We start from the raw sequence: 288,358 nt of genomic DNA on the forward strand, positions 1-288,358 counted from the left end.
CTAACTGGTTATTAGTGGTAACAAGTGTATTAATACTTTTTATGTTTTAAGCTCGTATCCACCATATTTTTTGATTCTCAAATTGTTTCTAGTGTTTTTAAAAATTGATTGTTTTGAGTATTTCGTCATATCATCCATAAATAGTGTTAGTTTTACCTTTTCTTTTCCAACACTTTAAAGGCTTTGTCTCATCTAATTGATGTGGTTGGCATATTTACAAAAAATATTAACATTGGAAATATTGGGTATCCTGATGTTTTTCACATTAGAGATGTTTTTCTCTATTAAGCATGATGTTGGCATTTGGACTAAAGTAGATATGTTTAATTATGTTGTGGAAATATCCACATATGCATAGTTCATTGAGTATTTCCACTAAGAATGATTGTTGAATTTTTCCAAATGCTTTTTAGCATTTTTGGAGATGATTATACAATTTTTATTAGATATACTAGTATAATTATTTAATATAATAAATTTTCTAATATTGAGCCATCTTTGCAACCCTGAATAAACCCCACATGGGTCAAGATACATCATTCTTTTAATGTGTTGCTGGGTTTCATTTGTTAGTATTTTATTTAAAAATTTCATAGCAATATGCTAGTCAGGTTGGACTGTAGTTTTTTGTCTACAATTTCTGGGTTTCAGCATTATTCTCACTCTTTTTCCATCTGAGTGGTCCTCCAGGACTGGTCTTTTGCCTTCATCTACAGGGCCCAAAGTGACTCCCTAGCACATCCTCACTCCAGCTAGCATGAAGGGGAAAAGAAGTAGTGGAAGAAATCAGCCCCTATTGTTAAGGAGAAGTCCCAATTTCATAATTGTACTTACATCTTAGTGTTCAGAAGTTACACCAAGATGCAGTGGAAGCTGATAATTGTTGTCATTATCATACACCTCTAACATGAAGTCTCTGATACACAGATTTATTAACGTGATTCTGTCCATTAGTCTGTCCTCCAGCTTTCCTTTGATTTCTTCTTATGTTTCAGTAGTGTTTTAAAGTCAACTTCATAAATATCTCACACATTTCTTGTTAATTGTCATTTATTCCTGTGCACCTTTTGTGGTGAGTTTTTTATTTCTCGGCAAAGTTTTGCGGCACTTTCCACTTTTTTTGTCTTTTATCAATGTCGTGCTAGTTTCCTCTTACTATTCATCGTTATGGGTAGTTCTTAAAAAAACAGTGAAGCCCTAACCCGCAGTAGTTCAGCAAGCTATGTTCTTTGAAAACAGGTTATTTATAAAGTAATCAAGTTAAATTGAGGTTATTAGGATGGATGCTGATCCAATATGACTGATGTCTTTACTAAAAGGGGGAATTTATCCCATTACTAAGTAAATATCCAGAGGAATATAAGTCATTCTACCATAAAGACACAAGAATGTGAGTGTTCACTGCAGCACTATTCACAATAGCAAAGACATGAAATCAACCTAAAAACCCATCAGTGACAGAATGGATACAGAAAATGTGGTACATATACACCATGAAATATTATGCAACCAGAAAGACAATGAGATCATGTATTTTGCAGGAACATGGATGGAGCTGGAAGCCATTATCCTTAGCAAACTAATGCAGAAACAGAAAACCAATATCACTTGTTTCCACTTGTAAGTGGGAGCTAAATGGTGAGAACTCATGTACAGAAAGAAGGGAACAAGAGACACTAGGGCCTACTTGACAGTGAAGGGTGGGAGGAGGGAGAGGAGCAGAAAAAGTAGCTATTGGGTACTAGGATGAGTACCTGGGTGATGAAATAGTCAGTAAAACAAGACCTGTGCCATTAGTTTACCTATATAACAAAGCCTGCACATGTCACATGTACCCCGAACCTAAAATAAAAGTTAAAAAATGGAGAAATTTGGGCACAGAGACAAAAATGCATAGGGAAGATGATGGGATGATTCGCAGGGGAAATGCCATCTAAAGATTGAGAATTGGAAGTATGCTGCCATAAACCAAAGCATGCTGGGGCCACCAGAAAGTAAGAAAGGTAAGAAAGGATTCCTTCATAGGTTTCAGAGGGAACACAGCCCTGCCAACATCTTGATCTGAGACTTCCAGGCTCCAGAACTGTGAGACAATTAATTTTTGTTATTTTAAGCCACACGAATACTTAAGGTATTCGTTATGGCAGTGGTAGGAAACTTATTTATCTATCAATTATTGAGTTGGATTTTTCTGGATCAGCAATTTTCAGGGATTTATTTTTGTGTGTTTGGGGAGGGTTAATGGGGAACCAGGGCTGTATTCCAGCTTCACACCCTAACGACTCTCTTCTGTGCTGCTCCTTTAGGCACAAATTGCTTCCTGCAAATATGGTTCAGCTGTGTGGATCTCTGTGCAGCCCTATCGTTTCAGGTTGTCTTTACCAAATAAATCCAGGAAGACTTAGTCCACCAGCTCTTCTTGCCTCTTGCACCCATTTTTGTAAGCTTTGTACTTGCCATGTAAACCATGGTAATGAAAGTTCATTATTTTTAACCTCAGGATCTCTCTCTACTCTGTTTGCTTTTTGTTTTTTTAAACCTCTTCCCTTATTCCTTCTGTCCTTTCTCAGTTACTTTCGTAGCCCTATGCTTATTTTGAAGTGTTTAGATTATATATGTTATTGCAAATGGAGTATGCAGGGTTTTTGTTATTGTTGTTCTCTTTGTTGCTTTTCTGTCATTTACAGAAAAGCAAGATGCAGATTTCCACAGTCATGTTCTTGAGTGAAGACTCATGAAGAACTTTAAAAAACTTTGCAATGGTTAGGCCAGGCGTGGTGGCTTACGCCTGTAATCCCAGCACTTTGGGAGGCCGAGGCGGGCGGATCATGAGGTCAGGAGATCGAGACCATCCTGGCTAACACTGTGAAACCCCGCCTCTACTGAAAATACAAAAAATTAGCCGGGCGTGGTGGTGGGCGCCTGTAGTGCCAGCTACTCGGGAGGCTGAGGCAGGAGAATGGTGTGAACCCGGGAGGCAGAGCTTGCAGTGAGCCGAGGTCGCGCCACTTCACTCCAGCCTGGGCAACGGAGAGAGACTCCGTCCCAAAAAAAAGACCCAAAGCAAAAAAACCTCTGTAATGGTTAGAACAGAATTAGAGAATGCATAAGACTACGTGGTGACTTTGTATTTTTCTTTTAGCAGATATCTGATTGGAATAGTGGGAAATAATGGTGAGTTAACATACCAGGCCACTTAAAGAGAGCCACTTTGTCAATTTGTGTAGTTACAGAAACATCCCAATCCTGTTTCTCCTGAACACCACCCTACAGTGTCAGCACAGAACAAACCTCTCACAGATATGTCACTTTGGAAGGAGATTTTTAAATGCTGTCAAAAAAGGCTTGAGTCTTGTGAATAAATGGGCTTTCTGTAATTTTTTTGTTGAAAAGTTCAGCAGAATAAGTGCTTCTGATACTTTTTGACCTGGCATCAATGAAATCTTTTAGCAATCACTCCTTCAACGAATATTATATTTCTTGAGTGGGTTTAATGTGCTCAGCTCGTGTCTGAAGTGGGAGTTAAACAATAAGCAAAACAGACATTTCTATTCCCTTTGAAATCACAGTTTAATTTTGTTTGACAGGTTCTTACAGAAAAAGTCCCTGATAGGTTTGTTTTCAAAAGCAGAGCTAATACTTTTATTTCATGTTTCTTTTTATTAACTCCAGCAATAAAATGGTGAAGTCACTTTGTTACTTAGTCTCTGGAAGAATTAAATATGTTCCTATCTAATAGTTTTAAAAAATCCTGATAGCACTGTTATATTAAAGCTTTAGTTTTTTTCCCCTCTGAAAAATGAAGTCCCCACAGGATCCGGAACCAGGATTTAGAACTAGACAGACACAGTTTCAAATCCTGATCTCATCACTGGGAAGTTATCTGGCCTCTCTTGAGCTTTGATTCTCTTGGCTGTAAAATAAAAAAAATAATAAAACCAACCTTTCTAGCTTGGTAGGAAAATTCAGCATGCAAAACCATGTAAAACTCCTAGCATGGCACATAGGAAGAGGTCAGTAAATAGTGTCTATTTCAGATTTTATAATTGTCGTAGTTATTTATGACACTGTACCTTAAGTTAATCATATATTGTATACTCCAGGAATGGCCCCTAAGTGGCCTCCCTTCTACAGTCCTCTATTTTTATAGAGACTTTTTGAAATCATTATCTCTAACCCATACCCTTGTTTATTGCATTCTTCAGTTTTGTTCTTGTTGCTGTTAATGAAGATTTTTTAAATTTAATTTTGTGCTCTTGATTTTCTCTATTTAGTTAGCCTTTGGCCAATCGGTGATACTTAGGATGACTTCCTAGATGAGTAGACCTTGTAGCATAATTCTTTTTCTTTTCTTTTCTTTTTTTTTTTTTGAGACGGAGTTCACTCTGTCACACAGGCTGGAGTGCAGTGGCATGATCTCAGCTTACTGCAGCCTCTCCCTCCCGGTTCAAGTGATTGTCCTGCCTCAGCCTTCTGAGTAGCTGGGACTACAGGTGTGTGCCACCGTGGCTGTCTAATTTTTTTTTTTTTTTGTATTTTTGTAGAGACAGGGTTTTGCCCTGTTGGCCAGGCTGGTCTCAAACTCCTGACCTTGAGTGATCCTCCTGCCTCGGCCTCCCAAAGTGCTAGGATTACAGGCATGAGTCACTGAGCCCGGCTGGATAATTCCTTTTCAATATGTCCTCCTTGCAGGCAGAAGATCTTGCCAGAAGACTGAGAACCCAGGCTTCCAAGATGGCCACAGCTGCACCAAAGATCACAAGGTAATTGGTGGTTGCTTTCGCATCAAAAGCTATGCTGTGGTAATACATGTGAGGTATTTTGAATAGTAGGTTGCATAAGATGATTTTTCACATTTTCCTGTAAGGACTAAAGAGTACAGAAGCAATTCCAAATGGTGTCTTAATTCCAGGAACAGTCCAAGAAGGTGACAGGAATATTAATGCCAACTATGGTCCTGTACTTAGAAATACTTTTGATAGTCAAAGGTAAAAGTAGATACAGTTTGTTATAATGTTATAATCATGGTGATGAAAGACATAGTGATGTCAAAGAAAATAAGAAATTTTGGGAGTCTTGTATTGTGACCTAGTTCTGCTCTGTAAGTAAATAGATGAACTTGAGGGAACTCATTACATTTTTCTACATCTGTTTAATCAACAGAAATGTCAACTATAGTATAGTTAGAATCACAGACTGTCGAACCAGGCTGATGCAAATTGTTTTCCTATTTACCGGCTATTGAGCAAGTTAATTAACCTCTTTGTGTCTCAGTTTCCTTATTTGTAAACAGAGATAAGTAGTATCAACTTCAGAAAGTTATTATGAGGATTAAATGAGTTAATGAACGGAAAATGCTTGGAAGAGTGCTGAGTACATAGAAAGTGAGTGAGTGAATGAGTAAGTAACTACGATGACCCCCTCTTCAGGCTGCCATTTGGTAGAGGGCAAGGGAGTGGCTAGCCATCGAGTAAGACCATGCTTTGCACCCACCATCAGCAAGGCTCAAGATAGTGCCTGCGTCCTCAGAATAAGCCTTCCCTTCTGCAGGTATCTCATCTCCATCTGTGGGAACCAGGTATGAGGCTCTGAACAGTTCCTGCTCTGGCAAGACACCTCCACATCTTTCTCCCTCAAACATTCATAGCCTCTCTGCCATTTTATGCTTCTGGTACACCAGAAATAATATCACAATGCCCTGCATCACTGTTCATATATTTCTTGGTCTGTCCCATACTCTGGACTTGAATTCTTTAAGACACTAGACACTGTCTTTTCTGTCCCAATCTCCTCCTCCCCCATTTGCTGAAGCCCTAGAATTCTCTGTGAATCAGCAATAAAACCTTATCTTAAATTTCATTTGTCAACTTTCTCTTCTTCTTTTTGTTGTAACCAAAACCTGGCTCTATATAATACTATATTTCTACTGCCTTTTCTAATGTTGAGTGTTTTATTTCCCAGACCCCTCCTATCCTGGGATTTCTAGGCCCTTCTCCCTTTCTCCTCCATGGAAAACGCCCAGCTTGAATCTCATGTTCTCAGACTGTACTCTTTATCCATCATCTCACCTAACGTAATTAGTTTAATACCTCCCAGATTGCTAACTTTCATTCCCTGAACATTTTACCTCTTGGGTCACTCATTCCATCCAACTTCATTCTCATCATAATTCTGGAGAATTTCGACGTTCATTTGGGTAATTTTTAGTGATTTGTTGTGATAAATTGCTTGACCTCCTCTAACTCCTCTTTAGCCACTCAATCCCATGTTCTATCCTTGATCTTATCATACTCCTTACTGCAAACTCTCAATTGCAGACATTCTACTTTGCAACCACCACCTCTTGTTTCCCTGATTTCAAAAATAATTTGGTCTGACACGACCAATAATCCACTCACTGTAACCACTATAATGTTCTATTTTACAATCTTACTCTGCTTAAATTCCATGACTGTCATTATAACTTTGTTGCATAGATTCTAAACTTTATTAAGCTATCCAATGTATATGTGCTCTAGATTCCATCCTTTGTCTATCGATATTATCCTAGAATTTCCCTATTAAATCGTCATTTTTTCTTTACAAGATCATTCTTATCAGCATGCAAATATTCTGCAATTTATTCAATTAAAAAAACCCACCTTTTTGAATCCCAGTCTGTCTCAAGTTATCTTCTCATTATTCTCCCTTCTTTTACAGAAAAACTTGTTTAAGGCATTTTTTGTGCTTTATTCTGTACTTCCAATTTCCTCCTCTAATTTTTTCTTGAATCCATGCCAATCAAGTATTTTTTTACCACCATTCCACAGAAACTTCTCTTAAAGTTAAACCAATGACTTCCACATTGCTAAGTAAGAGGTCAATTCCAATCCTCTTCTAAATTGATTGATTGCAGCATTTAGCATGTTTGATCATTCACTTGTTTTTGAAACACTGCTTCCATAACACCCACCCTGTCTGTTTTCTTTTTCTCCTATATATTTTTTGCTCTTTCTTTGCTAATTCATTCTTATCTGTCTGACTGGTAAATGTTAGCGTGACTTAGAGTTCAGTCTTTGAACCCCCTTCTTCCTCTGTCTCTACCTCTTCCTTAGGTGATCTCATTTAGTTTTATGGCTTTAACTACTAAAGCCATACTATGTGGTGATGACTCCCAAATTTATATCTGCAGCTCTGACCCCTCCTCACCTCCAGAAACCTGTATCCAGCAACTTACTTGATATGTCATGTGGATAGTTAGAGACATCTCAAACTTAACATGTTCAAAACAATTCCTAATATTCATCTATAAACAATTATTAAACTATCCTCATGCCAACTTTCCCATAAATGGTAATTACATCCTTCGAGATGCTGGGTAGAAAGATTTTGGAGTTATCTTTGACTCCTTACATTCTCCTCCCACCCTAGTCTGTTAGAAAATTATGTTGGCTCTCTCCTCAAAATATATTCAGAATTCTATTTCTTATCACTTTTCATTCCATTTTTGTAGTCCAAATCTTCATCCTCTTTCACCTGGATTACTGCAATTGTTTCCTAACAGCTTCCCCTACTTCTGCAATATAGTCTGAGAATGGTACCCAAAATATGTTATTAAAATGTAAACCGGATCATCTTACATCTCTGCTCACAACTCTTTTATGTTTTGCAGTTTTCAAGTCAGCATGTCATCACATATCCTCCCAGTTCCTAAGAGCTCTCTACCTCTCTGCCCTCAGTCTCCATACTCCTTCTTTACTACTCTCTGCCCTCAGTCTCCATACTCCTTCTTTACTACTGTGGATTCTTCCCTCGTACATGATTAACTTTCACCTTGTCAGAAAGACCTTCCCTGGCCATCCTATCTAAAATTTCAACCTTCTCCCAACATTTCATGTCCCCCTTCCCTACTTTATTTTCTTCCCTTAACACTAACCAGTATCTAACATACTTATTTTTACTTACTTATATTGTTTATTACCTGCTTCACCCACTAGAAGGTAAGCTTCATGAGGACAGGGATATTTGTGTGTTTCTTTCACCACGGTGCTTGGAATAGAGCCTGGCACACAGTAGATAATCAGTCAATACTGAGGATATTATCTAATTCTAAGTGCATGTAGAACTCATAATCCTTATGCCTTACTGTCTTATACATAATTTTCAAAGCTAGAAAGAACCATAAAGATTATGTCATCTAATATGGTTTGACTCTGTGTCCCTACCCAAATCTCATCTTGAATTGTAATCCCCACATGTTGAGGGAGGGTGGCTGGTGGGAGGTGATTGGATCATAGGGACAGTTTCCCTCATGCTGTTCTCATGATAGTTATTGAGTTCTCAGGAGGTCTGATGGTTTTAAAAGTGGCACTTTCTCCTTTGCTCTCTCTCTCCTGCTGCCATGAGAAGACATGCCTTGCTTTCCCTTCACCTTCTGCCATGATTGTTAAGTTTTCTGAGGCCTCCTCACCTATGCGGAACTGTGAGTCAATTAAACCTCTTTTCTTCAAAAATCCCCCTTCTCAGGTGGTATCTTTGTAAGAGTGTGAAAATGGACTAATGCATCATTCAATTACTCTAATGTTGAGGATACTGAAGAACAGAGGTGAAGAGACTTGTCCATACCCATATGGATGGCAACAGAGTCTTGCCAAATTCCTTTATTACATGTCTTGTAGTAACCTCTATGTTCAGCGTTTACCTTAAGACTTACATAACTTCATCTAAAACTCTAGGTATTCACACCATAATTTTAATTTATGAATATTTTTCTTAAATGCAAAGTCTGCTAGTTACAAATGAACTCCCTTGAAGTCAGGAAAAAATGAAGTGTGCTCATTTGACACATCTTACTTACATGACACTAAGTACATTTATAGTTTGTGAGATTATGATTCTTCCATTCAATTTTTAAGACTATAAATTTTAGTATCTTCGTTATTCTTTATTACTGGGCTGTTTTTGATATTGTGGTTTACATATTTTGAATATACCTGTTATCTAAGGCTAACATTAAAAATTCCCATTGAATTTTCTTAGCACTTCTGTTGAAAATCAACTGATTAAAAATGTGAAGGTTAATTTCTGGAGTCTTAGTTTTATTCACTAAATGTATATGTTTATCCTTCTGCCAGTACCACATTTTCTTGATTACTGTTGCCTTGTAGTCGACTTTGAAATGAAAACATGTGAGTTCTTCAACTTTGCTCTTCCTTTTCAAAATTGTTCTGGCTACTCTTGGTGTCTTGTATTTTCATATGGATTTTAGAGTTGGCTTGTCAATTTCTGCTTGAAAGAAGCTAGTGTTTTGGTCAAGATTCAGCTGAATCTGTAGGTAAATTTGAGTTGTATTGCCATCTTAATAATTTTAAATCTTCCAATTCATGAGCATGGAATGTTTTTTCCTTTATTTAGGAATTCTTTATTTTTTTCCAACTGTGTTTTGTAGTTTTTGTATGCAGGTCTTGAACTTCTTTTAAGGTTATTTCTACTTATTTCATTCTTTTAAATTGAATTATAAACATAATTGCTTTCTCAATTTTATTTTTTAGGTTGTTCATTTCTGGTGCAGATAAATACAACTGATTTTTGTATACTGATCTTGTATCAGCAACTTGGCTGAACTTGTTTATTGGTTCATATATATATATACACACACACATATACATTTAAAAGTGAATTCCTTAGAAGTTTCTATATGCAAATTATATAATCTGGGAATAGATATAGTCTTACTCTTTCTTCCCAATCATATACATATTATATCTTTTCTTTTTGGCTTAATAGTTATGACTAGAACCTCTTGTCCAATGTTAAAGAGTTGTGGTGAGAGCAAACATCCTTGTATTGTTCCTGATTTGGGTGAAAACTTCAGCCTTCCATTGTAAAGTAAAATGTTACCTGTGGATTTTTAAATAGATACTCTTTATCAGAATTAGGAAATTCCCTTTTATTTCTAATGTTTATCTTTTATCGTGAATGATTATTGAATGTTTTTCAAATGTTATATTTTAACCTACTGAGATAATTGTATGGGCTTTGTCCTTTATTCTATTAATGTTGATTATTATATTATATTATATTATTGTATTAATATTGATTTTTGGATGTTAGACCAACCTTAAATTCCTAGGAGAAATCCCATTTTGTCTTGGTGTAGAAGCCTTTTTATATATTTATATATTTTTGAATTTGAGAATCCTTTTCTTTTGTTTATGATCTCATAAGTGATGTTTTTCTGTAGTTTTCTTTCTTTTCTTTTCTTATTATGCCATTGTCTGTTTTTGTTATTAGGGTAAAATGCCTCATAGAATCAGTTGGAAAGTATTTTATTCATGTCTACTTCTTGGAAAAGTTTGTGAAGGATTGGTATTAATTCTTTAAATGTTTGGTACCATTTACCAGTGAAGCCACTGGGCCTGAGCTTTTATTTTGAGAAGTTTTGACGTGACTAATTCAATCTCTTTACTCTAATTGGTCTATTCAGATTTTCTATTTATTTTTGAGTCACTTTTTGCTGGTCATATCTTCCCAGGAATTTGCCTATTCCACGTCGGTTATCTAATTTATTGGCATACTGTTGTTCATAGTATTCCCATATATATATATCTATCTTTAAGGTTATTAGTGATATCCCTTCTTTTATTTCTGATTTTAGTAATTTAAGTTTTTTATCTTTTTCCTTGATCACTCTAGCTAAACATTTTGTCAATTTTGTTGATATTTTCTTTTCTTTTCTTTTTCATTTTTAAGACAGAGTCTCACTCTGTTGCCAAGGCTGGAGTGCAGTGGCATGATCTCGGGTCACTGCAACCTCCACCTCCTGGGTTCAAGCGATTCTTCTGCCTCAGCCTTCCAAGTTGCTGGGATTATTATAGGCACCCACCACCATGCCCGGCTAATTTTTGTATTTTTAGTAGAGACAGGGTTTCACCGTGTTGGCCAGGCGGGTCTTGAACTCCTGACCTCAAGTGATCCACCTGCCTCGGCCTCTCAAAGTGCTGGGATTATAGGCATGAGCCACCGTGCCCACCCTGATATTTAAAAAAAAAAAAAAAATTTGTTTTGGCTTTATTAATCTTCTCTCTTATTTTCTGTTTTCTGTTTCATTTGTTTGCACTCAAATCTTTATTGTTTCTTTCTGCTTATTTGAGGTTTGTTCTTTTTTAGTACTTAAGGTGGATATTTAAATTATTGATTTGAGATGCTTTTTGTTTTTAATAAAGGTATATGTTTTTAATATATGTATCTTGCAGCTATAAATTTTACTGTAAGCCCTGCATTAGCTGCATTCCATAAGTTTTGGTATGTTGTGTTTGTTTTCATTTATATAAAGGATTTTGTAATTTCTCTTGTGATTTCTTCTTTGATCCTTTGGATATTCAAGAGTGTGCGATTTAATTTCCACATATTTGTGAATTTGCCAAAATTTCTTGCATTACTGACTTCTAATTTATCCCAACTGTGGACAGATAACATTTTAAGTATGATCTAAATAATTTTAAATTTATTTAGACTTGTTTTATGGCCTAACATATGGTCTAGCCTGGAGAATGTTTCCATGTGTGCTTGAGAAGAATGACTACTCTGCTATCGTTAGGCAGATTCTTCTATAGATGTCTGTTAGACCTGCTTGGTTCATAGTGTTGTTAAAGTTTCTGTTTCCTTTTTGATATTCAGCCTAGTTCTTCTGTCCAATATTGAAAATGAGGCATTAAGTGGTCTCCAACTATGATTGTTGAATTATCTCTTTCTCCCTTGCATTCTCTCGGTTTTTGCTTCATGTATTTTAGGGATCTATTAGGTGCATATATATTAACAATTATTATCTGTTCCTAATATGAAATTCACAGAATTCTACAAAACTGTAGGTTTTATTGCTCATTAGGAACGTAACTTGGCCTCCCTTTCCTCATCTTTAAAATGGTGAAAATAGTACCATGATGGGTGTAGTATGAGGAATAAAAATGCTTAGTAAATAGTAGGCACTCGATAAATAAGGTTTTTTTTTTCTCTTGTCTTTCAGAGATTGTTTTCTCATTGAGATTGCATTGTACCAGATTTGGTATTCCTTAGGGGATATGTTTATAATCTCTAATCATTGATACTCTTCCTATTAGGCTGAACAGAAGAAAATACTGCATTTAGCTCCTCAGCCAGACTGTGGGATGATGGAGTAATACTGCCATAGAATCCTTGGAAGACAGACTCCCTTTGATGTCTGTTGGTCTTTTCTGCTTTAGAATATAGGACAGGGACTGTCTAGATTATCTGCCATGAGGCAGTTATCAGTTACTGATTACCCCTTGATGATATTATGTCAAAGATTTTATTATCTTTTCGTCTTGGCTGTGGCAAATATAAGGCACCAAAAATGGAAGAAAAAATAGGCTTCAAACAGCTTGTTATTTAAAAATAACTACTTATTAACAGGTTAATTTATATTAATTCAATTGAGTTATTTTTCTGAAAACAGATTTTCTTTTGTATAGATGGGACATAATTCTCTAGATCGCTCAGAGGAGTAGGTGTTTCCTAGAAAGTCCGAATTTACGAGTTAATCTCTCCCACATAACTTAAATATCTCTTATTCTAATTTAAGTTTTTAAAGCTTATATTCTATCTTGCACTTGAAAAGTAGCTCCTAAGTCTCCTTGCTCTAATTGTAGTGATAATTGTAATTGAGAATGCCAATGATGGTGAAATGGTATTAGCCAAATGTTATCGTAGATTTGCCTCTTTCCTTTCTTCACACATTGGTGATCTCTAAAGGGGATCGTACAGCAGGAGGAGATATGGTCACCTTGAATTGTGAGACTTGCTTCATAAAAAATGAATGGGAAGAAGCCAGGGAATCATTGATTGGCAAGGGTAGGAAGTGGAATTGTAGGAATTTTTTTTTTTAATTTGAAGACATTAAGTCTAAAACTTAGTAATTTTTCAGTAATTAATTTTCTACATTTTTTAAAAAATAGAAAAATAGTTTTCTTTGTGGAATTCTGTTCATATATCATGTCTAGAGACAGGAACCAATGGATTGATATTTATCTACAGTGACATATTCCATGCAGTTCCCTGGCATTCTCTTTCTGTTTTGAGATTTTTAGTTCTATCTAGTAATTACTGATGGAAAAATAATGATTACATAAAAAAAATCTACAGGAATAGAAAAGAAGAAAAAGACCAGTACCCAAATCTTAAGAGCAGTTGAACTTAGATGAGCTCTGTATGATTTTACTTTACAATTTCTACTTTTTTGTATTTTTAGTTATTCTTTGAAAAGTATGCTTTACTGAGTATTTGTAATTTAAAAAATGAGTTTCCATCTTATCTAAATAAAGATCAAATGGATACATCAGGTACCCTGGTCAGTCTGTTCCTTCAACCTATTTTTACCTAGTCAAACACCATGCTGATCATCTTAGGTATCATGATCTGTAATGCTTTCAAGCATAAAACAGATACTAGAATTAAGATATAAAACATTATTTTTGTCAATATTTATTTTTAAACAATCTCTGGAAGAAAAGAAATTTAAAAACAAAAGGCTTAAAATGTATTAATACCTCAATGTTAATAATTTAATATTTTTCCCAAGTGATTGCACAATGCTTAAATACAATTAAACAAAAAAGATGCAATAAAGTATAATCCTGCAACATTATCCCATAATCTGATTTTAGTAAATATTACATTTTTAAGCATTTTATGCTGTTTTTTTAAATATAGTCACTACTATATGTACTTGCTTTTATGTTACATAAGCTTTTAATATATAACTTAATCTCTGAGATGTTATTTGGTTGAGAGGCCTCAGTTGATTAAACACAGATTTTCTTATTATAAAATCAGAAATAATAGTACTTGCTTGTAATAAACGGAAAGGTTAACATTCATAAGATTCATAATCTTTGAGCAGTTACGTATACGCAAAATAATTACTGTAATTAATCTTAGATGATAGTCCCTGGTTTGAGAAAAAGTTTGGTTTGACATTTAGTAATTAAGCCTTATTGCATGATACTTCCTTGACTCAGCAAAGCCACATATAATATAAATCAAGTGTAGAGGACTTTGGTTTTTAAATGTTAAAAATATAATTGGAGCAGATAGGTACCTAAAATATGCTCTTATAATAGGAATTAAAAGCCATTTAGTAAGTCCACATTCATTTCCTATTTGATTGCTAAATATTTAAGAGTTTTTCAGTTATGGCCTGTCTCACAGAGGAAGTATGATTATCTAAATACGTACTTTTTTTTTTAAATAAAGGAATTGCTTGCTCAACTCAGTGCTTTCTGTAAAACATTGCAAAATTGTGCGCATCTGCAAGTTAAAACCATGACATATAGCAGGCTAAAATTGAACAGAATTTGATTGCAGACCTGAAGCTGATTTTCTCAGTTTTGCTACCAAAAACATATCTTGCTGGAGTATGCTCAAGATTTTTTGAACAGTCCATGAAAGGTGACAGGGATGTTAATCTCCACTTCAGCCCGGGCAACTTCACTTAAGTCCTTGGCATTCAGAATCAGGAGATAAGCAGGCTTTTGTCCTGCTCCTGGGCTCACCACCACACTCAGAACTACACCTGTTTATCAGAAGTAAATTAGGCAATATTGAGTTTTTAAAAGCCCAAGCTATAGATTGAATGTCATTGAAATAATATAGGAGGTATTACATTGACAAATATAGAAAACCATATGACCTGACTTCTTTTTCTGACTCTTGTACCACCTGGCATGAGACCACCTAAAGAGGTCTTTTAAACTCTTTATGTACCCTACCTACACTGTAAGCTCTAAGAAGGGAGAGTCTTGTCTGTCTTGCTCACTGCTATATCTCAATATTCTATGACAATGACTACAGCGTAGTAGGTACTCATTAAATACTCACTGAATAAATGGATCTGTTCTTATCTGTAACATACAAATATAGCACCTGCTGTACATACTGTAAAAACTGTGATGATCACATGAAAAGTGTGTATTAAAAGACTTTGAAAGCAGTAAGATATATCATATGTATGGTTTCTAAGATCGATCTGGAAGCTGACTTCCTTCGAACAAAATGAGAACAAATCTTTTACAGCTTCGACTGGATATATAAAATCATTTAGTGTGAAATGGCTCCACAATTCTTTATCTCATTTCTCTTAGTTTTCCATATTTTAATCCCATAGAGTGTAATCTATCTCCCTGTCCCAGCTGAGAAGCAGTTAACTAACACTGCTGATTTGTAATTTGAGTTGCTGTATCTGAGTTGCTGGTGTGGCTCTGGGTCTTTTTTCAAGCCCTAGCTTACCGAAAGAACAAATGAAAACTATTCACAGACCTGCCTTCTCATTCTCTTGTATCTGCTATAATACTTAGCTTCCCTTCTTAGAATTGCTATTTTTTTAGAAATATGTCTTCGTCAGGGAAGGCAAAAACCTGGAATTCATGTTGCCATTTTTTCTTCCTTCTCTCCCTCATCTAGAGCAGACATTGATGCTCCATCGTGACACCAAATGGTGCTTTGACATTTTTTTCTACTGGTAATCAACAAGACCTGATCAAAAGATGAAAATTCTTTTCAAATAGTTTTAATTCTTCAGTACTGCTCTATTTATAGTATTAAGGATCGTTTTTGAGTATTACGGAATAATCAACCTTACTCCTTTCCTAACGAACTAACATACAGAACTGCAGTAAGAAGAGTATTCAGACACAACAATTGCTTTCATTACCATCATCTTCTTCCAAGGCATCTGGGTGAGAAACAAAGATGGGTTCTGATGGGTATGAATCAGGCTCTTGCCAAACCCAAGTTTCTTTAGTTTTGACATTCAGCTTACAGAGCTGTTTGTGAGAAAGAAAAATCAATCAAGCAATCAGTCAATATGCTTTACTTGACTAGCATATACTCAAAGCACTGTTCAAATATTAGTAAGAAGGATTAATTACCCTATCTGGAACAAAGTGATTCAAGCCAAGTCCATACGCATATGTGTAAGGTTTCCCACAATACTTCTGGTAATTGATTTGAGGAAACTCAAATGCTACGAAATAGAGCACATGCTTAGGAAAACTCTTAATCTCTTTGAAAGAAACATTTGTTCACTCCCGTGTGAAGTTTTCTCTAGATCATCTCACCTTGACGAGGCCCTGAAAAGAGAACTTCAGGCTCCAGCCAGATAGTCTCGTCACTGCACAGAATTGCAGTGGCAGTTGTATTGGGGAGCGTGACTAAATTCTTGCCTGTGTCAGCCTAGGAGAGAAGATAACAGAAACCTCAGTGAGCAGGAAAGAATTCAAACAGCCAGAAATGCAGAGTTCTTAAGTCTTGGCTCCTAAGTTCTTTTTTAGGTCAACATGCAGGGAGGAACTGCAGGAAGCTATAGATGAGGGACCCTGGGACGCGACTGGGCAAGCTATCTGTGCCTGTGTCAGTCACTGGCTATGTATCACTGGGAAAGTCACATAACCTCTTAGGCCATCAATTTTCTCTTCAGTAAAATGAGACCATCCTTGAAGAAAATTTAGGGCTCCAAAGAAAGGCCTCTGAAAAACAAAAAAACAAAAACCAAACAAAAATCTCAAAACCAATAATAATAATAATTAATGTTTTTCTGCAGAACAACAAAGACTTCGACTGCCTGAGGGATGAAAGAATGTATATTTCGTTCACACGTAGAATATGTTTTGATTTTGCTTGAAAAAAAAAATCCTTACAGTTATGTTGACAAAAAGAAAAAAAAAAAACGCTGGACCATATGTTTCCTAAGATCTCTTGTCACACACACATGATTTTTCTGATTATTTTATGAAATACCATGAGATTTTTCTAACATATCTACTTATTAATAATTTCATCAAATACTTGATTACATATTTTATTCTAGACTCTATTCTTGGCATTCAGGATGTTTTGGAGAGTGAAGTCCCTGTCCTCATGAAGCCTACATTCTAGTTCAAGGAGATATACAATAAATATAATTAATAAATTTTATAATATACCACAAATGTGGGGGAAAAATAGAATAGAGGAAAAAAGATCAGAAACGTGAAGGGTAAGCGGTTAAAATTTGAATAGATGGTTCGGGTAGGTCTCTTTGAACAGGTGGCAGAGGAGACAAAACTCTTAGAAGATGAGAGAATTAGCAATGCAGATATCTGGGGAAGAGTGTTCACGCTAAGAGAACAAATTGTGCAAAGGCCTGAGGGAGGAGGATGCTGAGTGTGTTTGAGGAGCATCAAAGAGTCCAGTGTGGATTCTATCAACTGAGCTAGGGGAGAGAATAAGAAAGGAAGGTGGGGAGGTCACGAGCCAGGCTGTACAAAGCCTCGTAGGTCATTATGAGGACTTGATCTTTCTCTGTGAGTGAGTGATGGGAAGCCATTGGAGGGTTTTCAGCACAGGAGTGAGATGCTATGATTTATTTTTAGGGTAGCCTTGTTAGTAGGGAGGATCCAAGAGTGGAATCAGGGAAACCAGTTTGTCTTGTAGTAGTCTAGTTGAAAGAAAACAATGGTTCACACTAGGCCAGTAGCATTGCAGTCAGTGAGAAGTGGAAGAAGTGGAGGACAGAGTCAAGAAGATTTCCTGTTAAATAGGATATGGGACGAGGAAGAGGCATGAAAGTAAGAGAGGCATCAAGCATAACACCAAGGTGTTTGACCTGTACAATGTTGATGTCACAACAAAGATAGGAACTACAGGTGGAGTAAATTTTTGGTGGGGGAAGATGAGAAGTTCAAGTCTTGTCTTATTAGACTTGAGATGTCTATTGGGCATCCAAATGCAGATGTGGAGCTGGCGCTAGCAGGTAAGAACCTTGAGTTTAAGAGAAAGCTAAAAATGTAAATGAATAAGGCATGAATATTTAACAACGAGTGAGTGTATAAATGGAAGATAGGGGAACCAAGGCCCTCCAACAAGACGAGGAATGAGAAGGTAGCTGGTTGGGGCAAAAATGTCAAGAGAAGGATTTTGTAAGAGCCTGACAAAAATGATCCATCGAAAAGGGTAGGAGAGTGGTGATCTAGGAAAGATGGGGAGAATTGGGAGAGTGATTTCCCTGAGAATGTGAAGGAGGATGAAAGAGATCAGCTCTGGATAGGAAGATGGATAATTCAGTATATGAGTACAGATGCTGGTGGGTGGGTAGATGTGCTGGCAAGTCTATGGTTCCTTTCTGATTTCTTTCATTTGTTTCAGAGAAAAAGAAAACATAGCCATCAGCTGCATCTGAGTGTGGAGGCGGGAAGTGGGAGGTGGTAAAAGTTTAAAGAGAGGAGGGTGTGGAATATTTAACTAGCAAAGTGAGAGAGTAAGTGAAGCCGGGAAATGTAGCAGAAAGATTTGTGGTCATGCATCTAAAATGGAACCAATTAACATGATTGTGTGTTGTCTGCACTTAGTTCAGCCTCAGAGGTATAAGCATGGAGGGGGTGGAGAGCTGAATTTAACTAGGGTTGTGATTTTGACAAATGACTTTGATAAGGTAAGAAAGAGGCAAGGGAAAGGAAGGTCTACATGAGAAAGTGTTTGTAATTATTGACTGTAAAGCTTAAATTGAGTGAGGAGAGAAGGTAAATCCTCAACGTAGTGAGAGAGAGTGAGAAAGTACTGTGTTCAATGGATTGGAAGTTCCTGGTGGAAATTGCAGTAGGGCAAGTGATGTTGAAAGATAAAAGGTCAGAGTGGGTCATGCATGAAACAGATTATGGAAGGAGTATAGTCTTAAGTAGTGGCAAAGTCGAGGGCATGAGGGATATATATATATATATATATATATACACACACACACACACACACACACATATACATCACTTGGCTATATGATTAGATAAAATGAGATGAAAACTTAGGGAATTTTAAGGGTGAATAGAGGGAACAATGATCTGAAAGCAGCAAAGAAGAAGGACCTCTACCCCAACTCCAGGCCAAGTGGTAAAAGGGCTGTACCCTGTACAGAGGAGAAACTGATTCCCCTGGAAATTACTGTTGGGGAGACCAGTGTCCTTAGGGGAGAGAGCCAGATTTTGGTTAAAAAAGGAGGTTGAAGGCAACATTCTAAGAAGAGAAGACAGGAGATTTTTTCTGGTGGTGGACTAAGAATTAAAAGTAAATAGTGGAAGATTTTCAGAATAGGGAAAGGATGGGAGGTGGGAGCCAATAGAGGAGAAGATTCTGCAAGATTTTGTGAAATAAGGGACTCGAGGTACTTAGTGGTGATGCTGGGAAGAAGCGAGGGGTGTGCACATGTATGCATATTTATGTACATGCATACAATAAGTACAAATGTCTATGTCTATGTTTAATATATTATTTATGTGGTTTCAAGTTGAATTTTTTACTTTGTTCTATTTTGCTTATTTTCATTGTTAAATTAGATTTCCTGTTTGTTTGTTTGTTTGTTTGTTTCTTGAGATGGAGTCTTGTTCTGTTTTGTTTGTTTGTTTGTTGAGATGGGGTCTTGTTCTTTTCCTCAGGCTGGACTGCAATGGCATGTAGCTCACTGTAACTTTGAACTCCTGGACTCAAGCAATCCTCCTGCCTCAGTCTTCCAAGTAACTGGGACCTAAGCCCTTTCTATTTTTCTCTTCATTGCCAAACTTTTAAGAGTGTGCACGCAGTAACTGCTTTCCAGATACTCAACTGCTTACCTTAAGAGCCCTGAAGCCTGACTTCTGTCTCTCTCACTCTATTCCCTTAGAGATCACCAAACCTAGTGCTTTATTCTTAGTCTTCACCCTTTTCAACTTGTCTATGGCAATGGGCACCGTATAACCCTCACCTGCACTCATCTTTGTGACGTTACTCTCTCTTAGTAGGAACTAGGGCTTTCTGGTGGCTCTTGTTTCTTTTTCTGGCTTCTCTTGTTTCTTTTTCTGGCTTCTCTTGTTTCTACCATTTTCTACACATGTTTATTTTCTGGAGCTACTGTGCTTGGCTGTCTTCTCTCTCTGTATTCTCTGGCTCTCAAATTCTTTATTTTTTAAATAAGCAAATTTTAAATGTTTCTTTTGGAAAACCTAATCTAAAATATGATTTCCCCCCCTGCCTGCAGTCTTATCTCTCTATTCTTACATATTTCATTATCATTTCAATACCATTAATTATGGGCTTTTCTTTTGTGTAAAAACCTTCACTGTCTTTCCATTACCAGTTCAATAAAGTGCAAATTTCTTAGCCTGGCCTTAAAGCCTTCTAAGAGTACAACGTACTTTTATAACTTTTTATCCCATTTACTTTACTACTTTTGCCTATGTTTCAACCAATTATAATAGCCAATTCTCTCTGCGTATCTCCCTCTCCACCTATCTGTCTTTCCTCAAACTGTTCTTTCTGTCTTCAGTTGTTCTGCCTCAATCCCATCTCCACCTGCCATATTACTGCCCATTGCAAATAACTATGTTCCATTAATCTCCCCTACATTATCATCTGACTAGCTATTAACAAATCAATTTATCCCTCCTGAGAGTACTACTCCTGTGCTGACATGCATGGCTATTCCTGATTCGGCTTCTTTCTCTCTGATACACTAGGTAACGGGCTCCATGAGAACTAGAAGTGTATTTTATGTACCCACTGCAACAAATAGTATGATGCCTGTTTTAGTGGCTACTCAATAACTATTAGAAGAAAGAGGAGACGGATTTGATGATGTTAGACATTTTTTATGATTATTACAGTTCCCTATTCTATAATTGGGTAATATTTCTTCAGGCCGTGATAACCATACAGTTAGAAAAATCCTTCTTTTTTCTTTATTTTGCAATGTGAATATTTAAGTTAAGTGATCCTCTTTTATTTCCTTAAAGATGATTGTGATTTTTACCATTATTAGCGAAGTAAGAGTTTACTGAAATTAACTGACTCATCCATTTGGTGAGTATTTTGGGAATGCTCAACTACATGTCAGTGATATGCTTCTTAAGGGGAAAGCAAAAATCCTTAAGGTACCCAGATTGATCTCTCTCCATGATCTTTCTTTGGAGCTCCAGATCCATGTACAGCAGCTGCCTATGGAATGCTTTGCTAAGATTGCTAGTGGGTACTTTCAAATTACATCTATAAAGTAAAATTTATTCTTTTTTCTACAAGCTAGCTCCTGTTACTTCTATTTATTTATTTATTTATTTATTTATTTATTTATTTATTTATGATGGAATTTCACTCTTGTTGCCCAGGCTGGAGTGCAATGGCATGATCTCGGCTCACTGCAACCTCTGCCTCCTGGGTTCAAGCGATTCTCTTGCTTCAGCCTCCTGAGTAGCTGGGATTACAGGCATGCACCACCATGCCCAGCTAATTTTGTGTTTTTAGTAAAGATGAGGTTTCTCCATGTTGGTAAGGCTGGTCTTGAACTCCCAACCTCGGGTGATGCACCCGCCTCGGCCTCCCAAACTGCTGGGATTACAGGTGTGAGCCACTGCGCCTGGCCCAGCTCCTCTTACTTCTATGTTTTCAGTTCAGTGAATTATACCATCATTCACTCAACTGCTCAGGATGGAAATCTTGAAGTCATCCTGAACTCCTTCCTCTCCCTTACCCCTCACATGTAATTAGATACCAACTGCTGTTGATTTTGCTGCCTAAATATTTCTCAGCTTTGCATCTTCATCTCTCAGTCACCATTTTCTTAACTCAACTACTTATTCCCTTTTATTTGCCTCATTGCATTAATCCTGTAATAGGGCTTCTAGCCTCTGCTCTAGACTCTCCACTTTCCAGTCTGTCTTCCATGATGCTGCCAGAGTAACTTTCTGAATCACAGATCTAATCATGTCCTAAAATACACTTAAAATACACATTTAAAATACTTAAATGGCTCCCTATATTTATATAACACTCAAAGGCTTATATAGCCCATTACAATATTGCTCCAACCTATCTTTCCAGTCTCTCTGCCCAAAACCCATCTCCCCTACACCCCTAAATAAACCAAACTCAGCAACTACTTCATATTTATAGATGAAATCTTGCATTTTTAACTCCTCCTTGCCTTTATAGACGCCCCTTTGCCTGTCTGTAACACTCAACCTCAACCTTCTCCCTCTTTCTCATTCTTCATAGAGCTTACAAACTTGCTTAAGAGCAGTGGTGTTTGGTTCTAAATTGAGTTTATTTTCTACTACACCATATCTAAGCCTTTGGTACAAAGTTTTACATTCCATGTAGCTGTTTTAATAACCCCTTTTGTGCAACCAGGGAGCAAATAGATATAAAAGAAAGCATATATTCACATACCTATATGTGAGAATTATATTTTATTGATTTTGACTGGTATTTCCATCACACTACAAATTCTAGATGTTACTCTGGTTATTCTAAAAAGACAGTCTCTAAATACAGGGAAGAAAAAGTAGAAATAAAGAGATGACTGTCTATTGTTAGTAATGATTTTTAACCTCTAGTGATATTTTTCAGAAGATTTATAGAAAACCAAAATAATGAACTGGTTTCCCTACAAGAGTACTTTTTGATGCTTCATCTCTCCAGAACTTCAAATTATTTAAACTATTTATATTATTGATAAAGTATCATAGGAATCAGTGGATCTGCACTATTCACCGAGGAAGTATATTTTAAAGACAATTTTGTAAATACAAGAACGGCAGATTTAGAATTTAAAAACCTGGTTCTTATCCTGGCTCTGCTGCAGTTGCTTTTGCTAAGTCACAGTACTCTTCTGAGCTTTAGTTTCATTTGTAAAATGAAGGAAGTTTAATTAGCCTATTTTTAAAGCTCCTTCTAGCTCTCAAATTTCAAGACTTTATGTATAAACATGAGGCAGGAGGACAATTCCTGAGAGAGATGAAACATTCTGGTTAAATCTGAAATCTACAGAGAAGCAGGTTACCTTGTCAATATTCAAAGGAAGTACATATCTCCTAACTTCAGGTTGGGGAGCCTTTCTGGCATTTTTTTTCACCTCTTCCCAGTTCTCACGTAAATTGGCTAAATATAAGTAATTATAAACAAACTCAAATCTGCAAAAATAAAAAGTCAAACATGAGCACAGGCAATGACAAATAATTTTAGAGAGATGATTCTTGCCTTTTTAAGCACAAGTGCCTGCCTGTTCTTTATTCCACAACCCAGAAACTGCTATTGAGCCAGGTGTATCAGAGCCATTTCCTCCCGCCCACACAGGATGAAAATAAAGCAACCTGCTTAATGGATTTGTTTAAGTAACAGCAGCCTTGAGATACTTTCTGTTCTGTCTTCCTGTCACCATTCTGTTTGTGTCCTTAGGTGCTGTTGTCTTCTTAGTGATTTGGCTAGTCTGAAAAACGCATGTCTTTTTCTCCCTTCGCAGAGAAGATGGGGCTCAAGTTTCCCCAGGGATTTTGTCAACTTTAAGTTCACCTCTCAGGTCACAGAATCTTTTGTTTTCAGGTGGGGTTCATGGACCCGATTAGTTTTCAATCATTAATCATAGTTTTGATGTTCAGATTACCTAAACTTCCTACTGCTTTTCCAATTACATTTTTGACTCTCACATAACTCTTGCTGTTTTAGATGTGATTCAGATTGAGTGCAGCAGCTCTGTAAAAACCCCGTAATTTCCAGGAACAATGGGAGGTGTCCCATTTGTCCAGTGTCCTTTCTTACCCTTTCCAGCAGCAGAGATCCACAATCAGAAACCCATTGTCTTCATAGGTGTTGATGTGATGGAAGAGGTTGAAAGGAGAAGTTCTGTATTTATTATTGAGGTACTTTTTCCTTTTTTTGTCAGCAATATGAAGCCAAACCTTGAAAAATGAGGAAAATATTTTGATGCATTTAAAAAGGAAAAAAGTGTACATTATTAAACACATCTTCTTCAGAATCACAAACTTGACAAATATATCTAAGACTTACCCCCATGGTTTCATTGGACTCAAAACAATCCATGTAGTTGGCTCCCCAAAGACTCCATGAAGAAAGGAACTTGAACAGGTTAATTTTGACTGGTGTCTCCACAAAAACGATATAGTTGGGAGTCAGACCAAAACTGTTCAGAAACACAAATGGGCTTGTGAATGAAAGGGCTGATTCTCAAGCCACAGACAAATTTGTATATATGTGGTATGCTCAGTTACAAGAATCAACAGTGCCTACATGAAATTAATTATGTTTAAATTTAGTTTTCTGCAAAAAAATATTGTGATCAGGATTGGTATCAAAGGTAGGCAAAGCAAATCTTTAAACTTGAGTTTTCCTGAAGATTCATAGCAGGCCTTCAAGTTACCTATGAACGTAAGATGGCTTGAATCGGTCACTGCAGGGGAATTGTACAACGATCTCTGACTTGCTTATTGGATCTTCCTTGTCTGAAATAAAGTGGTTTTAAAAGGCTTTGGAAGAGCCTCTTATTTTTTTTTTAATACAAAGCATTTAGAACAGCTTATACAGGCAAAGAAACACATTTTGATTGTTTTAGAGGGGTTATTTTCATTTTCTCCATCATTTGCACTTCTTAGTGAAATTTCATGTGAAGCTGCAAAATCACCCAGGAAAATCCAAATAGCAGCAGATTTGGAAACGTGCACTCAAATAGGGTTGTGGCAAGTGGAGTGTAGTGGAGTCACATCTTGCAATAGCTGGAGGTGGGTTTTAAGTCAGGGGAGTAGGGAAGAAACCTCAGAATGGTCAAAATGCCTTTTGCAACATCTTAAGATGCCCAAAGGATATAGTTTAGATGGGTTTGTGTCAATAGCCCTGTACAGTAATTCTTATGCACATTAAAATTTACTCACTAGTAAGTGAATGGTCCTCAAACTTTAGTGTGCATCAGAATCACATAAAGAGTTTCTTAAAATACTGATTGCAGGCTCCACTCCCAAAATTTCTCATTCAGTCTGCCCAGGACAAGGCTCAAGATTTGTATTTCTAACAGTTTCCTAGGTGATGGTCTTGGTCCAAGGACTACACTTTGAGAACTGTACTAAATAATACTAAACAAAAATCTGTATACATTCAAATAATTCCATCATCAAGGTGGTGAACAATGAACCTGGCAATAAATGAAGAATGAATGGAGAATTCTAGGGTACACTCTTTTTGCTGTAGTTCTTTTTCTATAGTACTTCTATGAGATAACAGATTTGTTTGTAGTTTTGGGAATTAAGCGCAACATATTTAGTACACTCTCATATATGTATGTATGCTATTATGCACACATACATGCTTATTTAATTTAATTTTGCCTAGCACATGAATAAGTGCTCAATAAATGTTTGCTAAGTTTGAATCCTAATTGTATATGATCAAATCCATATATATATATGTACTACATTTTTAATATTCTAGAAGAGAACTTGGACACTTGCTTTCTATATTTTCAAGTCGTCATCCTTTGATATGATGCCCTTGGGCATTAGGCCCCTTATAGGGTAGGGATGAGGGCAGTACTTCTGAAGTCTGAGAGTAATTTAACTATGCACAAAATGCTATTCTGACATTCTTATCTTTCTCACAATACAGTAACTTTCTCACAATATAGACACTTATTTTCAGAAGAGGACAGATTGGTAAACTCACCTGCTTGCAGTGGTGGGATCTTTACAATGTTGTAGGCAATTGAAAAATTTTTTCCAAAGCAATTACCAATATTGTAAACGGTTCCATCATTTTCAATGTGGGGGTGAGCAGTGGCCCCATTGACAGAGACATAGTTGCAAAGATCAACCTACGGAAGTAAAGTGAATGTCCTCCAGTTGAGAGAAGGAAGATACATTATACCTTTGTCCCTAGGTCTGAGGTCATCACTACCCCTTGAACTCTCATCCTAAGTGCACTTCTCTTTCTTCCCATCTCTCTGGATTCTACCCTCTTTCACCTTGAGTTCCCACCTTCATGCAGAACATAATGCCCCCTCATGTGTCTGAATCTGGAGTTACCTGTGACATCTCTTTATTTGATGTATACCATACAGTGCTCTGGTTAGTTACTTTTCTTTTAGCATATGCAGATTGACCTGAAACCATAAGTTTGAGTCCTCAGACTTCTTTATACTCTTATTATTGTATTAGATTTAATTGTATAAGATTGCTAACATTTAATAATTGCTGATTTCCAAAAATGTCAATTTCGTATGGTACTATGTAAATACCAACTATATGTCTTGCACATGGTACTGTATGAGTTTGGAACTGAAAGGGACTTCAAGCTTCATCTAGTATAGAAAGTCTTAATTTAAATAGACTTTAGGAGAACCATGGATCTCTTTTAATTAAATATAAACATTTCTGGCAAAAGCATACAGCATTTAATTCAATTTTATGTCTCATAAGAAGTTTAGAACTACAAATGTAACACAAATCTCTGTTTGCAGAAGGATAAATTGGGGTTCCAGAGAGATCAAGTGTCTTGTTTAAGGATAAAGAGCTAGATAAATCAGCACTAGATTTCCACCTGGGACCTACTTGGTAAAGAGTTATTGAATGAATAATTACTGGAATATATATTTATCTAACCAAAATTATTTCCAATTAATTAGGGAGATTTTTTTAAAGCATAGGACATTTTAGCAACCTTATTTAAATAATAGGCAAGATATTCATTTATTCAGTCAATCATTTATCAAATACTCTGAGCTTTCACTATGTGCCAGGCACTGTATCAGGGCTCAGGAGAGAGAAGATCTTTGCTTTCAAGAACTTCATTCTAGACCCGTGCTGTTCTATTAATACAGGACCACTAATTTTTAGATAGAACTTCAAATTCAGCTCCTCAGTCACATTAGCCACATTTCAAGTGCTTAATAACACCAGGATAGCACAGTTATAGAGCATTTCCATTATTGCAGAAAGTTCTATTGGACAGCCCTGCATTAGACCAATAAGCCGGTGTAAAGCACTGTGAGTGTGCAATGGCATCGTAGAGAAGCGCCATCTAGCCCAGACTGAGGGATGAGGCAGTTTTCCTGAGAAACATGACTCCAACTAATGTTTGAAAGGTGCGTGGAGTTAGCCAAGTGGAGCAGGATGACAGTGTATTCCAGGGAGTGGGAATCCTAATGTAAATGCATAGACTTGTGAAATAATGTGTGCTGTTTGGCCATTACTAGTCATTTAACCTGGCTGCCATGAAGGGCATGCGTAGAGGAGGCGAAATAAGAGTGGGCCAGCCACAAAGACCTTCGCTTGGACTTTATTTGGGAAGTTATGGATTCCCTAGGTGGAGTAATACTTTCATATTTATATTTTAAAAAATTGCTACTGCTGCCTTAAATAAATTGTATTTAAGGGAATCAGGCTGGAGGCAAAGGCACTGGTTAATAACAGTAAACAATCAAAAATTTCACATTTTTAAAATTACATTTTACAGTGCTAGTAACAGTGGAACCTGACTCCTAATAAAGTCTATTCTGCAGCCATACCATAGCTTCTATATTTCTAATTAAAATATCATGTAATTGTAATACAGATTCCCTATCAAAGTCAAATGAATGATTTAGAAACTCAGCTTTTGTTCTTCTCTAAAGGAGCTACACACACACTTGTATATGGTTACACACACACAACATAAACAAGAAAGAGCTATGGGGAGTGTATGTTAAGACATAGTAAATAGTCTGTTGAGAATTATAGATCAGCTTGTGCTATTGAGACTCAATGTTGAGACTATTTTTTTTCTTCTTATTTTTACCAGTACTGCATTTGTGGTTCTGGCTTTTAGTTTCACCTCTTGGTCTCCCAGCTATACTGTATCTCTTTTGCCTTCCCGTACAGCCCACACATGGCTCCCCAAATAAACATCTGAAAATATAGCCCTACTCATACTACTTCTTTGAGCAAAAACTTTCAGTAGCTTCCCATTAGCTAAACAACATATTCCAAATGTATAGCCAATTATTCAAGCTTTTAATTTCATCCTACCCTGTGTCTCAATATTCCCCTTGACATTAACTACTCTAGGCAACTAGTTCTCAACTGGGAGTGTTATTGCCCCCTAGGGGAAGATACGGAAATGTCAGGAGCGTTTTGGGTTTGTATAATGATTGAAAACATGACTGGTGTTTAGTGGATGAGGCCAGGGATGCCAAACCTCTCCCATGTGTGGGACGTCTCCATGATGATGAGTCACCCCCTGCCTAATGTCATACTAATACCTCCACTGAGAAATGCTGCAAGTCTAGTCCAAGGAGATTATTCTCCAGTTTTCATGAACACCTTCTACCTCCATGCTTTTGATCGCTTTACCCCCTCCATCTAGCATATCCTTTCTCTAAATTCACTGAAATCATCCCTCTCTTTTAACTTCCAGCCCAAAGCCTTTCCCTTTAAGCCTTCTTTCACCTGTCCCACCTTGCATTGCCAACTACTTCCAGAAGTAATTCCTTTCGTATTTATGCTTTCTTAAAAGATTTTCCTTCTTAAAAGACTCGTCATATTCTTTGTCCTATTACAGTTACATATTTGATTTCTCCACCTAGACATTAAGTCACCTGAAGACAAGAACAATGCCTTGTAAATAGGTGTATCTTAGTAAATATTGGTTCAAAATGTGTATCTAAGGACTGCTGCATTGAGATTCCCTAAGTTCTCCATAAAATTTGTCACTTCCAAATATTGCTGAAATTTTGTTCTATGCTATTTCATTCAAGATATAGCTTTATTTCTAATAAGAAGTATCTATAAGAAGGGGCAAATTAGTGCAACATACTTGCCTAGAACCATAAATAGCATGATTTTCAGTATCAGTAGCTATAATTTTTTGAGCACCCAGTATTTACCAGGTTCATGCTAGCTTATAAAAGCTATGAAAGGCAGGGACCATGTTACCCTACTCATTGATCTATCCCTTGCATCTAGCATAAATTCTGAATATGGAAAGCACTTGATAAGTATTTGTGTCATGAATGAATGAATGAATATGTTAGGCATTTTATATGGGTTCTCTCCAATCCATGTAAGTGTTTAAAATTTTAGAGATGAAGAAACAATGTTTGTCCTATGTCAAATAGCTAGTCATTGTTGACAATGCTAGGATTTGAAACTTAATGTGGCTCTCATGTTCTTTTCACCAAATTACACCAATTGCAGGAAAGCATCATAGACAGAGGCAATCAGTGCAGTCCATTTGGAGCTTGGAATGGTCATTCTGTGTGTCCTCATCAAGTTAGAATCATACATTCGCAGCATGAATAATTTATGTTGAATTAATTTTAAGTTCCAAATTCTAAATTCCTGAACATCACCTAGCACTGTGTCCCACCTGCTTAATTGTCTCCAAGGTCTCTGGATTAATCTTTGTAATAAAGTTGGTCTCTGTGCAAGCGTAGTAATCTTCCCCCACTGGGTAGACATTAACAAGGGCATTGTCAGTAACCTCTACTCCTCGAAAGTAAGAAAAAAACCTGTAGAAACAAATGAATTTTTCAGTCCAGTAATTTTCAAGCCATGAGAGAAAAAGGGCTAATATAAAATGTCTTGAGTAACATTCAGTTTGGGTTCAGTAACCTGGAAAATATATTCTTGCAGGGATCTGGGAAAGCACAGGTGCCAAATTCTGTTATGACGATCCTTTTCTCAGTCATTGCCCGTACGTAAGCATCAGTGCGGATGAACCTGAAGGACATTGAAACATAGGGAAGAGTATAGACAGGAGCAATCCGTACAGCCCATGTGGAGCTTAGAATGGCCATTCTATGTGTCCTCATCAAGTCACAATCATAAATGCACAACATGAAGAATAAAGGGTTTTATTAGCTCACTTTCTTGGGGTGACCAAGCAGGGCAGACACAATGTCCCTTGAGTTTACGTTTTTATCTTTTAAACCTCACAGATGAGGAAATTGAGGTTCAGAGGAGTTAAGTGATTGGCATATGTGGCCAAGCTGGGTTAGAATCCTAGTTGGCCAGAGCAGGACAACATGAACTTTCTATATCACACCATGCAGCCCTGGGGGAAGTTCACATAGGACCCCCACCCCCATCACCTATAACCTATCAACCTAAACTTACTGGGAAAATTCCGGACATGGTGTGCTGAATTATATTCTTCTCAATCTCCCTCTGTTACTTTTATGTTTTTCTTCAATTTTAACATTTATTTTGTTTTAAAAATTAAGTATTCTTGAATTCCATCTCTTGCCTAGACAGGTCTGCTAAACCATATCTTAGAGTAGACAGCATACTTTGCCCAGGATTTCTGATATGGAGAGCCAGTTAAAATCTGATTTTGTACTTTTAATTAATTAATTAATTAATTAATTTGAGATGGAGTCTTGCTCTGTTGCCCAGGCTGGAGTGCAGTGGCGCAATCTTGGCTCACTGCAACCTCCGCCTCCTGGGTTCAAGCTATACTCTTGCCTCAGCCTCCCAGGTAGCTGGGACTACAGGCGTGTACCACCACGCCCGGCTAATTTTTCTGTATTTTTAGTAGAGACGGGGTTTCACCATGCTAGCCAGGCTGGTCTCAAACTCCTGACCTCAAGTGATCTGGCCGCCTTGGCCTCCCAAAGTGCTGGGATTACAGATGTGAGCCACCCACACCCGGTCGCACTTTTATGAAGAAGAAAGAGTACCCTGCTCTGTCGAAGGTATAGGAAGCTTTATCTGAACTCCACAGTAAGCTCTTATGGCTACATTTCTGCTTGACATCATCCGTTTCTCTTCTATTATCATGCAAGTTGTCCTGCTTCAAGTCCCCTTTCACTTTTTCTTTACAGGTCTTTTCAAAATGCCTGAAATCTGTGGTGATCAACAAAGCCACTAATAGGCTTGAACACGAAAGCAGAAGACAAAGTATTTGTTAATACTTCATTAATGGGGGTTTCCTGGAATGATGATTTAGGGCTTCAAGGCTTTTTAGCAATAATCTCTTGTTTTCAGAAAACTTCTCTTTCTGGTAGCACTATGACATGTTTCATCCTTCACTACTTTGTGGCAGCCCCCGACCCCTTTCCCAGTGGCCTTTCCAATTTTATAAAAAGAAAAAGGAATCAAGATGGCCAATGGTTTAATAATAATAACAAGCATCACAATAGCTATTATTATGAAGTGCTTTGTGTGTGCTAGACACTGCGCTCTCATTTAATGCTTGTAATGAATATATAAGGTAGATTCTATTATTTCTCCCATTTTACTAATTATAAAACCAAGAATTGGAGGTCAACATCTTGCCAAGGTTACCCTCCTAGGCAAGTCATGTCTGTTGAATACAGGGTTTAAAGCCACTCATGTTGGACCCCAAAGCCCTAGGCTTTAGCTTCTCCTTTATTCCATGATAATGTTCCCTCGTATCCATGCAGACACACTGGCCCAGGTACATTGTGAGAAGAAAGTGGGTATATAGGTTGCCTCCTGAGTTCAGAGGTGAAAACTCACATGGGAGGAGGAGCCAAGCTAGGCCCTACTTTGAGGAGGAGGAGTGGCATGGAGTGCTGCTTTACCTTCTGTGGTATGTGACATGTCCTTCTTTAAAGTCAAACTTGTGCAGGAGGGCTTGCCCATCAAACAGGTGGTAAAATGGCTCAGATCCAACTTCAAAGAGTCCTGGCCCACATCGAAGGAGACTGCCGGTGAGCCAGAGGGGGATCCTGCCTGTGATGAAGGGGAGACAGAACATTGCTTCTTATCCCTGCCTTGGGCTAGGCTTGTCCTTGGTAAGGCAGAGTATATCAGCAGCCTGATTGGGCAGCTTCTTCCTCATAGAGCTGGCAGTGATTTTCATTTCCAGCCCTCGCGCTGGACAGCACTTAGAAAATGTCTGCTGACTTGACTCACCTTCACTAGGAGATCACACCTTGGGAAATGTGGAGATGCCCCAGAGTGTGGATAAAGGGTTGGAAGGAGTGAGGGAGAAGCATCTTGAGAGGATTGGGACTCTCCACCTAATAGATTTCCCCAAACACCAATCCATTTGCCTTTTGCCATCTCATTTTTAAGAAGATTTTCAAATTTCTTGATATATTTTAGTGGAGTGAGGAGTAGAAGTATGGATTAAGAGTGAGAATAAATGTATTTTAAAAAGATGTGTCTATAGAAAAAAGACTATTTAAATGAAAAAACAGGAATCCTGGCTCTTTAAAATCTAGAGCTATATCCCTCTGTGAGTGTGAGCTACTGCTTGGATGAAAGTCAATCTGCTGTAGCAGAAAGTCCACAGGGTTGGATGTCAGGGACATGACTTCTGGTTTAGGATCAGCTCACATGTCATCTCTGGACCTCAGTGTTCTCATCTGCAAAATGTGGGGTACCCAAGATAGTCCTTAAGGCCTCTCAGCTTTCACAGTTAGGTTTGTCCCTAAAAACCCAGGTAGGGCCGGGCGCGGTGGCTCGCGCTTGTAATCCCAGCACTTTGGGAGGCCTAGGCGGGCGGATCACGAGGTCAGGAGATCGAGACCACGGCGAAACCCCGTCTCTACTAAAAATACGAAAAATTAGCCGGGCGTGATGGCGGGCGCCTGTAGTCCCAGCTACTTGGAAAGGCTGAGGCAGGAGAATGGCATAAACCCATGAGGCGGAGCTTGCAGTGAGCTGAGATCATCCCACTGCACTCCAGCCTGGGCGACTGAGCGAGACTCTGTCTCAAAAAACAAAACAAACAAACAAACAAAAAAACAAACAAAAAAAACCCCAGGTAGGTTTATCCTTTGAGAAGGGCAGTGATTGACAGTGCTTCCTTGATTCCTACCAGTGAAGTTTTTCAAGCAAATGGATTATTTCCTATAACTAATAATGATACTGATAGTAATAATTACTGTCTATTGATCACTTTGTGTTGGATAGTGGGTGAATCATTCTATTTACATTACTCCACTTAATTTTCACAACATCCTCATGACGTAAATTTTGGGTTTTTGTAGGTAAGGGAATTGAGGCTCAGAACGTTTAAGTAACTTAGAGGATTCACAGACAGTGAAATGATAGAGCTAGGTTAGCATCTACATCTGCCTCCCAGCAGAACCAACATTCCTCTAATAAAATGGGCATGAAACCCACCACCCTTTAATACTCCCAGGTGCTTGTCACTGGGCCTTCATTTATTCAGACACCAATGGAACAGACATTTATAGGACATTTACTATGTGCCAGGCACTGAGCTAGGCACTGACAGTTTGAAGATGACAAAGGTGTAATCCTGATCCTTAGGGAATTCCAATTAGGTAGCGTTTTTCTGCATTAGAGAAATAAAGTAAAGGCGAATGAAAGAAAATGGGTTCTTGCTATAAAAAGCCCAAACCACCTGATCCCTCTCCCTGTGACCCACAGGGGGAGTCTGCACTGAGAGACGCCAAGGAATAGGAAGCCAGAGAAGAGAGACTGACATAAAAGAGGATGGCTTCAAGATGGGCGAGACCAACCTGTTACATGAGCTGTGAGCGGCGAGGACAGTTCCTCCACAGTTTCAAACAGTTTCTTGTAACCACCAGCAGGATGCTCAACCCTGAAATGGTGGAAGAATAAGGAAGAAGCCCATGTTGATGCTCAAAGTCCGCAGAGATAGAGGCAGAGCTGCAGGAGAGAAGGCACTCTAGGGCTGGCTCAAAGCCTGTTCACTCCTGCCGGTCTAGTCTCAGCTGGGTGGGGGTGGGGGTGGGGGGAGAAGCGAAGGTGAGGGCGGGAGGAGCACGTGAGGCTGGGGGTGGGGAAGACTACTCAGGTATGGAAGGGGGTCCCAGATCACTGCTCTGATGTCAAGAGACATGACCTCTCTTTTAATGTCAATGGTTACAGTGAACTTAATCCTGTCCTCTGCAGTTTTTCCTTACTTCGGAAGACAAATCAATCAATCCTACTGCCATCAGTTCACTTCCTGAAATTTGTTCCTAAACAGGGTCCTTCCCACAGTATTCTCCCACCCTATCAACATGCTCAGCTCACAGCATCATTGATTTTCTTGCCTCAAGGAGAGACCCATTTATCTCCTTCCTAGGGGTTGAGAGATGACAGCTTTTTGGGTCAGGTACCTCATCTTTCATTATTCACTCATATTATACCATAATTTTTTCCCCATCATCTCATTTCTCTACCAATCCCCAAGACCTACAGTACTTTTTCATCATAGTCAGACCAGGAGATTCAGGTTCTATATTTTTGTTTACTTTCTACATCCTCTGTTCAGTTTCATGTTGTAACTTCAAAGAGTGGAATCTCTGACCAGACTCAATTATAATAATTACCTTTTACTAAACAATTACTATGTCCTACATACCATAAAAAGAACTTTGCATGGTATTATCTCTTTTAAATCTCACAGTAACATAATGGAGTAAAAGCTATTGTGACATCTTTCTATATACAGGAAAAGCTAGACTTAAAAAGTTAGGTAATTTGTCCAAAGTCACACACTAGGAAATGACTGGGCAAGGAGTGGAGCCCAAGTCTGTCTGAAATCCCCATACTCAAGACTGCTTCCAAACCCCGGGCTAAGTCACACAAACCCCCCATAATTTGGACCTGAATTCTAGCTAGTTGCTTTAATACATAAGCAGGAAAAAATTTCCCCACCAAAATTCAAGGGTCTTTCCTAAACAGGTCATTAATCAATGCCTTCTCTTCAGGAGCCCTTGAAATAGCACATTTATCATGAATCCATGAAGGTGTTTTAAAAAAGTCTCCCAGAGATACTTACTGGATAGACATTTTCTTCCAGTTCAGGATCCAGAGTTCTGGCACCAACTGCAGAATGAAGAAGGAAGTTCTCAGCCAGGGGCCTTTTTATGCCTTCTAAATCCCTTAAAAGGAGTTATGGCTTTGGGAGCCCTTCCCCACCCCTTCAGCTGAGGGAGGGGGAACAGAAGTTGCTTTCAGCTCTCAGATCCCCCTGATGCTTGGCTTTATTTGGGCTTGCTGTTCCCATAACAGTTGTTTGGCTGTTTTCCAGAGACCTCAATCCTTCCCAAGGAGAATGAGAACAGATTAGAAAGAAAGGAGCTAGGTGGGAGTGGCCAGCGTCAGGCCTGAGCTGATCCCAGTCACCCCACTGGACCTTGGCACCATTCTCTGGGGCCCACCTCCCCCTAATACCTCTGTGCCTTCATTCTCACCCTCATTCATTAACTCACTTATTTTTAAAAATATCTATTACATACCACCTATGAACCAGACAGAGATGGGTATTGTCCCTGTCCCTGTCTTCACAGATCTTATAACTCTGTAAGAGTTATAGTAAACAAAGTATTCAACCATGTTTGATTAGTGCTAAGATTGGAGAAGTATAAAATGTTATGGAAGCACATTGTGCACCTCTAACCCTCTCTAGCAACCTTATTGATACCATTCAGTGCCAATATTCTTCCAACCAGGTTGAGGACTTTTGATTTGCTGAGAATGAAATTCTGCATATCTTTGCTTGTCACTAATGCCTGTCTGCTCTCTGCCTCACCTTCTTGTCCATTGGTATATGTTTGGCACTCTGAGAGTATACAGCATCAATTCATTCATATCTCCAATACTCTTTCATTAAGTCTCAGTTGCTTGCCAGCACAGACAAGGTACTGCCCAAAGAAGTCCTTGGAAAACAGGCAAGATATATACTATACCAGCTAACAACCTTAACATTTTTTTTGAGAAACTCATTAACAATTTTAAATTTAGTGTGCAGTTATGGCTACTTACCCTAGGGGTCTTCTTCAACAAAACTGTATAACAATTAATCCAAGTGCTTCCCAAGATATACAACAGTAGCTTCATTTCCTTACAGTGAGGGCATAGGCATGTGATGGGCTCCACCCGTTAGGGACAGTGGTAGAAGTCCTAATGGTAGCACCTGGGGCTTAGCATCCATAATATCTCTGCCCATCCAAGGCAGTTGTAGTGTCTCCATTCAACAGTGGAGCCCGGAATATTGTTACTGGCTGGGTAGCCTCCAAGCTCCATCCTTTAGCCATCCCAGAGATTGTTAGCTCTCTAATATTTACAATATTTGCGTTCTGCTTTATTAGAGTTAGTTCCATTATTTGCAGCTAAGAGCCCTATGCCTATAAAATGATGGTAGTATAAGATACTACCATCATATTTTGGGGGGTATAATCACTTTTGTTGGATCTTGGAGAGTAATAGAAGAGGAGATTAATATCTATCTTTCCACATTAAAAGACCTGTTTCCAAAATATTTCAAATAAGAAACTTCTCCTCAAAGTACAAGGATAATCCAAATCTTCTTAAACCAGCAATAAAAGCATAAAATTTTTATTTAGAATTAAAGCAAATACTTCTGTATCACAAACACAATATTAAACTTCAATAAATATACCACTAATTTGGAGTGAGCACTTATTTGCACAATACCATACTTTTTTTTTTGCTATGAGAATGCTTTATTAGGCAAAACCATATACTATGAAAGTGCTTTAAAATGCAACAGGAGGAGATGTGAAGACACAAAGAACAAGTGCCTAGTGACACATGGATATCAGAACACACCAAGTAAAGTATCCACACTGCTTCCACCCTTTACCAAGAAAAGGAAGGATCTAGGCCACCTCCTCCTCGTCACCGTAGGATGCTGTGGTACCACCCAGGAAGAACATTGATACTGGCATTAGGAACCTCCAGGAGAAAAAGGAAGTATCTAAGCTGAGATGGGATAAATATATAAAAGTTAGCCAGTCAAAGGGCAGGTAGAAGAGTGTTCAGGCACAGCTTGTGTTATTTATAAAAGTCTAGAGGCTAACATAAGGTGGGAAAATAGCTAGAGATGAAACTGGACTAGAGATAATCATAGGCCAGATTGTGTAGAACATCATAAACTAGGCCAGGCACAGTGGCTCACGCCTGTAATCCCGGCCCTTTGGGAGGCCGAGGTGGGCAGATCACGAGGTCAGGAGATCGAAACCATCCTGGCTAACACGGTGAAACCCCGTCTCTACTAAAAATACAAAAAATTATCCGGGTGTGGTGGTGGGCACCCGTAGCCCTAGCTACTCGGGAGGCTGAGGCAGGAGAATGGCGTGAACCCAGGAGGCGGAACTTGCAGTGAGCTGAGATCGTGCCACTGCACTTTAGCCTGGGTGACAGAGCGAGACTCCATCTCAAAAAAAAAAAAAAAAAAAAAAGAACATCATAAACCATTTACAGAAATCCAGACCCTTGTCATGAGAAAAGGGGAATCACTGAAATATTTTATCCAGAGGAGTGACATGATCTGATTTGCATTTTAGTAGGACGACTTAGAATGCATTGTGGATAATATACTGGAATAGGAGATTTGGGCAAGACAAATTAAAGGGAGGCACAGATCAAACAAGTGGAGATAGCTGTTGTAAGCAGGTACACTGAGGGATGGATACGAATAGTGAAATTCAAGAGATACTTCAGAGGAGGCCTAATCTAACTCTGGGACTGGTAAATGTGTTGGGGAAATAAAAGGCATAAAAAAGGATTACCGGTGGGTTTCTGGTTTCTGGTACAATTCATTCAGATAATGCACACCGTGTGTGTGTGTGTGTGTGTGTGTGTGTGTGTGATGTTTCAGGGATACAGAGAAAATGAATTCTGATTGTGATTTGAACTTATTTATTAAAGGAGAAGATCCCCGGGGCCTGTAATCATTTGAGAGCCTAATAGGGAGGCTGAATGAGTTAGCATCTGAAGGATAAGCTCAGTGTTGACATAGAAAAAAGATGGAGGTGGCATTCTTAGGGAAAGATGCAGAGTGAGAGAAGGCAGAGGAATGAGCATGTTAGAAAGACTTTCTCCTGCAGCATTTTTGTTGGATTTTATTTTCTCAGCAGTCTCTTCTCTTCGAGAAGAGCTACAGGCCATGTTGTCATACCTGTACACTGTCAGTTCATTGGAGAGAAATTCCACTAATATCAAGACCCAGCAGCTTTTTAAAATTTTCACCTCTCCCCTCCCATTACAAGAGGCTGAAAGAGAAGTCTTTGTCGGAAAGAAAGCGTATACTAGTTGAGAGAGAGAGCATTAACAAACTGCATTTAAGTTCACCTCCTGGGAGATGAGAATCCGGTCTTGCTGGTGCCCGTGTCTGCACCAAGTGCCTTTCTTAGATATCCCTGTGCTGCCTTTGGTGTTCTGGGGCTATAACCACATTGTTTAAGAACAGCAACTGGTTTTAGCACTTTTTGCATTGTTTTGCGTCTGTGGTATCCTTTATGCTTCAACGTATAGATCCTAGAAGTCAGCTTCTTGAAGGATATTTCTTTTAAAAGTACAAATCATGGCAATTCATTCTAGGAATGCTCACAAACCCGTAGGCCATATGAATCATCAAATTAGTACGCTTGGAGAAATTCAGGATGAAAACTAATTTCTGTGTATTAAATTTCATTGAACCCTGAGCTCCTCAGGTATAAGACAGGGAAAATATGCAAAAGCATTCTTTAGCCAGAAGTATTCCATATGAATATTAAGTAATGCTTATTAATGTCAATTCTCAGGAAGTTTGAGAGTGTCTAATCTTCTAGCTACTACTTCCTACCTCAGAAGTAACCCATTTTTTTCTTATTCTGCCATTGGTGTGAAGTTAAAGATCAGATGTCCACATCCTTTCAAAGCATGATTTTGACCTCTTTGCTCCTATATCCTCAAATGTAGACCTCTTTTCTAGGTCTAACTTTATCTTTCTGTGGTTTCAGTGTGATACACCGGATCCCCAATGTATTGTTACTTCTCTTTTCATCATCTCCTTTTATTCCTTCCCCACCTTAATTTTTTGTCTTTTGGTAAAATCAGATCTTTATGTCCAATTTCTGTGTCTGCCTAAGAAACTGTTATTTTGACATACTTTGGTGTATTTACCAAAATAATATTCCATGAATTAAAATAGCAAAACACCTTTCTACAGAGATTTCTAAATAGAAACTGATTCCACATTTCTTTGAAGAAACTGGTTTAGAGGGTATTATAAAAGCTGCTTTTTCATCCTGATATTAGGCAGATCAGCTGGGGCCTGCAGGTCATGGTGAGGAGTTTGGATTGAGTTCTGAGAGCAATGGGAAGATATTCAGGGCTTTAAACAGGGGAATGACTGAGGGATCTGATTTATGTTTTGGAAAAAAATCACTCCCACTGGTATTTGAAGAATGGATTATAAGTGTCTAGAAAGGAAGTAGGGAAACTGGCAGTTCATTTCAGGTGAGGTGATGATGGTGCTTAGATTACAGTAGAGCAATGCATATGGAAAAAAGATTGAAAGATTTGAGATATGTTTTGTAGGTAGAAATTATAGGACACATGATAGGTTGATATATATGGGATATAAGAAAATGAGTTAAAGATCATCACCTATCTATTGCTAACATTGTAGCATAAAAGCCAAACAGCAAACCTCAGTGTCACACAAGAGTAAGTTTCTCGGGTGGTTGGCTAGGTGTATCTGCAATATGTCTTAATTTGCTTTCATAACTGGAGTTTACCTTGCTGTCTAGATACTGGCTGAAATAAGTGAGGTTATTTGGCTCTGCTATACCTCTCCTCTCCAGCAGGCCAGCCAGGGCTTATTCCCCTGGCAATGACAAATGAAAGAGCAAGTGATAACAGGAGAAGCCGCTTAAGGCCTAGGCTCAGAACTGATCTACTGTCACTTTCACCACTTTCTACTAGCCAAAACAAGTCATGTGGCCAGCTTAGACTTTGAGTGGGGTGAAAATAGCTTTGACCTTGGTAGTCTTCAGTGAGAAGGACTACAGTGTCACACTGCAGAGGTCATGAAAACAGGGAAGGATGTAGAATTGAAAGCATTTTTTCAGCACATGGGAGACCCAAATTCGATTTCTAGGTTTTAGAAAGAGCAATTGAATGACTGTCAAACTAGTCTCCAGGACTAGGGGAGAAATTGCTGAGTGGAAATGGGTATATTACGAATTCTCAGTTAAACGTGAGATGTGAGAAGCCTGTAAGACATTCATCTTCTCCAAGACACTTACTTGTCCCTCTTGCTCCTTCCCCAATAGCAGCCCTCATGCTACCTACCCTGAAGGAATTTTCTCAGTAGAGGTAGGATTTGACCCAAAGTAGTCTGAGCCTACATTTTATAAGTATTTCTTCCATCCACATATAGAAGTTCTAGCAAATATAATTTTCTCATTTTCATTACATGCTCAATGATACTTTAGTACTCCTTATAGACAGATGATCCTGGAGGCTTCCCAGCTGACTTGCTGGAAAGTTAGCTGGGAAGGGTTGAAATCTCTCTTCAACTCATTCCCAACCATACTGCCAGAGGCATTCTTTTAAAGGAAAATCTGACCATCTTCCTTCCTTGAGGTTTTTAAGAGGTCTACAGAACTTACTCAATAAAGTCCAATCACTTTAGCACAGCTATAAGATCCTTCCCATCTTGTCCCCTGCTGGCTTCTTAGTGCCATCATCTGCCATTTTCCCCTTTCCTTTGTGCTCTGGCAGTACCAAGCTGGCCACTGTCTCTCATGGATTGCATATTGTTTCAGGCCTCCCTTCACTTTGTTGAGCCCTTTGCTTGGGCCTCCCTTCCTTCTCTTGCCCGTCTGTCAAATTCCCAGTGTCTGTCATAACCCTGATAGAGTACAACCTTCCTGGAATGCCTCAGACAGGATGGTATCCTTTGTTCTTTTTCTGAAACTCATATATGTCTAGACCACATTATATTATTTCACTCGTTAGCATGTCTGTCTTGCTCTTCTTGCTTATTGTAGAGAAATAGAATTGTCATGCTTAGCACATTGATATTTGGCTAAACTGTTCAATACCTGTCAGGGTGGAAACTGGAGACAGCCACCTGTTCCCTCAGGGGAAAATGGACAGACTAGCAAAGCTTTGCACTCACTTCTGCTTCACACCCATAAATCACATGCAAGGCAACCTTCCCTGCTCCTCTTGTCTCTCCACCACTGCCAGAACTTAGTCTGCCCAGGCATCATTCAAAAATGTCATGGGGAAGAGGGACCTAGGGATAGCCCTGGCCATGTATCTTTCTATTTTCCCCCCTCTAGTGGATGTCAGAGTGCCCTCTTGCTGGTGGGTTTCATCTCTCATTTAGAGAATCCTTCTTGCCTTCCACTGCCTGTGTGAGTAATAAACATCAAAATTACTTGTGGTCTCTGGCTTGAGTGTGATATGTTTTGACATTTAATGTTTTGAAAAGGTAGCGCCTGGCAGCAGGCTTCCTGCAACACTTCTGCTTCATTATGCTTAGGGCATCAGTACAAGAGCTTAAAATTTGTTGATGGTTGACTAAGTTAGTAGAGGCCCACTAGAAGAGCTGCCTGAATGAACTGAGCAGGCAAGAGTAAAAGTTTTGTTTATAAATGAGTGCTTAATGATTTTTTTAAAAAGAATTTGAAGTATTTTACTTAAAATCTTGATTGTACTCTGATTTTAGTTAATCAGCTCTTGATTCACATCCACCAAAAAAAAGCACAAAAGAGGATTCTGGGTCAGCCGTATTGGATTAATGGTGGCTCAGCTATTGAAGGCCTATGGTACACTTGGAAGTTCTCAGGTCATGACAGTCAGTGCAAATGCTAAGAAGAATGGGAGGCTGAAATCTTCTAGGAAAAGAGACCCTTCTCCCTGACTCTTTGGACTCTTTGGACCAGAGAACTGGTTTATTTGATCAAAGAACCTCAAGTGTAGATTAAAACCACTTAACCTCTTACTGTAGGTATCAGACAAAGAGCTATTCTAATAGCATTAGGAATTCTGGCTGTGCTGAGCCAGTTTATGGAATTTTTTGGAATTAATAGATTGCTTGAGGGGGCCTTTTCAGACAATAAAGAATAGGCTTCCTAATAAGAGAGAGTTATTAATAAATGGACTGAATGTCCACACTTATATTTATTTTTCTTTTTACCAGTGTGTATTTATTATCTGTTTTTATGTTTGATTCCCTACCTAGAGAGTTTCTTGAGAGTAGTGCCCCTGTTAATTTGTCACTGTATTGTAGAACTCATTACTTAATAAGTAAATCCTAGTCACCTCATTCTTTCTAGATTCTCAGCTTCATCTCCTCAACTTCGAAAGTGTGTTGGCTGGCTTTATCTATGCTCACTTCTTGCATATCACAGCCTGGAAACTTTTTATAACACTAAGATGTTGCAATCGGATGGCTTTCACCTTGTTTAGTGATTATTGTTCTTTATTTTCTGATGTCTTGTATCTTAAACACTGTTGTTTTATTTTTAAATTATTTTAGGCACAGACCAACTATGGTCCCTAGTGCTCAATCTTAGTTGGAAGCTGAAGTTCATAAATTGATGAAGACTTGTTTTGAAATAATTTCAGAGAACTGTCTGACCTTCATATAGAACAGTGTGTCAGGGTGGGAAGAATTTATGCTGTGAATCTTTAGATATGAGAAAATGAGATGATAAAGTTTCATGACTAAAATCATTAGGTATGATATGGTGGTAGTGGAAGTTAAATAATATAGGAGGTAAGAAACCTAAGAAAGACTACTGTTAGATTTATAAACTATAAATGTTTCCTGTCATATCCTATGTATATGGCAGTGAAATAGAAGACAAATTCCTTTTTTTAAATCAAACTTCATCCTAGTGAGGCAACAGGCAATATAACCAAAAAATACACAACATACGACTTGTGTTACATTATAGCCTTATGCTGTCCCTGTTATAGCACTTGTTTCATTATTTTGTAACTGGCAATGTATTCATCTCTTTCTCCAACCAGTTTGTAAACTTCTCTAGAGTCAGGACCAGGGTATCTTATTTAGTCTTTTATTCCCATTGTCTAGCAAACTACAGAGCATATAGTAGGTATCAGTGAATGAATAGGTAAACGGACAGTATGAATTTTTTGTATCAAAATTGATGGTCAAGGAAGTTATTTTGGATAAATGAGTCTTTTGGTTACTTTTAGCTAATTGCCCTGACATCTCTCAATTGAATGGCCAGTGCATTCATTCTCAACCCCCCACTGAGGGTGGTGTGTTATAATATGTTAAGTTCCATATATGTTTTCTAAAGTTCTAATAATAATCTTCTAGTGATGACTTTATTTTTCCAGTTCTTTTGGCTTCACATTTAAACAAGTGAACAGTTATTCACTTATTTGAATCCACTAAATTCAAAGAAGACAGAAGCTAATTATGTGTCTACTTGTGTATTATTCAGTACTTACTTCACAATATGGTCAATACAGCTATGTGGCAAAAAATGCTGAGGCAAAAAAGGACAGCAACTAATTGTGTACCATGTCCATGGCAGCAAGATCCTTGTATCTGTCCCTAGGATCTCGAATAATGTTGAGAAATGAATGAATAAATAGATGAATGAACAGTACCTCATGTATCCTTCTCAAGGCTAATTCACCATCAGTAAAATTAGTCTGAAAGGCAAGCTGGAAAAGAAAAGGTAAGCCATTCTCCATAGAAATATCTATATCTGATGAGGATGTTATTATTATGGTTTATAAAGAGAATTCCCATTTCCCAAGAGGTGTCCTCTAAAACTGCCTGTTCAGCAAAGTGGGTATTTTATAACCAAATGGATGGACTTGGGCTATTATAGAGAATGGGCAAGCAGGTTATTTTTAAAAAATATCTGTGGAATAAAATGTTTTAGCTCAGGCCAAGCTATTCAAGTCATGTTCAATACCTTAAATTCCAATCAAGTCTATAAAAGAGAGTTCGATTTGAAAACCTCTGCCAGAATTAGTTGTATTTTGAAGGTCCTTGTATGCAAACGATAAAATAGGACAAGAACACACAGGAGAAGAGAAGGAGAAAAGCCACATATAAGAGAAAATGTGGTAAGGTTATGTGTAAGTTATTAGGCTTTAATCTTATTTTATAATTAAGCATTTGGTGAAACATTTGATAAGACATCAAATGTAATTATGAAAAGGTAAAATAGCAGACTATAATCCATTAAGGATGCCTAAATCAGACTTGTTAAATTAGTTATTTCCAGAATCTGCTTATCTTGCATATGAGGATTTAAAAAAGCTGGGTGGTGGGCAGATTAGTAGATTCTAATAGTTTACCATGCAGGCTGTGATGATTAGTTTGCAGCTGCTGATAACAGCACAAAAATGTGCATTAAAGCTGTGAAATATTTCATGAAACTGCTACAACGTCATTCTCTGACATCAATCTGTAAATGCAGAAATTCACACTCAATCAGGTCTGCTAGCAATTTTTTTTCCACTGTAAATCCCTCATAATCTTTCTTTAGCTAAGTTAATCATTTCTGCACAAGCTGTGTGCAGTTAAGGCAATTACCCAAAGAATCTTGGCCTTAAAAAACACTTTGATCGCTGATGTTCATACTTCTAAATGAACACTTTATTTTTTTGTCTGAATAATCTACTATTAAGTTCCTATTTCATTTCTTTTTGTGAGGACAAGTTTTTCAATACCAAAATTATTATTTTTTGCATTCATTAATTAGAGATGTTTTGTTTAACTAGGAATTCTTTTAACAACTGGATTTAGAAAGGTTCCAATTGCACTGAAATTACATTTCAACTGTTACATTCAAAAGATCTACCTTAGATTATTACGGCTGCAAAATTCATAATTAGCACATGATAACAGATTTGAAATAATCAGTAAAGTTAAAATTTGAAATGGGGTAGAAGAAGCAGGGTGGCTCCTTCCTTCCTTCCCTCCCTCCCTCCCTTTCTTTCTTTTCCTTCCTCCCTTCTTCCCTTCCTCCCTTCCTCTCTTCCTCTCTTCCTTTCTTCTGACAGAATTTTGCCCTTTTGCCCATGCTAGAGTACAGTGGTGATCATAACTCATGGCAACTTCAAACTATTAGAACAAAGCAATCCCTCTGACTCACCCTCCCCAGTAACTAGGATTAAAGGCACATGCCATCATGCCTAGCTAATTTGTTTATTTTTATTTTTGTAGAGATGGGGATCTCTCTATGTTGCCCAGGTGGATCTGGAACTCCTGGCTTCAAATGATCCCCCCACTTCAGCGTCCCAAAGTCCTGGGATTACAGTCATGAGCCAATATGCCCAGCCGATTTTCTGAAGGACATTAAAGGAATTCCTGCACTTTGAAATAGGTGAGCACTATTTCAACAATCGTTCGAGCACGGGACCCTTTCAGGTCTGGAACGAGAAGTAAAGGAATGACAAGGAATTCCTTCTTCTTTCCTCTTTCATATCAAAACTTGGATTAAATGAAAAATATTAGCTGGGCTTGTAGAAACAGATGGATTTATTGGTCTTTATCATATTAATTAATCAGTATAGTAAAACTGCAATCAATTCAATAAACTTTTCAGTCATGTCCATGACTTGTTATATTTTGTTTCACTAAACTGACTCTTGGAATCCAAGATTCTTGTCTTTAAAGGAGTTTAGAGATAATCTCATCCAAATCTCCCATTTTACATATTGGGATATTAAATTTCAAAAAGATTAGTAATCTAACCTATAGTAAAAACCTGAGGGGTCTCATTACTTTTACTTTCAATTCAGTCAAAATTGAAATGGCATTGTTATAGCATATAGCAACTAGATTTTAGGCATATTAGAGCATATTTGTTTTTATATTTATCAGTCTTATTCTTTTCTGCCACCAGAGAATGTTTATTTCCAACAGCCCATGTGTAGCCTATATGGATACCAGTTAGCAATTTTCCACATCACATTTAATTATTAGGAATGAGAACCCTAGGTTTTGCCTCCTGGTTGGGCTATACCCAACACGTTGAAACAGAATGCCCAGGCTGAGTTCCCAGGCAAAGTTTACTTCTCACCACGGAAACCAATTTTCATGAACCCAGCTTTTAGGATCCAATTAAGCCCATCAGAATTAGACTGTATTTAAAGTCAATCTAGTTAATAGGTATGGCAGGATTTACCAAATCTACGTGATTATAAGACTCACCAGTGGCACTTGTTAGAGATACGGTTCTCTCCTGAAGATTGTGACTCTTTAGGTGTGTTTTAATATATTACGCAAGGTTGAGAAACACTAGAGTAGGAAATGTGAGCTAACTGAAACAAGGCAGACACAGTAGAGTGTATTGATAGCTGTTTCAAAGAAGGAAAAGTTTAAAAGGCAAGCTCTAAACAGAAGCAGATCAGACATAAAGGCAGAGGATCTTGGACTTACTGGACAGAGAAGACTTCAAAGTTGAGGTTGTTGAGTGACGTTAGTGGCTCTGAGGACAGGCTCACTGCTGTAGACTTTCTTATTTGGTGCTTCCTCTAGAATTGTCTAATCAGTTGAGTTTAATATGTCAAACGCAAAGTCCCTGTGGATCTTAATATGCCCAGTGCCCAGCACCATTGTCACTTGATACATAATGCTGAAATTAAAACGGATTCCATAAAGATGGTGAGGAAATCTTATGCAGAGGAATTCTTCCCATTACAAATGATTGAAAAGGGTTTTGTTGTTGTTGTTGTTGTCGTTACTTTGTTTTTGTTTTCTGGCTTAGATGGTAAATGTACAAATATCTCTTTAACAATGATAGGACAACTTCACTTCCTCAAGTGGTTTAGCCTCTGAATCTTGTGGAAAAGAAATGCCTTTTGGTGTGACAGGAGCTCTGTAAAGGTGTTCATGTTCTCAGATGATCCAGAGATTGCTATTAAATTATCATCATCATCACAGAATTTATCCTCTGAGGCCTTTTGTTTCCTGGTGCAAAGGTAAATTGTTTCACCTTCCTGTTCCTCAGTTTCTTCATTGTAATATACCAAGAATAATTGTACCTACCTCAAAGAATTCTTGTAAAAAATAAATTATTAATGTAAAGTGCTAAAAATAGTGTCTGGCAACAAGTTCTCAGTAAATTGTTAGCTATTATTATTATTATTATTGTCAGTTAAGAATGAGAGTAGCTAAGATACTATAGGGAAGAAAGAAAAAAATCATTGGACAATGGGGAAGATTGACAGAAATGGTGGCCCAAATTTATATTTTCCCTATTTCCATGCTCTCTGCAATGTGTCTGGGCAACTCCTCTTATCAAGAGATGAGTCTATTTTTCCAATTCTTAAATCTGGGCTGGCCATGTGACTTCCTTAGGCCAGTAAAATGCAGTGGAAGGGACAGTGCACCAGTTCCAAGCCTAATCTTCTGCAGGCCTTGAACAATTCCACTCTGTCTTTTGAGATTTTGCCTCTGTCTTGAGAAAAAGCCCAGGGTAACCTGCTAGAGAATAAGAGACCACATGAAGCAGAAATGAGACATTTCAGCTGAGGCCATTCTATAGCAGCCAAGACCAGAAAACGTGCCCTTCAGATTCCAGGTGAAATTGATCACCTACAGAATTGTGAGCTAAATAAGTGTTCATTACTTTTAAGTCTCTAAATTTTGGGGTGGCTGTTTAATGCAAAAATAGTTACCTGATACAAACTATAATTAAAAATAAGGAACAGGCATTAAGAAATAAATATTTGCTTTGCTCTGAGCCACCTATTATTAGCAGTTAACTAATCCTATAGAACATATTATCACATAATTTAAAATTTGAGGTAGACCTTAAAGATCTCTTGGTGGAAAATACTCAGTTTACAGGTGAAGAAACTAAGACCCAAAGAGGTTAAGCGATTTGTAAAAGATCATATAGATCATTGTAAACCTTGATTTACAAGGTGGTAGCAGAGTAATAAGAAAGGCAAACCATAGCAAATGAATATCAATTTTGGAAACATAGTAAAGAAAAATGCTCAGAAACTCTTCTCATAAGACAGAAGAGAATAACACGTGGAGAGCTTAAGAGAGCAGCTCTGCCTGAGTGGGGATTTTCCCATCATTAACAGTATTCATGCGCTTCTCAACTCTCTTCACCAAAAGATGCTCCATGTTTAAGACCTAGCCAGAGGCCACCGGCTGGAGGGACCACATTTCTTTGAAGTTTCTTAAAAATTCATATAGCCTACCACATAAAATACTATGTTTACATGAGTACATCCTTTTTCTTCTCCAAAATGTTATGACAAATTGATTCTGCAGAAAGATGGGTCCTATCTGTCCTGTGTGTTCAATTATTCCCTGGCATATGACCTTGAATACTAATGGAAAAGCACATTAGGTCAAGATGGTGGGGCAAAACAGTCACATGCTATGCACTGAGGACTCAGTAGTTAGGCCTCAGGTCTTCTCTGTGGGTTCCTCATTGTGAGTCCTCCCTCCCTCACTCACTTTACAAATGTTTACTGAGTGTCTTCTATGTACTGGACAGTGTTCAGGCACTAGAGATACAGCAGCAAGTGAAACAAAAATTCCTGCTCTCAAAGAATGTATTAGTTTCCAATTGCTGCTGTAACAAATTACCACACATTTAAGTGGCTCAAAACAACACAAATTTATTATCTTATAGTTCTGGAGTTCAGAAGTCTAAAATAGTTTCAGGCTTCCCTTTCTTCACCCCATCTAGCCCTTTGCTTGGACCTCCTTTCCTTCCCTTGTCCATCTGGCAAATTCCCAGCATCTGTCACAACAAACTCTTTCTGAAGCCCCTGGGGGATAAGATGTTCCCTTGCTGGTTCCAGTTTCTAGAGGCTGCTTATAGTCCTTGGCTTGTGGCACCCTCCTCCCTCTGTTAAATCAGCAGCACAGCATCTTCTCTCCTCTCTGATTTCTGCTTCCATCTCTACACCTTCTCTCTTTGACTGATCCTCCTGCTTTCCTCTTATAAGGACTCTTGTGATTATATTGAGTACATCCAGATAATCCAGGATAATTTCCTCACCTCAGAATTCTCACTTTAATCACTTATGCAAAGTTTTATTTTATCACGTAAGGTAACATAATCGCAGGTTTTGGACATTAGGATGTGGACTGATTTGGGGCCCCATTATTCTACCTACCAAAGGAGGTTATATTTTAGTAAAGCTTATTTTTCTTTTCTTTCTTTCTTTTTTTTTTTTTTTTTGAGTTGGAGTCTCTCTCTGTCACCCAGGCTGAAGTACAGTGGCGTGTTCATGGCTCACTGCAACCTCGCCCTCCCAGATTCAAGTGTTTCTCCTGCCTCAGCCTCCCCAGTAGCTGAGACTACAGGCACACGCCACTGCACTGGGCTAATTTTTGTATTTTTAGTAGAGAAGAGGTTTTGTCATGTTGGCCAGTCTTGTCTTGAACACCGGACCTCAGGTGATCCACCTGCCTTGGCCTCCCGAAGTGCTGGGAATACAGGTGTAAGCCACTGCACCTGGCCATAAAGCTCATCTGTACAGGATAAAGTTGAAGTTCTTGAATATGACTCAAATGAATTTCTGTGATGTTCTTTCTTGCTAGCCCTATCTCTAGTAATTCCCTGCTACAAATACATAGTTCAGCAATCCTGACCTTCTTCTATTACCCTCCCCACCTCAGAGCACCTCTGCTATTCTCACCCTTTTGATTTCCAGCTGTCTGCCAGGACATACACCCCCATTCCCCTTCCCTACATCTCTACACCCTTTGTCTGGCAAAATATTCAGCAAGGGCATCACCTTGTATAAGAAATGGGGCCTCTCCCATTTACTCTCAAAAGATCTGTGCCTGCCTCTACCACCAACTTCATCACACTATATAGATCTGTTTAGGTGTTGCCTGTCTTGCTCCATTAGTTAAAAAGCTATTTGAGAGCAGGGAAGGTGTCGTTCATTTTTCTAGCCCCATCACTTAACATAGTACCTGGCACAAAGTAAGGGTTTAAGAAATGTTAAGTGAACATGTGAGTATCACTGAAATTGTTTATCAGTTAATTAGGAGAGGAAGAAGCAGGGGAAGAGAAGGGGAAAGAGTTTTTATCTTGAGTTGTTAAGAAAGTTTAGTAAAGAGTGGATCTCTGCTGGGTGTGGAGAAGGAACAGCAGACAAGGGGAAGACGAGATGAGATATACATGACTTTCAGGCAGTGAGGATAATGAGCCTGAGGCGCTGAAGCCTCAGGGCCGCATTTCTCAGCAGGGTTGCTTTTGATGTGTGCCTGCTTTGATCCCTGCTGTGTAGCTATGGCCCAGGATGCTCTGGAATGAAGAAAATCTACTTATTGTGTCCTGTTCTCGGGATCCGTGGCGTGTGAGAGAAGAAACACTAGGGGAAAGGAGTGGTTTCCTGGTGGCAAAATAAAATCATTTCCCAAAGGTAAATAGTCTTTCCAACATGGTGGAGCACTGAAGCAGAAGAGAATATGCAGAGAGAGGACATGATAATGTAAGGTAGAGAGACACAGAACGCAACTTAAAAGCTGAGATAAGATCAAATAGACAAATGCAGAAGGGCTGCATCCCACGGGAGAGGGGAGCAAACTGTTCTGTTCATGGGAGCAACAGGACACTGGGCCATAGGTGGAGAGAATTTTTCTGCCTCTTGGACAAAATATGAGAACACAGGAAGTGACACTTCAAATGCCCCTACACCAAGGAACAGGGCAACACAGGTGGGCAGATCATGACTGGCAGAGAAACACAGAAGTAAGGAGAAACACAGAAACACACTGCTACCCCTCCCTGTATGGGAGGTCAAGGGGAACTTCCCATTGTGTAGTTTAGTTTTAGAAGCATAAATTCTGTCACTAATTCTGTTCAAGTTAAATCAACCTTATTAAATGTAACTGGGGTATGAATTCAGTTATTCTCAAAAACTCCTTTTAGAAATAGTTTTCATTTTAGAAATGTTAAATGTGTACACTAGTCAGGTCCTGTTGACCATCGCAGACTAACCTAGTGTAAGTGTATTGCTATGTTAATCTGCCCAGGTTGTCAGAAAGAAAGAGGAGAATGTCATGAACTCTCAAAGAAAGGGAACATGTGGAACATGCTTTGGAGAATTATTGTTTGAAAGAAAATCAAACACTCCAATGCCACACATATTAAGCAGTTTAAAGAACAAACAACTGGGGTGGTCCCTGAGCAAATACTTGATGGGACTTTATTTGAAAAAGAAGCATTTTTTAGAATATGCTATATTTTATGGTTAATTGTCTTAACCCTATATCCCAGTATTCAAAGGGGTATGTAAGTGGAAGTGAAAATCACTATAGTTCTCCTACAAAAGTCTAAATTACATGTTTTAACCCATGGCAAGAACCAAGGCAAGACCCTTGTCTATTTTAATCAACGTTAGTATAGTTCCTGCCCATCATGAACACTCAAAAACAGTTGATAAGCTGGGTGTGATGGCTCATGTTTGTAATCCCATCGCTTTGAGAGGCTGAAACAGCAGGATCACTTGAGGCCAGGAGTGGACAATATAGCAAGACTCCATCTCTATGAAAAATAAAACAACAATTAATCAGGCGTGGTGGTGTGTACCTGTGGTCCCAGTGACTACAGAGGCTGAGGCAGGAGGGTCACTTAAGCCTAGGAGTTGGAGGCTGTAATGAGCTATAATTGTACCACTGCACTGCAGCCTAGGCAACAGTGTGAGACCCTGTCTCTCTTAAAAAAAAATGATAGAATGAACATAAGGGATGAGAAGCTGAGGCATTGAGTTTGTAAAATTTGTGCTTATGAATGGGGATAATAACTAGGATAAAAGTCATGATTTCCCAAAGATGTGTGAGCCATTGAGGCTAGATTTTCTGTAGTTTAATCATAGGAGAAAGTTAATAATATTCATACCTGCATTTTTATTGCATGTCCATTGTATGCTAAATATTGAGCTGGATAACTTAGCTATATTGTTTCTAATCCTCAGAATAAAGTCCCATAGTGTTATCCTGGTTTTACAAATGGGGAAATAGGTTATGAAAAGTTAAACAACTTTTCCAAAGTTACATAGGTAGTAAGTGGCAGAATGGTGACTCAAACCTAGATCTGACTGCTACATAATTACTTTTTACTCATACTACAGTATCACAAACAGTGTCTCTGTTTTTAAAAGCTTTATTCCTTGTCATAAAATTAGTACATATTCATGATTATAAATTTGGAAAATATAGAAATATTTAGGAAAAACAAATCAACCATGATACCTCCACTGTTTTGTAAACATATGGTACTACAATTGATTCTCATTATTTGTAGAAGTTATGTTCTATAAAGTCACTGCAAATACTGAATTAGTGAATACTGAACTTTTGCTCCTAGCCGATACACAAGATTAGGCTACTGTAAGCCCAACATTTTTATCAATGAATCAATACATTACCTTATTTTATATTTATTTCTATTATAAAGACACATTATTTTATGTATATTGCTGATTCATTAACATCGAATGCACAGCCAACAGCACTATAACTCAGACCTGAATGAAGTTTATCTAACATATACGTTTTCTCTGTTAGTAAGGCACATTGGCCTTGTCCTCAGGGACTCTAGACAGTATCTCAGAACCAGACTTTGTGGCCATTTCAGACAGTGATATGGGCAACAAAAAGCAGAAAAATGTGGCACTAAACACACCTCAAAAAGGACACTTGTTTACAGTAGAAGAGCTGAAACAAGATGGTAGAATATCACCTTGTTTGACTTTGATAAGAAATGTGTATGTTGGGTGACTCAAATATTACACCACTCTGGGTATGTCTTTGAATAGCCATGAAAGTGCTGCAAGTACTGATTTGGGGGTTACAAATCCATTTTAGCAAGTAGGTGAATTTGCAAATATAGAATTATGAATAATGAGGATTGACTGTTTCCTTCTGAGGAGTCAAAAATCTGATTGATTTTATCAAAATCAAGAAACTATGGAAGAGGACTTTTCAGAAACATTGTCAAAGCTTTCTTATGTACAGACTTTGGCGCCACAGGCCTGACACAAACCCAGTCTTCCATTTATTTCATTTAACATCTTTTGAGTAACTTCTAAGTATATGTTAATGTAGGAGCCAAGGGAAAATATCTACCTTGTGAAGGTTCACTGAAAAATCACATGACAAAAGCCAGCTTGGAGAAAGCATATAAATCTATTAGCATGCACACGGGGAGAGTCACAGAGTGATGAAATTCAGAAGCTCATATACTGTCTGGAGGATACAGAAAAAATAGGGGCTCAGAGCATGGCCCAAAACAGATGATGGTGGTTAAATCAGGTTATATTGGCAAGACATGTTATGGGAGAGAGAAGAGAAGAGGAGGCCTGGCTAGCAAAGATGGTCTTGTTAGATAAATGAAACCTCACAGGTAGTAACCCTCAAAGAGAATAGATGGTAAATGTTTCTTTCAGACCTTTAAAGGGTTCTGACTCTCAGTTAATCTTTCCTAGATCTGGACAAGAGAAGGCCTGCCTGCATCAATGCAGATTCTCTACAGATGTAAATCTCCTCCACAAAAGACAGCTTGGTAGAGCTACTTCTGTTTACAGGATTTCTAAACAGCTATCTCAAAATATGTCAAGGAAATATATTTTGGAGTGAAATAGTTTGATTTACTTCACTAGGTACTGTGATAGGTATTGGAGTTAATAAAAATGAACAAGAAAGTTCTTACTCTCCAGAAACTCATGGTTTGATGGAAGAAGCCAGGCATATAAACAAAATATTTTAACAAAATGTGGTAAGTTCAGTAATGGACACAGATACAGGGTCTTTTGGGAGCACACACAGGAGGAGATCCACTTAGTAGGGTAGGTGGTGCCTCAGCTGAGTACTAAGAAATTAGTCTGATTTAGTCAGGTGAAGGGTGGCAGAGATTGGTGACTATTACTGTGGATACTATGCAATAACATAGTAGATGTTAAAGTCTAATAAATTTGATTCAGAAGTCTTTGGAAACTACAGGTAAGATAATTAATTACCAATTCTTCTAACCTATATCTTCCAGATATCACAGATTTTATTGTATCTCTTCTAGCCTAACCTGCAATGTCTGCATCATCATAGTATGAGGAATACATGTAACATGCCTTAAGTATTTTGTTAGATAGGTAAAGAATCTTGTCTCCTTGTAGCATGTACCAAGGTAACCGTACTTATGTTAGTTTTCCACGTAGATGGTAGGCTCACTTCAAGGCAGAGTGCTTTGTTTAAAAGTCTGCAAATAGAAACCATTGTCTACTACATGACAAAGAGCTAGCAGTTGAATATATCTAGCTCAGCCTCTGCTTCCTCAGAGAATTATAGGTAGTTTATTCTAATCAATTTTGAGGAAAATTGTATACAGGTTCCCTTAAGAGTATATTTTATGATTCCAAAGGAAGTTTATACAAAATCTGAATTGCTCTTTTAAACTTTCTTTTTTTTATATCTTGTTATACTTAGAAGCAAAGATTAGATGGGGAGAGATAATTATCTTTTCTGTTTGTTTTTTTTTTGTTTTTGTTTTTTAAGACAGTGTCTCACTCTGTTGCCCAGGCTGGAGTGCAGTGGTGCAATCATGGCTCACTGCAACCTCAAGCTCCCTGGGCTCAGTGATCCTCCCATTTCAGCCTCCCAAGTAGGTGGGATTTCAGGCCTACACCACTGGGCTACTTTTTGTATGTTTTGTAGAGATGGGGTTTCACCATGTTGCACAGGCTGGTCTTGAACTCCTGGGTTCAAGCAATCTGCTTGTCTCGGTCTCCCAAAGTGCTGGGACTACAGGCATTAGCCACCATGCTTGGCCTTATCGTCCATTTTTAATGTAAGGGCAGTCTCATATATTTTTCTTTTCTAGGTGGTTTTTGTGTGTTTTTATTTTCAAAAAGTAATATTGTACATGATTGCAATTAAAATAATACCAAGGATATACACATTAAGAAATAAGACCCTTTTATAGCTCCAAAATTCAGCAACCACTATTTATCAATTTCTTATAACTATCTAACAGTAATATTCTATGCAGGTATTAACATATACATCTATAGCTAAATTTTAAAGGATGTCAGAATGAAAAGAGATGGATAAGTTTTCTAGGAAGACAGTTCCTTCATACTCTATTTTCTCTAAAAGGGCAATGATATGTTCACAACTTTTAAATTTTCTGGGCACAAAAGCAATAAATGGTCTAGAGATATTTCTGTTTTAATTTCAAGGAAAAGGGCACTATTATCAATTGAAGGCATACTGTATGCACATTCTGTACTAGGCACTTTATACATGTCATTTGAGAACTCTCAAACATTTAATGAAGAAAATATTATCCCCATATTTTAAATAAAAAGCCTGCATCTCAGAAAGTTTAAGTAACATTTTAAAGGTTTCACACAGCTGGTAAGTAATGAGTCCCAAGAACGCAGTTCTGTGTGATCCCCAAAATCCGTGCTCATTCCATATATATTCCAGATGCTGTGCATTATGTTTGATATTTTGATTATTAATATAGACAGTCGATATTAGCTTAGTGGTTAAAAGATTTCTATCAGAGATCTGTACCTGTAAATTCACCTTTTTAAAATTTGTGAATAACATCACTTTGTATTTGACATTATAAAGCTATATTTAGTAGAGCCAAATCCATTTTAAGAAGAAATTTCCATAAACTAAAAAGAGCTGCATCAGAGGAGGCCTGCAGATGGCACTGCTGCCTGAGAGTCACTTAAAAAAATGCATAAAGAATTACTTTAGAAATTATCCAATGCTGATTCCAAAAGTTAAATTTCAACCAATATTTGAGTAATTTATAATTTGTGTAATTCCTTCCAGTTTATGGTTGATGTTGAAATTTAATTTTCACTTTAATGAATGAGTAGAGTAATGCTTAGTAGCATTTCTATCCAGTAAAAGGTAGACTATAAGCCTGTGTGGATGGGACACATGAAGATCCATTAAGTTGGAGAAAAGAAAGAGATTCCGATTCTTTGCTTGGGCATAAGGTGCTGCCTGACAGATCAGATTACTGAGCAATCAGAAGACAGATGGAGACTGCTAAGATCTAAAGATGAATGCAGGAATTTCCGAGTTATAAATCAGAAACCTAATGAAAACACATGAATACAAAAGTCTGAGACATTGTATGTAATAAACAAAAATGGCAGGTCTTTTATCACTGTATTTTTAGTGTTACCATGAAATTTTTTTTTTTTTTTTTTTGAGATGGAGTTTTGCTCTTGTTGCCCAGGCTGGAGTGCAATCGTGTGATGTTGGCTCACCGCAACCTCTGCCTCCCGGGTTCAAGCAATTCTCCTGCCTCAGCCTCCCAAGTAGCTGGGATTATAGGCATGTGCCACCACACCCGGCTAATTTTGATTTTTTAGTTGAGACAGGGTTTCTCCATGTTGGTCAGGCTGGTCTCGAACTCCCTATCTCAGGTGATCCGCCCGCCTCGGCCTCCCAAAGTGCTGGGATTACAGCATGAGCCACCACGCCTGGCCTCATGAATTTTTAAGGAAAGTTATTGCAAATCTTTAACCCTAGCTAATCATATAAGCTTTAGAAGACAAAAAGGTACTTTTTCTTGAGTAGTTAAGAGATATAAAGTTCTGGAGATAGACTACTCCAAGATTTTCATAGGATCATATCTGGATGATAAGATTATAAGTGATTTAAACTTTCATTTCCAAATCATCTATATATATTTTTAAATATGAAATAATCAATAAATATTAAATTTTAAGATAACCAAAACCACTGTTCTCATTCCTTCTGTCTCTTACATATTAACACAAAACCTTTTTTTTTTTTTTTTTTTTTTTTAGTTTTAATGCTAGGGGTCCCTAGTAGTGAATGTGGGGTGTTCTGCACAGATTCTTTCAGAGTTGAGTCATTTATTCCTCCAGCTGTCAGGAATATTGGCTACATTCCTCTTTAGGAACTGTGCTTGGCTAAAGGGAACTACGTTACCAAGCTTACATCTCTTCCCCAGGATCAGCCCATATCCATTGACTGGTTTATATGAAGGTAAAAGACCCAGCCCCATTTCTTAATTTGGGACAATTCTGAAAAGTCATCACAGCTCCAGGACCCCCCATGGGATCAACTGAGGCCTTTATTGCAATTGCATTGTGGTTAAATTTTTTCTTTTGCCCCATCCCACCTCCATCACTTTCTTACAAATGTCATTCTCAAGTAAACCTCATAAACACAAATATTTGTCTCAGTATTGTGGGGAACATGATCTAAGACAAAACTAGGAGTAGTCCTAAGAAGCTGACATCAGCTCCCAGCCAACTTAGCAAACCTACAATCACATATCACTCAATTGTTTTCTGGATTGCGTAGTTTTTGACAAGCAATCTACCTTCATTCTTACTTTTTGTTACTCTGTATATGTTTTGTCTCTGGCTACTGTTAAGATTTTTCTTTTTATTACTGGTTTCCAGCAACTTGATTATATGTGCCTTGGTGTGGTTTTATGTTTTGTTTTGTTTTGTTTTTTTTTTATTTTTTGCTTGAGGTTACTTTAGCTTCTGTGAGTTTATGTTTTTCATCACATCTAGAAAAAAATTAGTCATTATCTTTGGCCAATAATTTTGTGTTCTTCCCCTTCCTTCTCAGCCTCCAATTGCACATGTTAATGTTTCATGTTTTTACACAGCTCACTGAGGCGCCTTTCATTTTTTTTTGTTTTGTTTTCTCTTTATATATTGTTTTAGTTTCTACTGATATTTTTGAATTCACCAACCTCTCTTCTGCTGTATCTAATTTTCTGTTAATCCCATTCCATGTATTTTTTTCAATTTGGATACTGCATTTTTCTTTTTTTGAATTTTATTTGAATCCTTTTTATGTCTTCCATTTCTATTACTTTATTTCTGATTTCTTTTTTATCCTAGAATATTATATTTATAATAACTCCTTGGAAGTTTGCCTGTTAATTCCATTACCTCTACCATTTCTGGGTATGTTTTGATTGATTCATTTTTTCTCCTGACTCTGTGTCATATTTTTTGTTTCTTTGCATGTCTAGTAATTTTTGATTGGATGATCAACATTGTGATTTTTACATTGCTGAATGCTGGATTTTGCTGTTTCTTGAGTGGGAAACTTTGTTCTGGCACACAGTGCTACTTGAAGACCAATTTGAACATTTTAAGGCTTGCTTTTAAATGTTAGAGTAAATCCATAGCAGCTTTTATTCTAAAACTAATTTGGCCCTGCTACTAAAGCACAACCATGTTGAGGATGTCACCCAATGTCCCCTGTATTACAAGCTTTCTCCATTTTGGCTGATGGGAATGTTAACTATTCTTAGCCCTGTGAGACCCAGGAACTGTTCACTGCTTTCCAATCATTCCTTCCTTGGCTTTGTTACATACTACTCAAGTCATTTCCTTTACCCCATGCTAATTAATACTCAACAAAAACCTCTAGGGAGGACTACTCTGCAGATCTCTGGAGCTCTTTTTCTTTGCAGCTGCCTGAGTGATTCTGAACTCAGTCATCTTTGGTTTCTTAATTGCAGTGAGACCACTGGGCTTTATTTTGGTTCCTCTGCTGGCAACTGCCTTCAGGCAATAAGTTGGGGAAATCACAAGGCTCATCACCTGTTTTCCCTCTCTTGGGGATCATAGCCCTGCATTACCTGTAGTCCAATGTTTGAAAAGGGTTGTTTCATATATTTTAGCTCATTTCCTAGTTGCTTATGATAGAAGGGACAATTTGGAAGTCCATTAATATACATGAAGCTATGCTTTGGTAGAAAAATTGTGAGTTTTTATAATGAGCAGAAGTCGAACAATACTTTTACTTGTCTAATAAATTCTGTTTCCTCACTACACATTCTGAGAGGTTTTCAGAAGACATAAAAACAACTAACATATATGTTTCTCCCAGTTCTGAGAAAACAAAAAATTCTTAATAGAAGTTAATTCTGAGTAAATACATAAGTCTGAGTTGCTGTACTTACTGTATTTAGAACTGTTAAATTAATTTTGGTGAAACGATTTTCTTTCAATTTAATTCAATATTAAAACTAGCTATCCTTCATTTCTTTCCCAGAAATTCTTCAACAATACCACCCTCCCCCCCACACACACACGCATGCATGCACACACATTCTCTCTCTCTCTCTCTCCACTTTCAAAATAAAAGGGTGGTATATCTCTTGGTCGTACAGATTACCAGGATATAAAATTCCATAACCATCTTTCATTTCACCAAAAACGAGGTAAAGAAAATATTACCACTGATAGGGTAGAAAATATATTGTGAGACACAAGAAAAGAAACTTGATAGCAAAAGAGTTTTAATCAGTAGAGATCTTAAACTCAATACAAGGCAAGAGGAAAGGACATAAAAATCAAGCGTGGGCTTGCTAAATTCAAGATTTAAATATATTGCCTTTCTTTCACTACAATCACAACTCAGTTAGGTAGATACTTTAATTCACATTTTACAGATGAGAAGATTCAGAGTTTAAGCTTCCCAAGGACAGAAAGGTAAGTCAGTGGGAAATTCCATGTACATTCCATTACTAAATGCCACATAACTGTTTGGATAACATAAGAAGAGTGGGTCATTATATGATACCAATTAGAAGATATTAGGGATGGTGGAGGCAGTAATTTCTGGGATAAGAACTATAATTTACAGAATAACCAGACATCATCTGATCTGGTGAAACCTGTGCATTCCCACAATTAGGCTTTTTCACACTTTCTCTCTTTAAATGTGCAACACCTTCCCCATCCCCTCTTTACTTGTAGCAGTTGATTTTGCTTCTTATATCCCGAGAAAGCAACTACCACCAAATCTACCAGTCAACTCATCTATATTTGAACTTAAAGATCTTTATGTTAGAATGGAATCTATCCATGTTCCAGCTTAGGCGAAGCCCTTCTGAAGATATCCATTCCTTCCTTCCTCATCAAATTTTCCTTCTTGACTAGATTAAAAAATTTCAACCAGTAGGCATAATCAGAACCTTTGTCTCATAATGAAAAGATAGTTAATAAGGCTCATCAATTGTCCGTAATTTTGTTTTGGTTCATGTCTGTCCAAAGCAACAGAAAGGACCACATTTTTGCTAAGATCTCTTCTAGTGCTATAATCCTAGGTGATTCTAGTAAAATATTTATAGAGTGCTTATTCTATGTGAGACACTGTGCTAACACTTTACATGCATTATCCTGCTTAATCCTCGCAATCCTAAAAAGAGGTACTATTATAATATTCATTTTATAGATAACAAAACTGGGGCTTAGAGAAGTTAAGTAACTTGTCTGAGTTTACTAGCTAGTTAATAGCACAGTAGGATTCAAACCTGACTGGCAGAGTTTGTTATTAAAGCATTGTACCATGTATTTTGTAATCTCAATTGCATGTACATTAGTGCAAATGAAAGTTGCCTGCCTTTATTATTTATATATTTGTCTATAATACAAAAGCAAAATTATATTGTTACAAAACCCCAAATAATTTTAATCTCAATTTGCAACATAATCCACATTTTACATATCTATAAACAATAAACGTTTTAGTATTCAAATGCCTTAGAAAGAATTCATTTTGGTTCAATAATTTTATAGCCAGGATAAAGTCATATTTATAATTTATAATTTTCTGTCCAGGTTTTTAATAAAAATCAGTAATGTTAAATGGAATACTATCATTTTATAGAGAAACAGTATGAAATTACATTGAGAAATGAGAACAGTCATTAAACATTAAGATTTTATTACAAACCATGCATTATATATTTCTTTACACTTAAGGAATAGATATGAAACAATCTTGGAGTAAAAATTAGAAGGCAACTTGCTTCAAGTTTGTACCAAGTCAATCAAGCAGAAACCTGAAGAACCTTGTTTTAAGATGAGAGTCATTTATACTTGGCAGGCATTTTCTTCCAATGAAAAAATAAAGTCAATGTGCCATTATCTTGACACTTATAAAAATGTTTATAAAAAGCATTTAGGCCATTGATTCTCACAGTTGGCTGAATATTGGAATCACCTAGATTAAAAAAAATACTAATCCCTATACAACATCCCCAAAATTCAGATTTAATTAGTGTAAGTTAGGCCCTGGGCATATAGGCTGTTTTAAAATTCCTCGGGTGAGTCTAATGTGTACCAGTTTGAAAACCACTAGCTTAGAGACCTGTTCCATCATCATAGAAGTCACTCTTTAGCTGAATGATTCTATATGCCCTGATTTCAGTGGGTAGTGTTGTTATTTTAAACATCTGATAGGTGTATCTCCCTTGATTAAAAAATAAATACCTTATGGAAGAGATTATATGTTTTATTTATCATTGTCTCTGCATATCTGGAACAACGAAAGGCACATAGCAGTTGCTAAATAAATATCTTTTGAATGAATATATGATTGCCTTATACTTCTTTTATATCCCCATCTTCTAATAGATTATGAAAACTAGAATTCAAAATATATATACTGAACAAATGAATGACTGAAGCAATTGGGGATAATATTTAAGGCAAAACCAAATCTGATAAAATATACACATATTTTAAAAACACATACATATATATAAATAGATCAAAAGTGGAAAAAGAATATATAAAAGAGTGCAACATTTGGCAGCTGAGAATTATTTCATTGAGTTTTCAAATATTCTTCACATTCTTATACTTAGAAACAAAGAAGTAACCCCAAACAACTAATTCATTAGCTAATATCTCAGAACTTGCACATTTGCAGATAAATTTTCTTTTAAGAACAGAATTATAGTTTAATCCCTAACACAGCTCAGTTTTCAAAATTCAAGTAAATAAAATTTTAGCACACATCATGATAGCCTTACTGGATAGCTGTGTTAAAAACAAAAAGTATTTGGTATCATCTATTGTTATGTGCTCTCAATTGAGATCTAGTTAGTTTCCTAAGAGTCTCACATTGATAACTATTTTGGCACTTCCTTACATAATGTGTTTATTTAGAAATACCTTATTAATGACAGACTTCCTTTTGAGTAGCTACATTCTCAGATATGGCTTCATTTATCAAAGTTCCACAAGTATTACATAATTTTTAATTCAGTTAGTTATCTTAGACTACGGAACTTTGGTTTTCTTAAAATCAGCATTGGTTGCTTGATTGTAGGTTTGTCACCAAAAAGTGCTGCTTCACTCTCCGTGGTTGGAAATCTTTTCTGATATATCAAAGGATATTCCTTCTGAAACTTAAAAATGAGGTGAGAAATTAGAAGGTATTTAACATTATTTCCCAAGCTGAAGCAGTGCTCAACATTTTATAAGAATTCAGTGTTTTTCTCAAAGACGTAGTATAGAGATTAGTATCCTTTCATTTTATCCTTGCCTTTCCCTCTCTCTTCTCATGTGAATACTATAAGATCTCTTAGATCTCATTAACATTAACATTTTAGGATTCTTTCTCTTCCGATGTTAATTCTCCCCCTAAATTCCAGATCTTCTTTCCCACTGATAAAACCTATGAAGGGCATAGGCATCTAGTATTCATATTTCTTTCAGTGTCTCAGACTTAGAATTAGACATGCCAAAATCATGTGGCTACTGGGCTTTCAGAGCTAAAAATTCTAAAACAGTGATAAGTCACTCAAAGATACATATCCATACCTTATAAATTGCTTTCCCAGGCTAATCCAAGCTATAATTATACAAAATACCAGTGAAAAAGGAGAGTATATATTATTACTGTTGGTATTATTTTAAAATTCAGGATAAAGAGCAAAATCAGGTAGGTACTCACATGTTTTAGGTTAACGCACATATACAAGACATCATAATATATAGTCTATATAACTCAAACTTAAAATCTAAAATATTAAAATAAGAAAGTAGATTCTAAATGTTATTAACAACCAGGAACAGCACATTAGAAAATGTTTACATGATTGAGAACTTGCTCATTCTCTTACCTGTTTTAGTTTTTTTCTTTTCTCCTTTAGAGGTAAACTCCTGTTTTTAATAATATTTTCTAAAAGTTCTGCAATTGCAGCTTGAGAGGTAGAAACTTTTTGCTCATCAAACTCCTGAGCACTAATCTGCTTACAGTATGAGTAAGTTGGCAAAGGAGCAAATAGTCCATCTCCAGGATTTTCAATCTGTAGTGATCAAAATGATATAACTCTGTTAATTCTGGTCATGTTCTTATATGATAAAGTATTCTTTTGATGGGATCTAGCACCTATTAATTTACCACCAATCAAACATTCAGCCATTAAAAAAACTATGTATTATGCAGTAGAGGTATGTAAGTCAGTAGGTTCTAAACCCCAGCTCCATAATCTACTTGGTTTGTAGCATTCAACAATGTATTTAACTTTTCTTGGTCTGTTTCTTCATCATTAAAATGGAAATTACATAAGAAAATGTATAGAAAGGGCTCAGCCCACAATAAGCATTAAATAAAGACAGGTATTATAATTATTACCATTAACTATGGATTTTATTCTTTTAACTATAAAATAACAATCTAAGTGTTATTCTAATTCATCTTAAGACTTTAATGTTCTGACAGTGCAGGTAGTAGATGATCAGCATATTTACTGAAATGAAATATTTTTAGTTTTCATGTATTTTTTTTTTTTTTGAGGCCTAGGGACATAGGCAGAGCTTCTAACATCTTCTGATAAGAGAAAGAAATTCTAGGAGATAGTTATAATTATAAGCCAGGGCAATATTAGAATGGTATGTATGGGAAAAACATAAACATGTGTTGGGCAGCCAAAGACAGAATACAGTAGATGTCTGTTATTTTGGCTGCTCAGTATTCCTTCTCTCCTTCTTTTAATAGTTCCTTCCCATTTTACCCCTCTACCTTCACCTTTTGTGAAGAATAAATTCTCCTTTGTGTAGAACCAATCAGAGTAAGGCCCTATCTCCATCCTACTCACTCTTAACAACCTAAACGATGCATATTTAACCTCAACTATGCTAAGAGTCTACATCCAGAGCTTTTAAATTGGAGACGGAGGAATGGCTCTTTTTCCTTTGAATTGCAAATGTAAGGCTCTAACTCATGAACTTCAACTAGCCACATTCCTCATCATGTGAAGGAGCCATTGTCAAACACAGGATCAACACAGAAATAAGAGATGGAGGGATGGAAAGAGTCATATAGCTATTTGAGTCCCAGATTCTGTCTACATTCCTGACTTTTAGAGGTTGTTTATGGGAGCTGATAAAGTCTCCCTTTTTGATTAAGCTATTTTGAGATGAGTTTGCCACTTGCAACTGACTATTGCAGAGAATTTTAAGACTCACAATACTTACATGTCCCTTTTTTAAGTAGTCAAGATGTTTTTCCACTGCAGTCTGTAAGTAAGAGGGTACTTGAAGAATTTCCTGATGATGATCCATTAAGAAAGAAACTAATCTTCCAGCAAGAAGCTCATCAAGATCCACTTCTTCAGCACAGCATAACACACATCGAGAAAAGGTATGTATCATCTAGAAAAATATTAAAAGATGTGAATTTAAAAAGCTAAGGTTGCATACAAACTAGAATATCGGTAATTTCCAGGTAGCATTATGTGAAGTATTGGGAAAAAGTGGTAAGCAGCCCTCAGTTTAAAAATGAGGACAACGATTTATACAGTTAGAAATGTAAGAATTTGATTATACATAAATCCTTTTTAAAGTTTTTCCATGGCTGAGCATGGTGGTTCATGCCTGTAATCTAAGCACTTTGGGAGGCTGAGGTGAGAGGCTCACTTGAGGCAAGGAGTTCGAAGCCAGCCTAGGCAACATAGTGAAACCCTATACCTATGAAGAAATAAAAAACTAGCCAGGCATGATGGTGCATGACTGTGGTTCCAGCTACTTGGGAGAGTGAGGCAGAAGGATTTTTTGAGCCCAGGAATTCCAGGGTGCAGTGAGCTATGATCACACCACTGTACTCTAGCCTGGGAAACAGAGCGTGATCCTGTGTAACCAGAAAAAAAAAAAAAAAGTATATCCTTAATGTAATTCCCAAGAATTATAAAAGGCTTTGGTTTTTCTACAATTTTGTCACAATTTTATCAGTAAACACCATAGGTTCTATTAATACCACATATATATGTTGCTTAAGCTTAAAGATTGTCAGAGAACAATAACTAATTACATTAAATGAATCCCACAGAAAAACACAAACCAGGAGAATGTGTAACATATAGAACACTTCTATTCATAAGTGGTTGCAAAGCTGATGCCATTTAGCTTTTGAAATGCTGGAAAATAGTTTTTAAAAATGTTTATTCTGTCAGTCTTTAGACAGCAATTTAAAACACACATTTTTCAATTCCATCTTATGGGATCTTCAAATCCTGGGATAAAATTGATTACTCTCACTTATTACTCTCGTTACTTTCACTTATATCTATGCAACCCTCTAACTGTACCACACACACACACACACACACACACACACACCCCTCATTCTAAAATACTTAGAAATCAGAATTGTTTTAAATATTTCACACATAGTAGATGATCAGAATATTTATAGAATTGATACATTTTTAGTTTTATTCCTACACATCACTCGGGGTTTCCTGTCTCCTTCCATGGCTCAGACCTCAGCCTTTTGCTCTTTCTTCACACTCTTAGCCTTGTAGAGCTCATCTACTCTCATAGCTTCAAGTACTATCCCTATGTAAATGACCAAATCAATTTGCATTCTCCCCTGATCTTTCTTCACCTGGCTCATATTTCCAACATTCTGTTGGACAAATTTCAATTTCTCTTGGAGGTCCTATGACTTCAAATCTTAAAAGTGCAAAACCAAAATTATCACCTTCCCAGTCATGTCTCTGAAAACATCTTCCTCTATAAACTTCCTAGCTTTTTAATAGTGCTATAATTACTCAAGAATAATTCTTCTTCTTTATATTAGGTCTGTCATTGTTAAAGAACTATCTTTAATAACGCGTGGAAGAAAGCATAACTCCGGATTCCTTGCTATAAGAACCTCTTGTAAATTGAAGTTGCATTTTGAGGAAGTGGTGACTTAAAAAAAAAGAAAGAGATTAAAGATACTATTTCAAGAGTTCATTTCCAATCAATTGTCTGCATATAAATGCCCTTATCCTCATTTTCACAAGGAGCCTAAGGCTGTTTGGCAATAGTGCTTCCCAACTTCTTGTCCACGATGACCTACTTTTCCATTACTATATTCTCTGAAACACTGACTTACTGTATTAAGTTCCATTAGTTCTCTGCGTCCACAGTTATAGTCTCCTTAGGCTTTCAACAGTACCTACATTTCTTCTTCCTTATCCACCAAACAGAATTGGCACAAGGCAACATAACGTGGTCTGACTGGTCAATCACTATGAAGTGATTCAGGATGAATGAGCAGGCAAAGTCCTTAGCCAGGATTAACATCAGCATGTGAAAGTATAACAGAGTGTGCACAAAAGATTAATACACCAAAATTCTGCTGCTAGGAAAGGTTAAAGAGCCTTTCCAACCTAAGAATCTAGCACTTTAAGACTAAGACATCACTTGAGTAGTACTTTTACGTAGTTTGGTTTTGTTATTTTGGTTTATGAATCAGACTTATTCTTTCTATAAGAAATCAACTTACCAGTGACCTCGTACCCATTGCATCATGAAGTTTGGGCATATCAACATTTTGACTCATTCGGGAAATCATACGCATTAAAAGTTGAAGCTTTCTACGATTTGGTGGGGGAAGTAACAAACAACATAACTGTAGAGCATCGATGGCAACCCTCTCTAAATGAGGTTGCAGCAAGCCTAGAATACAAAAATACCCCCCCAAAAATCATCAATGACACTAGTTGCTTTCATACTACCAGTATATACAGCTATATAAAGAAGGTAAAATAATATCTTAGTATTTCATCTTTTAACTATTTCTAGAAATTACGTTCCTCTAAAGCATGGTAAGATTCTCATTATTTTCTTTACAACTTATTTCTAAGTATTAAAATTCTTCACTTATTACAAATAAAGTGACTCAGAATAAATGAAATTGCAAAAAAGAAAATAAGTTCCTTAGGTAAACAGAATAAATCTTGGTTATGTCACAGACAAAAGTCTTTTTAAATAATTCCTCTTGGAGGAAAAAAAATTAAGCAACTTCAAGGAAGAAAAGCCAGGTAAGCAAAACACAGAGTTAGTAAACACTCAAAGTTAATATTGCATGCATTGAAAGCAACAGCCTTACTTTGTGTGCCAGTCAACATAGAAGAAGCTGGAAGTAAAGAATTTTCTGAAAGTTCTATTGTACTTTTGCAGAGTCTTTTATTGATTGTGGCACTAGACTCTCCGAGTTCACTTTCCATAGCTGTTTGCACACTTGTGCTGCCTTGTCCAACATTTGGTTTCATGATAATTTCAGCCACTGGTGTATTGATATAACTATTCCTTCTTGTACTACTTCTTAAAAGCAAACTCTGAGACCTACAAAGCTGTTTTGACTTGCATTTCCCATTACACAACTCCTCTTGGTCTTGAACAGTCAAAGTAGAGGTTCTCTTAAAACCAGCACTGAATGGCTTTTGAATATTTTCCTCTGAATGAAGATTCAACAGGAATTCCTGTTTGGGCTTAGACTCTAAAAACAGTTTATTATTTTGTCCTTCTATGTTCGGAAAAGATTGATGAAAGACACTGGATGCCTCTTTACTTGAATTCCCTGGCACATCTACAATTCCTTCCAAAGAACAGCACCTTGGTTTGCTGTTAGAGGATAGATCATGCATATTACTTAACCCTATTAAATTATGACAACTTCCTCCCATTATGTCATTAGCACTCACTCTTCTGTTTCTTAAATTAACTAGCTGCATTTTCTTAGCACATCTTTCTTGAAATCCTGGATTGCTTATCTGTAGTCTCTCAGTAGAATCTGATTCTTCTTTGTTTTTTTCTCTATGAAGCAGACTGAGAAGAAGGCACTCAGTTGATTTGAAGGAATTCAAATTGTTTAAGTGAAGGAATTTTGAAGACTGTGGATCATCTTGAATTTTATGTATCCCACTGGATCTATCTGAAACTGTGATGTAGCCACAAACAACTACCAGGAAATGAAACAAAAATTAAGATGCAACTGTATGACAGTGGACAAAAATAAAACAAAAACAATAGTAAAGTTAAAAAATAAAGCATTACTATAGTATATATTGTTAGTATAGTATACACAGTAGTTGCTTAATTCAGAAGCCACTTAAATAGGACACATGCAACATTCGGTTACAAACGTGCAAGACAGATGAGTGGTTTTCCCATTTGTAATATAACTTTAAAAAATTATTTCAACAGCCTAATTAAATGGATTGAGCCAGAATACATTTAAAAAATCTGTTCTCAGTCTGCAAGTACTAGAAACCTCATAAATATAAGATAATTGTGGTATAATAAAATACATATATTTGATCTTTGTCCTTGGTACCTGGTATGGAGCTCCTAAAATCCTTGAAATTTCCTGAATGATAGAAGTCTTTAGTTACTCATAACAAGCCTATTTCAGCGTATCTGAGTTCATGCTAAGGTAACTGAGGGCCGGCCATGGTTTGAATTTTCATCACCAACTACAACCTTGTGGGAGGAGAAAGGGGCTAGAGATTGAGTTCAATTGACAACAGTGACCAATGATTTGGTCAGTCATGCCTTGGTAATTAAACTTCAATTAAAACTCTAAAACATGCAGGCTGAGGGAGTTTTCTAGGTTAGTGAACACATGGATGTGCTGGGATCACGGCATGACCAGAAAGGGTAGAGAAACTCTGTGCCACCCCCACCCTCATACCGTGCTCTGTGTAACTCTTCCATTTGGCTATTCTTGAGGTCTAGCTTTTATAATAAACTAATAGTCATAGTTAAAGTGCTTTTCTGAGTTCTGTGAATCATTGTAGTGAATTATTGAGTCTGGTAGGGGGTTGAGGGAAGTCCCGAATTGGTAGTTGGCTGGGCGGAAGTATGAGTAACCTCGGAACCTTATTTCACTGAATTTTAAAATAATTTGTAGGCTGCCACCTTTATATTTACCTATGGTTTTAGATCTTCTAAATTATAAGAAAGTTGAAAACTTTAACAAAATGAACTAAAATCAGTAAAATCTATACATACCCAAAATGTTTACAAATAATTCGTAATATTCAAAAGTAAGTAGAGGTTCAGGGAGATCTAGAAAATAATCTGCGATTGTTCTGAATACATCTCGTTCAAATCCAACATAAGTTGGATTATTCATATCATTGCTTCTTGGCCCTAAGAAGTAGAAGGCAAGAGAAAAAGGTAAAGTATATTTTAATTTAAATACAATTTTTAAACATAAAAAGTATAAAATCTGTATTTCATGAAGGAGCTAGGTTTAACAACAAATTCTGCCACAGTTCAAAAATTTAAAGGGTGTATTTCATTCTTCCTCATTATCTTTCCACTGGAAGCAGTCAATTGCTAGTATTTTGTTTAACATTTGTATACCTGAAAAATCATACATAAAGCAAAATTTTAATATCATTTTAAAAGCATTAGGGAAGCTTAGTTTAATAAGATTTTATTGTAATTCATTTTGTAAAGGAAAGAATATTTGGACAACACAAATAATTCCTTCAAATTGTCTTTTTGTAAATTTACATGTTCATGAATATATTTTGTCTGACATGAAGCATAGCCTTAATGAATTTAAATAATATCTTTACATTGTTGTTTCTTAAGCTTGACACAACTATTGAAATAATCATACCTACTCATTTGTGTTTTCCTCAAAAATAAGATCTGATCTCATTTTATAGATAAGAAAACTGAGGCTGAGAGTACCTTGCCCAAGATGAAAAAGACTCTGGTAGCAAAGTTTGAATTAGAAGTTAGAGCAGTGTAAAATAAGCACAAGGCCCAGGACTTTTAAAGCTACAACAACATTTAAAGTGTGGTTCATAGATTATATCACAGAATCATCCAATGTGCCTATTAAAAATACAAAGTCCTCTATGGAGACCATAATCCATGAAGGCGGGGCCAGAAATTTACTGACCTAGAAATGTTTGCTTCTGGTTCACTGAGTGTTTTCCAAACACTAACCTGAGAATCTTCACTATAGTAATCTTCTGGAGGCATATATATATATATATATTTTTTAAAGATTCCTGACCTACAGAATCTCTGGAGAGTCTCTTTAGTGACTGTGGTATGCATCTAGGTTTTAGAGCCATTATACTATCTTTCAAGTTAAAATGTTTCTCTTCCCAAGTCCAAATAATATTTCTTACTTCTCTGTTTCCAAACTTTTGTATGGACACACAAATGTGAGCACACACTGAAAAAGAATTAAAGAAAACAATTCACACACACACACACACACACACACACTCTTAACAACAGAGCAAAATAGATATTTTTCTAAGGACATAAGAAATAGTATGTGGAATAAAAGATTTGATAATCATTAGAAAGTTCTCTAAGACAGAAAATACATGTTTACAGGAATTAAAAATATTAAAAATATAGAATTTATAGAGAATCTAGGTTTGAGCTCTAGCTCATTTGCACTAAAAGAAGATACTCTAAGCTTTGGCTTTCTCTGTTGGAAAAATTGGGATGGTATACTGATTACTAATTCCTACATCTCACAGAATTACTCTGGGGGATCGAATAACAAGTAAAGTAAGTCTTAACACTGCCTCTGGCTAAATACATTGTTGCTAATTTGGAATCCAGTAAGTTATATAATTGGTATCGTTTAGGTATTACATAGACTGAAACGAGAAGGAAGACAGAATCCCTGAAGACCAGATGTCAGAGAAATCCCTGTCAGTATGCCTATCTGAATTCCTAACCATGAGCAAAGGAATGAAAGAGAGGAATAGCTAACTATACCTGGAAAGTAGAAAGACAAATTCAAGTCTTAAGTTCATAATAAAGATTTTAATCTTAATTTGATAAAATGTTTCTGTAAATATATTTAATTTATTGCTATTTATTCAATGTCATTTTATCATATTGACACCCAGTGGACAACAAAGGAATATAAAGTTACCCTGAACATTAATAAAACCCTATTAGCATTTAGAAAATGCTAATTTTGTATGAACTAGAAAATTATACTTGTAACTATTAAAACATAATTTAGCTTTTGATGATTTAGCTTATATCTTTGTACATTTAAAAAATTAACTTTGAAAGCAATTAGGATTTTGTACTCATACTAGGGTTTTATGTTACAAAAATCAATTATCACTGATCACTACGAAAAGCTTGATCAATTAAATGCTAAAAAAATTTCTGGATTAGTGACTGATAAGGTTTGGATCTGTCCTCACCCAAATCTCATGCCAAATTGGTAATCCCCGGTGTTGGAGGTGGGGCCTGGTGGGAGGTGATTGAATCATGGGGGTGTATTTCCCCTTTGGTGCTGTTCTTGTGATACTGAGTGAGTTATCACAAGATCTGGTTGTTTAAAAGTGCGTACCACCTCTGCACACAACCTTCCTCCTGCTCCAGCCATGTAAGACATGCCTGCTTCCCCTCCACCTTCTGCCATGACTGTAAGTTGTAAGTTTCCTGAGGCCTCCTCAGCCATGTTTCCTATACAACCTGTGGAACCATGAGCCAATTAAACCTCTTTGCTTTATAAATTACCCAGTCTCAAGTATTTCTTTACAGCAGCACGAGAACAAACTAATACAATGACAGATAATCTTTTTTTTTCATAACATAAAGTCACATTAATATATCTAGTATTCTATGCTTCTACACTATAGAAATACCAAGGAGTTCAAGCCATTTGAACTCTGAGCCTCACTGAGGCAATTAGTGTGGATTTCACTTAAAAAATCCTTTGAGATCCTCTAGGCTATGACTTTATAATATATGTGAACTAAACCATAAATAATATGCTTGAATTAAAAAATCGCCACCTTTCTAAACAGAAAAAATTAAGGGCTCCATAATGTAATAAATTCCACTAGACTTTCATTTATAAATAAAGAGAAATGATATACTTTAATTTTATCAGGACTTTATTAAATTTCCTTGGTTCTTGTTAAATACTATCAATATAACACACACACACACACACACACACACACACACACACACACATATATTTAACTTACAATTTGCTAGGCACTTCATGGCAGATAATACCCAGTGAGGGAGGTCATCTACACAAAAAGAAAAATATTACTAAGTAAACCATACATTTTTTATGATAGTATATTTTAAAATATCACACTTACGTGCAATTATATATATGTATATACACATACACATACATGTTACATTTGTATATGTGTGTATTACCAGGATTAAAAAGTATTATATGTTTAATAAGACACAGGATCAAGTCAATATTTTAAAATAGAAAAAGTCTGAAAAAATTATGGATTCTGAGTTTGATTCATATTACACATAACAATTAAATACTGCCAAATTGAGGATTATTTTGAGGGAGTGTTTAGATATAAACTCCACGTTCATTTTTATCTACTACCACTATCTTTTCTTCATCCTTGTTTCTATTCTGCCTATTGCTATGCTATTTGAATATTACTGATTTGGGTGAGACCTAAGATTGAAATGAACTGTATCTCACTATTATGCTGCTTTTATAGTGAAGTTTGCTTAAAATCTTTCGAGTGCCACTAAATAAAATATGTTCCATAGAAATCTAGCATTTTTTTTACACAGGGTTACAAAGAATAGAAATCTTAAATGAGGGAATATACTGTTAACCATATTATTTTAGGTAATGGAAGAAGGGACTGGTCTACAGCCACATACATATGCCACATAGCAAACTCATCAGTTTTAACATTTACCTTTTGCTCCTACAATTAAAAACTCAAAGTTCTTGCCCATAAAAAGAAAACCAAAGTAGCATATGTCAGTTAATTCCACAGACAGAAACTTATCATAAAAACATCAGCTACGATTTTGAGAGATTTATGGATACCTTTCTCATAATCTAAGTTTTCTAATACATCTATCTAGCTTGAATTATTTCCCTGATTTTTGTATCTAAATCTGAAATCAATCAACTATATAAATATATAAAACAAAAAAGCCAGTCCCTTTAGAATCCTCATCTTGAAAGTCTGAGCTTATTTTGTTGTGTTATTACAGTTTTGTATATATGTTTGACTCCTGTTAATTTGTACATAACTACTCATGTAAGCCTCATGAGAGTATGGACCATTTCTATCTTACTTATCATTAATCTTTAGCACAATCTCTGACGTGTTGGAGGCCCTCAACAAAAATGTGCTTAATCAAAACTTTTCTTATATTTGTATACCTTTTGGATGCTTAACTTTGTCATTTTTTTAAATACCATGCATGAATTTATCTTAGCAGACAAAATATTTCTTATACTAGCACGAATAATACTCACTTAAAAATTATTCCACTGTTATTACTAAAGAACTTATGATAGCCCCTCTGATGCTCCATGAAAGTATTCTACTTTCAATATTTGGGTCTCTCTTTACACTACTATAGCTGCAACCTTGTTGGCAAGTTTTTAAAAGTCCAATTATTTTATTAATACCAACCTGATTTGTTTTGTAGTATAACTACTCCACGTTTACTTGTATTGGCCATGTTGTACATTATATATTGGGGAATTACTTGTTTTGGATTTATGACTTCTTCTAGGGATGGCACACCTAAAATGGTTTGCAGGCTAAATAGAAGAAAGAATATTAACTTTTTTTCTTCATAAATAGATTATACATATGAATATGACTAGTAAACAAAGCCATCAGAATATTTTATTTTTTTAACCAAATTTCTAAGACTTATATTTAGTATCCCCTTTCAAATACATTTATCTCAATAATCTTAAAAGGATTCCAATATATATCCCAAACTATGGCCATAATGTTGATTCAAAGAAAAGGTGAATCATACCGAAACATTCAATTTCTACTCTACTAGAGCTATAACAAGAGTATTTATTTAAAAACACATATACAGGTTGCATTCTAAGCTTTCAGAATTAATCTGTTCTGATTCATTTGCATATTTTGATGAAAATGTCAAATTAATAATCAGAACACATCAGGAACTTCATTAAAGCTTAATTTTATCTTACTAGATCAGAATAACATATCTCCAAACTTCTTCAACATCTTCCTGGCTTAGTTCTCTATTATCAATTGCATTTTCTTGATCTTCATTGATTATTTCATGCTTTATTTTCTCGCCATTTTCCTGAAAAAAGGATTATTTTGGTTTAATCTGTTATGCTCAAATTTTTTAAATATTGAAAGCAACAATAATTCTATTACTATCAGTCCATTGTGGAGCTATAAAGTATCTCCCAAAGAAATAATGTAATATGGTAATGGAGTTTTTAATTTTGCAGTTGTCCCTACCACCCTCAAATCAATTTAAACCAAAACACACTTAAATTATATAACTGTTGTTTTCAATTATGTCTCACTATCATTTTTATTATTCTTTCTATGGGTTACAAACAATTTTATATATACATATTTAGAATGTAATGTAGGTTAGGAGGTTTCAGTTCTGGCTTTAAATATTAAAGAATAATTTACTTTTAATGATTCTATCATTGAGTACATCATAATTATATTTAAACTAGTAATTAGTAAAAGGATGTGTTACCTGAGATAAATGTAATCCATGCCTTTTAGGAGTTCTACGAGATAAGTTTCGTAATTTAAAAATGCTATCTTTATCTTTGGAAAAGTTCTCTATGTTGTTTTTTCTCAATTCTGGATACCTTCGTGGTAGAGTTTTAAGTGGCGAAGTTGCAGGAAATCTGGTTTAAAAACAATAAGCAATTAAATAATGTGAGATTAGAAACAAACTTTTAGAGCCTATTTTTTTTTTAAAATTCACATAAAGAGCCTGACTTATTAATACTACCAAGTAATAAAGATTCTAGACAAATAAATTTTCCCATTAAACCTTTAAAAAAAATAGGTTCCTTTTTTCTTTAGTATATTGTGTATATTTTAACTTTATTTCTGGATAATTCAGGGTTATTATTAGGGTCAATTCTGGTAGAGGGGTATTGCTTACACACAAAATGGCTCTAGAATGCTACATTTTCTAAATTTCTTTGATGAGTTATCTAGTTTGTATATTCCCTCTTTTGTTTGTGTTTGTCCTCATTTCTGGAACTTAGTTTCTATTGCTTCTTTTGATTGTAATGTTTTGGCCTCCTTTTATTTTAATATAAAATACTTCAAAGATATAATAAAACAATACCCATGTATGTAACTGGCAACCAATGTAATTGTTGACATTTTGCCAGACTTCTCCTTTAATTTTTTTAAACTTTTATTTTAAGTTCAGGGGTGCATGTGCAGGTTTCTTACATAAGTAAACTTGTGTTGTGGAGGTTTGTTGTACGGATTATTTCATCACCCAAGTATTTAGTACCCATTAGTCATTTTTCCTGAACCTCTCCCTCCTCACACCTTCCATTGTCCAATAGGCCCCAGTGTCTATTGTTCCCCTCTATGTGTCCATGTGTTCTCATCAGTTAGCTCCCACTTGTAAGTGAGAGCATGTGATATTCAGTTTTCTGTTCCTTAGTTTGCCTCCACCTCCATCTATGTTCCTGCAAAGTACATGAACTCATTCTTTTTTATGGCTGCATACTATTCCATGGTGTATATGTACACATTTTCTTCATCCAGTATACCACTGAGGGACATTCAGGTTGACTCATTGTCTTTGCTATTGTGAATACTGCTGCAATGAACATACGTGTACATGTGTCTTCATGACAGAATGATTTATATTCCTTAGGGTATATACCTAGTAAAGGGATTGTTAGGTTAAATGGTAGTTTTGGTTTTAGGATTTTAATGAATCATTATACTGTTGTCCACAACTCATATGGAACCAAAAAGAGCCCAAATAGCCAAGGCTATCCTAAGAAAAAAGAACAAAGCTGGAGGCATCATGCTACCAGAATTCAAACTATACTACAGGCCTGTAGTAACCAAAACAAAATGGTACTGGTATAAAAACCAACACATAGACTAATGAAACAGAATACAGAGCCCAGAAATAAGGCCATGCACCTACAACCAACTGATCTTCAGCAAAGCTGACAAAAACAAGCAATGGGGGAAATGATTTCCTATTTAACAAATAGTGCTGGGATAACTGGTAAGTTACATGCCGAAGATTGAAATGGGACACCTTCTTACACCATATACAAAAATTAACTCAACATGGATTAAAGAGTTAAGTGTAAAACCCAAAACTATAAAAAACCTGGAAGAAAACCTAGGCAATATCATTCTGGACATTAGAATGGGCAAAGATTTCATGATGAAGATGCTAAAAGCAGTTGCAACAAAAGCAAAAATTGACAAATGGACTGTAGTTACATGAAGGAGCTACACAGCAAAAGAAAACTATCAATGGAGTCAACAGACAACCTATCGAATGGGAGAAAATTTTTGCAAACTATGAATCTGACAAAGGTCTAGTATCCAGCATTTACAAGGAACTTAAATTTAAAAGCAACTCCATTAAAAAGGGGGCAAAGGACATGAACTGACACTTTTCAAAAGAAGACATATATGCAGCCAACAAGCATATGAAAAAAGTTCAATATTACTGATTGGAGAAATGTAAATCAAAACTATAATGAGATACCATCTCACACCAGTCAGAATGGACACTATTAAAAAACAAAAAAATAACAGGTGCTGGCAAGGTTGCGGAGAAAATGGAATGTTTATACACTGTTGGTGGGAGTGTAAATAACTCCTTTTTTAAAAAAAATGAAATTCTTTGCTCATTCATATCTCCCTCTAAGGGAGAGTAAAATATAAACTTACAGTTTCATAAAATAAACCTATAGTTGTATTTCTTTTCCATGCTTTTATACTTTTAATAAATGTATATAAACAATATGTGGTTTGGTGTTTTTTCACTTTATCATATCTTTTACCATATATCAATTTTTTTTTCTTCTCCAAGTTTTACTCTGTCACCCAGGATGGAGTGCAGTAGTGTGATCACGGCTGACTACAGTCTCAACCTCCCGGGCTCGGCCTCCCAAGTAGATGAGACCACAGGCATATGCCACCATGCCTGGCTAATTAATTTTTTTTTTTTTTTTTGTAGAGACAGGGTCTCCCTATGTTATCCAGACTGGTCTCGAACTCCTGGGTTCAAGTGATCCTCCTGTCTTGGCCTCCAAAAGTGCTGGGATTACAGGTGTGAGCCACTCTGCCTGGCCCCATACATCAAATTTATTCAAAAAGTTTGTAGTGACCTCAAAAGTTTGAACACCTCAGAAGTTTGACCTTGGTCTTCAAAATTCTCTTAGACTTTTACCAAATGAATTTTAGAATCTGCTTATCAAGTTCCACAAAGAAACTATATTGAAGTTTTGAATGAAAATGCACTGAATTTCTATTTCAATTTGGGAGGAATTGACTTGTATATACATGTACTAAGTATTTTCATTCATGAACAGGGTATCTTTCTCCATTTATTCTATTTAATACAATTTAATACTTTTCTCCAATAAGGTCTTACACATTTTTGGTAAACTTTATTTTTATGTACTTTATAGTTTTGTTACGATCGTAAAAGACTAGGAGAGGCCGGGCGTGGTGGCTCATGCCTGTAATCCCAGCACTTTGGAAGGTCAAGGTGGGTGGATCCCTTGAGCTCAGGAGTTTGAGACCAGCCTGGGCAACATAGTGAAACCCCGTGTCCACAAAAAATTCAAAAATTAGCTGGGCGTGGTGGTGTGTGCCTGTAGTCCCCACTACTTTGGAGGCTGAGGTGGGAGGATAGCTTGAACCCAGGAGGCAGAAAAGACTAGGGGCAGAGAGACTAGTTGAGGATTTATGCAGAAATCCAGGTAAAACAAAAGCAAAACAAATAAAGAGAAATCCAGGTAAGAATTATAGCCTAACAAAAAGAAGATTCATCTTGGAGAGAGATGTGTACAGATCAGAGAACTACTTAGGGAGCACAATAGACTAAATCATATTTAAAGGACAAGAAAGGGAAAGAATCAAGGCAACTATAGGGAAGGCAATGCAATTTATTCAGATAGGAAACCTAAGAAGACAAAACTTAGGTTAGAGGGTGATAGTCATTTTTCTATATGGTTTATTTGAAGTGCCTTTCCAGGAGGCAGATGAAAAAACATGGGCCGAAAGCTCAGGAAAGATATTTCAGGAGAGGCCTGAAAGTCTTAAGAAAAGTAGGCGAAGACATGGCATGAGATTGCCTAGGGAGAAGGTGAAGTAAGGACAAGGGCAGGAACTTGAAGATGGGAGAGTTAAAGGATGAGCAGCAGTAAAGGAGCCCACAAAGATAACTGGGGAGTAGTTAAGAGAGGGAAGATTTGTAGAGTGCTATACAAAATGGATTATTCATATGATTGTTATTGTAGTTTACTTGTATGACATAAATCATTTTTGGTACATAGGAAACAATAAATTCTTAGACATTTCATTTGAAAAGTACCTAATGTTGTAGGAAAAAAAAAGCATGGGCATTAGATTCCACAGGCCTAGTTTAATGGATACATAACAAAGAACCGTAGGTCATAAGAGAAAAAGCAATTATGCTGACCTGTGGGAATCAGAAAAGCTCCACAGAAGAGGCTATAAAGGAGCTGAGATTAAAAGAAATGTATAAGTTTACTAGCCTGACAAATGTGTACAGTGTCTCACGGTGGAAAAACATTTCAGGCAGACAGAACAAGATTTGTTGAAGCATGGTCTCAGTTTCCCCATCTGTTAAAAGGGGTTAATACCTACCCTGCTTGGCTACTATAGCAATTAAGTAAGAACACATATGTAAATCATCAAACAGAGTTTCTGTTATATCTTAACTGCTTAATAAATATTCTCTTTAACCTGTGGTATATTTCTTCTGTTATCATTGTTATTTTTTGAGATAGTCTTGCTCTGTCGCCCAAGCTGGAGTGCAGTGGTGCAATCTCAGCTCACTGCAACCTCCACCTCCCAGGCTCAAGCAGTTCTCGTGCCTCAGTCTCAGGTGTGTGCTACTACACCCAACTCATTTTTTGTATTTTTAGTAGAGACGGGGTTTCACCATGTTAGCCAGGCTGGTCTCAAACTCCTAGCTTCAAGTTGATCCGCCCACCTCAGCCTCCCAAAGTGCTGGGATTACAGGCATGAGCCACTTTACCTGGTCCTGTTATTTGTCTGTTATTTATTATGTAAGATTTGCTATTATCCTATTACATGTATTCTTAAATTAAATTATATGTTTGAAGGGAAGGATCTGTGAACTTATAATCTAGAAACTATGCAACTAAAGGTCAGTAATATGTCCTTAAAATGTTATAAAGTGTTCAGAATATGCGGAAGTGATAATACATCAGTATTTCCCTTCCAATTCCCTACTTTATTATATATGCTAACACTTAAAAACTTTAAATTTTGTAGCAATTAACTTTCACATTACAATTTTTCTAAATGATTTTAGTTGAACTAACAGCATTAATAGTTTTCCAAAGAAATAAAACTTCTTTGAAGAAGCTGCTGTTATAGTAAAAGTATAATATAAGTAGAGATAAAACTTTACAGTAATTCAGTTTTACAGTTACATATCTGTTCATTACCTGAAGAGCTGGTTGTTATCATCAACATTTTCTGATCCCCACCTCCCTTTGATATCTTCAATTACATGATTCTTAAGAAATTTCCTCAACAGTTGGATAGTCTGTTGCCTTGTAACTTCAGGACCAAAATTGCTATTATTTCTTAATAGGTCATAAAGCCAATCCACTGCTTCTCCTGCTGTGAAACAATTGCCATATTTTTTAAAGTGTTGTCTGTGTTTTCTTAGAGGCATTCCTGCTCGAAAAGATGTGGTAACTTCATTCCACTGTAAAAAGAAGGAAAATATTTTTAAAAAATTGAAGAAAAATTAAATCTCATATTGATTTGAAGTACATTAGGTAAAGAAAATTCTTTAATTCACATCTGATTATATCATAAAAATTCTTGAAGAATCATTCATCTTATTTGTGCCATATAAAATTTTATATCTGGCCGGGCACGGTGGCTCATGCCTGTAATCCCAGCACTTTGGGAGGCCGATGCGGGTGGATCACCGGAGGTCGGGAGTTCGAGACCAGCCTGACCAATATGGAGAAACTCCGTCTCTACTAAAAATACAAAATTAGCTGGGCATAGTGGTGCATGCCTATAATCCCAGCTACTCAGGAGGCTGAGTCAGGAGAATCACTTGAACCTGGGAGGCGGAGGTTGCGGTGAGCTGAGATTGCACCATTGCACTCTAGCCTTGGCAACAAGAGCAAAACTCAGTCTCAAAAAAAAAAAAATTATATCTTACACTGCTTTCTTTTTATTAATTCTAGTGCTGTAGTAATATTTTTATGTAATAGCTTTTTTATTAGAAGAACTTCATTGGCTGATCTAAGATCCTTATTTAAGATCCTGAGCTTATTTAAGAAATCTGGAAATAAGGAAGAACTACAATCAATAGAGAAAACATTCATCCCTGTTTTTTACCTCAATTAATATTAATGTTGGTAGCACTGTGCTTCACATTCATTATTTCACTTTAATTACCCCAATTCTATGAATAGGTACTATTAATTTCTCATTTTTCACATAAGGAAAATAAAGCAGAGAGATTAATAAAATGACCAAGGTCACACAGCTAAGTGATGAACCTAGGCATTCAAACCCAGGTGTGATTGACTCTAGAAACTGATATTGAGCTGCTCACTCTGTACTGGCCTGAGGACACAGTAATAAAAATGACAGAAAGGGACTCTGTACTAAGGGAGATTACAGAACGGCTTTCCTGAGATGCAGTACAGGGTAGTGGCTTTAAGAACAGGCTCTGGAGTTAGACTAGTAGGGCTGGTTTCCCAGCTCTAGCTCTGCCACTATTGTTTATGACTTTTTGGGCCTATCTTCAATCTCTATGCCTCAATCTCCTTAACCACAAAACAGGGACAAAAGGACCTAACGAATGGGCTTATTGGAATGATAAAATGATGTAATATATGTGAAGTACTAGTAAGCATTCAGTGCATGTTTTCTTTTTCAGCGTGCTTATACTACTTTCATCTAATGGGTTTTAAATAATGTGGCAGGACTACTGATTGAGGTTCCTTCCTGTCCTAAATTCTATCCTTCATATTGGTAAATATAGCCAATAACTTACTAAGTAGCAGAATCCATGTAAGATCGCCATACCAGGAAGATCTGAATTCTAGCTCTGCCACTTGCTGTTGATGTGACTCTAGAGGGCATTTAACGTCTGTGAGCCTCAGTGTGCACCTGATAAAGTAGGGCTAATAATACATGCTCGTCTGAAGGGCATTCCTAAGAGGAAAATGCTTGTTATTCTGCAGATCACAACACACTTTAAAAAACAGCATCCTCCTGGGAAACCCCTTAAGGCAAGCATGTATTAGTAACCTTTACCAATGTGGAAACAGGCTCACAGAAGGTAGGGGACTCACCTAACGTCACATAACCAGCACCACAGTATCCTATAGAACCGAAGACCCAACTGCACAAAACGCGTTAGGAGTGCTGTACGTGCAATTCAGGGACCACCAGCAGTGGTTACTGATGGGTACTCAGAAATACCGTTTTGAAACAGGCAGCTGTTATCCTAGTGCTATTCGGCCGATACATCCTGCGTTAAATTCTATGGGTTCAATAAACAAAATTGCCACATTCGGGCTTGCCCCCCACCTAACCCTACAAAGCTTTGGACCTCATTCCCAATTGTTCCCTAATTCTGAGGCGGGTAGAAAATCAGGCGAGGTGAGCGGCCAAATCGGAATATTCTAAGACGCCCCCACGGGACGCCGGCCACACCAGGCACAGGAGTCGCTCCTCATAGCGAGTCTGGTGCGGCCTACGCGCGGCGCTTCCTTTCGGACCTGAGGCCCAGACCCTCAAAATAGAGGGAGCGGTGAGTCTGGCAAGGGTTGCATACCCGCTACTTCTCCTCGCCAGCCTTTTCACTGAACCTAGGGATCCTGGGACTCATCCCTCCGACCGAGGTAAAACTGCGAACGGTCGAGGTAAAACTGCGAACAGTGGTGACTGCCGTCAGCCCGCTGACCGGTCCCGTCTATCCGAGCTGTCTTACCAGCTTGGTGGCCCGATAAGGCCCGGGAGGCACACCCTGACTCTCCATAGGTCTGTCAGCGCCCGGTGGCGTCCATGGCGGCGAAGGCGACACTCAGGCCCAGCGGCCGCGGCAGTGGCGAGTCTCGGCACAACCGTTGGCCCCGCCGCCGATTTGAATAGCATAGAGGGCTGCGCGGATTGGCCGCGCCGCGGGTCACGTGACGCCACAGCCAGGCTCGGGAAGGAGTCGGCGAGGGCCGCTCGGCTGCGTCCTGGGGCTCCAGTAGCTGGCGCGGGCTGGGGTGGGCTGGGCTGGCCTGGGACCGCCTCGATGGGACAGGCTCGGGTTTCCCTGGCGCTGTTTCTCCCTCCTGCGGTCTACGGCGAGGCGGAGTCACAGAGTCCTGTTTTCGTGCTCAGAGGGGATGAGCTCTTTAGTTCCAAACGAAATTATTTGGAGTCCAGCCTTTGGTTTAAGGGAATTTGAAATTTGAAAAGACAAGAAAATACGGTTTTTCTGCCTGGCCCTACAGGATCTTCAGCAGTTAGCTTAGAAGGCAAAGCAACCTGATGGATATGTGTCGCAGTTTCTCTCTCTGCTGCCTATCCTCTCTCTCAGCAGGTGCCATGATTCTCTGAAGTGCTAAAATCTAGGTTCAGAACCCCCTAATTGTGCAGTAAAATGGATCATTCAGAACCCCCCAGTTGGGTAATAAAATGGATTATAGGTAGTCTTTCTTAAGTACATACAATGTGGGGCTTGGGAAAGGTTGTGTACAACTTGTCAAATTGCTTCCCTTAAACTCTACCACTGTATAAGAATGTTGGTTATGTTTGGATCGTGATTATACACTTAAAATTTCACTAGGATCTTAGAAAATAAATCTTCAACAGAAGTCAATTTTCAAATGACAAAAACTACATTCCGAGAGTTGAAGAGACTTACTCAGTCTTAGGTCTCCTTGGCAAAGCACAGACTTCATGCTTTTAATAAATACCCTGTCACCAGTCTGAAACTATCTGATGCTAAGAATCCCTTAGTAAAGTGGGAGATTGCTTGAGTGATTTGAAGCTGTGGAAGAATTCACTTGGAAATTAAATAGCAGTTTAAGAGGATAGGATGCAGTAAAAAGAAGAGATAAAGAAAAATGTTCAGGGAGTGGTAGTGTAGGTCTGTGGAGTTTTCCTTAATTTGGGCAGAAGCACATCTATTTTCTACCAGGACCAGTGGGTAGGAATTTTCAAAAACATACTTGGTAAACAGGAACAATCTACTCAATTTTCCACTTATGTTAAGGAAAAGTAAAATGATTGATGTTACAAAATAATGTTAACTGTTTCTTACCTGGCTTTATGATACATTGTCCCAGGATTTTCGTTTTTCTTTTCTTTTTCCTTTCAGAAGGAAATGGAGATGAGACTGTGGAAGCCAAAATTTATTTTTGCCCAGCTCCCCAAGTTGAAAATCATCTCACATACAGCCTTTGATATAGGTAGCCACAGCTTAATAGTACCTTAATAATCCACTGTGGCTGTGGATTCACTCTGCACCATCCACTTTCACATTTATAGTGTCTTTAGATGATAAAATATTTAAAAGTTAGGTTTTTGTTAAATGTGAGTGGTCTGAGTTTCTTTAAGGTAACTTTACATACCTTTGCTCTTAACAATTATTCATTGATTGCATAGTTTAAATCTTGGAAGTCATTTTATTTCCTCTCATTACCAATTCTGCGAGAGTCACTTTATCATCCTTTTCCTAATTCTCCTACATTAGAATTTCTCAGAGTGGGTTAAAAACTACATGTTTTAGAATTTCCTGCAATACCTGTTAAAATGCTGATTCCTGGGATTCCCCAAATCCTGATTGGGGTGTATGTATATATGTGTATGTATGTGTGTGTGTGTGTGTTTGTCATGGGAGGGAGAGTACAGGGTAAATGTGTAGGGTTGGAGGAGGCTGTATCTCTGAAGACTGTGCAGCTGAGATGCTGTAATGCCCATGAACTGCCTAGCTGTGGACTTATATATGAAAGAAATATGAGCCTCTGTTAATTTACTCTTCTAGCTGAACCTAACCTAATCTACTCATTGTGATACAATGAGTATCACAAAAGAAAATGAGCTCTCTTCTTTTGTCTGCCACCATGTGAGATGTGCCTTTCACCTTCTGCCATGATCGTGAGGCGTCCCAAGCCACACAGAACTTAATTCAGGTAGCTGGAGAGATAATGGTGGATGGGAGGCAGGACTAGATTGCAGCTCCCACTTGGATGGAAAGAGCAGAATGTGGAGGCTTGCACTGTGAACTTTTGCTCCAGAATGACTGCAGGAATAAATCAGGAAAGCTGAGAGAATTGATAGACCATCTGAAGGAAGTGGATTGCTCCTGCAGGACCCGGAAGACACCCCAAATACTGTGCTGGCTGGTATCCATGACTGAGAGACCCACAGACAGTTCACATCACACGACTCTGTGCAGACAACCCCCAGTACCAGCCCAGAGCCTGGTAGACTTGCTGGGTGGCTAGATCCAGAGGAGATAACAATCACTACATCTTGGCTCTCAGGAAGCCACATCCCTAGGAAAAGGGGGAAACCACTACATCAAGGGAACACTCCATGGGACAAAAGAATCTGAACCACAGCCTTGAGCCCTAGGCCTTTCCTATGACAGAGCCTACCCAAATGAGAAGGAATCAGAAAACCAACTCTGGTAATATGACAAAGTTCTTTAACACCCCCCAAAAATCACACTAGCTCACCAGCAATGGATCCAAAACAAGAAGAAATCCCTGATTAACCTAAAAAAGAGTTCAGAAGTTTCATTATTAAGTTAATCAGGGCGATCCAGAGAAAGGCAAAGCACAATTTAAGGAAATCCAAAAAATGATACAAGAAATGAGGGGAGAAATTTCCAATGAGATAGATAGCATAATTAAAAAACAATAAAAACTTCAGGAAACCATGGACGCACTTATAGAAATGCAAAATGCTCTGGAAAGTCTCAGCAATAGAATTGAACAAGCAGATGAAAGAACTTCAGAGCTCAAAGACAAGGTTTTTGAATTAACCCAATCCGACTAAGACAAAAAAAAAAAAAAAGAATAAGAAAGTATGAACAAAGCCTCCAAGAAGTCTGGGATTATGTTAAATAACCAAATCTAAGTATAATTGGCATTTTTGAGGAAGAAGAGAAATCTAAAAGTTTGGAAAACATATTTGGGGGGATAATCGAGGGAAACTTCCCTGGCCTTGCTAGAGACCTAGACATCCAAATACAGGAAACTCACAGAACACCTGGGAAATTCATCACAAAAAGATCATCACCTAGTCACATTATCGTCAGATTATCTAAAGTTAAGATGAAAGAAAGAATCTTAAGAGCTGTGAGACAAAAGACCAGGTAACCTGTAAAGAAAAACCTATTGGATTAACAGCAGATTTCTCAGCAGAAACCCTGTAAGCTAGAAGGGATTGGGGCCCTATATTCGGCCTCCTCAAACGATTGGGGTCCTATATTCAGCCTCCTCAAACAAAACAATTAGCCAAGAATTTTGTATCCAGTGAAACTAAGCTTCATAAATGAAGGAAAGATATAGTCTTTTTCAGACAATCAAATGCTGAGAGAATTTGTCACTACCAAGCCAGCACTATAAGAACTGCTAAAAAGACCTCTAAACCTTGAAACAAATCCTGGAAACACATCAAAACAGAACCTGTTTAAAGCATAAATCTCACAGGACCTATAAAACAAAAATACAATTGAAAAAAAACCCAGAAAACTAAGGTATACAGGCAACGAATAGCATGATAAATGGAATGGAACCTCACATCTCAATACTAATGTCGAATGTAAATGGCCTAAATGCTCCACTGAAAAAATACGGAATTGCAGAATGGATAAGAATTCACCAACGAACTACTTGCTGCCTTCAAGAGACTAACCTAACACATAAGGACTCACATAAACTTAAGGTAAAGGGGTGGAAAAAGTCATTCCATGCAAATGGACACAAAACATGAGCAGGAGTAGCTATTCTTATATCAGTCAAAATAAACTTTAAAGCAACAGCAGTTAAAAAAGATGAAGAGGGACATTATATAATGATAAAAGGCCTTGTCCAACAAGAAAATATCAGAATCCTAAGTATATATGCACCTAACACTGAAGCCCCCAAATTTATAAAACAATTACTGCTAGACCTAAGAAATGAGATAGAAAGCAACACAATAATAGTGGGGGACTTCAATACTCCTCTGACAGCACTAGACAGGTTATCAAGACAGAAAGTCAACAAAGAAACAATGGATTTAAACTATACCCTGGGACAAATGGACTTAACAAAAGGCATTCTACCCAACAACCGCAGAATATACATTCTATTCATCAGCGTATGGAACTTTCTCCAAGATAGACCATATGATAGGCTACAAAATAAGCCTCAATAAATTTAAGAAAATTAAAATTATATAAAGCACTCTCTCAGACCACAGTGGAATAAAACTGGAAATCAACTCCAAAAGGAACCTTCAAAACCATGTAAATACATGGAAATTAAATAAACTGCTCCTGCATCCTTTATTGGGTCAACAATGAAATCAAGATGAAAATTAAAAATTTCTTTGAACTGAACAATAATAGTGACACAACCTGTCAAAACCTCTGAGATACAGAAAAGGCAGTGCTAAGAGGAAAATTTATCTTCCTAAACACCTACATTAAAAAGTCTGAAAGAGCACAAACAGACAATCTAAGGTCACACCTCAAGGAACTAAGGAAATAAGAACAAACCAAACCCAAACCCAGCAGAGAAAGGAAATAAGCAAGATCAGATCAGAACTAAATGAAATTGAAACAAAAAAAGAAGATAAATGAAATAAAAGCTAATTCTTTGAAAAGATAAATACAGTTGATAGACCATTAGCAAGATTAACCAAGAAAAGAAGAGAGAAAATTCAAATAAGCTCAAATAGAGGAGATGGATAAATTCCTGGAATGATACAATCCTCCTAGCTTAAATCAGGAAGAATTAGATACCCTGAACAGACCAGTAATAAGCAGTGAGATTGAAATGGTAATTAAAAAATTACCAACAAAAAAACTCCAGGACCAGATGGATTCACAGCAGAATTCTACCAGACATTCAAAGAAGAATTGGTACCAATCCCATTGACAGTATTCCACAAGATAGAGGAAGAGGGAATCATCCCAAATTCTATGAAGCCAGTATCACCCTAATACCAAAACCAGGAAATGACATAACCAAAAAGAAAACTACAGACCAGTATCCCTGACGAACATAGATGCAAAAATCCTTAACAAAATGCTAGCTAACCAAATCCAATGGCATATCAAAAGATGATTTTCCATGATCAAGTGGGTTTCATGCCAGGGATACAGGGATGTTTTAACATACACGAGTCAATAAATGTGATATACCACATAAACAGAATTAAAAACAAAAATCACATGATCATCTCAATGGATGCAGAAAAAGCATTTGACAAAATCCAGCATTGCTTTACGATTAAACTGTCAGCAAAATTGGCATACAAGGGACATACCTCAATATAATAAAAGTCGTCTATGACAAACCCATAGCCAACATAATACTGAATGGGGAAAAGTTGAAAGCATTCCCTCTGAGAACTGGAACAAGACAAGGATGCCCACTCTCACCACTTCTCTTCAACATAGTACTGGAAGTCCTAGCCAGAGCAATCAGACAAGAGAAAGAAATAAAGGACATCCAAATCAGCAAAGAGGAAGTCAAACTGCCACTTTTTGCTGATGATATGATTGTTTACCTAGAAAATCCTCAAGTCTCTTCCAGAAAGCTCCTAGAACTGATAAAATAATTCAGCAAAGTTTCTGGATACAAAATTAATGTTCACGGATCAGTAGCTATTCTATACACCAACAGTGACCAAGCTGAAAATCAAATGAAGAGCTCAACCCCTTTTACAGTAGCTGCACAAAATAAAAACAAATAATAACAACAAAAAACTTAGAAATATATCTCACCAAGGAGAAGAAAGATCTCTACAAGGAAAACTACAAAACATGGCTGAAAGAAACCATGGATGACACAAACAAATGGAAACACATCCCATGCTCATGGATAGGTAGAATCAATATTGTAAAAATGACCATACTGCCAAAAGCAATCTACAAATTCAATGAAATTCCCATAAAAATACCACCATTGTTCTTCACAGAACTAGAAAAAAGAATCCTAACATTCATATGGAACCAAAGAACATTCCACATAGCCAAAGCAAAAAGAATAAATCTGAAGGCATCACATTACCTGATTTCAAACTATACTGTAGAGCCATGGTCACCAAAACAGCATGGTACTGGTGTATAAATAGTCACAGAGACCAATGGAGCAGAATAGAGAATGCAGAAATAAGCCCAAATACTTACAGCCAACTGATTTTTGACAAAGCAAAGAAAAACATAAAGTAGGGAAAGAACACCCTATTCAACAAATGGTGCTGGGATAATTGGCAAGCCACATGTAGGAGAATGAAACTGAATCCTCATCTCTCACCTTATACAAAAATCAACTCAAGATGGATCAACGACTTAAATCTAAGACCTGAAACTATAAATATTTTAAAAGATAACATTGGAAAACCTTTCTATACATTAGCTTAGGCAAGGATTTCATGACCAAGAACCCAAAAGCAAATTCAATAAAAACAAAGATAAATAGCTGGCATTTAATTAAACTAAAGAGCTTTTGCACAGCAAAAGGAACAGTCAGCAGAGTAAATAGACAACCCACAGAGTAGGAGAAAATCTTCACAATTTATACATGTGACAAAGGACTAATATCCAGAATCTACAATGAACTCAAACAAATTGGCAAGGAAAAATAAACAATCTCATCGAAAAATGGGCTAAGGACATGAATAATCAATTCTCAAAACAAGATATACAAATGGCCAACAAACATGAAAAAATGCTCGACATCACTAATGATCAGAGAAATGCAAATCAAAACCAGAATGTGATACTACCTTACTCCTGCAAGAATGGCCATAATAAAAAAATAAAAAAAAATAGATGTTGGTGTGGATGCAAAGAATAGGGAACACTTCTACACTGCTGGTGGGAAGGTAAACTAGTACAATCACTATGGAAAACAGTGTGGAGATTCCCTAAAGAACTAAAATTAGAACTACCATTTGATTTTGTAATCCCACTATTGAATATCTACTCAGAGGAAAAGAAGTCATTATATGAAAAAGATACTTGCACACACATGTTTATAGCAGCACAACTTGAAACTGCAAAAATGTGGAACCAACCTAAATGCCCATCAATCAACAAGTAGGTAAAGAAATTTTGGCATACATATATGATGGAATACTACTCAGCCATAAAAAGGAATGAATCAATGGCATTTGCAACGACCTGGATGAAATTGGAGACTTAATTCTAAGTGAGGTAACTCAGGAATGGAAAACCAAACATTGTATATTCTCATTCATAAGTGGGAGCTAAGCTATGAGGATGCAAATGCATAAAAATGACACAATGGACTTTGGAGACTCAGGGGAAAGGGTGGGAAGGGAGTGAGGAGTAAAAGACAACAAATAGGATGCAGTGCACACTGCTCAGGTGATGAGTGCACCAAAATCTCACAAATCACCACTAAAGAACTTACTCATATACAAACACCACCTGTTCTCCAATAACCTATGGAAATAAAAAAATTTTTAAAAAAGAAAATGAATTGCATGTACCCTGTATTATATATAGTGAGACAAATTTTTTCCGCCTAGACAGAAATTATCTATTCTAGTAGGCTTTCCTCATTCTGCCCATGGAATTCATATATTCCCACTAGAAAATAAGTTCCATGGCCAAGACTTTATCCAGTTTGATTAGTGCTCTATCTCCAGCCCCTAAACAGCACATAGTAGGAATTTAATAAATATTTGGTGAAAGGATGAATTTTTTCTTATCACAAAAAGGAAAGTTTATATATAGGGAATATAATTGTCTTTCCTTTCTAGGTAACCTTTAATAAAATATTCCTGAAAGTCTGTAAAATTTATTTATCCTTGAAGTTAGCCATTGCACCATGCTATGTCTAGTTATGAGTCTTATTTCGTGAATTTTGTCTAATATTTGGTCTGGTCTGAAATTTCTTTTAATTTTTTTCTTTTAAATTGCTCCTGGCTGTTGTCCTGCCTGCTTCTGAAACTATTTTTTTTTTTTTTTTTTTTTTTTTGAGACGGAGTCTCGCTCTGTCGCCCAGGCCGGACTGCGGACTGCAGTGGCGCAATCTCGGCTCACTGCAAGCTCCGCCTCCCAGGTTCACGCCATTCTCCTGCCTCAGCCTCCCGAGTAGCTGGGACTACAGGCGCCCGCCACCGCGCCCGGCTAATTTTTTGTATTTTTTTAGTAGAGACGGGGTTTCACCTTGTTAGCCAGGATGGTCTCGATCTCCTGACCTCATGATCCACCCGCCTCGGCCTCCCAAAGTGCTGGGATTACAGGCGTGAGCCACCGCGCCCGGCCTGAAACTATTATTAATTATTTGATCTTCTGGATCTATCTTATTTTTCTGATGTCTTTCCTTCTATAATTTTCCTTTTATTATTTTTTTCTTCAAATTCTGAGAGAATTCTTCCAGCTGAGCTTCTATTTAATTTTCTTTTATGCTCAGTTTTTCATTCATCTCCAGGAAGACTTTTCTATTCTCTCATTATTATTTATTTCTGTATTGCCTGCTCTTGATTTAGGCTTGGAGATATGAATTATGAATAAGACTTTAATTATTTTTCCCTTTTGTCTTAAACTAGCTCACAGTAAAATGCTCAGAATGACCCTCTTCTTTGAACTGCTGATTATTTTATTGTTTGCATTGCTTTTAATTTAAATTTATGTTTTCTTATACAAGGCTTTTTTTAAAAATTTAACATCAGTAACTGAAATAAGCCTCAGTGAAGATCAGTTATGTCCATGTAAGTATTTTTCAGATAATGACTTTTTATTTTTCAACCGTCATTCCCCAAATCCTGCATCCTCAAGTATTCAGACAGCTGGTGTAGTTTAGGATTAGAAGTACAGTTGACATGTATTGTCTTGTCTGGCAATCAGCTCTCATTTCCTTTGGGAAAAGTATACCTCCTTATTTGGGAAAATACTTCTCTAGCATTTTTTTTTTTTTTTGAGACAGAGTCTTGCTCTGTCATTCAGGCTATAGTGCAGTGGTACGATCTTGGCTCACTACAACCTCCACCTCCCAGGTTCAAGTGATTCTCCTGTCTCAGCCTCCTGAGTAGCTGGGACTACAGGTGTGTGGCACCATGCCTGGCTAATTTTTGTATTTTTAGTAGAGACGGGGTTCACTACTAAAAATTTGGCCAGGCTGGTCTCAAACTCCTGACCTCAAGTGATCCTTCCACCTATGGCCTCCCAAAGTGCTGGGATTACAGGTGTGAGCCACTGCGTCTGGCCCTTTCTAGCTCTAAAATGTATTCTGAGAGAACTTTTCTTTCTTGTCTCAGGGATCTAGGAGTGAACACTTGCTCCAACTGAGTCACAGTTCTGCTCACCCAATTCCAATGAGGCGGTCACATGACCCAAGCTGAGTCAGTAAGATTTTTAAAAACTGGATTAAGAGGGAAAAGCCTTCTCTTTCTGGTGACTAAGATGAGAGGCTATGAGCCAGGAGCCAGTGTGGTTATAGTTACACCTGAATGGAGACTCTCTAGTCAGGTGAAATGCACTGATGACCAAAGAGAAGCAGAAAGGAGAGCTAGAGAGTGCTAATTTTAGTCTTTCTGCGGTTCACTTAGACTCCTGAAATTTTATTAAGTGGGACAATAACAATTTTTTATTAAACAAGTCAGTTTGTTTAGATTTCTTTCATCTACCCTCCAAAGGTCTCCAGTAAAAGACACGTTTTCAAGAATGCTAATGACAATGACTTTTCTCAAGGGCACAGATGCCATTGAGCTCCTAGGTAAGGTTCTATATCATTCCAGTACGTTACAACACTCTACATAGACGTCAGAGCAACTATATAATTGTATTTGAGAGATTTTTCAGGATTGCTGATATAGTTTGGATATTTGCCCTTTCCCAAATCTCATGTTTAATTGTAATTCCTAACGCTGGAGGTGGGTCCTGGTGGGTTGTGTTTGGATCATGGGAGCAGATTCCTCATGAATGGCTTAGGCCATCCTCTTTGGTAATAAGTAACCTCTCTCTCTGAGTTCACAGGAGATATCGTCATTTAAAAGTGTATGGAATTGCCCACTCTCTCTCTCACTTGCTCCTGCTCTGGACATATGACATGCCTGCTCCCCCTTAGCCTTCTACCATGCTTGTAAACTTCCTGAGGCCTCATCAGAAGCCAAGCAGATGCCCAGTTCCATGTTTCCTATAATGCCTGCAAAATCATGAGCCAATTTAAACTCTTTTCTTTATAAATTACCCAGTCTCAGGTATTTCTTTATAGTAATGCAAGAATGGCCTAATATAATTGCTCACAATAAAGTGCTCTCTTCCTGAGAAATGTAGATGTTTGACAGCTAAGTGATCTTGAGACCTTTGAGTGTTTGTGAGGAGTTTTACCTTCAGAGACCACTGATATCCCACCTAGTACAAAGTAGATGGAAGTCCCTAAATTCTCCAAAGATTCTGGTAAAGACTGTAGTATGAAATGGACCATCCACATCTACTGAGAAAAACTGGGAGGACAGTGACAGGTACTTGTAGTCATGTTGCCATATCCCATATAATTCTGTGCTGTATTTGTATGTAATAGGATGATTTACAGGAAAAAAAATCATTTGGGTGTAAACCAAAAGGTAGCTGAGACAGGTTTCAATCACTTTCAAAGTTTATTTTGCCAAGGTTGAGGACATGCCCATGAGACAGGTCTGTACTTTCTCCATAGGAGATTTTGAAGGTTTCAGGGGAAAAGCAGGCTGGAGGGGAAAGAGAGAGGGTATGGTCACATTACTGAACTCATATATTGCAAGAGAAAAGGAACAGGTAGGGGAATAGTCAATTATGTATTCACCTCAAGCTCAGTATATTGGTACTTTACATAAGATAAGGTGAACATAGTAACTTCCTGTGAAGACTTTTTTTTTCTTTTCTTTGAGACAAAGTCTCGCTCTTGTCACCCAGGCTGGAGTACAATGGTGCGATCTCGGCTCACTGCAACCTCCACCTCCCGGGTTCAAGTGATTCCCCTGCCTCAGCCTCCCGAGCAGCTGGGATTACAGGCGCCTGCCACCATGCCTGGCTAATTTTTGTGTTTTCAGTGGAGACGGGTTTCACCATGTTGGCCAGGCTGGTCTTGAACTCCTGACTTCAGGTGATCCGCCCGCCTCCACTTCCCAAAGTGCTGGGATTACAGGCATGAGCCACCGCGCCCGGCCTCCTATGAAGATTTTTAACCTTTTATCCGTAGATATTTGCTTAGGAACAAAAGGAAAGGCAGCTTCTTGCATGATTCAGCTTTCAGGTAATTTTTTTCCTTTTGGCATAGTGAGTTGGGCTCCCAGGTTTTTTTTTCTTTCGAAATTCTCTCCCCTTTTCTTTTTAAAATCTTCAGAGAAAACATTTTAGAAGAAAATGAGTCTGTGGTCTTGAGTTTTGTCTCATCTCTCATGGCTAGGATGGTTTATTCCTAGGAAGTTCTCATGTTAGAAAAGCTCATTATTAACAGGTTGTGCAGTCTCACGTCCTACAAAGAAAAAAAATAGGGGGAGGAAGAGAGAACTAAAACTACAAATGAACAAAAAAAGGGAGAGCAATCCTGGAAAACCCATAAAGGCCATATTATTCTAAAGTCCATACATCAGTAGGAAGGTATGAAATGGTATATTATATATATATTATATATATACACACACATATATCTATATATACACACATATATATGTAAGTGGTTGTAAGTACATATATATATATGTTGCTGTTATTTTCTTCTGAAGTTTAAGTTGTCTAGTTCCAGTTTTCTCAGTTTAATGTTCAGTGATTTCAAATCAGGAAAAATGACGAAAAAAGGAAAAGAAAGAAGGAAAAAATGTAAGACATTATTTTGGGAACTTGCAGCCAGGAAAAACTTTAGAATTCTGTCCAATTTATAGAAAATAATAAAAACATAAAAATATTAGGCAAGGCCAGAACCTAGTAACAGGTGTACTCTAGTTTATTTTGAAACATGATTTTTCTTTTTCTAATTCCCCAACTTTATTAGAGACAAAATCATAGTAGGACCAATTTATTGCAAAATAAGTTTTAGTCTTATACTTGGCCTGATTATTTGCATAAAGTACAACAAGAATAAATTATTTGCCACATAGGCTCTTTTTAAATCGGCTTTGATGGAAGTTTGTTCTATAAGGAATCTCATATTAGATTTTTCAAAGCATTGAGCCCAGCCACAGATTTATCTGTGCTCGCAAATACTTGTATGAGTTGGGTAAATCACTCTCCTCTCAAGGTGACAAGATAACTTGAGGTTCCTGAGCCTGTCGGAAAGTGACATTCTTTGCTTACCGCAGGTCAGGAACCCTGTACAGGGACTGTGTAGACAAGGTATGAGGCCAGTTTTCTCAAGGGGCTTCTATTCACTCTATAAGTCACCTTTGATTATTCAAAGCAGTCTGTTTATATTTGAAAATATGCCATTCCAGTCAAAGCCTTGGTAAAATAACCAGTGTCTCCAATTGGGTCCTGTACTAAAGAAAACAGATTCTTATTGCACTTATGCAAAAACTATATTGCCATAAGTTAAGAATATTCACAAATAGTTTCCAAATTCTGGAGAAATCAGATAGAGAGAAAGAAATATGCTCCAAATTTTTCTTACAGGAGTATATTTACTCACTTGCTAAAAGCTGTAAATAGCTCAAAAGAAAACAAAAGTTTTCTTGACTCTGAAAAACAAAATGAAAAGGATCAGCAACATTTTAAGCAAAAAAAAAAAATCACTAAAAGATTATTTCAGCCTTTTATTAGTTTAGTCCGTGTCAGGAATCCTTTGGAATATATTAGCTTTCTATGAGAGTCCTGGAAATTGTTTTATCTGTTTTGTTTTTCTACTTCAATGGCCCAATTTTCAAAGTTATCAGAGAGTCCAAGAGTCCTATGGCTGATTATAAACTGCCTTTTGAAGAGGATTAAAACAAGACAACAATTGTCTTTGGATGACAAAAGTCTTAGAACAGCCACAATTAAAAACCCAATTGACAAGAAAATCTGGTCACCTCTGTGGTATACAGCAATTTAACATAACAATTACAATTATTACTGACAATATATACTGAGACATATCAGAATATAGAAATTTTATATGATTTTGTAATGCATACTAATAACATTTATGTGATTATAACTTAAAGAAAGAAAGTTACACATCATTTTACATTTGACAATGCTTCCTATATGAATTTAATGTATCAAATAAACTGAATATGTCTCTTTTGGTCTTTGGGGGACCTAATATCTCAAAGGGTTAATTAGGTCAAAAAAACATAATTTAAAATTTGATTATGGAAAGTTTGTCAAATATCAAAGTTTAAAACACTTGATATTACAAAATAGAATTCCAGGTCACTATAAGTCATTTATTTACCCAAAATGATAACTCAAAATTTTAAAAAGGCAAAAAACCTTTACTCATTGATAGAGGAGACTTAATTTCCCAAACAATAAGCCCTAACAAAGACAGCATGAGGCCAATTAAGTCTGTCTCTCAAATGTTGTAAACATCTATAAAATTTTAATAATCTTGACCATAAGACATAATTTCCATCAAACATCTTTGTAACCATTTATAAGTTTTTTAAAAGGCAGTTTAATGCTCCAAGAAAACCTTGTTAATCTGACACAGAGGCCCTGATGCTGGTCTTGTATCAGTTTGCCTTCAACATTAACATTTAATTTATAAAGAAACTGAATTAATTTTATCTCTCAAAATTGGCCCTTATGATTTCATGTGCCTACCTCTTCCACAATAGTCTCTAGGCCTAGAAGGGTGGAATACTTTTAATTCTTGGCCCTGTGTCTCATGAACACAGTTTGTTTTGATTATCATCTTCCCCCAAGTCTGAAGATGATGCTTTAACTACTGCCCTTGTTTAAGATTTAGCAGGACTTGATGTCCTTTTTAGACCCAAGAATTGAAGCCCTGTAACTTAATAGCATAAGGACTTTAAAAGAATTACAGAAATACTGCATGTTCTCCCTTATTAGTGGTAGCTAAATGATGAGAACTCAGTGACAGAAAGAAGGGAATAACAGACACTGGGGCCTACTTGAGGGTGAAGGGTGGGAGGAGGGAGAGGATTAGAAAATATAACTATTGGGTATGAGGCTTAGTACCTGGGTGATTAAATAAACTGTACAACAAACCTCTGTGACACAAATTTATACCAAACTTGCACACGTACCCCTGAACCTAAAACAAAAGTTAAAAGAAAAAGAAATTACCGCAGCCACCCCAACCTTCAGCAATCACAAATTTGTTTAGTCAGCAGCCATCAACATCCAGGCAAGACACTCCACTGGCAAAAAGATTATGACTCACTGAAGGCTCAGATAACTGCTAGCATTTTTCAGTAATAAAGCATTTTTAAATTTTAAATTAAGGTTAACAAATAAATAAAAGTAATACAGAAAGTTACATGGATGTAATAAACTTAATTTTAAAGAGTTTTTAAAAACCTCAGTTTTCCTAAGCAAATCAATAATAAATTTAATAATAATTAAGTTATTAAAAATAATAATAAAACTTAATAATAATTAAATAGTAATAATTTTGATAAAATGTAAAATCTGTTTGTTAGTCCAGGTACCAAAAGGCAAAAAAACAAAAACAAACAATCCCCCCCCAAAAAAACCTTCTGCACTGTGATTCCTTTCCCCTATGGGAAGTCCACTTAGATAACCTGCAAGTCAAAACTAAAGAAAATGGTATTTGAATTAGTTAGACATAGGAAGAATGTATTCTGGATCATAAGTGAAAAGTTTTAGTTTAATAGAACAATTTAAAGCCAATGCACAGGATGTTATATTGGAAGAAAACATTTGCTTTAGACATTTGAGATAAAACATTTTTAGCATCAGGCTACAACAATAGTTAGAACCTGAGGAAAACGTTATAGGAGCTGATTAAAAAGTTGAGCGTTATTACTTCAGCCCTTCTCAAAAAGGAAAGAAAGCTCAAAACAGCAAGATGCAATAAAAGTTGAACTTCTGGGTTAAAAATAAATTAAAATTTCTTCTAATTATTTTTTGTTTTGTTGTTTGAGATAGGTTCTCACTCTGTTGCCTGGGCTGTGTTGCAGTGGTGTGATCATGGCTCACTGCAGCCTTGATCTCCTGGGCTCTAGAGATCTTCCCACCTCAGCCTTCAGAGTAGCTGGGACTGCAGGTGCATGCCACCATGCTGGATAATTTTTTCTATTTTTTTTTTTTTTTGTAGAAATGGGTTTCAGTGTGTTGCCCAGGCTGGTCTTGAACCCCTGGGCTCAAGTGATCTCCCATCTTGGGCTCTCACAGTGCTGGGATTACAGGTGTGAGCCACCATGTCCAGCCCTCTTGTAATTTTATTAAGAGATAATACCTTAAGAAAATTTTGTAGTTCTAACCAATTATTTAGTGTATTAGTGTATTTTAAATATCAAAGACCAATCTCTAGAAAGACTATTATAACTAATTTTCTTTTAATTATAGCCAACTTGATCACATAAAGTTTTTTTTCCATAAAGCCTCTTTTTACAAATTTTATTGACTTACACACACCATTTATGACTTGCTTAGGTTTTTCATTTTATCCTTAACCTCCTATTCATTTTATTTTAGGACAAAAGTTTACCATATAAGATTTTTTTCATATAAAATTATTCCCCCTTCAATTTTTCTTACCCAAAGTAGCTCTTTATAGTTATAAGATTCTTTATATGTCTCTTATTTACTGGTACCTTTTGCCCTGTTTTATAAATAACCTTTACATAACCTTGAATAAGACAAAAATCATTTTCCTTTAAGAACACTTTTTTTGAGAAAAATGTTTTCTTATAATTTTTTAGATGGGAAATAACCCAGACATTTAATTAATATCTGTTATTTAATTTAATATAACTTTAGATTCTAAATTATTTGACATGTTTACTTATAAGCATTTATTCCATTATATTTACCTAATTAGTTAATTTTTAAAATAGTTTACATACATTACTTATGAAAACTGTGATAGTTATTATTTAAAGATGGGAATAATTAAGCTTAAGAGAATAACTGATAATGTACAGACAGATAATGCAAGCTCTATGAGAAACTGAGAATAGAGTAGAAGTGGAGAGACTGGCCTTTAAAGGAGCAGGAAATACTTCCTTTTTTGTATTAAGGAGGCAGTGATAGGCCTTTTCTATTGTAATAGAGAGAGTGTGGGAATGGAAAATGTGTCAGAAAAACTGTCTTGTGTCTCAACTCCTACCTATATTATATAATTTATTGAAGAAATTACTCTTTGGCACAGTTTCAATTATTCATTTATTTGACAAGTATATATTGAACTCCCCAAAGTAGAAGTTACTTTGGCAAAATAATATAATATTTCTCTCTAGGAAATTACAACCTACTTCGGAAATGGTCATGTAAACAAGCACTGAACTGCAGTTATTTAACTGTGATAATGGAGGTGTGTTCAAAGTGCTATGGGAACACAGTAAAAAGAAGGACCCATATCTGTTCAGGAGAGACTAGAAAGACTTCATGGAAATGTTTAATGAAAACTAGAAGGAGAAGCAGAATTATATTTGGGCTGGTTAAGGATAGCTATGATAATAAAAATTGCAATGCAATGATGATAAATGATGAGTCTAAGAAACCTCAGTCATATATGGGACAACACAGAAAATTACTTGTCACTTTTCTCCCTGTGGTTTATATGAATGCTTTCACATAATTGCATATTATTTTCTTAGAATTAATATTTTATTCTCATTCATAATCACAAGGCAGCTGGAGCTCCATAGTTCACCCTTCCTATAAATAAAACATTACAAGTTTTAAGTAGCTAATGGCTGGTTATGTTTTCAGAAAACATGATTAGGGTTGGGTGCAGTGGCTCACACCACAAAGTATTACCACAAAGTAATTCCAGCACTTTGGGAGGCCCAGGCAGGCAGATTGCTTGAGCCCAGGAGTTTGAGACTAGTCTGGGCAACATGGAGAAACCCCACTGCTCCAAAAAATACAAAAAATTAGCCAGGTGTGGTGGCACATGCCTGTAGTTCCAGTTACCTGGGAGGCTGAGGTGGGAGTATCACCTGAGCCCAGGAGGTGGAGGCTGCAGTAAGCCATGGTTGCACCAGTGTACTTCAGCCTGGGTGAGAGTGAGACCCTGTCTAAAAAAAAAAAAAGAAATAGAAAACATAACTAGGTTAATTTATTAATAGTGACTTCAAGCTTTTTCTTATTAGAAAATTTACACACCTTTTGTCCTTTAAAAAAAACTCAAAAATTGGCATGCATTTAACTTCACACTCTGAAGCAACTTCCTGACAGTCTTCCATGTCTACTCCAAGCAACACCATCTTGGAATGCTTTGCAGAGAGGGAATGAAAGGCTCGATTATTTTGTAAAGCTTGCAACACGTGGCTGAGAAATCAACTACTATAGGTTTGTCTCCTAGATTGTCCAAGGCCTCCTGAAAAGCATACTTGTTCTCAATATGCTTCACCATTTTGACTGTTGAGGTCTGACTAGCAACTGTAAGAATAGATAGAAATGAATCCAAAGCACCAGGCTGAGCTTTTTGCGTATTAGATCTTTGGTGGACGGTCTTTGGAGTTCTCTGTAGTAGCATATCAATGTACACACTTAAGCTTGACTACTTTTAACTCATACCCCATTTAGAAGTCTTCAGAGATAGGGAATTCAAATTGGTTTTAAAAGATGAATACCAATATCTTAGACTTTCCAAATGTAAATACTGCATTTTAGAGTTTATTCTTTGTGAAAAGACTGTTTAAGCATACTAACTATATATCCATATATCTACTTCTATACATCATACATGTATATATTTGAAATTCAGATTAAAATAATACTTAAGTATGTATGAGGTATAGTAATCAGAGTTTTCTGTTTAATCAAAATACTATTGGTTTCAACATAATTGTTGAAAATCCTCCTAAAATAAATCACTTCCCTTGATGTCCTGTTAATGCTTAATATGTGCATTAAAAATTATGTGAAAAAGTTTTTAATTAAGCACTTCCTAATTTTGTTTTGCTTGGGTTTTACTATACTTGAATATTATTATTTTTAGCTTCCCTTGGATTTCTTCTCTCTGAATAATTCGAATTTGTGTGTGTGTGTTTAGTGCATGATAATAAAAGTAATGCCATTTTGTAAATTATATTCCATGGTTAATACAGAGTTTCAGTTTTTCCATTACAATCATTCACATGCAGTAGTTTCCTCTTACATCTTCCTTCATTCTGTCTGCTTTGCTTTTCTTTCTTTATCTTCTGTCTTTTCTGCAGAGAGATGGAAGTAAGGGATGTGGCTGTAGGAAATTCTAGTCTTCATATCATATGTAATTTTATAGTCTTCTACTTTTCTTTAAACTCTAATGCCAACTTTTTATTCTCTTTTAACTTTGCTTAGTCAGAGCTTATCTGCAGGGAGCAAATTTCATTAATGAATTTCAGTTAATATACATGAAAAATGCTAATTTAATATACAACCATCAAATGTCTGGATTTGCCCTTGTTTAATGTAATTTTTATGTTTTTCAATAAGATTGATTTATTAAAATCAATTGATCTTTAGCTGTACAATTATATAGGTCTAAGACACAGATATGAATATATGCATTATGTTTATGTTCATTCATAAAGCAGAAAAATGATTTGGCTGGCTGCTTTGTAACTATATTGTATACATGGGAAATCTGACAAACTCAGGGTATGAAAATGACTGGTAGAAGGAGATTTATAGAGGAGAAGGTAGTTTGTGAATTTTGTGTTGAGGAAAGACTGCCGTGAAATCTGGAAATGACACTGTGTCTAGAAGAAAATTCATAAAACAAGGAACATTCTCTCTTGCTGTAGCAGACATTTATTGATTGATCACTCAGCATCTATTTCCCTTATAATACCCAGATTTTTCTTAGGTCTTTCATCTCTTTTATATACTTCCTATGAGTTTAGGGAGATAGTCACACTGCTGCCATATCTGGGGTAGGCCTAGATTATTTAAGATAATAAGAACATTTAGTTACCCTGGGTAGTCAGTGTTGGCTGGACTTAAGCCAACAAGTATGTTGAAACTGTCATATTTAATGCAAGTCTTGCCAGCTCCTACAGAAAAGTTTTGGAGTCAGGCAGGCACGCAGCTGAGGATGGCTGGCAACTACAAGACATCTGGCAGATATTCTAAGTACAAAGGAAAAATATCCCCAAATCTAATCCTTACGAAGTTGGATATTAAAGGTGGGAAAGTGTTCTAGAATCACAGTAATACCTGGTTAGAAAGTCATCCTGCCTTTTTCAACTGCAAGAATCATTAGTAACATGTGTTCAGGAAGCTTCATCTATGAGGTGTAAGGACTTTCACATAAAACTAGCCTTCCCTTTAACTTTAATTCTTCCTCATTGTGCAGGCTGTTGAATTAAAAACTATTAGTTCCTTACAGGACCTTTATGTGGGTGTTATATTAGAAACTCAGTCAAATTTTAAGAATTATTTCCAGGGGAAAATGAATTCCCAGTTCTAGCCACAAATGATTCATAAATGAATATTTAAAGTACAATCCATTCATAAGTTCAGAATTTACTGTAACTATGAAAGGCTTTGTAGTGTGCTAGAACGAGCACTGCTCTAGGAAGGAGTCAAGGAATATTGATTCTAATCTTGGCTTTGCCATTAATTAACTATGAGACCTTGGCAAATCCCTCCCCTGGTTCTTAATTTTCTCATTTGTAAAATGAAGAAGTTGAAGTAGATATCTAAGATTCTTCCAGTTCCAGGAATTTATAATAAATTTACCAAATTTCAGAACATGCATTTATTCAACAGTGACTTTAAAATACTAAGTTTTAAAAATATGTTTTGAAAATTATCCTAAAATCTAGGTTTGATTTTGTTCTGCTGGATCATTAAACATTATTCATAAAAGTAATTTTACCTTTGGGCATTTAATTTAACACATTAGTTAAGATCATTCTAATAATGGTACCAAGGTACAACTAAATAGGAGAAGTACTAGAGGTCATATTCAATGCATTTTTAAACTAATCTAAATTTATTTTAAATATGTTCATTTATTTTCAAATTGTTTTTATGATGCATTGATTTAAGAGAACTTTTGCTTTATACAGACACACATGCACATGCCATGCACACACACATATATAATGTTTCTTACATTGTCATTCATTCAGCCTACTTTATACTAGGTACTATGCTAGGATCCAGGGACACGAAACTTGCAGTTATTGGCTTCAAGGAGCTTATGTTCTGTTGAATGAAATAATCATGTAAACTGACAGTTGCATGGTCAGTTAACCTGTGAAATATCTGCACACACTAATAATCAGAGAAATTCTAATTAAATAGTATATTCCAGTTTTTGCACATTACAAAATTTATAATATGTAAGGCAGAGTGTGGCAAAGGGGACACTGTTGTGGAATGATTATAAATCCTACTCCTTCTTTTCCCTATTATCCTGTTTAATTTTTCTTCTTAGATACTATCAGCATCAACGTAATATATGTATATTTTATAAAATCTGTTTTCACCCGCTGGAATGAAAAGCTCCATCTGAGAAAGGATTTAAGTAAAAAGAAAAAAAAAACTTGATAAACACACACTTATCTGGGGAGGCAAAGGTACATGAAGTAAATATTTACTCCATGTAAAATTTGTATTCGTTGTTTCTTTAAGATGTATTTTATTCTCTTGTTTGAAATTTTTATATTGAGCACATATTTCTTTATTAATTAAATATGAAGGCAAATGAACAGATAGTATATCTTTTTAAGCACCATGGCCACTGTAATAAACTATGTGGGATGCTTAGGAACATCATGAAACCTAACTTTGGGGGAAGTTATGTCAGGAGGAAACACCTGAGCTAATCTTGATGAATGAATTTAATTAGCCAGGTGGAGAAAGGAAGGAAGGAGGTCAATCTCACGAGAAGAAGCAACTTATACAAGAGTCATAGAGGCATGTAAGTATAGAATATACAGAGAATTGCAGGTAATTTGCATAAGTAGAATATATAGTACAAGGAAAAGGAGACTGATATGAAGCTGTAATGGTAAGCATGGGTCAGATTCTGATAATGTATTTGCTATATTAAGAATTTCACTTTACACCACTTCAAATCTATTCCTGATAATTCTTGCTTCTGACTTTAAAGATCACTTTCCTGTAGGCAGCCACATTATAATTGTAGTTCCCACGTCTACTTTTGTTTCCTTAAAGTTTATCCTGCATAAAACAGCCAGTTACCTTTTCACCATATAGTTCCCTCTTCAGTTGTATTTACCATAATGTATTCTATCTACATACATTAAGAATGCATGAGAGAATGTTACAATTTTTGCTTTAAAAGATCAAACACACTTTAAACAACTACAGAAGACAAGAAGACTTTGTTATATTTACTGAGATGCTTAACATTTCTGTTGTTCTTCCTTCATTCTCCATGCTACAGGCATCTTTTGGGTATTATTTTCCTTTTGTCTGAAGAAGTTCCTTTAATGATTCTTTTAGAACAGATCTGCTGGCAACACATTTTTTAGTTTATTATCCATCTGAGAATATTTTATCTTAATTCCTAAAAGACATTTTCTCTGAATATGGAATTCTGGGTTGAAATTATTTTCTTTCAGCACTTTATAAATGTTGTTTCACTTCCTTCTGGCCTCAATGAGACAGCTGCAGTCATTAGAATAAATGTTTCCCTATAAGTAATACATCATTTTTCTTTGGCTTTTTTCATGATACTTTCTTTGTCTTTAGTTTTCAGCAGTTGGAATAGGATGGCTCTGGGCATGATTTTGTTGTTGTTGTTGTTATTTTTCTGTTTGGGTTTGCTGAATTTTTTGAATCTGTAGCTTAATGTCTTTTCTTCACATTTGGGTTATTTTCAGCCCTTATTTCTTCAAGGTTTTTAAAATTAACATATTCTTTCTTGTCTCTGTGACTAAAATAACAGAATATTAGCTCTTTCATTATCGCACCACATGTTCCTGAGGTTTCTCAATCATTTTTCCCCTGCTTTTCAGATCATATACCATAGTTCCCCCTTATTCTCAGGGGTTACGTTCCAAGACCCCTCATGGATATTTGAAAGGCAGACAGTATCAAACCCTGTATAGACTATGTGCACATTTCCTTTTCCTTCTTTACAATTTCACAAATAGAACATTCATTCTTACTGTAATCTTAGTAATCTCGGCATATGATTTATTTCATTTCTTTATTAAATTGAAAACTTTCACCTTATTAAATCAAGTTTAGCCTAAAGCTGCATCCTTATATAATCTAAGTTCAGCCTAAAGGGTTCTCTGTACATTGTGAACTATAACAAGTGGAGATGTAACAGACCATAGCCTATACTTGTGCCAATCACCGAGCTTTGGCCAATCAAATGTAGCCAGCTATTCAAACCATGTTCAAATAAGGCAAACACCAACAGTAACTGATCCAGCTGTTTCTGCACCTCACTTCCGATTTCTGTAAGTTACTTTCCTTTTTCTGTTCATAAATCTTCTTCCACCACATGGCTATGCTGAAGTCTCTGAGCATACCCTGGCTTGGGATGCTTTCCAATTTGTAAAGCATTCATTGCTCAATTAAACTCTTCCAAATTTAATTCAACTGAAGTTTTTATCAACCTTTTCACTTAAAAGAAGCACCTGATGGCTTCTCTTTTGCATATCCGAATTGCCGGCATTACTACTTGTACCTTGGGAACAATAGTAAATAAATAAGGGTTACTTGAATACAAGCTCTGCTATACCACAACAGTTGATGTGACAACAATTATGGCCACTAAGAGACTAATGGACACGTAGAATACACAGTGTGGATATGCTTTGAGAAAGGGATGATTTCATGTCCTGAGTGGGACAAAGTGGGATGGTGTGAGATTTCATCATGCTACTCAGAACCACACATGTTTTAAAAGTTGTGTATTGTTTCTTCTGGTATTTCTATTTAATATTTCAGATTGCAGTTGACCATGGGTAAGCAAAACCTTGCATAAGGGGGGACGATGATAATTTCTATTGTTCTATCTTCAGTAGTTTTTTTTTTTGTCCTCTCTATTCTGCTACTGAGCCCAACTAGTAAGATTTAAAATTTGTTATTGCATCTTTTAGTTCTAAAATATCCATCTAGTTCTTCTTTATATTTTCTATAATCATTCCTCCCTATCTGCAGAAGATTGGTTAAGATCCCCCTGTGGATACCAAAATCTGTGCATACTCAAGTTCCACAGTCAGCCCTGTGGGACCCTCAGATACAAAAAGGTGGCCTTTGTATGCTCAAGTTTCACATTCCATGAATATTGTACTTTCAATTCATGTTTGACTGTGGATATGGAATCTGCCAATACAGAGAGCTGACTGTATTTATTGAAAAATATCCACTGTGTGGACTCATGCAGTTCAATCTTTTGTTGTTCAAATATCAACTGTATTTTATTTCAAGATTTCAAGATTTTGTATCTGCACTCTTTCCTGTACTTTCCTGTTTCCTGGGGCTCCCCTCATTAGTCCTCTTACTGTATCTTTATTACTCCACTCTGACACGCACTTCTTGTGACTCTCTCCACATCTGGTACAAAGCAACAAGATAATAAGAGTGTGTTAGTACATGTTCTCACTGTTATAAAGAACTGCCTGAGACTGGGTAATTTATAAAGAAAAGAGGTTTAATTGACTCACAGATCTGCATGGCTGGGGAGGTGTCAGGAAACTTACAATTCTGGTGGAAGGGGAAGCAGGCATGTCCTACAGGGTGGCAGGTGAGAGAGAAGACCAAAGGAGGAACTTCCAAACACATATAAAATCATCAGATCTCTTGAGAACTCACTGACTGTCATGCGAACAGCATGGGGGAAACCATCCCTGTGATCCAATCACCTCCCTCCCTTGACCTGTGGCATTACAGGTCCCTCCCTAGACACGTGGGGATTACAATTCAATATGAAATTTGGATGGGGACACAGGGCCAAACCATTTCAAAGAGGGTGGGGAAAAATTACCTTACTTCCTTTAATTACAGCTCCTGTGACTGGAAATGAAAGTTTTCCTCCCTTAGAGTTTTCAGCCCTTGTACCTCCCAATGCTACCTCAGTCATGGTCTTTGAGCCACTGTTGGATTGCTTGGGGGCAGGGACATGAGAGAATGGAGAACAAGAAAGAAAAATGGAGTTCCTGCATTCTCTGAGTGTTGGGAGATTGCTTTTCCACTCCTTGAGCTTCTTAAGCCAGAACTGGAGGAATTCTCCTGGCACTTTATCTGTTTACAATCAAATTCTATTTCCAGATTTCCTGCTGAATTGAGTCCAGGACAGGAGATGCTAGAGTAAAATAAAAGTTAAAACTCACTGCCCTTTCAGTGGTACTTTGATATCTGATTTTCTTCCCAGTCTCCTTGCCACTTACTTTTCAGAGTTCTCAAACAGCTGCTGGATGCATCTGTTCAGGTTTTATACCTGTATTAGGTACAATAGTGAATTACTAATAAATAGTTCCTTGATTATTGAGTGAGAGGATATCATAACTTATCAAATAAAGAATTTTTAAATGAATTTTTTGCCAATAATTTTTTATGAGGGAAAATTGAATTTCTCTCTTGTAAAATTCCTTTTCTAGATATTAAGATAATTGTTCTTTGTTATTCTGAAAGAAATAATCTTCACATTGCTGTTTAGTTCTCATAGTATTTGCTGCAGGCTCAGTATGTAATTGATTTTTTAAATATTTTTACATTTTTCTACATTCTTATTTGTAGATCTTTGTATTCAAATAATTCAAAATTTAAAAAAGCTTCAGTGTTTCTGCAGAAATAATAAAACTGTTACACTATGTAGCAAAAATAATAACCACAGTACAAAAATACCCTATCAATTAAATCATCCCAACCATTTTAGTAGTGTTTGTTCTTTAAAAAATTTAAATATAATATATAACATTTTGTGTGTTACTACACTTGTTTCCTTTTTCCTTAAAATTAATAGGTTCATTTTTATACTTGAAAATAAATTTAAAAATAAAATTATTCACAATGAAATTCTTGGATAATCAGACACAAGGACTAAAAATCTTTTTTAGTCTTATATTAAGAGAAGTTATTTATAACTGAAAAACTACTATTCAAGGCATATGTTAACTATTAAAAAATAGAGGGGAAAAATAAAGTGTTCATATGTACCAAATAATGATCAAAATGCTAACTTATTCATAGGTTGTCTCTTCATAAAACATGGTTATGGTACAGTTACAAGCAATTGCAATGGGGTTATATTGCAGTTGGCACTTTAAAGCTCATGAACTTTTAATGTAATTCTATCTTCACTGCACACTGGAGAATTTAGACATTGGGTTTCAGTTATTAGAAGTAATTCTAAATATAGGAAACATGGTATCATGGACACTATAAAATGAACTGCTAGACTCTGAGAATCAGGCTTGGATAGAAATGGGTCTAGCATATTTGCCTTTCTCTGTCACCATAATGAAAATGTATTTAGGTTGGATGTCTACTTCCTAGAAGCCTAAGCTTCTAATAGGCATACATTTCCTAGGGGCCATAACATCAATCCTTTTTAAGATTCTTTAGGAGTGCCTATCAAGAAATGACAAATTTCTTAAAAGAAATCTAGTTTAAAAACTAGATATTTTTGACTCTTTTGTAAGTCATCACTCCTATCTAAGTGCTCTTTCATTACTTCAATAAATATTCGTTGACTGCCTACTATGTTCTGGTAACTTTGTTAGATCTGGGTCTATATTAGTCAGGAAAATACAGTTTCACTCCAAGTTACAGTCTAGCAAGAAATACAAGCCAATAAAATAAGGTTTAATTGTTGCTCTGATAAAAGAGGTATACGATTTGTGGAGGTATATTGGAGGGACATTTAGCTCAAAGAAGGCCTAGGATAATATTCAACACCAAGTATGAATCAACCACGTGAAGAGGTGTTAGAAACGCTTTTTGCCTTGTGAGAAACTCTGTATAAGGGCCTCCCCTGAGACTTGTAGCCTGTAAATCGTGATGCTTTATGGTCCCACTTCAAGGTTATTTTGTCTCTTCTAAAGAGTGAGTGCCCAGCAAAATTTATACTTTTTCTCTACGTTAAATAATGCTGAGGTTCTAATTAATACAAAATTCTGATCAGATACAAATGAATAAAAACAGTGATCAATCATAAAGAAACGTTAATGTTCTCATACATTGCTGTCAACTACTAATAAATAATTTTATATGTATATTGTCTCCTAGGCCAATCATATTACAATGCTTCTTGATGGCATCTGTTAACAGCTTACCTTCACTGTTATCTTGTCTGACAGCAGATCCATTTATATATTTGCTTGTCTTACCATTTTATTTCCAGTTTCCTTCCACATTTCTTATTCTTTAGGGATCATTCTGCCCTTGTGAAATATAAATACCATCTCTGTTAAATTCATTACTCATTTTATCCTCACTTTTCCAGACAAATCACCATGGCTTTGAAGTGTAGAATATATTATTTTAATTTCTCTGCTAGCTTGCTCTCAGATAACTTTTGTTTTCTTTTCCTCCTCTTGTCATTGGAAGTTACATTTCTGAGTGCATGCCTTCAAGTTAATTTCTGAATATTCTTCTATAGCATAGTAAGAGAAAAACAATCTTGTTTGGCTGGCCAATGGTGATGAATGGAGTGTAGACCAGCCTATAGAGTCCAAAGCCTTCAAGAGAGAAAGAGCAAGAATGAAAGGTGGTGGTATAACTAAATATTTTTGTAATCATGGACAAAATGATTTGGGATCATGATAATTTACTTCAGGTTATTTGCAGGTGAACTTCAGACTTCTGTGAGTGACAGCACATGGGGTCCTAGATGCTCTGATGGAGAACCTGGGTGTTACAAAATGTATGAGTAGGTGGGCTTCTATTAAATGGAGTACTTAAAGAAGAACTACTCAAGTTGCCCAGGTTGTGCTTGAATGGACACAGTCTCAAGAATGCAGTGAGCTCGAGTGTTAATATATGCCAATGACAGTCCAATGACTGTAGTTTCCATGAAAGGCCATATTGTGTCTATCAATAAATGCTGTAGAATAAGTGAAGAAATATGACATGAACTGCAATACTCTGCTCTTTCACAAAAGGCAACCTTATCTGCCACTTTAGAGAGAGTGAGATTGTACTATCATACAAAAGAAAATAAAGATTGTACCTCTATAGGTTCTTTATGTGTATTTGTGGTTGAGTGGGTAGTTTAGGGGCAATTTTGGAGAGGTAAATACTTTGGATAGCATTTGACTCCTATATACATGGAATATTTTACAGAACATTATAATCTAAGGAGATTTGTCAACTTTAAAATCAAGAGGTCATAAGGAATTATAAAGAGCTAAATTTACGTTGCATTTATTACCATGAAACCATCTATTACTAACAGAAAGCAGTAAGTAAGAATACTCTATAATTAATGGTCTAAAACTGAAAATGATGGACTAGCTTTTTCACTGAAAGCAATTTCTATTCTGTTACTCAATTACTCAGTTGCTTAATTTTAAGATTTTATTATGTCTTTAAATCATGATTAATACAGGAAATATGATGCTTTTCTACTTCCTAACCACTGCTTATCCAAGCATCCACAATCTTTTATAATACTGTTTTGTACTACCATATTTATTTTAAAATGAAAAGTACTGGATTTTTTATTATAGTGACAGAATCTTACTGTGGTAGTTGAATAAAGCAACATTTACTTAGGTCAAAGAATTAGAATATTAATATACATTGATATTGAGATGTACATATTTTTGAAAAATTTAATGACAGCAATACTAAAGAATTAGAAATAATTTTTACAATCATAAGTTCAATGTTCTAGAAAATTCATATTGAAAATTGCTTAATATTTTTATTATGAGGTTTTTAGGAACATTTTCTTGTTGATAATATAAAATATAGCAAAGAGAACTCAGAGATTCAGAATTTCCCAGGATCACATCCCTGACTTAATGCAATTCAATTCAAAAGACATATGCAGACATACAGCTCTAAGAAATATGTGTGATCTGGTAGTTGTCTGTAAAGAATGCACACTTTAACAAAAAAGGTGGGATAACTTCAATACAATGCTGTGTTTGGTGCTTTGATAATGGCATGAACAGCATTCACATAAGAGGAAACTTAACATTAGCTGGATGGAACATGATATTTTTCTAGGACCAGCTTCCTGGCTTATAAAAGAGCACAGTTTAGGGCTCTTCACTATATACTCTCTAAAATCCAGAATAATATTGAGGAATAACTGGTGTACCCTGGGAGATAAGAGTGCTTACCCTGGAAGTTTGGGTGGTTTGGAAGGCACTGGCAGATGCCTTCATGCCACAGAAGTAACTCCAGAATAGGGCACCATGATTATAATTGAGGGACTGCAATGCTAACCAACCCCATGGTGACATGGTGACTCAGCATCTCTATAATGTTCTTGTTGAGGTAGGACCCTCAGATAGGTACTCTTGTGGAGATAGTGAACCTCTCCTCTTCACCTTCCTTCCCATTACTTCAGTCTCCCAAAGACAAGGAAAAGTGAATCTGGTACAATGAAGCAGTGAGAGTAGAGAACCTAAGAAAAAATAGAGATGATATATTAATCAACTAAGAATTATGTTATGACATGTGTATACTCAGTTTTACCTGTGCCAAATGCGGAGGAACTCCCTAGATGCCAGGGAGATGAGTTTTAGAGAAACGGTGAGGAGAAGAGCTCCTCTTACAGCAGCAGCAGAAGAAGGCATGCTGGTATTGGGCTCTCTAATCCAGCAAGGTTTACCTCACTGGCCTGGGGGTAGCAAACAAAGTGTCTATCTTGATGTTTACCTAGAGTTATAGGCACAAGTACTGGACTTGTGTGTTGAAAGGGTGTACCATGGCCTAGTTCCAATCAGGTATCAGGTAAAGTTGGAGAGAGTAACCTGGGCTTCTTAGGACCAAAATGAAGATTAAAAAAAAAAATTCTTTTTTTAAAGGGGCCTTGTCTCAGGCATGGATTTTCCTAAAACTGGGAGGTTTGGTTCTCTATAAACTCCAACTTCCTGGAAATAATACTTTGTATATCCTAGAATAATAGTATAAGGCATCCTGAAAAATGTGACTCTGAAGGCATTGACCGATTGTTGCTGGTGGTGAAAGTAGGTGCTGTGGAACATTCTAGATGTATAATATTTAATCAAGTTATTGGAGAGGTCAAAAAATTACACAAGGGCACAGGTGTAGTTTGGCTTGGTGCTAATGGGCAAGTGGAAGTTCACATTGATATTTATCTTACAATATTTTTGACTTTTGTACCATCAACTTGAATGAAAATTATTATAATTAGAAATAAGCACATGATAATATAAAACATGTAAAAAGTACAGAAGAACTCTAGGGAAAGGAGATTGCTGATGAAGCTAGAATTAAGAAAAATTTCTTATAGAAGGTTAATCCTTTCTGGAGGGTTGTAATAGATGCAGATTGACGTCTGTGTTTTAATTTGTATTGAGCAGCTCATTTAACCTTGTCAAAGGCTTTTCACCTTGAGCATCTCACTTTATCTAGACAAAATTTCAATAGCAGTTACCATAATAATTGGAGTAATAAAGAAACTAAGCCATAAAGAAGTTAAATATCATCTAAGGATACATTTGATTAGCTGGATATCTGAGACTTGAGGCCAAATCCCCAGTGTTCTGGTCCATAGGATGTCTTCTCTTTCCTATTTTATCCCTGATAATGTAAGTAACAAGGAATAGACTAGAAAAATATGGATAATTCTAATAATTTTGCTATTAATTTAAAAGCACAAATTAGTTAAGCTATTACAGTAATTACACAAAACCCAATTATGACCAAATCCCAAGAAGTTAAGGAAAAATGAATTCTTATCAAAGATCAGGTCAACTTGGTCCTTGGTCAGATAAAGTATACTAAGCAAGTGTTTTCCTTTTTTTTTTTTTTTTTTTAAGACAGAGTCTCACTCTGTCACCCAGGCTGTAGTGGTGCAGTGGTGTGAACTCGGCTCACTGCAATCTTGGCTTCCTGAGTTCAAGCGATTCTCTTGCCTCAGCCTCCTGAGTAGCTGGCACCACAGGTGCAAGACACCATTCCCGGCTAATTTTTGTGTTTTTAATAAAGATGGGGGTTTCACCATGTTGGCCAGTCTGGTCTTGAACTCCTGACCTCAAGTGATCCACCTGTCTCGGCCTACCAAAGTGCTAGGATTACAGAAGTGAGCCACCACGCCTGGCCTGCAAGTGCCTTTTCTTAAGGCAATGCAATATCAGCTTTTTAAACTTCTCCTCATGAAACTCCATATAGACAATTTGTTTTGTTGACCAGCAGCCAGATCTAAGTGATGTGTTGAGGTGTTTTCCCCATCCTTTTGCCATGATGTGTCTGGAAATAGAACCGGATGTGATGCTGTGGTCCTGGGCTCTCATTTCTGAGGCCAGGAAGTGTTAGAGAGGGGTTAGGTTATTAGCGATTAACTCTAGGTGTTTCTCAAAAGCAAGGAGGGAGCTTTGCCCACCACTAATTCTTCCACATGTGGTTATTGCCTATCATAAGTTACTACTTCTAGGCTAATTAAAAATGGCTTGTATGCCAAGCAAAATTACTGTCACATTTCACACTTTATTCTCCTTCTGGTTTGTTTTCTTTAGGATTTCAAAATTAGAAATCCCTTCTTGAATTACAGTCTTTTCTTCTTTCTCCCCATATCCTCCCACACTTTTGCTTCTTTTGAGTTTGTACTTCATCTTTGGCTCCAGATATTTTAATTACTAGATAACAAGTATTATAATTTTAGAAAATAGAGATAAAAGATACAGTTTCAGCCATCAAGGAGCTCACAGTCTAGCATGACTGGCAAGAAAGGAATCAGAAAATGACAATACTGTGTGGCAAAAGTTATGTTAGAAATTATTGCTGGTTCCATGTCTCTTTTTAGTAGTATGATCTTGGTTAACCATATAAAACACAAGCAGAGATTTGAGACTAAGTAGAAAAAGCCCCAGTGTATTAAGTTTCTATTGCTACATAACAAATTACCCCAGAATTCAGTGGCCTAAAAAACCATTTATTAGTTGGCATTTTCTGTGGGCCAGGAATTTGGACCTGAATTAGCTGGGTCCTCTGACTAACAATGCTTTCATCAACCTTGAGGCTGTAGTCATCACAAGGTTTGTCTGGGCTGGATCTGCTCCCAGGCATACTCAGGTAGTTGTTGGCAAGATTCAGTTCCTTGCGAGTTCTTGGACTGAAGGCCTTAGTTCTTTGCTGCTATTGTTTGGAGGCTGCCTTCAGCTTTTATCAGGTGTGCCTCTCCGTAGGGCGGCCCACAACAGGGCAGCTGGCTTCATCCAGGTGAGCAAGTATAAGTATGCAAGAGAGAGTGCAAGCAAGCAAGGAGTCATAGTTTTCTAACCTAATCTCAGAAGTGTCATCCATCACGTTTACCATATTCTATTTGTTAGAAGCAAGTCACTAGGTTCAGCCTATACTCAAAAAATAAGACATCACCCAAGGGAATAAATAACAGGAGGTAAGGATCACTGGGGGCCATTTTGGAAGCTGCCTATCACACCCAGAATAAAAAAATCTATCAAAATATCCTTAAACTTTTTCTAAAAGAAGATAAGAGCGTATTTTTCAGGCCTAAAAGTAGCTTATAGTTAATTATTGAATTGACAAATTATCTAATTTCTCCTTAGGTGCAGAATGTACCAGATTGTATGCAGCCAAAAGGGTTAAACAAAACTGAAGCATGAAGAGGTGCAAAGCACCTCGCATTTATTAGGTCTATATACAAGAAACTGTGTTGGCTGCCTCCATACACTTTGTTTCAGTTAACCTTCAAAAAATGTTGCATGAAATAGGGAGGCAGCCTATCTTAGTGGCAGGGCTGTTTCACAGAGCTATACAGGTTGTACCCTGAAGAACAACAAAGCCATCTCTGACAGTGTGAGCAATACATCTTGGATTTTCCTCTTAGTGGCCCATGTTTCCTTGGGTCTGGAATCAGTACTTTTTTACTAGTGCTGTGACCTTCACAAGTTGCTTAACATCTCTAAGCCTTAGTTTCTTCATTTCTAGGATAAGGAAGTCATAATATTAATGAACTCTGAGGACTGCTATGAGGATAAAATGGGATCATCATCATCATCATCATCACTTACTCAATGCGTACTACAATCCTGGCACTCCTCTAAGTGTTACAAATATATTAACTCCAACAATAACTCCAGAAGGTAGGTATTTTTATGATCTCATTTTTACCAATGAGGAAAATAAGACATGGAAAGTCAAATAATCTGTATATGGTCACAGAGATAGGAAGTGGTCTGACTCCAAAGTCTGAGTTTTTAATCTCACTATACTATTTCTCATCATTGTGGAGTCGATGCTGTGGTACAATATCTGACAATTAGTACATATTAAATATTAGCTTTTAATTCTATACCCATTTTACTAATAGGAAAACAAAGAATTATAAGTGGTTAATAACTTACCTAAAGAGTAATCCTGACCTTAAATAAGCGACCCAAGATTTTAAACCACATATGGCTGGATTCAAAGCACATGGCATTCTTAGTTTTGCTTTATTTTATACAGAATGATTATGCCAATCATGATGTGATCTTTGTCTAAAGGTAAACAGCTCTACATGACTCGCCCCTCAGGGCATTGCTACATTGTAGTGCAATGCAAACCCTGAAGTTTATAATAATGATTCAAGACCATCAAGAAAAAGATAAATTTTATAAATTTTATATAATATACTTTTATATAATATACTTTCTGTAAGAAGGACTGAAAGTGTATGACATATTTTAGATTTCCTTCAAATTAAAATAAAGTCAGTTCACTCATATAGTGGGTAAGCTTCAGCTACCTGAAAAATTGATCGATGTTGAGTACCTTATTCCTGGGCGATATCAGTGAAATGAAGTGTGGCTATATAAAATGAGGGATAGTGAATGCAATAGCTTTGGATATTTAGTTACAAAATGAACCACAACAGTCTTAATTCAGTTTCTGCATCAAACTGTGAACAGAGAATGTTCTGCAACCCATGAAAATAATCATGTTTAAAGAATGTGATCTACAAAATGTGTTCAATTTTTAAAAAGCCATATATATCCATCTAACTATACCTTTTCCATATACATACATCTGATGAAATTATCAATTATGCACTTTTCTTTATGCAGCTGTTATCAAATAATAGAAAATAGAGCTGTTAAATGAAGTGTTATTTTGTAAACAAAACAAGCATTTTACCTGTGAAAACATATGAACCACCAGCAAAGGAATGTGATATTATAAATTCATTATTTTCAGCCTAAATGGGGCTGTCAACACTAGTTAGTTGAGGTAAAAAAGAAGTCTTTAATATCTCTGTAATGATCATGCTAGCCTCATCTTACAAAATATCTAAATTAACCTCTCTTGATTTTCCACCCATCTTCCTGGCTTCTCTGCTTTAAGTGTTTTTTGGAGTTTGTCTTTCTTTTTACTTTATTCATGTCCTGATGATAATATTTAGTTTCACACTGTTGAAAATGTTCAGGTGCTGATTTGTTGGCATGCACACTGGAGTGCAGACGCTGCTGCCACTGCCTCAATGGAAAGCTTTGGCTGGCACCTCCCATTGGAGTGTTTTTGTCAGCAGACCAGGAATACCTCAGCCCCTCCAGTGCAGCAGGTGCTTAACCTTGAGGGGCCAAAGAACAAAGCACTGGGCCTAATACCAGTTCCCTAGGGCTAGAGCATGCAGCCCAGGAGTGCTGAGGTGAGTCTTGAGCCCCTGAAAATCTATCAGAAACAAAGCCAGTCAACTGAAGTTAGCTTATACCACAGTCAAATCCTCAAGGGCCTTAAATAATGTAAAAGCAAAAAAAACCCACCCAAAGGGCAGCAACTTCAAAGATTAAAGGAACATGAGGCTACACAGATGAGAAAGAACCAGCACAAGAACTCTGGCAACTCAAAAAGCCAGAGTATCTTCTTACTTCCAGGTGATTGCACTAGTTCCTTGGCTATGGCTCTTAACCAGGCTGAGATGGCTGAAATGACAGACATAGAATTCAGGATTTGGATAGAAACAATGATCATCAAGATTAAGGAGAAAGTCAAAACCCAATTTAAGGAATCTAGGGAAACTGATAAAATGATACAAGAGCTGAAATACAAAATAGCCATTTTAAGAAAGAACCAAACTGATCTGATGGAGCTGAAAAACTCACTATATGAATTTCAGAATACAATCACAAATATTAATAGCAGTATAGACCAAAGTGAGGAAAGAATCTGAGAGCTCAAACACTGGTTCTTCAAATCAACTCAGTCAGACAAAAATAAAGAAAAAAGAGTAAAAAGAATCAACAAAACCACTGAGAAAGATGGAATTATGTAAAGAGACTAAATGTGTGACTTATTGGTATCCCTCAAAGAGAGGAACAGAAAGAAAATTTCCTCAACTTTTCTAGAGAATTTGACAAATTTAGGAAATGTAGAGAATCCCTGTGAGATACTACACAAGACAACCATCCCCAAGACACATAGTCATCAGATTCTCCAAGGTCAATGTGAAAGAAAAAATAAAAGCAGCTAAAGAGATGGGGCAGGTCACCTGCAAGGAAACCCCATCAGGCTAACAATGGACCTTTCAGCAGAAACTCTACAAGCCAGAGGAGACTGAGGGTCTATATTCAGCATTCTTAAAAAAAGAAATTCTAACCAAGAATTTTGTATTCAGCCAAATTAAGCCTTATAAGCAAAAGAGAAATAACTTTCTTTTTAGACAAGCAAATGCTAAGAGAATTTGTTACCACCAGACCAGCCTTACAAGAGGTTCTTAAGGGAGTGCTAAACATGGAAATGAAAGACTGTTGCTGGCCATCACAAAAGCACACTTAAGTACACAGACTGTTGACACTATAAAGCAACTTTACAATCAAGTCTGCATAACAACCAGCTAACAACATGATGACAGGACCGAATCCACACATATCAATAATAGCCTTGAATGTAAATGAGCTAAATATCCCAATTAAAAGGCACAGAGTAGCAAGCTAGATAAAGAAGGAAGATCCAATTTTATGCTGTCTTCAAGAGACCCATCTCACATGCAATGACACCCATAGGCTCAAAGTAAAGAGATGGAGCTAATTTCAGACAAACAGACTTTAAATCAACAACAATCAGGAAAGACAAAGAAGGTTATTACATAATGATAAAGGGTTTAATTCAACAAGAAGACTTAGTTATTCTAAATATATATGCACCAGACACTGAAGCATCCAGATTCATTTAAAAAAGTTATTAGATGCCTATGAAGAGACTTAGAGACTTAGATAATCACAGAATAAGTGTGGGAGACTTCAACACCTCACTGACAGAACTAGATAGATCATCATGACGGAAGACTAACAAAGATATTCAGGACCTGAATTCAACACTTGACCACATGGATCTAACAGATATCTACAGAACACTCCACAGAACAACCATAGAATATACATCCTTCTCATTTGCACGTGGCACATACTCTAAAACTGCTCACACAGTCACCCATAAAATAATTCTCAACAAATTAAAAAAACCCAAAATCATAACAACCACACTCTTGGACCACAGTGCAATAAAAAGAGAAGTCAATACCTAGAATATCTCTCAAAATCATACAATTACATTGAAATTAACCTACTCTTGGATGACTTTTGGGTAAACAGTTAAATGAAGGCAGAAATCAAGACATTATTTGAAACTAATGAAAACAAAGATACAACATATAAGAATCTCTGGGATGGGCCAGGTGTGGTGGCTCATGCCTGTAATCCCAGCACTTTGGGAGTCCAAGGTGGGCAGATCACTTGAGGCCAGGAGTTTGAGACTAGCCAGGGCAACATGGTGAAAGTCTATCTCTACTAAAAATACAAAAATTAACTGGGTGTGGTGGCGCATGCCTGTAATCCCAGCTACTTGAGAGGCTGGGGCATGAGAATTTCTTGCAAAGGTTGCAGTGAGCTGAGATCACACCACTGCATTTCAGTCTGGGTGACCGATCGTGACTCTGTCTAAAAAAATAAGAAAGGAAAAAAAAAAAAATCCCTGGGACACAGCTAAAACAGTATTAATAGAAAAGTTAAGAGCAATCCCAAACTAACAACCTAACACCACACCTAGAGAAACTAGAAAAACAAGACAAATCAACTTTAAAGCTAGCTAGAAGAAAAGAAATAACAAACATCAGAGCTAAATTGAAAAAAGATCTAAATAAACACTATTAGAAATGACAAAGGGGACATTACTGTCAAACCCCACAGAAATAAGAAAAAAAAACCCTCAGTTACTGTTACAAACACCACTTTGCACACAAACTAGAAAACTTAGAAGAAATGAATAAGTCCCTGGAAACATACAACCTCCAAAGATTGAACCAGGAGGAAATTGACAGCCCGAACAGACCAATAACAAGTTCTGAAATTGAATCAGTAATGAAAATCATACCAACACAAAAAGCCCTGAACCAGACAGATTCACAGCTGAATTCTACCAGATGTATAAAGAAGAGCTGGTGCCAATCCTACTAAAAATATTCCAAAAAATTGAGGAGGAAGGACTCTTTCCTAACTCATTCTATGAGCTCAGCATCATTCTGATACCAAAACCTGGCAAAGACACAACAACTACAACAAAAGAAAACTTGGGGCCAATATATTTGAGGAACATAAGTACAAAAATCCTCAACAAAATACTAGCAAATAAAATCCAGCAGCATATCAAAAAGATAATCCACCGTGATCAAGTAGGCTTTATTCCTGGGATGCAAAGTTGCTTTAATATACAAAAATCAATAAATGTGATTCACCACATAAACAGAAAGAAAAACCAAAATCACATGATTATCTCAATAGATGAAGAAAAGGCTTTCTATAAAATTCTAGATCCCTTCATGTTAAAAACTCTCAACAAACTAGGCATTGAAGGAATATACCTCAAAATAGTAAGAACCATCTATGACAAACCCGCAGCCAATATCATATTGAATGGGCAAAAGCTGGAAGCATTTATCTTAGAACCGGAAAAGACAAGGATGCCCATTCTCACCACTCCTATTCAGCATAGTACTGGAAGTCCTAGACAGAACAATCAGGCAAGAGAAAAAAATAAAATTATCCAAATAAGAAAAAAGGAAGTTAAATTATCTTTGTTCATCAATGACATGATTGTATACTTAGTAAACCTAAAGACCCTCCAAAAGACTCCTATTCCTGACAAACAACTTTAGTAAAGTTTCAGGATACAAAAATCAGTAGCATTCCTTTACACCAACAATATGCAAGCTGAGAGCCAAATCAAGAATGCAATCCCATTCACAATAGCCACAAAAAATAAAGTACCCAGGAATACAGCTAACTAATGCGGTGAAAGATTGCTACAATGAGAATTATAAAATACTGCCAAAAGAAATCAGAGACCACACACAAAAAATGGAAAAACATTTCATGCTCATGGATAGGTAGAATAAATATTGTTAAAATGGTCACACTGCACTAAGCAATTTACAGATTTCATGCTATTTCTAGCAAACTACTAATGACATTTTACACAGAATTAGAAAGAACTATTCTGAAATTCATATGGAACCAAAAAAATCCTGAATAGCCAATGCAATCCTAAGCAAAAAGGACAAAGCCAGAGGTACCACACTACCTGACTTCAAGTTACACTACAAGGCTACAGTAACCAAGACAGCATGGTACATGTACAAAAACAAACACAGACCGTTGCAACAGGTTAAAGAACCCAGAAATAAAGCCACATACCTACAACCATCTGATTTTCAACAAAGTCAACAGAAACAAGTAATGGAGAAAGGACTCCCTATTCAGTAAATGGTGCTGTGCTAACTGGCTAGTCATATGCAGATTATAGAAACTGGACCCCTTCCTTCATTATATGCAAAAATCAACTCAAGATAGATTAAAGACTTAAACGTAAATTCAAAAACCATATAAAGCCCTGGAAGAAAACCTAGGAAATATCATTCTGGACATAAACATTGGCAAAAATTTCATAATGAAGATGACAAAAGCAATTGCAACAAAAACAAAAATTGACAAGTGCAACTAATTAAATGAAAGATCTTCTGCATAGCAAAAGAAACTATCAAGAGTGAACAGATAACCTACAGACTGGTACAAAATATTTTCAAACTATGCATTCAACAAAGTTCTAATGTCCAGAATCTATAAGAAACTTAAACAAATCAACAAGCAAAAAAATAAGCAACCGCATTACAAAATGGGCAAAGGATGTGAACAGATACTTCCCAAAAGAATACATACACATATCCAGCAAGCATATGAAAAAATGCTCAACATCACTAATCATTGTAAAAATGCTAATAAAAACCACAATGAGATGCCATCTCAGACCAGTCAGATTAAAAAGGAAAAAAAAATAACAGATACTGGCAAGGTTGGGGAGAAAAGGGAATGCTTATACACTGCTGGTGGGAATATAAGCTAGTTCTGCCATGGTGGAATGCAGTTTGGAAATTTCTCAAAGAACTTAACAATTGACCCAGCAATCCCTTATGGGTTATATACCTAAAGGAAAGTAAATCATTCTACCATAAAGACACAAGCATGCGTATGTTCATTACAGCACTATTTACAGTAGCAAAGACATGGATTCAACCTAAATATACAATAATGGACTGGATAAAGAAAATGTGGTACCTAAAATCATAGAATACTACACATTCATAAAAAAGAATGAGATCATGTCCTTTGCAGAAACATGGGTGGAGCCAGAGACCATTATCCTCAGCGAATTAATGCAGGAACAGAAAACAAAATACTACATGTTCTCGCTTATAAGTAGGAGCTAAACATTGAGTATACAATCTAACAAAGCAACTAAGAAGGGAACAATAGGCACTGGGGCCTACATGAGGGTGGAAAGTGGGAGGAGAGTAAGTATCGAAAAACTACTTGTCCAGTAGTATGCTTAGTAGCTGGGTGACGAAATAATCTGTATACTACATCTCTGTGACACACAACTTACCTATATAACAAACCCACACATGCACCTCCTGAACCTAAAATAGAAGTTGGAAGAAAAAATAAAATAAAATGAATAAATTTCTCATGTCCTCTACTTCCCTTCCCTAAAACAAACCCAGTTAAGAAAAAAAAAAAAGAGAAATTGTTAAGAAGGTAGTTTAATAAATTGGATTCAGCATGTGGCCATTGTAGTCAGAACTATTTTAGATACCTGTTCTGTTAGGAAGTGAAGCAGAGTCCTTAAATTCTTTAAATTTTCACTTTCCTTCTAAGTAAAATGGGCCCAAAGTGGTTGGTTTTTCAGACCCACCTCGTAAGATTGTGCGAAAGATTAAATTATATAATTCATATAAAACTCTCAGTAAAGTACCAGTCAAGTAGTAAGAGATTAATAGATGTTAACTGTTATTGTTAATAATATTATATTTTGCTAATTGCATTATTTATCAATGTTATTATTTTGAAGAGCTGAGAGCTTCCAAGTCTGTACCTTTAGTTCAGATCCATTTTTTGGGGTCCAGGCCTGCTTCTATCTTTCAAAACAATGCATCTGCTTATCTCTATTTCTGTGACTGTTAGCTTTGCTCATGACTTGGCCTAAACTCTGGAAAAAGCAATGCCATTCACTCTGCCTAGTGGAATCATGAATAGGCTCTTTAATATTCCACGTTCTTTCAGTTATTGGAGCAATTCTGTTTCAATATTTAATCTTTACCCTTATATATTTTATGACTTTGGCCTCAAACTCCGTTTAAAGCTCTCTTTTCTCTTCAAAGGATAGTTAGAATTTTCATGTCTTCAGCAGCTGGAGTAGAGTTTCCCCCACCCTCCTTTATCTTCTAGGTGCTAGATCCTCTCTTAGGTTCAGGTGGAGAGGAAGGAGAGGGAACAGGCAAACTTCTCCTTTCTGAACTGGGAGTAGAAGTGGTTACTCGTTAACTGATGAGAAGTCTCTAGCTCACATTGGTCATTTCTGTCATGGAGCACAGGAGGGCCCTGGTCAAGTTTCCTGCTGATTATCTGATATAGGAGATCTAGCTTTGCTTTGGTATTGTCCTCCTTCTCGTCTTTCCCTTATTCCACAGCATCTTGCTGCTGGGGTCCCTCTTGGGAGAAGTTCCTGCAAGATAGCTCAAATTCAGCTACCTCTGAGGTGTCTGCTTGCCCCAGCTTTAAGTGTATAAGGGCAGTCCCACTGCTTCCCTCTCTTTTAGCCTTGTCTTCCTTATCTTTTCTCAGCTCACGGTGACCAAGGGGCAGATTAGTAGCCTGTTGGTTCCACAAGTATACAACTAGAGAACAAAATGCTCTTCTTTTCTTGCAGAAATCCTAGTATTGCATAAGTGATCTTCATGAAGCTTCCTATTCCCTGTGGAGTTTGGAAGGAGAGGCATTCCTGTAGGCTTCTGCTGAGAAGGGAAGAAGAGTCTTCCTGCTTGGACACTGGGCTTCTGAAAAGGCCATGTGCTCTCCTATCTCACAGTTTTCTTTCTTTTACTTTTTTTGTTTGTCTTTTTTCTCTTTTTTTATTCTTTTTTTCTTACCTCACAGTCTTGTATGTGTTTTGACTGTCACAAGAATGAGCATTGGACGTGGTAGAAAAAATTCTTGGATTAGTGCCTCTCATTAGTCCCTAAAAATACATATGTATCTGGCCCCAACTCCTGGTGACTCTCTAAGCTTATGATGCATTTTTTGGTATGTTTTGTATACAGTTTTGAGCTTCCGCAATGATTTTTAAAACAGGACAAAATCCCATATGAACCTTCTGTTATACTCCATTAAATTGTCAATACCAGAGATACAGGAAAATTATTTTCTCATTCTAACTTTATATACCCAATATCTAACAAAGCAGCTGCAAAATGGTTGCTACTCAATAAATATTTGTTGAATGAATGAAGGAATGAAAAGCCAAATGTAATACATAGAAAAGTTGATTATAAATTCTTTGGTACAAAATAGACAGACAAAACATAATCTAGGAAATATGCACCCTGAGAAATTGCTATCATCATCTTAATACCTTATAACAACGAAAGTTCTTAAACTGGTCCCCTTAATACCATTGTGTTTATTTTCTGTATGTTTATACTTTTATGCTTTGGTTTCATTTTCTACTTATTAGTTAAATGATTATGAGAACTGTGGGGATAAATTTAAAACATTACTGTGTTTCTATAGAGAGTTCTGCTGTAATGCAGTGATTATGAAATGATCTCAAATCTATTCAGAATTATTAAAAGGTACAGTTCAATAAATATTTTTATTTTTGTTAATTCTTCCCCAAATCACATTAAAACGATCCTTTTGCACTTAAGTGATTTCGTCAGTTTTGTATTCATTTTAAATGCCAGATTCTTTTTCTAAGATTCAAAGTTTCTGAAAACTTTATTTTTAAGCAATATATTCTGAGAAGACTTAAATCTAAATTCAATTGTTCAGATAAATATGAATACAATTTAATAAAAAGTACTGAATGCTGTGTTTTATAATTCCTTAGAAAATTTGGGAACATTACTAGGTTCCCAAGTAGATTGATAATACCTGAGAGATCAGCCGTGACCAACATTTAGTTACATTAACAGGAATACTTGATATGAGCAAATCCGTACATATTTTTATTAAAAGTGCAAATATAAATAATTAAATGATTCTGTTCTAATGCCCTTCATTCCAATGCCTAGAACAGGAAAAAAGACATGAACCTCTTTAAGAAGTCATGTTCAAAAAATTGCTAGTAGTTTACAGAGATTACTGAAGAAACAACTGTCAAACTCAGCCAATTGCTTATCAGGAGTGGGCTTAGAAAGGCAAGTTACCAGGGAAACCTCTTCCTCACTGGAAAAGGATAAATGTGTACTAGGAGTCCACATATGGCAAGACTGTAATCTTGCTATGCTTTAATTTTATCTAGGTTAGCCACAGTGGAGAAAACACTGTAGAGACTAGAAGCTAAGAGTGCAGAAGGGCAAAAGCAATTTTTATAACTTTAAGTTGATTATTAGTACTACTAATAATGCTAATGGTAGTGCTTACACTATTAACAAAAATAATTATAAACACTTACAAAGCACTCTGTCTTAGTCATTTGGGCTGCTGTAACAAAAATACCATAGAGTGGGTAGCTTAAACAACAAATATTTATTTCTTACATTTCTGGAAGTTGGGATCAAAGTGTGAGCAGATTCAGTGTCTGGTGAGGGCTTGCTTCCTGGTGCATAGATGGCCATCTTCTTGCTGTGTTTTTTTTTTTTTTTTTTTTTTTTTAAGATGGAGTCTCGCTCTGTCACTCTGTTGCCCAGGTTGGAGTGCAGTGGTGTGATCTCGGCTCACTGAGACCTCTGCCTCAGGGGTTCAGGTGATTCTCCTGCCTCAGCCTCATGAGTAGCTGGGACTACAGGCACTTGCCACCACGCCCAGCTAATTTTTGTATTTTTAGTAGAGACGGGGTTTCCATAACAATGGAAATTAGGCTATAGTATATAAATTTTAGGGGGACACATCCATTCGATAGCCTGCTCTATAGTTTAAAAATTGCACTCTTTTGAATTCTGTCTTTTGGGAGACATTATTGCCATCAGTCTCATAATAGAGATGAGAAAACTAAAGTTAAGTGCATTAGCTGTGGTCATACAGGGGTTAATCAAGAGCCCAGAAGTTGTATTCAATCTCCTTGATTCTAGTGCATACTCCTTTTGCATATTACTCATTTTTCTAAAATCATGTTAACTCCTCTTCTTGCTAGTAAGAAGATGCAGTGGTAGATTTATCATGAATTAAAGGAAGTATAGTTTCAGGCACCCTCACTTGCATAAGCCCATTCCAATGTCTTGGAGTAGCCCTAATAGTGTTCATATATTTATGTAAATTTATACATATATACACAAATATATGTATATATTTATATATTTATGTAAAGTTATACATGTACACATAAACATTTATATTTTTTAATCTAAATATATGTACACATAAATTTACATAAATATATGCATGTGTGTGTGTGTGTATATATATATATATATATATATATATATATATATATATATATATACACATACATGTATCTTTTTTTTTTTTTTTTTTCTGGAGAGAGACAGGGTTTTGCTCTGTCACCTAGGCTGGAGTGCAGTGGTGCAATCACAACTCACTGAAACCTTGAACTCATGTGTTCAAGCAATCCTCTCTCCTGCCCCAGCCTCCTGAGTAGCTAGGACTACAGGAGTGTGCCACCTACGCTTGGCTAAATTTTTTATTTTTATTTTTGTAGAGACAAAGTCGTAGTATGTTGCCCAGACTGGTCTCAAATGCTGGTCTCAACTGATCCTCCTGCCTTGGCCTCCCAAAGCTCTGGGATTGTAGGCATGAGCCACCTGGCCTGGCAAATTTTATAGTATTTTTTAAAAGAAAGATTTTTTTCAAGCTGCAGTCTTTCCACTGCATCTTCACCTCTGTCTTGCTTCCCATGTGATGGGTTGGCATTTAACTAGCTAAAGACAGTTTTTGGATCTGACTTAGAGGAAACTGATTTAGCAATACACTTTATTTAGAGAGATTTATTTATGTGGTTTTCAGTTATCTCCTTGTATAGTTAAATAATTGTTAGCCATCCTGATACAAGGATGTTTTATTCAAATATTACTGTATCCCACTGTGTTGACTCAACCTGTGTTGAGACATAAAATATAGCACAGGCAGTCACTTTATTAACATGAATTCATCTTATAGCCACAGCTCCTCAAGTATGTTGGTAGAGGGGGAGAACAAAGTTAGAAATGTTCAGAACCAGAAGTTAATTTATAGAAAATTCTTCCAAACATTAGATAAGTAAAATATAAGTATAGAAATGGGTTTTCATCAACACCTAGTCAAACAGTTCTCTCGATAGAAATTTTTCTAAATATCACAACAATCTGAAAATTTTACATGTTGTTACCAATGACAAATTTTTAATTTGGCAGTTAATTTAATAAAAAAGTTAATACAAATATGTGACTTTTCTGATTTTATGCTTTTGAGATTGCAACTTAATAAAATTTATTATTTGTTGTGATTTGTTTTCTCATTTCAAATAAATATTTTTTTACCTAATTTTGCATTTATAATTTATATATATGTATTTAAAGGGTCTCTTTCTCTCTCAAATTGTTTAAGATTAAGGTCTCATAAAGGCTGGATCCTCTGCTGAAAGTATGTATGCTCAGTAAATATCTGTTGACAATTAATAAGCATCTTCTGGAATCGGTTTTGATGCCAAGGTGACTTGGCATCCTGAAGTTCTGGAACCAAAAGACTTCTGATGTTAAGGAATTGTGGGTGGATTTTCTCAAGACTGGGAGATAGACTTCGTACTTTATGAAGCTTATGCATTGTAAAAGTATGTTCATTCCATATTCAGAGATTTCCCATCTTCCTTCAGCAACCTAGCCTCTTGCCCTCACAGGGTATCAAACAAAATCTTTGTTTTTGAAAAGCTAGGCTCATCAGGGTGATGTAAATTGACTGTTTTAGACTGGGAAAGATTCCAATGAAAGTGGTCCATGAAAGTGCTCCTTTCTGAGAAAGAAAATATTAAGAGTTTTTGAGGTTGGGTGTCACAGATGTTGGACAGCTTGTTGGGAGTAAAAATAGGAACCAACATCTTATTCCCCCAATTCTCATAATTCTTGGAAATGATAGTTCTTCCATAAGGCTGAGTGGATTGTGGTACCACTGAAAGTCATGGCTTGGGACACTTAGTTCCTGGAGTCCCATGTTACTGCAGAGGGAGTGGAAACACTAGTCTACAAAGGGGTACTTAGATGATTGGAAAATTAACCTCGTAGAACTAGAAAACCACATCACAGAACTAGAATTATCTAGAACTGAAGACAAGAGGTCTTTTTTCCCCCTAATTTGTTGAACTATGTAATCACCTCTTCCCCCTAACTCCAATCCAAGACACATACATGACCTTAGGGTAGTGATTCTCAGACTGTGGTCCCCTCTCCACATAGCAGAATCACCTGCAAACTTTTAGAAATACAAATGATCGGGCCCCACCTCAGGCCTGTGAATCAGAAACTCTAGGGAGTCGTATTGTGGAGCAAACATAGTTTACTACATATGGATCCAGAGTATTTTACACAAGCAGGGAGCAGGAAAATCACTGGCCTTCATGAGGGGTGAGAAATAAACAGAAAAGTCAGTAGCTGGCAAGGCAGTGATGCAGACCTTTGTAGATACAAGATGCCATGGTCTGTCTTGGCTTTGCTCTACGAACCTTCTGAATTTTTCCTTGTTTGGAGTTTCTTTTTTCTTTGTACTTCTCTATGCATGTGCTGAAAGTGGCCCTCCTTCAGCTCCATAAAAGTTTAAGCTAAGAGACAGATTAATGTATCTGAAACTCAATTCTAGAAGGAAGATTTGACTGACTCAATTTAAATAGCTATGGCCAGGTTGACAGGATCACATGGGACACACAGGGCCAGAGGGGCCTCACACTTGTATGTGGTGAGTCATTTCCCATAAAATGGGCTGTGGACTGAATAGTCAGCCTGTGTCTATTCACATAGTGAACATCAGAACTCTTAAGACTTAAGACCACCAATATTGTGAATTATGTTCCTAATTTTTATTAAATTTCTTGCTCACAGTTTGATAATTTTGACTAATACAGTCCTGGGCTCATTTCCATATGCCTGCATTTACAAAATTAATTGGGTTTGTCAAGAAAGTTAAATTTCTGCTGGAGTCAGAGGTAGTTGGAAGTTTGAATTTAATGCTGGAGTTTTATTGCCTAAGATATAAATTGTATTTCCTGTAAAGTTCTGAAATAACAGCTCAATAAATAACTACTAATATCACAGTTCAGACATTTTAATTAAGCATGTTAACTTTCTTTACCGCAATATTCAAATAATGTGTAACGCAATGAGCTTTTTGGTTGCAAAACTGGAAGCCCTCCAGTAACTTATGCAGCATTTCAAACGAACTTAATTTTAACTCAGACTCTAGGTAACTAAGAATTATTCTTACTAATATCTAAAAATAATCACAGATTTGTTATACTTTTAATCTTCCTTTGATTTCTTTATCGTTAATAAACACAATTATTTACAAGTGTAGGTTTTTATTATTTACTTATAGATAATTATGCTGAATTCTCAATGCTGTATAACGAGAGGAGGCCTCCAATCACAAAGACTTCAGGATATAGTCCAGAAGTTGACAAGATTTTTCTTTCTTTAAAGGGCCTGATAGTAAATATTTTAGGTTTTTTTTGAGGATATACAGTCTCACATATTCTTACCCCTTCTTTTCCTCCTATTCCTCCTCCCCATGTTTTTCCTTGTTTGATTTTTTTTTTCTTCTTTCCTTCTTCTCCATTGTAACCTCTTCTTAGCTCATGGGCCATACACAGTCTTCAGGCTGAATTTAGCCCCTGGGCTATCATTTTCTGATTTATGATTACAGTCCAAACACAAACTTGAAAGTGACTGAAATGTTCTCTCTTCAAAGCTGTCTTGTGGATTTTCAATCATTCTCTTTTGATAGACTCATAAGATGAGATTATAGTATAGACAGAGGATGAGGGATGCAGAGCCAGGGATGAAAGGCAGAACAAACAATACATGATTTCAGAATTAATAATGAAGAAGACATTGATAAACATCTATGTCATTCCAGGTGCTAAATATGTATGTTTTTCTTTCTTTTTTCATATTTATAGTTTATTTCTTTTTTTTATGAAATTTTTATCTTTTATTTCTACAGTTTTATTCATAGGCACCAAAAGCTGGAAACAACCTAAATGGTCAACAAGGATGAATAGATAAACTGTGGTACATTTATACAATACAATACTACCCAGTAACAAAAAGTAACAAACTAATGATATGCACAACTGTGGGTTAATTTCAAGAGTATTATGCTGAAAGAAAAGAGCCTTACTCAAAAGCCTTCCTACTATGATTTCATGCTCCTCATCTTTGCCATTTTAACCCAATTATAATTGCAGCATAACACTAAGGCCTACTGTAGAATACAATGCTTTTGTGTGTATTTTCTTTATATATATATATATATATTTATTATACTTTAAGTTCTAGGGTACATGTGCACAACGTGCAGGTTTGTTACATATGTATACATGTGCCATGTTGGTGTGCTGCACCCATTAACTTGTCATTTACATTAGGTATATCTCCTAATGCTATCCTTCCCCCCTCCCCCACCCTACAACAGGCCCCGGTGTGTGATGTTCCCCTTCCTGTGTCCAAGTGTTCTCATTGTTCAATTCCCACCTAGGAGTGAGAACATGTGGTGTTTGGTTTTTTGTCCTTGCGATATGTATGTTTTTCGTTTAATCTTTCACATCACACGGGTGAGTTTTACAATGCCTACCTTACAGATGAGAAAACAGACATGAAGAAGTAGCATTACTAAGTAAAAAATTATGCATTGTAACAGTTGAGGCTCAATTTCAAGTTCGTGTGGCACATAAAGCTCATTTTCTTTGTGATATACTACATGGTGTCCTGCCATAGAATACAATGAGGAATAACGAGCACCTCACCACAGATTTGTAAACATTTTAAAACCTGCATTCAAAAGCATCTTATGAAATTGCTAAGGTATTAAAAGAATTTCACAGGCATTTATTAATGTCAGTAAGTGCAAATAAGTTGGAACTGCTTGAATATAACATTATCTTTAATGATAACATATTGTCTTTTGGAAATAGAGTTTATGATTTGAAAGGTTCCCAAGTTCTCATCTCAATAAATTGAAGTAATGTATCTTCCAAAATGTGCAACACACCTTATCCCCCATCTCCATATCAGTATGCTTATATTAACAATCTATTCATCAAATATGCAGGGCAAATGTAAGGCTATTGTTCCCCTCTATTTTCCTGAGGCACCAGCACATAAATAAAGGAAGGGAAATGAACTTGCTTAGTCAGGGATGGAGCTAAGACTGTTTTTACATACCCTTAAGCTAATGGATATTTTACTAGACTGCCTCTCGTGTGTGTGGCTTTATGTTTTAGAGAAAGCATCTTCCTTCTTTCTAATGAATATACAGCTGGACCTACTTTCCTTAAATTAGCTTACCATCAAGACTATTATTCTATAAATGTGCATCAGATGTTGCTTAAATCTGGCTTGATTACAGATGCTCCCTTATAGTTTTATTCAATTGCTTAACTCTAAACTCAACATTATGCCATTAAACCATTTAATTTAGCCATCTCCAAAAGTTTTATTAAATTGTTTAATATTATGGCCATTAACTAACTCATCACTCAAACTATATGAGAGGTCATAATGTAATAATGTTACCATCTGTATACTACTTCTTTTCCCATGTCTCCAGTACAGTAATAAAATATTATCAGTTTTTAACATATATTTGTGAGATACAGTATCTATCATATTATATCTGGACTTTATAGATAAAGAAACATAATGGTGTATTGATTTGCATTAAGAATAAAATAAGTCAACATGCTTGATGGTTTTATAGTCTTTCATGAACAAAGAAATACTATCTTAGTTTTTATTTAAACTTTATAAACTTGCCTTGGTGTGCTTAAGGCATTATGTAAAATATAAAAATTTCACAAAAAGTTTACATCTTATGGAGAGGACAAAAATCACTTAAGTGCAAATGGTATTATTTTAATGTCATAGCTGTGCAGTTCAATAGTGTAGCCACCAGTTAGGTATTGCTATTCAGATTTAAATTAATTAAAATTAAATGCAATTAAAAATTCAGTTCCTCAGGCACACTAGTGATATTTCAAGTGCTCAGTAGGCACATGTGATTAGTGGCTACCATATTGGATGGTGCAGATATAGAACATTTCCAGCATTGCAGAAAGTTCTACTTGAAGGCTGGGTGCAATGGCTCATACCTATAATCCAAGCAATTTGGGAGGACAAGGCTAGGGGATCACTTGAGCTAAGGAGTTTGAGACCAGCCTGGATAATACAGCAAAACCCTATCTATCTCCACAGAAAATACAAAAATTAGCTGAATGTGGTAGCGTGCACCTGTAGTCCCAGCTACTTGGAAGGCTAGGGTGGGAGGGTAACTTGAATCCAGAAAGTGGAAGTTTCAGGGAGCCAAGATTGTGCCACTGCACTCTAGCCTGAGTGACAGAGCCAGATCTTTTCTCAAAAAAAGAAATTGTGTATGTCTTACTGATTGTTTTTACTTTGTCAATGTAAAAAATTCATTTTAGGCAGTGTGTTAGGCTGTTCTTTTATTGCTATAAAGAAATACCTGAGATTGAATAATTAATAAAGAGGTTTAATTGGCTTATGGTTCTGCAGACTGTACAAGCATGGCACTGGCATCTGCTCAGCTTCTGGGGAGGCTTCAGGGAGCTTTTACTTAAGGTGAAAGGCAAAGCAAGAGCAGGCATATCACATGGCAGAAGCAGAGGCAAGAGAAAGAGTGGGGTGGGGGAGGTGCCACAGTTTACAACACCTCCCACCAGGCCCCACTTGCAACACTGGGAATTGCAATTTAACATGAAATTTTGGCAGGGACACATATCCAAACTATATCAGACAGCTTATGAAAAAACAAATATGATATGGTAAAAACAACTTACCAAAGAAAAATAAATGGAGACATAATAAGGAGGAAAGAAGAAAACTATACAGAGAACTATTTGTGGTGGAATGGCAATTGATTATGAAACTTATTTCTGACCTTTTTAGCAGCTAGACAAAGAGGAATCAATATCAGTACTTTAGGGAAAAAGAAAAATATGTTCATAGATTCATAAGGTCGAGGCAAGCCACCTGTCTTATAATGTTACTTAAGTGGAACTAAAATAAAGCTCATAAATTATGTACTTCTTATGTTTGTGGCTCTTATAAAAATATAAAACTAGAAAAATAAATATATAGATACCAGGGCAAGATGTCCAATTAGAAGCAGCTGTGGTACCTGGCACTCATGGAGAGGAATGAAAGGGGCGAGTGAATACAGGATCTTCAATGGAAATATCCAGGTACTCACATTGGAACTGATCAGGGAAACAACTTCACCCACAGAAAATGAAGAAAAGCAGGGTGGGGCGATGGCCCACCCAGGAGGAACACAGAGCCAGGGGAACCCCCGACTCCCAGCCAAGGGAACTGGTGAGTGAATGTGTGGCCCTGGGAAACCATGCTTCTCCCACAAACCTTTGCAACCCTCAGAGCTTTACATATTCCAGCTCTGGGGTATTTGACAAAGGGACTGCAACTCAGGCAAGGCAGGTCCATACATACCCCTAGGAAGAGGACTGAATCCAGGGGTCTGAGCAGCATTGGTCTGCAGGCCCCACTTCCATGGCACCTCACAAGATAAGACCCACTGGCTTGAAATTCCAACCAGCCACTAGCAACAAAGTGGAGCCTGACTGAGACTGGATGGGGCCCCCAGAAGGAGAGGCCAGTCACCATCTTTGCTGTTTGGTCGACACAGCCATTCTAGCTTGCAGGCTTTGGCAATTCCAGATGGTCTGGATGAGGAAGGGTCCCCCTGAGCGCAGTAGAGCTGCTTTGCCAGAACATTACCAGACTGCTTCTTTAAGTTGGACCCTGATCCATTCCTCTTCATTAGGCGGGACCTCCCATCTGGGGCCTCTAGCCACCCCCAACTGCCTGTATTCTACAAACAGAGCTCTGATCTCTTCCTGGGATGGACTGCCTAGGGTGTGGGGTGGGCCAAGAACTTTGTTGTTTGGACAACTCAGCCATTCCAGCCTGTGGACTTTGGAGAGTCCAAGCCAACCAGAAAAGAGGTGGCTCCCCAGCAGATACAGCTGTTTTGTCAAGGGGTGGCCAGGCTGCTAAACTGGACTCCATCCTCTCCTCCTCACAGGGTGGATCCACCTAGCTGCGGCCTCTTGCCCCTCCTGCAGGTGTTCTATGGCCAACAGAGTTTTAATTTCTCCCTGGGATGCAATTCTAATTTCTCCCATGGGGTGGGGTGGGCCACCATCTTTATTGTTTGAGCATCTCAACCGGTCCACCCTGCGGGCCTTGGAGAGCCCAAACCAATGGAGGGCTTAAGGGGTTGCCAAAACAGTACAGCTGCTCTACCAAAACACAGCTAGACTATTTCTTTAAGTGGGTCTCTTATCTTGTCCCTCCTGACTGGGTGAGACCTCCCAACCAGGGTCCCCAACCACCCCTTATAAGTGTGTTTGAGCACAACAGGTCAGTATACCCCTGGGATGGAGCTTCCAGAGGAAGGAGCAGGCTGCTGTTTTGTGGCCTTCCCTGTTGATACCTCAATGTACAAGCCTAGGGTCTGGAGTGGACCCCCAGCAAACCACAGCAACCCTGCAGAACAGTGGTCAGACTGTTATAAGAAAAACAAACAAACAACAACAATGATGACAAAATTTCATTCAAAGGGATCAGCAACCTCAAAGATTGAAGGTAGGTAAGCCCACAAAGATGAGAAAAAAATTAGTGCAAAAATGCTGAAAACTCAAAAAGTCAGAGTGCCCCCTTCCCTCCAAATGACTGCAACACCTTCTCAGCAAGTGTTCAGAACTGGGTTGAGGCTGAGATGAATGAAATGACAGAAGTAGGCTTCAGAATGTGGATAAAACCAAACTTCACTGGGCTAAAGGAGCATGTTGTAACTCAATGCAAAGAAACTAAAAATCATGATAAAACAATGCAGGAGCTGACAGTTAAAATAGCCCATAGAGAGAGGGACATAACTGACTTGATAGAGCTGAAAAACACTTTATAAGAACTTCACAATACAATCCCAAGTATTAATGTCAGAATAGACCAAATAGAGGAAAGAATCTCAGAGCTTGAAAACTGTCTTTCTGAAATAAGACAGGCAGACAAGAATAGAGAAAAGAGAATGAAAAAGAATAAACAAAACCTTCGAGAAATATGGGATTATGTGAAGAGACCAAATCTACCACTGATTGGGGTACTTGAAAGAGATGGGAGAATGAAACCAGTTTGGAAAACGTATTTCACTATATCATCCAGGGGAATTTTCCAAACCTAGCTAGACAGGCCAACATTCAACTTCAGGAAAAGCAGAAAACCCACGTAGGATACTCCATGAAAATATCATCCCCAAGACACATAATCATCAGATTTTCCAAGGTTGAAATGAAAGACAAAATGTTAAGGGCAGCCAGAGAGAAAGGCCAGGTCACCTACAAAGGGAAGCACATCAGACTAACAGTGCACCTTTCAGCCGAAACCCTACAAGCTCAAAAAGACTGGGGGCCAATATTCAACATTTTTAAACAAAGGAAATTCCAACCCAGAGTTTCATATCCAGCCAAACTAAGCTTCATAAGTGAAGGGGAAATAAGATTCTTTTCAGAGAAGCAAATGGTGAGAGAATTCATTACCACCAGATCTGCCTTACAAGAGGTCCTGAAGGAAGCATTAAGTATGGAAAGGAAAAATGGTTACCAGCCAATACAAAAACACACTGAAGTGCACAGGCCAATGACACTTTGAAGCAACCACATAAACAAGTCTGCAAACCAACTAGCATCAAGATGACAGGAACAAATCCACACATAATAATCCTAACCTTAAATGTAAATAGGCTAAATGTCCCACTTAAAAGACACAGAATGGCAAGCTGGATAAAGAATCAAGACCCACTTGTATGCTGTCTTCAAGACACCCATATCACATGCAAAGACACACATAGGCTCAAAATAAAGGATGGAGAAAAATACACCAAGCAAATGGAAAACAGAAAAAAAGCAGGGTTTGGAATCACAGTTTCTGACAAAACAGACTTTAAACCAACAAAGATTAAAAAAAAAAACAAAAAAACAAAGGCATTATATAATGGTAAAGGGTTCAATTCAACAGGAAGAGCTAATTATACTAAATATATATGCACCCAATACAGGAGCTCCAAGATTCATAAAGCAAGTTCTCAAAAACCTTCAAAGACACTTAGACTCTCACACAATAATAGTGGGAGACTTCAACAACCTACTGACAGTATTAGACAGATTAATGAAACAAAAAATTAACAAAGCTATCAGTACCTGAACTCAACCCTGGCTCAAGTGGACTTCATAGATATCTACAGAACTCTCCACCCCAAAACAACAGAATATACATTCTTATCACCACACTGGACTTACTTGAAAATTGATCACATAATCGGAAGTAAAACACTCCTCGGTAAATGCAAAAATATCTGAACTCAGAGTTTCTAGGACCACAGCACAATCAAATTAGAACTCAAGATTAAGAAGTTCACTCAAAACCATACAACTACCTTGAAATTGGACAACTAGCTCCTGAATGACTTTTGGGTAAATGATGAAATTAAGGCAGAAATTAAGAAGTTCTTTGAAATGAATGAGAACAACAAAACAACATACCAGAATCTCTGGGACATAGCTAAAGACATGTTAAGAGGGAAATGTATAGCACTAAATGCCCACATCAAAATACTTAAGATCTTAAGTTAACAACCTAACATCACAGCTAAAAGAACTAGAAACCCAAGAGCAAACAAACCCAGAGCTAGCAGAAGACAAGAAAAATAACCAAGATCAGAGCTGAACTGAAGGAGCTAGGGACATGGAAAACCCTTCAAAAATCAATGAATCCAGCTGGTTCTTTTTTTGAAAAAATTTATGAAATAGATATGCCACTAGCTAGATTAATAAAAAAGAGAAGAAAAAACAGTCAAATAAACACAATCATAAATGATAAGGGGGATATTACCACTGACCCTAAACAAATACAAACAACCATCTGATAATACTGTAATATAAACACTTCTATGCATATAAACTAGAAAATCTAGAAGTGGATAAATTCCTGGACACATGCACCCTCCCTTCCAAGACTGAACCAGAAAGAAATTGAATCCCTGAATAGACCAGTAATGAGTTCTGAAATTGAGGCAGTAATAAATAGCCTACCACCACCACCAACAACAACAAAAAAGTGGCCCAGGACCAGATAGATTCACAGCTGAATTCTACTAGAGATAAAAGAAAAACTGGCATTGATCCTACTGAAATGATTCCAAATAATTGAAAAGGAGAGACTTCTCCCTAAATCATTTTATGAGGCCAGCATCATCCTTATACCAAAACTTGGCAGAAATACAATTAAAACAAAAAACTTCAGGCCAATATCCTTAATGAACATCAATGCAAAAATCTTCAACAAAATACTGGCAAACCAAATCCTGCAGCACATCAAAAAGCATATCCACCAAAATCATGTAGGCTTCATCCTCAGGATGTAAGGGTGATTCAACATATGCAAATCAATAAATGTGATTCATTACATAAACAGAACTAAGACAAAAACCCCATAATTATCTCAATATCTGCAGAAAAGGCCTTTGATAAAATCCAACATCCCTTCCTGTTGAAAACTCTCAAAGAACTAGGTATTAATGGAACATACCTCAAAATAATGAGTCATATATGACAAACCCACAGCCAATATCATACTGAATGGGCAAAAGCTGGACATATTCTCCTTGAAAATCAGCAAAAGCCAAAGTTGCCCTCTCTCACCACCTCTATTCAACATAGTATTGGAAGTTCTGGCCAGGGCCAGAGAAATAAAGGGTATTTAAGAAGGAAGAGAGGAAGTCAAACTACCTTTGTTTGTAGATGACATGTTCCTATATTTAGAAAACCTCAGTGTCTCAGCCCAAAAGCTTCTTAAGCTGATGAGCAACTTCAGCAAAGTCTCAAGATACAAAATCAATATGCAGCAATCACTAACATTCTTATACACCAACTACAGGCAAACTGAGAGCCAAATCACAAATGAACTCTCATTCATAGTTGCCACAAAGAGTATAAAATAGCTAAGAATACAGCTAACAAAGGAAGTGGAGAACCTCTTCAAGGTTAACTACAAACCACTGCTCAAGGAAATCAGAGAGGACACAAACAAATGGAGAAACATTCCGTGCTCATGGATAGAAAGAATCAATATCATGAAAATGGCCATAATGCCCAAAGCAATCTATAGATTCAATGCCATTTCTATCAAACTGCCATCAATATTCTTCACAGAATTAGAAAAAAAAACACCTTAAAATTTATATGCAACAAAAAAGAGCCCAAATAGCCAAGGTAATCCTAAGCAAAAAGAACAAAGCTGAAGGCATCCCACTACCTGACTTCAAACTATACTATAGGGATACAGTAACCAAAACAGCATGGTACTGGTACAAGAACAGACACATAGACCAATGGAACAGAATAGAGAACCCAGAAATAAGGCCATACACCTATGACCATCTGATCTTCAACAAACCTGACAAAAACAAGCAATGGGCAAAAGATTCCTTATTTAATGAACGGTGATGGCAGAACTGGCTAGCCATATACAGAAAATTGAAACTGGACTTCTTTCTTACACCATATACAAAAATCAACTGAAGATGTATTAAAGGCTTAAATGTAAAACCCAAAACTATGAAAACCCTAGAAGAAAACCTAGGCAATACCATTCAGGGCATAGGCATGGGCAAAGATTTCATGATGAAGATGCCAAAAGCAATTGCAACAAAAGCAAAAATTAACAAATGGGATCTAATTAAACTTAAGAACTTCTGCCCAGCAAAAGAAACTGTCAACAGAGTAAACAGATAACCTACAGATTAGGAAAACATTTGTCAAATCTATGTATCTGATAAAGGTCTAATATCCAGCATCTATAAGAAACTTAAACAAATTTACAAGAAAAAACCCAACCACAGTAAAAAGTGGGCAAAAGACATGAACAGACACTTCTTAAAAGAAGGTATGTATGTGGCCAACAAACATGAAAAAAAGCTCTACATCACCAGTCATTAGAGAGATGCAAATCAAAACCACAATGAGATACACCATCTCACACCAGGCAGAATGGCTATTACTAAAAAGTCAAAAAACAACAGATGTTGGTGAGGTAGTGGAGAAAAATGAATGCTTTTACCCTGTTGGTGGGGGTGTAAATTAGTACAACCATTGTGGAAGACAGTGTGGTGATTCTTTAAAGACCTTGATATGGTTTGACTGTGTTCCCACCCAAATCTCATCTTGAATTGTAATAATTTCCACATGGCAAGGACAGGGCCAGGTTCACATAATTGAATCATGCAGGTGGTTTCTCACACACTGTTCTTATTGCAGTTAATAAGTCTTACAAGAGCTGATGTTTTCATAAATGGTAATTCCCCTGCACAAGATCTCTTGTTTGCCACCATGTAAGATGTGACTTTGCTTCTCCTTTGCCTTATGTCACGATTGTGAAGCCTCCTCAGCCATGTAGAACTATAAGTCCATTAAACTTCTTTCCTTTATAAATTACCCAGTATGGGGTATGTCTTTATTAGCAGTGTGAGAACAGGCTAACACAGTACATTGGTACCAGGTAGTGGGTTGCTACTATAAAGATACCTGAAAAAGTGGAAGTGACTTTGGAACTGAGTAACAGGCAGAACTTGGAACAGTTTGGAGGGCTCAGAAGAAGACAGGGGGATGTAGGAATGTTTGGAACTTCCTAAAGACTTGTTGAACGGCTTTGACCAAAATGCTGATAGTGATATGGACAATAAGGTCCAGGCTGAGGTGGTCTCAGATGGAGGTGAAGAACTTGTTGGAAACTGGACCAAACGTGACTCTTGCTATGTTTTAGCAAAGAGATTGGTGACATTTTGCCCATGCCCTAGAGATTTATGGAACTTTGAACTTGAGAGAAATGATTTAGGGTACCTGGCAGAAGAAATTTCTAAACAACAAAGTGTTCAAGAGGTTACTTGTGTACTGCTAAAAGCATTCAGTTTTATATATTCACAAAGATATGGTTTCCAATAGAAACTTATGTTTAAAAGGGAAGCAGAGCATGACAGTTCAGAAAATTTGCAGCCTGACAATGCAATAGAAAAGGAAAACCCATTTTCTGAGGAGAAATTCAAGCAGGCTGCAGAAATTTGCATAAGTAACCAGGAGCCAAATGTTAATCACCAAGAAAATGGGGAGAATGTCTCCAGGGCATCTTAGAGGTCTTCACTGCAGCCCCTCCCATCACAAGCTGGGGGACCTAGGAGGAAAAAAATGGTTTTGTGGGCTGTGGCCAGGGCCTTTCTGCTTTGTGCAGTCTCAGGACTTGGTGCCCTGTGTCAGGCCAATGCTTCAGAGGGTGCAAGCCCCAAGCCTTGGCAGCTTACATGTGGTATTGGGCCTGTAGGTGCACAGAAGTCAATAACTGAGGTTTGGGAACCTCTGCCTATATTTCAGAGGATGTATGGAAATGCCTGGGTGTTCAGGCAGAGGTGTGCCACAGGGGAGGAGCCCTCCTGGAGAAACTCTGCTAGGGCAGTGCAAAAGGAAAATGTGGGGTGTGAGCCCCTACAGAAAGTCTCCACTGGGGCACTGCTTAGTGAAGCTGTGAGAAGAGGGCCACTGACCTCCAGACCCCAGAATGGTAGATCCACCAACAGCTTGCACCATGTGCCTGGAAAAGCTGCAGACACTCAACACCAGTCCGTGAAAGCAGCCAGGAGGGGGTATGTACCCTGCAAAGCCACAGGGGTGGAGCTGCCCAAGACCATGGGAACCCGCCTCTTGCATCAGTGTGACCTGGATGTGAGACATGGAGTTCAAAGGAGATAATTTTGTAGCTTTAAGATTTGACTGCCCTGAAGCCAAAATAGACAAATGGGATCTAATTAAACTAAAGAGCTTCTGCACAGAAAAAGAAACTACCATCAGAGTGAACAGGCAACCTACAGAATGGGAGAAAATTTTTGCAGTCTACCCATCTGACAAAGGGCTAATATCCAGAATCTACAAAGAACTTAAACAAATTTACAAGAAAAAAATCAAACAACCCCATCAAAAAGTGGGCAAAGGATATGAACAGTCACTTTTCAAAGAAGACATTTTGCAGGCAGAAGACATATGAAAAAATGCTCATCATCACTGGCCATCAGAGAAATGCAAATCAAAACCACAATGAGATACCATCTCACACCAGTTAGAATGGCCATCATTAAAAACTCAGGAAACAACAGGTGCTGGAGAGGATGTGGAGAAATAAGAATGCTTTTACACTGTTGGTGGAGTGTAAACTAGTTCAACCATTGTAGAAGACAGTGTGGCGATTACTCAAGGATCTAGAACTAGAAATACCATTTGACCCAGCCATCCCATTACTGGGTATATACCCAAAGGATTATAAATCATGCTGCTATAAAGACACACGCACACGTATGTTTATTGCGGCACTATTCACAATAGCAAAGACTTGGAACCAACCCAAATGTCCATCAATGATAGACTGGATAAAGGAAATGTGGCACATATACACCATGGAATACTATGCAGCCATAAAAAAGGATGAGTTCATGTCCTTCGTAGCAACTTGGATGAAGCTGGAAACCCTCATTCTGAACAAACTATCGCAAGGACAGAAAACCAAACACTGCATGTTCTCACTCATAGGTGGGAATTGAACAATGAGAACACTTGCACATAGGGTGGGGAACATCACACACCGAGGCCTGTTGTAGAGTAGGGGGTTGGAGGAGGAATAGCATTAGGGGAAATACCTAATGTAAATGACGAGTTAATGGGTGCAGCACACCAACACGGATCATGTATACATATGTAACAAACCTTCATGTTATGCACATGTACCCTAGAACTTAAAGTGTAATAAAAAAAGAAAAAAAAAAGATCTGATTGGCCTGCAGGATTTCAGATTTGCTTGGGGTCTGTGGCCCCTTTGTTTTGACCAATTTCTCCCATTTGGAAGGGCTGTTTTTACCCAATGTCTGTATCCCCATTGTATCTAGGAAATAGCTAACTTTCTTTTGATTTTACAGGCTCCTAGATGGAAGGGACTTGCCTTGTCTCAGATGAGACTTTGGACTGAGGATTTCTGAGTTAATGCTGAAATGAGTTACAAATTTGGGGGACTGTTGGGAAGTCATGATTGGTTTTGAAGTGTGAGGATGTAAGATTTGGGAGGGGCCAGGGGCAGAATGATATGGTTTGGCTATGTCTCCACCCAAATCCCACCTTGAATTGTAATAATTCCCATGTGTCAAGGGTGGGGCAAGGTTGAAATAATTGAATCATGGGAGCAGTTTCCCTCATACTGTTCTTGTAGTAGTGAATCAGTCACACAAGACCTGATGGTTTTATGAACGAGAGTTGCCTTGCACAAGCTCTCTTGCCTGCCATCATATAAGACATGGCTTTGCTTCTCCTTAACCTTCTGCCATGATGGTGAGGCCTCCCCAGCTATGTGGAACTGTGAGTCCATTAAACCCTTTTCTTTTATAAATTACCCAGTTTTTGGAATGTCTTTATTAGCAGTGTGAGGACAGACTAATATAGACCTAGAGACAGAAATACCATTTGACCCAGCAATCCCATTACTGGGTATATACCCAAAGGAATATAAATCATTCTCTTATGAAGACACATGCATGTGTATGTTCACTGCAGCCCTATTCACAATAGCAAAGATATGGAATCAACCTAAATACCCATCAATGATAGACTGGATAAAGAAAATGTGGTACATATACACTGTGGAATACTACTATGCAGCCATAAAAAGGAATGAGATGTTGTTTGCAGGGACATAGGTGGAGCTGGAGGCAAACGAACTCAGGAACAGAAAACCAAATACTGCATGTTCTCAGATATAAGTGGGAGTTAAATGATGAGAACACATGGATACATAATGGGGAACAATACACTGGGGCCTGTTGGAGGGCCAGTGGGTGAGAGGAGGGAGAGGATCAGGAAGAATAGCTAATGGATGCTGGGCTCAATACCTGGTGATGGGATGATCTGTGCAGCAAACCACCACGGCACATGTTTACCTAGGTAACAAACCTGCATAAACTGCACATGTACCTCTAAACTTAAAATAAAAGTAGGAAATTAAAAAAAGAAAAAGAAATGTATAAATTAAATATAATTCAAACAAAAATAGGAGTACATTTGGATGTTTACTGACATTAAATGGCTGTTTACAACACAAATGTATTACTGACTACTATGGCACAGGTTCTTCTGGGTTTGGCATGCTCATATACCTATCTCTTTCTGTAGTTTTTCTCCTCTCCTTCCCCCTCCAAAAACAGGGCATAAGATGAAAAGGCAGTAATTGAAAAGACTTACCAAAAGTGTGCAGACGACACCATTATCTAGGGCTACTGTTGTGCATTTCGATTTGAGAATATTAAAAGAAATGGGAGGAGCCAGAAACATGATTTACAGATTTGGAACTGGTTTCATACATTCCTTATTACAAAAAATATTAATCAAGAAAAGGCCTATACACTTACAAATAACAATATTCTGAAAAAACATATTTTTTGTTAACAGTATGAATCTTTTACTAATTGCTCTCTTATGAAGACTCAATTCTTCCTTTTTTTTCTAGTACATCTACTATGAAATCTTCTTTTCTACTTTTCTTAAATTCAATGATGACACAAAATGTATGCACATGAATCCCACTTCTATAAACTCTGAAATATATAATTTTTGTTACTAAAGACTACATACTCGTTCATCAGAAACCCATTTTTCCCTCCTTGGCCTTGAATCCTACGATAAACTTATCAATTCAAATGTTTGGGGTAAGAATAATTAACATATAGGAAATATATGTAAATATAGTAAATGAAATCAGGAGTATCTTTAGAAGAAATGCAAAAGTGTTTTTTCCACTTATCATTTATTATAATGGCCATCAGTGAAAATCAATGAAGTAATGAGAAAGTAAAGCTCTGTGGGGAAATTGTTAGTGGTTAGTGACTGGGTGGGCAGAGGGAAACTAGAGAATGTAGTGGTTCAGGAATGCAACTTTTAATTATTTGCTGTAATATATGGATAAAATTGTCAAAGTCTTAAAATATTGAGAAGCTAACACATTCCTTAGAGTATGGCTTTCATATAACAGCTCTGAAAAGCTGGTCTTTTGAAGAGTAAAAGCATTTAAAAAAAAAAAAGGAAAGAAAATCAATACAGCACAATTCTCTAAAGTTGGTGCTATAACCCAAGGGAAAATATCGATTCCTTGTTTTAAGCAAGAGGAGTAGGGTGATTGGGCTTCCTAAAGATGCTTTCTTGGATTAAGACTAGCACAGAGGAAAATCACATATGGTGAAACCAGAAGAGGGATCCTATACGTGTGCCCTATTTTAAGAAAACAGTCAATAGATGAGTCAGAGTGAGAGAGAAACAGTGCTGTCAACACCTCAGATGCAATCGACTGGTTTTAAGTTGGTGGATATTTTATGGATGTATATCTTATTGTTATGCTTCTTAATTTATAATATGTTACATTTATGCATTAGGTATCTATTGCTCCACAGCAAATTACTTTAAAACTTAGTGACTTAACAATAAATATTGATTATCCTCACAGTTTCTGTGGGTCAGAAATTCATGAATAGGTTGCAGTCAAGATGTTAGTCAGGACTGCAGTCATCTGAAGGTTTAAATGGGGCTGAAGGATCTGCTTTCAAGGTTACCCACTCAAATGGCTAAACGTTGGTTCTGACTATTAGAGAGAGGCTTTAGTTTCTGCCTATGCAGGCATCTTTCCAGCTGACAGAGTATCCTGGCAATGTGGTAGTTGGCTTCCTCCATGGCAAGTGATTAAAAGGCCACAAGGTAAAATCATGCAATGATATAGCCTCAAAAGTCACATAATATGTCTTCTGTTATAATCTTTTTTTCCCCCCAACTACCAATTTCTCCTTGATTATGTCATATGCTATCTGTAAGAAATGAGACAACAAATGTAACCCACATTCAGAGAAAGGGAAATTAGGCTCCAATTTCTGATGAGATTCAAAGAATTTGCCAACATATTTTAAAATAAAAACATTCGTTTGTAAAGGTTTTAAATATTACATAACAATTTAAAAAATCCATGAGCTCAGACCTTAAGGAGAAATTGATGGGAAAAATACAATGATCTCCCAAATGAAGATCAAATATGAATAATAAAAAAAGAATAAAAACTACTGAAAACACAGTAAGATTGGGAGAATCAAGCAAATTGAAATGTCAATGAACAAGTAATTTAAATGGATTTGTGAGAAATTGATTAATAGATTCAAAGATATCCAAGTCTTAATCTTTGGAAACTGTGAATGTTACCTTATGTAGTAAGGGTGACTTTGCAGATGTGATTAAATCAGGAAATTTGAGATGGGAGATTATCCTGGAGATTTCTAAATGTAACCATAAGTGTTCCTATAAAAGGAGAGCAGAGAGATATTTGACCATAGAGACAGAAAAAGAGAAGGTGATGTAATGACAAAGCAGAGATAGATTTAAAGATGGTACCCTGTTGACTTTGAAGATGGAAGAAGCAGCCAAGAAATGTCGGGAATGCAGGTCTAGAAGCTGGAAAAGGCAAATAAATGGATTATTTGCTCGAGTTTCTGGAGGGAGCACAGTCTCACCCATGCTTTGGCTGCAGCTCAGTGAAACCCCCTTCAGGCTTCTTACCTCTAGAATTGTAGATAATAAGTCGGTGTTGTTTTCAGCCATTAAATTTGCGGTAATTTGTTACAGCAGCAGTAGGAAATAACACAGGATTAGAGAGAAATTTATAGGTAAGGAAGAGAGACAAAGAATATTTCAATTATTTATAATTACTTTGAAGAACAGAATTGAATAGATTAAAAATACAGTTTAAGAAATGTTTTCAGAACTAAAAGATTTGAATCAATAAATTAAAAAGCCATACCATATTCCAAGACATATTGTCATCATAAAAATCCATATGAGAATTTAAATCATTCTGGCAATCTTTGTATTTTAATTGGCAGTTAAGAACCTTTATATTTAATATAATTTTCATTATGTTTGGGTTTAAGTCTATCAGCTATTTATTTCCTATTTGTGGGATTTGCTCTTTTTTTTTCTTCAATTACTGTCTTTGTTTAGATTGAATCTATTTTAATCTTTCATTTTGTTTTCCTATTGATCTAATAGCTATACTTTTTGCAGCTGTTCTAGATTTTAAAATATGCATTTTTAATTTATCACAGTTCACCTTCAAGCAATATTATATCACATCATAAACAGTATAAAATTTTTACAACTGTATACTTTTATCCCCCTATCCTTTGGGCTATTTTTAAAAATTTGCTTTATTTTCAATTCAGGGAGTACATGTGCAGATTTGTTACATGGGTATACTGTGTACTGTTAGGGATTGGGCTTCTAGTGTACTCATTACACAAACAGTAAACATTAAACCCAGTAGATAGTTTTTCAACCCTCGGCCCACTCTCACCCTCTGCCTTTTTGGAATCCCTAATTTCTTGTTTCCATCTTTATATTCATGTGTACCCATTGTTTAGCTCCCACTTGTAAGTGAGAACATGTGGTATTTGGTTTTCTGTTTCTGAGTTAGTTCACTGGGATAATTGTCTCTACCTTCATCAGTGCTGCAGCAGAAGACATTCTTTCATTCTGTTTTCTTTATGGTTGCCCAGTATTCCACTGTGTATGTGTACCACATTTTTTTTGTCCAGTCAACCACTGATGGACACTTAGTTTGATTCCATGACTTTGTTATTGTGAATAATGTTGTGATAAATGTAAGAGTGCAGGTATCTTTTTGATAAAATGACTTTTTTCTCTTTGGGTAGATACCCACTAGTGGGATTGCTAGGTGGAATGGTAGTTCTACTTTTAGTTCTTTGAGAAATCTCCATTACTGTTTTCCATAGAGGTTGAACTAATTTATATTCCCACTATATATATAGAAGCGTCCCTTTTTTTTTCTCTGCATTCTCGCCAACATCTGTTGTTTTAGGCATTCTGACTGATGTGAGATGATATCTCATTGTGGTTTTAATTTACGTTTCTCTGAGTATTATTGAACATTATTGATGTTGAGCATTTTTTCATAAATTTGCTGGCCATTTGTATGTCGTCTTTTGAGAAGCATCTGTTTATGTCCTTTGCACACTTTTTAGTGGGGTTATTTCATGTTAATTTTTTTAAGCTTTATGTATATTCTGGATATTAGTCTTTTCTCAGATACATAGCTTGCAAATATTTACTCCCTTTCTGTAGATTGTCCATATAATCTGCTGTTTCTTTTGCTGTGCAGAAGCTCTTTCATTTAAGTAAGCTTCATTTGTCAATTATTGTTTTCATGCAATTGCTTTTGAGGTCTTAGTCAAAAATTATTTGCCTATGCTAATAACTGGAAGAATTTTTTCTACATTTTTTTCTAGGGTTTTTTGAGGCCTTACAGTTAAGTCTTTAGTTCATCTTGAGTTATTTTTTGTATATGGTGAGAGGTACAGGTCCTGTTTCATTCTTCTGCAAATGGCCAGCCAGTTTTCCCAGCACCATTGATTGAATAAAGAGTGTCCTCTCCTCATTTTTAATTTTTGTTGACCTTGTCAAAGATTAGTTGGTTGTAGGTGTGTGGCTTTATTTTGGGGTTCTTTATTGTGTTCCATTGACCTACATATCTATTTTTGTACGGTACTATGTGTTTTTGTTACTACAGCCTTGTAGTATAAGACTATAGTATAAGGCTGTAGTACATGTGGAGTCAGGCAATGTGATGTCTCTAAATTTGTTCTTTTTTCTTAGGATTGCTTTGGTTATTCTGATTCTACTATCATTTTTGTTTCATATGAACTTTAGGATTGCTTTTTCTAATTCTGTGAAAAATGACATTGGAAATTTGATAGGGATTTCTTTGAATATGTAGATTGCCTTGGTCAGTATGGTCATTTTGATAATATTGATTCTTCAAATCCATGAGCATGGGATGTTTATCCATTTGTTTGTGTCATCTATGATTTCTTTCATCCATATTTTTAGTTCGCCTTGTGGAGATCTTTCACTTTCTTGGTTAAATATATTCCTAGGTATTTTGTTTTTTTTTGTGTGGCTATTTTAAATGGGATTGCATTCTTGATTTGGTTCTCAGATTGAGCATTATTAGTTTATAGAAATGTTACTAATTTTTTTTTTTTGAGATGGGGTCTCGCTCTGTTGCCCGGGCTGGAGTGCAGTGGTGTGACCTTGGCTCACTGCAACCTCCACCTCCAGGGTTCAAGCAATTCTCCTGCCTCAGCCTCTTGTGTAGTAGGGATTATAGGTGTGTACCACCATGTCCAGCTAATTTTTGTATTTTTAGTAGAGACTGGATTTCACCATATTGGCCAGGCTGGCCTTGAAATCCTGATCAAGTGATCCACCTGCCTGGGCCTCCCAAAGTGTTGGGATTACAGGCATGAGCCACCACACCACACCCGACCCTGATTTTTGTACATTGATTTTGTATCCTGAAACTTTACTAAAGTTTTTTTTTTTTATCAAGTCTATGAATCTTTTGGAGAGTCTTTAGGGTTTACCAAGTACACGATCATGTCACTGGTGAATTCAGAGATAATTTGACTTCCTTTTTTCTTATTTGTACACCTTTTATTTTTTTCTCTTGCCTGATGGCTCTGGTTAGGACTTCCAGTACTATGTTGAATAGGAGTGGTTCGAGTGGACATCCTTGTTTTCTTCCAGCTCTTAGGGGGAATGCTTTCAACTTTTGCTCATTAAGTATTATGTTGGTAATTGGTTTGTCATCCATGGCACTTATTATTTTGAGGTATGTTTCTTAGATGCTTGGTTTGTTGAAGGTTTTTGTCATGAAGGGATGTTATATTTTGTTAAATGGCTTTTCTGCATCTATTCAGGTGATCCTATAGATTTTGTTTAGTTCTGTTTATGTGATGAATCATGTTTATTGATTTGAAGATGTTGGTCCATCCTTGCCTCCCTGGAATAAAGCCCACTTGATTGTGATGTATTCTCTTTTTAATGTGCTATTGGATTTGATTCATTCCTATTTTGTTGAGGACTTTTGCATTTACGTTCATCAGGGATATTAACCTATAGTTTTCTTTTCTTGTTGTGTCCTTTCCTGATTTTGGTATCAGGGTGATATTGGTTTCATAGAAAGAGTTAGGGAGGAATCCCTTCTCTTCTATTTTTAGGAATAGTCTCAGTAAGATTGGTACCAGTTCTTCTCTGTTTGTGTGGTAAAATTCAGCTGTGAATCTATCTGTCATCTGAGATTATTTTTGTTGGAAGATTGTTTTATTACTGATTCAATTTTGTTTCTCATTATTGATCTGTTCAGCATTTTAATTTCTACTTGGTTCATTCTTGGGAGGTTGCATGTTTCCAGGAAGTTATCCATTTCCTTCAGGTGTTCTAGTATGTGCACATAGATGTGTTCATATTAGCCTCTGATGGTCTTTTGTACTGCTGTGGTATTTATTGTAACGTCACCTGTATTATTTCTAAATGTATTTATTTTAATCCTCTCTTTTTTCTTTTCTTGGTTAATCTAGCTAGCAGTCTGTCCATTTTGTTTATCTTTTCAAAGAACCAACTGCTTGTTTCATTAGTTCTTTGTATATATATATTTGGTCTCAATTTCATTTAGTTCTGCTCTGATCTTAGTTACTTCTTTTCTTGCGCTAGTTTTGGGTTTGGCTTGTTCTTGTTTTTCTAGTTCCTTTAGGTGCAATATTAGGTTGTTCATTTGAGATCTTTCTAACTTTTTGATATAGGCATTTAATGCTATAAAATTTCCTCTTAGCACTGCTAAACACTCAATAAAGACAATGGTGCAATACTTTAAAAAAATCCCAAAATAAGAAAATTGTGATTCCAGACTCATACACCAACTCATATATTATTCAAATATAAATAACATATATTTTTGACTAACAAAACAAGAATGTATAAAAGTGATTATATTTTTTAAAAAAGCCAGCCAGGCATGGTGGCTAACATGTGTAATTACAGCTCTTTGGGAGGCTGAGGTGGGAAGGTCACTTGAGGTTAGGAGTTTGAGACCAGCCTAGGCAATATAGAGAGGTCTTGTCTCTAATTTAAAAAATAATAATAAATAAATAAAATTCTTTTAAAAAGCCAGACAAATTTCTTTAAGTGAATAATTGGATATTTTATATTATAAATGGGTAAGCTAAATAGCCTAGAGGTCTAGAAGATAGATCTTAAAAAATTAAACACAGAACAACATAAAGAGACCAAATAAATAATCTAGAAATAAAAGAATATATACTTTTTATTTTTACACATAAACTATAACTGATCTGACAACAAACTTCTCAATTGTAGCAAGAGAAGCCATAAGACAACTGAATAAAATCTTCAAAGATTTCAGAGAAATCAATTGCTACCATGTAATTTTCAGGCATACAAAAAAATTTACTGTCATTTAGATCTCACTAAAGAATCTTTAAAAGATACATTTCATTCATAAGAAAACTACTGATAGAGACCTGAAATTATGACAAAAGAAAATAGTAAATGTAGCTAAATTTAATAATGTGAGTACATATAATAATATAATAGTATCTCATTTTTGAGGTTATAAAAAGTTTAAATTACTAGAAAATTTCCAAAAAGACTAAAACAGTAGAATGAAGGACTGAACAATAGAATGGAAATCAAGAGATAATGATTGTAGTTAAAGAATTTTAAGCTTATAAGTTGATTCCTAAAATTCTAGATTTTGGTGTTAAAATTTCTAAAGTGACCTTTAAAGTAAATAAAATAGACTGATAACCTAACTTCAGAACTAGTACATGAGAAAAAGTAGAATAAGTTCAAAAACAAAAATTAAATAAATGAATTCAACAAATACAAAAGAACACAAGAAGGAAGATAAAACTAAAATCACGAAAATGTAAAATAAATTACAAAACAAGAAGTGTAAATGGACTCAATCATTTAGGTAAAAGATTTTCAGACTAGAGTAAAAAAAGTTGAGAAAAGTTGTAGAAGGCAATGGAAACTAAATGAAATCTAATTGAATTCTTTTCATATAATGGGATATTGAACAATCAGGACTCATGAAATACAATTATGAAGCCAACACTTTTGTAACTTGGTTTTTTAAACTTGTTCAGTAGTTTAAAGTACATTAATCCTTTCTTTGCTGCTCAGTGAAATTCTAGGCCCACTGACTTTTATGTTTGATCGTAGGAAATAATTCTAAGATTACATTGAGTTTCAAAACATATTCCATTCCAAGCATTAATTAACACTTCTGTATTTGTTTAAAGGTTTCATTGTAATTGGGTAGTGTTTGGGGTAGGAGGTGTGTTAGACTAGGAAAAGAAAAAAAGGAGATATCTAAATTCTTGTTTGAGTAATTTTTAAATTAAATTGATTATTTAGGCCTTACTAATATTCAGACCTGAGTGTTTTTCTTTTGGAGCCCTTTCATGGCTTCTCTGAAAACTTGTTTTTCCCATTTCACTACAATTTTCTTAGTGCAGAATGGCTCTTCTTGAGATGATATCCTTTCATAATGTGCCCCTGATGTTACTTTCTATATTTCCTTTCTGTTAGGGTCATCTTATCCTAGCAATAAACACTCTTGGCTAGGAGTCTTTGAAAATGATCTCATACTGATATTCCAATCATCATTTTCATGTATGATCTCTGGGACTTAGGTATCTTTTGTAGAGGACAAGTTACTAAAGCTTCCGTAGCCTTCTTTAGCTTTAGCAGACATGAAATTCCTCTCAAATAGTTTCAAAACAGCAGTGTGATGACAGATGCCAGCTTGTCTTGCTAGACTTCTATAGTTTTGGCTGACAAGCACACAATGAATCCGAAAAGATTCAGAGTTTGTTATTTACAGCACAGCAGCTAGAATGACCTTCATGTTCGCATGAGTTTTCCTTTTCTTTCAAGTCCCCAGGGGGTTATCTGGATGTGGATCCAGGTAGATTCCGCATCCACAGTGGGTCTGCATCAAAACTGAGGAACACTGATCTTCGGTAAACCCAGTCTTATAAGGGACTGCTAACAAACCCACAAACTCCATATCCTCTCTGGAGAGAAACATTATCTATATTACCCTAGACTGTGAGCAAAAATCTCTGGGGAGAGGAGGGAGGCATCTCTATTATCCTGTGATGTCTCTAGGAAAGATGTCTCTCTTTATTATTCATAAATGTAAATAAATTTGTTCCAGAGTGAATCTCTGTTTCTTTTCTTTCAGGGCCACTTGAAAATATTTCTGAAAAATTAGTAATGAAGTGAATAGGTTGTTAATATCTATGAATGTAGAAACATGAAATATTCATGAAGAACTGTTTCCAACATATTTTTTTTTCGCCTGTGGTGGCTAATGTGAGATGAGGGGAGTGGATTCCTAGCAGTGTACTGAATAACTTCAAAATCATCCTTATTAAATCATACCTACTTGTCACTCTTGATATGTTTTGATACTCTTTGTATGCAAATGACTTTAGATATGTAAAACTAGTTCTCAGTGCATCATTTGAAAATCTAGATGTTGGTATGCCTTTTGCTTTGGAATTTCTTATCTATTTTACTTTGATCCAAACCTTTCAAATAAACAGCCTGCTACTTAAATATCAGACAAAACAGAATTTAAGACAGAGCATTATGAAAAAAAAATCAGCATACCTTGATAACAGTTTTTCTTCCCTATGAAAATACGGTACTCGACTTACATGCACTTAATATCTAGTTTTAAATATGTATAAAACAATTGGCACATCTACATTTGGCATAATTGGCACATCTAACATTTCTCAACTGATATTATGAGATTGGTAAGACCTTGATACCAAAACCAAATGAAAAAAAAAATGAGAAAAAATTTTAGGCCCATTTCACGTAGAAATGTGCAAACATAAACAAATATTAGTGAATAGAATTTATCGAAAGGTAATCCATCATCATTGAATTGGATTTATTCTAGGAATTTAGTAGAGCTTCAGAATTAGAAAATCAAAGTATTTTACTCGAATAATTTAAAGAGCAAGAATGATGTAATCATCTCAAAATATAAAATATAATAAAAAATTAAACACTAAATCAATAGTCTAAAAACCTCTTAGAAAGCAAATTATAGATGAGAGCTTCCTTATCCTAATAAAGGTATCTACAAAAATTTACACCAAACATCACTTCTAAGATAATTTTGTAAAAATCAAGAACAAGACTTGGATGCCTGATATCACCACTTTAATTTAACATTTAACTAGCTACCAGTCATTTCAATAAGAAGAATAACATTTGGAATACACAGGAGAAAAACTAAATTCTTGTAGCCAATATTATTATCTATGTAAAAAAATAAATCTAGAGATAAATTATTAAAATTAATGTTTTATAAGGCTTCAAGTTAGAATATTGATATTAAGTCAATTTTGTTTTTATATCTCACCACAACTAATTAGAAAATGTAGTTTAAGGATATATCATTTACAATAGCAACAGTGTTTTGAATATAATAAAAAAGTTTAAGATTACTATGGAGAAAAATCCAAGACCTTATTAAAAGACATTATTAAATAATACCTGAATATAGAAAAAGATAAACAGTACTATATTAATGGGTTGAAGACTCCTTATTGTAAAGAAAGTTCAGCATGATGTTCCAAAATGAAAAGTTAGCCAAATAGCCTGACTAGGAGAGCTAACTATGCAGATTAATTCCTTATGTCTTATGAGATGAAATGTATACGTGGTTCTGGCAATTATGATAAAACATTCATAGTAAGTGCATGCATTGAAAATACAAAATGACCATACTGATATATCATAATAAAAAGACAATGAGTTAGGGTCTATCAGCCATGCAAAATTAAAAGAATCCATCATTTTGGGAAAGCTACTAAGTTCTGATAATTAACACCAACTGACAGAAATTTTAAAATTCATGTCTTAACAAGTAAATCTTCACTTTAGAAATGGCCTCTATCTAATGATCAGTAGTTCATTTGAATCACTTATACTAAGCAAACAGGTTATATGTCCCAACTGGATCCTAAAACCCGGTATGATTACTCTTTGGGAAGGAATCAAAATGCTTCAGAAATCCTAAGAAAATAGCAATATAAATAAAGCAATAACTCTGGAAGGTATGAAAATAGTAAACAAATTATATCTGTGGTGTTGACAATTTATATCCATTAAGTATACTGAACAAAGTTGAGATTTTTATGTTTTGATCTGTGTATATTTGTTTACTGTTTAAAGGAAAGTGAAGAATCAGCCATAATAATAGCAGTTTAAATTATTTAAATAAATTTATTGTGTAAAGTTTGTAGTTACCATTTAAATTATTGAGCCAACCTGGTTTTCAGAATTTGCTTAAGAGAAATGTGAGTTCAATACATTAAGCATTAAGCAAAGTACAAATGATAGTGAATACATCTTCCCACGTATATAAGCTCCTCACAACTAAAGAACTGATAATATTACAGGGGTGCACTGCCCAGATCCTCTCTTCTGGAGCGAAATACCTATTCTCGCAGCTGCTGGGAGTGTTGTCTGATGGTTCATAGCTAGTCCCTGTGCAGAAGGCAGTTGTCTTATCCAAGGTTAACACCCCTTCTTGGGGACACCCTGCATCCAGTGGTTGATGTGAGACACAAAGGCCCAGATCTCAATATAGGACAACTCTGAAGGGCCATCCCAGCTCCAGAGCTTCTTATAGGATCATATGAGACCTCTGTTACAACAGCCTTACAGTGAAATTTCTTCCTCTGCCTGATTTACTTTCCCCACCTTGTTACAAGTGTTGTTCCAGAGGATACACCCTGGTAGGTCTAGGGCATGAAAACCTCTGTTCAGAATCTCTTTTCCAGGGAACTCTACCTAAGACAGGGGTAATTTTGTTTGTATTTCCATAAGCATTCATTAAATTGATGACCATATGACAATTTTTGAATTGTTGGGATTGGTATTGGAGATACAAAGACATATTTCCTGACCTAAGTTTGCAACTTATATGGGCATGCAGGGTAGATACATAAAACGCTAATTGACAACACACATTCAGCACTGGCCAAATGCGTGGAAGCCAAGAGTATATATTATAGGAATCCAGAAAAAAGGATAGGCCTGTCTTCTTGGGCTGAAATGCAAAAGATAGGCAGGATTGAAATAAATGAAAAGGCATGGTATTATTTATGGTGCAATACAGTTTGTTCTTAACTCTTTTGTAACATTTGTCTTATTGTACCACAATTTGTTAACATGCCTCTTTCTCGAACTTGATTTTGAGCTTCCCATTGATGGGTTCATATTTCATTCATCTATGAACCCCTAGAAAGTAGAATGTTTATTAATTCAATTAGTACTTGTTTAGCACTGATCAGTCAGACAGTGTGCCAGGCACTGGACACTAGAGTATGAATGAGGTATTGTCCTGGCCCTCAAGCAGGTGACAGCCCAGAGAGGAAGGTAATCAGTAGACATTTTAACAGACAACTTAAATATGTTGTGATGAGTAATATTTGTTAAGTAGATATTTATTGTCAGGTGCCATTTAAGTGCCAGGTTATGATGGCATAACCAACAAAATGCTCTGGGACTCTCAACTCACGTGGAGAAGAGCATATTGTTTAAGGAGGGCTTCCTGGAACAGGTGATGTTCGTATGTGGCTTTGGGTGAGGGAATTCTTTTTTTGTGTGGGAATTTCTCTGAGAAAAACTCAGTTGCCAAGGTTCATAGCAGCTGGTGGAACAAACGCCTCAGCCCTGCAGGTGGATCTGGGCTGCACGCAATGGTATCTATCTTGGTGATCTGGGTAGAGCAGGCACTTTCAAACCTGAGGTGCATCAGAACCACCTGGAGGGCATATTAAAACAGATTCCTGGCCCCACCCTCAGCTTTTCTGATTAATAGGTCTGGAGAGGTGTCTCAAATCTGCATATCTAATAAGTTCCCAGGTGATAGTGATACTGCAGATTCTGGATCTGCACTTTAAAAACCACTAATATAGAGAAGGCTGTATTTGGAATGTCGCTTCAGGGCATGCATTATGAGTAGATAACATTTCAATACTGTATACTAAATAAATGAACTAGTATCACCAAGTTGAAGGATTCTACTTCCAGTTGAGGGAGAAAGCACATCATTACAACACAATGTGGCAAGTGCTATACAGAAATTAGAACAAAGTATTTGCAGGGCTGGAAAAGGAAAGGACTGATTTTTTCTTAGTACCTCATAAGAATCTTGACACAAAGTAAGTGGTGAGCTGTCTCACCTTTGGGCTGAACGAACTAATTGGGAGTAAACTATTTGTTATCTTTTCATCTTAGTTTTCCCATGAGTAAAATGGGAATATTAATAGCTGTATCAAAGGGTTGTTGTTAGGATTAAGATAATGCATGTGAAAGTACTTTATAAAATAAAGTAATATTGTACATTTTCATTTTTATCCTTTCCTTGATTATTTTCCCGGAGTTCTTTGCTTGCTTGCTTATTTGTTTGTTCTAAGTATGTATGACGGCCTTGTTGCAGAAAAATCTGATACTTTCCTGGGCTTTTACATGTTTTCTTTTGTTTTACTGGTATTGCACAAGGAAATTAGAAACCACTGTTAGGAGTGTAACTTAAATGAGAAGAATTAATAACAGGTTTTCTTTCTCACATAAATTTTGCTTCTATTATAAGAAGTTGGCTAAGTTACAAATTATTTAATGAGAGACATGAATATTAATTATCCAAGTGATACAAAAGTAAATGTACATTTTGTTAGAACTTTAATTTGTGAATTTAAATTTCATCCCTGACTGGAACTTTAAAAAAATAACAAATTTAATCTCTTTAGCCACACGATGGTAGTGTTGCTTCTCTTGTTAAGACACAAAAATAGATTTCAGATGTCAGTTAAAATTGTAAAAAAATTATATTTCTCCAAGGAGACCTAACAATAAAACATTAGTTTCATAAAGAAAAAAGACTCCCACACATTTATGTTATTTTTAAAGAGCAGGAAACATCGATGCCAGTGTTTCCTGAGGAGAATTGCCATTTCTTCTTTAGGAAACAGATCTTTGCTCGTCAGGAACATTGTCATCATCCCTGTTCTAGGGGAATCTTGTTTTGGGCATTGTCTTTCTAATTACTGTCCCTTTTAATTGGGTTGACCAACATAATTTGTTTCTCTGTAAGTTGATGTAGATATTTATATTGAAGAAAAGAAATTTTAAATGACACTTAGATTGATTGTCTTCCACACAATCTTTCATAGCAGATTTAGGATTAGAAGTCAACTTGGAATTTGTTTAGTGTGACCCTCTATTTGCATGCAGACATTACTTCTGCATCATCCAGAACAGATGGTCATCTAGTTTCTCAAGTGTGTCTAAGGATCCCTTCAAAGCAGCTTCTTATAGGACCCCTAGAAAAAGAGCTTGTTTGCTTTTATATTCAGCATAATGTGGAAGCTATGAAGCTTCTGTTTGCTTGAATTCAAACCATTTCATTTGTCTGGAGGCAACCATCTTGTTGAGAGAATGAGTCATAGGATAAAATTATGAAATGTAGTTTGTCTGCTGAATACTGTAGTCAGTCACAATCTGTCCCACAGATCAAAAAAATGTTGAAGAAATATAGCAAGCTACATTTTGTACTCTAAGAAATGTGGGTTTAACAAGTCAGTACTTATTTATTTTCCTCATGACCACCATGGACTTACTGAAATACTTAGACAACTAGGATTTCTAGTTACTTTGTTCCCAGAAGTGCAGTTTTCCATAATAGTTTTATAATGAATAGGTTTAGTAGAGGGAGGAAATAAAGCTCTTTGCCATTTGTCAAATGGTGTGGTAGTGACTTCAGAAGGCAGGCTTTTCTTGGCAGGGCCTTGGCTCCATGCTCCACGCAGTTATTTTCTCAGGGGACACTTCTCTTCTCATCCAGTTAAGATGGTAAAAGAGGTTTGTGGAAAGATTTAGACTGAGCTTACAGGAGTCTGAATATCAGTGTAGTCACCATGGGTCCAGAATACATTCCTAAGCTTTGTAGATTTAGAAATGGCCTCTTATCAGTTCAGCTAGAACTGATTATGCTCTGGGGGAACCTACTACAATAACTGGTCTCAGAAGAGAAGTAGATATAAACCTGAATGCTTCCTTATTACATTCCCCATGGGAAATTTGCCTGGCAGGTAGTCTACACTGGTCATTGCTCAAGCTGTGGCATTTTAGTGGGCATTAAAATGTCAGCTCCTTGAGAAGCACTATTCCAGGTATGGAGGGGAATAATAACCTCATTGTATATGCTGTTTCTGCAGATGGTTAAGTGCTCCCATTTTATATTCATTTTTGCTGGTTATGATTTCAGATAGTGATATTTCTGACTTTGATCCCAAGTTCTTATTTGGGTCCTGAAGCCACCATGACATGACAATTGTATAGACTTTTATGACTGTAAATTTTGTGTTGTTTAAATCTAGACATTAAATAGCAATCATTTATTTTTCCAATGTATGCCGTTTGTAATGATTTTTTCTCTGTTACTATAGCATTTTTATCAAGAAAGGGATGGAAAAAACATTTGAATTTACTATTTTTATTGATTAATTTAAAAATTAATAAGTTTTATTTGTATATTTGGATATACAACATGATGTAATAGAATACATATATATAGTAGAAAGGTTACTATTGAGAAGCAAATTAACATATCCATCATCTCACATAGTTACCTATTTTTGAGTGTGTGTGACAAGAACAGCTAAAATCTGCTCATTTTGTCAGGAATCCCAAATACAGTACAATTTATCAATTATAGTCCTCATGTTGTACATCGGCTCTCTACACTTGTTCATCCTATATACCTGCTTCATTGTAACTTCTAACCTATATCTTCCCATTTCTTCCCCCAACCCCACAATTGCTATTTTAGTCTCCATCTCTGCATATTTGACTTTCTCTTTTTAGGATTCCACATATAATTGGGATCATGCAATATTTTCTTTCTGTGTCTGGCATATTTCACTTAGCATAATGTTCTCCAGGCTTATCCATGTTGTGGCAAATGGCAGAATCTCCTTTTCTAAGGCTTAATAGTATTCCATTTTGTGCAAGTGTATATGTATGTATACATATACCCATGCACATAAACACGCACAAGTACACTCACACACACGTACACACACACACCATAGTTTCTTTATCCATTCATCCACTGATAGACACTTAGGTTGTTTCTAATTCTTTACTTCTGTGAATAATGCTGCAATAAACATGAGAACACAAGATATCTTTATGAGGTGGTGATTTCATTTTCTTTGGGGATATACCCAGAAGAGGGATTGTGAGGTCTTATGGTAGTTCTAGTTGTAATTCCTTTAGGAATCTGCATAATGTTTTCAATACTAGTTGCACCAATCTATACTCTCACTAATAGTTTACAAGTGTTCCCTTTTCTCCACGCCATTGCCAACACTTGTTATCACTTGTCTTTTTGATAATAGCTATCCTAATGGGCGTAGTCTTACAATGGTTTTAATTTGCATTTCTCTGATAATTAATGATGTTGAGACCTTTTAATATACCTGCTGGTCATTTTTATGTCTTCTTTGAAGAATTTCCTAATATTTTTGTTAGACATTCCAGACACTTATTAAATAAGATAAAAGGGTGAAAAAATGCCATAATGAAAAAAAAAGGAATAGTAATATGAGAAAAGAGTTAGATAATAATGGATTTAGTCTTCAAATGGGAGGCCAAGTAAAGATTCACATAACATATATCTACTTTAAAAAAATAAATGTTGACCTTTTTCTACTTGTTGAAGAGTATCTACCTTATAAGTATTTGTTCAGTCCAAAAAATTATTTAATGCTTACTAAATACCAAGGACTATGTTAAGCATGAAGGAGAAAATGATAAAAAAGACATAGTCTCTACATCAAGGAGCTCATAACCTAGTGGGGGAGGCTAACAAGTAAACAGGCAATTCTAATTAAGTAGGATATAATGAAGCTAATATGCTAATGATGCACAGAAAACTGTATCTGACCCAGCTCTCTATTACATTATAAATAACACAGAGTAATTATATTATAGTCAATATGTTTTTATACTTTTCCATGGTGCTGTGGTTTGAATATTGTCCTCAAAAGTTCCTGTATCACAAACTAAATAGTCATTGGAATACTATTAAGAGGCAAAGTCTTTAAGAGGCGACTGGGCTATGAAAGCTCCACCCTCTTGCTGGGTTTAATGGTGTTACTGAGGGAGTAGGTTTGTTATCTCAAGAGTTCAGCCACCTTTTTCTCTCTGTCTCACATGTTCACTTTCCCTTCTGCCATGGAATAATGCAGCAAGAAGGCCATCATCAGATGCCAGCACCATGCACTTGAACTTCCAAGCCTCAAGAACAATGAGCCAAATGGATCTATTTTCTTTATAAATCACCCAATTTGTAGTATTCCATTATAGCTGCAGAAAATGCATTAAGGTACACAATCTTCCTTTAGTTTAAAAGATTTAAGATAAAGATAAGATGGACTTATTTTATGTATTAGCATATTGCTGTACTAAAGCTCTTGATTATGGAAATGATGGTCTCCAATATGTGATTATTTTTTTAACCATGAGTATGAAGATGTGACAATATTCACTCAAATTTACAATAGCTTTCCCAAACCACCCCAAGTTAAGCACACATTTTATGTAAAAACAGCACACTTGGAATGCAGGCACAGCTTCTGGCAAGTATTTTAGAACCTACCCTGTGCCCACCACACAAGCACACCTCATGCAACCAGTGTGCTGCTCCAAAACTTCCCCTATATAGAAGTTAAGAGTCTTCCACTCTTTGGAAGCCTATTTATAATACGAAGCAGAAATCACTGTAGCAAAAGTAGAATATATAGTATTTCTATATGATATATAAGGTTATTGTCCAAGATGTTAGAGTCATATTTATAATGTTACTCATTTAAGTTGCACTATTTTATTATTCTTAATATGAGCAAACAGAACATACTATAATGCATCTTTCAAAACTTTAGAGAACAAAACTACTGGGTCACTATGGGACATCCTGCAGTGAACTGCAGAGAATCTGTGTTCTAAGTCCTTTTCAAGCACTGTAGCCTTGAACTAGTTAAATCCTATCAGTCACTTTACCAAGAGAAGTAGTATTTAATAAAATTTAATCTACACATTCATCTAGCCATCAATCAACACAAATGGCATTTGTTGAGCTCCTAGTATGTTTTGGATGCTGTTTTAGACATTCGGGTTCCATAATGAATAACAGGTTATCCCTATCTCCAGGGAGTGTATTTATGCCATATTATAGGAGGAAGACTTATTTATGATTCACTATGGGATAAGCATTATAATGATTTCTTAACATAGTGCCACAGAGACACTAGAGAAGAAAGATAAATTCTGTCTTTAAAGGCAGAAAAAGTCTTTAGAGAGGAGGTCACATTTGCACAGATTTGTGGAGAATGTGTAGGAATTTTCTAAGTGGCTATAGTAAAGAGAAAATATTATGATATAAAGTATATATAATTCATCTATTCTATATGTTTTAAGTTCTGTCTTTTAAGAGATTAGATGACAAGGAAACTCTATGCTTAGTTGTTTTCTGGTCCTCTTGTTTTCAAGATGGCTGTCTAGGAACATTGAAAACCAGTTCTCCTCAGAAAGAAGATCAAAGTTACTGGTGAATGGACAAATTCTGAGTGGTAAAATGAGGGAAGTGAGCCAGGACCTATCAGAGTGTTCATGGGAAGATGCTATGGTACAGGAAAGGAAAGCAGCGAGGGTCTGGCCAAGATCGATCCCTGTGGAGCTTGAAGCCCTGAGAAAAGGGTGGGTGGGAAGGCTTCTTTGCTCCCCTTACCCCTCACAATCTCCTAACAGCCAAACTACTGGGGAGACCCTCTGCTCTCAAGGCCAAGGGTGACACTAGCAGTGGTGATTTGAGAACTACCTGGGGATAGAGACCCAAGTGGCTAGCCTAAACAGTTGTGCCCACACTGCCCTCAGACCTGAGCTGAGATGGTGGGGCACCATACTTGTCATGCACCCATAGTGGAACACTGTCCTGTCCAGGGAGTCTCCACCCTTGAGACGCTGCTCCACTAAATCCCCTGCAAACATACCCCACAACCTGCTCTGACTTTGGCAAGCACAGGAGACTGGTTCTGGGGAGCTGTGGGATCCCTGGAGATCTAACCCTTGGCATAGGTTGACCCTAAGGGACAAGGGAATACAGCACCAAAGCCTCCTCTTGGGACAAAGGAAATGTAGTCTGGCACTAACTGCTGAAAGAGACAGCACCGATGCCTGGGAATGAATGTGGAGAGGGGGGTCATCTGGACGGATGAGGAGTGGGTGCAACTCTCCTGCCCACTATCCTGAGATATCAGTGCACTTCAAAATCTCTTCTTGCCACTCCTGTGTCCAGGAGGGTGCTTCTGGTGGACACCAGTCTACTTGCCAGCTCTTAAACACCATCTGCTGTACTGCAGCCTGAGCTGTACTACCAAAAAAAAAAAAAAATCTGCTATGAGAAGGGCTCAGTGCTAGTCCATGAGATAAGCCCCCTGGTACTTCCACACCCTCAGCCCTACAGGAAATAGGATATCAGCTGTTACAGCCAATACCTTACTACAACAAGCAGCAACTGAGAAAACCACTACACAGAAGCTATTCACAACCAAGGAACCTATATAGAACTTTGGCTCCCTGAAAGCACCCAGAAATAAAACCAAATGATCATATACCATGTACACTACAGTCATATCTTTAAGAGGAATAAAAAAGAATAAAAGTCTCTTCCAAATAATAGCAATTTCAAAAATGAGAAGTGATAGCTCCCTCAGATGAAAAGAAATCAGTGCAAGAACTCCAGCAGTACAAAAAGCCAGAGTGTTTTGAAACCTCCAAAAGATTGTACTAGTTATCTAGCAATGGCTCCTAACCAGATTTAAATGACGACAACATGACAGATAATAAACTCAAAATATGGAATGCAAGGAAACTCAAGAGAGCCAAGAGAAAGCTAAAACCCAATACAAAAAAATCAGAAAAAGATTCAGGATGTAAAAGATGAGATAGCCATATTAAGAAAAAAAAAACAACTAGAACTGCACAAATTGAATAACCACTAAAGAAATTTCAAAATAAAGTTGCAAGAGTTAACAATAGACTAGAAGCAGAAGAAAGAATTTCAGAGCTGGAAGGCCAGTCTTTCAAATTAACCCTAGTCAGACAAAAATAAAGACAAAATAATCTTGAAAAATAAAGCTTTTGAGAAATATGGGATTATGTAAAGCAATCAAACCTTTGACTTATTGGTATTCCTGAGGGAGAAAAAGAAAAAGTAAGCAACCTGGAAAACATATTCGAAGGCATTATTAAGGAAAATTCTCCTAATCTTGCTAAGAGGTCAACATCTGGACTTGGGAAATTCAGAGAAATTCTGCGAGATCCTGTACAAGATGACTATCCCCAAGGCATATAGTCATCAGATTCCCATAGGATCCCTTGGGGGAAAACAGAAAAAACCTTAAAGGAAAGTAGAGAAAAGGATCAAATTATCTATAGAGGAAAACCCATCCGACTAACAGTGGACCTCTCAGCAGAAATCTTAATGTCACCCCTAAAGGAACTAGAAAAATAAGAATAAGCTAAATCCAAAGAAATAATGAAGCTAAGTCCAACAGAAATAATGAAGCTCAGAGCAGTACTAAATGAAACTGAGACCATAAAAACACATGAAGGATCAATGAAATGAAATGTTGGTCTTGGAAAGGATAAACAAAATGGACAGACTGCTAGCTAGATTAACCAAGAAAAAAAGAGAAAATCCAAATAGGCACAATCAGAAGTAACAAAGGTGACATTACAACAGAAATACAAAATATCCTCAGAAACCCTATGAACATCTCCATGAACACAAAGTAGAAAATCTAGAGGAAATGAAAACACACAATCCCCCAAAATTGAACTAGGAAGAAATTGAAATCCTTAACAGACCAATAATGAGTTATGAAATTGAATCAGTAATAAAATCTAGTAACCAAAAAAGTACTGAACCAGATGGATCTATAGCCAAATTATACCAAATGTACAAAAAACAGTTGGTACCAATTTTATTAAAAACATGCTAAAAAATCAAAGAGGAGGAATTCCTCCCTAACTCATTCTGAGAAACCCAGTATCATCCTGATCCAAAACCCAGCAAGAACAAAAAAGAAAACTACAGGCCAATGCACTTGATGAACATAGATGTAAAAATCCTCAACAAAATACAAATTAACTGAATTCAACAGAACATCAGAAAGAGAACACACCACAATCAAATGGATTTTATTGTTGCAATGCAAGGATGGTCCAACATATACAAATCAATAAGTGTTTCACCACATAAAAAGACTTAAAAACAAAAACCATATGATTATCTCGATAGATGCATAAAAGACATTTGCTAAAATACAACACTCCTTTATGATAAAAACCTTCAACCACTAGGCATCTAAGGAACATACCTTGAAATAATAAGAACCATCTATGACAAACCCTTAGCCAACATAAATCTGAATGGACCAAAGATGAAAGCATTTCCTCTCAGAGCTAGAACAGGACAAGAATGTCCACTGTCACCACTCCTATTCAACATAATAGTGGAAGTCTTAGAGCATATCAGGCAAGAGAAAGAGATAAAAGACATCCAAATAGAAAAAGAAGTCAAATTGTCTTTGTTCACCAATTACATGATCCTATACCTAGAAAACCCTAAAAATTTCTCCCCCAAACTCCTATACCTGATGAACAACTTCAGCAAAGTTTCAAGACACAAAATCAATGTACAAATTATTGTATGTTTATCAAATTAACAATGTTCAAGTTAAGAAGCAAATCAAGAACTCAATCCCATTTACAATAGCCACAAAAAAAATCTAGGAATACATTTAACAAAGTAGGTGAAATATCTCTACAAAAGAACTACAAAATACTGATGAAAGAAATCATGAATTACACACAAAAAATGTTGAAGCATTCCATGCTCATGGATTGGAAGAATCAATCTTGTTAAAATGACCATACCACCAAAAGCAATCTACAGATTCAAAGCAATTCCTGTCAAATTACCAACATCATTTTTCATAGACTTAGAAAAAACAATTCTAAAACTCATATGGAAACAAAAGAGAGCCCAAATAGCCAAAGAAATCCCAAGCAAAAAGAACAAAGTGAGAGGCAACACATTACCCCACTTCAAACTATAGTTGTAGTAACTATAGTTGACAACTGTAGTTGACAAAGCAGCATGTTTGTGGTACAAAAATTGACATAAGGATCAATGGAACAGAATTGAAAGCCAAAACATAAAGCCACACACTTACAACCAACTGATCTTTGACAAAGTCAAGAAAAACTAAAACTGGCACAGGGTCACCCTATTCAATAAATGGTGCTAGGAAAAAAGCCTGGCCACTTGCAGAAGAAAAACACTGGACCCCTACCCTCTCATCATATACAAAAATTAACTCAAGATGGATTAAAGACTTCAATGTAAGACCTAAAACTATAAAAATCCTGAAGAAAACCTAGAAAAAACTCTTCTGGATACTGGCATAGACAAATAATTTTTGACTAAGACCTCAAAAGCAATTGCAACAAAAGCAAACATTGACAAATAGGGCTTAATTAAATGAAAGAGCTTCTGTAAAGAAAACAAAATAATCAACAGGTTAAATACAACCTTCAGAAAGAGTAAATATTTGCAAACTATGTATCTGACAAAGACTAATATCTAGAATATATAAGAATCTTAAACAAATCAACATGAAATAAAACAACCCAATTAAAAAGTGTGCAAAGGACATGAACAGACACTTCTCAAAAGAAGACACAGAAACAACCAAAAAACATATGAAAAAATGCTCAACATCAATAATTCTCTGTAATAATAATCAGAGAAATGCAAAATAAAACCACACTGAAATATCATCTCATATCAGTCAGAATACTTAATATTAAAAAGTCAAAAAACAACAGATGTTGGCAAGAATGCAGAGAAAAGGGAACACTTATACACTGTTGGTGGAAATATAAATTAGTTCAGCCTCTATGGAAAACAGTATGGAGATACCTCAAAGAACTAAAAATAGAACTACCATTCAACCCAGCAATCCCACTACTGGGTATTTATTTACCCAATGGAAAACAAATGGTTTTATAAAAAAGACACCTGCATTTCTACACTTATTGCAGCACTACTCACAATAGCAAAGTCATGGAATCAACCTAGATGTCCATGAACAGTGAGTTGGATAAAGAAAATGTGGTAGTTATACACCAAGGAATAATGTGCAATCATAAAAAGAATAAAATCATGTTCTTTGCAGCAACATGGATGCAGTTCTAAGCCATTTTCCTGAGTGAATTAACACAAAAACAAAAAATCAAATACCACATTTTCTCCCTGATATGTGGGAGCTAAACAGTGGGTACATATGGACATAAAGATGGAAACAGTAGGCACTGGGGACATCAATAGTAGGCAGAGGTGGGCAAGGTTGAAAAACCACCTATTGGGTACCATGTTGACTATTCTGGTGATGAATTCATTAGAAGTCCAAACTCAGAACTTCTAATGAACTCATCACCAAAATAGTCAACATGGTACAATGATCATCACCAAAATAGTCAACATAGTACCAAGTAGGTTTTCTCAGCCAATATACCCATGTAACAAACCTGCACATATACCCCTTAGTCTAAAATAAAATTTTTAAAAATATGACATCTCTGTGCATAGACTGTGACATCTTATCTTCTTGCAGAATCTTTCATTGTGCTGTTTTACTAGTGTGGTCACGAAATTTCATAAGAAATGGCCATATGAAAAATGTGACTTCATTATTATAAAATATTTTTATTGGAATGATGTATTTATTTTTCAATATGTTGTGTTTTGCAAACATTTTCTTCACACGATTAGTAAGTAGTTATTTTTTTCTTGGTAACTGTTCTAATCTTTTTCCATTTTCCTTAACTGAGATACAGTTCTACTTCTCTTTTATTTTATTTCACAGATAAAATAGATTCTAACAGGTGTGAAAACTCAAAGTTCCTCTCATGGACCCACTAAGTTTTATTTATCTTCATTTGTCTTTTACATTATTTAAAGACTGACTTTTCTATAACAGCCTTCTAACAATTCATTTTCTGACTCTTTATTTGGAACGTCCTGTGATCAAATACTAACTCTTTTAAAATTGATACCTTTCTAACCACCATATTCTGCCTATGAAGTATGTAAACCTTTTTATTAAAGAATAAAAAAGAAGGATTTCCTTCAAATCTGGCTTTCACTGTTTTCTTTTCTTCATTTACTTCCAAACTACTGAAAAAAAGGGTCTATATCTGTGGATCAACTTTCCTCACAACATAAATCCATACTTCAATTAAGTCTGGCTACTGCCCCTATTGGTGTTTTGGAAGTTCTATCAGTACAAAAACCAATGCTCTTCCAAGAATTAACAAAACCAAAATCTACTTTCAGTCCTTGGTATTGGTGTGGGTTCTTAGATGTAAGCAATAGAAACTGCCTCTTGCTGAGTTAAACTGAAAAGAAATTTCTGAGAAAGACTTTGAGTAGCTCACAGAGCCAAAAAGAATGCTGTGGAACAAGGATTTGATAATGGAGAAGGAACAAAGGAAACTAACAGGACCAATGGCCAAACCACACTTCAGTTAAATGCTGAGGAACACTGGACCCTTCCACAGTTACTGACTATGAATTCTTAAGTGTCTCTATATGTTTCCAACCTCTGTTGAGACTCAAATTCCTGGGTGGAACATCCAATTGCCTGAGTCTGGCCCACTTGTCTTGATGAACCCTGCATGTTCTAGCTTCTGTAGTGGAGACACGGTCCTTTGAACTTCACATGAAGCAGAAATCCTCCCCCAAATAAAAAAGTCTTTTAAAGATGTTGAGAAGCAAAATACAAATTGTTCCTTCTGTGATCACTCTGTGGCCTTTGGTACCATTATCCAATCCTTTCTTGATATCCCTGATGAACATCGATGTGAAAATCCTCAATAAAATACTGGCAAACTAAATCCAGCAGCACATCAAAAAGCTTATCCACCATGATCAAGTTGGTTTCATCCCTGGGATGCAAAACTGGTTCAACATACGCAAATCAATAAATGTAATCCATCATGTAAACAGAACCAATGACAAAAAAACCACATGATTATCTCAACAGATGCAAAAAAGGCCTTCAATAAAATTCAACACCCCTTCATGCTAAAAACTCTCAATAAACTAGGTATTGATGGAACATATCTCAAAATAATAAGAGCTATGTATGACACACCTAGAGCCAATATCATACCGAAAGGACAAAAGCTGGAAGCATTTCCTTTGAAAACCACCACAAGACAAGGATGCCCTCTCTTTCCACTCCTATTCAATATAGTATTGGAAGTTCTGGCCAGGGCAATCAGGCAAGAGAAAGAAATAAAGAGTATTCAAATAGGAAGAGAGGAAGTCAAATTGCCTCTGCTTGCAGATGACTTGATTATATATTTAGAAAATCCCATTGTCTCAGCTCGAAATCTCCTTAAGCTGATAAGCAACTTCAGCAAAGTCTCAGGATACAAAATTAATGTGCAAAAATCACAAGCATCCCTATACACCAATAATAGACAGAGAGCCAAATCGTGAGTTAACTGCCATTCACAATTGCTTCAGAGAGAATAAAATACCTAAGAATACAACTTACAAGGGATGTGAAGGACCTCTTCAAGGAGAACTACAAACTGCTGCTCAAGGAAATAAGAGAGGACACAAACAAATGGAAAAATATTCCATGCTCATGGATAGGAAGAACCAATATCGTGAAAATGGCTGTACTGCCCAAAGTAATTTATAGATTCAATGCTACTCCCATCAAGCTACCATTGACTTTCCTCACAGAATTAGACAAAACTACTTTACATTTCATATGGAGCCAAAAAACAGCCCATATAGCCAAGACAGTCCTAAGCAAAAAGAACAAAGCTGGAGGCAGCATGCTATCTGACTTCAAACTATACTACAAGGCTACAGTAACCAAAACAGCATGGTACTGGTACCGAAACAGGTATATTGACCAATGGAACAGAACAGAGGCCTCAGAAATAACACCACACGTCTACAACCATCTTTTCTTTGACAAACCTGACAAAAACAAGTAACGGGGAAAGGTGTCTCTATTTAATAAATGGTGCTGGGAAAAATGGCTAGCCATATGGAGAAAACTGAAACTGGATCCCTTCCTTACACCTTAGACAAAAATGAACTCAAGATGGATTAAAGACTTAAACCTAAGACCTAAAACCATAAAAACCCTACAAGAAAACCTAGGCGATACAATTGAGGACATGGGCATGGGCAAAGACTTCATGACTAAAACACCAAAAACAATGGCACAAAAGCCAAAATTGACAAATGGGATATAATTAAACTAAAGACCTCTGCACAGCAAAAGAAACTATCAGCAGAGCGAACAGACAACCTACAGAATGGGAGAAAATTTTTGCAATCTATCCATATGACAAAGAGCTAATATCCAGAATCTACAAAGAACTTGAACAAATTTACAAGAAAAAAACAACCCATCAAAAAGTGGGCAAAGGATATGAACAGACACTTCTCAAAAGAAGACATTTATGTGGCCAATAAATATATGAGGAAAAGCTTATCATCACTGGTCATTAGAGAAATGCAAATCAAAACCACAATGAGATACCATCTCACGCCAGTTAGAATGTCGATCATTAAAAAGTCAGGAAAGAACAGATGCTGGAGAGGATGTGGAGAAACAGGAACGCTTTTACACTGTTGGTGAGAGTGTAAATTAGTTCAACCATTGTGGAAGACAGTGTGGCGATTCCTCAAGGATCTAGAACAAGAAATACCATTTGGCCCAGCAATCCCATTACTGGGTATATACCCAAAGGTTTATAAATCATGCTGCTATAAAGACACATGCACACATATGTTTACTGTGGCACTGTTCACAATAGCAAAGACTTGGAACCAACCCAAATGTCCATCAATGATAGATTGGATAAAGAAAATGTGGCACATATACACCATGGAATACTATGCAGCCATAAAAAAGATGAGTTTATGTCCTTTGCAAGGACATAGATGAAGCTAGAAACCATCATTCTCGGCAAACTAATACAAGAACAGAAAACCAAACACCACGTGTTCTCACTCATAAGTGAGAGTTGAACAATGAGAACACATGGACACAGAGAGGGGAACATCACACACTGGGGCCTGTCAGGGGGTGGAGGGCTAGGGGAGGGATAGTATTAGGAGAAACACCTAATGCAGATGACGGGTTGATAGGTGCAGCAAACCACCATGGCACATGTATACCTATGTAACAAACCTGCACATTTTGCACATGTATCTCAGAATTTAAAGTATAATAATAATAAAAAAAACCATTAAAAATAAATGAATACTACAATTTGAAAAAAAAAAGAAATCTTTTCTGTACCTGATTTCTGGATACCGCACCTGTTTTTCTACACTTCGTGTCTCCCTGTCACCAAGAGGTCAAGTATAAAGCCTTTATCATGGTATTCAATGCCCTTTATGATACTGCTGTTTTGATTTGAGGCATTATATGCCCCATTGTTTTTCAGCTTCCCTTTCTCCTGCTCTTTATCAAGTACCCTTTTTCTCAACACAGCTAACTACATTTAATTCCCTCAGTATGCCCTTCAAGGAGACATTTGGAAATGATTTTCTTCCTCTTTGTCTTTAAATGTATACTTCCAGGTTCAGATTAATTTTGTGAAGCCCTCTAGGACTATTTCTGAGAAGAATTAATCACTCCTTTCTCTTCCTTCCCTTGGTACTTTAGTTTTTGACCTTTCTACTAAATTCTTCATGGGGAGATTATATCATGTTTATAATTAGCCCAATGATAGTTGAATGAATTTTGAATCATCTTAAATCCTTTTTCGGCACCTCCTGGATATAAATTTTATGGAAATAAAAATAATGTTCCTATGATTTCTTTTCCAGGTTTTCAGTTATTCAGAATATCACTGTTTCCATTTATTGTGTATAGTCAAAACACTCTTGAAGTAGCTTTCTCCCAACAATCTGGATAAACTTCCATCAACAAAGCTGGAGATGTGCTGAGGAGGGCACTGTGGTGAAATGAGGAGAAGAGCCTCTTTCTATTGTGCTCCTACTATTTTCTAGGACAGAATAAACTTTCTGCTGCCAACAGCCTAATGTAATAGCTGGCATAAAGTTTGATAGTGTCTTTTCAAAACCAGCATAACAAAATCCTGGACGGGAAGCACTCTAGCAGCTGCTACAAATGCCCTTAAATTGCCACCCATGCATAACTGTTAGAGTTGTGCTGACGTGTGCTGGCCATGGTTTGTCCCTTTCTAGACTACAGATGAACAGAAGCTCCTTCCATAATTTTGGGATTTTTTTTATCACCTACATAATTCCTGTGTCTCAGCTAGAAAGCCACAGTAGACCAACTTAGCACCAAAATTCATGCTAAGTATGTGAATTTTATCCCATGCTTAACCAGGTTTTTTATTTATCATATATGTCCTGAACCCAGAGGAGATATTTTCTGATGTTTGTTAATCATTCTCCAGCAACAAATTGCTAAGTAATTTCGAAAGATGTAATGCACTACCTAGAGTATGCAATGTTGATCTTTGGACAAGGAAATATGTATGGACAGGGAGATTAATGCACCATCCATACAGGAAATGATGTGAAAACAAGTTGTCAGCCAGTGGCAATGATCTTTAAGAATTAAGTGGTTTTAAAACTTGGGCATTAACTTCAGGCTCTAAGGTAACAGTACAGATACATCTAAATCTCTGGATGTTGTGCATTCCTGAAACATCACTGATAAAGCATATTTCTTTGTAATTCATATGTTTGTTCTAAATTCCAGTTTTAGAAATATAGACCTCAGCAGCCTACATAAGCTCTGTAGAAAGAGAGGGAGAGAGATGTTAAGAAAAAAAAAGAAAGATAAGTATAGCAATATACCAAAACAAACAAACAAAAAAGTTAAAGATGACAGGCTCCAATCAGCAAACATAGAAGCATATATGACCTTTATTTGCTCTATTTGTCAACGGTTGAATATGGCAGTGGGAGCATGGATATTTAGCAGGGGCAGCCAGCAGAATTCTGGTTTTAGTTCTGGCATTAGAATTCTCTGCTGCTTAAATTTTGCATATTAAAATTTTTAGAAAAAATATTTGATTTTATGGTATCTTAGAAGTCTTCTAGTCTCACAGGAAATTTAGATGATAAGTATTTTTGTTTCGTAGGTCATCAATGGTTTCTAACAAGTTAAAAGTAATAAAGAGAAAAACATTGCTATTCTTTGAGTTAAACCTTTGGGATACTATTTTGTAAAACGGAAGGTATTCTTGTTTCTGTATTACAATTTTTTATCTTAATTTGTCAGAAAAATTTGTGAAAGATTGAAATGGGGGAGAAAAGACTATTAGGTATTCCGTCCAGTGTTTTTATTGTCTTTAAGCTATTTCACAACTCTATAAGGTTGATAATACAGATAGAAATGCAAATGATTTCTTGTCTGTGGAAATACAAATTATATCCCCTGGAAATGCAGCTGATACTTTCTCTATGAGTATTAACTGGGTTTTCATCATTCAGCAAATGTATTTCACCATCCCTTATGTGCTACATATGTGTAGTTCTTTCAGTTACCCTTTTGCCATTTGTAACATCTTATTGGTTCCCTCATTATTTAATGAATTAAATAAAATCCTTGGCACATGTATTCATTTTGTATTGTGGTTAATTTTACTTTTTGAAAATGAACTTTGTTTTTTATGTAGTTTTACCAGAAATAGTTTAATATTGAGTGCCAGATTGGTTATCTTTTTCCTTATCTCCACAAGTATTCACTGGGTACATACTATATTCCAGATACTTTAAGACACACTGGGTATACAAAACATAACCTGAACCTGCCTGTAGCATCTATATTTTAAAATTATGGTCTATAATGGCTCTCACATAGGCCAATAAGACCGTACAGGGTAATGAAAAGAATAAAATAATAAAGCCTGTGGGTTTACATAGACTTGGGTTCAAATTCATGTTCTACCTCTTTCCTACAGTGTGACTTTTGGCAAGTTACTTAACTGCTCTGAATTTCATTTTCCTCATTCACAAAATGGGTTATACTAAGACCAACCAGGCAGTATTGTTGTGGAATAAGATAAGATTTTGTATGTGACTTGCTTTGTACTTAGATGGTGCCTGGTTCTTGGCAGGTACTCACTGAATGTTGATTCCTGTTCTGTACCCCATGCTTTCAACCTTCTTTTTAATTTCTTTTGGCCACTGCTCCCTGTATGACAAGTTATTATTGCTGTTTCTATTTTACTGATACTGGAATGACTAGTCTAATCTCAATAAACAAGAATCTGCAGTGCTCAAAATCTCGATTCAGTACCCAGCTCAATGAGCCATGCAGGCCTAAAACAAGAAAGAAGTTCACAATCAGGAAAACCTCCAAATGCTAAAAACCACACTTACGCTTATGGTAATATTATTGTAATTTAAAAAGTGTGATTATAAGAATGACTCCATTGCAGAGTACATAATGTTAGTCTACCTGAACAAGTACAGATCAAAATTTGTGAAAGCCAAATTTGCCCAGTCAGATTCCTAAAAGCAAATGCACCCCTTTCGGTTCTTGTGGGCCCCTCAGCATTTATTTATTCAGTTTAATGCTAAACCTTCCTTTTATTTTTCCCTCTAACTCTGCTTGTCAGTTCTCTATTATCAGCCGAACACGTTTGTACCCTTCTCTTACATTCTTTTGCTGGGTAGTTTAAATTTTTAAGTCATTTACAATCCAAGTGAATATTTAACATTATATTCATTATGCACCTTGTGGTTGCCATTTTCCTATTACTGCAGTGACAATGAATGATGGCAAAAATGCAAATGCCTATTCCTTGTGAGTTTAATCTAGGCTCCTTGTGTCCTGATATATCTTATCATTTTGTCTGGTAATTAGACTTCTCTGATGATGTTGTAAAATACATATCAGTTGTGAAGGGAAAAGTCATTATTTATCATTATAAGGTGGGGAATATGCTCATTTTTCATTGCCCTTACCTGGGTAGCAAGGACAAAGTGATGCAATTTCAACTTGGAGGCCCATGCTTGATGTGATTCTGGGATGGAACAAATAGCCATGAAATTAATCTGAGAATGTTCAATCATTCCTTTGCCAGAGCTTGGCTGGCGTCACCTTAGTGTATGAAGTATAGCTTTCCAGGCTGTTAGCTTCCTCAGGAGCATACGCAACACAGGGGAAGATTTGTCCCTGTTACACATCATCTTATAAAGGGTGAGGGCTGGGACCAAAAGAAACGAATTAATGAAGGGGGAAATATCTTTTGAAGCCAAGGGACTATAAATAGCATAGTTCTGAAAGTATTATATTTGTGAAGCAAGGCTGTTACCTAATGTGAGTTGGAGAATAACTTGTGTAAGTATAGTCCTGGGAAAAGGAAAAAACAAGCCTTGTCTCAGAGATTTCATATCATAAGGAAAACGAAGAAAAAAAACCTAAATGTTGGAGGGAGGTCACTTGTTTCTAAGAGAAGGCAGTCTCACTTTTTGTTGATTCATTTAGCTAATACATAGTGAGTTCCAACTAAATGCCAGATAATCTCCTGAGAAGTAAACATTATTCTGAAATTTGCTAAGTTTGGAGAAAAACTTCAGTAATTCTAAAATAACTAAATCATTAATGACATTAAACATATCATATATAATTATATATATACAGTATATATAATATATCATAATATATATACAGTAAATATAATATGTCATAATATAATGATATATATAATATATCATAATGATATTATATATGGTATATATATGTATCATATATATAGTTAGTTATCATATATATATAGTTATCCCTCAATATCCATCAGGGATTGGTTCCAGGACCCTACCCCCACGGTATCCATGGATGCTTAAGTCTCTAATATAAAATAGTAAAATATTTGAATATAACCTAAACACATCCTCCTATATACTTTGAATCATCTCTATATTGCTTATAATACCTAATAAGATATAAATGCCATATAGATAGTTGTTGTATTGTTTAGGGAATAGTGACAGGAAAAAAACTCTGCATGTTCAGTACAGACAAAAACCATCATTTTTTTCCTGAATATTTCCTATCTGCAGTTAGTCGAATCCATGAATGTGAAACATCACATTCACAGTGAGCATGAGCAGTACATGTATAATATGTCATAACCCTTTTGATTATTTTGTTGAATTTTGTATTTTCCTCTAAGATTTAAAATATATTTCTTTCTTCCTAAGGGAAAGTGATTAATTCTATCACCCATGTAGGCAATGTACCCTTGCTGGAGAATATACCTTCATTGTTCATAAATGTATTATAAATATTATCCTCCATAATAACAGAAGAAGCCCTAAAAAGCAGACAGTTTTACATAAACTGCTAAGTGATTACTACCTTCATTAGAGATTTACAGGAATCTTCCCGAAAGGTATCCTTGCCTATCCAAGGTTATATGAGAAAGGAACTGTGATGATCTGCCTCTGAAGAAAACTATGGACGGCCATGGGGAAGAAAAGTCATTAATTACCTCTCTACTCAGGGCTGCAATGGTTTATCATGCTTGCTGATGTTAAGTGCTTCATCAGTATTCTATGTAATTTAAATGTATGACTACATATCAAGTGCCTGGAAGAATGTCTGGGACTTGATAAACAGGCAATGGTCTTGTCATTACTGGTAATTGTGGTCATCTTATAATCCCAATTTTATGTACCCCACTCTTTGATTAGTACCTCTTCTGTTTCCAGGTTACTCTATCTAATTCTCCACACTTAACCATCCTTCTACCCACTGGAACCTACAATCCTTTGATCTTACCACCTTTCCACTGTCTCACCTCTTCGTGGTGTCCTTTTCCTTTTCACCCAGCTTAATTGCTATTTTCCTTCATTATAGTCATCCCCCTTCATCTAGAGTTAATTCTCTTGCCTTTCTCTCTGTCATACACTTTTGAGAAACTCTAACACTGATTAAATCTAGCATAGAGTTGTTTGCTCCTCTATAGATGAACAGAGCAGACAAAAAATGAAAACAGCATGGCTGACTCTTTTCACTTGAAACTCATGATGTGAATGTGAGTGGACTGGACGTCTAATGCTGCTTGTCAATCACTGGACTTTCCCATCCAATCACTTTTCCACTTTCCGAGTTAGCTATCTTATACTATCTCTCTTACCTCAAATCTCCAAATTTTCTTTATCCATCTTCACTCTTAGCTGTTCACTTTCAGAAAATGACTTTTACAACTTTTCATGATCAGATTTAACAACCTGCCACAAATTCTCATATACTTTGCCTGCCACCTGTTGTTAGAAATGAACTATTCCACTTTTATCTAAGAATGGCCTCACAGTTGGTATGCAAGACTTCATTACTTTTTCCTACTCAAGGATGTGGCCCCAGCAATTCCCACCTCCTTTTTCTGCACTGACAATTATTTCCTTTATATTGGGTCATTCCCAACAACATAAAAATAGGCTGTTTTTGTCCCATTTTGCTTAAAACTCTCAACTTTACCTTTTCCTTCTTTTGCAGCACAACTTCCAGCAAGAGTTTTACAGAATTCTAAATAAAAAATGTCTTTTTACATATTTCTAAAATATTTCTAAATGTATATTTAGCTAATTGTATATTTAGCAAGAGTATATCTTTTTGTCTTTTCCTCCCAGTCTAATCTTGAACCCACTTAGTCAGGCTTTTTCCCCCAGTCACTTTACCAAAACCATGCTTGTCATTGTTCTTGCCTCATCTTGTTGACAATTCTCAGTCTTCATTTTATGTGAACTGTCAGCTGCATTTGACAGACTTGATCATTCTTCCTTCAAATACTCGCTTCACTTCTTGCTCACAAACAGGACATTTTCCTGGTTTTTCTACTATGTCCCTGGATGCTTCTTTTCAATTTCCTATGCCAGTTCCTTTTCTTTTTCCTCTCTGACTTAAAATTGTCCATCTGGGCTCAGTACTTGATTTTTCTTGTTTACCTAGATCAGCAATTGGCAAACTAAGGCCCATGGTCCCAAGTCCAATTTGTGCCTGTTTTGATAAATAAAAGTTTTATTGAATCACAGCCATGCCCATTTATTTATGTGTTTTTTTATGGTCCCTTTTGAGCTACATAGATGGATTTCATTAGTTGCAACAGAGGCTCTACAGTCCTTAAAGCCTAAAATAGTTGCTATCTGGCCCTTAACAGAAAAAGCTTGCTGACATTTCCTCCACACTTATGTCGTCTGTGAAGGCATTCAGATGCATGATTTAAATATATACTGTATACTGATATTTCTCCATTTGTATTCAGATGAGACATCTCCTCCAAACCTCAGACTTAGAAATCCAATTGCTGATGAGATGTTCACTTGGATGTCTAACAGTCATCTCAGACTTAACATGTTCAAAAGGGAATGTCTAATCTTCCTCTCCAAATTTGTTTCAACTACAGTTTTCTCCATCTCAGTTCAGAGTAATCCTATCTTTTCAGTTGCTTAGGTAAAAACCTTGGAGTTATCTTTATCTTTCTGTTGTATCTTATATCTAATTTGTCTGGAAATCCTGATTGCTCTAACTTGAAAATTATCGAGAATCTGACCATTTCTCCCCTTCTGGCACAAGTAATCAAAATTTCTTTCTTAGATTACTCAATTGCCTTCTAATTAGCTTTTATGATTCTATCCTTGCCTCTTCCATTTGTAATATGGAAGAAAGGATATTCTCTTAAAATACAAGCTAAGTGATGTCATTCCTTTGCTCATAATCCTCCACTAGCCCTCCTCTCATTCAGAATAAGAACCAAACTCTGCGATGGCTGCTCAGTCCTATAAGGTCTTGACCCCATGCTACCTCTTCAAGGTCATGCCCTATTTATCTCCATTTTGTCCACTCAACTTTAGCCACACTGGGCTGCTTTCTCTTCCTTTAATATTTCAGGCATACTGTCTCCAGAGATATTCCCTAGCTCTTCCTTATACGAGCAAGGCTCTTCCCTTAGGTATATTTGCATGGGTTGTTGGTCAAATATCACTTTTTAAATAAGACCTAACTAATCACTCTATTTAAAATTGTGCATCTCCCTCCTCTCCAGCATTCTTTATCATCCTTACCCTGATCTATTTTTCTTCATAGCTCTTATTATCTTCTAATACACTGTGAATATACAATTTAGCTAATCAGTTTTTTCTTTTTTCTTTTTTTTTTTTGGAGATGGAGTCTCGCTCTGCCACCCAGGCTGAAGTGCAGTGGCACGATCTCAGCTCACTAGAACTTCTGTTTCCCAGGTTCAGGTGATTCTTGTACCTCAGCCTCCCAAGAAGCTGGGATTACAGGAGCCCACCACCACATCTGGCTAATATATATAAATATATATACATTTATAATAGAGATAGGGTTTTGCCATATTGGCCAGGCTGGTCTTGAACTCATGACCTCAGGTGATCTGCCTGCCTCAGTCTCCCAAAGTGCTGGAATTACAGGTGCTAATCATTTTTCTGTCTCACCACTCACCCCTAGAACATGAGCTCCATGAAGAACGAATTTTTTTTGTCTTAAAAATATTCAATCTTTCATATAACACATAAAAGTTGATATAATCTTTTGGCACTTTTTCCACTTAATATATATTGCTAACATTTGTCCATAAAAATATTAAATCTTTAATACCCAGAATAGTGCTTGACACACAGTGGGTGCTCAGTAAATATTTATTATCTAGGCAAATGATCGAGTTAGCTATGTCATTATTTACATTGTTCAAAGAGATATAAAAATATTTTTGATACATTAATAAGGCAGAGTATTTGAATTTTTAAATGCATTTTCTGCAATTTGGAGTAGATATTTCCAGGTTGTTTCATTTGAGGAGTGAGGATTAATGTATTGGCATTTGAAGACTTCAAATGTTTCTATCACTAAGACTCTATTATTGGTACCATAGGTTGCATTTAGAGCTCTAAATAAAAGGTAAATCAGAGGAATAAGCATTGAATTAGTAACTAGATACTTGCACTGTTTCATTTTATTTTCCACAGGGCTATCAAAAATGATGTTTCTAAAACACAAAACTGCTCTGTCATGCTCCTTATTGCTATCGTCTGAATGTTTACATTCCCCCAAAATTCATATGTTTAAATCCTCACCCCCAAGGTGATGGTATTCGGAAGTGGGGCCATTGGGAAGTGAATAGGTAATGGGGATGGAGCTTTCATGAATAAGATTACTGTCCTTATAAGAGATGCCCCAAAGAAACCCTTCACCCCTGCTGCCATGTGAAGTTAGAGTAAGAAGATGGCTGTGTGTGAGGAGGCAGCCCTCACTAGACACTGAATCTGCTGGCACCTTAATCTTGGACTTTCCATCCTCAAGAACTATGAGAAATAAATTTCTCTTGTTTATAAGTCTATGGTACTCATCTGTGGTATTTTGTTATAGCACCCCAAACAGACTAAGATGCAGATACAAAGCCTTTTGGTTATCCCTTATTGCTTGGAATATAAGACAACATTCCTCAGGGTCTGATGTTTACTTGTATTTGTTTTATCACTTCACTTTTATTTCAACTGTCTCAACCCACTTGCAGTTCCTGGGACACTCCACAGTCTTTCATATATGCTTATTATCTTTTTCTGGAAGTTCCAGCTTGCTTCTATCAGAAGCATTTTAAATGGATTATCTAAAATGTTATGCTTTCTCCTAGAGGCAGTCTTTGATAGTTTCTGTAGTTAGTCCTAGATATTCATGACAGTTATATGATGGTATTGTTTTATGTATTTTCTTTTCATATCGACTGTTCATTGAGACCTTGACAAACCAATAATCCATTTCCCCATCTTTTTTATTATGAGCTATATTTATACTTACAGAAGAGTTTCAGAAACATATACCCTTCGCCCAGCTTCGTCTTATATTAATATCTTACATGACCGTAGAACATTCACCAAGATTAATTTCTTAATTAATTAATCTTGGTGGCCAATTAATCTTGGTGGCTGGGCACGGTGGCTCATGCCTGTAATCCCAGCATTCTGGGAGGCCGAGGCGGGTGGATCACGAGGTCAGATCGAGACCATTCTGGCTAACACGGTGAAACCCCGTCTCTACCAAAAACTACAAAAAATTAGCTGGGCGTGGTGGCGGGCACCTGTAGTCCCAGCTACTCGGGAGGCTGAGGCAGGAGAATGACGTGAACCCGGGAGGTGGAGCTTGCAGTGAGCCGAGATCGCACCACTGCACTCCAGCCTGGGCGACAGAGTGAGACTCTGTCTCAAAACAACAACAACAACAACAACAAAAAGAAAAAAGAAATTAATCTTGGTAAAATATTATTAACTAAACTACATAGTTTATTTGGATTTCATCAATTGTTTCACTGAGGACTTTTTTTCTCTTTCAGGGTGTCTTTCAGTGTTTAGTTTTCATGTTTTCTTATTCGTTCAATTGTGTCAGTTGCTCAACCTTTCCTTGTTTTTCATGACCTTGGTTTTTGTGAAGGGTCCTGGTCTGTTATTTTGCAGAATATTTTCCAATTAGAGTTTGTCTGATATTTTCTCATGATTAGCTTGAGGTATATATTAGTGGAAAGGATCTCACAGTGTGATTTGCCCTTCTCAGAGCATCATAACAGAAGTTTCACAATGTTGGTATGTATTAGCCATGATGTTGACCTTGGTTAAGTGCTGTCTGCCAGGATTCTCCAAACTTCACTTTCACTTTGTGATTTCTAAATATTGTGGAATAGATATTTTGAAACTATGCAGATATCATGTTTCTCCTTAAACTTTGCCCGCTAATTTAGTCATAATTGGAATTTTCATAAAAACAGAATATCGTGGTGTTCTCATGGTGATTTTATACTTTCTTTATTCTTTCTACATTTCTTAACTGGAAATCATCTGTAAGGAAGCGATTTCCTTGATCTTTTAGGTGTCTATGTATCTATCTGTCTATCCCAGTATGGATGTAGGGATTCTTCTAATTTATTGGGTTAGAATTCAATACTCTCATTATGTATTTTATTGTTCAAATTGTTCCAAATGAGGACATTGAGAGTTTTTTCAGTGTTGGCTCCTATATATTAACATATGACACATAGCTACATTTATTTCTGTGTCTGTCTTTCTGTATATATATATTTTTAAAAGACAGTGAATCTATATTGATGTTTCTGATTTCAATCATGCCCCACAGGGTTCACTGTAGACTCTGTCTTTCCGTATTTTTCAATGTCTTTGATTCAATGATGAGAAACATAGCTCTCATGGTACATATTTACTTATTTGTTCAACCCTAGTATAAAAATAAAGTAGTTTGAGAATTGGTAACACGTACCCCTAATAAAAAACAAATGTATAACCATAGGATAGTGTTTCAGCATAGCTAGTCTTTTTGCCTTTAGCTTTACAGTACCCTGTCAGAAAACTGTTTTCCAAAATTTCTTAGTTCAGCACCTTTTCCCCTATTCTCTTCTGTGCAGTTATACAATTAATATGTAATACAGTTAGATTTATTTGTCATGGTCTACATTTCAAATTTCCCTTGATAGCCTTCTTTCAAATACAGGCATACCTCATTTTATTGTACTTTGCTTTATTGTGCTTTGCATTACATTTTGTATAAATAGATGGTTTATGGCAACCCTGCATTGAGCAAGTCTATCAGTGCCATTTTTGCAATAGTATATATGCACTTTGTTTCTCTATGTCAGTCACATTTTGGTAATTCTTAAAATATTTTAAATTTTTGTATTATTATTATATCTGTTTTGATGAACTGTGATCAGCAATCTTTGATATTATCATTGTAATTGTTTGGTGGCAACATAAACTGCACCCGTATAAGACAGCAAACTTATTCCATAAGGGCTGTGTGTTCTATTGGCTCTAACGACCAGCCATTCCTCATCTCTTTCCCTGTCTTTGGGTCTCCCTATTCCCTATTTGGGCCTTCCTATTCCCAAAGACACAACAATATCAAAATTAGGCCAATTAATAACCTACAATGGCTTCCAAGTGTTCAAGTGAAAGGAGGAATTATGTCTCTCATTTAAAATAAAAAACTGGGAATGATTAAACTTAGTGAGAAGGTCATGTCAAAAGCCAATAAAGGCTGAAAGCTAGGCCACTTGCACTAAAAAATTAGCCAAGTTGTGAATGCAAAGTAAAAGTTTTTTTTAAAAAATTAGAAGTGCTACTCCAGTAAACACATGAATGAGAAGAAAGCAAAACAGCCTTGTTGCTGATATGAAGAAAGTTTGAGTGATCTGGATAGAAGATCAAACTAGCCACAACATACCTGTAAGCCAAATCCAAATCTAGAGAAAGCCCTAATTCTCTTCAGTCCTATGAAGGCTGAGAGAAGTTAAGGAAGCCACAGAAGAAAAGTTTGAAGACAACAGTGTTTGGTTTTTGAGGTTTAAGGAAAGAAGACATCTCAATAACACAAGTTTAAGGAGGAAGGGGCAGCAATTTTTCCAGAAAATTCAGCTGAGGTAATTGATGAAGGTGGTTATACTAAACAACAGATTTTTAATGTAGATGAAATGCCTTCTATTAGAGGAAACACCATCTAGGACCTTCATAGCTAGGAGGAGAAGCCAACTCCTGGGTTCAAAGCTTCAAAGGGCAGGCTGACTCTCTTGTTAGGGGTTAATGCAGCAGTGGATTTAATGCTCATTTATGTAGGATTCTGAAAATCCTATGGCCCTTAAGAGTTTTTTGTTTCCAAAATATTACTGCTCATTGACAATGCACCTCATCACCCAAGATCTCTGATGGAGAGGTATAAGAAGATTAATGTTTTCATGCCTGCTAACACAACAGCCATTCTGCAGCCCACAGATCAAGGAGTAGCTTTGACTTTCAAGTCTTATTATTTAATAAATACATTTTTTACATTTGTAGCTGCCTTAGATAGTGATTTATCTGATGGATCTGGGCAAGATAAATTGAAAACCCTTGGAACGGATTCACCATTCTCAATTAAGAACATTCATGATTCATGGCAGAAGGTGAAACTATCAACATTAATAGAAGTTTGGAAAAACTTGATTCCAACACTCATGGGTGACTCTAAGGGGTTCAAAACCCCAGTTCAGGAAGTCACTGCTGATGTGATAAAAATAGCAAGAGAAATAGAATTAAAAGTGGAGCCCAAAGATGTGTCTGAATTGTTCCATCTCATGCTAAAACTTGAATAAATGAGGAGTTTCTTTCTGTGGTTGAGCAAAAAAAGTGGTTTCTTGAATTGGAGTCTGCTTCTCTTGAAGATCCTATAAATACTGTTGAAATGATAGCAAAGAATTTAGAATGTGACATAAACTTAGCTGACAAAGCAGTGGCAGGGTTTGAGAGGATTGATCTTAATTTTTAAAAAAGTTCTACCGTGGGTAAAATATTATCAAACAGCATCAAATGCTACAGTCAAATCTTTTGTGAAGGGAAGAGTCAATCAATGTAGCAAACTCTATTGTCTTATTTTGTGAAATTGCCACAGCCACTGCAAACTTTAGCAACTACCATCCTAATCAGTCAGCAGCTATCAATACCGAGGCAAAGCACTCCACCAGCAAAAAGATCATGACTCGTTGAAGGCTTGGAAGACTGTTAGCATGTATTAGCAATAAAATATTTTCAAATTAAGGTGTGTATGTTGTTTTTAAAGACATACTGCTATTGCACATTTAATAGATTATAGTATAACATAAACATAGCTTTTATATGCACTGGGAAACTAAAATGTTTGTTTGACTCACTTTATTGCAATATTTGCTTTATTGAGGTGGTCTGAAAACTGAACCTTCAATATTTCCATGGTGTAACTCATATTATACTACTTGATCTGTCCTTTTCATTTTTTATGCTTTGTTATACATTTTACTTTTGTATATACTACAAACACAAAATGCATTGCAACAATTTTTGGTTTGCACTTTCACATTTTTTAGATAAATTAAATGTAAAAAAATTTACCTGCCTTTTTTTTCTAGTGTTCTATTATTCATTTCTTTGTGTAGATCCTATCTTCAGTCTGACATCATAATCATTCTGCCCGGAGAACTTTTTTTTTTTTTTTATCATTTCTTAATTTTTTTTTTTTTTTTTATTGAGACGGAGTTTCACTTTTGTTGCCCAGGCTGGAGTGCAATGGTATGATCTTGGCTCACTGCAACCTCTGCCTCCCAGGTTCAAGCAATTCTCCTGCCTCAGCATCCTGAGTAGCTGGGATTACAGGCGTGCGCTACCACGCCTGGCTAATTTTGTATTTTTAGTAGAGACGGGATTTCATCATGTTGGTCAGGCTGGTCTCGAACTCCTGACCTCAGGTGATCCACTTTCCTCAGGCTCCCAAAGTGCTGGGATTACAAGCATTAGCCACTACACCCAGCCTTAACCTTTCTTGAAAAGTAGTCTTCTTAGGATGAGTTCTTACAGTTTTTTATGTTTTTTTGTTTGAGAAAGTTTTTATTTTTCTTTTATTTCTCAAAACATTTATTTGCTGGATATAGAATTATCAATTCACAGTTGTTTTCCTTTCAGAGATTTATAGATGTCACTTTTTTGGTGTTCTGGTTTGCCTGTTTTCTGATGAGAAGTTTACTGTAATACTTATTCTTTGTCCTCTCTGTATATTGTGTCTTCTTTCTGTAGCAGAGAAAGAATATCTCTTGGTCTCAGTTTTCAGCAGTTTGAGTATGACACACCTATTTTGTTTTGTTTGGATTTAATTCTGCTTGGTAGTCTCTGTTCTTCTTGAATTCATGGTTTGCTGTCTGTAATTAATTTTATTTTTTTTCCTCAAATTTGATTCTCTCCCACATTCTATTTCTCAGGTCTCTCTTCTTCTTCTAAGACTTTAATTGCTTACTTATTAAACTATTCTATATCGTTCCACATCTCTCAACTGTTTAGTTCTGTTTCCTACTCTCACTTTCTTTTCTTTTTGTATTTTGGTATGGGTTACTTCGGTTGATCCATCTGTACATTCTTTGCTTCTTTCTTCAGCTGTGTTGAGTCAACTGATAAGCTCATCGAAGGTAGCTTTCATCTTTGTTCCTGTTTTTTTTCTTTTGTTTCTTTCAATTATTTCCACTCGATTCTCTCTTGTAGTCTTCATCTCTCTGCTGAAATTTCCCACCTGATCTTTATGAGGCCAACTTTTTATTAGAATCTTTAACATATTAATCTTAGATCCTTTAACATCTGTGTCATAGCCAAATCTGATATTGACGATTGTTTTGTACTTCAGGAGTGTTTTTCTTGCCTTTTTCTTTCTATGCCTTGTATTTTTTCGTTAAAAGCCAAATATCTCATGTTGGAGAGTAGAGATTGAGATAAATAATTTTTATGCCTCAACATGGGCACACCCTTTGTACTTGTAGGTCTTCATTGTGGGGTTTTGAGTTAATATAATCAGGAATCTGTCTGGGTTTGAGGTTTAATGTTTTTATGTTTACCCAGAGGGCACTGTAGACTTTAAAATACTCTAGCGACAGCTTTGTGTTTAAAGTCACGTTGATTTACCACAGCAATGTCTGTAAGACCACAAGCTGTAAGGTGTACTTTTATGTTGTGCCTCAGAAAGTGTTTCTTTGCCTTCTGTTTTTCTCTCCTGCACCTCTCCCAGCAGTAATCTGCTTTTGCTATTTTGGATGTGCTGGGCTGTGGGGGAAATATGGGGAGCATTCTCTATTCAAATTAAGTTTTATTCTTACTCAGGCACTGTGTCCTTGATTCTTGGATCCCTGAACTAAGATCTGGGGATTGGGCTGATATAACAGGAACTCCACAGAGCCTTCAGCTCTATTGTCCTTTAGGAGGAGATTTTTATTCCCTTCTGTTCTTTCCTCCACCTGCAATCAGTTTTACTACTATCCTGAGGGGGGCAGTGTTTGCTGCCCAACTTCTCACAGACTAAGACTTTCGTTCCATAAAGGAATTGGGAAAGGGGTCTGTGTAGGGTTTCTTACCTCTTTAGCATGGCTATTCTTCCTCTCTCCCAGGTCTGAAACACAATAGAGACTTTTAAAGGGACACTTCTGTGTATTCTACGACTGACCCATGAAATTCACTGGGAAGGAGCCTGCAAGAGAGCTCAGACTCTTTTCACTTCTGAAGTGTTTACAGGCTTTAAACTCTCTCCACCAGTCTGCACATACCTTTCACCTACAAATTAACTATTTTTGGTAAACTATTTCTATTGACGTCTGATTGCATTTATCCAGGTATTTGACTGCTCACGTTTCTTCTCTTTCCGCAGGTGCCTGTATCTTCACAGATTTTGGGTCAGTTGGTTGTTCTGAAATACTATCTCTCTTGGATTGGAAAAACGTCATACAATTGAAGTTAATTCAATCCTATTTTCTTATTATAATAATGAGAGTAACACTCTCTCCAGTTCTCTATATCACAGAGCAAAAGCCAGAATTCTCTTTGTAATTTATTTTTATATTACTAGTTCTTTGCAAAGTAATTCACACATTTCAAGCATTCAATAATTAAAACATTTAATGCATGCAATATTCATGTATGCATGCCCAAGTCCTCCACAATTGACTAGCACAGCAGGAACACCATACAGCAGCAGAATGGGTTAGCATATCATGACACTATATATCACTTCCATGTTAAGACTGTTACTAAATTCTAGTCTTTCTGTTCTACAGTTCTTTTCTACCATCTACAGAAGGATCTTGGATTAAACTTAAAAATATAATGTGCTTCTAAGTTTCATGATAAATGAACAGTGTTTTTTTTTTTTTTTACATACAAAGCAAAATAAACCTATTTTTAGAGATGGAGTCTTGCTATTTTGCCCAGGCTAGTCTCAAACTCCTGGTTTCAAGAGATTCTCCCACCGTGGCCTCACAAAGTGCTGGAGTTATAGACATGTGCCACCATGCCTGGCCAAAGCATATTTTTTCATGTATATGCATGGTATGCAATATTTTGAGGAATTAACTAAGAATTTTTTACCCTTGTAGATTTTTTTTTTTTTTTTTTTTAGTTTCGCTGACCTTTACCCAACCCAAACAGCTGAAGATCCTGCTTTCACTACTTTGGAAAGGGAGAACAACAAGGTGAAGATAAAAAATAATCAAACGCTTGTCTAAAACATAGACGCTTGGGAAAAACAGCACATTCAGAAGAGCACATTATCAATGAGAGCCAATATTTCACCCATTTGAAGACTAGAAAAGTTTTCTTGAGTTGGGTGGCACAATAGAGTTTAGAAGCTGGCTGGTGCAACTCTGTGAAGTGATCTTGTGCACTATTATCCTCAACTCTGGTCTAAAATCTGGCAGTTGGGCTGATGTACAGGAACCCCAGAGAGCCTTCATCTCTGGGTACAGCACAAGAAGCAAACAAAATTTTGTAATGTCCATTATCTAGTATAGTGGTCCCCAATGTTTTTGGTACCAGGGACCAGTTTTATGGAAGACATTTTTTCCATGGATCTGGGAGGGGGGATGGTTTCAGGATGATTCAAGCATATTACACTTATTGTGCACTTTATTTCTACTATTATTACATTGTAATATATAATGAAATAATTATACGACTCACCACAGTTTCTTTATCCACTCATTGATTGATGGGCATTTGGGTTGGTTCCATGTTTTTGCAATTGCGAATTGTACTGCTGTAAATATACGTGTGCAAGTATCTTTTTTCTTATAATGACTTCTTTTCCTCTGGCTAGATATCCAGTAGTGGGATTGCTGGATGAAATGGTAGTTCTACTTTTAGTTATTTAAGGAATCTTCACAGGAGACCTTTAGATAGCCCCTCTGAGTTTCTTATTGCCCCAGAAGAGTGAAGTAGCATTTGAGAAGGATAGGGCCGCCACGGAGAGAGAGTAAACAAGACCTGGAGAAGCCTTGTGACCTGGAAATGGAAGAAAGCTGCAGTGATCCATGTGTACTGCTGATTGAACACTAGGCAGTAACATCTAATGGAATGCCAGTATGTAGTTTTGATGACATTCAAGGATTAGACATGCTGTTTCACTGCTCCCTTCTGCTCTCACTAAAGAAATTCCTTGGAATGTAGACATAGCTTGGAGATAAAATGAAAGAACCCAAATTATCTGAAAATGTGGGTACCCATATATGGTGGAATGGGGGCTCAAAGTATAATTGAAGGCCACTTATGTAAAGTAGTGCTGTATTACTGACACATTTAATTTTTGCACTGATATATGTAGTTACTGTGCATGTAAAAAATATTGTTTCTTAGAATATCTGCAACAGATATCAATATGCTTATAAATGTAATAACATTAAAAATATTCTCCTGGGTATATAAATATATAAATGGATTTTAACTCGAAAAGAAAAATGGTCCCTCTTATGAAGTATATTTTAGTTGACAATCTAGCTCTAGTGCATCCCAATTATTCCACAACACTTTACCCTGATATCCTTGGATCAACCTGAATCACAATATAAGCCAAAACAAGGTGTGCAGATGAGCTGCTTATGCAACATATAACAGTGCATGATGGTTCTGCCTCTGTGGTCACACATTCCTGGCTTGAAATTCAGCACTGTCACTTGTCTACTGTGAGAACTTGGGCAAGTCACTTATCTCTAAGTTTCACTTTGTCATCTCTCAACATGGGTAGTACCAACCATAGGGTTCATGCAAGGACCAACTATGATAATACATGTAAAGCCCCTGACTTACAAATACATGTTCAATAAATAATGATCACAAAAACATGATTATGTTACAAAAGGGACCCAAATGATCAAATATACTGAATCATGGGCCAACCAGAATGTTGCCATTATGTAGTCCAGGTTGGAAAAATGTATTTTTCTGTTTTTGTGCCTGTTTTCATTTTCTCCTTTTCCCAATATATTATGCTTTTCTTTCTCTCCTCCCTCCCTCCTTTACTTCTTTAATTTTTTATTTCTCCCTTCTTGCCTTTTTATTATAAAAATTATACCCAAAAGTAGATAGAATGGTATAGTGACCTCATGTATCCATGACTTAGCTTCCATATTTACCAGCCCTTTGTCAATTTCTAGACCCTTTCCTATCTTCAAGTTTACATTCCTCCATTTATACCATGTCTTTTTCTTTACCTTCACTGGTATATAAATATTTCTCTATAAATTTATTCACCAGAACTCACTTGTTGGCACTTGACTGAAACAGATCTAGGTCCTTAATGTTTGAACCATACTTGAGCTATAAAGAACTAACATGTTCACTGTTTTTAGTGTAAAAAAAACCCTCAGTTCTCTGACTCTTCAACTCTTGGCAATCTGTGCCAGTTTTTCTTAGCTTCATCAAGCTTATGAAATGCCAAAAGGTGAACATCTGTGACCTAGAGTTTATGTTAGTGATAAAATAGTGATTTTACTGTATATTTGTGTTTTCCTGAGATGAGATTATTTACAATTTAAATGTAGTTTTTAATTGATATTTTACTTCCATTTCCATGTAACATAAAATTTTAAAACTCTTGCAAATTAGTATTTCATGTACAATTAGAACTATGACAGTTGTACCTGTAATTTATGCCAAACTATGCATAAATTATGCAACAACTATGATAAGAAGTCAGAAGATAAAAATTTTAAAAGACACTTATAAGCATTTATTTCAAGTAATACATTATTTTTTTAATTTGCAAACACTGTATTACAAGAACATGTTTTAATTTTTAACTGATTTATTGAATATTAAAATGAAGGAATCTTAATCTTGTCATTTATACATTTATTAATGTAATATGCATCTGTTGACTAGAACTAGGTGTCAGGTACGGCACTAGGCATAAGAAAATAAAAGTGAATAAGATATTCTCTGTGGTCAAGGACCTCACAGTTCAGGGAGTAAATAACTGAAGAACGAAGAGGAGTTTGTCAGGTGAAGATAGAGGAAGGATATTCGGGGGAGTAGGCAGAGTATGTGCAAAGGCTTGAAGAAATAAAAAGATGGTCATTTTTGGAAATTATAAATAAATACTTGAAGACAGGTACCATGTCTAGTTGCTCACTGTTGTATCTTTAGCACATAACATCATAGCAATTCAATTAATATTTACTGAATTGAGTAATTAATAATACACTAGTAGATAAAGTTGAAAACCACTTATGAATGGTTCTACAGGCCATAATACTGAGTTGAGATTTCATCTTATAGTCCAGCAGTCACTGAAATATATTCTATGGAATATCAACTCTTTAAAAAGCTAAGAGGGATTAAGTAGTCAAAAAGAAACATTGGTTATACACATTTAAGTAATTTCTTTTTTACTTCAAGGCTCCACAGATGTTAGTATGCTGATGTTGATTGTGATACCTAAGACAGATTTTTACTAAACTCTGTTTCCCAAACTTCTGTGACTGAGAAACTCCTAACACCTGTTCATACCCTGCCCATAGGGCCTGGTATTATGTGCACTGGCAAGGCTTCTAGGCAACAGGGATCCATAGCTGTTGTTTAGAAAAAATATTTTGGTGCAGAGATTAATTGCAAGAGGGTAGGTTTGTAGTTGGGGAGAGCCCCTGCAGATTATTGTCATTGCATAGGTAAGAAATGCTGAAGCCTGAATGTTGACATTACCAGCGAGAAGCTAGGGGATGTAACTAAATTGATGGGGAGTTACTAGAGAAAGCACCTTGGATGATTTTCAGGTTTCTATCTTGGTATGGAGATGCCAGTAAAAAAAAGGATATAGATTTTAGAATAAGAAGGAGTCCCGGTGGAAAGTGTAACACAATCAGTTTTAGGCAATTATGTTTAAAGTTCAAGTGGACAGCCTGAATTAACGATGCAGATTATAGTTACATATATTGGTCTGGATATCAGAAGAGACTAGAGATCACAGTGAAAAATCTTGGAATGGCTTTTGTGGAGCTACTCGGAATGTGTTTCCTCTTTGCTCAATAGTCATTTACATATTTGAAGTCAGCTATCATCTTGGTCAGTTTAGGTTGCTGTAACAAAGTACTATAGATTGAGTGTCTCAGAAACTTCAGACATTTGTTTTTCACAGTTCTTCAGGCTGGAACTGTAAGATCACAATGTCAGTGTGGTTGAGTTCCAGTGAGGCTCCTCTTCTGTACAGCAGACTGCTATCTTCTCCTTGTGTCCTCACATGGCATTTCTCTGGGGTCCCTTTTATATAGGCTCTAATCCCTTTCATGAGGCTTCCACCCTCATGTCCTAAGTACCTCCCAAAGGCCTCACCTCCTAATGCCATCAAATTAGGGATTAGGATTTCAACATATGAATTTTGGGGACACATACATTTAGTCCGCTTTAGCTATCATAGCACCCTTAAACCTTTTCTTCTTTAGGCTGCATAAGCCCAGTTGCTGCAAATATTCCCAGCATGAAATCATATCTGCACCATTTCCTCATGCAGTTCCTTCCTCTGAATGCGCTATAAATAATCAATGTTTCTCCTAGAATGTGGTGCCTTACTGAACCTTGTATCATACAATTTCACATATTATTACTTCACTGAATATCTTTTTCCTCTATTGTCATTATCTCCTTATTCAAACTTGCTCTAAGCCATTAACTTCTACCCAATCCTCAAGCATCCATACCCCTTGAATTATAACCCCTCTCCAGTAAACTACCACCACATGAGATTTCTCCATTGTCTGCCTTTGGACAGATAATATTTTTGCTTAGCCTTGCTTGACTTTAGAGTTGAGCCTTCCTGTTGGAACTACTTTTTGTTTTCTACCTGTCCTTGTGCATGTGATGTTTCAAACTGTTTCTTGCTCCCAGCAGCATCATTCAAGTCTGACCTTGTGTTATATTATGCTGGGTCTGCAGCCAACAGTTTATTCTGTGTATCTTTACACCTGACCTTAGTTATAGTGTGTCCATCCATGATCCTCTACTTGCACCAACCAGCATGTCACATTCATCCAGGAGAAGAGGTTAGATATGGTTGTATGCCAATTTCTTAAGAGCAGGAGCCAAATGTCATTCTTTGTATTCCCAGGGTCTAGCACCATGCCTGACACCTATTGACAATGATATTTAGTAGGTGGATGGATGGGTGGGTTGGTGATTATAAGAAAGTGCTCTGCTTCTGACCATTTAATATATGACATTTTATCCTTCTACATAAAGTTTTGCTTGAAAAAGAGTTCTTATGTTAAACCTGTTAAAACACTAGTGCTCTTAGGAAATGCTTTGATTAACAAAGTTAATTTTCTTTCATAAAACTTGGGAAGGAGAGATAACTGCAGGGAATATTCAGGCATTTTCTTTTTTTATATTTATTTATCTAAATTTTTGGAGGAGCTACTACATGTGAGCACCAGCTTTGGCATTTTACATTTAATTTTCACATTACCTTGTGAGTTATATATTATTCTTCTCAATATACAGATAAGAAAAATTAAAGCTCAGAGAGCTTAAGTGGCCAAAGCTGATGAATGGTGAAGGTGAAATCATGTTCCAGTTCTTTTAACTCTTATTCATTGTTTCTTCTTTACATTCTGGAGCATGTTCTCAGTGTCTTTAATGAGTGCTATGTCACATACACTAATTATTTCCTTTTATTTGTATGTTTTCTTAACTTGAAAGGCGGCAAATGAGAGGCTATAAAATATCTGAGAATTTGTGTTACAGGAAAATTGATTATTTCTTAGGAATTGGATGCTCTAATTACTTTCCTGAAGAAGAACTTCTAAGATAAATCATGTTATTGGTTCCACTAATGATGTAATAAGAAGGTACAATGCTAGAGTAACTCAAAACATTATATTTTTATCATTGTCATTTTATAATGTAGAGAAGAGTTAATGTTGATACATACAGCTATAAAAGGATGCGTTTTATTGAAGTATTTCAGATTGAAGATAGGGAAAATGAAGAGTTGTTGACTGATAGAACCTAAATAAATATATTAAAGCACAACTGTGAAATATTACCATATAAAATGAACTCTTGCCTGGTTAAATGTGATGTTTTGTTTCAGGAGTGGACTCTAAAGTGATTGATAATAGTTTAATGCTTAAAATTTTTGTCAAGGTCTAGGAAATAAAGGAATAGTTAACATTCCACAATTCATCAACTATAATGAACTTAATACATTCCTACCATTTATTATCTATTATCTATTAGCTGCTCCATCTCATATTTCTACTTATTCTTCCCAACAACCTTAGGAAGGAACTGTACATTTTATTGTAGAGAAAAATTGAGGCTCAGAGAGACTAACTTTCCAATGATTCCCCATTTGAAGTTGAGATTTAAACCAAGATCTGACCTAATGTACACATTTAATCTCCATTCAATACTGCTTCTTGGGCATTAATCATACTTTGAATATGGGGCACTACTTTTTCCAAATTCTCTTATTTGATAACTCTAATGTTCATAATAATGAAAAAAATTAATTTTTCAGCTAAGAGAATAAAATAATTATCAACTTTCTCCAGTTAGCTATTTAAACTTTCTACTTCATTACTGTAGATCTCTATGCAATACTTATTGGTATTATATGTTGGGGTTTAAATAAGATGTTTATTTTGTGTAGAAAAGCAAAAGTGGCTAAGGAGGTTTTGTTCTGGATTGCTCTGTGGATTTTGTTGATAAAACTTTTGGACTAACGGGGCTTCAAGATGGTTGACTAGAAACATCTGGGTCTTCCCTCCTCCACAAAGAGGACTCAAACTAGTGAGTAGATAATCGCACTTCAATTAGAGCATCTAAGAAAGAACAATGGAATTCAACAGAGAAGTGATAGGAAACACCTGAAGAAGAGAAGAAAGGCGAAGTCAGGCAGCCGGTTTGGCTGCAATTGGAGACTCCCCAGTGCAAGAAAAGGATGGGTGAGAGATTCTAGTGGGCCACATTTTCACTATGGACCCCTGCAACTCTAGCCACGAGAGAGCCTCTAGACCCTCGTGGGCCCTGAGAATAGCATAGGGAACTTCATGAAGATCGCACAATGGCATTGCTCCAGAGAGGTAGCTCACACTGGGTCCTGCACACTTCCTGAGACCTAACTAGCTTGCAGCATAGCACCATTTTGAGATCCCAGCCCAGTGTGCACTAGACCGCATCCTGCCCTAGGGCCCAACAGCCCCTGTGTCTCCATATCTCTGAAGTCCTACTGACATCTCCTCACATCCACCCAGAGTGTAGCAGAGGTACGACACTGCAGGGTCCCCAGCACCCTAGCTCATGCAGTGCCCTATGCCTGAGGAATGGGTGGTGCAGTACACTGGGGAGGCTGCCCCTGGGACAAAAGGAACCAAAGCGTACAACTCTGGAGCCTGAGAGCAGTCTGCCTCAGAACATTCTCCAGGCTACCCCATATGGTTACATATATATATTTCAATGCATGTCCTCAACAGTGTTTTCATTGTTGAGTAGTTTAAGTTCTTTGTACACTCTGGATAGTAGTCTATTGTCAGATGAATAATCTGCAAATATTTTCTTCCCTTCAACCGATGGTCTCTTCACTTTGTTGTTTTCTTTGCTGTGCAGAACTTTTTAGTTTAATATAGTCCCATTTGTCTATTTCTTGTTGTTGTTGCCTGTGCTTTTCAGGTCTTAACCATAAAGTCTTTGCCTAGACCAGTGATCTGGAGTGTCTCCACTATTCCTTTCTCTTTTGGATTTTTTTTTTTTTTTTTTGAGATGAAATCTTGCTCTGTCAGCCAGGCAGTGGCACGATCTTGGCTCACTGCAACCTCCGCCTCCCAAGTTCAAGCGATTCTCCTGCCTCAGCCTCCCGAGTAGCTAGGATTACAGGCATGTGCCACCACACCCAGCTAATTTTTGTATTTTTAGTAGAGACGGGGTTTCGCCATGTTGGCCAGGCTGGTCTCGAACTCTTGACCTTGTGATTTGCCCTCAGCCTCCCAAAGTGCTGGGATTACAGGCGTGAGCCACCCCTCCAGGCCCTCTCTTTTTGATCTTAAGTCTTCAGTCCATCTTAAACTGATTTTTGTATATGGTGAAAGATAGGCTGCTAGTTTCACTCTTCTGCATGTGGATATCCACTTTTCCCATCGCCGTTTATTGAAGAGGGTGTCCTTTCGCCAATGTATGTTTTTGAGGCCTTTGTAAAAAGTCTGTTGGCTGTAAAAACATGGGTTTATTTCTGGGCTTTCTATTCTGTCCCTTTGGTTTATGTGTCAGTGTTTATGCCAATATTTTGGCATAAAAATATTATTATTATTTTGATTACTATAGCTATGTAATATAATTTGAAGTCAGGTAGTGTGATGCCTCCAGGTTTATTCTTTTGGCTTAAGATTGCTTTGGATATTTGTTTTCTGGTCCTATAAAAAATTTTATGATTTTTTCTTTTCTGGTTCTATACAAATCTTATGATTTTTTTTTCTTTTCTGGTTCTATAAAAACTTTATGATTTTTTTTCTTTTCCTATACAAAATGTCATTGTTATTTTGATAGGGATTGCATTGAATCTGTATATTGCTTTCAGTAGTATGATTAACTTAGCAATATAAGTTTGTCTAGTCCATGAGCATGGGATATCTTTCCATTTGTTTGTGTCTTTTAAAATTTCTTTTATCAGTGTTTTGTAGTTTTCCTTGTAGAGGTCTTTCACCTCTTTGGCTAGATTTATTTCTAGGTATTTTTTTTGGTAGCTATTGTAAATGAGATTGCTTTCTTGATTTGTTTCTCAGCTAGTTCGTTACTGACATATGAAAACACTACTTGTTACTGTATGCTGATTTTGCAACCTGCAAGTTTACTAACCTTGATTACCAGATCTAAAAGGTTTTTGGTGTAATCGTTAGGTTTTTTTAAGTATAAGATAATGTCATCTGTAAAGAGAGACAATTTGACTTTTCCAATTTGGAGGCACTTTATTTTTTTCTTCTTGCCCAGTTGCTCTGGGTAGGACTTCTAGTCCTATGTTGAATAGGAGTGGTGAAGGTGGGCATCCTTGTGGTCCAGTTCTTAGAGAAAAGGCTTTCAGCTTTTCCTCATTCAATAGATTAGCCATGGGTTTGTCACATATGGCCTTTATTATATTGAGGTATGTTCCATTAGGCTGAGTTTGTTGAGTATTTTTAGCATGAAGAAATGTTGAATTTTATGCTTTTTTGTGGTCATATAGTTTTTGTTCTTTATTCTGTTGATGTGATGTATCATGTTTATTGATTTGTATGTGTTAAACCATATTTGCATTCTCGGGCTAAATCTCGCTTGATCGTGGTGTATTATCTTTTTGGTGTGCTGTTGGATTTAGTTTGCTATTATAGTATTTTATTGAAGATTTTTGGATCTATGTTCGTCATGGATATTGGTCCATAGTTTTTTTTTTTTTTTTTTTTTTTAATAGATCGCTTTTTTTTTGTTGTTGTTGTATCTCTGGTTTTAGTATCAGGATGTTGCTGGCTTCACAGAATGAGTTGGGAAGAATTTCCTCTTCTTCAAATTTTTGGAATAGTTTGAGGAGAACTGATATTCATTCTTTTTTTGTAAGTTTGGTTAGAATTTGGCAGTGAAACCATCTGGTCCTGGACTTTTCTTTGTGGAGAGACTTTTTTTTGTTACTGGTTCAGTCTTGTTACTCACATTAGTCTATTCAGGTTTTCTTTTTTTTTTTTTATTTCTTCCTGGTTCAATCTTGGTAGGTTGTATGTTTTCAAGAATTTATCCATATCCTCTAGGGTTTCCAGCTTGTTAGCATATAGTTGTTCACACTAGTCTCTGATGATCTTTTGCATTTCTTGCTATCAGTTGTAATTTCTGCTTTTTCATTTCAGGTTTTATTTATTTGGGCCTTCTCTCTTTTTTTCTTGGTTAGTCTTGATAGCAGTTTATTAATTTTATACTTTAAAAGAATGTCTTGTTTTGTTGATTCTTTGTATCTATTTAAGTCTCTGTTTTGTTTACTTCTCTGACATTTATTATTTTTTCCTCCTATTAAGTTTAGGTTTGGTTTGTTCTTGCTTTTCTATTTCCTGTAGGTACATCATTGGATTGTTTTATTTAAAATCTTTCTGCTTTTTTGATGTAGACATTTATTGTTATAAACTCTCCACTTAGCACTGCTTTTGCTGTCTTCCTGGGTTTTAGTATGTTGTGTTTCCGTTTTCATTTGTTTCAAGATATTTTTTGACTGCCTTATTAATTTCTTTATTTACCCAGTAGTTGTTCAGAAGCACGTTGTTTATTTTTCATGCATTTGTACAGTTTCCAAACTTCCCCTTGTTATTGATTTCTAGTTTTATTCTGTTATGTTCTGAGGAGATACTTGGTATGATTTTGAATTTTTAAAATTTCTTGATACTTGTTTTTTGGCCTAGCATGTGATCTATTCTGGAGAATATTTCATGTGCTGATGAGAAGAATGTATTCTGCAGATGTTAGATAAAATGTTCTATAAAATGGTTCTGTTAGAATGCTCCTAATGTTAGTTTTATTTTATCTAAAGTACAGCTTCAATCCATTGTTTCTTTGTTTATTTTTTGTCTAGATAATCTATCTGTTGCTGAGAGTGGAGTGTTGAAGTGTCTATTATTGTATTAGAGTCTGTCTCTCCCTTTAGATATAATGATATTTGCTTCACATATCTGGGTGCTCCAGTGCTGGGTGCCTATACATTAAAATTGTTATATTTTCTTTCTGAATTGATCCCTTTATCATTATGTAAGATCTTTTTGTGTCTCTTTTTACTATTTTTGACTTAAAGTCTATTTTATCTGATATAAGTATAGCTATTCTTGCTTGTTTTTGGTTTTTGTTTGCATGAAACACTTTTTTTCTCTCTCTTTACTTTTAGTTTATTATGTCTTTGCAGACTAAGTGAGTTTCTTATAGGCAAAATTTGGTTGGGTTATGTTTTTTAAAAACTATTCAGCCAGTCTATATCTTTAAGTAAAATTTAATTCATTTACATTCAAGGTTACCACTGATATGTGAGGATTTATTCCTATCATTTTGTTTATTGTTTGTTGGTTGTTCTGCAGATCCTTTGTTCCTTTATCTCTCTTTCTCTTTGTTTGCCTTTGTGGTTTGGTGGTACCATTTGACTCTGTTTTCTTATTTATTTGTGTTATTTGCTCCACCAGTGAGTTTTATACTTTCATGTGTTTTCATCATTGTAGATATTGACCTTTTGCTTCTAGGTATAGGACCCTTTAGAGCATGTCTTGTAGAGCTGGTCTAGTGGTGATGAATTTCCTGCTTTTGCTTGTCTGGGAAAGTCTTTACTTCTACAATTATGAAAGTTAAGTTTGCTTGGTATAGTATTCTTGGATGACATTTTTTTTTTTCAGCACTTTGAATATATTATCCCATTCTCTCCTGGCTTATAAGGTTTCTGCTGAGAAATCTGTAACTGTTCTGATGGGTTTCCCTTATATGTGATTACATGCTTTTCTCTTGTTATTTCTAGATATTTTTCTAAGTTTTATTAGAGATCAAGAGTATTCCAGATACCCTCTACAAAAATGGAAGCAGTCAATATATAGGGGAGTGGGACAATGATTTTACATTTTCTCTCCGTTTTATCCAATAAACAGAATATTTACAAGTAAAATCTTAGGCAGAAGTCCAATATATAAACCAATATATAAGCAATTTATTTAACCATGGGATGAGGGCTGGGACATCGGCCTGCTCATTGTCCCATGCTATGGTTCTTCTTGAGAACACTGAGGTCCTAGTGCACACAGCATGAAAACCAGTGTGCACCACTGTTTTTTTTTTTTTCACCACTGGTTTTTCAAAGGTATTTTCGTGGCTCTATCCAATTCCTTCAGGTAGAAAAATACTCAATGATCTAAGACATAGCCCTGGCTTTTAATAAATACCATGTATTTGCCAGGTGCATATGATCTCTTTCTAAGAACCCTGTTGGAGTGGCTGAAGCTGGTAGTTGGTTTTGAATTTGGAGACTGATATTCTGTTGCCTCATTTCCATTGTTATTGGTGGCTGTGGGTAACAAGAAAGGGCTTTGTAAGCCTGAAAAGAGCTATGAAAACACAATGTATCATTACTTATTGTGATGGTGCTTTTCTCACTGATGGTGCAACAAGACAAAAACCTTTTTCCTCAAACCACATACACCTCCCCACAATAATCATACTTCAGACTCCAGATTTTTATTCACCTTTAATATTTTAGTCTGAGTAGCACCTCCTTCAGAGGCCTCTTTTGTCTTTTCTAAAAAATCTTTCCTCAGACTGGTAGCATTTTTTCATGCTATACTGCAGTTGTTTGCTTATGTTTCTCCTTCCATCAAGTTATGAACTCTGTAAGGGAAGGGACTGAATCATTCATCTCTTTATTTTCAATGCTTAACATAGAACTTATGTCATTATAGATATTATAAATTAATTTTACATTTGACAAAAAGACAATGTTTAAAAATAAATTAATACATGCCAACGGCAAAAAAGATAACTAGAAGAAGGAAGAAGGGACATATATTTTCTGATTTATCCAGTTTTGAGAACTTGTTCCTCATTTGATATTAACGCAAAGTCTTAAGGAAACCAGATAGTCTGTTCCTCCAGATCCTCAAGAGAACCAGCTGATGATTATGACCCATAAACAGACACAAAGGTTTCAAGTTCTAGTCAAGTCATGGGTTCTCAGTTCCCAGATGTTTAGATATGAAATTAACTATTAAAATCATTCGTATGCCCATGTCTTGCTAATTTGTAGCTGGCATTTTTATATATTTTTTGAGAGTGCTGTTACTGAGATTTGTCTTTTTTTGCTTGTTTCTTTCTTAGTATTGATAGTTCCATTCTACTGTGAGTTGTTATAGTTCAGCAGTTATCATTTTCCTTCATGTAGCTCCCCTCAGTGTGTAGCCCAGAGCAGGAGGACTTGCTGATTGACAAAGAAGGCATCACCTAAACCATATTTGTGAGAGTAAAGTTTATGACACCAGAAATAAGCATGCTGGTATTTAGATGTTAGACGTTTAAAATTATAATGAATTATAATTAAATTAATTAAAATAAAATAAACATATAATTAAAATTATAGCCTTCAAGTATGCATGTGTATACACACACACACACACACACATGCACACACACATAACACACACACAGTACCACACCTGGGCTTGTATGTCTGGGCAGTATATTTCCCCTTTTTTGCACATTTGAGAATAAAATTAATCAAGGAATTCAATAGCCATAATGATAGTAATAAAGCATTCTACAAGTAGAAGCAGCAGTCTCTAAGTGTTATAATCATGTAGTCATAGTCTATGGAAAATAGTTAATGCCTAAGTGACATCAATGATGAAGCTGCCTTCCTAGCTTAGGTGAGGCCTTAGTCCGTGTAAAAATGGAGAAAATGTCTGGATGCAGTGAAGTGTGGATACAGAACCAAACTAAAATTCAGTGAATCAGGCTGCTGACCTGGATCCTTCATCTTTAGGGATCTTTTGGTCTATAGAAGTCCAAGCAGAATGTCGAGGGCTTTACTGAAGCCTATATTGAGGATGTGAGCCAGTTAATACAAAATCAATCTAGAGGCTCCTTTACTTACAATAACACATTAACTTCTTCAACCATTACTAGGTCTTTGGAAAGAGTACATCCACATATGATTTTAAAAAGCTACATTCTAGATACATTAAAATGAAAAAAAGTGCTCATTAAAAAGTACTGGAACAGAACACAAGTAAATATTTATGGGATTTTAGGTTAAGAAAGGTTTCTCTAGGTGTAGCAACTCAAGGAGAAGCAATAAAAGAAAAGCACATTGGCAATGTATAAATTAAAACTTGTGAATGTTACAAAATAAAACAGAAAGCAAACAAAAGTATATTGAAAAAAGCAAATATAATAGAAAAATAGGTAAGAGGATAAGAGACTCTGTATAGCCAGAACTCCTTAAATGCATTCAATTTTATTAGAAAAAAAAAAGAACGTGTTAAGTCTTTAATTTTATGGAAACATGTAGGGTTCAGGAAGACAATGTGGCAAGATAGGAAGGTCAGAAAAAGACACAGAATATCTACTTTCTTGTGGCCACAAAACATTGTTTGTGGCATTGAGCCTAGAACAGAGTTGACATTTGCACAAATGAAGTGGGGGCATAGCTGGGACTGAGCAGTGTCTGGCTCTCCCTTAGTTGCCTCACGAATGGGGTTAGGGATGCTGTGCCTGAACTTGTTGAGGGCATTATTCACGTAGGTCTGTAAGAAGGGAGACCTCTAAGGAATGTACAATGCACAGCTCTATAAGACAATCCCGAGAGAGGCCCCTTTCTCATACAGTGCTATTAGAATTTAAAAAGGCTATGTTAATGAAGTGAATAATAAACAGAGGCAGCTGTTAGACTTTGGGGGAAAAATCTGGAAAGGGTTTTGGAAGAGCCTTGTGTATGCAGTACGAAGCATGTTATAATAAGAAAATTGTTTTGGATTGCAGAGAAAAAAGATTGGTTTGAAGCCGGGCATAGTGGCTCACACCTGTAATCTCAGCACTTTGGGAGGCTGAGGCGGGCGGGTCACCTGAGGTCAGGGGTTTGAGACTGGCCTGGCCAACATGCTGAAACACCGTCTCTACTTAAAAACAATACAAAAATTAGCCGGCCTGGTGGCACATGCCTGTAATCCCAGCTACTTGGGACACTGAGGCAGGATAATCACTTGAGCCTAGGAGGCGGAGGTTGCAGTGAGCTGAGATCACGCCACTGCACTCTAGCCTGGGCGACAGAGCGAGATTGTATCTCCAAAAAAAAAAAAAAAAAGATTGGTTTGAATTTGCGCTCAGCAACTTTTTGGTATTTCAGACCTATAGCAACTCCTTCCGATTCTTGTAATAAACGCAGATCCCCTAAATATTTGTGGTTCTGTGCAGACTCACCTGCTTTGCCTGACTCCACCCTTCATGTAATGAAATCCTGATGGGAAGAAAGTTCATACAAACTAGACTACATGACAAGAACAACTACCTCTATTTCTGTCTCTCTCTCTATCTCTAGCATGCCTAATCTGTATCTATATCAAAGAAAGTACTGAGAATTTCAGGAGTAAATTGGCTAAAGGTGTGCTTACATGAAGGGGTTTAGAGGCTAGCTGTACTTTTTTTTGGTGTCTCCATCTCTGTCTTCTTCTTTTTTGTGTGTGTGGGCCTCATTGGCTCTTAATGCAGCTGGGTTTCTCTATGCAGCTGAGAAAGATGATTACCAACAGTTGTGGTGCTCATCATTTTACCCCTCACGAATTCTGGGGAAGTAGAAGGCCATGCCCTGCCCCATACCATCTCCCAGAATCCAAAAGTTAAATCTCAGGGAAATGCTCTGATTGGTGTTCACTGGGGCAAAGGCCCACCCCCTGGAGTAATTACTGCCGTTAGGAGGATAGGATCTCACTGGGTTACATGCTCATTCCTGCAACTGGAGTGGGCAAAGGCAACTTGAGTGTCAGTCCCATCAAAACCATGTAGGAAAGGAGAGAGGCAGTTCCTCCTTAAAAAGGGAGATACAGGCAGGCAAATAGGGCAGATGGCTGCTACAAGGGTACAGAATCGTATGCATTACAACGTAATGTATAAATGAAAAAAATGTACAATCCAACAGGTAATCAAAAAAACACAAAATAAAGAAGACAATGTTTTTCACTCATCAGATTGAGAAATAATAGATAAATGATAACATTATGTGATGGAGGGAATTAGAAACTCTTTGACTTTCTGTTTTGTAAGATTTTTCTTGAGAAAATAATCATGTTATAAAATAATATTTAATATAATAAAAATTTTAATTGTTATGTGAAATCAGGACATACACTGTACAATAAGTCTAAGTCTTTATAACTTTTTTAGTAAAAAAAGTATGTGTATGTATATGTATATATAGTCGCTGAATATCTATATTCAGTGTTTGTAGAATTATGTCTCTTAGTGGTGGGGTTATACGTGGTTTTAATTTTCTCCATGCTTTTTATACATTCCCCAATTATCTTCAGTGCATGTTTATAATTGTGTTTATTTTTAATTTCAAGATGTTAAAAATATAGTACGCTACAGAGAATAATATAGCAAATACTCATGTACTGACAACTTAAATTTGCAATTACCATGTTGTTATATTTGTTTTAAGTCTTTTTTTAAGAAAAAGAAATAGTCCCTTTTATCCACCACCCTCAGCACTATTCTCTTTACTTCTCTGAAGCTAACCACTATGATTAGCTTGATGAATAAACTGCCCACCCATTTTCATACATTTCTATATGTTACTTGATTGTATTCATTTTATAATTAGAAAAATAGCATATCAATATGCTGTGGGAACAAAGTCCCCCAAATTTCAGTGGCTGACAGCAAAAAAGGTTTGTTTCCTGACACTGTTGCTGATTCCCATCATTGGTACAGATGTTTTCCTAACATTTACGTTTCTTTGATCCTTTCAAAGGGAATGCAGGAAGGTGGGTATGCAGTACATACGGTCAAATGGTGACTTTATATCATAAGCTGCCTATTTAAGCCTATTGCTTTTAAAAAATAGTGTAATTTATTACCACATTCTAGCTCGTTCAAATGGCACTGATACATCTATGAGAATGTGCCAAGAGCAGGTAATTGCCCTTCAATGGGCATTAACAACTGTCTACTAAATTCATTTAGATTAGCTTTTGTTCCCTTGCACCTCAGCTCTCGATGGTCTCAGGATGCCCTTGTTTGACTACCTATTTTGGATAAACTTATCTTGTTCAGCCTTGGAAATCAGCCTTATGCACCATATTCCATAAACAGCCTTCAGCCTCATTCCCTTTGGGTAGGAACACAGCAGATGCTCAGTTACTATTTGTTGAAAGCAATTGTTGGAAGGCCTGATGCTCTTTCTCCATGCCAACTGTGCAAGACTGGCTGGCCAGGGCTGGTTTCCATAAGGCCTCCCAGTCAAGGAGGAGGGGAAATGGTGAAACTCAATCCTGAGCTTGATTTTAGTCTTAAATAATATAATTGCATTTAAAATTATGTGTTCAATACCCTATAACTTAACAAGGATTTCTTTTTACATGGGAAAATAGCAGGCACCCAGAGAGTGCGGTTCTCTGTATGGTGGAATGGGTGAACGCTTGCTTCTCCTCTGGACACAGTAATGAATTCTAAAACCAGAAATAAAGTCCATGCTTATAAGTCACTCTGTTGTGTCTGAAGAGAGGAGTTCTGTATGACCAGATTTGGGTGGGACTTGTCCAAATTTGTCCTCTGAACACAGAACTGTCCATTTTTGGCTTCGGTCCTTCTACCCTCTCATTCCAGAGCAGGGTTGCTGAATCTGGTACCCTCAGCTCCTGTACCCTCACCACTGCCTACATCCCAAGAGAATGCAATGCTATGTCCTGCTGAATTTTGGCTAGGTTTCTTTATATCTCTCAGACCTGTATCATAAACTCAGTATTTCTGTTTGGCTGGCAACTTTGCTTCTCTCCTCTGTTCTCACCTCACTCCCTATTTTCTTGTTCTATTTATTGCCAACCAAGTCTACATTTCTACCACATTTCGGCAAGTGAAATAGCAGCTTTCCTGAATTCTCATCAAGGAAAAGGGAACATTACAATTGAACACTTTGTGACTCTAATTGAAAATTATAAAAAGGTTGTTTTCAAAATCCATTAAAGGATACTTTTCAAACGTTATTTCTGAAATTCAGCATTTCAACCTTAGATCTGCGAACTCTTCTCTTTAGTCTAATGTGGATGAATTTATGAGGAAAAGAATAAGCTAATGAAGCCTCTCTACTCTGTGAAGTGATTGTGATAATGCATTCAGTTTCCCATAATGCCAGAAAGGCACAGCAAATTACTGCAGCTGCTCCATCGATGGTGGTTTTGTTTTTCCTAATTAGTAGCTTCTTTTGTATTCTCACTAGAACACATGTGACTCTCATGAACTTTTTTGTTGTCATATTTCTCAAGTTGTGAGGTATTACAGGTACATGTGAAGTTATTTTTATTGTGGCACAAGTGCTGGATACATTAACACACATTTTAAAAGACTGGTAGGAACAAAATGGATGTGTTCTGCAGTATCCAAGTTTAGCTCTTGCATTGCCCAAATTAGAAGCTTTAATCAAAAACATAATAAGCTTTTGTGTATTTTGCACATGAACATATGCCTGAGCCAAAAGAAAGAAGTGCAAAAGAACCTTCGATTTTGTTATTGGGGGCTTGGTTGTTGAAGCAAACAGATCTAGGATGAAGCAATATATATTGTGTTTTATCTGTGAACCATATGGGTTGCATGTAGCCATGGTGGCCAGAGGAGCATCACAGGAAACACAGATCCATCATGTTGAGACTCTGGTTGGAGACAGTTTGTATGAGGTTCTTTCTGTCAGTAGCTTCCTACCTACTGTAGCTCTCACCAATTAGATGAACTTAGAGAAATTAACTTTTGGGATTATGTAACATAAAATTTCCTTGAAAAGCATGTTTGAAAATTAAAAGCACAGTTGTGCATGACAGATTTAATTATTCCAAATTCAGACTCTATTGTTTCAAACCCTGCTTCTGCCTTTGGGTGAATCAGTAGGTCCTACTTTGTAGATCTGAATGCTGAGATTTACCTAACATCAATTTCTGGATGCCAAGTGAGCCTCCTCTTACTGAGTAAGGGGATAGTTGTCATGAACCCAAAAGTCCAATTCCAAAGTCTCATCTGAGACAAGGCAAGTCCCTTCTGCCTATGAGACTGTAAAATCAAAAGCAAGTTAGTTACTTCCAAGATACAGTGGGAGTACAGGCATTGAACAAATGCTCCCATTCCAAATGGGAGAAATTGACCAAAATGAAGGGGCTACAGACCCCAAGCAAGTCTGAAATCCAGTGGGGCAGTCAAGTCTTAAAGCTCCAAAATTACATCCTTTGACTCCATATCTCACATCCAGGTCATGCTGATGCAAGAGGTGGCCTCTCATGTCCTTGGGCAGCTCCACTCTTGTGGCTTTGTAAGGTACAGTGCCCCCCCAACTCCCAGCTGCTTTCATGGGCTGGCGTTAAGTGTCTGTGGCTTTTCTGGGCACACAGTGCAAGCTGTCAGTGGATCTACCATTCTGAGGTCTGGAGGACGGATGGTGGCCATCTTCTCACAGCTCCACTAGGCAGTTCCCCAGTGGGAACTGCTCGGACCCCACATTTCCCTTCTGTACTGTTCTAGCAGAGGTTCTTCATGACGGTTCCACCCCTGCAGCAAACTTCTACCTGGACATCCAGGTGTTTCCATACATCCTCTGAAATCTAAGCAGAGGTTCCCAAACCTCAATTATTGACTTCTGTGCACCCACAGTTCCACTATCATGTGTAAGCTGCCAATGCTTGGGGGTTGCATCCTCTGAAGCAACAGCCTGAGCTCTATGTTGGCCTCTTTTAGCCACAGCTGGGACACAAAGCACCAAGTCCCAAGACTGCACAAAGCAGAAAGGCCCTGGGCTAAGCCCATTAAACCATTTGTTCCTCCTAGGCCTCCAGGCCTGTGATGGGAAGGACTGCTGTGAAGACCTCTGACATGTCCTGGAGACATTTTCCCCATTGTCTTGAGATTAACATTTGGCTTCTCATTACTTATGCAAATCTCTGCAGCTGGCTTAAATTTCTCCTCAGAAAAATTGGTTTTTCTTTTCTATTGCATCGTCAGGCAGCAAATCTTCCAAACTCTCATGCTCTGTTTCCGTTTTAAACATAAGTTCCAGTTCCAAACCATCTCTTTGTAAGTGCCTGGCCAATATGGTGAAACCCCATTTCTACTGAAAACACAAAAATTAGCCAATTGTGGTGGCACATGCCTGTGGCTCCAGCTACTCAGGAGGTTGAGGCAAGAGAATCGCTTTGACCAGGGAGGGGGAGGTTGCAGTGAGTCAAGAATGCACCACTCTGCACTCCAGCCTGGGCTATGAAGTGAGACTCTGTCTCAAAAAAAAAAAAATCTTGCATTTTCTCTGACATTAATAGGCATGCAAAACATGTTAATTTTTTTCTTCTCTGTTTTCCTTTTGCCCTTATTGTGAGAGGTAGGGAGATATGGAGAGAGATGGGGTGAAGTTGGCACAATGTGAAGATAAAAGTGAAAGACAGTAATGGTATTTCACTAAAATGTTTTCCTTAGCTTTTGAAAACTGTTAAGGTTTATCCCACTCTCCTCCTCAAGTCTTCCAAGCTAGACATGTCTATAGGAATGTTTGTGTTGTGTTACTCTGTATCTCCCTTTGGTTGAGTATAGGAGTAAATAGAAGTTGACGTTACTTTTAGATCAAGATATTTCTGAGAATCTGAATGTGATCATCATGCCTCTCTTTATCTTTCTTCTCCTACCTGTCCATCACTCTCATGCTTGCTTTCCAATTCTTTTCCTTTTTTTCTCTTAGCAATTTGGGATCAGAAATGATTCTAAGTAAACTTTAGATCTTGCTCTTTTGTGTTGGAATGAAGGGAATGCAGGATTTTATTTTGAATAATATTGAAGGAAGTGTGGGTTACCTAATATATCACTTTTATAATATTAAAGCTTTTGATATTATTTTTAATTATAGCAGTTACTGATAATAATTATTGAAAATAATTATTGAAATAATTATTGAAAATAATTATTTTCAATTATTTGACTAAAAACATTTTAATTTCACTTTTTTAAATCATACTTTAAGTTCTGGGGTACACGTGCAGAATGTTCAGGTTTGTTACATAGGTATACACGTGCCATGGTGGATTGCTGCACTCATCAAGCTGTCATCTACATTAGGTGTTTCTCTTAAACTCATAAAAATTTTCTAAATGACTCTTCTAGATCAGAAGGCATGAATAGTTTTCAGTCACACAGGACTGGTGATTCCACATATGAAGTTCTGAATAGGTTTTAAATTACTTATTTCTTATATGGTTATGAAATGGATTATGGTTTTCAGTTTTTCAAAACTGACATTGCAAGATGAAACAATTAGTGAGAATGTTTGCTTTTTGTGACTGAGGAAGGACAGTAATGGCTAATAATTAATTAGACTAATGAGACACCATTTAAGAGTACTTTTTTGAGGTACTCGAATTTCTTATCTCAACTTGAAAATGTAAAAAAAAAAGATGAGACATTTGGGATTTCTTTTTTTGCTGTTGGGCCAATATGTTTGTTATTTATTGCTGCAGTAATGAATTATCACAAACCTAGTGGCTTAAAACAACAGTTTTACAGTTCTGGAGTTCATAAGTCTAAAATGGGATCACAGGACTTCCAGAGTGTTCTTCCTGGAAGCTCTAGGGGAAAATGTGTTTCCTTGCCTATTTCAGCTTTTAGAAGCTCCCTGCATTCCTTGGCTCATGGCCCCTTCCTCTATCTTCAAACTCAGCAACATAACATCTGTACTCCTCTCAGATCTCTGCTTCTGTTGTCTCCTTCTTTCTTTTTCCTTCTGCCTCTCTCTTTCACTTATAAGAACACTTGTGATTACATTGAACTCACCTGGATAAGCCAGGATAACATCTCATAGCAAGATTCTTAACTTCATTACATTTGCCCAATCTTAATTTCTTTTACTGTGTAAGGTAACATATGCACAGATTCTGAGGATTAGGTCATGAACATCTTTGATGGGCCAATATTCAGCCTACCATGGCAGTATCAGAATTCTGAAATCTTTGAAGTAAAAGGGAAAAAATTAATGAAAGCTTCTAGGAATCAAGGTCATAAAAGGCAATCAAATATTGAAAAATGGGCACGATGAGAACTGACCGATGAATACCAGCAATAAATAATATGTCACAATGCAGCAGCAAATATTTCAGATATATAACAAGGACATCCATGCAAAGGTATTTTTCGCAGCTTAACAACAGCATACAAAAGGAATAGAAAACAAGTAATAGAGTGAGAGATGGATGGGGTCAAGAAATACTTGTCAGAAAGGTGATGATTTAGAAAGTATATGGCCATTACTGTGAGAATAACAGAGTGGCACTTTTTTATTCTCAGTTTTCACTGGTGATCAGATAGTTGACCTCATGAGACAAAAAGAAGTCAGGGATTACTGTAAAAATATGGTATTGGGATTCATCTTTTTAAGCAAAAATTTTGCCATCTTCTGAAGTGGAAAGGTAAAAAGTCAAATAGTCTGATGTAGGTATAAAAGCTTAATTTTTATTTTGGAAATCATAATTTATATCTATAAATCCTATTTAAATGTACACGAATTTGTTGTCTAAAAGATATGCACATATTAGAAAATCATAACTTTTTCATTGGTAATAATCAAAATGATGAATTCTTGTCTCTCTCTCCATCTGCCCCCATCCCCTCCCCACCTTCTCTCCATTCTGTTGGCTGGCTTTAGTTCAGGCCTTCTTTTCCTATTTCCTGGATTATTCTTTTAGTGTAACTTGTCTCTAGATTTTTATCTACCCCTCTCTGATCTACTTTATATTATGCTGTTGTATTAATTAATTATGTCATTCCATGCTTAAAAACCTTTAATTTATTGCTGGAGAATAAACTTTACACCTTTTGGCCTGACATTGAAGCCCTTCTAAATTTAGTTGCCCTGATATGAATGAGTGACGTGCTGCAGGAGAAAGAGGTGAGGAGTTGGGAGACCTTGGCTGCTGCCCAATTCTACTGCTTACCAAACTGTGAACTTGGGCAAAGCAATTAGCTTCCACGAGCCAGAGCTACTTCATCTTGAAGTTGTAGAGTATCATAATGCCTGGATTAAAAGGTTGTTAAGGGAATCATATTTTTAAAACAATGACTATGAAAGCACTTTAAGTGGACAACAAAATGTTATCCTTATTCTTGTTTGTGATTATTCTTCCCATCTTTTCCTCCATTGAATGTCCTTACGCACTGTCTACTCTGAAGTATTTAATATTCTTCACAAATAGCCCACACTTTACTTTTTTGTATTAGTTTTCTATTGCTGCTGCAACCACAGTACACACAAATTTGGGGGCTTAAAACTATGCAAGTTTATTATCTTATAATTCTAGAGGTCAGAAGCGGAAAACGGGCCTCAGTAGGCTAAAATCAAGGTGTTGGCAGAGCTGTGTTTCTTCTGGATGTGCTGTGGGGAATTTGTCTGTTTGCATTTTCTGGCATCTAGAGGCTGCCCACATTCCAGCAATTGCATCACTCTGACCTCTGCTTTTGTTCTCCTGTCTCCTTCTCTGACTCACACTCCTGTCTCCCTCCTAGAAGAACTATCCTGACCGTGACCATGTTTAGGGCCCACTTAGATAATCCAGGATAATTTCCCCATCTCAATTCCCTTAATTTAATCACTCTTCAAAGTCCCTTTTGCCCAGTAAGATAATGTAGGGGTTAAGATATAGACACTTCCAGGGACCAATTTTTTTGCCTACCACATTTTGCTGAGTTTCTCCTTCCACCTTGGGTTTGCTACTCCCAAAGCACAAGTGCACATCCTACTTAAGTGTCTTCTTTGCTACAAACCTTTTCAGTTACTCCCAACTGGAAAAAAATCTCTTTCCTTAGTAAACTCTCTGTGGTAGGAGAAACATTTTTAAGGTGGCCACGTGTTTCCTCTACCAATCTTCAACTGGATATTTTGAATGTTGCTTTCTTAGCTACTCTCCACTTCTCAGATCTGTGAAGACAGGTGCTGACGAGGGACCCCAGGGGAGGGCAGATGATGAATGAAAGACTTTATTGTTTTAGAGCTCAGAGAGAAATCCTCCCATTGCTTTTCACAGCACCATGAAGGAACAAAATAAAGGGCTTTAATTAGTTGGCTATAAGCAGCTTCTTGGACTTTCTTAAGTGATTTTGAGAAAAGAGACAAGCAAGAAAGAACAAGCCTAGCAGTTACCTGTTCTTCCACGAAGCTCTGCCTAAGGATTAGGATGCTTAGGTTCCATCATAAACTTGACTGACAAGAGCCAAAAGTGTTTTAGGGTAAGACTGAGTCAACTGGTTCACAGGTATTAAGCTTAGAAAAATAAGAATTTTTTTTCATTGGACTGGAAGAATGGAAGCATAGTCTGTTTCTCTTAGACATAAATAACAAATAATGCATAATACATATATATTTTGTTTTTAGGATCACACATTTTTTTTCTAGCTAAATCCCAATATCTTTTAGCATTAGAATTTAAGGCTAACATAATTGTGACTAAAATTATAGTTTAGCCATAGAAAGATGTTAGCAGGATTCTTTCTTCTTCTTTAAAGAAATAGTTATCTAAAAAGATTTTATTCATAGTTCACAGGTTGGGCTTTAAAAAAATGGAGATAATTTTTAATTTTTAAAAAAACTGGATATCTTTCTCTACCTGATGATAATTATATAGGTAATACAATACTTACTAAGTCTTTAAAAAGTGATTATGGACAAGGACAGGTGTTTCAATGCTTAAAAAGAAAAACAAAAACAAAACCTCATCTAATAGAATCAGGTTATAAAGTAATCAGAATTCATCAGCAATAAAGTTTAATTCCATGGCACTGTACTGTTATCTGTCAAACATTCTTACAATTAAGAGAAAATATCTCCCAGCGTTTCCATGGTGCTAGAGCATTCCAGTAGAACAGCCAACCCACACAGGGCTGAGGAGCTATAAAATATTAATTCAGTATAAGTATGCATCTGACAATCTTAACATTTATTATAGGTTATAGCAATTTTGCCCTAACAAGTGATTCAGTTAAAATGAACACTGCCAAATATTGGAGAACAGGGTACACCTTCCCACTTTCTCAAAAGACAGGTTTTTTTAAAAAAGCTTAAGACAATAAGGACCATTTGCACAATAGAGAGCTTTTCATAATCACCATTTATATATCATGAGGGATAAGGAAGAATGAGGGTTGAACAACACCCATTGGAAATGTAGCTGGGGCATGCATGTAGGGGGCAGGGTGGGAGATTTTAGGGGCACAGCTAAAACAAGTTTGTTTCCAATAGGCCTTACTTGTCAGGAATCAAAGAACTGATAAAGTGGAAGAAAGAGGCTCTTTCTCCTAACCAATGCCAGAGGAAGAAAATATCTGAAAGGGAAGAAGGGGGCTTGGATCCTGTTTGACCAATCCTAACAGTGGTTCATCAGGGTGCCAGAAATAACACCACTCAGACAGGAACCACACTACATGTTGAACAAACTAAAAATCGTCATTTCTATTCCCAGTTAGAGAGAGGGCTTCATATAAGGTTCCTGTAAACTAAGCTAGTCCTCCTATGTCAGGACAGGAGTATTCATAACTTGTGAATGGGAAGCTTCTTTCATTATGTATATTTCCCCCTAAAACATTCCCTTTATTTGTTAAAAATATTTATATTATAAGAGGCTGAGATTTACAGTTAATTATTTTTAGAACTAATGAAAAGTCTAACAAATAACGTTTATTACTCACTGTTGTCGCTCAGGCTGGAGTGCAGTGGCACAATCTTGGCTCATTGCAACCTCCACTTCCCAGGTTCAAGCGACCCTCCTGCTTCAGCCTCCTGAGTAGGTGGGATTACAGACATGAATCACCACAACCAGCTAATTTTTGTATTTTTAGTAGAAACAGGGTTTCGTCATGTTGGCCAGGCTGATGTGGAACTCCTGACCTCAGGTGATCTGCCTGCCTCGGCCTCCCAAAGTGCTGGGATTACAGGTGTGAGCCCTTGTAATGTCTTTATGGTAACTCATTTTGGCATTTGTCATTCCTTTAACTATCATAGCTGGCACTTTTATCTGAAATGCTATAGTGAAGAAAGTCTAGTATAGATTCCAGGGAGCTATAGTGTTAACACCAGTGCCTCATTTGCAAAGTATTTGGGAGATGGAAAGGGATTTCTTGTTCAAAAATATTTAAGCCAATATTTTCTCACCCTCTCATCAACGATTGATTTTTTTACTCTTTCTAGTTTTTCAGACACTCATGGCCAGGGTCTGTAGGCATTGTCTTTTAACGAATGAAGAAAATATGAGTACCGAAATATACATGTCTTAAATAAGAAAATAAATACTTCAAACAACAAAATAAAGCCTTCTTTTTACTGTTAAAATGACTACTCCCAACAGAAAAGTGAGCACAGGAATGAATATGTAATTCACAATAATTTAATTATGAAAATAATGTTATAATTGTTAATAAGACCTAACATTTACCAGTTTTTTATTACTATTTTATTTTATTTTTATGAGAACCCCAAGGAGGAGGCTCTACTATTATTATTCTTGTTTTGCAGAGAATTTCTCTAACTTATCTAATATGACACAACTCTATGCAGAGAAACAAAATGCAAATAAACACCATGTGATTTTAGAGTCCAGGCTTTCACCACTGAAAAGTTCAAACTGATGAATAGAAGGAAGGAAGGAAGAAAGGGAAGAAAAAGAGAAAAAGAAGAGAATAACGGTCTACTCCTTTTACCTACCAAGTTGGCAGCTTTTGATTTTATTGTGGTTTTTAAAGATTAATTCTCAATGTTAGTGAAGGCTGGAGGAAACTTGAACTCATAGTATTTGTGGGACTATTAATGATACCATCTAACTCCCTTGCTAAAGCAGTTGACTCAGGAATGAGCACATGACCCAAATTCATCCAACGTGAAGTTTAGGCCTTTTGTTTGAGAATTGGGGAAAATGTGTTTTATTTTCTGAGCCTCAAGGAGTAAAAGTGTACTTCTAAGAGTAATTTGCAGCCCATTTTGTATCTGTGAGGCTCATAGCACTGTAGGCAGAGCAGGAGACCAAAACAAGCAGGGTTCTTGGTGGCATTGTTGTGCTACTGGAGAAAACCAATTCTGTGACCTGAATTATTTCTAGACTGTATTTATGAGATACATTAAAAAGGCTTTATTTAAGCCATTCCATTGATTGAGGCTTTTTTTTTTTCAGTAAATGGTAACTGAAGACACTGTGATTGATATGCACATCAAAAGCCTTAGCATTTTGAATTTGATTTGACTAAGCAATTTCAGCACAAGGATTTTATAATAATGATATAATCAGGAGCAATGTGCAATGATAAAGCCATAAGAATGTAGCACTTTATTCTATAGGATAAAACAGTATGAAGGAAAACATAATCAAATTACTTTGTTTTAAATAGCAAAACATTGGGAAACAAACCTAATTTTCCAACAATAGAGGATTGATTGATAAATTATGGTACATTAATAAAATAAAATAGTATGGTGACACAATATTATAATGCCACAGGCAGTTTCCTAACACAGAAATATTTACAATATATTTAATTGAAAAAGGCAGGTTAAAAACATATACATGACTGGGTGCGGTGGCTCACACTTGTAATCCCAGCACCCCATCTCTACAAAAATAGAAAAAAAAAGCTGGGCATGGTTGTACATGCCTGTAGTCCCAGCTACTCAGGAGGCTGAGGTGGGAGAATTGCTTGAACGCAGTAGGCAGAAGCTGCAATGAGCCGAGATCACTCCACTGCATTCTGGTCTGGGTGACAGAGTGAGACTCTGTCTCAAAAATAAAATAAAATAAAATAAAATAAAATAAAATAAAATAAAATAAAATAAACATATATTTGCTTTTGTGTTTATATGTGAAAGCATATAGATAATATTGAGCTGTTTAAATAATGTATACTATCAAAATATTAAATATATTAAACTAATGTAATTAAATAGATTAAATCAATATTTTATTAAACACATATATATGCACATACACGTATTAAAGAAGTATAAAGCTCTTAAAATATTATTTCTGAAGGTGGGATATTATAGGTAATTTTAATTTTTTATTTATATTTTTTTCAATATTTAAGGATATACATTTTTGTCAAATAATAATGAAGGTTACCGCCGAATAACTATAATTTATCTCAACTTGAAGTGCACAACGTTTGAGACCTTAACAAGAGTTTATAATATTTCTATGCGTTCCTCTAATGCATGAATACCTAACACCACTTTCAGGGAAGCCCCCAGTGCCTGTTGCTTGCAGAAGCAGAAAAGTTCTCACTGCCTGGAGATTCAAGGTTGCAGTCAGAGCTGATCCTCTAACCTCTCCCCTGGCTCCTCTGCTCATCTTTAAGCACGTTGTGATTTTTTTCCCTTTTCCTTGAGACTTAGCTCTACAATTTTATTTATTGTTCCTCCCCCTGCAATTTTGTCACCTCAGTCACACCTTTACGGTATTATTTCTTTTTATTTCACTCCCATCTTCACCATTTTTCGACTTCATAAGCTTTCTGTAGGCACCTTTATGTCTTTTCCCCTGCTTTACCTAATTATTCTTTTGTTAATTCCTTCATTTATTGTTTTACTTTTTCATTCACTTATTTTTTCACTTATTAAGCTATGTCCCCTGCAAAAATTCATCCATCTTTCCATCCATCCATCCATCCATCCATCCATCCATCCATCCATCCATCCATCCAGGCATTCATCCCTTCCTCCCTTAATAGTCTCCAGCATGGGTCAGATGCTGATAGGCACAACACAACCCATAGAGAGCAAATATACAACATGTCTAATTCTTTCTTACACTATTGACTAGAGGCATCTAAATGAATGGTTGGTATTAAGGAGCAAAAAAAGAGGGCCCAGTAATTAAGTGAGGGCAATAGAAGGGAGAACCAAAGATACATTTCTGGTTAGGCTTTTACAGCAAATTTGCCTTTCTCCTTTCCTCTTCAGACAAAATAAGCTTTTAAGCTTTCATCTTAACCAAGCATATATCTCATTAAGTCCTGCCTTGCCTCTCTCAGACACTCAATTCTCTGTTTTCGTTCTCACTTAATGTTAAAGAAAGAGGGAGGTCGAGGCAGGTGGATTACCCGAGATCGGGAGTTCAAGACCAGCCTGACCTACATGGGGAAAGCTTGTCTCTATTAAAAATACAAAATTAGCCAGGCATGGTGACACATTCCTGTAATCCCAGCTACTCAGGAGGCTGAGGCAGGAGAATCTCTTGAACCCAGGTTGGGGAGGTTGCAGTGAGCTGAGATCACGCCATTGCACTCCAGCCTGGGCAACAACGGCAAAACTCCGTCTCAAACAAAAACAAAAACAAAAACAAAAACAAAACAAAACAAAACCCAAAAAACAAAAAAACAGAAAAAAACAAAAACCAAAGAAGCTTTTTTAGACTTTGTACATAGCCTGTGTATCCACTAGGATGTATATTCCATGAAGGCAGGGATTTTCATTCATTTAATTAACTTCCATATGCTGAACAAATATTAATTGGATGTTGAATAAAAGAATGCTTTGAATTTTGCACTCAGTCCTCCCTTAAATCAGAAATCAAAAGAACAAACTTTTGCCTTCATCCTTTTTGCTTTTCTCTCCCCTTTTCTTCACTTGAGGTAATTTTGTCTTATGTTGCTGGAGAACAGGGTTTATTCTGCAGCAATGGAGTTAGGATCAACTGTGTGCAGACGGCATATATGTGTGGAATCATCTCACATCATCCAGTGCTATACACATTTCAACCCTGCAGTTTTCCCTTAAGTGATGCATATTCTCCTCCTATGGTCTGTTGCCTATATTATGATATATCAGTAAATGCAACCAATAAATGTAGCTATCCTTTAGCTGACTTTAAAAAAATTATTCAATTCAATTAAGATGGTTAGTCCTGTAGCTCAGTGCACATACATTTTCACATAGGCCACACCAACTTTTGCTCTTTGGATCACTTACATGAAAGTTGAAGCTACATACAGTGCAGATGGAGTTATACACAGTGCAATTTTGAGCCATTAGCCATCACTTGCACAGATCTATAAATGAGTATTTGTGTTTATTCTCAAAGGGGGATTCCTCAGGGAGTTGGAAAGCCTTCTTGCGAGGTTTGATAGTTCTTTGTTTACCCAAAGCCCTTTTTCAGAGGGTAGGAAAGTCACTATGGTTGAAGTCAGCACATTGGTTCTCACGTGGGCTAAGGCTGCTTAACTAAAGGTTGGTGTGAATGCTGGTGCTCCTCCAGGGATAAAAAGCAGATTATTTAAAGATTTCATTCCTAGAGCTCTGCTTTTATGTGGGCTTCCTCTCAACTTGCAATTGTGGACTCTTCGAATTCTTCATGAATACATTCTTAAAGTCATAGTCCCCATCACATTTTTAAAAAATGTGGATTTGTTTTATTATTTTTTAAAAACTAAATATGAATGTTTCTCATTACTGGAATAATTCATATGCATGAATAAAATTTATGAAATGTAGAAGGTCATAAAAAGGAAATTAAACTATCCACAATTCCACTATATGCAGATAACTCTTTATTAAAATTTTGATATGTTTAAGTCTTTTTCAATGACTACACATATGTGTATATTCTTTTTATAAAAATAGAATAATTTCTTGTGACCTGAAGTCAGTCATTTAATATATCTTAAACAGTTTTACTTGTTAGTAATATTTTTTGGAATTTTATATTTTAAGGTTGCATAATATAGCATTGTATTCATGTGTTGTAATTTATTTATTTTTCCTTTGTCAGGCACTGATTTTCAGCCACCCTAAATCATCCTGAAAGATAAATCTTTGTAATGAACCGTAATAATTCCTTTGGGATAAATTTCAAGATCTGGTATTTCTGGGACAAACGTGGTACACATATTTTCAAGGCTTTTATATGTATAGTCCAATTTTTCCATACACAGAAATAATTCATTGCTTCACCCACTGTGCCTAACTGTGCATGCTTCTCTGTACAGCCTCAGTGCAGCTATTTTTTCCTTCCTCCTTACATAATTTGAAGAGGATTTACCCTACCTTGGTGCCAAGGATGGCCCTGAGTACTTTAAGCCAACCTCCCTTTCTACAGTGATTGATCCAGGCACGAGTATTTAACACAGACCTAATCCAATTGGAAGGTGCCATTTCCCTGGATGTGATGATTAGTTAAGAATTGGTCACATGACCTAAATTTATCCAATCAGAATGGATGTCAGGAGTGTACTGGTTGAGAAAAGTGGCACACTTCTTCCCAATGACGTGCTAAGAAGCTGACTCCTGGAATTACTGGAGCTGGCCATTTTGCCTCCATAATGGTAGCCACCTTAAGCACAATGCAGATAGATAGAACAGATCTCAAGTATTAGAACTGGAGCTGGATCACTGATTAAATCATGCCTAAAAACAAATCTACTTCTGAATTTGACAAATTTTGAGAGTCCACTCATTTTTCATGAAGTTAATTTGAAGTGATTTTGTTATTCGCGACCAAAAACATTTTAACTAGTAAATTTGTGTCTTCTTTTAAATAAAATATTTTTGCTAAAATACAGGCAAAAAGATAGTTTATTGCTGTTTTAGTTTATATTTATTTATGTGTAAGAATGATTTTTAAAATATATTTAATATTGACCATTTGGTATTCCTTCTTTATGAATGACTTTGTATTCTATAAATATTTTTTAAAATTATATCTTCACGTGTTGCTTCTTACAGAATTAAAAGGAAGAAACTTGTAGTCAGACTCATTGGAACATTTTCCGTGTTGGTTACTTGTTTTATAATTTTGAATATTATTTTAACATATTCAGAAAAATATAGATTTTATATATTAAATGTATCACTTTGTCTTTCATAGACTCTATCTTGACTCATATTCTTTGCCATTCTAAAGCCAGAGAGATAGTAATTTATATTTTCCTCTAGTTCTGTATATTTGTGCTTATCTTCACGTTTAAATTTTTCATTAATTTGAAAATTATTTTGGTGCATTGTGTATGATAAGGCTAAACTGTACTTTCTTCCAAATAGTGACAGCAACTAAATATTTGAGGCAAATAATCTTCAAATATAAAAATACCAGTACACCATTTGTTGTTTTGTTTTTCTTAATTTCCTCCCTGGAAAGTAGGAAAAGTTTTCCTTATTGGTTTTTTATTCAAGGTGTGATTTTAAAAAATCCATTTTTTATAAGCAACTTTTATTCTGAATTGTATTTTTGGCCCATGTGGGGGTGTTGGTGCTATGACTAAGATTAGATGTTTCTATGGCTGCAGATTACTTTTTTTTTTAAGAGACAGGAACTTGCCTTTATCTTTCAAGTCCTATACAAAAGGCCTAGCAACTGGTTCACTGTGTCCTATAAATACATTTTACTGACACTTTGTAGTGGATATTCAAACAGGAAGTGGAGAACCAGGAACTAGAAAAAAATAGTCGTCCTAAATCTGCTGTTCAGAGATTAACACCAACAAAAAGGACCATGACAGTTCTTTACTTTTTCTTTGAATTGCAATCTTTTATGTTCCAACCACATAGAGATGGGAAAAGAAGTTTTAGGCCTTATGGGGAATTTTCTGATGAAAAGTTTTTAGAGGACTTTGGTACAGAGCTGCTTAATGAAGTGAAAAAAGATTTAGGCCGTTTCTGAAGGCCTGCAGTGAAAACAAAAGCGTCACAGTGATTTAAAAGTTGGGGGCATTTTAGCAGATTTATATAAGGGCTGATACTGTCCCATTATTGCAGGATGATCTCATTCTAAGTGGACTGAATGGGGTACTGATTCTGTTTTGGATCGGTAGGCCTGTGTGGTGAGTGGACTCTACTGTGTGTTCTTCAGAGTGTAAGGGTCTTTATGGAAATGATGGTTTAATTTAAATGTGATAGAATAAATAGAAAATAGAAATTGTCAAAAGAGGCCATGGAATGCTGGAAAGCTTTTATACATATTTATAATGTCCTCTAATGCCTATGTGGCATGAAGAAATAGAACTAGGAGGAGTGAGTGTACTCTGCTATGTGCTCTTCAGAGTGTAGGGGTCTTTATGGAAATGATGATTTAATTTAAATGTGACAGAATAAGTAGAAATTGTCAAAAGAGGCTGTGGAATGCTGGAAAGACTTCATACATATTTATAATGTCGTCTAATGCGTACATGGCATGAAGAAATAAAAATAGGAGAAGTGAGTAGTGGTTACTCCAATTGATTTTTGCTTCTAAATATCATTTCCATCTATCTTACCTATTCACATATATTACTACTGCTTTACTGTGGACCAGGGATTGGCAAACCTTTTCTGAAAAGGGCCAAATACTAAATATTTTAGGTTTTACAGGCAAAACGACCAAATACTAAATATTTTAGGTTTTACAGGCCATATGGTCTCTGTTGCAACTCAACTCTGCTGTTATAGTATGATTACAACCTAGACAATATGTTAACAAACTGTTGTGGCTGTGTTCTAATAATACTTTATTTGCAAAAACAGGTGGTGGGCCTGGTTAGGCCTGTGAGCTATGAAATGCTGTCTCCTGACTGAGACCTGTGACATATCTCACCAGGAGTTTTGTAATGGCTTCTCTTATTTATGATGAGTTCACTTCATTTCAGTTCCATAATCATTTATTGTTTTAGGCATTCACAATGCAAGCATCCTGTCCTTGAAGAAGTCCAGAGAAAACATAGATGTGAAAGCCCACAACATGAAAGGAACGAGGTAGGGTTGCTCTCTTTATTGCTGGCAGGTTGGCTTTCTAAAAGAGATTATCATTTGTCTCTTCTGCTAAAACTCATTTAGTTGTACCTTGTGCCATCATCACAACTTTTTAGTGAGGCAAGTTTGTCTTTCATTATTTGATGATCTTGCCTATAACCATCTTCCTAAACTCATCTTTTCCATTTTTCTACTTCCACACCTTAAGTTCTAACCACCACAAAACATAGTACTAGCTACAGAACAACATACACCATCATGCTCTTTTACACTCTGTGCTTTTGCATATGCTGTCTTGGAATGACCTCCCTTTGTTATTCCCACATCCAACAAAAGGAAGAATTTTCTAACCAAGTTTCTGAGGATTGTAATGGACTACTTCGTTGGGTGGAGGAGAGGGAGTTATGGGGAGTTCTTTCTCACTTGAAGGTATTCAAGCAGGGATTGGCCAAATACTTGGCAGATTTATCAATGTTGTTAGAGCCTTGCCCTTTAGCAGGCCCTGAAACCAACCCCGGCTGCTACAGGTGTTGGCTGCTAATGACACACACCTGTAGTTTTTTTCTGAGGATTTTCCTAAGCTGATAGGAGCCACCTTCCATGGAGATGCCTTTAGCCCTCTCCCCTCTTTCTCCCTTTACGCTTTCCCTTAACTCCAGGCAGCCAATGACTGCCTGATGTGGGGGTGTAACAGCCCAGTAACCTTGCTGTTGGAAAGACCAGCTCTGATATAAAAGCCCCCCAGAGGACCAGGCTGTGACTGAAATTCTCCTGAAACCACATGTATGCCTAATTTCTTCCTCTGTCCTGTCCTGCTTCACACCCTTGCAGGTTTCTTCTGAGAACATTTTTTTAATGAATCACTTATAAAAGAATCTTAGAAGAGCAGTAAGATTAAATGACTTTTAAGATTTCATATTCATCTACATGATTCTGAGTATGAAAAGAAGACATTGCATGGTTGAGTTAAAAATATGAATTTTGAAATCAAACAGAATGGGCTTCAATCCTATCTGTATTACTTACTGGGCCACTTAGGTAATTTTAGCAGTCTCTAATTCTCAATGTTCTCATCCATAATCTGGAAAATAACAGTATCTACCTCAAAGAGTTGTGAGGATTAAAAGAGATAATGCATATACGTTTAGCAATGTCTGGCCACAAAATATGTCCAATAACATTTAATACTTTTATGATCATCATCATCATTATTATATTTTTCCAAATAGAAAATACAAAGGTGCTATTTTTTATTTGTTTTAATGCAATAAGAAAATTGTCTGGGTAAAGTAACAGGAACTGTGAAAAATGCATATGTTTGCATTTTGTTGTGTTTGATGAATATATTTGGTTTCCCCACTGAGGACAGTCTTGTCTATGTACTTTTAGCCAAGTTCATAGCATATGTTTATTAAATATTTATTTCTAAATATAAAGACACATTGGATTGAAAAGGGATTTAAATTCTTCAGTTGTCAGCAAATGATGAGCAAAAGATTAAACTAAACATAATTGAATTTAAGAAGGGAAAAAATCCATGATTTCTGCAAAAAGTGGGGCATTGTAATATGTCTAGTCTTGTTATGCCACACATATGTGACCCATGCAATATAGACTTTGCCATAGTCTAGAAATTACACTCCCCTTCACTACCCAAATAACAAGTCTGATTCTCAAATACACTTGAAATCAGAAGTCCTGCCATTTTACCAGGTTCCCAACTCTAATCATGTCCTAGAATTCTTGAGGAACATGTTCACTTCACATATTCCACAAAGCTGTCTGGATGTAGTTTGCTGTTTCACCCAGCTTTCTAGCTGTGGGCCTTTGCTCCAATGTTCTGCAAGTTACTTACTGGGGTCTTGGGAATGGTTCTTCCTATGCCGCTACTCTCCTCTAAACTACTTTGCTGCAAGTGGGGACACAATTTCATTCCTTAATTTCCCACTGCATAATTGAGCCTGAACTGCAATGTCCATCTCAGGTTACTAAAGATTTATGGATGGGCAAAGAAGAATGAACAGTTAGGGCAGATTGCATTTTCCTAAGATGGCCACACCATCCTACATGTTCTTCATGTGATGTGATTGTATTAGTTTTTTATTGCTGAATAACAATTTACCAAAAATTTAGTGGTTTCAATAATACCCATTTATTATCTCTCACAGTTTCTGTTGATCAGAATCTAGGCATGCCTTAGCTGGGTTTTCTGCTTCAGGATCTCACCAGGTAATAATCAAGGCATTACCTGGACTACATTCTCATTTGGAGGTTTTGGATGGAAAGAAGTCACTTCCAAGCTTGCTCAGGTTTTTCCCTCTATAACTTTCAACTCTAGGCCTGAGCCTGTCAGTTCCTAAAAGCCACCTAGTTACTTGACATATGAACCTATCTACAGGCAGTTTACATCAAAGCAACTTGTTTCTTGAAGGCCAGGAGAACTTTCCTTTCCAGTCTATCAAGATGAGTCTTATATGGCATATCATCCTGGCAGTGACATCACATCATCTTTGCTATATAACATACAAGTCTGCTTAGGCTGTCATAACAAAATACCATAGATTGAGTGACTTTATGACAGAAATTTATTTTCTCACAGTTCTGGAGGCCAGAAGTCCAAGATCAGGGTGGCACTATGGTTGGTTTCCGGTAAGGGCTCTCTTCCTGGCTTTCAGACTGCTACATTTTTGCAGTATTATCATTCCTTGGACACACAAAGAGAGAAAGAAATAGAGATTTCCAGTGTTCTTATAAGTACACTAATCTCATAATGAGTCTCCAACCTCATGATCTAATCATCCCCAATGGACCCGCCTTCAAATACCATCACATTGGGGGTTAGGGTTTCAACATATGAATTTTGAGTGAACAAAAAGATTCATTCCATAAAACATAGCCCAATTAACGGTGCAGCATAACACCACATTTATCTCATAACATAATCTAATCAAGGTTTTTGCCATACTTTACAGTTTAGAGGCAAGTCTCTGGTTCTACTTTCAAGGAGAATGAATTACATAAGTGTGTGTCTCGGTGCAGTCACCTTAAAGTGTATTTGCTATAGTAATGTTTACACACTCTTCCATCAAGAGGCGGGGGCCGGTATGTTTCTTTCTGTTGAATGAATCCTTCTTTTTGACTTGCTTCTGTTATGTAGGATGCAGTGGAAATGACGCTTTGTGACTTCTGAAGTTAGGTCAAAGGAGGTGGTATAATCCTTTACTCCCCTCATCTCAAACTCTTTCTTTCATTCTTTATCTGTTTCAGGACATATGTCCTTGGAATCATGAGCTGCTGTGAAAAAAGCCTATGACCCTGAAGCCACTATGTTGGAGAGACTTAATGGAAAGGCCCATTTGGAGAGGAGAGGCCATCAGTCAGAAGCAGGCATCAACTACCTGACATAGGAGGGTAGCTGTCTTTAGATGATTGCACTTCCTCATCTTTGAGTCTTCCATCTGAGACCGCAGACGTTATAAGGCATAGAAAAGCCACCTCTGTTGTACCCTGTTGGACTTCTTAATCCATAAAACCTAAGAGCAAAATAAATGGCTGCTTTATATTATACATGTTTATTAGTGTGAGAGCAATCTGTTATGTGACCATAGTAACTGAAGCAACAATGAAGAAAATAATTTAAAACTAGCTGATCTACTATACATAATGGTTCCCAGACTCATATACTAAGACTCTCCATAAGAAGTCTTCTACTGGCCATCTGTCTCCTTAGGGTCTGGCTTTCTACCATGTTGTAAAGACTGCTCTACTGCTCAGTTGGAATATCTTGAAGAGATCTTGCCACTTCCTATTTGAATTCAGGCCCTCAGAAAGGAAAAACAGCATCCTAAAGAAGAAAAAAATTCTAGATATTTGAAACATCACTGGCAATGAATACTTAGCCAATGACAGTCCATGGAAAGTGCCTGAGCACCTTAATAATTCACAGCTTTTCATGCCATATGGGTTCCTTGCTTATTTTTACCTAGCCAAACTATGTTTTAAATTGTCTTATCCTAAAGTGAAAATGTGGTCTTCTCCTAGAGATGAGTAGAATCTTTAATGTTTAGAGAAATAGAAAAGCTATTGACTGCTTTAAAAATGGCATGTTTTTTCATTTTTCAAAAATATTAAGGTCAATACTCAAACATAAAACCTAATGATTTCTATTCTATTCAAGAAGGTGGATTTGGAAGAGGTCAAGAGACCATTTCACTTTAAGGCACATTGCTTTTCTTGCTATCAATCTAAGGGTGGGTGACAGGAAGAGATGAGATGTTCAAAAGAGACTTACCCTATTCTATATTAAAGAAAGTAAGAGATGTGAATGGAGCAGTATCCCAAAATTAAGGGGAAGCTGCTGGTTTTGTTGTCATAAAATAAGAAGAATGAAATTCAGCAAACAATCCACATTCTTCAACTAAATTATTCCTGAAGGGCATTTGCTTTTTAAAGCTTTAAACATCAAATATAGTTTTCTGGGAGTTTTTCTTCATTTTTTTAGTAATGGATTGTCACCTTGTCATCTGTCTCTCAGACCACTCTTCTTTAGTAGTTTGTGAAACCAGAGAAAGTATCACTTAAATTATTTGTCCTTGTGTATCTTATTTTCAAAAGCAGGATTCCAGGGGCAGTTGGGAGATAAAAGAAAAAAATCTATATCTCTTATGTTCTATTAAATCACTGGATCACTTGTTTTTGTCAACAATAACACCATCTGGTCTGTTAAAAATTGATTTAATAAATATGCTATGTGACATCAACTGCCCAGACAGATTTGCTCAAGGGACTAATGCCCAGAGTTTGAGAATCTTTGCAGGACTCATTAGTATACATTTGATGGAGGAATGCCCTCTGAATTCCAGGTGCCCATAGGGGATTTGCATATCATAGAGCTGAGGGGTTGTCCTCAGAGAATTACAGTCTGATCCTTTTCCTTAATATTTGTTCCCCTGTAGGGTCACTTGTCAGCCTCCTTTGCTCTTGAAGAGGGTGAGTCATTTTTTTTTCTTTTTTTCTGGAGACGGGGTCTTGCTTTGTCACCCAGGCTGAAGGGGAGTCGTGCAATCACGGCTCACTGCAGCCTTGACCTCTGAGGGCTCAAGTAATCCTCCCACCTCAGCCTCTTGAGCAGCTGAAGTCACAGGTGCGTGCCACCACTCCTGGATCATTTATTTTTATTCTTATTTTTTTGTAGACAGGGTCTCTCTATGTTGCCCAGGCTGAGTCATTTTGATTAAACATGCAGGTCTCTGCTTTAGAGACACCTTTGCATTTTTTTTTGTTAGGAAAACTACTATCCTGAAGATTGTTGATTCTATCATTTATCCAAAAAAATGAGATTCTGATTAGTCCAAACACAGAAGTCCCTGCAGTAACAGCAGGGTTGTGACCTGCATCACAATAAAAATAGCATTCAATATACCTGCTGCAGATAATTTCTAGCAAAGAATTTGTACTTTATAATTCTATTTTCATTTTATCAGTTCGTCTGTGAATTTTATCAATAGCATTTTAATCCTTCCTACTTTCTAAAGGACTAGAGTTTTGACCAATCTGAAGATCTTTGAGGGAAAGGTTCAAGATTTTTGCTAATACAGAGCTGTTTCAGCATGTTAGCCAGGATTAATCAGCCCTTCACAGGAAATGTTTTCTTATTAAAGAGGAAATCTCACCTGTTTTGGTCACTTACCTTGCAAACAAACTTTCTTTTTCATAGGAGAAAAGCCTGGTGTGATTCCAGGGTTTCATTTTCCCTGCTTTCTTTCTTTCCACATGCTTATTTTTTGCTCAATTTTCAATACGCTACTCACAGTCATCTCTTCATTTATTCCTTTTCTAATTTCTCCAGAGGATTAGTTGTTTCCTCTTAAGTTTCACATGTTTCCATATGAGGAACCAATCTTTATTATAATGCTTAACACAATGTCTAATACAATTATCTCTTTATGTGTTTTTTTTTAAATAAAAGTGAACCTAAATATTGAGGACTATGTCTCTTTTTCTCACATTTCTATGCGTCTAGCATAATAGTATACATTTTCTGAATGTTTCTTACATGAAAAAAATTCCTTTGGTGCAAAAGACTCTTGCAGATTATTTGCTTCCTAACACAGAAGTTTTCTTCTTTACAGTGGATTTCCATGCCCTAGTGTGATTCTTTTTGTTTCAGTGTGGTTTGAATTTTTCTGTGTGCATTGTCATTTTCTTATTCAAATATAATTAACTGGCAGCACAGTTAACACTAATAACAAAATGAGTAATTAGTGTGATGTTTGCTAATGATGTTCAGTTTAACTGCCACCCTGCCTTTATTTTTGTTACTAATGGACCTTGTACTTATCATGATTCTCTACTATAAACTCTATCAAGAGAAGTATACCGGAAGAGCAGGCATATACGCCTATACTTTTTACCCAGAGGGAAGGACTAGACTAAGGTTGCACATAGTCTTTTGATGTTCTGTACTGTATTGTATTCTCATCAATATTGTAGACATAAAGTCTGTTCTCATCAAGAAATAATGCAGCAATGGTCTTATGTAGCAATCAAGCATCTCATTAAATTCTGTAGACAATTCTTCAGCAATCAGATGTTTAAAAGAATTTAGGTCTATGTAAAAGATATCAGACACTTTTTACCTCTTATTTTTTTCTCTGTTGCTTCAAATATAGATCTCAAATACAAAGTAATGTACTTTTAAAAAAAGGATTAATGAGATTTAGGGCAAATCTATTGCTAAATTGTGCTCTTTATGTTTTTATATGAAATGGATGCTATTTCTTTAAGAACCAACTTTTATTTTTATTTTGGTTTAAGTTGTAATAGGACTTCCCTCCACATAATTCCTTTTGTTGGGTTTTATATTCCATATCTAAGCAATTTTTATAGCATTTATTATGTTATGAACATGATTGTTTAAATTTTGTTGAAGATGACTTACATATATATATAAATCTATTTTCCATAGCTAGAGTGAACTTCTTTTGTGAAGAGGGATATAGCTTACATTTTTTCATAAAATATAAAAATATTTTATTATATTTCTATTTTCAGCAGTGCTTATCATAATGCCTGCCCAAAGAAAACGTTCAATAAATACTTATTGATCAATTTATTAACTTTAGTTTCCAAGGGGTGTTTCAAGTCATAAGTGCTATTTTAAACTTACACTTTTATTTCTTTTTAATAAATACCATTTAGGATTTTTTTTTTCTGTGAGACCACATAATGTAATGGTTAAGAGCACAGTCTCTAGAGTCAGGCTACTTGGGTTTGAATCCTAATCCTACTATGTTTTGAACAAATTATTTATCTCTCAGTTCTTTAGTTTTCTTATCTAGATAGAACTTACCCATGGAATTGTGAGAATTAAATGAGTTAAAATATATGTAATATATCCACAAAAAGAGCTTGATATATATATATATATATGTGTGTGTGTGTATGTGCCTGTGTATACATATACATACACATATATATGTATATATAAAAAAAGGATTCTGCAACTTCATAGGATTCTGGAACAATAGGGTTGAAAAGAATTTTTGAAACCAGAATGGAAAGAAATAAGAACACGGTCAGAAGGCCTGGTTTGAGCTCAGTTGCGAGACTTCTGAAGTGACTTCATTTACATAACAAACATACTTATAACTTTGCTACTAACTTCAATGGTGTTTTAAGAGTTCAGATAGAAAAATGATAATCAAGATCACACTGTAAACAGTGAAGCACTGTTGGTATGTTTGTGATCATTATTACCTCCACATGAGGAATTAAAGTCTACTTGATGGGCTTTGGCAAGTCACATTCTTTCAGTGCCTGTCTCACATCTGTAAAATGTGGATAATAATAGAACTCAGTTCATAGGACAGCTACAAGGATTAAATGAGTTAACACCTGTAAAAAGTGGAAAAAGTGTTTGTAGCAAATATGGGGTAATAAGGGTTATCTATTTATTATTTTTATGCATATCCAATAAACACTTGTGATCCAGTACTAGTCTGTGTATGTTTATAATGATTCCCGGGGGTATTGTTAAAAATATTGACCTCTTTGCTAAAGGTTTGGATTGGTAGTTTTAGGGTAGATCTGAGAGAATGAATAAGAAAAATGTCTTGGAAAATTTCTTAGCTTGGTTTTCCTACATTGACATACATCTGGTTTTAAACTTCCTTATATCTGCACTGAGATCTATTATGGGTTATGTTAGTTTTCTTGTGTTACATATGCTTTTCCAATATTGCTACATAAACAAAAACAAAGAACGTTCTCCATATAGGCAAAAATATATAAATAACAGGCTTAGCATATATCACACTTGGGGTTTGTTTCTTCTTCCACTAGGGGATTATCTTTTAGTTTTGCATATACCCATTTGCTTCAATAAGGAAGAACCATGTAGCAGAGAAGCACTTAAGACAACTGTGCTTTTTAGTTCAAGGTGGTTTCCTATTCTTTTTTCTCCCCTCTTTTTAATTATAGTTTAAGTTCTAGGGTACATGTGCACAATGTGCAGGTTTGTTACATAGGTATACATGTGCCATGTTGGTGTGCTGCACCTGTTAACTCATCATTTACATTAGGTATTTCTTTTTTTTTATGCTTTAAGTTCTAGGGTACATGTGCACAAGGTGCAGGTTTGTTACATATGTATACATGTGCCAGGTTGGTGTGCTGCACCCATTAACTCGTCATTTACATTAGGTATATCTCCTAATGCTATCCCTCCCCCTCCCACCCCACGACAGGCCCCAGTGTGTGATGTTCCCCTTCCTGTGTCCAAGTGTTCTCATTGTTCAATTCCCACCTATGAGTGAGAACATACGGTGTTTGTTTTTTTGTCCTTGCAATAGTTTGCTGAGAATGATGGTTTCCAGCTTCATCCATGTCCCTACAAAGGACATGAACTCATCCTTTTTTATGGCTGCATAGTATTCCATGGTGTATATGTGCCACATTTTCTTAATCCAGTCTATCATTGATGGACATTTGGATTGGTTCCAAGTCTTTGCTATTGTGAATAGGTGGTTTCCTATTCTATGCTCAAATACATCTTCACAAAGACTAGTCTTGTTTAAACAGTATAAACTCTAAACCCATAATTTTCTAGGTACTAGAAGCCACCAGTTATGAGAGATTTCTTTATGAGTGGCAGGAGGGACTGCTTTATGTTTTTAATAAGAACAGTAAGACTAATTCTCCTCCTTGGAATTGTCTAATTTAAGGCTGTTCTTTCACTTGCCCTCTCAACATTGAATCATTCTTATTCTTAACACTTGAGGAATTTGGTAGAACTCATGACTAGCTTACAAGTCATGGAAACGTGAATATAGAAGTTATTTCTGCTTCAAAAATTACCTTGGTAAAATTATTGGCAGAGGATTTAGCAATACAGTGTTCTTGGATTCATCTTTGTATTCTTGCCATATAGTGAGTGGCTGGTACCTATTAAATCTCCAATAAATATTACATAAAGAATATTAATGGCTTATATTTTGCCAGACATTATGCTAAGCATTTTATTTGCATTATCTCATTTAATCTTCACCCAATAATGTCAGTACTGTTATTAACCTTATTTTACATAGGAAGAAACTGATATATAGAAAGTCTGAGTAACAGGTTCAACTTCTGAGAGCTAGTGAGTGACAGAAACTCTGAGTCTTTTATTATTCCAGAGATTAGCTCTAAAAACCTGCCTTCATTAACCTATAAAGGAGAGATGCATGAATAAATGTTACCAAGTCAAGCTTTGATTTCCTGGTGATATTGTTCCAGGTTAACCCCATTTGGCTCTGATGAGTCTATAATTGGAATCAATCTGCTCTAATTATTGCTTCTGTCTATATACTTTAGATATTATCTCTTCTCCACTGAATTATAAAGGATTCTTATGCAAGGACAATGACTCATTATTTTATTCCCTCACTATCCCTCATGTAGTGGACTCACTCTAGGTTTTTGCTAAAAAATATTGACTACATAGCCAAATGACTAGAACATACTAAAAATAAGCAGCAGATAAACAACAGCTAACTGGCCTCAGTGCTCTCTATTGTAAAGGTTACAGATATGACTAATCATTATTTCACTTCTTGGTAATACCTGATGCAACTTAAAATTATTTCTTCAACTACCTTCAGAGCACTGTTACAAATGCACTGCTTTTCCTTTATCTTACAGAAGGATTTCTACAAGATAGTAAATTTCTATGCTTCTGATGTGAGCAACAATTCTGTTTGTTTGCTTCTCGTTTATTGATAGACAAAGGGGCAGAAATTAGGAGTCTTTGATAGTGTTCAAACTTACAACTATTTTGGTATTATAGGATCCATAGCTCTATTAGTCCTGAATTTGTATCGGCTGGATTATTTAATGTTGACCTAATGTTTAGTGTTGCTTAATATAAAGAGTCAATGTTTTAACATATGAAGATCTGGGTCTAGGTTTCACTTAATATTCACTGGTTGTGTGACCATGGGTAATCACGTGTGGTTCTGTTTTTATATCTGTAATATGTGCCTAAGAAAAGCAGGCTCAGTGGCCAGTGTGAAAATTAAATGGGAAAGTCCATCACAAATGATAAGGAACTAAGCAAAGCCAGATTATCATTAGGTCGAAAGACACACCAGCTACTTCAGGGCTTCTGATGGTTAATTTTATGAGTCAGCTTGACTGAGCTAAGGGATGCTGAGATAGTTGGTAAAATATTATTTGTGGCACATTTGTGAGGGTGTTTCTGGAAGAGGTTAGCATTTGAATCTGTAAACTGAGTAAAGAAGGTCTACCTTCAGCAGGGTGGATGGACATCATCCAATTTTTTGAGGGCCTAAATAGAACAAAAACATGGAGGAAGGAGGAATTTGCTCCCTCTGCTTGAGCTAAGGCTTCCATTTTCTCCTGCCCCTGGGCAGCTGTGCTCCCGGTTTTTGGGCCTTCAAACTCCAACAGCAACTGACAGGACTGCCTGCCCTGGCTTGGTCTGGAACCACACCAAAGCTTTACTGAGACTCCATCTTGCAAACAGCAGATCACACAGGACTTCTCAGCCTTCATAATCACATGGGCCAATTCCTTGTAACAAATGTCTTTGTATATATCTACCTATCTCCTTTTGGTCCTGTTTCTTTGGAGAACAATATTTGATACAGGGCTGTTTGATTCTACATGTTTTACTGATGCCCTAAAATGGCCCCAAAGCTGTTTATGGGGTTAGAGCATAGACTTTGTAGTGGAGCTGCCCTGGAGTTGTTGCATACTAGTTAGATACACTTGGAAAAGTTACTCGTCATTCATATCCATGAGCCTTTCCTCTTACTACTGTTTCCTTTACCTGCAAATCTGCTTCTATCTTGGTCAAGTTGCACATCAAACTTAATTCCCATGAAGCTATCATGGCTTGTCTTCTGTCCCTAGGCAGAGTTTACCTCTCCTTCCTCTGGGTCACCACTGTGCACTCCTGTCTCATTGCTCCTCCCTTGTGGACCACCCTTCTGTTCAAATATGTTTCACGTAGTTCCTTCAACCTGAGATGTTCTCTCTTATTCTTGGGCCTTCACACATGCTGCACTTCTGACTAGGACATTGTTCTCTGTCTCTTAACATACCATCTCCTCATTCTTTAATCTTTTAGTTATATGTTTCTTCCTTGGAAAACAACCTGTCTTAGCTCTGTTGTAACACCTGATCCAACTATTTGTTTAATTTTCTAATTTTCTCTGATAGACTGTTAGCTCCATAAAGGCAAGGAAACTTTTTTATTGTTCACTGCCATATCCCCAGTGCCTAAGTGTTTGGCACATTATCATCACTTAAATATTTGTTAAAGGAATTAATGTATTAAACTTAATATAGAGTCTTCTGGAAAAATTGTTCTGACTTATGAAATATGCTTTATGTTTGTGGAACTATCACAAAGTAATAAGGGTATCTATTTATCTATCATCATTATCTATCTATCTATCTATTTCTCCTGCCAGAAGAAAAAGGGTTAGGTCTTGCCAGCCAAATGGAATTGTTCTTTTATCCAAGAAAGGGAAGTAGAGAGTTAGAGACCAGGGTAACTCTTAAAACATGCTCCTCATACCATATAGGAAAGGCGCAGGGATTAGAATAATATGCTAATACTACACACTAAAGAAAATGTGTTTTTGAATGGACCAGTCAGATGAATACAAAGAAATTAAGGTTATGATTCACAAGCAATGTTAATTTTGTATTGAGATAGCTGCAAAAACAAAAACAAAAAAAGCTGCTGTCTGTTTCTCAAAGAATAGATGAGAGGAGATTGGTGGAGGAGTAATCATTAGTTTGCTGATGGCCATCTCCAGTCATTAAAAAATGGTTTGAGAGTAATGTTAACACAACACAGCAAGACAACAGCACAGAACAGGTGAAGACAAACTTGCAGATTCACCAAGAACAGGGTTTCTTTGTGGTATACTCTGCTGAAATAGATACTGTAGAATTATGTTTCTTAGAAGATTTGAAAACTTCACAAAAATTATATTAAGAAGAAAAATATAGAGCAGAGGTATTTTAGGATGTGAAAATCATGTCTCTGGGTAGTTATATAAACACTAATGATAGGCATTCTCTTCCCGTGAGTCCACGAAATCGCAAACTTAAGATTATTGTGTTTGCTCCCTTACTACCTGCTCCTAAAACCCTGATGCTGCAGAGAACTGATGTAGGCCACAGCCTAATCTCACCAGCATTCTTAATACAAGCTTATTTGGGAAAATTTAAGAGATACAAAACAAAATACAGTATATTTTATGTATTTATGTAATAAAAAATGGAATCTGGAGGTTACATATAAATAGCAAATGTTTTGCAATATCCCTGTTCTCATTGTCTATCAAATTAACCACTGGGATTGGAAAAAAAACCCACCAAAAAACCTAAGTGGGAGAAGAATAGTAATCTCACAGCCAGAGATCTGAGTCTTTAATGTCTGTGTTACCCTGTGAGTCTGGGTCATTTACCACTTAGATGGGTGCCTTCATTGTTTTTTCTTTAACAATTTTTCCCCAATTATAATGGATCTTCCATTATGCTTTCCGCTCTATTTCATTCCTCTTTTGTGATGCAACATCTTGGCCCATATCCAAAGCTTTATTTATTTTTCTGTATTTATAGAAAGAAATTCACTTTCAGATGCTGAAGGCAAGATAGCAAATGAGGAATTAAAATGATCATGAGTATTTGTATTCTACTCTTCTTCCTGGATCCAGTACATTCTTTGTCCCCTTGCACCTAGATAGTTCTGGCCAGTGGAATACTAGCAGAATGATGAATGCCCTCTCCCAGTTGGTCCCCAAAATCTTTGTTAAAGTCCCTTCAGCATTATTTTCATTTTTCTGGTATAGTGGCTGGCTCTAGAGCAGTGCTATCTGATAAAAAATATAAAGCAAACACATATATAATTTAAAATATTCCAGTGGTCATATTAAAAACAGTGAAAAGGGCCAGGTGCGGTGGCTCATGCCTGTAATTCCGGCACTTTGGGAGGCCGAGGTGGTTGGACCACCTGAGGTCAGGAGTTCGAGACCAGCCTGGCCAACATGGTGAAAACCTATCTCTACTAAAAATACAAAAAATTAGCAGGGAGTGGTGGCGAGCGCCTGTAATCCCAGCTACTTGGGAGGCTAAGGCAGGAGAATTGTTTGAACCCAGGAGGCGGAGGTTGCAGCAAGCCAAGATCACACCATTGCTCTCCAGGCTGGGAGACAGAAGGAGACTCTGTCTCAAAAATAATAAATAAATACATAAATACATAAATACATAAATAAATAAATAAATGTAAATAAATACAGTAAAAACAAGCAGATGAAATTAATTTCAATAATATACTTATTTAATACAATATATTATTTCAAAATGTAACCAATATAAAAATTGTTTAAAAGATAGCTCATATTCTGTTTTTTAATACCAAGTCTTCAAAATTCAATGTCTATCTTTAAGCACATTTCAATCCAGACTACATGTACATTTCAAGCGCTAAAGGGTCATATATGGATAATGGCGATTCTACTGGATGGTACATTTTTGAAGGATGGAGTAAAGAGAATGGAACAGTTATTAGACGGAAAACCCTGGGTCACTGAATGACTATGGAGAAATGTTCCTCATCACTGATCTACAATGAACAGTAATGTAAGAAATAAACCTTTGTCAAGTCTGAGATTTGCCAATTAAGATTTTGGAACAATGAGAACACTTGGACACAGGATGGGGAACATCACACACCAGGGCCTGTCGTGGGGTGGGGAAGGGGGGAGGGATAGCATTAGGAGATATACCTAATGTAAATGTAGAGTTAATGGGTGCAGCACACCAACATGGCACATGTATACATATGTAACAAACCTGCATGTTGTGCACATGTACCCTAGAACTTAATAATAAAAAACAAGATTTTTGGATTTGTGATTATCAGCCAGCGTCCTATGGAAGCTTAAATTATCATGCAGCAAATATTCACTACACTTCCTCTGCTTTCCCTTAACCTCCATAACCTCAACTTTCTTGCCTCACTGATATCGAGCCTGGGCAGGTGATTTGCTTTGGCCAATGGAGTGTTGACAGAAAAGACAGTGTGCTGATGCTAAGTGTAGGCTGGAAGACCAGTTCATGATTCTCATAAACTTTTTGAGCTTTTATCTTCTCCTTTAAAAAAAATGGATCAAAAAAAGAAAAAAAAACAAAATAAAAAATAAAATTAAGAAAAGCAAAAAATATAAATCAGATGACCTACTGGTCCCAGAAAAATGGGAAATACTTTGAGCATTCCTGAAATGAACCTATTGCCTGGAGTTCAGTTCAGCTGTGCAGTCTAGATCAGTTGAACATCAGCTCACCTGCTTATTGTTGCTTGCAACTGTGTTTTGAGGTGAATTGGTGTGCAATGTTATGGTGATAATAGCTGACTGATAGAACTACCCTAAAAGAGTTTTATTCCCCATGGAAGAACCATCTACCCTACTGCCAACCCACAATCCTATCTTCCTGTTGGTACTTTTCTATGGTACATCTCCTCTTCCATCCTTCTTTCCCTTTCACAGTCCTCTAACTCATGTTCTCCCATGTTATCAGCCAGTATTGGTGGGCTTTTTGTTTTATAATTATTTATATGTGTAATTTAGAGGTTAGCCAACTTCTTCTTACAACTTAAGATCTACATATGTAATCATCCTTTCAGTCATTCAATACTTACTTTCTAGGCACTGTTGTAATCTACAAGGATGCAATAGTGATTAAGAAAAACTATTTTCATGGCACTTACATTTTTTTGCGAGGAATAGACAACACACAAATAAAAAATGCAAAGAGTGTACTCTTACCACAAAGAAGAATACAGAAGACTAAGAGATTGGAGATGGGGGTTATTTCTATAGAAATGATTTCATAAACCCATTATTTTATATGTTGCATAAATATAAACCTCTCTAGAATCTTTGCCTATTGCTAGAAACTTACATTCTTATACTTCTCTGTGGCTTCCAACTACTTCCACTGAATTAGTTGATTTTAAGGATTATTTGTGTCATTCTATTTGTCTTGCATTTTTCTATCTTGTGTTTGCTGAATTAATGAACTTAGTATCACACAAACTATTCACACAAAGGCATTTGTGTGTATATGAGACTTTACTGAAGGTGTTAAGAATATAGAAGTATTTTCATTATGGTAACACAATTTAAAACTCAGTGTTAGTTCTTCCCAATCCTAAAAGTCTCAAAGTGAGACCCCCACCTCCTGCCATGATGTTTATTTGCATTTTCTGTCTTTATTCTTTTGTTCTACTTTCTGAATTCTCATTTTTTTCCTGTAGCAGAGCAACTGAGCTAGCTCCCTTATTTACCTGGCTCCCCTAGTTGGGGCCCCCAGAGTCTCATTTTTTTTTTTTCACTAAGTAGCTTACAAGTTATTTTTCTACACATGGCAACATTCAGGATTAGGGGTATTACATTATATGCTTAAGGTCACACAGCTACAATGTAATGGAGCTGAGATTTCAATCTAGCCTATCTCACTTTAAAACTAATGTTTGTAAAGTGAAAACAAATTTCATAGTCACTTCACTTAGCAAACATGTAAGTTTTTTCCTTTTAATAAATAAGCTCATTTGCTGCCTAGAATCTGCCCAATGGAAAGTAACTTAAACTAATTACTTCCATATAAACTCAGCCATTCTATGAGATAAGAATTTACATACAGATACACAATTGAGGTCTTAATTCTAAGGGTGGTCTTGTCTGTGGCTATCTTTTGTTCATTGATAGTATCCATTGGGTTACTGGTCACTTAGCCTGTTTGTTAGGCAATGGCCTCTGTAACATATCTATTGCTTATGTCCATTGTCTTTCAACAGTCACTGATGCTAACCTGATTCTTCATTATATTCTTGAGACTCTTCCAGTCACCCTGCTCTCTTTGTCACTTTCATGAGAAGAAAAGTAAATCTCACATGCTTTTGCCCAAACCAGACTAACATGTGGGACACTTGGAGATTCTTTCAGGGCCATCTACTTACACATCTTCTTCAGGCAGTGCTTCTTCAATGATCTGCCTTTTCCTTTCTCACCTTCAATTCCCGGGCTGATTTACATGTAAATTTATGCTCTCTAACCCAAGCTGAGCCCTTAGTACCACTTTCAATGCTTTGACTTGTCTTTGGTTCACTCCTTCTCCTATTGACTCACTGATTGTTGCAAGTATGCATCTCTCTCCTTACTTCTCTTGTTCCTAGTCTTACTAGATAGCATATCTTTCTTTTGAACAAAAATTGAAGATATCAATCAAAAACTTCCTCAACTTCTCTTTTTCTCTATTATTTCCTCAGAAGTGTCATAGGAACTGTATGCATTGACAAGGAAGAGTAAGATATGGTTCCTGAATTTATGGAATTAAAAACATATGCTCAAGTACAAAATGAGGGCTATATGCAGTACATGCTAAAGTTTGTAATGATAACAACAAAAATTTGTATAGAGTTATAGAAACCTTAACTACGTTATTTTTTTATGCGTACAACCACTTGGAAGATGAGTATAATTATTACCATCATTATAAAGATGAGTAAACTGAGGCTTAGAGATACAGTGTAATTTGACAAAGATGCCTATTAAAAAATAGCAGAATCAGGACTTGCAGTGGTGTCTGACTTGTAAAAAATAATAGACTCTCCTGTGAACCTATGTGCGATATTTTGCTAACATTTTGTTGACTCTGTTCTCTGCCTCCTGTCTTGGCCCAAATCTGGATGAATGTAAGTCCAGGCAAGCAATCCTAGCAGCAGGCTACAGATATTGCCTTGAACTTTATTCAAAGCAACAGTAACATGTATGTCTGTCTTTTCTCCACCCTGGATTTCTCATTTCTAGGGATCCTTTCCAAGCAGCAAAGTAGAAATAGATTAGATGGGACAACATGGATATATTATATATGAATTATTAACCCTACTTCTGACTAGTAGCAGGAGAAACAAAATGTCAGCAGAAGCTGGAAGCTTCTTCAAACACACAAGCTAAAATTAATCTTTTTTTCATACATAAGTCAGTTTTTTAAATGGCCTATTCCTTTGTCAGGGATACAAACTCTTTCCCAAATCTTCTCATGGTTGGAACCTACTTGTCCTTGTGAGGTTGTCTCACTTTTTACTTATTTTAATTGCATGCATTTTTAAAAATTTTATTCCCATTATCGTTAGGTGAGGTTCCCCTTTCACAAATATCTGAAAAAGGAATATGTTCAGTGCAGCTTTGATCAATATGTTTATATCTATCTAGTAGGAAATTCATTATATGCACAGCTACCATCACTCCCGTAGTTTAAAAAAAAACGCAACCCACTAAAAAGTACAGCCGGATTTCTCTCCTTATTTGACTCTATCTTCCCTAAAGTTTGTCTAAACTGAATGTCTCCGTCTGAATTTACTACATAACTCCTTCTAATTCTACCAGCTAACTTGATGCCTTCCTCTCATCTTCTCCCATAGATTATCCTTCTGATCAATATTTCCCACTTAGCATTCTTAGTCGAGCATAGTCTCAGATTGCATAAACCACCCTCTAATTGAAAGTTATACCCTTATGAGAGCTACATTTCTTATAGACCTGACAGCTTAGTATTTTGTGTTAAGATTTTTTGTTTTCACTTAGTAATAGAGGCTCGAGTGTTTTTCATCAGCTTCCAAAGTACTTACTTTTCAACTGGGGACTTTCTTATGAGAAGGGACAAGGACTATCTACTTCTTTCGAGTTTTTTGGAGGGTTTGAGTCACCTGTGAACTCCAGAACCAAAAATAATTTTCAAAAATGGAAAATATTCAGTTTGTTGTCACATCCTTTATTTATAGGAATAAGTTGCCATCCTAAAACTGCAGGTCTGCAAGGTCTCTTTAACCTTTCCACTTCAACGAAAACATATCCTGAGTAGCAGTTTCTGAAAACAGTATCTGTGCAATGACTACTGTAGAAAAAATAATTTTGGAAGAAGAAAGGAAGCAGGATATTATGCACACCCTCTGAATTCCTAAAACATCATTTAAAAATAGGAGTTCTTAGCCAGAGGAACCCTGTCTGCTTAGAGAGAGTCCTTGCACGTGTAGTAGTCAACTGGTGTAAAAACTAGATTTTCTTCTATGTCAAATTCTCTGCTATATGAAATTGTTTTGTGCAGTAAGAATGGACTCAGTGGTTTATTGGTTATAATGAAAGGCACAGCCTCGGGGAGCACCTCCTTAAGTTGAGGTGAAGTGAAGGGCTGACAGTTTTTACATGGAAAGTGAATATTATAAAGAATGCCAGAGAGCTCCTCAGGGCACTCTGCATGTACATTTTGCTTCAGATTACTTTCTTGTGGAAGCACAGTCTAAGCATTCTACTTTCTCAATTCTAGAAGCTCTGAACAGGGGGCAACCATGCTTTGCTCTACAAGTCAGTAATGTGTGTGTGTGTGTGTGTATGTGTGTGTGCATATGTGTGTTTTCATGTATGTACCATTTTTACTCTCATTGATTTGTGAGGCTTTGTGATGCGGGACACAAAAAGAAAACTTCAAATCTTTAATTATTCTGGCTTTCAGAGTCTTACACTTAGACCAAAGCAGAAGCTAAATTTGATAGTTCTCTGGTTAGAAGGATGGGTTGGTCCCCAAGGTATTAATATGATTTTCCTGATGCGTTTGATACTATATTGTATTTTTTGAGAATACTTGGCTTGGTATTCATTCATGTAGACACAGTTATCCTTCATGAAAGTTAGGCACAGGAATAAAAAAAGTGGTTTAGAGTATGTAGTGTGGAATTAAATCATTCAAATTAATCAGGGATAATAAAAGTTCAAACAGAAGAAAAAAGTGTAACATTCTTAAAGGGCATCTAGCATTCTTAAGACTTACCTGAACCAGTTGCGTAATCTGCCTAATTCACATTCATGAATTAGCAGACGAGGACTGGTAGAATACATAATTTGAAACTGGAGAGTCCTAAGCTGGAATATCAATTCTTCTATTTATCAATAAAAAGTTCTTGAACAAAGTAAGCAAACTTTCTGGGCACCACTGTCCTCATCTGTGGAAAGAGAAAAAATAATGAATATTTACTTGAGTTTTTGTATGAAATATTGTAATACCTTCAAAGTTCCAACTGCCTATCTCACAGCAGGTATTTAGAAATATTACTTATATCATCCACTGTCAGAAAAATCTAGTATTGCTTTGTTTTAGCATATCTATTGTAAAATTCTTAAGGGCTTATATTTTAATAAAGTTAAATTCTTAAAATTAACTTCTCTAAGAGGATATATAAATAGTCAAGTTAACATCATGCACCTAAATTTGAAGGTCTTCTAACACATCTTCCAAAAATAAACATCAAGTAAAGCAGAGGTTAGTAAATTGTTTTTCTGTAAAGGGATTAATAATTGAGGATTTTGGGCCATAGCGTCTCTGTCACAACTAATAAACTCTGCTGTTGTAGTGTGAAAGCAGCCATAATAATTAATAAACAAATTAGCATGTCTCTGTTCCAATAAAACTTTATTTGAGGCAGATAATGTGCCAGATTTGGCTTGGGAACAATAGTGCGCTGAACTCTAAAGCAGGAAAACAAATGTAACCACATAAATCTCATACATTGCATACAATTGTAAGTCAGAGAAATTACAGAGTTCATTAGTTGTGACAGAGACGCTATGGCCCAAAATCCTCAATTATTTATTGCTTTACTGAAAAACAATTTACTAACCTCTGCTTTACTTGATGTTTATTTTTGGAAGATGTGTTAGAAGACCTTCAAATTTAGGTGCATGATGTTAACTTGACTATTTATATATCCTCTTAGAAACTTCAAAATTGTATTAAGTAGAAAAAGTAAATATTAATTTTTACTGGAGGTACTTTTTACATATCCAATATAAGCCTTTGCAAGGTGGGTTGAGAAAAACTGTTGAAGAAAGAAGAGGGAAATAAAATACCTATAATTGAACTAAAATTAACCGTAGAAAGAAGAATTCAATTTATGAGAGGAGATGCTGAAAAAAGGTTCTAGTAAATTTGAGCACTGACTATAAGTTACTTGAAGATGAGGGAGGCCTCTAGGAGGCAATCTTAGAAAGGCAACACGTAGAGAAGAGGAGAGTAAAAAGGAGAGAAAAGTCTTCCTCTGAAAACTGCATCCTAAAGAGAAAAAGAACAAGTGATAAATGGATGATCCTACAAGAAAAAATAAAAATTCAAATAATTGGAGGCCATAACACTCCATTCCTTCTTCTCTGCTGAAACAGCCATCTATTAAAGAAACTACATGTTGTAACACTGACAGAAAAGTGGTCTTAAACTAGGCATTTTAAAAACTACCCAACTGTCAGCCTGCTCACAGAAATTCAGAAGTACAACCAGTCTCACATATGCAGTTGTCTTAGTTTCTGTTGTTCATAGCAGAATACCTGACACTGGGTATTTTTTTTTTTAAAGGAATTTATTTCTTACAGTTATGGAGGGGGAGATGCTCATGGTTTAGTAGCCACATCTGGTAAGGGCCTTCTTGCCAGTGGAAACTCTATAGAGTCCTTAGGCGACACAGGACATCACATGGTGAGGGGGCTGGGTGTGCTCACTCAATTCTCTCTTCCTCTTCTTATAAAGCCTCTGTTCCCACTCCTGTGATAACCCATTAATGCATTAACTCGTTCATGAGGACCCTCATGACTCAATTTCCTCTTAAAGTTTCCACTTCTACATACTGCCACATTGGGGATTAAATTTCAACATGAGTTTTGGAGGAGACAAACATTCAAACCATAGCAACAGCATAAGAAAAAGCAAATACAACATTTAAATATAAGTTTTTCAGGTGAAGAAAATGCCATTCCTCCACTCTGGATCAACCAGAAGGGAGAAGAAAATTGTAATGCATAGTTCCATACTGAAGCATACATCCTTAAACAAACACATAAAGAAAGATCTTGTATCAGATATTCAAAATCTATGTACAAAAAATGAACACAAACAACAAAAAGAAATGAATTGAGAATGGATTGAATTCAGGAAAAAATAAAAAGAGGTTAAATCATATCAGAAGTAAAGACTGATTTACAAGATCAATCTTGCAAATCAAGAATAGAATAGATGCAAATAAAAACTAAGATATTCTAAAGAAATTCAGAAAATGATAATGAAAAAGTAAAAAGGGTCAGAGATAAAGTTTTTAAATTAACACAGGCAAGGATGAATCAACATAATTGTAACTGGAATCCCTGAAGATGGAAAATTCAACACTGAAAAATAAATAATATTTACAACTCTAATACAAGAAACGTTTTCTGAAGTAAAATGAGATCCATGTCTATGTATTAAAAGGAACTGGCTGGGCGTGGTGGCTCATGCCTGTAATGCCAGCACTTTGTGAGGCCAAGATGGGCAGATCATTTGAGGTCAGGAGTTCGAGACCAGCCTGGCCAACATGGTGAAACCCGTCTCTACTAAAAACACAAAAATTAGCTGGGTGTGGTGGCAGGTGCCTGTATTCCCAGCTACTTGGGAGAGTGAGGCAGGAGAATCTCTTAAACCCAGGAGGCGGAGGTTCCAGTGAGCTGAGATGGCACCATTGCACTCCAGCCTGGGCAACAAGAGTGAAACTCCATCTCAAAAAAAAAAAAACAAACAAAAAAAAAAACAAACTACCAGGTACTTGGTAGAATTGTCCCCAAATTATTAACCCTGATACATATTTTAGTAAAACAATTAGTTATAAACGTAAAGAAAAATACTCATGGCCTCAGGAAAAGCAAAATATAAATCAAAGTATCAAAGGAATATCATTTTCAAGGAAAATCAAAAAAAGAAAGTATGAGCCAAAGATTTTATATCCATTTAAGTTGTCTCTTAAGCTATATAAAAATAGTTTTAAACATGTAATAACTTGAGGCATATTGTATTCTTGATTTTCCTTTGGGCAAACTTTGAGAGAATAAACTTCATCCAACCAAAAAACAAATAAAAGAAAATTCCAGCAAAAGAAATGACTTAGTTTTAAATATAAGTAAGATTAAGAAAGGTGAGGATGAGGTTGAAGTAAATATGTCAATATGTCATATGTAAATATTATATGCTTTTAGAAAGGAAAAATAATGTAGCTAATAGAAGAAAAGAAAGAGGCAAGGAATAAGTAGAATAAGCTCATTGATTATAATATAAGCAATATATACAATCAAGAAGCTCATTGATAAGTATATAAGCAGTTTAATGGAAATCAAAGAGTACCGCTAAAACAAACTAACAAACCAGAGAGTAAAGATTAAATAAGAAATAGAATTCCACAAATATTTAACAATTGTGTAAGTATAAAATATAAATATTTCTAAATTCTAAAAGAAATAAACAAAAATAAGAGAAACACATGATACATATAAAAATCATGGAAACTAAACATAGTACACATAATATTTGTAACACTAAATGATCACTCATATCAATAAATGTAAATAGGTTTAACCAGATATCAAGTGATTTTAAATTTGACTCATAAAGCAGACCCAACTATATGCTTCATAAAAGAGAGAAACCTAAAATAAAATTATTTATAAAGCATGTTATAAAGGAAGGAGCAAAGATTTCCAGACAAATGGAAGCAATAAAAAAAGGCCCAGCAGATTGCAATATTGATGTCAATAAAGTAAAATTCAAGAGAAGAAAAGTATTAAACATTAAAATTAAGGGTAGTTATAAATTCTGATAACCATAAATCATAATGAAGATATAACTGTTATGGATATTTACGCACAAAATCACACAGAATCTACCTTTTTAAAACAAGAGTGTAATTAGACACAGCTAGAAAAAAACTAATAAAGGCAAACTTTAAGACACCAAACCTAAGTACCAGGCAGATCAAGAAACAAAAATATAAGTAAGATACATATGACCTAAACAAAGTATAAATAAGTTAAATCTTAAGGAAATATATCTACTGATACTGATACTGATATCAGAGAATCCAATTTCTTTTCAAGTGCACATTGGACATTTACAAAATCAATTCTGCATTTGAAGTCACAAAGAGAGTATCAGAAAGTTTTGTAAATATAACAACACTCACTGGTCACAATGAATAAGCTAAAATTCAATCACAAAATAAAAATACCCTTTCACCTAAATATTGAAAATTACTTCTATCAACAACACTTAGAAAAATATTATAGGTTTGAATACTTACTAAGATTAAAGGATGAAAATAAACCTATTAAGTTCCCAACTCACGAAGTTATACACAGAATAATAAATGAAACGTTAAGACAGAAAATAATAAAGATAAAAGCACAAATTAACAATGTAGAAATATGAAAGTCAGTTTATCTAATTAATAAATCAAATCTTGATTTTTTAGGAAAAATTAACAAAATAAGCTAGTTAACTTATTCAATTTCCCAAAATGGGAGAAGTCCCAAATATGCAATACAAGACAATGACAAGGATGAAGTAAGTAGTCATAGGAACTGAAGAAATTTTAAAATAATCAAAAGACTATGCTGTTGACATTTATGCAACTATATTTGAAGACGTAGATGAAATAAATGACTTCCTAGAGAAATACCCTGTATTAATTTATTGAACCTATTAGAAATAGAAAGTTTAAATAAACCAATTTTCATATAAAACATAACAAGAAACAACTTTGTTATCAAGAAACAACCTCACAAGGGAAGTTTACAAAATATTTAAAGTCCAGATAGTCCTAATACTACATAGATTGTTTCAGAGCATAAGAAATCAAGGAAAATGTTCAAATTCTTTTTATGAATCAAATGTAACATTAATACCTAAATATGGTGAAGACAGTAGAAAAAATAAAATTACTGATCAATGTAATGTATAAACATCAATGCAAAAATGCTAAATAAAATATTAGCCATCAGAATCCAATACCACAATAAGAAAATAAAATACATTATGACCCAGTAGGGTTAATTCCAGGAATGCATGTTTGGTTAATATTTGAGTATCTATCAGTGCAATATATCATATTAACAGATCTAAGGAGAAAAACAAAACTGATGAATACTTTCTTAAAACAAATATATATATTATATATTTGTATTTATACATATTTATATATTTATATATAAATATAAATATATAGATATATATTTATATATTTATATTTATATAGATATATATAGCGATATAGATATATATGTATCTAGAGGCATATTCACCTCAAGGTCATCAAGGCAAAGATGCTAATTACATTCAATAATATTTAACATTATACTGAAGGTATTATCAAATGAAATTAGAGAAGTGAAACCTATTAGAGTTGTAATAATTGGATAAGAATTAACAGTGTCTCTATTTGCAGATGATATAATAGTATACCTGTGAAATGCTAGAGACTCAATGAGCAAACTTAATAAAATAATTCAGTAAGATAGCAGGTATAGGATTAACCTGTAGAAATCAATGACCTTGCTTTACAAACAATAAGCAGGTAGGGGACATAATAATAGAGAGGCTCTATTTACAATAGTAGCAAAGGAGATGGAGTAATGGGGATGAACTTAACAAGGAGTATGCCAAACCTATATGAGAAAATCTTTATAACATCTTAAAAGATACAAAAGTAGACTTAAACAAATGGAAAGATTGGTTGTTGTTGTTGTTGTTGATTATTTGTTTATTTGTTTAATAGTAATAGGGCTTGTTATGTTGCCCAGACTGGTCTGGAACTCCTGGCCTCAGGTGATCCATCCACTTCAGCCTCTTGAGTAGCTGGGACTACAGGTGCATACCACCACGCCCGGCTAATTTTCTATATATATATTTTTTGTAGAGATAGGGTCTCACTGTGTTGTCTAGGCTAGTCTTGAACTCCTGGGCTCAGACGATCCTCCTGCCTCAGCTGGAAAGACGGTTTTTATTTTCAAACAGAATCTGTTACTATAATGCAGATGTCAGTTCCCTCGAAATTAATTTATAGATTTAAAGCAATCTCAATAAAAATAGCAAATTTTTATGAAGTTAGGAAAATTGATACGAAAGCTACTATTGAAAAATAAATATTGCAAGAATAGCTGAAAAACACTGAAAAAGAAAAACTACAAGAGCCCTGCCAAATATTAAAATATGCTGTAACCCCCTTGTTAAAACAATGTGAAACTGGTACCTAAATGAATAGACATGTCAGGGAAATGGAATGGGAAGTACAGAAAGACACAGAAGTCACATGGATATTTGGTTTATGATGAAGGTGAGATCTCAAATTACTTGACAAAGATGGACTTTTAAATAAATGCTTCTGGGACTATTGCATAGACAATAGACATTGAGAAAAAAACTAGTAAAATGAAAACTTTATATTCAGTTTACATAAGCATTAACTTATGCTTATGTGGATAAGGGATATGGATAAGGGATGTAATGTAAAATAATAAAAGCATGTAAGTACTATAAGAAAATGGGAATAAATTCCTGCATAACCTTGGTGTAGGCAAAGACTTTCTAACTATGCCTCAAAATTCAGATTCAGGAAAAACAATGACTACATTTAACTATATACAAATAAAAAAGGGTTGTATGACAAATCAAAGTTAAATGACAAAATAAAATAATGTGTTAATAATATATATCTCAAGTATTATAAAAGAAAGTGATTCCTAATTTATAAAGGACCCTTAAAAACTGAGAACAAAAAGACCTTATAGAAACCTGGCAGAAGACATGAACAGACAATTAATGAAGAATATATTAAAATGGTTCTTAAATATAAAAAAGATATTTAATTTCACTTATGATAAAAAAATCAAAATTAAAATAATGTTTCTCTACTATCAAATTGGTAACAGTTTATAAACTCTGCTGGGATTATCCCTTCGTTGGCTACAGCCTGGAAATTCTCCCAATGCAGTAAACTGGGGGTAATTGTAGATGTCACTTCATTTGTTTCACGTATCTCAGGGGTTACTGTTCTTTACCTTCCAATATTTAATGTTTTGAAAGCCATTTTTTCTTGTATTTTGTCTGTTAGTTTTAATAGGAAGTGTAAATCTAGCCCAGCTACTTCATTTTTTCTGATTTGAGCCACAGCCTATTCATTTTTTTTTTTTTTTTTTTTGAGACGGAGTCTCACTCTGTCGCCCAGGCTGGAGTGCAGTGGCGTGATCTGGGCTCACTGCAAGCTCCGCCTCTGGGTTCACGCCATTCTCCTGCCTCAGCCTCCAGAGTGGCTGGGACTATAGGCGCCCGCCACTACGCCCGGCTAATTTTTTGTATTTTTTAGTAGAGACCGGGTTTCACCGTGTTAGCCAGGATGGTCTTGATCTCCTGACCTCGTGATCCACCCGCCTCGGCCTCCCAACATGCTGGGATTACGGGTATGAGCCACAGCGCCCGGCCGAGCCACAGCCTATTCTTAACCTGTAGATATTTACAAGTCAGCAAATGTCCTGAGAGGAAAAATCAGCTTAAATATGTCAAGCTCACCTTTAACAAGAATTTTCTTCTTTCTAGGACCTTGGCACTTAATGTCCTAGCTGCCTTGGTTGCTTGCTGATGGTTTTAAACAGCTTTTTGTTTTATTTATCAGATGACATGGTTTGGCTCTGTGTCCCCACGCAAATCTCATCTCAAATTGTAATCCCCACATGTGAAAGGAAGGGCCTGGTGGGAGATGATTGAATCATGGGAGCAGACTTCCACCTTACTGTTCTGAAAGTGAGTGAGTTCTCAGAGGATCTGGTTGTTTGAAAGTGTGCGGCACTTCCGCCTTTGCTCTCGCTCTCTCTTCTGCTCCACCATGGTAAGATGTGCTTGCTTCCCCTTCATCTTTCATCATGATTGTAAGTTTCCTGAGGCCTCCCAGTCATGCTTCCTGTTAAGCCTGCAGAACAGTGAGTGAATTAAACCTCTTTTCTTCATAAATTACCAGTCTCAGGTAGTTCCTTATGGCAGTGTGAGAATGGACTAATATATCTGATACTATAGTTCTTCTGAGCAGGATTGGTCTGATAGATGCGTTTTCATTATAGGCAGAGGCAAAAGACTCAACCAATATCTCTTTCTAATATGGCTCTTGCCTCATCCTTTCTAGTCTTTTCTTTCTAGAACTCTGATTAGATATATTGGATATTCTCATTTTTCCTCCATGTATCTTAATGTCTCTTTCATATATATCATCTTGCCCCCTTTCTGTGTTGAAATCTTTATTTTTCATGATCTATTATTTAATTTATGATTTCTATCTTTAGCTGGTTAACTTGTCTATTGTTTTGTAAATTTCAATTAACATAATTCGTTATTTCCAGGGTTTCTATTTAGTCCTTTTTCAAGTTTGTTTGGGTCATGTTTGATAGTCTCTTATTTCTTTTGTGATACTTTAGTTTCTTTTACCTCTTGAAACATATTCTATATATTGTATTTGATAATTCAGTTATTTTTAGATTTTGTGACTTTGATTCTTCAGTTTATTATATAATTTATTATTCAGTTTATGCAGAATCCTTTTCATAATTATTTATTTCCTTGGTGTTTTTGATTTTCATTCACCATTAGAAAATTTCCTGGGAATTTCACCTGTGGGAATTCCTTGACCTATTTATAAAGTGCATTATGTCATAGGGGATTTGCATTTCCTTTCACTTGGTTGTAGCTGTATGACCAATGAGGGTGACTTTAAAATTATACTTTTAACCTTTTGAGGGAAGAGGCACCCCACAAGTTGTATGAGTTCAAGTTAAAAAATTCAATTATTGCTGGTTAGGAATTATAGGGGAGATTTTTCTCCTCTCTATCCAAAAACTAAAACTGAAGAGAAACTTTCCTGAATTTTTAACTGTGATCTTTTATCTTATCATCTGATCATGTCTCTCTTCTGGGAATTTTTGTTTCATTGAGGGTTACTAGTCCAACCTTCTACATTGATTGGGCACCAACTTTTTTCTCTTGTTCCTGATAGTATGCGTGGCTGGCCAGTTAATACCCAGGCTCCTGAGTACTCAGGATATGATGTTCCAAACCCCCTGAAAGAACAAAGGCCACAGAGCTCATCTATATTAATGCATTATGATCTTTTGATACTTTGGGCCTTAGTTTCCCTTTTACTGACAGCTCACACAATTATTAAAAATGTAATTTAAATGTCAATAGTCATTGTTAAGAGTGTAACTTAAATTTGTGTACTAGAAGGGTTTCTATTGCATATCTAGTCTACTGTCTAGTCTCCAATATTACTGGAAACTGGTCTTTCCAATCTACAGTGTCATAGTGTAATCAGGTTATATACTTAACAGTAAATATTATAAGGTCTCACGTGTTTAAAACATTTGCTTCTTTGTAAATGTCTTCAAGATGAAGGACATATTCCTTATCAAGGCACCTGATCTCCTTCATGATTTGATACTTACTTAGTATTCTTTGTTCTGTTGAAATACTTGCATTGTTTTCCCCATACAATGTATGTCTTGACTCAATGCCTTTACTTGGTTCACTCTCAGCCAGAGGTTTAGTTCAATTTTTGTTGACTTGCCTAACCAATACCCATCCTCAGGCCTGAGGTGATGCTTTGAATAAAAATGCTTTTCTGGGGAAGCATTCTTTGATCTGCCACTCCCTTCCCTCATATGCATCATATTCCATCAGCCCTCTGACTCCATCTGGTCTGTAAGTTGTAGCGTTTGTCATACTGAAAACATTTTGAGGTCATAGACTTCCTTATTTATCTCTTCATCCATGGTGCCTATTATGGCACTTTCCAATAACAAATCCAATAAATGTTGGATGAATGAATATCCTTGTTAAAAATGCTATTACATAATCCAGAAGCTTTAATTGTTGTTTCTTTTTTCACCATCAGTTTTTACAGAGAGCATGTAAATAAAACTTTATACTTTAGTGGTTTGAGGAGGTATAATAGCCCCCTCTTATTGGCAGAGGATATGTTCCAAGACCTCCAGTGGATGCCTGAAACCACAGATAATACCAAACTATATATATATATATATATATATATATATATATATATATATATATATATATACACACACACACACACACACACACACACACATATATATACACACACACATATATATATATATACACACACATATATATATATATACACTATGTTTTTTTTTCTATAGACACATGCCTATGTTAAAATTTGTTTATAAATTAGGTATAGTAAGAGATTGACAACGAGAATAATAGAATAGAATAATTATAGTGACATGCTGTAATAAAAGCTTTGTGAATCTAGTCTCTCTCTCTCTCTCTCAAAATATCTTAATATGTTTGGACCATGGTTGGTCACAAGCAACTGAACCCACAGAAGCAAAACAGAAGATAAGGGGAAATTACTGTATTTTCATAAAATGCTTTCACACACATCATCTCATATGTTAAAGATGACATAGCCTGAATTTTAAAGGTTTATTAGGATTCCAAGTCCAGGTTTAGCTCTGCACTACACCTGTCAGCCCATGAAAATTGTGTAACCCTTAGCTTTATTAATGCCAATGTGTTAACAATAGTGTAATGCTGCTGTTTGCTAATATGATGAATATTTCTAAACTTTTTCAATTTTCTTCATTGAACCTTTTATTTTGTAATTGCAAAAAGTTTTGGCCTAGTCAAAATGAAATTTCATAGTTTTCTGTGGTGCAGTTTAAATGCTGACAAAATCAATTTGATATTAATATTTTTCTCTTTGAGGATGGTCATTTTCCCAGGGCTCTGAAGAAATCAAGAGATTTGATTATCAAAGCTTTTCTCTTGATATTTATGGAGCAAAGTTCAAAATTTAGAAAAGAAATGTCAGATTAAAAGACTGAGGATATAAGGACATTTTATTAGGTAAAGATGCACATTTTGAATATTATTTAAATATACAGCACCTAAATGGAGTGGGGTGTTTGATCTCCTTGAGAACTAGCTATGGTAGTGAACAAGGGGATTCATGAAATTCAGATAGGAAATATGCAATAAACATGGATATCAAAGCCTACTCAAGCTTATCTCGGGAAAAATGTAGCAGAGGTCTTTAAGGTCATGACTGAGCTCAGAGTGGCTAATTAAAAAAAAATTGAAGTGAAATTCACATAACATACAATTACCCCTTTTAAAGCCTGCAATTCAGTGGCATTTAGTACACACATTCAGTTTTGTGAAACCACTACCTCTCTCCAGTTTCAAAAGTTTTCCATCACCTCAGAATACCCTTACCCTCTACTCAATAACAATCACTCTTTATTTTCTCCTACTCTCATCCCCCGGAACCTACTAATTCTGTTCTAGCTGTAAGGAATTGCCTATTCTTGTCAGTTCCCATAAAAAAGAATAATAAAATATGTGATCTTTTATGTCTGGCTTCTTTTATTTAGGATAATATTTCAAGGTTCATGCAAGTTGTAGCATATATCGGTACTGAATTCCTTTTGATGATTGAATAATATTACATTGTGTTTATATACCATAGTTGGCTTATCCACTCTTCTGTTGATGAACATTTGTTTTTTTTCTACCTTTTGACTATTGCAAATAGAGCTGCTATGAAGAATCAGAAATAAGTACTTATTAGAGTACCCAGTTTTGATTCTTTGAGGTATATACCTGGGACTGGAACTGCTCGGTCATATTGAAATTCTCTGTTTAACCTTTTAAAGAACCATCAAATTATTTTCCACAGTGGCTGTGCTATTTAACATTCCCATGAGAAATGTATGTAGATTCTTATTTTTCCATATCCTCAGCAACACATGTTATTTTTCTATTTTTTTTGTTACAGCCATCCTAGTGAGTGTGAAATAACATGTCATTGTGATTTTGATTTGCATTTTCTTAATGACCAATGATGTTGAACATCTTTTCATATGCTTGTTAGCCATTTATATATCTTCTTTAGAGATATGTCTATTCAAGTAATTCGCCCTTTATTTGATCGGGATGTTGGCTTTATTGTTGATGAGTTTAAGTTTGCTTTCTATATTCTAGATAGTAAACCTTATCAGATATATGATTTGCAAATATTTTCTCCAATTCTATAGATTGTCTTTTCACTTTCTGGATAATGTCCTCTGATACACATGTTTTTATTTTTAGGAATAACATTTATTTTTTCTTTTGTTGCTAGTGCTTTTAGTGTCAAATCTCAGAATTTATTGCCAAGTCCAAACTTGTGAAGATTTGCCCTTATGTTTTCTTGTAATAGGTTTATAATTTTAACTCTTAATTTTAGGTCTGTGATTTATTTTGAATTAATTTTTTTTTACATGGCATGAAGTAGGAGCCTAGGTTCATTCATTATTTTATACATTGTTTTCCAATTGTACCAGTACAATTTGTTGAAGATACTATGCTTTTTCTATGAAATGGAGTTGGCACCCTTGTTAAAAATGAGTTGGCCATAAATGTATGAGGTGGGGGTTATTTGGTTCTCAGTTCTACTTCATAGGTTTTTAAGTTTATCCCTATGTCAAGACTATATTGTATAGATGATGCTTTGTTTCCATTTGGGGTATCTGAATGATTATCTTCTCAAAGAAAAATAACTTTGCCCTTCCTTCTACTATCAAATGACAGAAAAGGGGTGTAACAGCATATCCTTGCCATTCCTAATTCTAATACCAGCCAATTACCTATGACAAGAAATGGAAAAAGATGGTGATCACATCCATAAAATCAAATTGGAGTATTATGATATAGTAGAAAAGAAGCGGACTTTGGAATTCAACCTGTCCAGGCTGGAGTCCCAGTTATAGCTAAAATATATTGGGCTTATACTTTTAACCTTTCTGAACCTTAATCTATACTTCTGTTAAATGTGGATGAAAATACCAATCCTATAGTATTTTTGTAATGAGGAGGCATGACATATGTAAATTTCCCCCAGTTCAGTGCCAGACACAATTTGTTATAGAATAAAAAGTTATCAATAATAGTCTTTTTTTTTTTTTTTTTTTTTTTTTTTTAGAGAGAGAACCATATGTAGAGAACTATCTTAAACTTTGAAAAACGGTCTTCTGCAGACTTTAGAAAAGCATTCTATCTTCCCATTTCAAAGTATGCTTCCTAGGAAAATGGCATCTTACTTATTAACCATTATATCTGGCTTTGGAAGTCAGGAGTTAGTGTCTTTTCATTCAGATGCCAAGAGTATGTGCGTGTGTGTGTGTGAGTGTGTGTATCTCTATGAATATATATCCACTCTGTTTGCTTTTGTTTTATATGCTGAGTCTGTAATCCTTACTGTCAGGCACCTTTATTAATATGCGGTGTAAATGCGTCTGAGATCTGTGAAAGAATCCACAAAAAATAAACACAGGTAATGCTATTGCCGGCAATTGAATGAATGAGGGTCTTCTGACTACCATCCCCTGAGTGTACAGTTCTCAGATTTATAACGAAGCCACTTTTTAATATAATTGAATTGTAGATAAGAGAACTTAGAGCCAATTTTATTTCTTTGCAAGAAAATACTTGATTTACATCACACCTCTGGCACTGGAATCTGATCTCTGCAGAAAGCTAGAGATTTGTACACAGTTATACCTGGGTTCAAGTCCACATGCCACCACTGACTAGCTGCATAATCTGGAGTTACTTCACTTCTTGAAACCTTGGTGTTTCATAGGTTAAAGAGAAAGAATACCTCATAGGGCTCTTTGTGAGAATAAAATGCAATTGTTGAAGTGAAACTGCTTTTTGAACCATAAAGCACCACACACATGTGAGCTCTCATTATCATTAATATTTATCACCATTTACGAAATTGTGGAATCTTAAATTAGGAAGATACCTTACAAGCTACTTTGCCAATTAACCAGTTAAGGATTTGCTTCACTAAAAAGTTTGCCCTATTGCTTTGTTGATCTTGCAATGGATCCTTAGATGTGGTACTATTGTAGTGTAAAGTGACATATCCAGTTAAAAATATGACTCACTCAAAACAGGCGACACTCTTCTCAGTGGTCTAAGGTAGTAATGTTTTCCATGTTCACAGGCAGTTCAAATGCCTTTGGTGAATCCAAAAAGGAACTTCTGCTTTAGATTGCTTCTTCAACAGTCCAGGGCCATGCCGTCTCTGAGTGTGCAGATAATGCTGGTTGATGCTAATGGTAACTTGGCCAATTTCTTCTTCCCTAGGTTTCTATTCTCATCCTTAGCCGAGAGAGACTTACACAATTTTGAACATAGGGAATATAGCGGCAGGGCATCTTCAAAACAGAACCTTAAATACTGTAATAATAACTTTAAAGAACGTATTAGGCTAGTTACTCCGTGATGTGGTTTGACTCTGTGTCCTTACCCAAATATCATCTTGAATTGTAGTTCCTATAATCCCCACATGTCGTAGGAGGCACCCAGTGGGAGGTAATTGAATCATGGGGGCGGCTACCCCCATGCTGTCCTCCTGATAGTGAGTTCTCACGAGATCTGATGGTTTATAAGGGGCTTTTCCTTCTTTGCTTGGCACTTCTCCTTTGTCCTGCCATGTGAAGATGTGTTTGCTTCCCAGTCCACCATGATTATAAGTTTCCCGAGGCCTCCACAGCCCTCTGGAACTGTGAGTCGATTAAACCTCTCTCTTTTTTTTTTTTTTTTTTTTTTTTTTAAGATGGAGTCTCGCCCTGTTGCCCAGCCTGGAGTGCAGTGGCTCGATCTCGACTCACTGCAAGCTCCACCTCCCGGGTTCAAGCGATTCTCCTGCCTCAGCCTCCCGAGTAGCTGGGACTACAGGCACCTGCCACCAAGCCCAGCTAATTGTTTGTATTTTTAGTAGAGATGGGGTTTTACCATGTTAGCCAGGATGGTCTCAATCTCCTGACTTCGTGATCTGCCCACCTCGGCCTCCCAAAGAGTTGAGATTACAGGTGTGAACCACCGTGCCTGGCATTTTTTAAAAAAAATAAATTACCCAGTCTTGGGTATGTCCTTATAGCAGCATAAGAATGGACTAATACACTCTATCACCGTGGTCTGATTTTAGATATTTTGCTCAACTTTAATTTATACAATATCTGAGGTCAATGGGAAGATGCTGTTTGTAAATCTAATTTATTCATTTTATTCTTCCATCTCCAGAAACATTCTCATCTTCACTGAAGTAGTAGTATATTTTTCACAAGCATAATTAAGAACTATGTCAGAAAGTGTGCAATTTCAGGATTGCAAGACAAATCGCATTTGTTTTCTCAAATCCTTGATAATAAAACAATGAAAATATGAAATAATGACATATAATGACTAGAATACGTAATATTTTATGATGCTTTTCTATGTTGTACAGTTGTGTGCTTGCACACAGCATTCACTCTCCATTCTTCTGGTAATGCCACCATAATGTTTTTTGGAGAATTATCCTTTCTTCACTCCTAGTCCATATAATTTGGGGGTGTTGGCACCACTCCATTTACTACTTCAACAGTAACTTATTTATTTTTAATATACTTTTTATTTTGAGATAATTATAAATTTACAACCAGTTATAAGAAATCATACTGAGAGATCACATAAATGCTTTATCCAATTTCCTCCAGTAATAAAATTTTGCAAAACCATAGTATAATATAACGATCAGAATACTGTGCTCGGTACCCTCAAGATACAGGACATTCCCATCACAACAAAAATCCCTTTTATAGCCACACCCACTTCTTTCCTGCCCTCATGTCCTCCTTAACTCTATTAACCACTAATATGCTCTCCACTTCTCTAATTTTGTCATTTCAATAAAACTATATAAGTGAGATCATACAGTATCTAAACTTTTGAGACCTTTTTCACTCAGCATAATTCTCGGAGATTCATTCAAATTGTTGTGTGTATTAATAGCTTGTTTCTTCTTGTTTCTGTGTAGTATTCCATAGCACAGGTGTACTGCATTTTGTTTAACTGTTCACCTACAGAAGGACATCTGGGTTGTTTCCAGTTTTTGGCTATTACAAATAAAGCTGATAAAAACATTTCTGTACAGTATTTTTGTGTGTGTGAACATACATTTTTATTTCTCTGGAAGTACAATTGTTGGTTTGTATACTAGTTACATGTTTAGTTTTGAAAGAAATAGCCAAACTATTTTCTGGAGTGGCTGTACCATTTTATATTATAACCAGTAGTGTATGAATGGTCTAGTTTCTCAGCATCCTCCTAATATATGATGTGGGTACTATTTTTTATTTTAGTCATTCTGATGGGATTGTAGTGATACCTCCTATTGGTTTTACTTTTTTAACTTTATTATTTACTATAATTTGTTTATTATTATTATTTTTGAGACAGGGTGTCATTGCCACCCAGGCTGGAGTGCAGTGGCGCCATCTCGGCTCACTGCAACCTCCGCCTCCTAGGTTGAAGCGATTCTCCCACCTTGGCCACTCGAGTAGCTGGAACTACAGGTTCATGCCACCATGACTGGCTAATTTTTGTATTTTTAGTAGAGACAGGGTTTCACCACATTGGCCAGGCTGGTCTTGAAGTCCTGACCTTGTGATCCACCTGCCTCAGCATCTCAAAGTGCTGGGATTACAGGCCTGAGCCACTGCACCTGACCCAATTATCTCTTTCAAATATTTCTTTGTACGTGCTAGAAATAAGAAGTCCAATTCACTGTGATGGGAAATGTCAGAGAGGTTGTGTGTATTGGAGGAGCAACAGGAGGGATCTAGGAAATTTCTGTATCTTATGCTTAATTTTACTGTGAACTTAAACCTGTCTAAAAATAAAATCTAGTCTTAAAAAAAGAATGTGTATTTGCTGTTGTTAATGAAGTGTTGTATAAATATCAATTAGATCAAGTGACAGGAGTGACAACTTCAAAACTCTTTGTATGTTTCAGCTGAAATTGACTAGTTTTAAAAAAGTTCATGGTATTTTTCTACTGTACACCTATTTTAAGGTGTAGCTATTCAGGGGTATCAACTGAAAGTCTGAGGTGTTTACTGGGTTTCTTCACCATAGTAGATTTTGAACTCCAACATCTGTCTTCCCAGTTTTATAAGACTTCTGAAAGATTACCTTAATTTCTTGGCCTATTAACTTCTACTTGTGAATTGGCAAATAACTTGAAAAAAATGATGTCAAATATAGGTCTTACCTCTTTGTCTTTCTCTTCTCTATGGGATCTTGGCCACTGAAGATGCTTAGAAAACTCTCTGGGGTGTGTGCGTATGTGTGAAAATATTAAATTTTCAATCAATATTTTTCCAGTCCTCATAGTTTTCCTTGGTAGTTGAATTGGTCTGATACAAGATTATCTGCCATAGCCGGAACTGCAAACTTTTAACAGTTATATACTGAGCACTTCTTAACTGTCAGGTATGATTCTAGAATCTCTGTGCTAGCCCTAATAGAGCGTACATTCAAATGACTCAGTCAGCCTAAGGAAGGAATATCAGTGAAGCTCAGCCAATCCAAATAATGTCTAATTGGTAACTGGTTATTTCAGCAATAGGCTTATGCAAAATGCCAAGCCAATTAGACCTGTGGAGACTCAGTTACAAAGATTTGTAAGGATTGTTTGAAAGGATTGTTGTTAAGAAGAATTTTTTTTTTCTATAGGACTTAGTTTTGAGAGAATGTAAGCCTGAAGATGCTTGGAAGCAAGAGAGATGAGAGACAATTTTTTTGTTTCTTTCAATAGGCAAGACATGGAATCAGCATAGAAAAAAGCAGGACTGAATGAAGAGTCACCATTTTGATTAGATTGTTTAAATTTCCAGCATTAATTCTGTATGTATCAGCTGTGTGAATTATACTGGTTTTGCTTAAGCTCCTCTGATTTGGGTTGTAATTTAAAACCTCATTAATACACATTGTAAATTAGCAAAATCAGTGAACAATTTTTGGTACTTATTTTGCTTGAATTTTCTTTGCATTTGGATTTGTTTGACCTCTTTTTCGTGAATATTTCTTTTCTTTTGGCTTTTATGATACCTCTACCTATTGGTAATTCTTCTAAAGTTCACATTAGCTTAACTCAGACTTCTCAGGTTTTTTTTTTCTCTCTCTTTCTTCCTTTAACACTGGCATTTCTCATGATTAGATCCTTAGTCTTTGGTCTCATCATACTTAAATGAACATTTTTACATGTCTTAACTAAATATCAACCAGAATTTATCCATCTTGACTCACTGATTCTACCTCTTAAGCATCTTTTATGCACATCCCCTGATTACAGTTAACCCTGCTCCTCTGTATTAATTCAGGCTTTCATAAAGTCTCACTTGCACTATTAGCATTTACCTCTTATCTTTCTCATTCCAGTCTCATCATTTTATTATATGATCACCAGAGTGGCAGAGCTTTATTGAAAAACTGACCATGTCATTTCCTTACACCATGCATAAGGAAAGTCAACAGTGCCCAGGATATGGGCATAACTGATTTTTTTGTCTTCATCTGTTGACCTTCCTTTACACCCTTTGCTGTTGTCAGAAAAGCTTGCCTGGAGTTCCCTGAAAAAATTAAGCTTTCTTATGGGTTGGTTTCATTGCATCTGCTTTCCCCTTTAAAATGTATTTTTCTGTGTGTCAGTCGGCTGAACTTATGATTGTACCTTAAGTCATAACTCAAATGTTTACCTCCTCTTGGAAACATTTATCCAACCCTCTTAGACAGATTCTGGTAGTTCTCTGTACTTACATTGTCAGTCTAGTACTACTCAATTCCAAAATTTATCACATTACATTATCATTGACTATAGCTCTGCCTCTTTTCTAAATTCTAAATAATGAAAGAAAGAATAAATTTTAATTAATCTTTGAATATCCAGAATATAGAATGGACAGTAGGCACTTAGTAATCTAAGTGAATGCAATAATAAGGCAAGCATTATGTTTTTTATGATAATTAGGCAATGAATATAGTTTCATTTACCTTCTTCACCTGCAACTTTACTTATGAACTGCTATTGTTTGCTAGTTTTTTTCTGAAAATGTCTTCAGTAAACATAAAGGTAGTATAAAACAGGATGAATTATACGTCTACTTCAATCACATAAAACTAACAGCAAGCCGAAGCATATAAAAGGGGATATATTACATTCTTTTTTTCGCAGATTCATAAATTAAAGTGAAGGGAGTTAGGAAACTTGCCTAGGAATATGGTGCCAGTAAGTTTTGTAGATAGACAAGGACTTAAGGCTTTTTAATTCTAAAACATTTACTTTTCCCACTACAACACAATTGGTTGTTTAGGACCAAGGGAACAAATGTTTGACATTTTGGAAGGATAAGCATGATGATGAGCCCAAGGTTTGTCAGGTGACTGATTTTCACCACCATTGCTAAATACCAAGGAAAATCACTACACATTTCCCCATCTGCTTCAAATCCTTCAATTGTCTTCTGACTGGGGTGACCTTCCGAAGCTTAACTGATACCTAAATCCTTGACACTTTTATTATCTCTTTTTCCCTACTGCAGTTATTATATTTTAACATATCAAATAATCAATTTAATTATGATTTATATTATTATTTTATGTTTCCATTCACTTGAATTTAAATCCCATAAGATTAAAAACTTTTTTCTATTTTGTTTACTAATGAATATACAGAATCAGTAAAAGAGCCAGGTACATATTAAGTGGCCAAGACATAGAGATAAACACATATAAAGTGAATTAAGAACAAATGAACAAATAAATGAATAAAAATACATGCAGGGCCAAGAGTGAATGAAGATTGACAGGATGTATCTACAATTTTTCTTAGAAAAACTCAGTTAATGTTAGCCTTTGAGAAACTTGGATAGTCAGAGCGGTTTCACAATAATGCTTGCCAAATACAAGTAGGTTCTTACAAATTTAGATTCTTTTGAACAAACGCAATGTAAACAAAACAATTACCTCATCCCTACCGATTATTACCAATCGAGGAAAGAAAAAGAGCCAAAACAAAACTCCCAATTGAGTTAAATGGTAGTGCATTGTTAAGATTGACAGTATTTTTACACATGATCTTGATCCTTTCTTCAGTTTCTTCCCCAAAAAAGAGAGAAAATATGGAAGGCTGGGCCATGGCTTAATTTTTCTTTCTGATGCAAACATTTAGGACAATTAACATAGGTGGTATTTGAGTTGTTTGATTAAATATTGCTCAGGTGAGGACTCAAAGTAGTTTGCCATAGGGTAATTGACTGTCAGACAAAGAAAGTAAAAAAATTAACAATGACAAAAGACAAAGTTGATTTTATTCCTGTTGGGGTATTTTTTTTTAACATTTGGAAGAAACATAAAAAAAATGAGTGGGGTAAATCACAATATTTTTTCTAGAAATTTAATCTATCTGGAATTGATTTTTGTGTATGGTGTGAGTTAGGCTCCAACATTATTTCTTCCTGATGTGACTAACACATATATATGAGTATGTATGTGTGCATATATATGGGTATGTGTGTGTACATGTGTATGTATATGTACATGTATAGTAACACATATTTATGGGTATATATGTGTGCATATATATGGGCATGTGTATGTACATATGTATGTATATGTGTGTGTGTACACACATACCTATATGTATTAGTCTGTTTTCACACTGTTGATAAAGACATACCCAAGATTGGGTAATTTATAAAGAAAAAAGAGGTTTAATGGACTCACAATTCCATTGGCTTGATAGGCCCCATAATCATGGCAGAAGGCGAAAGACACGTCTTTCATGGTGGCAGGCAAGAGAGAGAATGAGAACCAACTGAAAGGGATTACTCCTTATAAAACCATCAGATCTTTTGAGACTTATTTACTACCATGAGAACAGCATGGGGGAACTGCCCCCCATGATTCAATTATCTCCCACAGAGTCCCTCCCACAACACGTGGGAATTATGGGAGCTACAATTCAAGATGAGATTTGGGTGGGGACACAGCCAAACCATATCATTATATATATATATCGGTTAGGAAAGAATGAACAAATGAAGGAAGAAACACAGGGCCAAGAGTGAGCCAAGAATGTATATACATATATGCACACATATGTTCCATGTTTTTAATATACGTATGTGTATATTTGTATATGTTCATATGTGTGTAGCCCATATATTTATGTTATTTTGGTCAATTTATCTATTCCTATGTCACAATGCATTATTGTGTTATAATAAGTCTTGGCATTTTCTTCTTCAAAAATATTTTGGTTAATTATGGCCTTTTGGTCTTCCATAACAATTATAGGATCTTATTGAAGTTACATTTTTCAGAGCTGGCCCCATTAACTTATTTCATATTACAGGCTCTTTTTGCAATCTGACATTGACACTCTTTCATCAAGAATGTGGTCTGTGTTCCTACCCTTTGAATCTGAGTAGCTCTGTGATTATGACAAAGGTGATGTAAATCTTCTAAGGCTGAGTCATAAAAGCTGTTTAAGCTTCCAATTGGCTCCCTGTCCCATTAATGTACCTCAAGAATCCAGAGCTGAGTTGTTAAATATCTGGCAACTCTAAAGCAATGGTGATGAGAGATCACATTGGAAGAATGTATAGAAATAGAGAGAGATGCCCAAGAAGCCCCAGTGTTCCAACATCAACTGTTCCAGCCCTCAGTTTAGGTGACAAGCATATGAGAAAGCAAAGCTTCAGACATCCTAACCTCCTCCTTTATGCAGTTCCAACTGCTGGGATGTTTAGTTGAGCAGAAATAAGAGGTTCCCAGAATTCAGCCCAAATTCATGAATAAAATAAATATTGCTGTTGTTTTAAGCCATTGAATTTTCAGGTGGTTTCTCATGCAGCCAGAGTGATGGAACAGTTTAACACACACATACACAACACATCCCCCTACAAAATGTTGAAATTTTAATAACAATTCTAGTGAATCTATAACTTAATTTGGGGAGAACTAGAATCTAATTGATATTGATAAGAACTTTCCAGTCCATGAACATGATATACATTTTTATTTGTTGAGACTCTTAAAAGTCTTTCAACAAAGTTCTATATTTTTTTCTGTATAAGTTTCACACATTTTTAGTTTAGTTTTTCATAAATACCTTATATTTTGTGCCATTTCTTATGAATTTTATTTTCTTTTCTTTTCTCTTTACTTTTTTTTAGACAGAGTCTCACTGTGTTGCACAGGCTGGGTGCAGTGGTATGATCTTGGCTCACTGCAACCTCTGCTTCCTGGGTTGAAGTGACTCTTGCGCCTCAGTGTCCTGAGTAGCTGAGACTACAAAAATGCACCGCCATACCAGGCTAATTTTTGTATTTTTAGTAGAGATGGGGTTTTGTCATGTTGGCCAGGCTGGTCTTGAACTCCTGGCCTCATGTGATCCACCCGCCTCAGCCTCTCAAAGTGCTGGGATTACAGACGTGAGCCACTGCATACAGCTTCTTCTGAATTTTCTAACTAGTTATTACCACTATATAGAAATAAAATTGTCTTTTTTTTTTTTTGAGATAGGATTTTGCTGTATCACCCAGGCTGGAGTGCAGCGACTCGATCACAGCTTACTTCAGCCTTGAACTCTCGGGCACAAGCCACAAGCCATCCTCCCTCCTGCCTCAGCCTCCCAAGTAGTGCACTACTACGCCTGACTAATTTTTTTTTTCTTCAGTAGAGATAGGATCTCCCTATGTTGCCCAGGCTGGTCTCAAACTCCCGGGCTCAAGTGATCCTCATGCCTCAGCCTCCCAAAGTGCTAGGATTACTGGAATGAGCCACTACAACCAGTTTACAATTATCTTTTTTAATGCTAATTTTATATCCAGTACCTTGCTAAACTCTTTTCAGTTCTAAAACTTGCTATTAATCATTTGAGTTTTCTACATAAAAACTTCCTAACATTTCTTATTATTTACAGGTTATTTCTTCCATTCTAATAGAATATTAGCATTTGTCATTGATTCTAAGATGCCATTGATTATAAAATGCAAAAAAAGTTTTACAAAAAATTGTGCCTTAAATTAATAAAAGAAACAGTAATTTTTTCATTGCCTTACTAGGATGATTTAGATCTTCACTACGATGTTGAATAGAAGTGGTGAAAGGGGCACCCTAGTTTTATTCAGATTTTTACAGGGAATGCTTTCAAAAAATTTCACCTTTTTCTAACAAACTTTGGAAATACAAGTCTGTCCTTGAATTTTACTGAAGGCATTTTCTGCTTCAATTATAATAATCATTTTTTTCTCCAAATGTGATGAATTACATTAGGTTATATAAAAAATAATAAACTGTGTACTTCTAATAGGAGCCCAGACTATTAGGAAAATATTATTACTAATATTTAGTAAGCTAAATATAATATTTTAATGCATTACTAAATTCAATTTACTAATATTTAGTTTAGGATATTTGAATCTATTTTCTTGAGTGAGATTACTCTTTATTTTTTCTTTCTCGTACTATTATTTAGTTTTGATATTAAATTTAATATCAGATATTTATGTCTTTGTCCATAAGCAAAATTGGTCTTTTTTTTCCCTCTTTTATTCTGTCATTTTAAGGTTTTATTATCAAAGTTATCCTAAGCTCATAACATGCAATGCAACTGTTTCCTCCTTTACTCTCTATATAGCATATTTTGTGGAACATTACATTAATTTGTTTTTTGAATAGTTCATTCACCCTCTCTCAATTTATATATTATTGTTGGCTGTATTTTATTTATTTAAAGTTTTTTAAATTGACATAAAAATTGTACATATGCATTGTGTACAACATGTTGTTTTGAAATATGTACACATTGTGAAATGGTGACATCAAGCTAGTTAATATGTGCATCACTTCACTTACCATTTCTCTGTGGTGAGAACACAAAATCTATTCTCTTAGCAATTTTCAAGAATACATTGTTATTAATAGTCACCATGTTGACCAATAGATCGCTTACATTTATACCTCCTACCTAAATGAAACTTTGTATCCTTTGACCAATATCTCCTCAACACTCTGGCAAATCTCTGGTAATCACCATCCTTCTTTCTATTTCTATGAGCTTAACATTTTTACATACCACATATATGTGAGATCATGCAGTATTTATCTTTCTCTGACTGGCTTACTTCATTTAACATAATGTCCTCCAGGTTCATTCATGTTGCCACAAATGACAGAATTTTCTCCTTTTTTCAAGATGAATAGTATTCCATTATGTATATCTACCACATTTTCTTTATCCATTTTCTGTCAATGAGCCAGTGAGCACTTAGAGTGATTCCTTATCTTAGCAACTGTGCAATATGAACTATGAAGTGCAGATACCTCTTCAATATACTAGTTTCATTTCCTTTGGATATACACCCAGTAGTGGGATTGCTGGATTATAAGGTAGTTCTTTCTTTTTTAAATTTCAGAGGCACCTCTATACTGTTTTTCATGATGGTTGTAGTATTTTACATTCCCACCAACAATGTTCAAGTGTTCCCTTTTCTTCACATCCTCTCCAACACTTGTTATCTTTTGTCTTTTTGATATAGCCATTCTAATAGCCATGAGGTGCTAACACATTGTGGTTTTAATTTGCATTTATCTGATGATTAGTGATTTTTTCCATATACCTGTTGGACATTGGTATGTCTTTTTTTGAGAACTATCTATTCAGATCCTTTGCCCATTTTTAATTGGATTATTTGGGTTTTCCTTGTTTTTTGTTTGTTGTTACTATTGAGTTGTTTGAGTTTCTTACATATCTTGGATGTTAAACCTTTATCAAATATATGGGTTGCAATTATTATCTCCTATTTTGTAGGTTGTCTCTTCACTCTGTTGTTTCCTTGGCTGTGCAAAAGCTTTTTAGTTTGAAGTAATCCCATTTATCTTTTCACTTTATTTTATTTTATTTATTTATTTTTGCGTGTGGCTTTGGCTTCATAGCCAAAAAGCCATTTCCCAGACCAATGTCATGGAGCTTTTTTTTTCTTCTTCTTTTTTTTTTTCTAGGAGTTTTACACTTTCAGGTCTTATATTTAAGTCTTTAATCCATTTTCTGTTGATTTTTGCCTATGGTGTGCGATAAGGGTCCAATTTCATTCTTCTGCATGAATGTACAGTTATCATTGCACCATTTATTAAAGAGACATTATTTTTCTCATTGTGTGTTCTTAACACCTTTGCCAAAAATCATTTGACTATGAATGTGTGGATTTATTTCTGGGCTCTATATTTTGTTCTGTTGGTCTGTGTGTCTGTGTTTATGTCACTACCATGCTTTTATGGTTGAAGCTTTGTAGTAGATTTTAAAGTCAGGGAGTGTGATGCCTCCAGCTTTGTTCTTTTTGCTCAATGTCTTTTTTGGGCTATTCAGGGTTTTTTTGTGGTTCTGCATGATTTTTAGGATTTTTTTCTACTTCTGTGAAAAATGTCACTGGAATTTTGGTAAGCATTGCATTGAATCTTTTTACTGCTTTGGTAGTACGGGAATTTTAGCAATATTTATTCTTCCAATTTATGAACACAGGATATCTTTTTATTTATTGTGCCTTCTTTAATTCCCTTCATCAATGTTGTATAGCTTTCAGTGAATAGTTCTTTTAGTTCTTTGGTTAAATTAATTACCAAGTATTTTAATTTTTTTGGTAAATATTGTATAAATGCAATTGTTTTCTTAATTTCTTTGTAGGATAGCTCATTGTTAGTGTATAGTGATGCTACTGATTTTTGTATGTTGATTTTATATCCTTCAGCTGTCCTGAATTCTTTTTATTAGTTCTAACAGTTTTTTGGTAGAGTCCTTAAGGGTTTTCTATATGCATGATCATGTTGTCTGCAAACAAGGACATTTTAACTGCTTCCTTTCCAGTTTGGATGCCCTTTATTCTGTCTTTTGCCTAATTGCTTGAACTAGAATTTCCAATACTATGTTGAATAGAATTTGTAGGAGTAGGCATCTTTGTCTTGTTACTGATAGGAGAGGAAAAGCTTTCAACTTTTCACTATTGAGTATGATGTTACCTATGGGTCTGTCATATATGGCCTCTATTATATTAAGGTGCATTCCTTCTATACTTAATTTGTTGAGAGTTTTTTTTTATCATGAAAGGATATTGAATTCTATCAACTGCCCTTTTTGAATTTATTGTTGTCATATATTTTAATGTTATATTAAACATTACAAGTTGTATTTTTTAGGATGTCAAAGTCTGTTTAGAATTTCTATGATATTTACCACTTTCTTTGCTGCTCATTCCTTCTTGAAATTGACTTGTATTTTGAGAATTCTGTCCGAATTATGTTATTTTCATATTTTTTAGTGAAAGTTTGTTGGTGGAAAACCTTAAACTTCTTATTTTTCTAAAATGTCTTTATATCTCCCCATTCATGAAAGTTATTTTGCTATGATAATTTAACACAAGAGTTATTTTCTATCTTTATAGTGCAAATATCATTCACTGTTTTGCTTCCCTGTGGTTGAAGAGAAAACAGCTGTCAGTCTAATTGATGCTCTTTTGAATGCAATCTGCCTTTCGTCTCTGACTAAGATCTTTTAACATTCTATAGCTTCAACATTTCTCTTGCTTGAGATCTTTTGGGTTCTTGAATTTGTCATAGTAACAAACCCCTAGTTTTGAAAAGTTCATAGCCGTTATCTATTCAGATATTGCCTTTGATTCTATCTCACCACTTCTATTATAACTCCATTAAGTTGTGTTAGATGTTCCCATTTTATCATTCATGTCTCTTGACATGTATCTACCCCTCTCTGTTGTATTCTGAACAACTTCTTCAATGCTATTATTCAGTTAATTGATTATCTTTTTTGCTAAGTATAACCTACTTTTAAGTATGTTACTTTAGTGTTTATTTTCTAGTATATCTTAATTTTTGGAAGTTTTAAAAGTTATTTTTCAAATTATTTAGCTCTTTACTAATAATCTCAAACTGTTATTTAATTTCTTTAAACATATTAAACATAGTGGTCAGTATATTATTTCTGCTAATTTTAGTATTTAAATTCTGTTTGGGTCTGGTTTTGTTATGTTTTTTTCTGTTTGGCTCTGCCTCACAATACTTACGCTCTTGGGTGTTTACTAGCTGTTGATCATCAGTTACATTTTTTCTGTGGAGATTTTTTGAGGTATCGGATCAAAGTGAGTTGCTCCATATATAACTGGTGTTTGCTTTAGCCAGGTATCTGGAGGCTTTACCAGTCTAAGACTACTTCCAACAAAGCTTTGGCTTGAAGCTTTTATTACCACCAATGCAGTATGTACTCAGACTACAATATGAGGTCCGAATCTTGGTTATAATTTCTCAGGGAAGATAGCTTTTCATTCACTGACACCAAGTTTTAAAATCATCAATATTTTGTTTCTGTAGTCTGTTGAAGTGGGGGCAGTAGAGTGTTGCCCTTTGGTGATTACTTTTTATTTTATTTATTTATTTATTTATTTTTATTATACTCTAAGTTTTAGGGTACATGTGCACAACGTGCAGGTTTGTTACATATGTATACATATGCCATGTTGGTGTGCTGCACCCATTAACTCGTCATTTAACATTAGGTATATCTCCTAATGCTATCTCTTCCCCTCCCCCCACCCCACAACAGGCCCCGGAGTGTGATGTTCCCCTTCCTGTGTTCATGTGTTCTCGTTGTTCAATTCCCACCTATGAGTAAGAACATGTGGTGTTTGGTTTTTTGTCCTTGCGATAGTTTGCTGAGAATGATGGTTTCCAGCTTCATCCATGTCCCTACAAAGGACATGAACTCATCATTTTTTATGGCTGCATAGTATTCCATGGTGTATATGTGCCACATTTTCTTAATCCAGTCTATCATTGTTGGACATTTGGGTTGGTTCCAAGTCTTTGATATTGTGAATACTGCTGCAATAAACATACGTGTGCATGTGTCTTTATAGCAGTATGTTTTATAATACTTTGGGTATATGCCCAGTAATGGGATGGCTGGGTCAAATGGTATTTCTAGTTCTAGAACCCTGAGGAATCACCACACTGACTTCCACAATGGTTGAACTAGTTTACCGTCCCATCAACAGTGTAAAAGTATTCCTATTTCTCCACATTCTCTCCAGCACCTGTTGTTTCCTGACTTTTTAATGATTGCCATTCTAACTGGTGTGAGATAGTATCTCATTGTGGTTTTGATTTGCATTTCTCTGATGGCCAGTGATGATGAGCATTTTTTCATGTGCCTTTTGGCTGCATAAATGTCTTCTTTTGAGAAGTGTCTGTTCATATCCTTTGCCAACTTCTTGGGGTTGTTTGCTTTTTTCCTGTAAATTTGTTTGAGTTCATTGTAGATTCTGGATATTAGCCCTTTGTTAGATGAGTAGATTGCAAAAATTTTCTCCCGTTCTGTAGGTTGCCTGTTCACTCTGACGGTAGTTTCTTTTGCTGTGCAGACGCTCTTTAGTTTAATTAGATCCCATTTGTCAATTTTGGCTTTTGTTGCCATTGCTTTTGGTGTTTTAGACATGAAGTCCTTGCCCATGCCTATGTCTTGAATGGTATTGCCTAGGTTTTCTTCTAGGGTTTTTATGGTTTTAGGTCTGACATTTAAGTCTTTAATCCATCTTGAATTAATTTTTGTATAAGGTGTAAGGAAGGGATCCAGTTTCAGCTTTCTCCATATGGCTAGCCAGTTTTCCCAGCACCATTTATTAAATAGGGAATCCTTTCCCCATTGCTTGTTTTTGTCAGGTTTGTCAAAGATCAGATAGTTGTAGATATGCAGCATTATTTCTGAGGGCTCTGTTCTGTTCCATTGGTCTATATCTCTGTTTTGGTACCAGTACCATGCCATTTTGGTTACTGTAGCCTTGTAGTATAGTTTGAAGTCAGGTGGCGTGATGCCTCCAGCTTCGTTCTTTTGGTTTAGGATTGACTTGGCAATGTGGGCTCTCTTTTGGTTCCATATGAACTTTAAAGTAGTTTTTTCCAATTCTGTGAAGAAAGTCATTTGTAGCTTGATGGGGATGGCATTGAATCTATAAGTTACTTGGGCAGTATGGCCATTTTCACGATATTGATTCTTCTTACCCATGAGCATGGACTATTCTTCCATTTGTTTGTATCCTCTTTTATTTCATTGAGCAGTGGTTTGTAGTCTTCTTGAAGAGGTCCTTCACATCCCTTGTAAGTTGGATTCCTAGGTATTTTATTCTCTTTGAAGCAATTGTGAATGGGAGTTCACTTATGATTTGGCTCTCTGTTTGTCTGTTGTTGGTGTATAAGAATGCTTGTGATTTTTGCACATTGATTTTGTATCCTGAGACTTTGCTGAAGTTGCCTATCAGCTTAAGGAGATTGTGGGCTGAGACGATGGAGTTTTCTAGATATACAATCATGTCATCTGCAAATAGGGACAATTTGACTTCCTCTTTTCCTAATTGAATACCCTTTATTTCCTTCTCCTGCCTGATTGCCCTGGCCAGAACTTCCAACACTATGTTGAATAGGAGTGGTGAGAGAGGGCATCCCTGTCTTGTGCCAGTTTTCAAAGGGAATGCTTCCAGTTTTTGCCCATTCAGTATAATATTGGCTGTGGGTTTGTCATAGATAGCTCTTATTATTTTGAGATATGTCCCATCAAGACTTAATTTATTGAGAGTTTTTAGCATGAAGGGTTGTTGAATTTTGTCAAAGGCCTTTTCTGCATCTATTGAGATAATCATGTGGTTTTTGTCTTTGGTTCTCTTTATATGCTGGATTACATTTGTTGATTTGCATATGTTGAACCAGCCTTGCATCCCAGGGACGAAGCCCACTTGATCATGGTGGATAAGCTTTTTGATGTGCTGCTGGATTCGGTTTGCCAGTATTTTATTGAGGATTTTTGTATCGATGTTCATCAGGGATATTGGTCTAAAATTCTCTTTTTTTGTTGTGTCTCTGCCAGGCTTTGTTATCAGGATGATGCTTGCCTCATAAAATGAGTTAGGGAGGATTCCCTCTTTTTCTATTGATTGGAATAGTTTCAGAAGGAATGGTACCAACTCCTCCTTGTACCTCTGGTAGAATTCGGCTGTGAATCCATCTGGTCCTAGACTTTTTTTGCTTGGTAAGCTATTAGTTATTGCCTCAATTTCAGAGCCTTTATTGGTCTATTCAGAGATTCAACTTCTTCCTGCTTTAATCTTGGGAGGGTGTATGTGTCCAGGAATTTATTCATTTCTTTTAGATTTTCTAGTTTATTTGCATAGTGGTGTTTATAGTATTCTCTGATGGTAGTTTGTATTTCTGTGGGATCAGTGGTGATATCCCCTTTATCATTTTTTATTGCATCTATTTGATTTTTCTCTCTTTTCTTCTTTATTAGTCTTGCTAGCAGTCTATCAATTTTGTTGATCTTTTCAAAAAACCAGCTCCTGGATTCATTGATTTTTTGAAGGGTTGTTTGTGTCTCTATTTCCTTCAGTTCTGCTCTGATCTTAGTTATTTCTTGCCTTCTGCTAGGTTTTGAATGTGTTTGCTCTTGCTTCTCTAGTTCTTTTAATTGTGATGTTAGGGTGTCAATTTTAGATCTTTCCTGATTTCCCTTGTGGGCAATTAGTGCTATAAATTTCCCTGTACACATGTAGAGGGAAATTTTGTGTGCCAGAGAGTCTGGTATGTTGTGTCTTTGTTCTCATTGGTTTCAAAGAACATCTTTATTTCTGCCTTCATTTCATTATGTACCCAGCAGTCATTCAGGAGCAGGTTGTTCAGTTTCCATGTAGTTGAGCGGTTTTGAGTGAGATTCTTAATCCTGAGTTCTAGTTTGATTGCACTGTGGTCTGAGAGACAGTTTGTTATAATTTCTGTTCTTTTACATTTGCTGAGGAGTGCTTTACTTCCCAGTATGTGGTCAATTTTGGAATAGGTGTGGTGTGGTGCTGAAAAGACTGTATATTGTTGATTTGGGGTGGAGAGTTCTGCAGATCTCTATTAGGTCTGCTTGGTGCAGAGCTGAGTTCATTTCCTGGATATCCTTGTTAACTTTCTGTCTTGTTGATCTGTCTAATGTTGACAGTGGGGTGTTAAAGTCTCCCATTATTATTGTGTGGGAGTCTAAGTCTCTTTGTAGGTCTCTAAGGACTTGCTTTATGAATCTGGGTGCTCCTGTATTGGGTGCATGTATATTGAGGATAGTTAGCTCTTCTTGTTGAATTGTTCCCTTTACCATTCTGTAATGGCCTTCTTTGTCTCTTTTGATCTTTGTTGGTTTAAAGTCTGTTTTATCAGAGACTAGGATTGCAACCCTTGCCTTTTTTTGTTTTCCATTTGCTTGGTAGATCTTCCTCCATCCCTTTATTTTGAGCCTATGTGTGTCTCTGCACGTGAGATGGGTTTCCTGAATACAGCACACTGATGGGTCTTGACTCTTTATCCAATTTGCCAGTCTGTGTCTTTTAATTGGAACATTTAGCCCATTTACATTTAAGGTTAATATTATGTGTGAATTTGATCCTGTCATTATGATGTTAGCTGGTTATTTTGCTCGTTAGTTGATGCAGTTTCTTCCTAGCCTTGATGGTCTTTACAATTTGGTATGTTTTTGCAGTTGCTGGTACCGGTTGTTCCTTTCCATGTTTAGTGCTTCCTTCAGGAGCTCTTTTAGGGCAGGCCTGGTGGTGACAAAATCTCTCAGCATTTACTTATCTGTAAAGTATTTTATTTCTCCTTCACTTATGAAGCTTAGTTTGGCTGGATATGAAATTCTGGGTTGAAAATTCTTTTCTGTAAGAATGTTGAATATTGGCCCCCATTCTCTTCTGGCTTGTAGAGTTTCTGGTGAGAGACCAGCTGTTAGTCTGATGAGCTTCCCTTTGTGGGTAACCAGACTTTTATCTCTGGCTGCCCTTAACATTTTTTCCTTCATTTCAACTTTGGTGAATCTGACAATTATATATCTTGGGGTTGCCCTTTTCGAGGAGTATCTTTGTGGCATTCTCTGTATTTCCTGAATTTGAATGTTGGCATGCCTTGCTAGATTGGGGAAGTTCTCCTGGATAATATCCTGTAGAGTGTTTTCCAACTTGTTTCCATTCTCTCTGTCACTTTCAGGTACACCAATCAAAGGTAGATTTGGTCTTTTCACATAGTCCCATATTTCTTTGAGGCTTTGTTCGTTTCTTTTTATTCTTTTTTCTCTAAACTTCTCTTCTCGCTTCATTTCATTCATTTGATCTTCCATCACTGATACCCTTTCTTCCAGTTGATCGAATGGGCTACTGAGGCTTGTGCATTCGTCATGTAGTTCTTGTGCCGTGGTTTTCAGCTCCATCAGGTCCTTTAAGTACTTCTCTGCATTGGTTATTCTAGTTAGCCATTCGTCTAATTTTTTTTCAAGGTTTTTAACTTCTTTGCCATGGGTTCAAACTTCCTCCTTTAGCTTGGTGTAGTTTGATTGTCTGAAGCCTTCTTCTCTCAGCTCATCAAAGTCATTCTCCGTCCACCTTTGTTCCATTGCTGGTGAGGAGCTGTGTTCCTGTGGAGGAGGAGAGGTGCTCTGATTTTTAGAGTTTCCAGTTTTTCTGTTCTGTTTTTTCCCCATCTTTGTGGTTTTATCTACCTTTGGTCTTTGATGACGGTGACTGACAGATGGGGTTTTGATGTGGGTGTCCTTTCTGTTAGTTTTCCTTCTAACAGTCAGGACCCTCAGCTGCAGGTCTGTTGGAGTTTGTTGGAGGTACACTCCAGACCCTGTTTGCCTGGGTATCAGCAGCAGAGGCTGCAGAACAGTGGATATTGGTGAACAGCAAATGTTGCTGCCTGATTGTTCCTCTGGAAGTTTTGTTTCAGAGGAGTACCTGGCCGTGTGAAGTGTCAGTCTGCCCCTACTGGGGGGGTGCCTCCCAGTTAGGCTACTTGGGGGTCAGGGACCCACTTGAGGAGGCAGTCTGTCTGTTCTCAGATCTACAGCTGCATGCTGGGAGAACCACTGCTCTCTTCAAAGCTGTCAGACAGGGACATTTAAGTCTGCAGAAGTTTCTGCTGCCTTTTGTTTGGCTCCTCCAGAGGTGGAGTCTATAGAGGCAGGCAGGCCTCCTTGAGCTGCGGTAGGATCTACCCAGTTTGAGCTTCCCTGCCACTTTGTTTACCTACTCAAGCCTCGGCAATGGCGGGCACCCCTCCCCCAGCCTCGCTGCCACCTTGCAGTTTGATCTCAGCCTGCTGTGGTAGCAATGAGCAAGGCTCTGTGGGCATAGGACCCTCTGAGCCAGGCACAGGATATAATCTCCTGGTGTGTCGTTTGCTAAGACCATTGGAAAAGCGCAGTATTAGGGTGAGAGTGACCCGATTTTCCAGGTGCCGTCTGTCACCCCTTTCTTTGACTAGGAAAGGGAATTCCCTGACCCCTTGTGCTTCCTGGGTGGGTGAGGTGATGCCTTGCCCTGCTTTGGCTCATGCTTGGTGCACTGCACCCACTGTCCTGCACCCAGTTTCCAACACTCCCCAGTGAGATGAACCCCGTATCTCAGTTGGAAATGCAGAAATCACCTGTCTTCTGTGTTGCTCACACTGGGAGCTGTAGATTGGAGCTGTTCCTATTTGGCCATCTTGGCTCCACCCTTCTTTCTCTTTCTTTCCCTTCCAATGTCTGGATGTAGATAGCAGTACGGACCTTTACAGACTGTTCTCAATGGATTTCTCTTCTTTACTGAGCTTCAAAGCTTCCATGATGTTGGCAGCTGGGAATGAAAGGCAGAGGGAGGGAGTGCAGGGCCGGATCGCTGCCTGGGAGTGGTGATTACTTTTGAAAAGTGGGATGATCATCTTTTAAAATCTGTACCTTGAATGGGTCTTAGAATTTTTATTCCTATGCCTCAAGTTTCATAAGGTGGAATAACCAAGGCTTAATTTCCTGTTTTTGTAAATACTCTCGAGCAAAAACTATTTTAAATAATCATCTTGTCTTCCTAGATTCCGGCTTGACTTTGTTTTTAACCCAAATATTCCTTATGTTTTTGTTAATTAGTAGATAAAGATGATTTTTGAAGACTTTCTGTCATTTTAAATAGATTTCAACAAGATGACCTATCCAGGTCCTTAGCATACTGTATTTCTGAAAATAAAACTCTAATAATTTTTCTTTTCAACAATTTTTAAAAGAGTTATTGGCCTTCTCTCATGTGCCCGTCATTGTGGAATGAACTTGGGGTACAAATTTAATAAGTTGTGGCCCTAACTTCAAGTTAATTATAATTTGGAAGGAAAAGAGTTCACATAATTCTAACACTTATGCATGGAACACAGTGAAAGATTTTTTTCACAGAATGTTACGACATGAAAGCAGATCTACCTGTCTTGTTTTGAGCTAAAACAGGTGGCTTCTGAGAATGATTTTTGAAGAATGTAATGTCTGAGGAATGTAAACAAGATGGATATAAGTGTCATGAGGGCAAGTACCTGACTTTGTCAATATTGTATTTTTTTTCTGCCTAGGACAGGTGCTTAATAAATATTTGTTGTATTAACAAATGTTTGAATAAGATATAATTATTGTCTTTAAAGACAATAATCATGTCTTTAAAATAAAAGAATTATGACCATTGATAAATCACAGCATGTCTATAGTTTTCTAAATACATGTCCTAAATTTCTTTAATCTCTTCTGCCCCATGTTAGAAAGCATGTATCTACTTGTGTATTCCAATAACGTTGGAATTCCCCAAGCCCTATGCCAAAACATAGAAGGAAATATCACAGAACCTTGGGTTGGAGGATGCCTTAAAAGTTGCCCAGTAAAATCAACAAGCTGATACTTAAGTCCTACATCATTGAAGCAGGTGTTGGTTTGGTTGTTTATTGTTTGTTTATCAGTCTCTGTTTTTAAACTGCCAGCAAGTGAACTAATTGCTCTGACTGTTAGAAGGAAAGGGCTAAAACCTGCCTTTAAGGTTAACCTGTCTTTCTATAGCACGTACCCATGGTCATAGTTCTTCCATTTGGCATTCAGTAGAATAGGCGTAATGTGCTTTCCATTGCCAATTTGTTAGCTATTTGAACACAGCTATTTTTTTCTTCATGAATCTTTATGAGGAAGAGCGTGGTGGTGAAGTGGGTTCAACTTACTCACTCTTTCCCTAAAATATTTTGAGTCGCTGTGTTGTTTTGGCTACTTTGGACCTCAGTTGGCTTCAGTGTTACAGTAAGGTTGTCCCCAGGAAGAAGAGGATAAAGACAGTGCACAGGTCATGTTTGATCAGTGAACAGGAGAAGAACTCAAATCTACATTTGTGGGATTTGGTATAAAACTTGCCTGCTGACCAAGCCAGAACAGATGGTAAACAGAATGTTTATAAGAATGTAATTTCCTTACCTGTGAAATGGAGGTGACTGTGCCTACCTCTTCAGGTTGTTGTAAGCAATAAATGAGTCTACAGCTAGAGACAACATCTTAGAGGTACTCATTAAATAACATATATTATGGTTATTATCAAATGGTGTCACCAATATGAAAATTAAATCTATTTTTTGTCTGTACATTGAGTAAATTTTAATTCTTTTCTATGTTATCAGTATAGAGATCATATGCATATAAATCCTTTATATATTTTATGGAGTCATTTAATTGGATGTATATTTCATTTAAAATGGAGATTATTTAAAAAGTGAATATGATGTATCATCAGGCTTCTTGTTGATCTTCATGTTCAAAATTTACATCCGTGGGATAGATCATGTTGCAGTTTACATTGGTATGCAAAAGGAAATGGCAATTCTGTATTTATGACAGCCTGTTTAAAATTGGCAAGAAAGAGTCTCTTATAACAAGGTTATATTGTATTGATTTGCCATTCGAATATTTATTTATTTATTATATATGCCATTTCTGGAAAATGTAAAGCACAACAAAAATTCGTGGTTATTTCCAGCTTCTGGAGAGCTGGATAGATGTGAGAGTGTATTTATGGGGTATTTATTTTCTAATATATGCAATGGAGTTGATCCTAAATGATTTGACTTTAAAAGCAGAATATAAATCTCTACAGGCACAAGTAGAGTTAAGGTTTGTACTAAATCTTTGCCTAAAATATCCCAAAGCAAGTTATAAAAAAATTCCTTCTCATGCATCAAATTAAAACTAACCTTGTTGGGCAACCAGTGATAAAACGGGACTCTCAGACCACTCTGCATGGATCACAGCATTCATCACCAGTTTATATTTTCTTTGCAGAGAAAATATCTTATTTCCCCCAGTCTGATGCACATTTTTAAAAGACAACATTTTTTGTCTTCAGTGCACCCATATAAGTAAATCTATGTGGGAATAAACTACCATTTATTCAGCTCCTCCCCTGTGCCAGGTACTGCTCTGGGCATTTTGATATTGGTTAACATTTCTGTAGTGCTTACTATGTGCTCGATATTGTGCCCCAAATACTTTCTGTACTTTATGTACTTAATTGTCATAATCACCGTATGACTAAATGTCATCTTCCCAATTTTCCATATGAGAAAACTCAGACTCTGAGACATTATGGAACTTACCCAGAGGTAGCCAGGTTATAATCTGAATCCAGGCTAAGTACTCAGGTGGTATTGATTGAAAGGCCATCTCTTTCCATAATTCCCCATATTGTTACTTAACAGCTTTGATCTACAAATGAATATAAATGAGAATTTTGAGAGAATATCCTTTTTCTGTTTTGGTAGAACATGAAAAGCCTCAATTACTTCATACAGCAAATACTTGTTGCCAGTTTACTTTATACCAAGCATTGTGCCAGGACCTGAAGATATAGAGATAAAAGGTTGTCCCCAACCCTCACTGACACAAGGTCTTTAGGGAAGACAAACAATTTTATAAAGTACAATATGGTGCTGCTGCTATAGAAACCTTAACAGCTTGGGGCTGCAGGGAAGTTATCAAAGATATAGCAGAGTGGCTGACAGCCAGGCTGTCCTGCAGACCTGGAACATTGAAACATGAGAAGGAGTTGGGGGACAACAAAGAAAACCTCCCTTTTTTACCCTCTCATTTTAATTAAAAGCTACTTTCAACTCATTCACTTGCAACCCATAGCAGTAGCTTGATGTGAGAAAATTCTTGGCAGGAGAGAGAGAGAAGAAAGGAGAGAGAGAGGAGAAAGGAGAGAGAGAGAGAGACAGAGAGACAGAGAAACCCTCCTAAGATTTTGCTGTAGTTCTTCAGTTTGGCATTGTCTTTTTATGTGGTTTGGGAAATTATACCCTTTCTCAGGAATTGATTGTCATTTTTGATTTTCTATAAAGGAGTTTGACAGTTGAATGACTGCTGAACTTTTCTGAAATTCTGCCCTGTCACTTGTTCTCTTCTGCTGTAGTCCTTAGCTTTCCTAGATTGACACCATCAGCCACTGCAAAGGGATATGCTGATTTCCTTAATAGTCAGATTGGGATTTGACACGAAGGCTGCCATGGACGAGGGAGGATGGAAAGAAATGACCAGCAAGTTAAAACAGCCACCATAATTGCATTTATTCCTGGGCTCTAGGTCAAACCAGAGTGGTTGGAGAGTGAAATACAGGGTTTGTTGGAAGTGCTGTAAGAGTGAATTACAGTACACATAAATGGAGGGCTATAAACCTTCTGCAGACCTCAAAGCTAGCGATCGCCAATCATCTCAATCACAGTGCAGCAAATTTTGCCAATAATAGTGCACCCAGCAAGGGGACCATTTCCTTTGGAATGTTATACCTGCCGTCCACCCCAAACCCTCCTCTTCCCTCCCTCCCCATCCCGTAGTAACTAGTAGAGAGTTTCACATAAAATGTGACCTCAAAAGATGTGTGCTCTAATAAGTTTTACACCTTAAAGAAAGAATGACAACGCTTCTGGGAAAATGGGAGCATTTTCTCTGCCTTCTTCTTCTGGTTCATTCCCATCTTAGTCCAGCACTGGCACAGATATTCTTGTTTTTACTTTTTCCATGCCTGGGCTTTTTTTAGGACTCTCATGACAGACTAAGTATTGTTTTCCCTTAGTTCTATTCTTGTTGACTTGCATATTGTCTAATGCAAACCTTATCCTCTTAGGACACCACAGTCTCTCTTCCTTCTCGCCCCCTCCAGCAGCCTTCCTTTTCTATATTTACACTTTCAATTTTGAGCAGTTTTCCTTTTCCTACCTTGTCACAGTCCTATGTAAAGACGCATCAACTGTAGCATCTGTGTGTATGCCATTGTGAGGTTTTGAATTGCCTGGATTTTTCTCTGAGGATTAATAATTTTCTTAAGATTTTAGAATTTACAACATTTGTCTTCTTCACCATGATTTCATTTATTCCCACTCCCTTGCTTTGAATTAATCCTAATGGGTGTTTACTAATAGTTTGATACAACTGTGAAATAGAATGAAAAAGTTGGCTAAGTTATCTTCCCCTTAGGCAACACTTCTGCCACCCAAATACTTTCTTCCTAGGACAGTATTTGGTTAAAGGAGAAAAAGTACTATGGGATAAATATCTGAAGTCTAGGATCCTGTTCATTTTGAAGACAGCTAATTTCAGATGAACATGGAATTTTCTATATTTTTCATACCTCAATCACAGCCTATATCAGGTTGTATGTCAATTATTAGAGCAAGGTTCTATCTTTCTGCATTAATGTGTACTTTAAGCACAGAAGTTTGCTCTTATTCATCTTTGTGTCTCTGGCACCTACGATAATGTCTGGCACATAGCAGCCCTGAATAAAGATTCTTGAAAGTATCTTTTATCATTTCACAGGAGTACCAAAGTTTTAATTTTCTCAGTAAATATTATAAAAAATGTATACTATTCAGTTTAAAATCATACTTTGTTGATTTTCATTGTTGTGCAAAAATTAAAGCAACTATTCTACACATCCAAATGCCCTTTTAAATGGTGAATATGTTTTGCACAAGCACATATTAGAACATTCAATTATGCAAGCAACTTGAGAGAATGCATTTGAAAATATGAACGTATGTGATTTAAAAACAGAAAGGTAAAAATTAACTTCTCAAGTCTTCTAAGGAAACAAAGTATTTAAGAGATGGATTGTGAGTGTATGATAGCATATAAAGTGTTAAGAATAGTTCAGTCAAATCTTTAGATTCCTTACTGTCCTTACCCAAATTTCTATTACTCAATAAATGCCAAAAGCTTCAAAGCCAATATAGATGGATTAACTAGCTATTCTGATTGTAACTAAGGGAAATAAGATGTCCAAATATATTTTTGTCCACTGATTCACCTGGGATCGAGTGCGAGATGAAAAATGTGCAAAGTCTGCATATCAAGCATAAGTGTAAAGATACTATCCTTGAAACACAGAGGTAGAAAACCTGAATAAGAACCCCAAATAGCATTTTCACGAAGACAACAAAAATGCTGCCGTATGAGGAGGAGGAATTCAAACTGAAATGAGCTGGCAGAGGAGCTATGCAATGGAAACTCCTCATCTGCTTCCTGGAAGAGATCTTCAGAAGCCCTAAAAAGGAAGAAAAAGCATCTTCTGTATAAATATGATTTAAAAAAGAGGGAGAAAAAATTTAGAAGCTATTTGTAGGTAGACATATATATCCAACTAGGGAAAAGAGGGGGATTCAAAGAATGAATTCTAGAGGAAGTGCTTTTGGAGAAGACTAAAAGATCTAGATGTCAGGGTACTCCTTTGTCTAGACCATGGTTCTATGGTCAGCTTCTTAACACATATTGCCTGAAGTAGTTCTCTCCAGGTCTTCCATGGTTTTACATCTTAACCAGGAAAATTCAGAAACAATCTAGTTCTTTATATGTCTTTAGAGTTTTATTTACACAGTACTAAAAAGATCAAATGAAAAGCAAACCTGAATAATTTTCTCCAACTTGCTGATAATAAAGATGGACTTAGGGCCGAGCGTGGTGGCTCATGCCTGTAATCCTAGCACTTTGGGAGGCTGAGGTGGGCGGATCACTTGAGGTCAGGAGTTTGAGACCAGCCTGGCCAATATGGTGAAACCCTGTCTCTACTAAAAATTCAAAAATTAGCCTGGCATGGTGGTGGGCGCCTGTAGTCCTACCTACTCAAGAGGCTGAGGCAGGAGAATTGCTTGAGCCCAGGAGGTGGAGGTTGCAGCGAGCTGAGACTGTACCACTGCACTCCAGGCTGGACGACAGAGCAAGTCTCTGTCTCAATAAAATAAAGTAATAACATAAAACAAAAATAAAATAAAATAAAGATGCATTAAGAATGAAACTAGATGGGTTATTTGGAGATCCTAAGGGTGGGAATGGGTTATGGAAGAGAATGGAAAGCATCTTCTTTCTATGGAGTCAGTGGGCCTTTATTCGTTCATTCAGCAAATATTCATTGAGAGGTTATTATAGGTTAAGTGTTGTGCTGGGTTCTAGGTAAGGAGTAGAGAATAAAACAGACAAGATCTCTGTCCCCATGACACTCATGGATTAGTAAAAGAGAAAAATCATTAGAAATAGTCACTGAATGAAGCTACAATCACATTTACTAATAGAATCAAGAAAAAAAATGTATCGAGAGAGAGACATGAAGGTGTCTGAGGAACCAAGAGAAGTGCTCTAGTTCCATTTTTGCTAGTTACTTGTGTTTTGATGATGGGAAAGTTACTGAATGCCGTTGAGCCTCAGTTTTCTCATCTGTAAAACAGAGATTAAAACAGCTACTTTATAATGTGTGAATAAAATTAGAGGAGAGGGGTAAAGGATCTGACAGAGACCTCCTTCGCATCTTATGAATAACTAAGATTTAACTAGAAGACTAGCTATGTTGCCAACTATCTAATCTATGTTTTCCTCTCTTCCCTAAGTAGCATAGCACCTGAAACAGACTAGATTGGTGTCAATTACTAACAGCTGACCTTCAAGTCAATTCTATTACCTTTTCCTGTGCTCTTATTCTAAAATCTGGTTTTGTCATGACCAATTAATCATGCATACAACTTCTATATCAAAATGTATCCCAAATCTCCTTGTAGTTACTCTATTTTATCACCAGTAAACAATCCAGCCCTAATTTTTTGAAGTGGTAGAAAGAACCTTAGCTCTATATTTGTACCACTGTTCTGATTACTCTGTCGGTGGCCTATGTATTTCATCTTTTAAACCACCTCAGGCACAGGAGGTTCATTCTTGGTGTTGGGCATTCTGAAAGACTGGGAGTCCAAGGCTGTCTGCCATAGAGAGGAGTGTTAATATTTCGGGCCTAACAATTAGCAAGGTGAGGTAAACATAACTGAACACTGCTTTGAAGATTCAGAGTCCTGCAGTGCCCTAGGGTCAACATGCTAATGAATTGATAATCCCTCGCACTAAGAGCTGAAAGTGAATGCGACAAAAACCCTGGACCATACCTCCAAAGCTGATTTCTTTACAATGGAATCCTTATATGTTTTTATATTTAATGTTTTGCCTCTTTTTCTTAAAGGAATAAATTCTGGTTTATCAAGTGATCCAGAAAATTGAATTCTGATTATTTCAAATTTTAAGAATGGACTTTGAATGAATCTTAGCATTTAACCTGAAAATTTTTGATATGTAGATACATTTTCTCCATCCATGCTTTAGGGACATATTTTAATGGAAGACACTGTGGATTCAGAGTGGATTCTTCCTAACCTGGAAGTCATTCCTAGTTCAGGCAGTGCAATGTATAACCAGATTAGGGAAGCAATGACTGCCAAATCTTATTACACATCATCCAAGAGGAGCTCTAAAAAACAATACTGCTTCCTGGGCTCTGTCTCAGATACACAGAATGAGAAATTCTAAGGGTTTCAAATTAAGGATTGAATAATAAAACAAAAAAGGAGGGAAATTCTAGGGATATCAGGTTCAAATCTGTAATTAAAAAAAAAATTTCTCCAGGTGATTCTGGTTCATGAGGTTTGTGGATATGCCTTTCCAGCAGAAAGCAAGTGGATAGTGGCTGTGTGTGTTTTGTGTTAATGTGAATCCCTTTTTGCCCACAGGTACATTTCTGACAGTCATTACAAGTATAATCAGTGATTCTGCTGATTGCAGTGGTTCCTCTGTCTCTCTCTAGTTATGCCTCAGATGTGTTGTAATTCAAAAATGAAGCTCTATTTCAAGTATTGGGAGGGAAGTTAACACTGCTTACTTATAAATATTCTTTTTTTTTTAGTAGTACTCTACTGAGAAAATACTGGAAATAGGGTGTGTATGTGTGTGTATTTGTGTGCATATGAGTGTGTGGTTTTTTTTTCCTGGAATAATAACGGCCTTGATGAGAAGCCCTTTCATTAGGATTATAGCATAAGGGGCTATAGAAACATCCTTAGGTAAATTGTCATTTTGTAAGCTTCTCAGTTTGAATTATTCAGCTGTGGTTACTATGGAACCACGAGCCTTGTTCACTTTGCAGAGGAAAAGTCTAATGGTCCCCCAGTGTCCCCAGACTGTGGAAGAGCTCATTAAGAGAAAAGTACTGCTCTCCCTGTTAAAGACACACAAACCAAGCACAGAATGTCCACATCACGGTTTTAGGTGTACCTTCCATTCAGCAGACCTTGCACTTTCAGATGGGGGTTGTTCTTTGAAGTGTTAAGATGCCTCCTTGCTGAAAATAGTTATAATGTTTAGGTCAACTTAATCCTAGGGATTTGACATTTTGGAATAAAGAGCCTAGCTTAGTCCTTTTTTATGATGAGCAAAATGATAGTTTTTAACCCTCTTTTTATTTAACAATTGTTATTTTCTCCTTACCCTGCTAGTGATTTATGTATATAATCTCATGTAATTCCCCTGATAATTCTAAGGAAGGATTACTCTATTTTACAAAGGAGGAAACTCAGACTCTAAGCAGTCAGGTAAATCATGCAAGTAAGTAAAAAAGCCTAAATTTGAACCAAGTTCTAACTCTAAATCCTGGACTTCACCACTATGTTAAAATATACGTGTAGGCTTACTGGTGTAAAGGCCCTTGATTGCTATTACCTAGTTATTCGTCAAGAACTAGGGGTATAGTAACTGTCCCAGCTAAGGGGAGATTGAGCATATTGTAGTCAGCAACACCAATTCCCTTATCCCAGAGCTGGTGCCAGGAATTTGCAACCCACTAAACGATCACCGCTCTTTTCTCCTCACTTGGGATTATGGAGTCCTGGGACATTGCAAGGAAATTGGTCTGTGCTCCCCCATCTCCCATGCCTACAAAGTAAGTTGGGTAGAAAGCAAGCAAAGCCTTGAGGCATGGATGGGCTCACATTGACCTTGAAAGCAGTCAGTCGTCAAGAGTTGGTAGGGTAAATGTGAGGCAGTCTGCCAATGTATTCCTAGTTCAATCTGACTGGTAAGAGATTGAGGCAAAGTGAGTTGAATTTTTCAGGTTTACAAATGAAACTAGCAAAAAAGTAATTCAGCAATAGATCCAAAGCTTCTTTCTGATTCATTTTGTAAGATTAAAACTATTTTATTGACTAAAGAGACTTAGAGATAATCTAACTCAGCTTTCTGTTACATGGGAAGAAACTGAGGGCTGGATAGATGAACAGATGTATTTGAGGAGTCCAAAGGCCTGGAGAGTGGTGTTGGGGGTTCGGTGGAGAAAGGAGTAGAGGAAAAAGCTCCTGACAGCAAGACGAGCCTTTCCATAGAACATCATGCCTTTCTGTTGTTAGGGGACAGTCTGCCTGAGAATGTGCCCAGATAAGCAACCTGGGCTGTGGGGAGGGAGAACTGGGAATGGAGAGGTGGACTTCAGAAAAGAGCAGGAGATAGTTGAGGGGTTGGGGGAAGCTGAATGTAGATCAAGGCAAGGGGATCCAGATGGCAGGCAAATCGTGCCTACCATTATTTCCTGAGTTGCCTTAGTGTCTGGGGTGATACCCATGAATTCAAGCCTCCAGGAGGCTATGAAACCTCAGTTAATTAAGCAAATTGTATTCCTCAGAAGCAACCTGGAATTACTGTTATATTTTTTTATCTAGGTTTTATTGCCTCAACTTTCACCTTTTATATGCAAAAGCATCTGCTTAAAAGCCTGGGAGGTTGTCTATAATTACTTTTGTATCTGTGAGCTGCTTATTTACTTATTTTTAAAAAATATATTTATGTAAAACTGACACAATAATTTTTCGAATAGCTGGAAGAGAGGATTTTGAAGGTTATAACACAAAGGAATGATAAAGGTTTGAGGTGACCAGTATGCTAATTACCCTAATTTAATTATTACACATTGTATACAAATATCCAAATGTCACACTGTAACCCATAAATATGTGAACTGCTTTTAACTTCAAGTGTCAGTTTCTGACAAGGTTTCCTCCCAAATATTACAGGCAGTGCCTCTCCGCAAGAGGCTCTGGGTCTGTGTTGCTGAATTGGCCTGTGTCCTCAAAGCACGTTCCAGCTTTCAAGGGGAAAATGACAAGTGGAAGATGAGCAATGGACTGAATTGCCTAAGGTACTTAGAGATGCTATGTGGGAATAATTCTCAAATTTTGGTGTGCATAAAATTGCTTAGTGAGCTTTTAAAAATATGCACCCCTGGGACCCACCTCCTGACATAGAGTTTTTGATTTAAAAAGCCTGGGCTCAGAAATCTGTCTGCTGAAGAAGGGCCCCAGGTGATTCAGCTACAGAGAGTCCTTGGACTGAGTTTTGACAAACACATTATTTGTATTTATAGTTTTATTTATATTTCATAACAAATATTGTGTATATTTAAGGTATACAACATGATGTTTTAATATATATATATAGTAAAGCTGTGAGTGGTGGTTCACACCTATCATTCCAAGAATTTTGGAAGCCAAGGCGGGAGCATCAGTTGAACCCAGGAGTTCAGGACTAACCTGGACAACACAGAGAGAGTGCTTTCTCCACTGAAAAAAAAAATTAACCAGGCCTGGTGGCATGTGCTTGGGGTCCCAGCTATGCTGGAGGCTGAGGGGAGTTTGAGGCTGCAGTGAGCCGTGATCATGCCACTGCAGCCTGGGTAACAGAGACCCTATCTCAAGGGGAAACAAACAAACAAACAAACTATATATATATTTCCAAAAGTGGAACAAATCCATTACTTTACATAGTTACCTACTTTTTCCCTTGTGACAAGAACAGCTATAATGTACTCATTTAGCAGAAATTCTGACTACAATACACTGTTATTAACTATAGTCCTCAACATTGTACATTAGATCTTTTCACTTGTGACTTGTTCATCTTACATAGTGGCTACTTTATATCCTTTGACTTTACATCTCCTCATTTCCTCTCTTCCCCTTGACCCTGGTAACCCCTGTTTTATTCTCTGTTTCTATACTTTTGACTTTTTAAAAAATATACCACATATAAGTGAGATCATGCCATATTTTTCCTTCTGTGTCTGGCTTATTTCACTTAACATAATATCCTCCAGGTTCTCCATGTTGTGGCAAATGGCAGGATCTCCTCCTTTTTAAAGGCTAAATAATATTATATCATATATATGCCACAGTTTCTTTAACCATGCATCCATTGATTGAGACCTAGGTTGTTTCAATGTCTTGGCTATCCTATATAATACTGCAATGAACATAGGAGTGCAGATATATTTATGAGGTCATATTTCCTTTCCTTTTGGTTTATTGCCAGAAGAAAGATTGTTGGGTCATATGGTAGTTTTATTTTCAATTTCTTTAGAAACTTCCACACTGTTTTCCATAATGGCTCTATAAGTCTACCATATTAGTCAGTTCTCATCCTGCTATAAAGAACTGCACGAGACTGGGTAATTTATAAAGGAAAGAGATTTAATTGACTCACAGTTTAGCATGGCCGGGGAGACCTCAGGAAACTTATAATTGTGATGTAAGGTGAAGGGGAAGCAAGACACCTTCACAAGGCAGAAGGAAGGAGAATTGCTGAGAGAAGGGGAAAGAGCTCCTTATAAAACCATCAGATCTCATGAGAACTCACTCACTCATAAGAACAGCATGGGGGGAAACCAACCCTATGATTCAATTAGCTCCACCTGGTCTCTCCCTTGACATGTGGGGATCATGGGCATTGCAATTCAAGATGAGATTTGGGTGGGGGCACAAAGCCTAACCATATCATCTACATTTACACCAACAGTGTACAAAGGTTCCTTTTTCTCTCCACCCTTGCCAATACTTGTTATCTCGTGTCCTTTTGATAACAGCAATCATAACAGGTATATGGTGGTATCTCATAGTGTTTGTTTGTGTATTTATTTATTTATTTATTCATTTAGAGACAGAGTCTCTCTGTGTCACCCAGGCTGGGGTGTAGTGGCGCGATCTCGGCTAACAGCAACCTCTGCCTCCCGGTTTAAGTGATTCTTGTGTCTCAGCTTCCCGAGTAACTAGAAATACAGGCATGCACCACCATGCCCGGCTAATTTTTGTGTTTTTAGTAGAGATGGGGTTTTGCCATGTTGGCCAGGCTGGTCTCAAACTCCTGGCCTCAAGCGATTCACTCCCATTGGCCTCCCAAAGTGCTAGGACTACAGGCGTGAACCACCACTCCCAATCTTATAGTGGTTTTGATTGCAGATAAATACTCATTTAAAGTCTTGCTACTCGAAGTGTGATCCTGATCATCAGTATGGCTATCACCTGGGAGCTGATCCAAATCCAGAATCTCAGGCTTCATTCCCAAACTTCCAAATCAGCTTTTCATTTTAATAAGATTCCCAGGTGTTACCTGTGCACCCTAGAGTTTGAGAAGCACTGGATTAGAGGGTGCACTCATTTGCTAGGGCAGCCATAACAAAATACACGGACTTGGGAGCTCAAAGAATGGAAATGTATTTCTCAACAATTCTGGAGGCTAGATCATCAGAAGCAAGGTGTTAGCAGGTTTGGTTTCTTCTGAGGCCCCTTTCTTTGGATTACAGATGCCTGCTTTCTCTCTGTCCTCCAATGATCTGTCGATGTCTGGGTACCCAAACTTTCTCTTCTTATAAGGGCACCAGTCAGTCTGGATTAGGGCCCAGCCTGATGGCCTCATTTTAACTTAATCACCTCTTTAAGGCCCCTCTCCATATAACATCACATTATGAGGTACTGTGGATTAGCGCATCAACATAAAGATTTGGGGGGCATACAATTAAGGCCATAACAGAGGACATAGTAACTGTTAGTAGCTCCGCTTATACGTAATTCTGTCATTGGAAAGAACCTTGAGAAGAATTATTTTATACATTGGAATTTAATGGGGCCCCAGACCCTGTAAACCCACTCTTTATCTTCTGTTCTTCATCTTGGTAAATAGCACTATTTTTCGCTTAATTTGTCTAAGACGGATACCTTGGGACCTAGTGCTCCCTCTGCCTTGCCATCCATATTTAATTAGTCATCACATCTTACCATATTTACCTCTGCGATCTTTTCAATAAAATGATTCTGATTTCCACTGCTCTGGTCCTTGCCTTCTCATCTCCCATCACACTAGGCACACCTCTTAACCCATACTGGAAATATTAGCTCACTTTTCTCACTGATATCTTGGTCTCTAGTCTTATTTTGTGAGTCAAGTCCATTATTTCCATTAATGATAATTTTTTTTATAAAATAAAAATCATGCCATGTAATTTTCCTGCTTACAATCCCTCATGGCTTGCTTTGCCCTAAGAAGAAAATGCAACCTTCCTAGCATAGCTGATAAAGCTACTTATGACCTGGCGGATGCTTCCCTTGCCAGTCTCATCTCTCCCTTCTGCCCCCTGCACCCTCCCCACCAACTCCATTTCTTCATAATATTCTGTTCTCCAACCGCACTGGACTTTTTCACCCTATAGCTTCTCATGTCTCACATTTGAGCCTTTGCAAAAGGCCTCTTCCTGGAACTCCATCCTTTTTTTTCTTCCCCCACAACACTTCTCCCATTAATTTCTTATTATCTTTGAAATCTCAGCCTTTATGTCACTTTCTTCCTAAATCTTATTTACCTTGGTTATTCAGCATAAGTGGCTTTCTTCGGGGGTCCTGTGTTGCTCATCACACTTTTTTTTTTAACCTCCTTATTTCCTGCAGTGGACCAAAAATTCCTTCAAGGCAGTGTAAATATACTTACAACTGTATTTCTGATACCCATCCAGTGCCTGACAAATAGTCAGGGCTCATACGTGCTTGTTGAATGTGTTAGTGGAGTCACTGTTTATATGAAGGCCAAAAGTCTAGGGAATGGAGAACCTGAATGCAAGTACAAATAGTTACCACTAATGTGATATTCTTACGGAGAAACTTCTAATTGGAAACAAGTGTTAGAGAAACGTTCAGTATTCTCCTGAAGATTCAAAAAATCTTTTTGTCTTCTAAGCATGTGGCTTTAGAACCATAAGAGCACTTATGGGGACAAAAGGACCAAATATTTGAAACAAGGATGAACATTGTGCCATCGTAGCACTATGCTGTCCTTCAAACATCTGTCTCCTGTGAACATCTGAGGTCATCTTCCTCACAGAATCACGGTGAGTCTAGGCCTGGCCCTCTGTCATCATGAGGTGGCACAGAGAACATTTTATCAGGCTTGCTTTGTCAGTCTGTCACAGCAACACAAAGAAAATAGCAGTCTAATAGGAATCCTTGCTTTTTCCTGGACCCTCTTTCTAGAACTGTTATTGTAACTGGATCTGAAGATAGATAGTAGTTACCAATATCTCTGTGGAGCAGGGGCTTAAGATATGCTACAAGGTTTAAAATGTAGTTTAATGCCTTTTTCTCAAACAATACCTTATACAATTCTTAAAACAGTTACATGGGAAAAGTATTATTACCCCTGTTTTAAGTTGATCAAGATTATATGGCTAGGAAGAGTCAAAACTGGAGCTCAAGTCTCTCACTCTGAGGGCTTACTATTGCCCCTCCTTGGAATGCTGTTCTCCATGCTGTCCACCCCACCTATTGCCCCTTCTTCTAACTCCTATTTATCCTTAAGATGGGAGTTTAAATATCTCTTTATCAATGCAAAGCCTTAATGTCTAATAGGCACCTCACCCTTAACATGTTCAAAAGCAAAGATGTGATTCCTGCCCTCTTCCTTATAACTTATCCCCATCCCCCATCATCTTCCCTAACTCCATCTTTCCTCCACGTTTTTGTCCAGATACAGGAATAACCCCAAATAAGGTCATAGTACAAGGGTTTTTATTAAAAGCCTTATTTCAGTTGCTGAGCCCTCGAAACCCTGGTATCTCTCTTTCTTTTTACCGACTCATTAATGAAATCCTATTAATTCTGCCTCCAACGTATAACTAAAATCTGGTGTCTTCTCATCTCCACTGCTACCATCATTTCTTCCTGGCGATGATTGCACTAGCCTTCCAGACTGACCAATTTGCTTTCAATCTTGCCTGTGTCCACCTTACCTTCAAGGCACAGAATTGGAGGAATTTACGTCACTTTTAAAAATGTAAGTTAGATCATTTCACCTCCAGTAGCTCTCTGTCTCACTCAGAAGAGAAGCCAATTCCTTACAAAAGTCCACCATCTGTGGCTCCTGGGTGCCTTCCACCTCTTTGATCCCCTCCCCATCCACTCCTAAATTTGCCTCCTCCACACCAGCCTCTTCCTATTCCTCAAGCACATCAAGCATACTTCTGATGCAGGACCTTTTGCCCTTGCTGTTTCCTCTGCTGAAAGGTTCTTCCTGCAAGTATCCACACTTCTTTATTCTCTTCAGGTCTATGTTCAAATGTGACCCTATTGGAGAGGTAGTTTTCTGAG

At 36.5% G+C, this 288,358-nt stretch overlaps 2 protein-coding genes, 4 long non-coding RNA genes and 1 pseudogene across 12 annotated transcripts, besides 4 other annotated features; 3 read left to right on the top strand and 4 right to left on the bottom strand.

Moving 5' to 3' along the window:
- Positions 1–4,692: 4,692 nt before the first annotated feature.
- On the top strand, positions 4,693–36,165 carry LOC124904198 (uncharacterized). Its single transcript, XR_007066164.1, has 2 exons — positions 4,693–4,763; positions 33,174–36,165. It is a non-coding gene; the product is annotated as an uncharacterized LOC124904198 (long non-coding RNA).
- On the bottom strand, positions 13,464–34,596 carry RPE65 (retinoid isomerohydrolase RPE65). 6 transcript variants are annotated; one of them, NM_000329.3, is made up of 14 exons: positions 34,537–34,596; positions 33,266–33,348; positions 31,352–31,502; positions 29,418–29,525; positions 29,173–29,314; positions 25,495–25,642; positions 24,203–24,284; positions 23,833–23,965; positions 23,584–23,723; positions 22,829–22,958; positions 16,113–16,227; positions 15,924–16,018; positions 15,707–15,818; positions 13,464–14,569 (listed from the first exon to the last, which is right to left on the bottom strand). In NM_000329.3, the coding sequence occupies exons 1-14, from the start codon at positions 34,545–34,547 to the stop codon at positions 14,418–14,420; spliced, it is 1,602 nt and encodes a 533-aa protein (NP_000320.1). In that variant the 5' UTR covers positions 34,548–34,596; the 3' UTR covers positions 13,464–14,417. The 6 variants fall into 6 exon arrangements, with proteins under 6 accessions (NP_000320.1, NP_001393786.1, NP_001393785.1 ...); NM_001406857.1 differs by lacking the exon at positions 33,266–33,348; NM_001406856.1 differs by lacking the exon at positions 31,352–31,502.
- Positions 43,819–45,018: an enhancer, noted in NCBI's record as "CDK7 strongly-dependent group 2 enhancer chr1:68924860-68926059 (GRCh37/hg19 assembly coordinates)". NCBI's record gives its function as "activates an origin of replication core promoter dependent on BRD2, BRD4, P300/CBP, MED14 and CDK7 cofactors, with strong dependence on CDK7, by STARR-seq in HCT116 cells {active_cell/tissue: HCT116}" and the evidence as "EXISTENCE:reporter gene assay evidence [ECO:0000049][PMID:35650434]".
- Positions 49,485–50,120: an enhancer, noted in NCBI's record as "OCT4-NANOG hESC enhancer chr1:68930526-68931161 (GRCh37/hg19 assembly coordinates)". NCBI's record gives its function as "activates a minimal SCP1, AML or CMV promoter by ChIP-STARR-seq in naive H9 embryonic stem cells {active_cell/tissue: H9 hESC(naive)}" and the evidence as "EXISTENCE:reporter gene assay evidence [ECO:0000049][PMID:30033119]".
- DEPDC1 (DEP domain containing 1) lies at positions 58,794–81,724 on the bottom strand. Of its 2 annotated transcripts, NM_001114120.3 has the most exons (12): positions 81,594–81,724; positions 79,072–79,337; positions 74,094–74,250; positions 73,558–73,676; positions 73,016–73,146; positions 71,579–71,626; positions 68,592–68,732; positions 66,688–67,539; positions 66,082–66,254; positions 63,786–63,962; positions 62,429–62,614; positions 58,794–61,711 (listed from the first exon to the last, which is right to left on the bottom strand). In NM_001114120.3, the coding sequence occupies exons 1-12, from the start codon at positions 81,639–81,641 to the stop codon at positions 61,574–61,576; spliced, it is 2,436 nt and encodes an 811-aa protein (NP_001107592.1). In that variant the 5' UTR covers positions 81,642–81,724; the 3' UTR covers positions 58,794–61,573. The 2 variants fall into 2 exon arrangements, with proteins under 2 accessions (NP_001107592.1, NP_060249.2); NM_017779.6 differs by lacking the exon at positions 66,688–67,539.
- DEPDC1-AS2 (DEPDC1 antisense RNA 2) lies at positions 63,771–68,346 on the top strand. The gene is made up of 2 exons (NR_198991.1): positions 63,771–63,951; positions 67,403–68,346. It is a non-coding gene; the product is annotated as a DEPDC1 antisense RNA 2 (long non-coding RNA).
- DEPDC1-AS1 (DEPDC1 antisense RNA 1) lies at positions 81,318–123,269 on the top strand. The gene is made up of 3 exons (NR_110671.1): positions 81,318–81,413; positions 113,967–114,121; positions 122,274–123,269. It is a non-coding gene; the product is annotated as a DEPDC1 antisense RNA 1 (long non-coding RNA).
- Positions 81,405–81,454: an enhancer, noted in NCBI's record as "active region_1184". NCBI's record gives its function as "activates an Ori minimal core promoter by ATAC-STARR-seq in GM12878 lymphoblastoid cells {active_cell/tissue: GM12878}" and the evidence as "EXISTENCE:reporter gene assay evidence [ECO:0000049][PMID:35858748]".
- Positions 81,565–81,624: an enhancer, noted in NCBI's record as "active region_1185". NCBI's record gives its function as "activates an Ori minimal core promoter by ATAC-STARR-seq in GM12878 lymphoblastoid cells {active_cell/tissue: GM12878}" and the evidence as "EXISTENCE:reporter gene assay evidence [ECO:0000049][PMID:35858748]".
- On the bottom strand, positions 98,486–99,385 carry TXNP2 (thioredoxin pseudogene 2; annotated as a pseudogene).
- A 98,548-nt stretch (positions 123,270–221,817) lies between the features above and the next one.
- On the bottom strand, positions 221,818–246,409 carry LOC107984967 (uncharacterized). Its single transcript, XR_001738104.3, has 4 exons — positions 246,299–246,409; positions 238,721–238,892; positions 222,712–222,846; positions 221,818–222,017 (listed from the first exon to the last, which is right to left on the bottom strand). It is a non-coding gene; the product is annotated as an uncharacterized LOC107984967 (long non-coding RNA).
- Between the last annotated feature and the right edge of the window lie 41,949 nt (positions 246,410–288,358).

The sequence above is a fragment of the Homo sapiens genome, chromosome 1 (assembly GCF_000001405.40).
Source record: "Homo sapiens chromosome 1, GRCh38.p14 Primary Assembly".
Classification (NCBI taxonomy): Eukaryota; Metazoa; Chordata; class Mammalia; order Primates; family Hominidae; genus Homo; species Homo sapiens.

Coding starts and splice junctions, on each gene's coding strand:
- DEPDC1 (NM_001114120.3), bottom strand. CDS start 81,641: ATGGAGAGTCAGGGTGTGCCTCCCGGGCCTTATCGGGCCACCAAGCTG. Junction 73,677..74,093: donor ATGGATTACATTTATCTCAG/GTAACACATCCT, acceptor TCCTTTTTTCAG/GAAAATGGCGAGAAAATAAA. Junction 68,733..71,578: donor CATGAAGTGCCTAGCAAATT/GTAAGTTAAATA, acceptor TCTACTTCTTAG/GGCCAAGAAGCAATGATATG.
- RPE65 (NM_000329.3), bottom strand. Junction 29,315..29,417: donor TGCAAGAATATATTTTCCAG/GTTACTGAACCC, acceptor TTGTTTCTACAG/GTTTTTTTCTTACTTTCGAG. Junction 15,819..15,923: donor ATCACTTTGTTCCAGATAGG/GTAATTAATCCT, acceptor TCTCACAAACAG/CTCTGTAAGCTGAATGTCAA.